At 40.2% G+C, this 288,358-nt stretch overlaps 1 protein-coding gene across 3 annotated transcripts; it reads left to right on the forward strand.

Annotated features, from left to right (window-relative positions):
- Positions 1-20,948: 20,948 nt before the first annotated feature.
- LOC108719851 (MAGUK p55 subfamily member 7) lies at positions 20,949-237,939 on the forward strand. Of its 3 annotated transcripts, XM_041567396.1 has the most exons (22): positions 20,949-21,125; positions 45,604-45,727; positions 61,297-61,381; positions 91,192-91,344; positions 105,120-105,238; positions 136,480-136,557; positions 147,457-147,537; positions 157,789-157,920; positions 164,530-164,611; positions 166,175-166,260; positions 167,126-167,200; positions 168,564-168,760; positions 169,320-169,384; positions 179,834-179,854; positions 179,965-179,976; positions 186,359-186,400; positions 202,534-202,704; positions 215,129-215,209; positions 222,547-222,640; positions 224,438-224,546; positions 231,591-231,734; positions 234,336-237,939. In XM_041567396.1, exons 4-22 carry the CDS (start codon positions 91,308-91,310, stop codon positions 234,513-234,515), a joined length of 1,806 nt encoding a protein of 601 aa, XP_041423330.1. In that variant the 5' UTR covers positions 20,949-21,125; positions 45,604-45,727; positions 61,297-61,381; positions 91,192-91,307; the 3' UTR covers positions 234,516-237,939. The 3 variants fall into 3 exon arrangements, with proteins under 3 accessions (XP_041423330.1, XP_041423331.1, XP_018124566.1); XM_041567397.1 differs by lacking the exon at positions 61,297-61,381; XM_018269077.2 differs by lacking the exons at positions 179,834-179,854; positions 179,965-179,976; positions 186,359-186,400 and having other exon boundaries at positions 20,950-21,125.
- The last annotated feature ends 50,419 nt before the right edge of the window (positions 237,940-288,358 follow it).

The following is a 288,358-nucleotide window of genomic DNA, read 5'->3' on the forward strand; positions in this document are numbered from 1 at the left end:
TTTAGTTTTTGAATTATTTGCCTTTATCGCCTGACTTTTTCCAACTTTCCAATGGGGGTCACTGACCCCATCTAAAAAACAAATGCTCTGTGAGGCTACAACTGTATTGGTATTGCTACTTTTTATTCCTCATTTTTCTATTCAGGCCTCTCCTATTCATATTCCAGTCTCCTATTCAAATCAGTGCAAGGTTGCTAGGGTAATTTAGACCCTAGCAACCAGTTGGATGAAATTGCAAACTGGAGAGCTGCTGAATAAAAACCTAAATAACTCAAAAAGCACAAAAAATGAAAACCAATTGCAAATTGTCTCAGAATATCCCTCTCTACATCATACTAACAGTTCATTTAAAGATGAACAACCCCTTTAATAAACGGCCATTTACGTCACCATTTGGCCTTTCAAATGTGTCATGTTTTTACAGCAGTAAGGGAACCCATGGAGATAAGGAGAAAGAAGGTTCTGTGCCAAGATGTAAGGGTCAGGCCACACTGGGCGTTTTGGGGAGATTTGGTCGCCTCGCGACTAATCGCCTCGTTATAGCGGCGACCAATCGCCCCAAATGCCTTTCCTCACTCTGCCTCGTGAGGCAACTTCGGAAAACGAACCGCCACGTGTGATTAGCGCTGGCATTTTTTCATTTTAAGCCAGAGCAGAGTCAGGGAAGGCGTTTGGGGAGATTGGTCGCCGCAAAGACGAGGCGATTAGTCGCCAGGCGACCAAATCTCCCTAAAACGCCCAGTGTGGACTTACCCTAAAAAGTTATTTTTTTCAGTGATAGCTACGGTAATCTCTGGTAATACACTAAGGTAATATCTACCTCGCCTTATCTTTTCTGGAAGATACATTAGATAGCTTCAAGAAAGGGTCGGTGCCTTTTAAGCAAGGGACAAAATACAGGTTTTGTTTTAAGTTTTTAATTAACATTTTCAATTAAACATTACAGTCATAGCAGAACAAGTAAAAGTGGAAAGAAAGAAAGAAAGAAAGAAAGAAAGAAAATGCAAGGAAAGGAGAAGAGCCCGTTTGGCCTTAGTAAATCCAAACCGAGAGGTCTAAGTAACTAGGTGCAGGTAACTGTTCAGGCCCTTGAGTATTATGTTCCAGCCATTGACCCCATATCCCTTCAAATTTTTCAGGGTACACATGTGCTTTGTACAACAGTTTTTGTTTTGGCCAAGGAACATGACTGGAGGCAGCTGGGAAATTGACAAAATGTCTAGCCCCATGTCAGATTTCAAAATTGAATATAAAAAAAATCTGTTTGCTCTTTTGAAAAATGGATTTCAGTGCAGAATTCTGTTGGAGCAGCACTATTAACTGATGTGTTTTGGAAAAAACATATTTTCCCATGATAGTATCCCTTTAAGTTTTTCTGTATTGTTAGTTCAATAACCAACTGAAATGCAAGCCAGTACACATCACCGATACTGCGGCCCACTATCTAATAAGCAAGAACCAAACCCCAACTGCAGTTCCTCAGCTGGAATAAATCCTTGTCGGGTTTCCCTGGCAAAGTAAACATGACAAATGCTCTTTAATATAAATCTACAGTCTAGTATTTGCTTTCTCTTTATGCCTGTTTCCAACAGACATTATGATTAGTATCACCGTAGCCTTTCCATAGATTTTAGGATTCGCTTTTAGGGTATCCCGTAACATTCACTGTATACAAAAAAACTGCTGTCTCATCTGTTCTGCCTAGGTTAACCAACTGCTGCCCTACTTTTAATACCTCCCACTGTCATCTCCCCCTCTGACCCCAGCCTAATTAAGTCCCACCCACATGGCTCTCTGCCTCAGCCTAATTAAGTCCTGCCCTATGTCTCTCTGCCCCAGCCTAATATAGACCTGCCTCCATGTCTCTCTGCTATTTGAGTTTTTTTCCCATGGATTTTGATTGTGTTTTTGGATTCAATTTATTAATAATTATAATTATTAATAATTATATATTACACAGTATATAATGAAGTTTGATGCAATTTCAAGTTTATTTGAAAAAATCTTTGGGAGGGTTATTTACTAAAATCCGAATTTTTCTCATTATTTTAATAAAAAAAAGTCCGACCATGATTTGAACTTATTTATCATTAAAAAAACTCGATAAACTCCAGGAGTAAAAAAAATTTGCCTTGGTGCTGGCCTTGTCCTGCCGCCAGTAAAGCTTTTTCTTAGTTTTTTCTTTGTCAGGTTTGGGAAGCCTAAAGCTGGCCATAGACGCAAAGATCCGATCGTATGAATCCTCAATTCATACGATTCTTGGACCGTTTGTGGTAGGGATGCACCAAATCCAGGATTCAGTTCGGGATTTGGCTAGGATTCAGCCTTTTTCAGCAGGATTCGGCCGAATCCTTCTGCCTGGCCGAACCAAATCCGAATCCTAATTTGCATATGCAAATTAAGGACGGGGAGGGTAATTGCGTGACTTTTTTGTCACCAAACAAGGAAGTAAAACACGTTTTCCCCTTCCCATCCCTAATTTGCATATGCAAATTAGGATTCGGATTCAGTTCGGTATTCGGCCAAATCTTTCGCGAAGGATTCGGCCGAATCCAAAATAGTGGATTCGGTGCATCCCTAGTTTGTGGAGAGCCCCGGCATTTTTCGTCCCACGGAGATCGGTTGTTTGGTCGATCCGACAGGTTAAAAGATTTCTGTCGGCTGCCGATAATTTCTTTGTATGTACTGTCACCAGCTTTGTCAGACACAACTTTCATACAACTGCTGCCAGGGGCAGAACATCGGCTGATCTGTTCTTTTACTACTTCTGAATGGTTATTGGCAGGTCGGGAGATGGGGAAGTCCGATCATTCGAGGATTGGAAGGATCAGATCTTTGCATCTATGTGTCTCTCTGCTCCCAACCGTGACTTGAGTTCCACCTCCATGTCTCTCTGCTCCGAGTCTAATTTAGTCCAGACCTGTGTCTCTCTAAAATTCACAATTTTGAGAAATAGGTCTCCCCATGTCTCCTTTAAGACAGCATTTTGGGATTGTCTCAGCCCCAGAGCTATTCATGCAACAGTAAAACAGTTTGAGCTGTTGAGCCAACAGTAAGGCAGCACTGAAGGTGTCATGATGATGTCATAGGAAAGTATATATATATATATATATATATATAATTCAGTAGGGATGTAGCGAACGGCGGAAAAAATGTTCGCGAACATATTCGCGAACTTGCGACAAAACATGCGAATAGTTCGCGAACGTCGCGAACCCCATAGACTTCAATGGGAAGGCGAATTTTAAAAGCTAGAAAAGACATTTCTGGCCAGAAAAATGATTTTAAAGTTGTTTAAAGGGTGCAACGACCTGGACAGTGGCATGCCAGAGGGGGATCAAGGGCAAAAATGTATCTGAAAAATCCATTGTTGACACAGCGCTGCGTTTTGTGCTGTAAAGGGCAGAAATCACACTACGTCACTCAGGTGATGTTTCTGGACACGGAATGTGAAAAAGCTCACACAGCTAGGTGGCACTTGGTTAAAGACTGGGCAAATAATGCCTGCAAGGTCAACGTATACACTACAGCCGTTGGATACGGAATATATTATTGCTGCTTGAAAAACGTCACTCGGGTGGTGTTTCTGGAGACGGTATTATTATTGATATTTAGACAGCTAGGTGGCAGTTGTTTGAAGAACAGATGCAGATGAGAGATCAGCAGCAGGACAGCTGCCCACAGCAGCTACATACAGAGCACTGCAGTAGAAGGTAGATTACTAGCCAGCAAAGCTACCTAACCTAAAATGTCCCTCAAATCCCTGCAGAGTTCTGTCCCTACAATACAGAGCAGTATCAAGTAGATTACTAGCCAGCAAAGTTACTAGCAACTGTCCCTCAAATCACTAACAGCTCTCTCCCTACACTAGCTCTTCCAAGCACACACAGGCAGAATGAAAAAACGCTGCAGGGCTTCAGTTTATATATGGAAGGGGAGTGGTCCAGGGGGTGTGGGGGTGGTCCAGGAGGGAGAGCTTCCTGATTGGCTGCCATGTATCTGCTGGCCTGGGGTGAGAGGGCAAAAATAAGCGCCAGCTAAGGCGAACCCAAATTGGCGAACGTCGCGCGACGTTCGCGAACATTCGCCGAACGCGAATAGTCGATGTTCGCGCGAATTAGTTCGCGGGCGAACAGTCCGCGACATCCCTATAATTCAGTAAGCAGGACCCGCACTCGTTCAAATTCAGTGAAATAAAAGTTTTGAGCTGTATTTAAATCTTCACTTGTGCACTAGTCATTTATCCTTGAAAAAGGTCCCAGTGAGGACCGAAACGTTGGAAAATGAACCTGTGAATAAAGACACTTTTATTTCACTGAATTTGAACGAGTGCGGGTCCTGCTTACTGAATTGTATTACACTTTGACCAACGCACCAACATCGATTGAAACAGATCCGGAAGGAGTGCGTCCACTGAACCGACAGTGTGTATATATATATATATATATATATATATATATATATATATATATATATATATATATATATATATATATATATATATATATATATATATATATATATATATATATATATATATATATATATATATATATATATATATATATATATATAGATATGAGTAGCAGTATATATAAGAAAGGCAGCACGGCGGAACAGTAGGTAGCACTGTGTCTTGCAGCTGTGAGTCCCAGGTTCAATTCCAACCTGGGCCCTTTCTGTAAGGAGTTTGTATGTTCTCCCTGTGTCTGTGTGGGTTTCCTCCGAGTACTTTGGTTTCCTCCCACAGTCCAAAAAGATACAATAGATAGGTAGGGCGTCCCCCCAGCACCCACAGGTGAATGTAATAGGTGCTGGGCAACTCCTAAGCAGCTAGGCTTAGGGGTGTGGAGACCATTTATAAGATAGAATAGGTTAGCTAGAGGGAAGAATTAGTTCCTGTGGAGGGGGTTCCCTTTTGTCACTTTCAAACGTAAAATAACCTGCATTGAGGCCAATGGGAAAAAGATAAAATGCAAATTTGGATGCAAATTGCCCTGTTATTTTGCATGGATAGAGCTTTCCCTCAGGAATTTTTTTCTATTGAGTGGAATAAAATTATAGCCGGGGGGAGGGGAATATATAACATGAAGCAGCACAGAAACCAGTGCAATTAGAATCAGAATTTAATAATAAGCCCTGTGGCATCAGTTTAACACAGGCCAACCTAATTTCCTGCTTGATAATTTGCTACGACCCCTTTGTATTTCATCACATAATTGTCTCCTTTTATAATATGAAAACGTTTTTGTTGTTAATGTAGTTTATAAGTAGAATGCATCTGTTTATATTGCATCAAGTATAGGTGGTGTGCGGGCGACAAAATACAAAACATGGAGTTTCATGAGCGTAGCACAGCAGTCTGAAGTAAATCATTGATGGTACATATGGTTTCCCACTGGCGGTTAACAGTATTGCCATTATCTGGAAACCTGTTATCCAGAAAACTCTGAAGCACAAGAAGGCCTTTTCCTATAGACTCCATTTCTCCCAAACCTGTACCAGAGAGCTCAGCCTATGAACTAGTGCTCCTTCCACATACATGTCCATCTCATTTACTCCTAACACTGCAGGCCCTTTAGTTACCCATCAACCTGCACAAAAACCTGCACTCTGCATGGCCCAGGCTTCCTGCATTGCCTTACTTTTTGTACTAATGTTGACATGAGCATATCCAGTGTTGGACTTGCCAGGAAAATTCCCTGGTGTCAGTGGGCCTCTTGCATGTGACCATTTGGCCTATTTCATGGTCATTCCATATTTTAAAAAAAAAAAACTTGTGTCCCTTCCTGCTTCCTCTCTCCATTCACAACTCCGCCTGCCACTGCTCCTCCCTACAACCCAACCATTCCTTCCTCCCTTCATACCCCACCTATACATCTAAACCCGTTCTCAAACAGCACCTGACCCCCTACTCAGCCAGGTCCATCCAGCGCACATCAAATGCCGCCCAACCAGTTCCAGCAGGTCCCATCAGCGTCTCCGTCACAAACAACACTCATCTAACCAGCAGCATTTCTCTCTGTGGGCATTTCTACTAAAACTTCCGGGTGTCAGTGGGGGTAGCAAGTGCCTGTTTGAGAAGTCCATGTCACAGCTGCTCCCCTTTCTATTTGCGGTCTTGGGGCCATGAAATGTCTCACAATAATCCTAATGCCTCCCTATAATAATTAAGCAGTGGTAGTTGCTGGGAGTTGTAATTCCCAATCGGCTGATGGTCTCTTAGTACTATGCTGCAATTTTTACATGAAACATGGCTGCTGCCTTTCATAACCTGCCTGTGTACTGGATATTAAAGGAGAACTAAACCCCCCTTTAGCCAAAAGTCCGCACTGCCAACCCCCCTCCGCTGGGCCCCTCCCTGCCTCCCCCTTTGAATTGTGTCCCCTCTAGAAGTACTGACCGCACATGCAGAGTCAGAGCAGCTCATGGCCGCCATCTTCCGGCGCTTCGGTATTCTTTGGGACCCTTCAGCAATTTCTGTTACTTTCGGCACATGCTCATACCTCCCAACAGGAAATAAGAAGAGGGACAAAAAAAAGATGGTGCGTGCAGCGAGGAGGAATTTTTCTGACCACGCCAATTTTTGAGGCCACACCTCCTAATTACCATGTCCATTTTACAATATTTTGCAGGTTATGAAAGTTTGAACATATTTCTGTGGTTTTATTTCAGTTATTACAGTTTTGTTAATGAAGGTGAATTGCCCTTTAAGCTGTGAGTCTAACTTTTCCCAAGGGACCTCCTTATTATTGATGCACGGCCTCCCGGATACCTGCAGGTCGGATGGGTTCGGGCCGACCTTGCACTCCTTTTCGCGGGTGCTCACCCTGCCCCTTTTGTGATGTCATAGGCGGGGCGGGTCATCGTGGGTCTATAAAAGGAAGTGCAGGCGGGCGGGTGGAGGGAGGTCAGGCTTCAAGCAGGTGCGGGTCTGGAAAAACCCGACCCGCCAGAAACGGAACTAGAGGGGGGCAGGCCCTGGCACAGGACGCGCAGCCAGGCCCCCCGCCCCCCTCCGTACACCCGGAACTGGCTGGAAATAAGCGGCGCGCGGACTGCCGTGGGGCCCTGAGGGGGTGCGGGCCCTGGAGTGCTCCCACAACCTTTACTTTATACTCTATAAAGGCCCTACTGTAGGAGGACAAAATTTGCTAGGGCTAACTCCCTTCTGTGTTCTTCAAGCCGCTCTCAGCCTTGTCCCAGTCACTTGACTGCGCCAGGCATTTGAAGGTTAATCCCTTTCAAATTGAATAGGGAGTGATATCACGCATTCTGTCCCTGTAATGGAAACCCTCGAAACCCCTCAAAATCTATCCCATACCTCCCAACATTTTGGAAGTAAAAAGTAGAAAAGCAAATTCTTTGACTACGCCACTTTTGGTGGCCACACCCCCTAATTACCATGTTCATTTAAAAAAAATTGGCAGGTTTATGAAAGTTTGAAAATATTTCTCCTTATCTAAACTGTTTTGTGTCTCAAAATTGTTACAAAGTATCTTATTTACACCTGTTAGCTGTTCTCTGCTCTGTGCTAAAAGCCAATTAAATGAGAAACTTTGTTTCTTTTTCTGGCTGTTCATTGGAGAGAAAATAGGGACTTTCCAGTACAAATGAGGGACTGCAGGTTGAGCTGTCAAAAGAGGGACTGTCCCTCTGAAAAAGGGACAGTTGGGAGGTATGTTATCCATTTGTCTAAGAAGGCTCACAAGCATAGTTACTGTTTTGACTAAAAAGAGAGACAAGTGCACTAATAAAAGTGTACACTAGAGGTCTCTTTTGTTATTTAGAATTTAGCCACAAAACTAAGCTTTATGATTTGCTTGCAGCAGAACTGAAAGCAAATATGATGTTGTAAGTTGTGTTTTAACCCAAAGGGAAGTTTCTGGGGGTGTTAATACCAATGTGGCCATGATTGGCTCTCTAACAATAAAAATCTAGTAACAAAATCAGTCTGAATTCTGGTCGGCAGGGTCACTAGCCATAGCAACCAATTTTAATTTCACTTCAGAAAAAGAAAATGGAGAAAGGCAGATAAATAAAAAACTGCCTCAACATATAATGCTTGCAGTTTTTGCTTAGGGGTATGTGACCAAGTACATTGCATTCTTGGTGTTGCCATGGATACAAAATATAATTCCCAGTGCTAGTACGTTATATATACCGTAGTTGTTTGGTTGTTTGTTTATTAATTACTTAGAATAGATGCTGCAAAATGGGGATCCCAGACAAGACCACCTTTGGGGCACATAACTGATATGCTTGAATCATATTCCCAACACTTGGCAAGCCCCATAGCATGTTTATGCCCTTCTATACCAAATCACTGTGCTACCTACCTATATCATATCCCTGTTGAACTACAACCCCCAACAGTCTTCAACAAAAAATCTAGAGTTAAAGCATGCTGGAAGTTGTAGTGCAGAAACACCTGGTTAATACACTCCTGCTCCCTGTTTTCTGCTTGCATCTCAGACTCCCATTCTTGCTGTCTGCTTTTCTACCTGTATCTTAGAATCGGATTCCTTCTGCCTGCCTTTCTATCCTTTTCTTCCTAGAGTTTAGTTCTCTGTAGGTATGTAGGGACCCATACGGTTAATGTGCCCCTATGGCTTTAACTCCCTACACTTCCTGATCTTCCTAGTTGCTGGGCAGATTCCCATGTAGCTAGAGGTAATTTGCATAGTTATATTATTGGCCAGGAGGCGCTGTGACCACATCCTGTCACACTCTGGTATAGTGAGAGAGAAGGGGTGGATCTTCCTCTTTTGCTGCTGGAGGCTGATCCAGCTGGGTGTGCCCAGGGGAGACTGGGTACAGAAAGGCCCAAAAAGCCATGTGCCTAGAGGGACCGGGTCCTCTAGTGTCTAAGTCGGGGAGCAGGGACCCCGTGAATGAGGCTAGTGAGTGGCAGGGATATATCTGTAATAAACTCTCATACTCTAGGAGAGTGAGATAGAGAGTACAGATAGTAAGAGCAGCTTGGCTCCAACTAGGAGGGATAGCAAGGAGGTAGCTCTCCTCTCAGGCAAGACTGGCCTGTAGTATAGGGACACAGCCTAATAGGGATTAGGTCTAGTGATTTCCCTGATCCCCTGTGTGAGGATCCTGGTCAAGGTGCTGAGATCATGAGGGTGCCTCTATTCAGGTGGGACGCTATCACCTCAGGGAGTTGTCTCTGAAGGAAATTCCCCGGCATCTACCTCTGTAGCTCTGTGTGAGCAGGTGTGCCTGTATATACTGCCAATGCCTCTATAATGATGTAAGTAAACCCGTGGATCATTTGTCTCAGACAAATAAAGTTATTCTGTTATACTGCAAGAACCTCCAGGTGCCCATTATTCTTATTGTTGTTGCACAGTAGCCTGAGAGTTATAGTTGCACTACACCATTCCTGAAATCTTCCATTCAGCGACGGCCCTAGCCTGTGGTGTTTGAGTCACATGTAACCCATGCTCTAAGCACTAGCTGGACATTAACCCCTTTTTGGTCTGCTTAGCCAAGTTAGCGTTACAGGTATTTCTGCTGAAAGACAAGCCCCCCCGCCCCCAAAAAAGGAAACTGGAATGGAGAACGTCAGTATCTGCTGGTCACTCCAGCCTTATCAAAAGGGAGTCATTTTAGAAAGTGTTTTGTCATTAGTTCTCCATGGTTTTTCATGGGTTTTCTTCTTGGCCCTAGCTCTTGATAGCTGGAGGCTCTGCACAAACCAACTCTTTAAAAAGGCACACACTTTTTCATTATCCTGCTAATTCTTGCACATCTATATAAATGATTAAAATGGGATAAGTCAGTAGTTGTGCACACAACAAGGAGCAAAATATATGGAGTAAATAAATGGCCTGGATTTCTAAAGTGCAAAATAGTGTACGATTTGTGCCTGTTTATTCATTCAAGGGTAAATTATTTGTTTGGAGAATGAAATGTGTTAGCAGCAGCAGACTGTTATTGTATAAATTAGATATTTGTTCTCTCCCCCATCTGGAAAGAACTAGTGAATCTATCCAGATCAGCAGCCCAGAGAAGCATATCATTTCATTTGTGCCATGCTAGTCTTGTGTTCTTCTGGAAAGCCTGTGAGGATACAACTGTCAGTCAGGGTATCCGCAATAATTTTGTGTTCATTTTCAAAAAGCTAATCTAACAGGGTCTAACAGTCAGAACCTTCAGTGCTTCTCATGCAATGGAGCAGGGTCAGGCGCAGCATTCAAGTCTTTCGTTTGGCGAAAACTCGATTATGGCTTGCATAAAAGCATTATTGTGTATAGAGACCTTTTAAACAGATGGGTTTCTGTCTGCTCCACAAAAAAATAATCGGAAGAATGTATTGTTACTTATATCCAGCACTGGATTTGAGCTGGAGTCAGAATGCTAAGGGCAAGTTTTAGGAAGAACATTCCTGCCAGTTTGAGAGAATTGTAACCCAACCCCCCTCAACCAGTGACCACTAACCTGAACGACAAGACTAGAGTACAGTCTACTGTTACATCATATTTCTTTCTAACTCAGTTAAATAAGCTAGAATGAAAGTAAATATAATGCTTAGCAATTTTCCGATATATACCCATTAAATAATTTTCACTGGTTTTAAAGTTATTTGCAAATGTAATTGAAATCAACGTTTGTTTATATCTTCCTGTTCTCTGGGTCTGATTCTTAAAACAATGTCAGTTCTCCTCCAGTCAAGATAGGTTGGCTATATTGTTTCAATAGTTAGAACCTCCAGGGCAACAGTGCAAATGGACAGATAATGCTCTCTGTTACGATTGGTATCCCAAACCCAGAACAAACCCCAAGGTCCCTGTATCAGCTCAGTCTTCTGCCTTTAACGACCACCTTTCACTTCGGGAGGAGCCCTCCACTACTCGGGTGCCACCAGGTCTTAATATGAGAGGACCAGGGGAAGAGTTCTGGGCAGCAGCGCCGATTCGGACCTAAGCGCCGCCTGAGGCGGCTCCTGCAATGCCGCCCCCCCTCGCCGACTTACTTGTCGGGAGGGGAGGCAGGAACACTAATGCGGAGAGCGCAATTGCGCTCTCTCGCATTAGTAAAACCGAATTTCCGGTTTAAAAACCGGAAATTCGGCTCTTAAAGGTGCAGGGGCGGCTTTTTGCCGCCCCTGGAAACCGCTTCGGCGTTGCCGCCTGAGGCGAGCGTCTCAGCTCACCTCATTGGCGGCGCGCCCCTGCTGGGCAGGCTAGGGAAACGCACAATATACAGGAATGGAGAACAAGGAACGTAGTCGGAATCACAGGCCAGATCAACACCAAACGGGCAGAGCGGTACAGAATCAGGAGGCAAGAGAGTAGTCGGGAAACAGGCCGGGTCGATAACAATATGCAGCGTCATAACGAAATCCGGAAGTATGATCAATACAGGCAGGGGTGATGCTGGCCCCTCCGCCGCCTGAGGCAGCTAGATGTTGCTGCCTCCCCCCCCCCCCGGTGCGCTCACCTTTTTGGTCGGGGGGAAATTTGGCTCTTAAAGTACCTGGTACCTAGTGGGGCTTTGCCGCCTGAGGCCGTTTGAGGCCCCTGAGTGCCCCCTGAATACAGGCAAAGGTCAGGACAGGCAGCAAAAACAGGACTTGTTTAGTCAGGGTCAAACAACTTTAAACACACAGAATATCACCCAGGAATTACGAATAGACCTTTACGTTGGGCAACTTGAAATTGGCGTCTGTGCCTTTAAATATTCAAATCTCGCGCAAAAACGCAATGATGTCACTCGCGCCACCAGAATCGAGCGGTGCAGCTATTTTCTTAGTGTGGCGAAGAAAGAAGACGCTATGGGTGTCCCCATCGCACACCCGCTAGACCACCAGGATGAGTTCTTACACTTTCAATAACATTTATATTTACAAATACATTTAAAATTAGAGAAAATGTGTAATGAAATTATAAGTTATTAATTATATATAAATTATAAGACCAGTGGTATTAAATGATGTGTGGGACCCCCTAGGCTACATCCACAGGCCCCCTTCTAGGCTACTGCTGGGTCTGGATATGTGCAGATTAGATACGTGTTATCAGGAGCTATATGGCCCCTGATTACACTGGGCTATAGCCTAGGAGAGCCTGTGCATTAACCCACCAAAAGTGTCCCAAACCAAAATCCAAAGATAGTCTAAACTCTAATAAAATCTTATGCATCTGTCCTTTAAGGGGCTCCCTTTGTACATCACATTATCTATACATATGGATATATTGAACAAAGGACAAAGGAGACCTCTACATCTCCCTATTCTCCTTTTATACATTTTTAGCCACCACTTTCTTTCGTCATAAGGTATAATACGTTTCTTAATTTGCCCTTTAAGCATGGCTTTTATGGGGAAGCATGTCCAATGTCCAAGGGATACCAAACAAGCCTGTTTTGGCTTCCTGGTTGGGGAGACAAATATGGCTGATCTTTCAAGCCTTGGTCATCAGTGCAAGATTCACTTTAGTGTAATAAGGCACAGTGACAAAGGTCATGTATTTTAAAGCAAACACCTGATTGCTTGGATGTGTCATTGGATAAAACAACATGCTTTGTGTGGTTTTCTTAATTTCTTGACAAAACAATCTATACCAAACCTGCATGTTAAACTGATAAGACAACTGATGTAATGAATAAACTGTCCCTCTAAGACTGGTTCTACCAGCTGGTAACATTTCCCTTGGAAAATTAGTTTAAACCCCATTGGGAAACATAACCGTCAGTCATCATTGAGTTTGGATATTCAGCCAGAACAGTATAATAGTAATTGACAGGTATGGTCCAGTGCCACGCAGAAGAGACAATGCTGCAAAATGATTTTTGCTGAGCAATAATTCCCAAGAGCACAGGAACCTTAAATACAATCTATACTTCATACGATTCACAGACATGACTTGTTATGTGATTATTTTTGGATGACAGACAGCAGCCTAATAGCGGTCTCTTTACAAATGCGTCCATGGTGGAATGTTGAGCCCCAGAAGAAGGAGATTAAACATATTTTCATAAGCTCTTTTCTTGCTTTTATACAAATTATGAATGACATTTAATCTTTCCTAAAAACAGAATAGCGGTGGAAATCGTTGAGCCCATGTCTGGTGTTGACAGGATTTCTGTGCCAAGAAGTAGAGGAACATTGCATCTGACATATGCTCAACCAGAAGCCTTCCAACCCCAGGAATGGAAATATATGGCTGGTTTCCACCACGCTCACAGCAAGTGACTTTTGATATATCCAGTATTAAGATCGTATAAGGCCTTATTTAATAGGGCAAAGCAAAGTACAAATCATCACGTTTTCTAACCATTATGCAGTGTTTCTTCCCAGAACTCCACTGTTATAACCGCGTACAACTTGCAAAACAGGCATAAATTAGCTTCCACTTTGGTAAAATGCAAGCACATTTTGTTGGTTGTGTCATCCAAATAAAAAGTAAGAAAGGACAATGGTCCATTTAATTAGAAGTCAAAATAACCTTGGTAGGATGACAACCTAGTGTATAAAGCCATAGAGGACATAAAGCCCAGGGCTAAATTTATTGCAAAGTTTCAAATTTATTTCTGAATTCTCAGATCTCTCTCTCTCTCTTTTGTTTCTATTCTTCTTTTTAGCACCAAACAGAAGTGTTTTTCACTTGGTGTCTCTATTTTTCCTTTGGTTTATTCTTTGGCAATGGAAAGATTTATTCTTTTTCTTCATTTCTTTGTATCCTGTCTCTCCTGCTCAGCCTTACAGGGTACACCTTACTTAGACTGTAAGCTCTATGGGGCAGGGATTTCTTTCTAATGAGTCTTTTATCACATTTATACTTATTTATTTATTTACTATTACTTAGTATAATGTGTGATTTTATTATATTGTAAAATTGTATAGTTCTCTTTGTACTTTAACAATTGATAAATAAAGTTATACATACCTGTGTGACACATAATTATGTAAACAACATTGAATGTGGCACAGGACAAGTTACCTGGAATTGGTCAAGATGTAAAGACTTCATACATCACTCACTGACTTAGTCCTCATCTTTGGACACTTTACATTTCAATAGTATCACTTTTAAGCACTGGAGACCAAAGTGCACAGCATATTCTAGATGGGACCATATCAGGGGAAGAATTACCATCCCCTTCTGTGATTCTATACTCAATCAGATACAGTTCAATCTGTTTCAATTAAGGGTGGTGGCAGAAGAAGAGAATTGTCACTCATCGGTGGGATCGCTGGGGGATTGCTTCGGGTGAAGCAAAATGAGGATACTTCAGGCGACTTTGGAAATGCGAATCGATCCCGATGGCGATTTGTATTTTAGCCGGCGGCAAAGCAGTACTGGGAGATTAGTCGCCCACAGAGGAGGAGATTTGCCGCTGGGTGACTAATCTTCCCATCTGCTACCACTAGGGTTGCCACTTTTTCTGGAAAAAAAATACCGGCCTTCCTATATATCTAACTTTTTTCCCTATTAATAACAACCATAATTTTTACCGGCCAGGCAGGTAAAATACCGGCCAGGTGGACACCCTAGCTACCACCCATATATAGTCCATAGTCTCCTGCAGCACTTTACAGAGCAAGGGGGATACAAACACAACACATGACAGGTTACACATACAAACAGAAACACTCAACATAATAGCTGTACATAATCATAATTCCATATTGTTAGGTTACAGTAGGGGGGGCCCTGTTCACAAGAATTTAGAATCTAGAATGGAGAAAAAAATTACACCTAAGGTAGGGGTGACCAGTGTGGTTGTCCTGTTGGTCAAGATAGTAGCGATAAATGTGTAGTGAAGAATGGAAAACCAGTAGTGTGTATGGATGAGAAGAATAAAGCTGGCCATAGATGTTGAGATTTTTAAAAGATCAGATCCTCATTGTGAGACCACGATTTTCTCGGAACGATCATACGATTGTACGAATTGACCATCAACTAAAAAGACCAATTTACCAGGATAACAAAGGGGAGCTGCCTGCTTGGACTGCAAACATAGATAGATTGCACTGGGACCGACAAAGATTTTTTGACCTGGCCGATCAATTTCCTGACAGATGTCGGCCGAAAAATCGTAAGATGTACGATCGTTCGAATCCCACTAACCGCACGATAATTTCGAAGGATTGGTCGGACTTCTCTAAAATTAGTCATTCGGCAAGAAGAATTGTCGCGTCTATGGGGAGCTTTAGGAGGTTAGGAAGGTCGTCAAGTTGCTGAGGGCTTAGGTTATAGGACTGAAAAGAAGGGTTTTGAATGATGGTTTGAAGGTCTGAATACTCTGGGAGTGTCTAATACAGTGATCCCCAACCAGTAGCTCGCAAGCAACATGTTGCTCTCCAACCCTTTGGATAATGCTCCCAGTGGCAACAAAGTAGGTGCTTATTTTTGAATTCCAGGCTTGGAGTCAACTTTTGGGTGCATAAAAAACAGGTGTACTGCCAAATAGAGCCTCCTGTAGGCTGCCAGTCTACATAGGGGATACCAAATAGCCAATCACAGCCCTTATTTGGCACCCCAGAAACTCTTTGCATGCCTGTGTTGTTTCCCAAATCTTTTTATTTTGAATGTGGCTCACTGGTAAAAAAAAGTTGTGGACCCCTTGTCTAATAGATCAGGGAGTTTGGAGTTCTATAGCTGCAGCACATGAGAAGTTCTGGATGTGGTAGTGTGAAGAAGTATGGAGAGAAGAGGAGGAGAGAGCATCTGCAGACCAAATCTGGGGTCATACTTGCTATTTCACATGGTGATGAATAGTGGTGCAATATTGTTAAATACTTTGTAAGTACAATAATTTTGAATTGAAGTCTGTATATGACAGGTAGCCAGAACATGGATTGGCAGAATGGGACAGCACTCTAAATTTTAAGTAGATGGCAACTATGGTAGCTTACAGTAGTCAGATTCCAAATCACAAGGATACCAAGGGAAAATCTGCACCAATAAAGACAGGGGAAACTTTCCCTTTCTGTGACACTTACAGGTATACAATGTGCTCTTTTAAAGCCAATTCTTTAGCATTGTCTTTTCTCCTGTATAAAATAATGATGCATCCTTTTGAAGTTGTGCCGTGACATTCACCAGACAATATCTTCTATATATTCAATTCCTTCATGTCAGAGAAATACTAGCTTGAACTTGTGCTTCTGTCAGTCTTGCCCTTTCACATTGGAATGGAAGGGATCCGATTAAAACACTATCAGAATTTTAAAGCAACCAACCTGTTTTTCAGGCTGTTTGTTATTTAGAAAAAGCCCAGGAATGGAAACTGGGAGTGGATATAGTTAACAAGTAATTACATGTGAAAACAAATTGCTATGAGAGAATGATCTCTAATAAAACTCGTGTTTTGGTAAACTTTCATTATGTTTAGGCCCTTGACCCTAAGGGGACCCACAAATAGTAATAATTAGATCTTTTACCAAAGAAGCAAATGTTAGTAGGAAAGGGACACTTAATACTATATGCAGATATTGGTGCTTATTATATGCTGTAGATAAACAATATTGAAAAAAATCTCCTATAAATGCCAGGCTGCTATTTTAACCAAAAACAAAATTGCTCCCTCTCATAATAAGTTGCTGTATTCTCTTTAATCAGTCATCTGACATTATTCGGGAATTTATGTAGTCTTTCTCAGATCTCTATTGAAAGAGAAAAAGCATTACCCAGCGGGGGCTGATAGATAAAGAGAGTGAGATGAGCAAGTTGTTAATATCCATCGTGAGCATTCACATTCTGTTCTATTACAGACAGATGTCATAGAATGGGAGTAAGGATGGTTAAGCCAATTGTATGGGCTTTATTTAAAAATGTTATTAAATTTTAAAGAACAGGGTAACTTGCAGGAAAAACATGACAGAATGTACCTAATTTAGCATGCCTTTTTTGCAGTACCCCTTAGATCTCTCCAGCAAAGTCTTCTATATTAAAGGGATTCTGTCATGAGAAAACATCTTTTTTTGACAAAATGCTGGAGTAAATAGAGCTCCTCCAGCAGAATCCTGCTTTTAAATTAATTTTTTAAAAGAGAAAACAGATTTTTTTTATATTCAATTTAAAATCTGACATGGGGCTAGACATTTTGTCAGTTTCCCAGGTGCTTTCAGCCATGTGGCTTGTGCTCTGATAAACCTCTGTCATTCTTTACTCCTGCACTGTAGTGTAGTTTAAGTGATATCACCCTTTTCCCCCTCCAGAATCCTATCAAAAGAACAATGGAAGATAAGCAGATAACAGCTCCCTGACACCTGCATTACTAAAGACGCTCCCATGCCCTCAATAGAAAAAATCCAAGACCATCTAACCCAAGTCGCGACTCCCTCAGTTAAAAACAATAAAAATAATAGCCTGTCTTAAAGTAATTCCATTGTGAAGTACTGACGTTTTCAGAAAGCACATGACCAGGCAAAATGACCCGAGATGGCTGCCTACACACCAATATTACATCTTAAAATAATACATTTATTGGTTCAGGAATAACATTTTAAATTCCAGACTAAATTATGTGCAATGTACACAGTATAGTTTAGTAATTAATATTTTGCCACAAAATCATGAAAAAATCCTTTTACGCATCTAGGCATCCTTTTATTGTTCTGCGAACGATCGTATCGCTAAACGGTTGTCTGACGATTATTTTACCATACGATATGCCATCCATGGAGAACAATTATACAAACAGATATAACCGTATCGTTTTCTCCGTGTATGGACGAAAGCTGTTCAACAAATGAGGAGTGGTGTTAGCATTGTGTCACTGTCTGTAGTATATAGTCAGTTTCTCCTTCCCTGCTCCATGCAGACATATGGATGTATGCTATGGCATAATAAACTTCTTTCACATAGGAGGTGATAGGGTGATATTCCTGCAGTCAGCACCAATTTATTTCTTTACATAGTTCATATGGTTACAAATGAAGTTTTCAGCAAAGAACGTTCGGGTCCTTCCGTATATGTTCGTTGTTCCGTATATGTTCGTTGGCTTGTGCTACAATACTGACATGCACAAAGAGGGATTTTATCCCTGAACGAATAAAATGTTTAAACTCATCCAATCAATTTTGTAAATGATAATGTTGAGACGATCGTTCGTACATCGACAACCAGCCGATAGGGATAGATTATCGATATTATCGGAACGTTCTGGAATCGGTCGTTTGGAAGTAATAAATCTGCCCGTGTATGGCCACCTTTATGGTACCACAATGATTTGTCAGGACTCCAGGACCCTTTGCATAGTGCCTGCAAAGTACTTCATTCTTTAGCACTGTGTACATCATCAGCAATGACAAAGGGAGTCAAGGGCTTCCAACAAAAGATGGAGGGCAATATAGCCATGTTACTTTTACATAATGCATAAAAAAGAGAAAGTAAAATATACTGCTTGTATAAGGCTTATTTAATTGGAAAGTGTATTTTAACAGCAAATGAAGAATAACAGGTCGGCATACCATGTGTGGGGGGCCATCTGATGAGCTTCCACAATCGATTCTGGAGATGTTGGATAGACGGAGCTCTTTCTTTAATTAAATTGACGTATGAAACAAGAGGGGCACCAGACAAATTTGACAAAGTGTGGGGGGCCTGGTGCGACCCAGACTCCCTGGAACACACATGACCTATACCTCTTTGCTTTATAGCTTTATTTCCCTATAGGCACCAATAACTGGTTTTAACGAAAACGGCTATTGACATGACGCTGTATCTGCACCAACATAATTTGCAGCTATTATAACCAATCACAACTGAAATATGTATATTATTTTTGTTTGGGATTGTTTGTTTTGTGTTGTTAAAACAATAAAAAAAGATCCAGTAGGATCATGGCGCATCTGTGAGTCTATGCAGTTCTGCGATCTCACCGCCCGTATTGGATCCATTCTGATCCAATCGTTGGGCCCTAGGGCCCACGATCGGATCAGCCCAATATCGCCCAGTTCATCAGCAATGACAAAGGGAGTCGAGGGCTGCCTGCAAAAGATGGGGGCAACATGGTCATGTTGCTTATACATAATACATAATAGAGAGAACTTAAAATATCTTGCTTGTATACTGCTTATTTAATTGTAACCGTATTTTAACAGCAAATGAAGAATTACAGGTCGGCATACCATGTTACTGTTTCTGTCTTGCTCTTCAACCACTATCTTGCCCTGTTATACGTTCATTAACGAACACTGGCCGTACCCACCATTTAAAGTACTGGTTTAGCAGAATGAATGTCAATGACATAATCTGAATCATAATAACATAGCATGTATATTTCAGCTTTGCCATTTATCTTGCAATGTACATAACAGAATTAATTTAATTCACATCCTAGGCCATGTAACCATTACCTAAATTCTATTGTACTAATCTCATTTCCCCGTAGATAAAGAATCAAGCTGTTCCACAGACAAACCACAAAGGATAATCTAATCATGTATCATGGAACGTTTAGATGCATGCTACCTCATTATTCTGTTTCTTTACTATTGGTGTTGACTTTCCTTTGAATAGCCAGGAAAAAAAATGTGTTTATTGCACAAAAAAACAGCATAAGACCAAGATCTCACAGGAAAACAAAGATTCAAGCTACACTTTAGCATAGTTTGGTGGCATATGGGCATCTTAGGGTAATAAGGTGTACACAGATGCCATGTTTTCTATACTGAACTTATTGCACCAGCCTAAAGTTTCAGCTTGTCAATAGCAGCAATGATCCAGGACTTCAGACTTGTCACAGGGGGTCACCATCTTGGAAAGTGTCTGTGACACTCACATGCTCAGTGGGCTCTGAGCAGCTGTTGAGAAGCTAAATTTAGGGATTGTCGCAAATTATCCAGCAGAAAATGAGGTTGGCCTTTAGCTGATGCTACAGGGCTGATTATTAAATTCTGATGTTAGTTGGACTGATTTCTGTGCTGCCATGTAGTAATTATCTGTATTAATTACTAATCAGCCTTATACAGTATTGTGACATTTATATTCTATGTGTACTGTATGTATTGTGTTGGTCCCTAAACTCAATCAGGGCCAGATTTTGCGACACCCCAAGGCCACATGGTCCCAGCTTAGGGTTGCCACCTGGCCGGTAAAAATGATGCTTGATGCCAATGTTATTAATAGTAAAAAACGGCAAGAACGTAGGAAGGCCAGTATTTTTTTCCAGAAAAGGTGGAAACCCTATCCCAGCGGGCTCAGCGTACTCAGCTTTGAGTCCCCAGTGCTCCTTAGGGATGTGGCTGCTCCTTAGGGATGTGTCATTAGGGCAGGCGATTCTTCATTCAAGCATATGGAATGCAGACGGAAGTCAGTTCGGGGAGATTGTCGCCATGCAGAAGAGGCGATTAGTCTCCAGGCGGCTAAATCTCCCAGAATCTTACATTTAGGGTTGCCACCTTTTAAAATAATCTATACCGGCAGGTGAAGGGGGGTGGTGTTAAAAAGGCGGGGCAGTGATGATAAAGGGGGCGGGACCATAATGCGCTATTGGCTGGCCAGGTCGTGACATCAAAGGGGGCGGAGCCATACACACAAATTTGGCAAGAAGCCCAGGAAAAAGGTAAGTTTGGAGCAGGCTGGGGGCAGGCCACGGGCTTTTTTTAGGTGTATTACAAATTTACCGGCAGCTACATTGCCGGTAAATTTGTAATACCGGCCCCGGCCTTGGCTGGTGTTTTACCGACTAGGCCGGTAAAATACCGGCCGGGTGGCAACACTACTTACATTTTTGCCTAACTAACTATATCAGAAACTTTATTTATTTTGCACAGCCGATCTATTTACCCAGTTTTTATTTTTACACTGAACTGTTCCTTTAAGCGGGGAAGGCGTGGCACCGGGTGAGATGAAACCCAACCTGCTTCCTACACACCTAAACCTGCCGTCCTCGCTAGCTGATTCTGTAACCTGAGAACACTGGCAAGGGCGCTGTGACGTATACATGTGGGTGTGTCCTGCCAGAGTAAAGGAGTAGCGCAGTACAGAGGGTGCGGCCTGGAGTAAAGGGCGTGTTGTTGTTGGCGGTGACACGCAGGTGGGCGGTACTTCGCAGTAGAGGGAGTGACGTAGCGCGTGTGTTATCTGCAGCTTGTGATTGTGTTTTGGTGCGGGCTCCCAGCTGGGGGTTGGCGGCGCTCGGTGGAATCTGGATTCCCGGTGAGTTGATGAGGTTGCGGCTTATAAAGGGGAGGGGGTGAAAGTGGCATATTCTCAGTGTATCGAGGTGTGAGGGATCGATTACCTTATTTCAACCCTGTGTCTGTTTCACATTCATTAATCAGACTGGCTCATACATTCATACTCCATACATACAGTAATGGCTCAGTGTGCAGAATAGATTGATATCACCGCTGCCAGCCCTGATATATGGACTGCTTGTCACCTGACCTATCCGGATAAGGGGTCATGCCATTATTTGGAACAGAAAGCCATTCCAGTATTTATGGATACTATCGAAATACATCCCATGCCTATAGGAACATTGGCTTTCAGTTATACAACAGGGCTGGTACAGTAGAGATCATTGTAATAATAATAATAATAATAATAATAATAAACTAACAGTAATGATATCAGCTGTGCATGTCTCAAACAGTATGGGTTATAGTCTTCTACCAACTGTGCATGACTTATAGGTTCTGATCAGATCATTGGAGAATTCTAGTAGTTAACTTATAGTTGGATAAAATGCTTATAATACACAAGAGCCATGAAAATCTTGTAAATGCCGCTTAGTGATGTCATTGGCTGTAATCAGAGCTTAATGATGTCATTTATGTCACACGACTCACTGAAACGTGTGTATTATAATAAATAAAGTACCCCCTGTTGCAAAATATGAGGATAATCATTTTGTCTTGTTGTGTATATTTTGAATGCAGCATAGATGACAATAAAAACCTAATTCAAAAACCTGAGTCACCTCTGAGCTCCTTGACCTGTATAAAAAAAAATGGTCATAGAACGCCTCTGTAACCAGTGTCGGACTGGGCCAACCCAGATCCGCTTCTTAGCGGCGCGACCCTTCTTTGTCAGGGGTTGCGGTGAAATAAAAATTTTGCGTGTGCGCACTGACGTCACGCTGCGAGCATACTTACAAACCCGGCACTGGGCAAACACGATGCAGCGATCAGGAAAGGTGAGGGGGGGCAGTAGCCCGGTGGGCCCCAAGGCCCCCAGTCTGTAACTTATAACATCCTTATATTTTATAATATATTCACTATATAATAATCACATCTGCAGTGACAGGTATGGGATAGGTTATCCAGAAATCCGTTATCCAGAAAGCTCCGGATTACGGGATGGCGGACTTCCATACACTCCATTGTAATCAAATAATTGAAAATTTGAAAGCATATTTCCTTTTTTCTCTGTAACAGCAGAACAGTGCCTTTGTACTAAGGATGCACGTATCCTTTTTCAGCAGAATCTCGGCCGAATCTTTCTGCCTGGCCGAACCGAAGCCGAATCGGGAGGGAAATTGAGTCACTTTTTGTCACAAAACAAGGAAGTAAAAAATGTTTCCCCCTGCAAATTCGGATTCTGTTCGGTATTCGGCCAAATCTTTTGCGAAGTATTCGGTGATTTGGCCGAATCCAAAAAAGTGGATGTGAAAATGTTTCCAAAATAGTGAAATGTTTTCCCCTTCCCACCCCTAATTCACATATGCAAATTAGGATTTGGTTCGGTATTTGGCCGAATCTTTTGCGAAGAATTCGGGGGTTCCGCCGAATCCAAAACAGTGGATTCGGTGCATCCCTACTTTGTACTAGGTCCCAACTAAAGGTGGCCATACACTATAAGATCCGCTCGTTTGGCAAGGTCGCCAAACGAACAGATCTTAACCCACTAACGGCTGGGTGATATCGGGTAAATCCGAATGTTCGGCCCTGGGGCCGAAGGATCGGATTACAAAACTGCGTATGGGCGCCAACGGGTCGCAGGACCGTATCAACTAACTAGACGATGCAGTCCTGGATCGTAAAAAAAAAAATCAAACTTGACTGATCGATATCTGACCGATTTTTGGCATATCGATCGGGAGGACTCGTCGGGAACCCCCACACATGGACAGATAAGCTGCCGAATCGGTCTAAAGGACAGATATCAGCAGCTTTAACCTGCCCATGTATGGCCACCTTAAGATCTAATTCATCCTTACTGAAGGCAAAACAATCCTGCTGGGTGTATATAATGTTTGAATGTTTTTTTTAGCACACATAAGGTATGGAGATCCAAATGACATTAAGATCCCTTATCTGGAAACCCTCAAGTTCCAAACAGGCTGGATTAGGTCAGAGACACATGGAGATTCGGGTAGATAGTCCCCCGTAGAAGAGGTAATTTGTCATTGGGCGACTAATTTTATTTATACAGTTTGGATTAGGATATTGCCTGTATATGTCTCATGCAGTATGGATAATAGTCATGCTAGCAACTGTACAGGTTTTATACAGTCTGCGTAATAGTAATGGTCTGCTCTGTAATGCTCTAATGCAGTATGGATAATAATGTCTTCAGCTCTTCAATTTCTATAGAACCTCTACACTGTGCATACCGTTAATAATACTTTCAGCACTGCATGCATTATACTGCTTGGATAATAACACTATAAAGGTCTCATGCAGTTTGGATAATACTGTACTGTTGTTGACTGTCTATATGTCATACAGAATTATGTGATAATAGCCATAATTCTTTTATGGTAATCCTAATCAGCCATAAGTATTTTTTATACAGTTTAGAAAATAACAATGCTGCCGGTTATAAAGCAATCATACAGTATGTGTTATATAATTTGCTTTACAGGTCGTGTACAGTGTCTATAATCATTTTATTGGCTGTACAGGTCTCAAACAGTGTTTAAATTCATTTTATTGGCTATACAGGTCTCATACATTGTTTATAATCATTGTATTGGCTGTACATGTCTCATACAGTTTCTACAATTATTTAATTAGCTGTACAGGTCTCATACTTTGTTTATAATAATAGTATTAACTGCACGGGGTAGTTTATTATTTTTAATAATGTTATTGACTGTACAGGTCTCATACTGTGTTTATAATAATTTTATTGGCTGTACAAGGCTCATACAGTGTTTATAATAATTTTATTGTCTACAGGTCTCATAAAGTTTTTATAATTTTATTTGCTGTACAGGTCTAATACTTTGTTCATAGTAATAGTATTAACTGCACAGGGGTAGTACATTATTTTTAATTAGTTTTAATAATGCTGTTGAGTGTACTGGTCTCATACAGTTTGGAAATACAGATTTTATTGACTGTACAGGTCATACAGAGTTTGGATAATAGTACAGGTATGGGATCAGTTATCTGGAAAATCCGTCTCCCATAGACTCAATTTTTTACAAATAAACCAAATTTTTAAAACTTATTTCCTTTTTCTCTGTAATAATAAGACTGTATCTTGTACTAGATCCCAACTAAGATAGAATTACTCCTTATTGAAAGCAAAACCAGCCTATTGTATTTATTTTAGTAGACTTAAGGTATGAAGATCCAAATGACAGAAAGTTCCCTTATCCGGAAAACTCCAGGTCCCGAGCATTCTGCATAACAGGTCCCATACCTGTAATCCTATTGGCAGTGCAGGTCTCATACAGTTTGTATCATAATAATTCTATGGGCTATACGGGTCTCCTATGATTTTCTGATGATGCTATTCGCTATAAAAGTCCTATTGGGTTTGGATGCTAAAGCTTCCAGCAGTAATTGTCTCTTGGAAGAAACTAGTGAGGGCTTTTGTGCTCTATTCATTCTGGCAGTTCACCCAGGACATGCATGTATATTGCCTGCACTTGTCAGAGGCCTTATAAGCACTGCCAGTATGGGAGTAACACGTAGAGTATACAAGGGCTCGTGGCTATACGGAGCTTATAATATGTATTATTTACCTTTTGCTTTGACTGATCCAGACTTGCATTGCTTTTCAGTTCTCTGTGTTTGTGTACTTGCATTCTCTAACTAGATCTTCTATCTTGAGTTCTACACCTCTGACTTCAGGCCAAGGTCTGTAATCTTACCCTCCAGTCAAAGGATGTCATAGTATATGGAGAGTTGAACGTGCAGTTTTTGTGTTCTGTCCACATTTATAAAAGCAAAAAAAAATTTGGCCAAAATTTGGACTTTCAGCTTTTATTGGATTATAACTCCCATCACCTTTGACAGCTGAGGGGCCATAGGTTCATCAATATACACAGAACAAGTTTCTTCTTGAACACGTGTGAACTTGACTTTAAAGGAGAACTAAAGCTTAACTAAAGAAGTAGCTGAAAATGTTGTACATGATGCTTTGGGCTTCTGTACCAGCCCAAGGCAACCACAACCCTTTAGCAGTAAAGATCTGTGTCTCCACAGATGCCCCAGTAGCTCCTCATCTTCTTTTTCTGCTGATTCACTGTACATGCTCTGTGCTGCTGTCACTTACTGAGCTTAGGGACCCACTCACCAAGTACAGTACACATAGAATAGAAATGTCACAATATAAGGCTGATTAGTAATTAGTAATTAATACAGATAATTACTACATGGCAGCACAAAAACCAATGCAACTGGCATCATCATTTTAATAACTAGCCCTGTAGCACCAGCTTATGTTACAGAAAAACCTAATTTTCTGCTTAATAATTAGTGACGACCCCTAAGCTTAGCTTCTCAACAGCTGCTCAGAGCCCACTGAGCATGTGAGTTTTACAGACACTTTCCAAGATGGTGACCCCCTGTGACAAGTTTGAAGTCCTGGATCATTGCTGCTATTGACAAGCTGAAACTTTAGGCTGGTGCAATAAGTTCAGTATATAAATGGCATTTTTAGCCATATTCATTTTTAGGGTTTAATTCTCATTTAACATCAAGCAGGTATTGCCAACTCAAAAAATACTTTTTTGCCTAATAAAAGAAAATATAATTTTAAGCAACTTTGCAAAATACATACAATACATATAACAAATGTTCTTATTTGTATATTTAATGCTATTGAAAGCAGTGTCTGCCTTTTAATTCACTGCCCTGATGGCTCTGATTGTTGATACAATGTAAGACAGCTGATTAACAGACCCGTCTTTGCTGGGGAACCAAGACTTTTGCAACATTTTCTAAAAAGTAACAACCAGGAGTTAAGCAAATGCAGCTTTCAATAGCAACTGTTTTTACAAAGCACTGACAATTTTTCATTTACAGTATACAGGTATAGGTTCCCTTATCCGGAAACCCCATATCCAGAAAGCTCTGAATTATGGAATGGCTGCCTCCCATAGACTCCATTTTATCCAAATAATCCAAATTTTTAAAAATGATTTCCTTTTTCTGTCTAATAATAAAACAGTAGCTTGTACTTGATCCCAACTAAGATATAATTCATCCTTATTGGAGGCAAAACCAGCCTATTGGGTTTATTTAATGTTTACATGATTTTCTAGTAGACTTAAGGTATGAAGATTCAAATTATGGAAAGATCCGTTATCTGGAAAACCCCAGGTCCCGAGCATTCTGGATAACGGGTCCCATACCTGTATTGGAAAGTTGCTTAGAATTATGTTTACTTTTATTAGTCACATTTTTATTTTGGGGTTGAATTGCTCTTTAAAGGGTCACCATCTATTACATTATAAAGCTATATCCTGCCATATTATAATGTGTTATATTATAAATTCAACTCTTTGTACCCAAAACTCGATCACTGCGGGTCCTAGGATAGTTGCTCACTTTGCACTTTTAAAAGGCAGCTGTGTTTGAGCAATACGAGTGCATGTAAGGTTTATGCAGAATGGTCAATTGGAATATTGTAGAGCATCTCGTATGGTCCATATTTTTTATGTATGCAGATTCATTGCTGTGTTATGTGGCAAGGAGAGATGTCTGGAGAGATTATATTTGCCTGCGGCTGCCTCACTGCATTGGTTTGAAGACGAGTGCTGATCTCCCATGGGAGGGCAGGCACATGCTGGTAGCCCCGTTGGCCAGCTGGATTTGAAGAGGATTATTTTCTGTTGCAATTGAATGTCTGGTAATTTAATAAGGGCTGGTTGTCATCTGCCAACAGTGAAGGCCATTGTCATGTAAATGATTTAGCTGATCACACAGGACCACTATTTTATCAGTGAATTGGGGCAGTGGCACATGTGGTAATTATGATTATTTTTGTTCACTGCCATTTTTATTAGACACGCCCTCAGACTCCATTAAATGCATCATTTGGCATCCCACAAAGCTGGTACAAGCTTCACTTTACTTACACTATCTGCACCTATGGTAGCAAATATCCGCTGTCCAGGCAGAATAATGTGTAAACTTTAAAATTGTGCTTGTGATTCGCAAAAAAAAAAAAAAAGAAGGAACTAACATGCGTCTGTATTGGTGCATTGTGTGCAACTCGTAGCGTTAGATGTTGCTTAGCAGGCACCTGCAATTTTGCTGGTATTCTTGGAAAAAACCCTTTATTGGGGATTTGTGCCCTAAAATTGCACAGTGCACTTTCCTTTGAGGTTCAGGGCACACGCTCAGATTCAGGGAAATTAGTCGCCCGGCGACAAATCGCCTCTTCTTCGGGGCGACTAATCTCCCCGAACTGCCTCCTGCCGGCTAGAATGTAAATCGCCGTCGGGATGGCGCTAGGAACGTTTCGTTTTCCGAAGTTGCCTCCGAGGAAACTTCGGGCGACTTTGGAAAACAAAGCATGGCTTAAACGGGTGGTACAAGTTTGGAACTTGTTATCCAGAATGCTTGGGACCTAGGGAATTCTGGATATCTATTTGTAATTTAGATCAATATACCCTAAAGCTCCCCATAGACGTAAAGATTTTTCTTGCCGAACGACCGATTTTAGCGAAGTCCGACCAATCCTAAATTATCGTGAAGTTAGTGGGATTCGAATGATCGTACATCTTACGATTTTTCGCCCGACATCTGTCAGAGAATTGATCGGGCAGGTTAAAAAATCTTTATCGGTCCCAGTACAATCTATCTATGTTTGCAGGGCCAAGCAGGCAGCTCCCTTTTGTTTTCCTGGCAAATTGGTCTTTTTAGTTGATGGACAATTTGTACGATCGTTCCGAGATAATCGTGGTCTCACGATGAAGATCGGATCTTTTAAAAATCTCAACATCTATGGCCAGCTTAAGTCTGCTAAATCCAATGAAACATTAATTAAACCCAATAGTACTTTTCCTTTTATAAGGATTCATTATTTCTCAGTACAAGGTACTGTTTTTTTATTAAAGAGAAAAAAACAAATCATTTGATTAATATGGAGTTTATGGGAAATGGCCTTCCTGCAATGCAGAGCTTTCTGGATAACGGATTTCCAGATAAAGGATCCTATATCTGTAGCTAAAATATGGAGGCAATGTGCTTGTGGTGTCTCCACAATCTGCAGCAGCGCATTGCATACTTGTTACTATAGGCCCCACAGTCTCAGCAGCACGTATCTGAATGCACAGGACCACATAACAACGATTAATATGCCACAGGGATCACAGGCTTCTAACATAGATTGCAAGTGTATCTGTGACATTGAGAGGTCAGTGAAGGTCTGTAGGAAAGCCACTGCATTTATTGGTCTCTGTGGATTCCCTATATGAGGATTTTATATATGTCCCCTAGCATATGTATGCATTTACCTAGCACAGGGCAGCGTAGCTTAAAGGGATCCTGTCGTCGGAAAACATGTTTTTTTTCAAAACACATCAGTTAATAGTGCTACTCCAGCAGAATTCTGCACTGAAATCCATTTCTCAAAAGAGCAAACAGATTTTTTTTTTATATTCAATTTTGAAATCTGACATGGAGCTGGACATATTGTCAATTTCTCAGCTGCCCCTGGTCATGTGACTTGTGCTTGCACTTTAGGAGAGAAATGCTTTCTGGCAGGCTGCTGCTTTTCCTTCTCAATGTAACTGAATGTGTCTCAGTGAGACATGGGTTTTTACTATTGAGTGTTGTTCTAAGATCTTCCAGGCAGCTGTAATCTTGTGTTAGGGAGCTGTTGTCTGGTTACCTTCCCATTGTTCTTTTGTTTGGCTGCTGGGGGGGGGGAAGAGAGGGGGGTGATATCACTCCAACTTGCAGTACAGCAGTAAAGAGTGATTGAAGTTTATCAGAGCACAAGTCACATGACTTGGGGCAGCTGGGAAATTGACAATATGTCTAGTCCAATGTCAGATTTCAAAATTGAATATAAAAAAATCTGTTTGCTCTTTTGAGAAATGGATTTCAGTGCAGAATTCTGCTGGAGCAGCACTATTAACTGATTAATTTTGAAAAAAAATTTTGTTTCCCATGACAGTATCCCTTTAAGGCCTGGATAGATCATCAAGTGGCTTATGGGCCTCAGTTTGCCTAAGGGCACATTGACTCTTTGTATGGTATTATAAATACTTCAATCTGGACACAAACACATTAAATAATGGATAAAGGGCCGATAACATGAAACCTTTGTTTTATAAGCCGCTTCCTCCATAGAGTAGTGACAATCGCTGCCATGGTGGGTTCTATTCCAGGGACTTGTACACTTGCCAATTTTGGGGTCAGGAAGGAATATGTCCCCCATGAGGCTGCTCTTTTTCCAGGTGGAGCTGTTTTCTTTCCTCAGTCAACATGACAGGATAAAGCTTTATATAAATCTGTATTATTTCAGCCTACATCATGTTAACAGTCATAGAAATATTTATGTATTCCAAATCCGGAATCCTCAATTCCAGGACCAGCACTCCCTTTGTGATTCAGTGATTGTATTATGCTCACAGTTTACAGAAGTCCAATGTTTTGGTCCTTGTTAGGACCTTTATCAAGGTTCTTGGTAGTAATTTATTATGATAAGCGAATTAAAGAATAAGAGAATAAAATACATTTGATCCTAAATTAAAATTGTTATAAATAGGGAAAAAAAGCCTTTCAGCTCAGATATACGCAGAGATTTAGGGGTTTATTTATTAAGCTCAGAATTATTCTAGTCGGACTTTTAAAGGGAAAAATACAATTTTTGCAGAGAAAAAAAAACTATATTTTTTTGGGATCTATTAAAGTACTCCAACTCAGACCAGCCGAGAACATGTAAAAGTCAATGGCAAATGTCCCATTAACAATTGGAAGGTTTTCTGACTTGAGCTGGGTTTCCAAAAAAATTGTAGGATTCAAACACAAAATTTAAAAAAAAATAATAGTATTCTGATTTGTTTTACAATTTTATCATGTCTTTGTCTGCACAAGAAAAACTCGTGAAAATGTATTGATAAATGTAGGGGCACGTCTGTGTGGATTTGGTTGGAGTAGTTTTCAGAAAATAGTCAGATCTTTTTGGATTTTGATAAATAACCCCCTTAATGTTAGGTTGATGGGGCAGGTGGCAGTTTTCAGACATGCAAGTTTTGGGCACACAGTTGCAAAATTGCAGAAGTCAGGTTGTGTTGTTTTTCAACTAACAAAATTGTCCCAGGCTGGAGAGCTCCTTGTGTACTGTAGCCATTTGGAAATCAGCTCTGTCAGTAAACAAATGTAAGGTAAAACATGCAAATACATATGGCTTGTTTTCCCTTTAAAAAAGAACTAAAGCCTAACTAAAGAAGTAGCTAGAAATGTTGTACATTATGTTCTGGGCTTCTGTACCAGCCCAAGGCATCCACCACCCTTTAGCAGTAAAGATCTTTGTCTCCAAAGATGCCCCAATAGCTCCCCATCATCTTTTCTGCTAAATCACTGCACATGCTCTGTGCTGCTGTCACTTACTGAGCTTAGGGACCCACTCACAATATACAGTACAGATAGAATATAAATGTCACAATATAAGGCTGATTAGTAATTAATACAGATAATTACTACATGGCAGCACAGAAACCAGTGCAATTAGCATCAGAATTTAATAAAAAAGCCCTGTAGTATCGGTTTATATTACAGACCAACCTTATTTTCTGCTGTATAATTAGTGACAACCCCTAAGCTTAGCTTCTCAACAGCTGCTCAGAGCCCACTGAGCATGTGAGTGTCACAGACTTTCCAAGATGGCGACCCCCTGTGACAAGTTTAAAGTCCTGGATCATTGCTGCTATTGAGATGCTGAAATTTTAGGCTGATGCAATAAAGTCGTCATATAAAATATGGCATTTTAAGCCATATTCATTTTTAGGGTTAAGTTTTCCTTTAATGATTCCCATCAACACATTGCACCTGTGCTTTTTCCATTGCCGGATGCTCTTGTTCTTATTCAGTGGGGTATCACTTTAATCCATGCAGCCGTGCCCTTTTTGCCTACTGTGTTTTTCCGCAGCAGTGCTAAAATCCCATTGATAAATAAGTCACTGCTGGAGCGGAGTCATTGGTGATATTGTGACTACGTGCCCCCTGAGGGTGATTACCATAGGAAAGTTCAAGAGTTTCCATTGTTGTTTTAAGCAAATGCAGTGATTATAAATATGAGCTGACCGGACTGTTGTTTGACTGCACTGGCTGGGATTAAGCCTTGCCTATATACACATATTTCACTTGCTTCTATAGTCTTGGGTAGAAAACCTTCTTTTAAACATGTATTTCATTGTGCAGGTGTTAAATGTGAAATTGTACTTGTATCTCTTGCTGACGTTTTCCAGTTTGGCTCTTGTCTGCGTATCTTGACAGTGCTATATAAATAAATGATGATGAATGATGATGTTCCAACGATCAACCAAATCTCCTTACACAGGTATGGGACTTCAGTTACCCAGAATTCTAGGGACCTGGGGTTTTCTAGATCTGGATTTTGGATCTCCATGCCTTAAAGGAGAAGGAAAGCTACGGAGACATTTATTGCCAATAGATTAGCTGCAATAGTGCAAGCAAGAATACTATATTTATTCTGTAGAATGTTTTACCATACCTGAGTAAAATGCTCTAGAAGCTCTCTTGTTTGTTTAGGATAGCAGCTGCAGTATTAGCTTGGTGCAACATCACTTCCTGCCTGAGTTTCTCTCTGCTCACTCATAGCTCTGGGCTCAGATTACAGAGGAGCAACTGAGCATGCTCACGCCCAGGGCAAGGAGGTTTAAGGTGAAGGCAGGAAGTGTGATACAGAAGTCCATGAGTACACAATAGAAGGAAAGAAATGCTGTTTTTCTTTTGACAGAGAACTCAGAGCAGCATTACTTTGAGGGTTTACTGGTATATTTAGGTGGACCTTTCTGATAAAGCTTACTTAGTTTTAACCTTTCCTTCTCCTCTAAGTCTGCTCAAAATAATTTTTTTTTTATTTCAATATTTTTTATTGAGAAAAGCGTGCATAACAACAAATCCGTCAGTATTGTCTGCTCAAAATAATGTAAACATTAAAGGGGTTCTTCATTTTTTTCAGTTCAGTCAGTTTCAGACAGTTTACCAGACATAAAGACTTTTTCCAATCACTTTTTTTATTTTCTTTTCTATTTGTTATTATTTTGTTTTTCTAATATTGAAGTTTCATTTTTCACCTTCTAAGTGCTTTAGCACACATCACCTGCAGCAATGCATGTGCGGTGCTTTGATTTCCGAAGTTGCCTCATGAGGGAACTTCGGGCGACTACGGAAATCGAAGCGCCGCGAGTGCATTGCCGCAGCCGATTTTTCATTTTAGCAGGCGGAAGGCAGTTCTGGGAGATTGTCCCCCCCTAAGAAGAGGCGATTAGTCTGCCCGTGTGCTAAAGCCCTTATGTCTTTCTGAAGCAGCAGTGTTTGGAAGGTGAACAACCCCTTTAAATCAGGGGTCCCCAACTGCCGGGCCGCGGACACTCCCGCACTGGGCCGTCGAGCCCAGTGCGCAAAAACAAAGTGCGCCGAATTGGACGCCGGCACGTTGGCTTAAAATGGAGTGTACAGGAGACTTTCCGTATTTCAGAGCTTTCTGGATAACCAATACTATAACTGTACCTCAAATACATTAACTCTTTGCATTACTATTATTGCAATCTGATGTTTAGTGCTTGTTGATTGGTTGCTATGTGTTACTAGACCCGGAGGAATTTTACCCTTCCATGTTCAGCAAAAGCTTGTGGAATGCAGGTTGGAGCTCCTTATTTTCTGTAAATATATAATCAAATAAAGGTAAGGCTAATATGGGATAGAATGAGCTCTAGAGGTTTTATAGTGGAGGCTGCATTCTCAAAGCTTGATACTCTCACTGGATACTAGAGGATGTTCAGCTGCAGGGGGCACATATTAAGTGGTGGTTTACCTTTAAGTTGACTTTTTAAGTTAACTTTTAGGATGTTATAGAATTGATAATTCTAATCAACTTTTCAGTTGACCTTCATTTTTTATAGTTTTTGCATTACTTCTGACTCTATCCAGCTTTTCAAATGACCCCATCTGAAAAAACAGTAGCCATGTAAGGCTAACAATGTATTGTTATTGCTCCTTTTCCTCTTTCTATTCTTTGTAGCGTCTTATATACAAACAATATATTTTCATATCTCTTGTAATACATGAGAGGTAGGTTTGCATATAGTAAATAGAATATTCATGAAAATTAGATGAAGTTGTGTTTGAGGAAGCCTTTTTGCCTTCACTGCTTTTTATAAAAGTCATGAGATTTTTGAGATGACTTTATTATCAGGTTATATCAAATAATGATGTATAATTGTTCTGAAAGGGCAAATGCACACTGCAAGCACCCAGATAAAGCACCCAGAGCCTCTCCCTATTGCCAGCATAGGATTCAGTTAGTAGAGGTTCTTGTTTTCATACAAGAACAGTATGGCAGTCGCCGGTATTGGCCTTTCCATTTACAGTTATGGAACCTGTTTTCCAGAATGCTTGGGACCTGGGGTTTTCCGGATAAGGGATGTTTCAGTAATTTGGATCACGATACCTTGTCTTCTAAAATATTATTTGAATGTTAAATAAATAGGCTGGTTTTGCTCCCAATAAGGATTAATTATATCTTAGTTTGGATCAAGTACAAGGTACTGTTTTATTATTACAGAGAAAATGAAATTTTAAAGATTTGAATAAGATCTATGGGAGATGGCAGATTTGTAATTTGGAGCTTTCTGGATAATGGGTTTCCAGATAACTGATCCCATACCTGTACTTCTAAGGGTAAGGTCACACTGGGCAATTTGTGGAGATTTAGTCACCCGGTGTCTAATCGTCTCTTCTTTTGGGCGACTAATCTACCCGAACTGCTTCCCCCTGTCTTACGCCTGCTAGAATGAGAATAGGCCTATCCCATAGTGCATGTGTAAATCTCCCTTTAGTACTATTTACTTTGTGCTTGATATATTAAAAAAACGTACTTTTCCATGGACGCCTTCACAGTGCATTTTCCTAGCTGTTGATGGTCTACAAATGTAACCTCTTTAGCAAAGGATGTTTGATGACAAAAGGAGCTGCCTTCCCACCCAACATCCTAGCAGCAACACATTTTGGTGGTTAATTATAGCAAACATCCAAGTCATTATCCCAACAGCAAAGGATTATGGGATATAATGAATGGTGCTGAAATAATGGCTAGGATGTCAGCTAAGGATTATGGGAGAGAAAGGAAGGGGACATCATGCACATTATCTCAGCAGCAAAGGATGTTGGAATAGAAAGGGAGCTGACATTCTAACTATCATCTCATCAGCAAAGGATTTTGGGATAGAATGAATGCTGCTGAAATAATGGCTAGGATTTCAGCTTAGGATGTTGGGATAGAAATGAATGGGACATTCTAGCCATTATCCCAGCAGCAAATGATATTGGGTTCTGGGAGAGAAAGGAAGGGGACATCATACACATTTATCCCATCAGCAAAGTATTATGGGATAGAAAGGGTGCTGCTGATTATGGGATATAATGAATGCTGCTGAAATAGTGGCTAGGAGGTCAGCTTAGGATTTTGGGAGAGAAAAGAATTTGACATTCTAGCCATTATCCCAGCAGCAAATGATATTGGGTTAGAAAGGGAGCTAACACACTAACTATCATTCCAGTAGCAAAGGATTATGAGATAGAATGGGAGCTAACATCCTAGCCATTACCCTTGAAGCAAAGGATTTTGGGATAGAAAGGGACTGACATCCTAGTCTCCCCCCCCTAAAATGGAAGTTGGGACAGAATGGTCATTGTATCAGCTGTTGCGTGAAGGCTCATAGAAAAAGTGGGAGATGTGTGTGTTTGCTGGATAGCAAAATATATATGTTGCATAGTATTTTGGTTTTACATTGTCTTCATCTGTGTGAAGCAATTTATTTTTGAATGTTTTATGTTAAAGGGGAACTGCTTGCAGTTTTATTTTGCTATACCAGTCAGATCTTTTATGCAGTGTAAGTAGCTTGGCATCCCTTGAGGCTTACATACTTGTTTCCATGATGGCTTTGCATGCTAGAATAGCTTTAGCTGCTCATGAATCAGATGCAGGAGCACTGCCAACAGCTAATGTTATGGAGAGGGGTGCCCATAGAGAAATGGACTAGTAAGGAGTGCCAGGAGCACTATTATCATCATTGCCTACACAAGAGCTTCTGGAGAACTTGTTTTTAAAGAGAAAACAGTTCTGACTTGCCCTTGCTTGCTCATGGGAACACTATATGTGTGCCAGGAGGGCTGGCAGCTACATTTTTGTTTCAGTAATGATCGTATACTGAAATCCGGTATATTTTTATGGATGAGTATTGCAGTTTTCTGCTAACAGGAGGTTATCATGTAAGTGATTACAATCCTTGGGTAGTGCCCTAACATTTGGCAACTCCCATGAATTGTACTTTTCCTTATTCTTTAAAGACACAAGATCTAGATGAAGAATGAACCAAATGTTATGTACGTCCTTGTTTCAGCACAGGTAATTTTAATACATTTAGTGAAATCCCAAATAATTAAATTGTGCTCAAGAGAGAAAAGTGGTGAACCCTGTAATGTGCTGAAACTGCTTCTTTTTGTACGTTTTTTTGTTTGTATGTTCTTTTCTCAAATTGGAGGAGAAGGACATGCATGGGGTGGGACACATCAGCCTGTCATCAAGAGCAGGTCCGACATTGGACAAATATAAAGAGATGGAAGAACAAAAAAGGCAAATATTTGCAGCCCAAACAAATGACATAAATGGCTGCATGTCAGTGAAAGGACCAAAGTACAGGAATGTATTCAGCCACCAGCAGGGGAAAATAATAAAATTAGCAACATTGAGTTACCCCTGGGGGTAATTAGTAAGAATGTTAGAGGCCAAAAATACCACTACAAAGATCATGAAACAGTGGCTTTCTGAAGGAGAAGCTGCAATAGAAAATTGCACCAGAAGGGAGAAAGGGACTAAAGCGTCTGTTTTAGAAAGTCTTACGGTTGGGGCAGACGGGCAGATTCGGGGAGATTAAGTCGCCTGGCGACTAATCGCCTCTTCTGCGGGCGACAATCTCCCCGAACTGCCTTCCGTCTGCTTCAATGAAGAATCACCTGCGCTAATGCACTCACGGTGCTTCGATTTCCGAAGTTGCCTCACGAGGAAAGAGCGGGTCTTAATGCAAAATATTTTATTCACCAGTATTTTTCTTAAATACAAAGGTGGACTTTGATTAGAATTTAAGGAGGTATTAGAGGAGCTTTACATAAAATAATACACGGAATGAAAAATAACTGGTATTAAAGGGGACATGTCACCGAGACATAAAAAGCTGTCTAATAAAAGTCCCATTCAAATTAAACATGAAACCCAAATTCTTTTTTTTATTAAAACAGCTGTACCTGTTATAAAGTTATTAAAAAATCTCAGCTGTCAATCAGGCATAGAGGCGGGGCAGGCTATTACTTCACTTTCTACTCTGCTCTTCCTTGATGTCACTGCACTCCCCGCACTCCACAATTGTGTAGTCACTATTGTGGAGTGCTCACCTCAAAAAACAAACACTTTTGTTGTGCCAGGTGCTGTACTGAAGGACCCACCCACTCTTGCCATAGGGTCATATCCATTTATCGAAGAAAATCACCAGTAGCACACTGTATAAGCCGTAATAGTACTCAAAGAAGAATTTAATTACTCAGCCCAAATCATACAAAAGGCAATGTTTCGGGCCTACTAGGCCTTTTTTCAAGCCTTGATGATATATGTGATATATGTGTGGGCATACGCATCAGGTGCCCCATTCTGGCACATAAACTAGATTTTGGTATAATACAAATCCTTTCTTAATAACATTATGAATTTCCAGACTGAGTAACAAAATGTAAATAATTTGTATAGTTTAAGTACCGTATATACTCGAGTATAAGCCAAGTTTTTCAGCATCCAAAATGTGCTGAAAAAGTCTACCTCGGCTTATACTCGAGTCAGTGGGCAGTAGCTGAGATTGCTGAGTCACTTTTAATCATTCCAACAGTTCGCTTGTGGAGAGACTGCAATATCACACAGCGCCCTCTGTTGGTTATATGAAAGAATAACAGTGACTGCAATATCACACAGCGCCCTCTGTTGGTTATATGAAAGAATAACAGTGACTGCAATATCACACAGCGCCCTCTGTTGGTTATATGAAGGATTAACAGTGATGGCAATATCACACAGCACCCTCTGCACATGGTAGTGGGACAGTGGGACAATGCACACAGTTATCCGTTTGGCGATTTTCTGTCACCATCAACTTTGCAAAGAAGTCCAGTTGATTGCTGGGGGGGTCGCTTTGGCGGAATGTGCTCTGCTGGGAGACAGGGCTGTAGTTGTGTCTAGGCTTATACTCGAGTCAATAAGTTTTCTTAAGTAAAAATAGGTACCTCGGCTTATACTCGGGTCGGCTTATACTCGAGTATATACGGTAATGTTTATTTTGCTCTTCTAACACAAAAAAAAAGAATTGGAAATTGTTGCTAAAAGTGGCCATACACGTAGAGATCCGATTGTTTGGTGATGTTGCCAAATGAGCGGATCTCTCCCCAATATGCCCACATTGAAGTGGGCGATATAGGGCTGATCCAATCGTGGGCCCTAGGGCCCAACAATTGGATCATAATATAGCCAACATTCAAAATCCTGTCATATCACGGCCGCATCTATTTGTTCCGATCGCGTTCCGAAGGGATTTTTAAGCCTACCTGACTGACATCTGGCCGACTTTTGGCCAGATATCGATCAGGAAAGCCTGTCGGAAGACCATACACACCGGCCGATAAGCTGCCGACTCGGTCTGTCAGCAGCTTTTATCAGCCTGTGTGTGGCCATCTTAGGTCCCCTTTAATTGGCAGAACTCTGCAAGTGCAGTTTCCAGTATAAAATAAGTAGCAAAGGATGAATGAGGCAGTCAATATAAACAGCCCATTATGAAGACTTATCTCTACAATGACTCTCCGGAGCTCAGAGAGTGGGAGTTAGTGGAAAGGATTTCATGCTCTAAATTGTGTAACATTCCAACAAAAGGAAGAACATCTTTTAAGTGCAGGCCCTTATATTGAACACAGTTATGGGGTTATATTGTTCCTCACTGATCTAAAGATATATAGAAATTATAAGTTGTGGTACCATTCATATGTTGTTGAATGTGGGCAAATGTTTATAAAGCACCAACATATTGTGCAGCACTGTATTGAGCGGTGTTTACATCAGACATACAAAGACTGACCTATACAGGAGGTCCAGCTAATTAGATCTAATTTTTACATTTTCTAATTGAATGAAACAATGATTAGTGTTTGATTGTTTCCTTTATTCTTCTATAAATATGTTGTTATCTGTTGACTTACAGACCTGTCTCCTGAAAACCCAGTGCAGTACCAGTAATTGAATGTGTTCATTCCCAGGGAAAAGCTTGGCTTTAATTTGTTGATACAGAGTGTTTTGTTAGATGAGGCTGCAGTACATGCCAGGCGACAAATCTCCTCTTCTTCAGGGCAACTAATCTCCTCAAACTGCCTCCCGCCGGCTAGAATGTAAATCACCGGCGGGAGGCAGATCCTTTGCTACATTGCAGAGGTATACGGTATGATGCTTTTTTGAGATTCACCCTACCTACAGCTGCTGCTCTTGGGAGTATTGGGCCATCGCTACTGCTTGACCCCTTTGCATAGACTGTGCTCTCTGTGGGAATTCGCAGGCTTTTCCACCTCTCTACCTGTCCCGCTTTGTCTGAACAAGGATATCTTAAAATTGTGCTATTATTCAAACGGACACACAACAGAAAGCGTAGGAATTTGAGTGCTTTCTCTTACTTGTAGCACTGCCTTTGGAAAGCATAACATATCCAAGGCACAGTGGTCTTTAAATTATCTTATTTTTTAACTTGTTGCTTATTTGTCATAATGCACATAGACGCTTAAACATAGAAGCTTTTATGTGCATTATTTTTTACAGGTATGGGATCAATTATCCGGAAACCTGTTATCGTACCATTATAAGCAAATAATTCAGGTTGTAAGTGATTTCCTTTTTTTTCTGTAATAATAAAACAGTCCCTTGTACTTGAGCCAAACTAAGATATAAGTCATTCTTATTGGAAGCAAGATTTTAAATCCCTATTATATACCGCCCAACATTTTGGAAACAGAAAGAGGGACAAAAAAATGTTTTGACCACGCCCATTTTTTGGCCACACCCCCTAGTTACCATGTCCATTTTACAAGATTTGCCAGATTATGAAAGTTTGAACACACTTCTGTGGTTATTTATGTGTTATTACAGTTTTGCTAATGAAGGTGAATTGTCCTTAAGATGTGAGTCTAAGTTCTCCCAAGAGACCTGCTTATGTTGCAAAAGTATCTAAGTATCCATTCTGGGCTCTCTGCCAAAATCAATTAAGTTAGAAACTTTGTATCTTTTTCTGGCTGTTCAGTGCAGGAGATCAAAAAGGGACATTTCAGTAACAAACCTGGGACTGCGGGTTGAGCTGTCAAAATCAGGACTGTCCCGCGAAAAACGGGACAGTTGGGAAGTATGCTATTATAGGTATATTTTATGTCTAAATTACCTTTAAGCAGACTTTTAATGTACGTAGATCCAAATTATGGAAAAATCCCTTATTTGTAAAACCCAAAGTTCTCTGGGTAATCGATCCTATACCTGTATTATTATAATACATAAGAGGCATGAATATCCTGTAAATAAATCCTTATAATACACAAAAGCCATGAATATCTTGTAAATTATATCCTTAAACGGTGAGTTCTGATGTCATCAGTTATAAACGGTGAGTTCTGATGTCATTTCTGTCACATGACTCACTGAAATTTGTGTATTATAATAAAGTACCCCCCAGTTGCAAAATATGAGGATATTAAAAGTTACCTCGGAGTTCCATGACCTGTATAAAAACACTCGGCCTCGTGTTTTTATATGGTCATGAATCTCCTCTGTAACTTATAATATCGTTATATTTTACAAGAGGGGGTACTTTATTCACTATATAATCGCTGCTTAGTGACATCTTCAGTTATAATCTGTACTCCGTGATGTATTAATTTCTGTTACATGACTCAATGAATCTTGTGTCTTATAATAAAGAATCCCCTTTTGAAAAACAAGAGTATTAGTCACCTTGAAGTTCCATGACATGTTTTAACACTTTATAAACCCCTCTGTGACTTATAAAATCATTATACTTAGCAATAGGGGGTTTGGGATACTTAATTCACCATATATGTACAGGTATGGGATCTCTTATGCAGAATGCTTGGGACCTGGATTTTTCTGGATAACGGATCTTTCCGTTATTTGGATCTTCTCATACTAAAAATTGATTTAAACATTAAATAAATCCAATAGGCTTGCTTTTATTAAATGTGTTGCAGATATAAGATTGAAATCAGTAGGACCTAAATGTTCTGTAACACGGGGATTTCGGGAAGACCATATTTCTCATCTGGAAAATCCCAGTGACTCACACAGCTGTTATATCTGGATTCTAATAAGTCTGGTATCATTGAGTGTTCCTATTTACTTGACAACAAAACAACTTTCATTATGATATTAAAGGGGTTGTTCACCTTTAAATTAATATTTATTATGACATAGAGAGTGATATTCTGAGACAATTTGCAATTGTTTTTATTTGTGGTTTTTGAGTTTAGTTTTTTATTCAGCAGCTTTGCAGTTTCAGCAGTCTGGTTGCTAGGGTCCAAATTGCCCTAGCAACCATTCATTGATGTGAATAAGACAATGGAATATGAATAGGACAGGCCTGAATAGAAAGATGAGTAATAAAAAGTAGCAATAACAATACATTTGTAGCCTTACAGAGCATGTGTTTTTTTACATGGGGTCAGTGACTTGATTTGAAAGCTGGAAAGACTAAGAGGAAGAAGACAATAATTCAAAAAACTGTAAAAAAAAAAAAAATAACGAAGACCAATTGAATTATTGCTTAGAAGTGACCATTCTATAACATTAAAAGTTAACTTAAAGGTGAACCACTGTGAGAGCAAGTGGCATTTTTTTTCAGACGGCATTGTTGGAATTCACATACTTTACTCTGTTATCTTAACACACGTGGAATGCTGCCCTAACTGTACTTTGTAGTCTCTCTGCTGTCACCCTCCTCTTTTTTTGGTATGTAAAACATGCACTTGGGTTTGGCACTGTTTTTGTCCTAAATGTAGCAAGCATAGATCATTTTGGAATGACATTACAATTCGCTTTTATCTAGAAAGCAGAGTTTTTAACGAGAAAAATAAGCATAAAACAAACTGAAAATATGTGCCTAATGTGCTTAGACAATTTATGGCTGCCATGACTGGTTATGTTATTTTCATTCCCAGGGTGGATGGCAGTGATTGGTGAGCAGGGGTGCGTGTACCAAAAGTCAACCTGTGGTTCTTGGCCACTGATGCATGTTCTTGGTCACTGATTGCTGGCATCTGACCCCGAACAGAAATTAAGTGACTGCATAGCCATTCAGTTCTGGTGGAACCACTGGTGGACTGTAAGGGTGGGAGAAGTTGGGGTGATGTGGTTGGGGTGGCAGGGGACTGTGTGCTCCTGTAAAAAAATAAAAACCACTGTGGGCTTAGATCTATTTAAAGGATCAGGAACTTCTAAAAAAACATCTACACATTTTTTGTTGTTGCTGTTCCTTTAAGTAAACCTTTTATTTTACAATCCCCTAAAATTACTCGAAACAGTCCCCAGAACAACATACCTATATTCCTGCACTAAGATTTATGTTGTTCCTCTGTGACAAGCAGCTCAACTGCAGCTCTTTTAGTTACTTCCTTGTCTTGCTCCACCCCTTTTGGATTTTGAGCACTCCTCTCTCCAACTAGAGAGCTGCCTAGTAGTGATGTGCGGGCCGACCCGATACCCGCGGAATCCGCGGGTCGGGCGGGTTCGGGTCGACCTCGCAGTGCTCCTCGCGGGTTCAAATGCCAGCATCCGACTTCCGATTTTATAGTCTCGCGTCAGCTTGCCCCGGCCCTTTTGTGAAGTCATTGCGATGTCATCTGTGGGGCGGGTCGGCGCGGGTCTATAAAAGGACCCCTGGAAGCGGGTGCGGGCGTGGGTCGTAGCAGAGCGGGTTAGGGTTGAGTGTGGGTCAGGGAAACTTTGTTGATGTCAATCAGGCATGCAATAGTAGGCATCTCTTTGAGGTTATCATAGTCGGAGAGAGGAGAGCTCAGAAAACAGAGTAGGTTTCAGTCCTGACCCCAGGGTAACTTTAACAAGCTCATTTGAGGGAGATCCAGCAAAAAGGCAGGCATAGGTAGGTAGGTAGGTAGGTAGGTAGGTAGGTCGGTATGTAGAAAGACAGACACCCACATGAAGATTCTTAACCTAAAGGATGGAAACAAAAATGGGTCTGGATGGGTCGTCCTATTTTCCACAAATATATTACCTGTTCTTATACCAGTAATCACAGGCCCTGGTATCGGCTTTATCCTGGGTCTTCTATTCATCTTTCATAGTTTCAGCGCTGTGAAATATGTTGGCGCTCTGTAAATACATGTTAATAATAAAATAATAATAGTTTTCTGAGGAATAGAGTCTGGTTAGAAGGGACTGGAGCACTGATCACTGTACTGAGTCACCTACTCATTGTTTCTGTCAAAATGTTTATGGTTTGTTTGAGGTGACATTTCTTTACAAACTCATTATGATTTGTGGGTTTGTCTGTCCTTGCAATCAGTTTAAACATCTTGGCAATGCCACACATGATTTACTACATGGCCATTTTAATCTAGAACAAATTATGTTTAATAGAGCATCCAATACGCTTGATCAGCTATTCCGGTTTCATTAAAACAGACCTGATTCAGACATTATTGGCGTAATTTAGTCTGAAGACGTAATTCTGACTGGCTCTCTTTTGAAACTACACAGTCTAACGTCGATAGACTTGACGTAATTAGGTACAAGGTACTGTTCTATTATTACAGAGAAAAAGGAAATAGTTTTTCCGGATAACGGATCCCATACCTGTAATGAATCCTTATTGGAAGCAAAACCAGCCTATCGTGTTTATTAATGTTTACATGATTTTCTAGTAGACTTAGGGGCACATTTACTATTGGTCGAATATCGAGGGTTAATCACCGGTAACCCTCGATATTCGACCATCGAAGTAAAATCCTTCGACTTCGAATAAGGATTTACCGCATTTCCTTCGATCGAGCGATTCAAAGGATTTTAATCCATCGATCGAACGATTTTCCTTCGATCAAAAAATCAAAAAAAGCTAGGAAAGCCTATGGGGACCTTCCCCATAGGCTAACATTGGTGCTCGGTAGGTTTTAGGTGGTCGAAGTTTTTTTTAAATAGACAGTACTTCGACTATCGAATGGTCGAATAGTCAAACGATTTTTAGTTTGAATCGTTCGATTGGAAATCGAGGTAGCCAATTTGATGGTCGAAGTAGCCAAAAAAATACTTCGAAATTTGAATTATTTTTTATTCTAATCCTTCACTCGAGCTAAGTAAATGTGCCCCTTAAGGATCCAAATTATGGAAAGATCCGTTATCCAGAAACCCCAGGTCCCGAGTATTCTGGATTACAGGTCCCATACTTGTAGACCAAATATTTCAACTGAGGGTGTGCAACCATGAAGCAAATGCTTGAAAGTAACAGCATTCAAAGCTAAAAAAGGAGAAAAAGCACAGGATACACAGCAGATAACCGATAAGCTTGTTCAATGGAACTCTTCAGAACTTATCTGCTATCTACTGTGTATCCTGTGCATGAATGGCTGCCCCCATGGCTACACAGCAGCTTGTTTATATAAACTATAGTAGTGTTTCTGAAGCAAACTCCAGTTCTACCAATACTACATTATCGATTAATTCCTTTAAAACACTTCCATTTTTTGGTCTTACCGTTCCTTTAAACACATTTCAAAATGATAAAAATCACTAAGGCTGGGAAATGACATTCTGGGATTTTGGCGCATTCTGGTTAATAGATCCTGTGCCTGCAGGTGATTTAAGAAAGTCTGGGTTTTATGTTCTGTCAATTTTAAAAGGAAGAAAATAAGCTTGGGGTGGATGAATAATATCTTCTCTCTGAATCCTGTTTTATATTTGTGCCCTCCTCTCTAGTGATTGATTTCCATATGTTTTATCTTTGGGATACCAGATGGCTCATGATCATTAATCACAGTATGAGTTATTTCTGCTCATTTTACATGGATTTCCCCTCAATTTTAAAAGTAAAATGTATCTCATTTACATAGAGGCTTTGTCTCACATTTCATTTGATTCATGTCTTAAACGCTATGAGGAAATAGTTTATTTTGGACACCAAACATTCCTCTTTTGCATATTCTGTTTATGTATAGGAGGGGCAGATTCTTTGCTGCTTGCTTGCATCGGCAGGCAATATGGCATCTCTCGTTATTGTTAAATGTAAATATGCAGGTAAGAATCTATGGCACTGATTCTCGAGTAACAGAGTGATGTTGATTTCTGGTTCTTCTTCTTCTTTTTAAGGGACTTGTGTTTTTCTGGGAAACATGTTTGTGGATTTGAATCTGAATTTAGAAGGAAATATCTCCAATCACTGACGAGGAGCCTGGGAATGAAAGTGATGCAAACATAGTGGCCACAGCCCTATTGTGCTGCTTTGCAGTTTCGGTGTAGCTATGGTGGGTGGGCGAGTTCATTAGGGGCAGTGAATGTAGTAGGGAGGGCATGGATTAAATGGATACTGTCATGTTTTTTTTCAAAACGCGTGAGTTAATAGTGCTGCTCTAGCAAAATTCTGCACTGAAAACCATTTCTCAAAAGAGCAAACAGATTTTTTTTTTAAATCTGACATGTGGCTAGACATATTGTCAGTTTCCCAGGTGCCCCCAGTCATGTGACTTGTGCTCTGATAAACTTCAGTCACTCTTTACTGCTGTACTGCAAGTTGGGATGATATCACCCCCTCCCTTCCCCTCACCAACAGAAAAATAGGAAGGTAACCAGATAGCAGCTCCCTAACACATGATAACAGCTGCCTGGTAGATCTTAGAACAGCACTCAATAGTAAAATCCAGGTCCCACTGAGACATATTCAGTTACATTGATTAGGAGAAACAACAGCTGCCAGAAAGCAGTTTCATCCTAAAATGCTGGCTCTTTCAGAAAGCACATGAAATATTATACTAATTAGAGGGTGTGGCCATAAAACGGGCATGGTCTCCCTCTTTGTATTTTCAAAATGTTGGGAGGTATGTGTTATAGAAAGCAATAGGGGTCATTTACTGATCCATGTAGTGAAAGTTATTTCTTTTTTTCCCTCTAGGTTTGTCTTGGTTATAGTTGCACCTTTTGCTGACATTCTGCTATTTTATGTTCCCGGAGCCATGCGAAAGTGATGAGAGGTCTATGACTGGAGGTGACCTGTTGTGACTGCTGAACAGGACAAGGTAAGTCACTGTGTGATGGTTTATTAAAGCTACATACTTTGCCATACAACATTTTGTTCTAACCTACTCTCACACTATGGGACAAATTTATTAAGGGTTGAATTGAAAATTCGAAAGTTCAATTTTTTTTATGGTCAAAACTGTCAAATTCGGATTATTATCCAAACTCGATTAGAATTTGAATTCAAATTTTGAGATTTATCAAACTCTGGCCCTTTAAAAATTCGAATTAGTCTATACTCCACCTAAAAACTGCCGAGTTCATGTACAAGTCGATGGGAGAGGTCCAGGGACCAATTCGGACATGTTACTTGACTTCCTGACATTCGAGTTTTTTTTTTTCGGAAAAAAAATTTGATTCAAATTCGATTCAAGTTTGCGAGTTGATAAAATTTGTGCAAGTTTTAAATATTATGAATTTTGAGTATATTCGAATTTAATAGAGTTCGAAAAAACTCAAAATTCGATCTTTGATAAATGTGCGTCTATGTCTGAAATATAAGTACTGTAACAGTTTCAGACCTCAAGATAAACATTTTGTTTGAGATGACGCAGAGCTTGTTGTTCTGAGACTATTTGCAGTTGGTCTTCACTTTTTTTTTTCCTGTGGATTTTGAATTATTTTTATTTTTGTTTAGCAGCTCTCCAGTGTGGAATATGAATAGACAAAAAAATAGTAGCCTGGCAAAGCAATAGTTTTTGCTGCTGGGGTCATTGACCCCAAGTTCACGTCTTTACTCTATTTGAGGGATGTTTTTTTTTTTTTAAATCCAGGCTTATAGTCTAGTACCAGTTTTCAGCTTTTGAACAGTACTAATTACTATTCTTAATAAAGAGTTAAAATATGTAATCTAAGAAAAGGCTGAATTTATCATTACAAACGCAAAGATGTTTCTTACCCCAGAGAGTTGGTGTATTCAGCAATTACATGCCAGCAGTTAGTAATATTTTTCAAAGCGTCCCATTTAAAGGAGAATTCAACCCATAATAAAAATAAAAACCCTCCCCCCCCTACCCTGGGGAGACCCCCCAGCCTACCTGCCCCCCGGGCAAATGCCCTTAATTTTATACTCACCCCTCCATGCAGTTTCTGGCCTCTGAGTTTACGGCAGGGTATGGCGGGAGGGTTTTTTTTAAACTATGGGTTGAATTCTCCTTTAAAAGGGGCCACATCAGAGCTGTAATTTAAGTGGGATAGAAGAGATTTTTGTTTGAGCTCATATTGACTAGCGTTTTTCGCTGCATTACCGTCTTTTCAGTTTAAATGTGTTCAGCTGCAGGGGAGCAAAGGAAGGGCCGCAGCCGACTCGATTCCTTATGACAGGCGCATGTAAGAGCCAAATGCAGATGGAACACAGCATGTGTTTTACCTGCGTTTGGTGCTTACATGAGCCTGTGTCAGTATGGGGCCCTTTAAATTAATAGCCTGTTTCCTTCCTCTGCCGCGGCTGAACACATTTAAACTGAACACAATGGAGCACAGTGAAAAACACTGGTCAGTACAATCCCTTAAAGAAGAATTAAAGCTTAACTAAAGAAGTAGCTAGAAATGGTTGTACATTATGTTTTGGGCTTCTGTACCAGCCCAAGGCAACCACAGCCCTTTAGCAGTAAAGATCTGTGTCTCCAAAGATGCCCCAGTAGCTCCCCATTTTCTTTTCTGCTGATTCACTGCACATGCTCTGTGCTGCTGTTTTTATTGACCTTAGAGATCCACTCACAATATAAAGTACACATAGAATAGAAATGTCACAATATAAGGCTGATTAGTAATTAATACAGATAATTACTACATGGCAGCACAGAAACCAGTGCAACTAGCATCAGAATTTAATGATCAGCCCTGTAGCATCAGCTTATATTACAGACAAACCTAATTTTCTGCTTGATAATTTGTGACGACCCCTAAGATTAGCTTCTCAACACCTGCTCAGAGCCCACTGAGCATGTGAGTGTCACAGACACTTTCCAAGATGGTGACCCCCTGTGACAAGTTTGAAGTCTTGGGTCTTCACTGCTATTGACAAGCTGAAACTTTAGGCCGGTGCAATAAGTGCAGTATATAAAATATGGCATTTTTAGTCATATTCATTTTAAGGGGTTACTTCTCCTTTAAGAACTATTCGTTGCAAAGCCATGGCATGGTGAGGTGTTTAGTGAACAGCCACTTGTTTGAAGTTATTTTACATTTACTGATATCTACACAGCATTCCAGAGATGGTGTGTAGCGTAAAATATGGGGACTAAAAGACATCATGGGGTGGGTTTGACTTAGATAGACATCAGTAGAATGTAAAGTGTGTAAATAAAGATTGAATTTGCAATGCAGCTATCTGCAGGCTGGATATGTAGTGCAGTTAGTTGGGTATGTATTGGAGCTGGTCACAGTTTGAGTAATGGAATGGAACTAGTCACAGGGTGGAAGAACAATTTTATTTGCAATTTCAAATTTAATTCAAGTCCAGTTGGTACATTTATTTAAAAAAAAAAAAAGCCAAGATAAGGGTCAGTATTGTGACCGAGAGTAGAACATTGAATGGGAGTCAGTTATTTTAATCACTGAGTACCAATTTCACATAGCTGCCCACTCTGACGCAAGCAAATTGAAAATTCTCTGGTGATACCGGTGGTGGAAACCCGTTAACCAGAAAGCTCTGAATTACAGAAAGGCCGTCTCCATTTTAATCAAAAATTTCTAATTTTTATGAATTACTTCCTTTTCTCTGTATCCTAACAAAGATATAATTAATCTTTATTAGAGGCATAACCTTCCTATTGTGTTAAATTAGTGTTTAATTGTTTTAATTAAATTGACTTAAACTGGCCATACACGTTACAATTACGATCTTTCCTGCGACCGTTGGTTTGTTTTCACTACAAACGTTAAAAGCTAAAATATCAGATATTCATATATAAACAACAGAACGCTACCTCTATCAGATGATTCAGCAGTAACCCCTCCAAAGATGGCTACACTTTGGCCAAGGGATGAGATGACCATATACGCACCAAGTATAGTATAAATAAAGGTATGGGATCTGTTATCCGGAAAACCGTTTGCCAGAAAGCTCAGAATTCCGCAAAGGCCGTTTCCCATAGACTTCATTATAATCAAATAATCCAACTTTTTAAAAATGATTTCCTTTTTTTCTGTAAAATAATAAAACAGTACATTGTACTTGATCGAAACTAAGAAATAATTAATCCTTATTGGAGGCAGAACCAGCCTATTGGGTTTATTTAATGTTTACATGATTTTCTAGTAGACTTAAGGGATGATGATCCAAATTACACAAAGATCCCTTATCCGTAAAAACCCCAGGTCCCAAGCATTCTGGATAACAGGTACCATACTAGGGATGCACCGAATCCAGGATTTGGTTCGGGATGCGGCCTTTTTCAGCAGGATTTGGATTCGGCCGAATCCTTGTGCCTGGCCGAAATGGAATCCGAATCCTAATTTGCATATGTAAATTAGGGGCGGGTAGGGAAATCGCATGACTTTTCATCACAAAAGAAGAATTTTTTTCCACTTTTTCCTTTCCTACCCCTAATTTACATATGCAAATTAGGGGTTGGATTCGGTTCTTTCACGAAGGATTCGGAGATTCGGTGCATCCCTATACCTATACTATATTGTAAGATCTTAGTGCGTGTATGGGCACCTTTAAGGTATGGATATAACAGGTCCCCTACATGTAATCGTAAATCCCTAAATATATAAAACTAGAGGAAATATAAAACTCCCTTTTGTGCAACTGATTTAAAAATAAATAAAAAGGCTTTTGTACGTGGAGCTATTGCTGGTTATTTGTGCATTGAGTGCCACGTTTTGGTGCATTACAATAACTGTCGGCTCATGATGAAATGTTCAGTAGTTCTCTAACAGAGAAGTTAAAAATGAAAGAGCACCATGTCTGTCTTATAATTTTTTATTGTAATCAGTGCAGTGAAATAGCTTTCGGCTTGATTGGGTTGCATAAACATGTCCTTGTTATCTGCCCAACACACAGGCTGGGGGCATAGCATGCATTTTTACTTCTGCAACAAGAGATGTCACACTTAAGATTCTCAAATTATAGTCCTTTAATGAGAATTCTGGAAACTCATGGGACAGCAACGTAGAAGAAAGACAATGGCAATCAATCATTCGATTGGCTGTCAACTCTGATCAATCAAAATCTTCCAAAGGCTGAACTAAGTGGTGACTGTTTACAAGTCAGGGCTTAATGGTTGTTGTAGTTACAGACTTTCATTTCAGTTTGTTCGCTCTCTTGATATTACATTTTTTCCTTAAAAAACAATATAAAAGGTTTCTTTTCTTCTCTCTGTTTTATATTTTGTCTCCCGTAAATCGAATCCCCTTTTCCTTCATATTCAGAGATTGGTTTTGCACTGCAGACAGAAACGTGTGTGTATATGTGTGTGTGTGTGTATATCTATCTATCTATCTATCTATCTATCTATCTATCTATCTATCTATCAGAGAGGGTTTGTGAAGGAAATCTAACACTAGGCTATAATTCTTCTTTGCTGTTGACAACTACCATCAATAGCATGTGCACTCCATCTCCAGCCTTCTCATGATATTTAAAGGAACTGCATCAGAGATCACCCTTACCGTAAACATTCACCCTTTTAAAGAAAAAATTGGATAGGGATGGGATTCGTTATCCAGAAGCCAATTATCCAGAAAGCTCCGAATTAAGGAAAAGCCATCTCCCATAGACTCCATTTTATAAAAAGAATCCACATTATTAAAAATGATTTCCTTTTTCTCTGTAATAATAAAACAGTAGTTTGTACTTGATCCAAACTGAGATATATTTCTATATATATATTCCTTATTGGAAGCAAAACCATTTAATGTTTACATGATTTTCTAGTAGACTTATAGTATAAAGATCCAAGTTACAGAAATATCAGTTATCCAGAAAGCCCCAGGTCCTGAGCATTCTGGTAAGCATACCTGTATTTATTAGAAATTCTTACTTTAGGTTAATTGTTTACATCTTTTTTTTGTCATATATGTATTTTAAATCATTTAGATATTGTGTACACTTCATAATGTTCTCAACATGTTTCTTACAATGTATTATAAATAGTCATGAGTGAAATTTTTCTCCCCCGCAAAAAGATGCCCATAAACTCCAATGGGTGAAAAAAAATTGTAGCTCATCAAAAAAAACTTTTTGTCACTATTAAATTTGACTTAAATGCATTTGGAGAATTTTTCGCAAAATAAGTCCAAATTTCGGATAAGAGAAATGAGTTTGATTCACCCATTTTTATTATTATTTCCATATTTTATATAAGTTCATTCTCTATGCAGATGACTGACCAGTTGCTGTGCTTCTCATGTTGGATATTTTCAATCCAGCACAAGGATAAAATTACGATTTATCCCGGGGTGCAAATGCACTCTTGCGTTTTCATCCCAGTGTAATGTAGACGACTCCTGTATACTGGTGTGATAGCTTCAGGAAATTAGTCGCCCGGCAACAAATCTCCTCTTCTTCAGGGCGACTAATCTCCTCGAACTGCCTCCCGCCAGCTAGGATGTAAATCGCCGGCGGGGTGGCATTCAGATTGCTTCTCCGGAAGTTGCCTCACGACTAATCTCCCGAATCTGAGCATGTGCCCTGACCCTAAAAGACCAAATCAGGTGCTCCAGTAATAGGGAAAGGCAGGTTATCTGAAGACAGGCATGTATTCTTTAGCAGAAATATAATTAGCATGTCTTCTCCATCTAAACATGGACTTTTTGCCATATTTAACCAAAAGGAAATCATAATAAACAGCAATTATCTGCAAAAACAACAGATGTTCTCCTAAGACACATCACTGATGCAGTTCAGAGGAACAATAAATAAAACAAAAAGGGAATGGCAAAAATACCAACAGGCCCAACATTTAACCAGCTGGGTTTGTTCGATTACCCCACCAAAATGCCTTATATCTCAGTATAAAGATACATCTTCAGACCAATAATGACCAACTACATAATCATAATTTTCCAAAGGTTAATGTGTTGAGGTGCAAGTTTTCTCCAGTTCTAGGAGCTAAGGACTAATACGATATTTTCTTTCCAAATTCAGGTTGGGAAATTGCTACTTGCTTATAGTTATGGTTACTAGACCTGGAGCAAACTTTGCACCAGCTGCTACATTCCTCTTCTAGGATCTTTTCCTAAGCTACGGCGATTATTCACTGTTACTTATGTTTTTCATGTGTAAAACAAAGAGAATTTCATGAGTAATTTTCTGAATTCCAAATTAAAGGTGGTTGAATTTAGAACAAAGAATGTGTGACTGGGGAATGGTAGCTGGTACTCTCAATCTCAGTGTCTAATAAAGAACACTTAGCAGCAAGCTCTGCTCTGATTGCTTCCTCTCAGTCATCTGACAAATTGGTGGTAGAATTTAGGTTCTTATTAAACAAAAACCAGTTCTCTTGTTGGATCTGTGACTTGTATTTAACTATACAATTAAAGGGATACTGTCATGGGGAAAAATTTTTTTTTTCAAAATGAATCAGTTAATAGTGCTTTTCCAGCAGAATTCTGCACTGAAATCCATTTCTCAAAAGAGCAAACAGATTTTTTTATATTCAATTTTGAAATCTGACATGGGGCTAGACATATTGTTAATTTCCCAGCTGCCCCAAGTCATGTGACTTGTGCTCTGATAAACTTCAATCACTCTTTACTGCTGTACTGCAAGTTGGAGTGATATCACCCCACTCCCTTTCCCCCCCAAACAAAGGAACAATGGGAAGGTAACTAGATAACAACTCCCTAACACAAGATAACAGCTGCCTGGTAGCTCTAAGAACAACACTCAATAGTAAAAACCCATGTCTCACTGAGACACTTTCAGTTACATTGAGAAGGAAAAAAAGCGGCCTGCCAGAAATCATTTCTCTCCTAAAGTGCAGGCACAAGTCACATGACCAGGGGCAGCTGGGAAATTGACAAAATGTCTAGCCCCATGTCAGATTTCAAAATTGAATATAAAAAAATCTGTTTGCTCTTTTGAGAAATGGATTTCAGTGCAGAATTCAGCTGGAGTAGCACTATTAACTGATGTGTTTTGAAAAAAACATGTTTTCCGATGACAGGATCCCTTTAAACACATTAACATAGACCTTTGTACCCTTTGCCCAGTAGATATTTTGGCCGGTGAGCTAATAAAACTCAAATTCCAGATGGAACAGAATGCAGAGCAGGGGGAGAAAGCAATAGCTACTGAATGGGAAGGAGTAGTATTCTAGAATATCACAACACAACAAATCCCAGCCTTTAGGTTCTGTCACTCCATGCTTAGGTTACGTAACGCAGCTCTTATAATCAATTCCCACGGAGGGCAGATTTATTGCTTCTCAGCTGATCCATCGGCTAGAATTGCTTGGCTTTGATAAATTAGAGTTCTCTGGGAAATGAATCCCAACATTAAGAATGAAATGCTGTTTGACAAAAGTGAAGATGAAATTAGTACAGCGGGAGATAGGGGATTAATAGTTAGGAACAGCTTTATTAACCTCTGGTTTAGGCTGCCAGAAATGTATGCCTTGCCAAATTTGTTCCTGACTACAAAATGGGCAGAGAGTTAACCAGGGGCATGTAAGGGTTTTAAGGACATTAATAGGAACCACCATCTTATGGCACACTCTGCATAAGATCAACAAAAGAAAGTGGTGGAACAACTGCCCCTGTCCTCCTGCCATAGCTACTCGTGTTATTAAATGGAAAGTCCCTAGCAGAATCACTTGAGTATTTTAGACATGGGGCTCCACCTTCATCAGCCGGGTAACAGGTGGAGAAGGGGGATTTCCTTCTGGCAAAAACACAATGTAAGAGGAATGTAAGAGGAAAATGAAATAGTAGTACAGGTATAGGATCCCTTATCCGGAAACCCGATATCCAGAAAGTTCCGAATTAAGGAATGGCTGTCTCCCGTAGACTCCATTTTATCCAAATCCAAATCCAAATTTTTAAAAATTATTTTCTTTTTCTCTGTAATAATAAAACAGTAGCTTGTACTTGATCCCAACTAAGATATAATTAATCCTTATTGGAAGCAACACCAGCCTATTGGGTTTATTTAATGTTTAAATGAATTTCTATTAGACATAAGGCATGAAGACCCAAATTACGGAAAGATCCATTATCCGGAAAACCCCAGGTCCCGAGCATTCTGGATAACAGGTCCCATAGTAATAATAGGGGTGAAATACGTTGGGATTCTTTTTTCTTACAAAATTATTTGTTGTTTTTTCATATGCTGAAGTGCCCTGTTCCTCATTTCTTGGTTACAATGTTATGGGGACTAAGTTCAGTTATGTTACACAGATGTGTCTTAGGGTTCCAGTTTACTTCAGCCAAGCTTACGTACATTTATCTGAACCGGGAGGCACAGACCCAGGACAGATGACAGGGTTGAACCCAATGGACATGCCCCAGTTTACTCATCATCAGCCCTGCAGAATACGTTTATTCAAATTGTTCTTACATACAGTTAAGGCTTTTCCCTGTGCTCCACTGCATTGAGTTAAAATGCATTCAGCTGCAAAAGAGTGCAGGTAGGAACGCACTCTATTCATTTAAAGGGGCCTGTACCGACATAAGCCCTGAACAACATGCTGTGTTCCACCTGAATCTGGTCACTTACATGTGCCTATGTCAGTACTGCCCATTTAAAAGAGTTGTGTGCATTCCTTCCTGTGCTCCCCTGCGGCTGAACGCATTTAAACTGAATGCAAGGGAGCACAGGGAAAACGCTTGTGAGGATGAGCCCTGTTGATCAAAGAACAAATTGAATACATTTATTCTGCAGGGCAGGCGAGGAGCAAGCTGCTCATCGCCAAAAGCCATTCTGGGAATAGAATTTAGAACTGATCTGGCCAAAAATAGTGGGTGCCAGCAGTTCTGTACTGTTGGACACCGCTCAAATGGGAAATGAGACAGTGATGTAGTAGTATATATGGTGCCAGGTGGGGGCTGAATATTGTTACAAAAAGGACAAAATTGCCAGGGGCAATTACTTCTCCCTAAAGTTAAAAAAAAGTCAAGTTAAAAACCTTTTCTGCTGTTTTATTTAGTGCTGGAACCATAGCTTAATCTCAAATAAAAAATGTCCCCATCAGTCAGAGATGTCAACCAGCTCCATGTCATGAAGGCGATAAAGTCCTAGTTTTTTTTTTCTAAATTCCTGTTTACACTGATTTGTAACATGAAATAAGGTGTCAAAAAGTCCTGGAGTGGATCATTATGACCCTCGTGACATGGGGTTTTGTTGATGTCTGGACAGTGAGGTCCAAGGACAAGTACAACGAATGCTGTTTTGCAAGTTTATGTACTGCGAGTGACCCATCAAATCCATGATTGTTTTGCAATACTGAGCCTTGTCATTCTGCCTACGCAATCTCACTATGTGCCAATGTGTACTATAAAGCCTCGTACTGACGAGCGGTTTAACCTGCACTCCCCTACATTCCTTTTTAAACCGCTCAGCTGCAGGGGTGCGCAGGAAGGAAAGGGGTGCGCAGGAAGGAAAGCAGCTATTTCTTTTAGGGTAGAACTACACGGGCGTTTTGACATCCGATACTTTCCGTTCCGACACAACACGAGGAAGCGCAGGCGTCACGTTGGTTGTGATGTATCTAAGGTAAGTAATAGGAATTTCGGACATTGTCGCAGCATGCATCTGTCACGACACGACTGTCGGATACGAACGCTGCATGTTGTGTCTTCATCTGGCAGTCGTGTTGGATGCAGACTGCAGCAACATCCGACATTCCTATTACTTACCTTAGTTTCTGCGCATCAAAAGTGACGCCTGCGCTTCCTCGCGTCGGAACGGAAGGTAATGGTTGTCAAAATGCCCGCGTGGTTCTACTGTTAAAGAGGCCTGTACTGACACAGGCACATGTAAGCACTGAATGCAGGTGGAACGTATCATGTTGTGTTCCACCTGCGTTTGCCACTTACATGCGCCTGTGTCAGTAGGGGCCTATTAAGAAGATTTGACTGCATTCCTTCATGTACTCCCCTGCGGCTAAGTGCTTTAAAACGGGCAGGGAGTGCAGGTTAAATTGCTTGTCAATACGAGCCCTAAGTCATGTTTTTTTCCTCCTTTGGTAACCACCTCTTGAAATATAAACACCTGCCAATTTAATATCAGGAGCTCAAATAAAATTCTGAGCTGTCACAGTTGTTTCATGGTTTTCTCATGTTAGGCTGCATTTCTATATACTGTAAACAGGTTATTGATGCTTCCCAGCATAGGAGGGATAAATATATAATAATAATCATAATAGCTGTGCAGCATCAGAATAGGAGCCGAAAGCCACACTGACTGTTATGGCTCTTACAAAGGAGCGTTTGAAGCTGCGCTACCCTGCGTTCCGTTTTTATGCGTTCAGCCGCAGGGGAGCGCAGGAGAAGACGCATTCAGTTTTTTTTAGTGGGGCTGTACTCACACAGGTGCATGTAGTCGCTGAATGCAGGTTGAGACGCAACATGCTGCATTTTTTCCTGCGTTTGGCGCCTGTGTGAGTACAGCTCCATTGAAAAAAACTGAATGCGTCTACTCCTATGCTCCCCTGCGGCTGAACACAGAAAAACGGAGCGCAGCTCCAAACGCTCGTCTGTAAGAGCCATAATGCAGTTGTGCTGGGAAGGCTTCCATGGATGAGATGAACATTATGCTCATCTGTTTGGATTCCTACTTTTAATAAACCTGATTATCTCAAGTGGAGGATTCAAAGCAGGAGATTAAAGGAACAGTGCACTGAATCTCTCTCTCTGACATGATACAGCAGTAACTCCTGTTTAGGGCTACCACTTCATTCCTTTCACTCCTTTAATTAAAAGTGGACACATATTAAATCCACATCCTACGGGGCTAATTAGCACTTAAGTCTAAAGGTGGCCATACACGGATAGATCCGCTCGTTTGGCGATGTCGCCAAACGAGCGGATCTCCCTCCGATATGCCCACCTTGAGGTGGGCAATATCGGGCTGATCCGATCGTGGGCCCTAGGGCCCAACGATCGGATCCTAGCGTTCGCCAAACGGGCGGTCGGATCGCGGGACCGCATCAACGAACAGATGCGGCCGCGATCCGACGGGATTTTTAACCCCATCCGATCGAGATCTGGCCGACTTTCGGCCAGATCTCGATCGGGGAAGCCCGTCGGGGGCCCCCATACACGGGCCAATAAGCTGCCGACTTGGTCTGTCGGCAGCTTTTATCGGCCCGTGTATGGCCACCTTAAGGCACCCTGCATCGAATTCTGTGCAGCCTTGCCTCATGCTTTTAAATTAATTGCTAATTAGCCAAGCATGATTTAATATGTGTCTGAAAAAGGTGTCTGAATGTGTCTCCCCAGAAAGGCATACTAAAATCATCAAAACACACATTGCATTTAAATGCATGTTTTAAGTATGTGAGTGCATTTCACTCTTTTTCATTTTGGTTGCATATCTGACATTAACAAATATAGCATTTGAGTCTTTTATCCAGAAACCCATTATCCAGAAAGTTTGAAATTATGGGAAGGCCTTCTTCCATAGACTTGATTTTAAAGGGGTACTATCACAAAATTGAAAATATAATAAAAGCTTCAGCATACTGAAATAAGATACTTTCTAAATAGTTTATCTTCACTATTCCTCTCTCAGTATCTGTTTCTCTTCATTCTATCTTCATGCAGCAGTTGGGTGTCAGATATTCATTGACAGTTAGATCCAATATATCTTATGGGGGGGCTCCTTTTGCCTAGAAGATGTATTAGAGCTCACTCTATTAAAATCAACAGACATCATGTCTCTCTACATGCTGGATTTGTGCAAAAGGCAGTTATTTTGTTAGATTTTGTTTGTACTGGAATCAGTTATTTGAGTGAGCTCTAATACATATGCTTGGAAAGGGAGCCCTCCTATATATTGGATATAACTGTCAATGAATATCTGACACCCAACTGCTGCATGAGGAGAGAATGAAGAGAAACAGATGCTGAGAGAGGAATAGTGAAGATAAACTTGATTATTCCAGAAATGATGCAGAAAATGTCATTGATTGTATATACAAAGTTTCTTATTTCAGTATGATGAAGCTTATATTAAATATTATTAATCGTTTTTGTGATAGTTGCCCTTTACTTCAATAATTTAAGTTTCTAAAAATTATTTCCTTTTTCTCCTTAATAAGAAGATGGTTCCTTGTACTCGTTTCTAATTAAGATACAATTAATCCTTATTGCAGGCAAAATAATACTAATGGGTTTAATGAATGTTTAATTGATTTTTTAGCAAAAGTAATATGAAGATCCAAATAACAGAAAAATGCCTTGTATGGAAAACGCCAGGTCTGTAGCATTCTGAATAACAGGTCCTATACCTGGAAATTCGTATTGGACTCTGTGTTTCTCTGTAGCCACAGTCATTTATTTGGGCCCTATGCCATTACAGTAGGATCTCCCTTTCTAGTAGCTAAGGGGATAAGTTACAATAATTAATTAACTGGGCGTTTTGGGGAAATTTGGTCGCTTGTCGACTAATCGCCTCGTCTTTGCGGTGACAAATCTCCCCAAACGCCTTCCCTCACTCTGTGCCGGCTAAAATGAAAAAACGCCGGCGCGAATCACGTGCGGCGGTACGTTTTCCGAAGTCGCCCGAAGTTGCCTCACAAGGAAACTTCGGGCGACTTCGGAAAACGAATCGCCACATGTGATTAGCGGTTTTTCATTTTAGCCAGCGCAGAGTGAGGGAAGGCGTTTGGGGAGATTGGTCGCCGCAAAGATGAGGCGATTAGTCGCCAGGCGACCAAATCTCCCCAAAATGCCCAGTGTGGCCTTACCCTTACAGGTTCTAGGTGATAAGAATCAGTTGCAGTCTATATAAAATACCCCCATGCCTGCACTCCCCCCTGCTACTGACATCTCCCAGTATGGGGTTTCTTTTACTCCTTGCAGATAAAAACAGATCATGATGTGCCTCTCAGATGATCCCTGCAGCCTGGAAAGGTATTCAGCCCCTGAACAAAGCAGCCAGGCACACCCATCCGTTCCGCTTTATGATTTTAGCGTTTCATGAGATGTGACAGTTTTCGCGCTTAGAGTCAGTTTTTGTGCTTAGAGGTAGAAACGCAATATGATTTAAATAAGGAATGTATGAGCTAGTGTCAATACTTCTGGCTGGCTTCCATGCTGCTTCCATTTCCCTTCTCTCATAGGCAAGGTTTCTAGGCTCAGGTTTCTACAGTGAAATCCTACTACAGCATCATAAAAGCTTGGCATTCTGTATTTTGGCTGCACATGGTGCATTCTTTGAATCCATTGGCTTGTTTTAAAGTAGGTACATTTGGAATATGAAAGCCCAAAGCAATTTAGAATCTTTGCAAATCAGACATTTGACTTCCATTGACTTGAAGGGGTGGTTCACCTTTAAATTCATTTTTAGTTTGTTAAAGAATATCAACTTTTCAACTGGCCTTCATTAGTTGTTTTCATAGTTTTGAATTATTTGCGTCCTTCTTCTGAATCTTTTCCCATCGAATGTTCTGCAAGGCTACATATTTATTTTTAGTGCTACTTTTTATTACTCCTCTTTCTATCCTAGTCTTATATTCAAATCAAGGCATGGTTGCTAGGGTAATTTATAGGGATGCACCGAATCCAGGATTCGGCCTTTTTCAGCAGGATTCGGCTGAATAATTCTGCCCGGCCGAACCGAATCCGAGTCCTAATTTGCATATGCAAATTAGGGCCAGGGAGGGAAATCGCTTGACTTTTTGTCACAAAAAGGAAAGTAAAAGGAAGTAAAAAATGTTTACCCCTTCCCACCCCTAATTTGCATATGCAAATTAGGATTTCGATTCGGTTCCCTATTCGCCCGAATCTTTCACAAAGGATTCGGGGGTTCGGCCGAATCCAAAATAGTGGATTCGGTGCATCCCTAGTAATTTGGACTCTAGTAACCAGATGGTTGGAATTGCAAACTGTAGAGCTGCTGAATATAAAGCTAAATAACTGAAACATTATAAATATTAAAAAGGAAGACCAATTGCAAATTGTCTCAGAATATCACTCTCTACATCCTACTAAAAGTTAGTTTAAATGTGAACAACCCATTTAAAGTAATAGATGGTTGGTTGACATTCAAGTTAATGGTAGGAATCATAGATGGTGACAGGAATTTCTCCACCCAGGAAAAGAAATATGTCTGCCACTAGCGTTAGCCAAGTAGAAGTTCAGAAGAGCAGGGTAAGTACCAGCAGGTAGATGAGAAAGGGGATTGGTTGGTGGGTGCGTATGTATGCCATGAATAGCGTAAGAAATATGGATTTCATGAAAGGGCTGGGGTGATTGCTGTGCACACTGTTGGATTGCTGGGTGCATAGAATAGCTGTTAATCTGCTTTTTGTAGCCTAACAGTTGAGTTGCAAATGGCAGAATTTTCTGGTTAAATAGAATATTTCCACCAAGGATGGTTTTGTAACACGAGAGCATTGATTTTTCAGTTCATTTAATCAGGAAACCTAGTATGTGCATAGCTGCATGCATCAAATGCAGGGCCTGAGCTGGAAAATGAGTGAGAGATTTAGGGTTAACCTTGTCTTAGACAATAAATATCTAGACAAACTGGAAAACCAGGAACAATAGAAATTATTAGTTCCTTTTATGTAAACTATGTGGTGGGCAGATGATTTTGAAGGATCAGCACTCACTGTTGTGAAGAAAAAGTATTTATTTCATACGAATATACATCTTTATCCGACGTTTCCGTCCCACATGGAGACCTTTCCAAAAGCTGGTGCACACAAACAGGCGCTACTGCCTAGGTGCTGGTTATAGCCTGATGACGGCTTAAGTGAATAGCCGAAACGTTGAAATAAACATCTTTTTTGATTTTCCCTTCTTTGTTCATATTCTTTTTAAGTTGGTATTTGGTATCGCCATGACTGAGTGACATAACATAGAATATCGCAATAACAACAGCAGATTTTCTTTATCAACCTTACTGACAAATTGATAATCTTCTAGGGCATTGTGCTTGATACTCCTTGTAATAAAGCAGGCTCATATATCCAATGTTTTCTTATATTTTATTATGCAATAAGAGGGGGTGCCCTAATCAAATGCTTAACAAAGAGCTAAAACCATTGGTCAACTATTTTTTTAAATTGACTCAACCTGTGGTTGTAGCTACACAAATGTTTTCTTATTTATGTAACTTTTTTTACGAGTCAGAGTTTGCTATGAAACAAGGGTTGGACTTTCAAGAACAGCTTGAACCACAAAGGTTATGAACCAAGTTTTGTTGTGAAACAAACATTGGTCTTTCAAGAGGAGCTTGAAGCACAAAGGTCCAATAATCATTGCTTTAAGACAGAGTTTGGCCGGAACCAATTATCCTGGATTTGGTGCAAATCCTGCAGCCAATGATTTTGCAGGACATAGGCTGCTATTGCCTGCTATGTATGCAGCCAACTGGATGCTTGCTGATTAGGATTCAAGGAGAACCAGCTATAATACTGCGGTGGTAACATCCTATTATTTTCTTTAGGCTCAAGATGTCTGATGACTGCTTATGACCTATTCAGGCCAGGAAAGAACAGCAAAGACGCCCAGCTGTTCTGTTGGGGACTAAGGTAAATATTGTTTCTGATAGCAGATATACAGAGAATATACATATTTTTGTATGTTCGCTCACACCTTTGTATACATGTCTAAATATAGTAGCTCTTCTCAGGACTAGCTGATAACTGCCTGAAAGAATTTGTTCTACTGGATTATAAAGTAGTAAAAAATGAGGGCAACTTAAAATGGTGTTATAGCTGTCAATTTAGCAGTAGTCCATTCGCAATAGAAGCTATATACAGCAGTAAAAATAATTATTGAACACGTCAATGTTTTTCTCAGTAAATTTCTAATGGGGCTATTGACATGAAATTTACACCAGATGTTGGTAACAACCCAAGTTATCCACACATAAAAAGAACTCAAAACAAATAAGTCCATAAATTAAGTTATATGTAATAAAATGGAATGCTACAGGGAATAAGTATTGAACACATGAAGAAAAGGCACTGCAAAAGGCACGGAAAGCCAAGAAACCTGCTGAAATCTGTCAGTGATTTAGAAAGCAATCCTGCCTCCCTATCAGTGCAAATTAATATCCTTAGTCCTTATTTAGGGCCTATAAAAAGGTTTCTCATTACCAAGGTATCACACAAAGCATCTCATGATGGGTAAAAGCAAAGAGCTCTCTCAAGACCTTTGCAACCTTATTGTTGCATACTGATGGCATTGGTTACAGACGTATTTCTAAGCTTCTGAATGTTCCAGCGAACACCATTGGGGCCATAATCCGGAAGTGGAAAGAATATAATTTCACCCAAAATCGGCCACGACCAGGTGCTCCTCGCAAGATTTTTAAAACGTGGATTCAAAAGAATAATCAAAAGAGATGTCCAAGATCAAGGATCACTTGGAAAAAACTTGAATTAGCAGGTGCAGTTGTTTCAAATAAAACAATAAATAATGCACTCAGTCAACTGCCTCTATGCACGCTCACTGCGAAAGACTCTACTGCTGAAGAAAAGCATGTTGAAGTTTGTTTAAAGTTTGCTGCACAAAATTTGGACAAGCCAATGAAATTCTGGGAAACTATAATCTGGTCAGATGAGATCAAAATTGACCTCTTTGGATGTCATTGCACACACCATGTTCGGAGCAGAAATGGCACTGCACATCACCCCCAAAACACCATAGCAACAGTGATGTTTGGAGGTGGGAACATCATGGTGTGGGGCTGTTATTCGGCATATGGTACCGGCAAACTTCATATAATTGAAGGAAGGATGGATGGAAAAATGGATGATAAGCTGCCAACTACCAGGATGCTGAAAATCGAAACATTATTTGTTATAGATTCTTTGTACGTACGGGTTACTTGGGTTGTTACCGACATCTGGCGTAAATTTCATGTCAATATCCCCATTTAGAAATATATTTACGGAGAAAAACGTAAATGACTTCAAGTAACAATTACTCACAAAACAGAGCTATCGGCAAAAATCAACCAACAGGACCTACAGGTAACTTTTAATGTGCATTCATATTTTGAAGACGAGTTTTTTAGTGTTAGTATCATTTTAGTATATGTGAAAATCCCTCTGACCATATATTATAATTGGTGAAATCCAAAATCTTCAAAGTCTTCTATAATTAATCATTGATATGCCTCTATAAGTGGGACGGCCATACCCATGATATCTATTCTGCTGTTTAGCATGCGTTACACAGCCATTGGGCATGAAAGAGATTTTCTTGTGTTTGATCTCACATTTTCTCTTTACAGTTACACATGTTATTAGTGAGTGCAGGACACACTCTAGACAAGCAGATCAGACCTGTTTTATTATAAATACAGGAAACTTCAACTGTATACCAACCTTTAGTTTGAAGCCTGGTGTGAAGTTGGCTACTTTGAAGATCAAGAAAAGACAACGCAACCACAGAAATTATAACTACTACACATTTTAATAGTTTGTGTCTCACTTGATAAAGGGATTTCATCCCAAAACAAGTTGTATCTTTATACGCTCCAATAAAAGGTGTCACTGAGGTTGCATTTCCTTTCCTTGATCTGTCATACCATGGAGTTAAATGATACATATTTATAATGTCTTTATTTGCACCAACAAAAACATAATAAACACGATTGAATGCACTATAATGTTATACTTTTACATAGGGTTACAAATATAGAGGAAGTAGGCCTACACACAAGGTTTACCCCCGGCCTATTCCCATATTTCTAGATACAAATAACAGGCTAAGACACCCTATCTATAGTAATAGGTATCATCTTTACCTTCCTACAGGGTTACCTCTACCTGCGTCTAAGGCCCTATAGAATGTTGTGCCATTTGAACTGTTCCCATTTCCATTGCGTTTAAGTTCTCATCATTATTGGGTTTCTCCCAGCCAATTCCTCAGACATGTACCATGTGGTAAAACGAAAAATATGAGAAATTTCCTGCTGACGTGTGTGAGATAATGTTTGTATATATCTTGACCAAGGGGCAAAGAAGGTTGTAACTTGGCATTCTCTGTTTAGGGAGGCCTCCAGCCAATCAATGCAATATACAAGATCTAGCTTTGTAATCATCATGTCAAGTGGTGGAGGATGGTCTGTTATCCAACAATGTAATATAGCTTTTCTGCCGAAATTATATTTGCCAGTTTCTTGTCTGGCTTTGGAATATTTGATGTGTCTCCAAAAATTGCCCATAGAGGTGTAAAAGGGATCTGGATACGTAATACATGTTTACAGTAAGAATTGACCCTCTCCCAGAATTGTTTAATTACTGAGCAGGACCATAGACAATGATAGATGTCTGCTTTTGGGGCTTGGCACTTGGGACATGTATCAGAGTCAGACCATCCCACCAGTTTTCTCAATTCTGGTGAAAAATACCCCCTATGTAGAATATTCAAGAACATAACTTGGAAGGGGCTTGAGATGAGAAATGAAGTAGATTTCGAATGTAAGGTGAATATTTTTTCTCGTGTAAGTTTTTTCCTACACCTCTTTCAAAGTCTTTGTCTGATAGTGAAGGTTTTATAATTCTATATATAAGTGAGATGGAGGGGATACATATTAATATATTAAACTTGTCAACCTAAGAAAGATTTCTAAATCTTTTACTATGATGTTAGAAAAGCATAAGGGCAAGATCACACATAGGGTTTTTTACATTTTGTTTTTAAAAACACGCGGCCGAGTGTAAATTTGCCAATAAAACCACACACGCATAATATGTGTTTTTCAGCCTGTAGTTTTCTTTTTCCCAACATGCATTTCTGTTTTTTCTCGTTCCCCATCATTCCACTCAAGAATTTTAGTAAACTTTTGTGAAAAAAATGCAAGTGGAAAACAATTTACATGCAGTGCTGTAAATACATATATGAAAAATCCATCTCGCGAGAGCTTGGCCGCCATGTTGAAAATATGCAGCGTATTTCAGCAAAGTGTATTTCCAAACCTGCAGATCCCATAGAGTTCAATAATATGACATTTCCTCGGCGTATTGACATTTCTGCTAAAAAGCGCAAATGCTGGCGTCTTGTTGTGTATGAATTGCTATAGTGCGTATTCCATTATTTTCAATCGGGCTTCATTTTATGCGTATTTACGTTCGGCTGTATGTTTTAAAAAAACACAACGTAAATATGCCACGTGTGACCTTGCCTTAGCTTTACTTACAATGAATACATTCAATTTTGTGTCCTTTATTCTTGGAATTCAAAATCACAGTAAGAAGGCAAGCGCCATTTTGTGGACAATGTTATTGAGTAAAGTTTTGTATCGCCCAATAACCTTGTGTTTGCACCTGCAAGGGAGACCAATGTCCATGCACAGGCTACACAATTATAACGTTTGTGAAGGGAAATGTGATAAGTTCCGTGATATCTAGTAAATGCTAAATGGAAAATGAAAGTAATGGCCTGCCCTGTCTCTATGCCTAGAGGTGGAGCAGGCAATATTTGATTGACAGCTCAGATTTTTAAATATATTTATAATGGGTATGGTTGTTTTAAAAAAAAAAATGTAATTTGTAAAGGACTTTAATTATATAGCTTTATATGTGTGGGTGACAGGTCCCCTTTAAGATATAGGTCCATTAAGAAGAATATGGCCAGTACTACATGTCATCTCTACACCTTTTTTTTACGTTTTACCAGCCAGAAAACATTGCATTTACATGAACTGTGCCTCTAAACCAGTCTATTTGGCAGTTGTACTCACTATGGTTATAGGTTACCATTAAATGTGGATCACATTCCCCTGAAGGCGTCAATAGCGATCCATGGAGACAAGCCTGAAGGTCAGCTCCAGTGAGATTTTGGTTGAATGCTTTAAGTGCTTCAGTGTTTTACCCAGGGCATTTTCATCTAGCACTTTTTTTGCATCTACCCAGCTCACCCCCCCCAACATCTCGCTCACGCAATAATAATTGCTACCGACTTCTGTAAAATGAGTTCCTCTTCACGAGCTAAAGAGGAAGTAATACAGTAGAACCCCCATTTTAAGTTTTTCAGGGGACCAGAAAACAATGGTGTAAAATCTAGTATGTATTATGCATAATATATACTGTAGGTGGGACCACAAAACAACATGTAAAATGAGGGAAATATTAAAATCAGGGTATGTAAAATTGAGGTTCCACTGTAGGTTTTTTTTTTTTTTTAATTATCCCTGGCCGTCTCCTTTTTTCTCTGCCCGGACAAATGTTTTCCTGGGGAGAACACTGCAACACTTGGTAACTTCAAGAAATAACCAGACAACTGTTATGATATTTTATGACCAGCTCAACTGCAGTGATCTTGAATCTATGAGCTTGGCCATAGAACATTGAATGGCAACTTTCTTGCTGTGTTTTTTCATTATTAAACCTTTTCATAAAATAAAGTGCAGATTCCTTCTTAGACCTCCTAGGCTTTGCAGAATATACTGCATCACATCTTCAGTATGACGCTACATATGGTGGCAGTGTCCACATATTTATGACACCATTGGTACCCCATAAAACCGATTCTGTGTTCTTTTTGCTTACCGTGTTCTTCTTTTTTAATTTCTTGGCCTGAGGAGCCTAAAGAGTCGGTGGCTGACCTTGTAGATTTGTAGCACAAGTTCATTAACAGCTGCTGTAATGCATATAAACATTAACTTGCTCGCACTTGCTTCAGATAATTATTCCTCATTAAGCCTAATGGATTCTGAAGCAAGAAATGAAGATTCTGAAGCAAGAACTCTATTAACAAGTATTGAGTGGTAAGAAATGTTCTAGGAACCTTCAGAATTCCAAGACCCTGCCTACAGGAGCTACATTGTGGGGCCGATTCACTAAGGGTCGAATATCGAGGGTTAATTAACCCTTGATATTCGACTAGGAACTAAAATCCTTCGACTTCGAATATCGAAGTCGAAGGATTTAGCGCAGATAGTTCGATCGAACGATCGAAGGATAATTCCTTCGATCGAACAATTAAATCCTTCGAATAGAACGATTCGAAGGATTTAAATCCAACGATCGAAGGAATATCCTTCGATCAAAAAAAGTTAGCCAAGCCTATGGGGACCTTCCCCATAGGCTAACATTGACTTCGGTAGCTTTTAGATGGCGAACTAGGGGGTCGAAGTTTTTTTAAAGAGACAGTACTTCGACTATCGAATGGTCGAATAGTCGAACGATTTTTACTTCGAATCCTTCGATAGTCGTAGTCGAAGTAGCCCATTCAATGGTCGAAGTAGCCCAAAAAAAACATTGAAATTTGTAGATTTTTAACTTCGAATCCTTCACTCGAAGTTAGTGAATCGGCCCCTAAGTATCCAGACCTTTATGTTCTGTGCAGTGTTACAGATGTGGGTATTTGTACCAGTTGATTTTCTAACCTACCATAGAAGAATGTACAGAAAGTGGCTGGTGCATTTCGTTCTGCTGCATAACTAGAAGTCAGTGAGTCCAAAGTAAGAACATTTGAGGGCCCCCTTTGCTCAACAATTGAGGACTGGGCTCTACAACTTGTATTTTGCTTACTAGAATTTTGTGAGGGGTCATACAGGGCCCCTGCCAAGCCACCTTTACTTAGACATTGAGTACTATATCTATATACTATATCTATAAACTCTTGGTACAAAACATTGTCAAGTAAAAGCAGCTAAGGTCCTATAGAAGTCAACGGGAGCTGTGCTGATCTTATTGGACCTTTTTTTCCTGAGTTGTTTTTTTTCTTTTGTCCAAAAGAACTTTAGACTCAAGGTTTTTTTATCTCATCGTTCAGCATTGTTTTCATTCATACGTTTTTTATATTTGAATCTTTTAACATATTACGTGACCTTTGGTGAGCGAGACTTTAATTGTAGGTTTAATAAACACCACTTAAATGGGAATGTTGATAAATGGACCTTCTAGTATAACCTGCCTAACTTCTAATTTTATCCAGAAAAAGCCACAAGAAAAACCCAGAACACCCATTTGAAAGTGTTAACCTCGCTCTCCATATTATGTGCATGTACCATGTCTACCACTGAACAGACTTTTAAAGCTTTGGGCTACAGTATCAGAACTGCCTCAAAATAGCACATTAATAATAGCCCCAGCAGATGTCTAAAGTTATCATCTCTGGGGTAACATTGGGTTTTTGCCAGCTTCCATAAGGCTGCAGCTTGCCAAGAATAGTAACAGTGCAGTGTCTCAGCAAAGGTTTAGCCAGCCAGATGCAGACTAGAGAACCAGCCCATGGTGGTAGTGGCCCAGAATGAGTGAGAAGCCAGTTTCTTTAATAACTAATATATTGTCTCAATTGATATTGGTGTTTATGTTTAGGACAATGCATGCCACGCTTTGCACTGGGGGTGCCAATCTAATAGGCAACCAGGACAGTACTCCCTGTGTTTAAAAAATGCACCAGTTTTGGGTTAATCTGCATAGCACATTATTTTTAACCCAATGAACGATGGTCACAAATTGGACATTTAATGCAGGTATTTCCCTGTAAACAGTAATCCCTTCCACGTTCCTACCTACCCATCTCATAATCTTAGAAGTCAGGCCCTTTAGAGTAGGGGTGCCCAAAAGGTTTGCCATTATGTTACAGCTCAGGGCGGTCAGTCTTTTATGGATGAGTATCAGGGTTGTTGAACTTCAGGCTGGTGTTGAGCAGAAGTGAATTTCTCAAGGTGAGACTTGGCACATGACCCAACGTACAAAATTCCCCACCTTATTCTATATGTTTATTCAGCTGCCACACAGTTTGTCTTTTGTATCCAAATGTTTTGCAAGAATAATCTGTTTATTCCTATATTTGGGCACTGTGCCTGACAGATTTAGAAAATCCTGCTAGTTTTTTTGGCTATTATGATATGAATAATAATAATAATACAGGGGTGACTCCCAAGCCACTCATTCGGCGACCTTGCATACCAGTTGTACGGCTCTACAGTTGCCCCGTGCAGCTATGGTTAAATAGAACGCTTATTTGAAAAGAAATTGAATGATTGCCTAACTACAGATGTTTGAAAAGTGAAATATCAGGACAAAACTAGTTTTAGGGATACTTTTATTTACAAGTTTCCTCGTCAGGGATGTTACTAAATCCATATCTTTCAAATGATTGCTTCAACAAGGAGCTCTGTATGGATATGTGTATATACAGTAGGTCTGGGATTTGTTGGAGAACTGATGGCATTCTTGACTTTTACTTCAGGATATGTGGGTTCCTCTGACTAAATGACGATAAAGGCCATATAAAAGCTGTCATTCTATACATCCAATACAAATAGAGTTTTACACAGACTGTCCCTTTATGTTGGAAACAAAGAAATACAAAACCCATGCCCATACTATAATGGGAGATTGTCTTCAATAGAATGCAGAAAGTGGGCAATCCCACTCCTGCTGTAAAACGGAAATAACAATTTAGCAATTATCAGCATCATTTGTCCTCGTTTCCTCAACATGTCCTAACGACACCAGAATACTGTCCATCTCATTAAGGCCTCTCACGGAGGTTAAATGACAGACATTTAAGGACAAGGAAAGACTTTCTTTAAAGAATTTATGATTTTATTAGTCAGCCCCTCCTCTCCCCGGTTACTAAATTTAGATCCTGAAATTCCTCTTGTTATACTCGGTGCTCCAATCTATATATCTTCTAGGTTCAGGGTCGGACTGGAGCAACGGGGGCCCACTGGGACTACCACATGAAGCTTCCTTCTGCGCATGCCGGTGCGGTGCACGCCTGCACGAATGCCACCACGCACCTGTGCAGAGGTTTTTCTTTAAGTGACTCCCAATCGGGGAGCAGGTCTGGGCCAGGGTGGGCCCATGAGGGTTGGACCCACCGGGTTTTTTCCTGGTGTCCCGCCTGCCCAGTCCGACATTGCACACATACATATATGCACTAGTGGTAATTTGGAGGGGCTGAACTTAATGGGTTATTGTCTTTTTTTTTTTTTAACCCAAATTAACTGTTACTATGTAACTACGAATATCTGCCGACTTGATCTACGAGGTACCTGACGGAAAATAAAATAGATATTTATTTACTATCTGTTATTTATATAGTGCCAACATGTTTTTGCAGAGATTATACATCATATCAGTTCCTGCACCAGTGCAACTTACAATATAAAGTCCCTATCACATTCACACGCTATAACCAGTTTTATCAGGAACCAATTAACCTGCCTGTATGTTTTTAAGCATGGGAGGAAACCTGTGGAGGCCTTTAGAGAACATATAATATTATTATTATATATTTATAACAGGAGTAATATGTGAAGTAATAAAATATCTATAAATAAATATGATTCTTGGAACTGTAAATAGATAACTACGGCATAGAATATTTAAATACAGCTCAATGGTGTCACCTGCTGCTCAGTTATAGTTATAGCATGTAGACAATTGAGCATACTGTATAAGGGTAAGGGCACACCTGGCAATTGGGGGAGATTTAGTCATCTGGTGACTAATCGCCTCTTCTTTGGGGTGACTAATCTCCCCTAACGACTTTCCACGTCTTGCAACGACTATAATGAAAAGTCACCCGCGGCATGGCACACGTGGCGCTTCGTTTTCCGAAGTCGCCTGGACAGGGGGAAGCCGTTTGGGGAGATTAGCCCCCCCAAAGAAGAGGCGATTAGTCGCCAGGCAACTATATCTCCCCGAATCGCTAGGTGTGCCCTTATGCTAGGGCAGTTTACTAGTAGTGCTGGTAGATTCCATGTTAATTAGAAACCTCACTTTTGAAAGATACAATTACATGGCTCTTAGCTAATCTTGCAGCATTGTGTATTAATCCTTTGCTAAATCATTTGCCATTGGGAGAAGATTCAGGGGGTTATTTAATAAAGTCCGAATGCTAAAAACTCGAAAAATTTGAGATTTTTACTATATAATCCAAATTTTTTAGTGGAAAAAAAAAACCACTCAAATTTTTCAAGAATTATTATACCCCGAGGCTGCAAAAAGTCTAAATTCAAAAATACTCCATCTTCAACTTGTCGAGGTCCTATTGAAGTCAATGACCGAGGTCCAATTTGCAATTTGAAGACATTATTTCATATGATAATTCGAACATTTTGGGATTTTCTGCTGATTTCACAAAAAAAAACTTTTTGGGGTCAAATCCAGGAAAAGTAATTTTTTGGCGCAATAATCCGAAAAATTTGCGGTTTTTGTGTAAAAATCCAAAAAAGTCAAGTTTTTTGGCGAAATTATTTTTTCCCATGCCTTTTTAATGATAGATAAGGGTAAATTGTGAATTCTAGTTTGGTTGGATTTTTTTTATTTAAAAAATCTGAAAAATTTGGATTTTGATAAATATTCCCCTAAATGGAAGACCCAGAAGCAAGTAGTGAGCTTAATACTGCAGGTAAAATACCTTATAAACAAATCAAAAGTAATGATTTCATTGATATTGTATTATGTGCACCTATGGACATAAGTAACAGTTCATTCTTTTACAGTATGCGCTTCTGGGTAGGGATAAAGTGCTGGATTTTAATAAGTTAAAAAAAATAATTGGTGACCAGGGCCCCCCTACAAGTTAAAAAGAAATAATTTGTGACCAGGACCAAGTTAAAAAAAAAAAAAATTGGTGCCAGGGCCCCCCATAAAAGTTTTTTTTTTAAAGAAAACATTGGTGCCAGGGCCCCCCTTACAAGTGAAAAAAAAAATTGGGGCCCCAAAGAATATTTTTTTAAAAAAAACATTGGTGGCAGGGACTTATAGGGGCAAATTCACTAAGATGCAAAGTTGCGCCAGGCGCAACTTCGCTGCACTTTGCCGCACTTCGCCACACTTCGCCAGGCGTAGTTTTGCCAGGGCTCCACAAATTCACTAAAATCCGAAGTTGCGCACAGGGGTAGCGTAAGGTTGCGGAGTTGCGCTAGCGTTGATTCGCTATATAAAGCGAAGTTGCGCTAGCGAAGGCTAATTTGCATACGGCGCGAAATTCAAATTTCAATGGAGGAATACGTATCAGCACTACAAATGCCTAGAAAACCTTCAAATCAGCAAATAAAAATTTTATTTTGCCCTACACATGTGCCCACTGTCTAGGTAAGTTGCCATGAGTCAGGAAATGTAGGGGGGAGGAAGGGGAGCCCCAAAAATTTTTCGATCTTTTTCAGGCTATCAGCCATCATGTAGAAAACACGCCAGCGTTTTTTGGGACTTAGAAAAAAAATTGACTTTTTTTTAAACAATCCCTATCTACTCTATTGCGCTTCGCCAGGTCTGAGGTGTCGAAGGAAGTCTAGCGTAAAAGGTAGCGTTCAGTACACTGCGCAAGTTAGTGAATTTGCGTAGTTTCGTCGCTAGCAAAGATTCGCCTGGCGTAAGGTTGCGAAGTAACACTAGCGAAACTACGCCAGCGTTCGTTAGTGAATTTGCGCAGTAGCGAAAATGCCAAACGCTAGCGAATTAACGCTAGCGTTCGGCGCTTCGCGCCTTAGTGAATTTGCCCCATAGAGTATTCAAATAATACATTGGGGGCGAGGTGATTTAAAAAAAAAAAAAACAAACACACACACACTGGTGTTCAGTAGTAGTATAGGACTTCAACTTCGCCTCCTTCGGGTCTTTTCTTCAGGATTTCAATTTCAGCTGTTTTCGTGACTTTGGGTCTTTTTGCCGTTTTGGGATTTCAGCTTTTCGGCACTTCCGCATTTCGGCTGTTCGGGACTTCGGAAGGAGGCGGCACGGCTTCGGTGCTGTCAAGGGGGGCCCGGCTCTTTCGAAAAGTTCATCACTGCCGGGCCCCCCTTCAGGCCTGGTACACTTGTACCCACTGTGCCCCCCTGATGGCGGCCCTGTATGCTCGGAACCTGGGGTTTTCCAGATAACTGATCCTTCTATAATTTGGATCTCCATACTTTAGGGTCAGGGCACACAGGCAGATTTGGGGAGATTAGTCTCCTCTTCTTTAGGGCGACTAATCTCCCTGAACTGCCTTCCCACCGGCTAGAATGGAAATCGCGGCGGGGTGGCACTTGGTGCGATTCGTTATCCGAAGTCGTCCAAAGTTTTCTCGTGTTTTAAATTGATACATTTGTTATCTTTGTCCCTGCTGAGCAGAATCCCTGAGTTTCATTAAAAGCAGCTGTTAGAATTGATACAATAGTTGCTAATATTCCACAGATACTGCTGAGAAGTGTATTAACTAAATGGAGGAAATTGTAACAGTTCAGAATCTGCTTCTGGATCACTGAGCTGCCAGACTCAAACACTAGAGACACGAACATTAAACTTTAAACTTACATTTTGGGAAAATGGTAAAAAATAAAAGATGGAAAGCAATTTGAAAAAGTCTTTGTTTATGGAGAACAATCTGAAAACAACTGAACTGCAAAAATGTGTTTGGAAGATGATGAACAACCCCTTTAAGTCTACTAGAAATTCAGTTAAACATTAAATAAACCCAAAAGGCTGGTTCTGTTTCCAATAAGGATTAATTACTGTATATCTTAGTTTGGATCAAGTAAAAGGTATTGTTTTGTTATTACAGAGAAAAAAGGAAATCATTTTTAAAAACTTGGATTATTTTGATAAAATGGAGTCATGAGAGAAGGGAGATGGCTTTTCCGTAATTCAGAACTTTCTGGATAACGGATTTATGAATAACCGATACCATTCCTCTGTGTGTGCGTGTGTGTGTATATATATATATATATATATATATATATATATATATATATATATGTGTATATATATATATATATATATATATATATATATATATATATATATAACTGTATGTATGTGTATATATATATATATATATATAACTACTCCCAGAGAATCAATAGAATTGGAGCACAGGAGCGCAAGCTGTGCCAGTTAAAGGCTGTGGAATAGGCAACACTCTTGATTCTTGCTGCTTGCGACAACGATCAAAATGTCCCTAGTTTTCTTTAGTTGTTTCCCATTAAATTTTATGATGAGTTTCTAGATATACAGTATATTACTGCCCAGAGCTAATGTATCTGAAGGCTTCGACGTTCACTGGGAATAATAAGATCAATGACCTTTTATATGGAGAACACGTTCATCATTATGTCAGCAGCTGCCTCTTTCCGTCTTACCCTAAGGGCAGAGACACACGCGAAGATTAAGGGAGATTTAGTTGCCTGGCGACTAATCTCCTCTTCTTTGGGCGACTAATCTCCCCGAAAAGCCTTCCCGCCGGCTACATTCTAAATCACCGGCGGGATGGCACTCGGAGTGTTTTGTTTTACGAAGTTGCTTCACGAGGAAACTTCGGGCGAGTTCGGGAAACAAATCGCTCCTGATGCCATCCCACTGGTGATTTCGATTCTAGCCTGCGGGAAGGCTTTTCAGGGCGATTAGGCGCCCGAAGAAGAGGCGATTAGTTGCCGGGCAACTAAATCTCCCAGAATCTTCGCATGTGTCTTTGCCCTAAAACATCTCGGTGCTTTATGAGAAGATAAGAACCTCAAGCAAGAAGAAAAATTACCTGCACTCAGGACTTCATGCAAGCGGGACAAAACCCTGAAGTCTTGTCTGGCGAAGGGGTGTGCCCCCCGAAACGTTACTTTGCAAGAAACACGCAGGGTTTTGTCCCGCTTGCATGAAGTCCTGAGTGTCGATAATTTTTCTATTTGCTTTCATGGACTGGGCCAGCGGGACACCAGGAAAAAACCCGTGGGCCTAGGCCCTTATAGGCCCCCACCAGTCCAGACCCACCCCCGATCGGCTGGCCCGGCGCACCGGCATTTCCACCATTTGGAACCTGGTGGGCCCAGTTCAACCCTGGCTAGTATTTCCAACCATACATTAATCAGGACTATGAAAACCTCGGCACTCAAAAAGGCAAAACATGGAAGATAGCTACTTATAAGTAGGGTATATTTACCCTTTAAAGCACATTGCAGAGGTATCCAGATCCATGACCCAAATGATTTCTTATTTTCATCACTGAATGTTTCTCCATCAGACATAACATGGGCTAGGAAGAGACCACTGCTCCCGACTGCCAGTAACTGGCTGTTATTTCACGCCTGGAACCTATTTGGAAACTTTTATGTAATTAAAATATTAAACGTATAAAGAGCCGTAAGGATGGTGGTCAGGATCGTGGCGTACACCCAGCGAGGGCACTGCGTCCATCTGTGTGCGAGTGTTAGGCCACGGCATGACTTTCCACAGCCCAGATGCTCTTATGTCTTTTCCAGATCCATATTGCTCCGATATATAGACATAATATCAATGCGTTTAGTGTCCTGAAAGGCTTGTTTTTTTGGCTTGCGTCTAGACTAGACTCAGATTCAGCTGCCATGGGGCTGTTTCACTCAGGCAAGAAGCAAATCTGGCTACTCTGTAAAGAGAACCTATGCCAGAATGCTATTAGTGCAGGGGATTCTAGAGAAATTATACAGCCAAGGGGAACCAGAGTATTTACAGTCAGTAGTCGGAGTCAGCCTGGAAGAAGCCAGCAACACAAATGTATTCTTTAAAGGGACACTAAGCTCTAAAATGTTCTTTCTGAATTGATCTCATGCCTGTGCTGGTCTCATTTTATGGAATAAAGATACTTAGGTGCTATATAGATGTTAAACAAGCCTTGGACATGCTATTATACATTCATCTCTTAATTAGGGAAAAACAAGGGGGACAATTAGACAATAGTATTTGTGACCTAAACTGGGGTAAGAACAATGTATCCGTTTTTCTTTTTATGGATAACATAGTTGCATACCAAATTTATATGGAGGGCAGCACGTTCCTGCTTTTTTAAGTAACATTTTTGGTCTTAGGGGGTAGAAAGGTTATAGGTTTTATTTACTTATGCCCCTACAGTATGTGCGAAAAGTGCTTGCGGCAGTGGTATAACCGGCACAAGGTGCAGAGCACATTGAGGGTGAGTGCAACACTGTGTTGTAATTTTCGGATGGTAAGGGCAGGGCTTCATAGTCATTGTCGGACTGGGTTGCCAGGGGGCCACCTGAAAACATTAGACCGTGAGCCCACTTTCCAAACTATTATTCCTCCTCTGCAGACCCAACCTCTTTATTCTCTTAGTCTTTTATATCTACTTACCATCCATTATTAAGCATTTCCCCCCTAAAGAAATAGGGAATGACCATGAAATAGACTAAATGGTTAGAAGCAAGAAGGTCCACTGGCACCTGGGCCCACCGGCAGTGTTCCTGGTATCCCAGTGGGCCAGTCCGACACTGTTCGTAGTATATTGCATTCGCTTGCTGTTCTGTAGTCTTGGGGAAGATGTGGGTCTCTGTGCTCTATTTTGGAGAGTAGAGACCTGAGGTCAGTAAGCAGAGTACAGGGGAGGGTGAAAATGTGTCTTATACGTGGCAGTTTGTGTCTGTCTTTTGCATTTTTGTGCTCAGCCCTGATCTTGGAAAATGCACCACAACCCTCCTCTTTAGTATTTTGTATGGTAGCCATAAGCTGTAGGCTAAGCTTCCATGTGGTTTGTAGCAACCCCGCCAACCGTCCCTTTAAACAAATGATGAAAAAAAAAATGGGTGTTGGTTTGGGCAATCCCTCTCTCTTAAAAGCCGCAAAAGTTAATGGTGGGGGAGGACTAAGCCTTCAGACTGAAACCAATGCCAAGGTCAGGAGACGCTTATCCTAAGAAATGCTGCCATGCAGGGACGAACAAGTCTTTTTATACTATGACCGGAGGTAAACAAGTTAGGGACCATGGTACAAGGTTTGCATCGCACATAACAGATAAAACACCATTGTATTGAACAGGGCTTATCTGTGTAACCTGTGCCTTTTTACAGCTTTGAATGGCTGCCCCATGGCTACACAGCAGCTTCTTTATATAAACTATAGTAGTACTTATCTGTTATCTACTGTGTATCCTGTGCTTGAATGGCTGCCCCCATGGCTACACAGCAGCTTGTTTATATAAACTATAGTAGTACTTATCTGTTATCTACTGTGTATCCTGTGCTTGAATGGCTGCCCCCATGGCTACACAGCAGCTTGTTTATATAAACTATAGTAGTGTTTCTGAAACAAACACACCAGTTTTACCAGTGCAGGGCAACACTGCATTATATTTTCATTACTTTGATACACTTTCTGTCTTTTGGTGTCACTGTTCCTTTAAATTGGGACCAGTAAATGCTTTTTGCTGATTGCATTACTGCAGCTGGGCAAACCTTTTATTGCATAACCCCAAATTTTTCTAATACATTGCAGAACCCTGCTTTTGTATTTGTTTTGTGTTAGTTCACGCCTCCTTCACATTATTGGTAAATTGATTACAGTCTGCGTATGAGCAAATTGCATTGATCTGATTGGTCGAGCCTATCAAGTGGATCACAGGAGAAACAGGAGAGCAGTTCTGCTAGATAAAATAACCGGCTTTATATACTGGTCTGGATGGTTCAGTGGCACTGTTATATTATACACAGGTATTGTATAAAATAATTGCACTTTCATTTTACTTTAATGGGGTTGTTTAGTATGATGTAGACAGTGATATTCTGAGACAATTTGCAATTGGTTTTTCATTTTCTATTATTTGTGTTTTTTGAATTATTTACCTTTTTATTCAGCAGCTCTCCAGTTTGTCATTTCAGCAATCTGGTTGCTAGGGTCCAAATAACCCTAGTAACCATGCACTGATTTGAATAAGAGACAGAAATATGAAGAGGAGAGGCCTGAATTGAAAGATGAATGATAAAAAGTAGCGACTACAATACATTTGTAGCCTTAAAGAGCAATTATTTTTAGATGGGGTCAGTGACCCCCATTTGAAAGCTGGACATGGTCAGAAGAAGAAGAAGGAAATATTTAAAAAAAAAAAACTATGAAAAATAAATAATGAATACTAATTAAAAAGGTTCTCAGAATTGATTTAATTGAATTAATTAATACTGAAAATTAACTTAAAGGGGTTGTTCACCTTTAAATTAACTTTTAGTATGGTGTAGAGAGTGATATTCAATTGGTTTTCATTTATTCTAATTTTTTTTAGTAATCTAGATTTTTATTCAGAAGCTCTCCAATTTGGAATTTCAGCAATCTGGTTGCTAGGGTACACATTACCCTAGCAACCATACATTGATTTGAATAAGAGACTGGAATATGAATAGGAGAAGGCCTGAATAGAAAGATGAGTAATAACAAGTAGTTTAATAACAATGCAGTTAAATATGAGTAAAATACACTTGTATACAGTATTTGTAGCCTTACAGGGCAGTTGTTTTTAAGATGTTGACTCCCAGTTGAAAAATGGAAAGATCAGAAGAAAAAAAAAAAGAAAAATTAAGGCCAATTGAAAAAATACTTAGAATTAGCTTTCTGTAACATACTAAATGTTATCTTAAATGTGAAGCACCCTTTTAACTTTACCAATCTTCGTAGAGTGATTTTGACTTATAAAATTGAAATACTCCTTGATGTAACTTGCCGGGGGTCTCATACAACAGGGGTTCAGCCCACAGACCCCCTCATTCTCTCCAAGGCAGCCACAGCTTTATAATAATAGCTCAAAGAGAGCTCAATCATTTCCAGAGATGCTAGCCAATGACTTACAAGGTAGTTCAGTTGTCTCCCGGCATTTGGCTTGTGTAACTTTGATTTATATTACACAAACAATTAGAGGCAGCAGTAAACTCATACTAAAATAATCCCAAATGCCCTTCATTTTATCTGAAACATTAGAAGGCCCATTAATATTATGTAGCCGAGTATTTTCTTTACCTTTTTTATCATCACCGGTGCTTGTCCGCTTCCGGCCACTAGATGGCAGAATTGCTACAGGAGCCTTAGAGGTTACTAGGGGCCTGGTGGAAATCACTGCATTTCACATATCACTGTTTCCACATGATAGATGCCAAAAAAAATCTGATACAGTGTGATATATAGAAGCAAGGAACATAATGAAATTTCAAAAAAGAAGCCTTTTTAAAAGGCTGGTTGTAACAATTCTGCTGGGTATTGTAAATGCCTCAGGTGCACTTGATACTGCCGCTCCGTTCCTGGCGCTGGGCTCTGCTTTTTATGGAAAGATGGATTGAAGTTCAATTTAAGAATATTCGGTAATCCCACTCAGGACAAACTGTAACAGCTGGTATTTCGGTGCTGCGGCGAATCTATTGCATACAGCGCTCGCTAATACCTGTGCCTGGCTTCTGCCACACAACTGTGCCGGGTACAGGGCACCGCCGCCAAGCACAACAGCAAAAAAAATGGCCCAGCGTTTGCAGCCTTGGAAATGGGCCTTTGGTCCCAGCAAATTATTAACGTTTCAATTGCAGTCAGTCTTTTTATGTCATTTGCGATGTCTTTTCCATTCTCGCATTGTATGGAAGGAGAATGCATATACATACAGTGCCTATAAAAAGTATTCCCCCCCCCCCGAGTCCCAGTGGATTTCACTGGATTCAACACAAATGCGGGGACAACTCGGTTTTACATCCCCCGATTTTAAATCGCAAAAATGAAAATTGAAAATAAACTTCATGCTGAAAATAAGAAACTTTCTAAATACAATCAATTAAAAATTATTTTTGTTTCTGAAATAATCAAGTTTATATTAAATATCCCTCTCTCAGCATCTGTTTCTCTTCATTCCGTCTCCATTCAGCAGTTGGGTGTCAGATATTCATTGACAGTTAGATCCAATATATCTTATAGGGGGGCTCCTTTTGCCTAGAAGATGTGTTAGAGCCCACTCTATTAAATCACCAGACATCATGTCTCTCTACATGCAGAATTTATGCAAAATGCTGTTATTTTATTAGATTTTGTTTGTACTTGAATCAGTTATTTGAGTGAGCGCTAATTCATCTGCTAGGAATGGAGCCCCCCTATAAGATATATTGGATCTAACTGTCAATTATTATCTGACACCCAACTGCTGCATGAAGAGAAACAGATGCTGAGAGAGTAATAGTGAAGATAAACTTGATTATAGGGATGCACCTAATCCAGGATTCGGTTCGGGATTCAGCCTTTTTCAGCAGGATTTGGATTTGGCCGAATCCTTCTGCCTGGCTGAACCGAATCATAATTTGCATATGGAAATTAGGGGCGGGGAGGGAAATTGCGTGACTTTTTATCACAAAACAAGGAAGTAAAAAATGTTTTTCCCTTTCCGCCCCTAATTTGCATATGCAAATTAAGGTTCAGGTTCGGTATTCGGCCGAATCTTTTGCGAAGGATTCGGGGGTTCGGCCAAATTCAAAATAGTGGATTCGGTGCATCCCTACTTGATTATTTCAGAAACAATGCAGAATATTTAATTGATTGTATTTACAAAGTTTCTTATTTCAGCATGAGGAAGCTTATATTACATTTTTATTTTCGCGATAGTTCCCCTTTAAGTTTTCCCTCATTTTCCACTGTTTTTGTGGTACTCCCTTCAATATACAATGTATAATCCATTTCCTTTATCATTTTTTGGGGGTTTCTTCTGTAGACTCTTTCATACAGTATGTAAGTGGAAACGTATCTCTGCACAGTAGTTAAAATTACTTATTTTATGACTATACACTCCCATTACACCCCTGTACCATCACCAGTGGAGCCAATTATTTTCAAAAGCCACATAGCTAGTTAAATGGAGATCCCCTGTGTACAATCCAATAATAAGTGATTGTAGTATAAATACACGTGAAGGTGCAATTTCTGGTGAGTGTTGTGGCATAACCTATACCATGAAGGGAAAAGAAGACTCTAAGCAACTCCATGGAAAGGTGGCTGAAAAGCACAAGTCAGGGGATGGATACAAGAAGATTTCCAACTTACTGAATGTCCCTTGGAATACAGTTACATCAGTCATTAAAAAATTGAAAGAATAAAGCACAGCTGTTAATCTACCAGGAACTGGAAGTCCACCAAAAGTGAGTGAGCGTGCAAGAGGGCAACTTTGTAGCAGTTATGAACCTCAGTGGCTGAGATTGGAGAGACTATGCATACGACAACTCGTAAGGTGGCCATAGACGCACAGATAACATCCTACAAAACAAATTTTCTGACAATATTCTGTGTGTATGGTGGGAAACGAGCCGACCGATATCGCCAGAAGACTTTGATATCGGTCAGCTCGTTGATCGAGCTGGACGGAAAATTTAGATGGGCTCCCGGACATCACCCATTGTTAGTGCTGAATCATCAGATACAGGTAGAATTCTATTGTTTCTACCTATTTATCTGACGATTCAGCTCTACACGTGTGTATTGAAACGAACGATCTTTCTTGAAAGCATCTTTTCCAAGAAAGATCATTATTGTTATGTCTATGGCCACCTTTACTTGGGTGCTTCTGCAATCACAGCTTCATGGGATGGTGGTAATAAAAAAACCTCACATGGTAATAACGTGCAGGCCAGCCCGATCCCGCAGGTCGGGTATGGTACGGGCCGACATTGCACTCTTCTCTGCGGGTGCGTGTTGAGCTCTTCTCCTGCTCTCCCCGCCCACCACCGTCAAATGCTGACTTCCCGGGTTCTAGATGCTGCACCTGCTTGTCCTGCCCCTTTTGTGATGTAATCGGTGGGACGGCACCGGTCTATAAAAGGAACCCTGAAGTCGGCGTGGGTGGTGGGAGGTCGGGTGGCGCACATTACAATCGCATGGTATCTCGCCTACAGTTGGGCAGAAGATATGAGGCATACTCCGAGTTTTTATGGAGTAAAACAAACATTGCACCATAACCACAGGGTTGGCAGACCCATGTTGTAAGGATACTTCTCTGAAGCAGGCCCTGGAAGGCTTGTGAGGGTAAAATGAATGCAGCAAAATACACTGAAATCCTGGAGGGAAACCCGATGCAACCTGCAAGAAACTTGGGAGAAGATTTGTGTCTCAGCAAGACAATGAGCCTGAACATAAAGCCAGAACTATACAAGAATGGCTTAAAAACAACAATGTTAATGTCCAGATCTCAATCCAATATAGACTTTCTGGCTGCTCCCCCCTGATACCCATGCAACCTGAAAGAGATGTGCAATTCCTGGGAGAGACCTCTCCACAAAGACTCAAGGCTGGAATCACTGCCAAAAAAATACTTACTTAAAAGGGACAAATGTAATCCATGAGATTGTGTTTTCTCATTATAAACTCATTTAAATCACTTTGCAGAGAAATGTTTTCACAGAGTCTATTGCCGTTGATCCTTTTCAAAACAACAAAATGAAATCCATGGTGACTCAAATGTTCATGACAATAAAACATGAAAACGTTCAAGGTGGGGGGAGGGTTTAAATACTTTTAATAAGCACTATATAGATATATTAGACTTCTTGCTGCATGGTGTAATGCAGAACTTATAATAAGTTTTTGCCCCAAATGTTTTCTATTAGAGAAACTAGACGTTTCTGTGGTCCACGGCAAATTTATAGTAGGGTCCCATGAACTTTGGGAAGTTTTTTTTTATCATGAGCATATATGGAAACTGCATAAATGGATCAATTAGTGATCCCTTGGGCCCATTATACTTCATGTGCCACCCATTATTCATAGGGTATGTGTATCTGCCATTCAGCTGTAGTTCAAAAAATATCTCAGCCTAGCTCAGTGGTACTTGGATGTTGCTTGCAGTGGCCTCAAAGCAGGTGCTTCATTTTGAATTCCTGGCTCGGAGGCAAATTTTGGTTGTACAAAAACCAGGTGTATTGCCAAACAGAGTCTCATGTAGGCTGCCAGTTCACATAGGGGCTACTAAATAGCCAATTACAGCACATAATTTGCATTTTTAATGCTTGTGTTGCTTCCCAACTCTTTTTACATCTGAATGTGGCTCATTGGTAAAAAAGGTTGGGTACCCCACCCTAGCTTCCCGGAGAACTATATGGTATACCAGCTTACAATTGTGAAACCTCTGATCTGATCGCTGTGCTGGTTTCATGATGCAGAACTATGAGACTAACAGCCCAGCATGTAGTTGGAGGTACAGTGGATTGTGTGCATCAACAAGGCAGTGCCACAGCCAAGTCAAGGAGAATCCCATTATAGTCAGAATAACTTTATAAAAGCTTTGTTATTCCTCCAAGAGATTATACACTATATACAAAAGTTGTGCCTAAACCATGGGTTCCTCACCTTAGGGCCAGACTTAAAATGGGTTGTGTTGTCTGTTGTGCATTTTAATAACGGCAATATATTAATTATATTAATGGCTGATCGTTATAAGTAGAATTTGGGTTACAAACCTGGCTAACTATTTCAATCTGGTGCCAATCTGATAAAAGTTTCCCTAAACCGACCATAAGTAAGAGTATGGCTTGTAGTTTGCAGAGAACATTCCTTCTCACGTTTATTCCTATGGAATAGGGCTGTTGTATTGCTTGCCGCTGCAGAGGAATACTACATAGACTGCTAGTATCTTTTCTCTATGTATCTGTTAAGTCATAGTGTGAATACAGGTAAATATGGCTTGTCCATGCTTTATTATCTTTTTAGGTGCAGGTATTGTTGTCCTTCCCTACCCATCACACTGGGCCTGGATGCATTTTATTTACCCAGAGATAAATGTGCAGAATAATTGGAGACATGTGCGTGTTCCTGCAGCCAGCGTGTCTGTCGTTTCTCCCCATCCATTCTCCTTCCTGAGAATTCTGTGCTTTATCAAACATTTCTCAAGTCTGACACCAAAAGGAAAAACACATTTTTTTTCCATGGTGAAACGCGTCTTGTGGAATGAGTATTATCTGCGGCACAGTCCTGCTTCTTTGTACAGCGTGTCCTTGGCTAGCGCATTGGTTTCCTGGAGGGGTCAGTGGACAGGCTTTCATGCTTGTGTTATGTAGGCCTGACATTGTACAGAATCCAGCGCTTATCACTTTTCTCCAATGTTGCAATGCGCTTTCTCTTCCAAGCTGAGTAACTGCAATGTCACTGAAAATAGTGATTTTTTTTTTTAAATAAAAATATTTTGGGAATCACAAGAATGACTCATTGGCTTAGTCAAAGTCAGCACGGTTATTTCCTTGTTGTATGGCCAAGCACTGTGTCCTATGAAATTCCTGAGTTTCTCAGACTAAGTTTCAGATGCTCAGTGCTCCCCTTAGATACCCACCATACAGACATGTTCTCCCACGGGGCATTGTTGGGTCTTCCAGCTCGATGACTAGGAAGGGAAACAACCAGTTAGTGTTGGGGTTTCAAGACCCTTGCAAAAAATGTCTCTTGTGCAGCTAAACTCAATTATTTAGGAATTTATTTAAGGGAAGCTATAGCTAAAATACCAACTGTTATCATTCAAACCAACATGGTTTTAAAATATGTGAAATCTTTAGGTAACATTGTTTGTCGCAGAAAGTACACTTTCACACGGGAAAAAAGCAAAAATATTATGACACACTAGAAAGGAAAGATGGATACTGTATGAGTAAGTGCACGTGTACTAGTGCTTGTCACGGTCGGCACCCAACACCAGAACAAATGCCAAGCACCCAGGTCTCTGCTCGTGCTTCACCTGTAGTGTGACCGCCGTTGGCCTCGGGTGGAGCCCTCAGCTACTTGGATGCCACCAGGACTTAAACGAGAGGTGCAAGGCGAGAGGTTCTGGATAAGCAGAGGGGCACGACTGTTAGCAAAGTCTTTGGGCAGAAGGTCGTGGTACAAGGTGTTAAACGGGATTGTAGTCGGAACTGGCCGGGTCGAGGCAGGCAGAAAGTGAGCGTAAACAAATCAGGCCGGGTCTGGGCAGGCAGTGTTCAAAGCGAGGTCAGGCAGGCAAGGGTCAAAACCGAGAGCTCAATCAGAGGGATACGGCAGAAGAGGTAGTCGAAATTCAGGCAATGGATCAGGATACAGAGGTCAGAATCGTCAAGAACAGGCAGGGGTCATAACAGGTAGTCAGAATCAAGCTCAGAATCAGAATAGCAAACCGCTAAAGGCACCAGGAACAAACCTATAATGGGCAATGAGAAACTGCAGAATGGTCCTTTAAATATTTTAAAATTTTAAAATTTCGCGCCATTGCGCGCTGACGTCATTACGCCAAAGCGCATGCGCCATTTAAGCAGCAGAGACGCGCAGCACGCACCCTAACAATTCGCAGGAGGAAGAGGATGCCATCCCCGCAGTAGACCACCAGGGTAAGCCCTCACATTGCTGGATAAGATCATTGAGTAGATATATTGAGTAGAATGTTCTTTAAAAAGTTGCTGTTAAGCTTGCATGGAAAATTAAGGACTTTTTAACACTGTCCACAAAAAAACACAGAGCTGGAGGTGCTCTTCTAGGATCCAATAATTGCCAGGGACATCAAGACTAGTAGGCCATGGACACATTGAGAGGATTACAGTTTACATCCAGCCTAAAGTCATCATTTCAGAAAGAGGTGACTGACTGATATAGAGGTAGACCTGAAAAAGCTTGAAGTGTGGAACTAGAGACTGCTGGCATCAAGAAATGACTGTCAAGCTCAGGTAACATTGCCACAAAGGCTGTAGTGCCAGGAAAGAGAGTCTCCATGTGTAAAACAAGTTGTCCTGTCAAACATGTAGATCTTCCTACTTCAAGGCCCTTGGATAGTTAAGAAAGCCAATTCTAGTCCCAGATGTTTGTTTTTTTTTTACTGTATGGGGAAAATGGAAGATTTACAAATATGAAATATCTTACTGAGAATTAAAACTCTTTGTGTTTGAAAATATAGCTGGCACAAGCTTGTTTAGTTTATTGGAGGCACCCGGATTCTCCTCCAGTTTACTGGATTGGGGAAAAGTTGTTAAAGGGATTCTGTCATGGGCGAACATGTTTTTTTTACAAAATGCTTCAGTCAATAGTGCTCCTCCAGTAGAATCCTGCATTGAAATGTTTTTCAAAAGAGCAAATAGATTTTTTTATATTTAATTTTAAAATCTGACATGAGGCTAGACATGTTAGTTCCCAGATGCCCCATGTCATGTGACGTATGCTCTGATAAGCTTTAAAAATCCCTTTAAAGCTGTGACAGCTAGCTGATGGGTGAATCTGTCCCGTTTCGCTTTGCCGAAAAATCCGCAAGACTCCGGAAAATATTTATATTGACATGCATAAACATGAAAATTAATATGTTAAAAAATTGTTTTATGAAAAAGGATTTTTTACTTGGTTGTACCACAAGCATGTTCACGGCAATGATATCATTGTTGCTGATTCAGCAATGGCCTCTAAACTGAAGCTTTGTCTAGAATAGGCCTATCGTTTTCAGGCTGTGTTTCTCAAATGACTCTGTGGTATTTGTTCACTGGCAACTCTGCAAGAAAGCCTGTTTATTATCTATCATTACCAAAGTCTTGTCATGAACCCTGTTTTCTGATGACGGATGAGAGTTGCATTTGGCCCACCTTCTTTACCCATTTCCCTATGTGATTTAATACCTCAGGTCCTAAGAGATCCTTGGATTTCCCCCTGCATGAAGCCAAAAACATAGCTGAAATTGTTCTGTTATTTTAGCCAACACCACCCAAGAACGTGGTTTTGTAGAACCTGAATGTGTTGCGCTATTGTACATTAAAAACAATTTGTAAATTGGCCTTATAATTTGGAAGCTGATATTTCTGTCGACTGATATTGAATGTAAAACTTTCAGTTCCATAATCCACTGGAGACGTTGTATGTTGCTGTAACAAATGAAAAATCTGCTCTTTGGGAGCTGCCATACTTTTTCCAGCAACATTTTTTTTCCAGTAATTTGGCAACCATAGTTTGAGGATTTGTGACTGTAAAGGTTTTATTTTAGCTCTACCTGGAAGAATTATTTACAGCAGAGATGTCAAGTGTCCCACATCAGCCGAAAGGCTCTTAGAGAAGGTGGTAAGAGGTCTTAGGAATTTTGGCTCAGGAGAGTTGGAGGGCCTATGGGGTTACAGCAGTGGTTGTTGGACTTTATTCATTCGAGTCAACCTTGGAGGTACAACCTTTGGTCAGATAAGCATCTTATAAGTAATTGACCTACAATTTGTCTAGTGATCAAATCTCCAGTCAAATGGCCTTCAAGCTGAGCTCCTTTGTCACTGCTCCAAGTTCTCCAAGGGGCCAGCCCCACAGTTTTGAGTACAGTTGAGTTAGAAGAACATTAGATAAGCTAATTATGGATAAATAAAACACGTTTTTATGGAATCTCTCCCTTAATTAACAAGAGTACAAGTATAATATGAAGGAGGAAGACCCAATATCAGAATTATAATGTTTTTTTTGTAGATAATAAATAATTACAGTTTAGCTTCTTTTGGACAGCCTGGTGGACACCCCTGGAAGGTATATTGTCTTTAAAGGGGAAGCAAAGTCTAAAATAGACTAAGGCTAGAAATGCTCTATCTTGTATACTAAACATAAACTTACTACACCACAAGCCTAATCAATGCTTTCAAAGTTGGCCACAGGGGGGTCACCATCTTGTAACTTTGTTAAACATCTTTGCAAGACTAAGACTGTGCACATGCTCAGTGTGGTCTGGGTTGCTTAGGGATCAGTGTGGTCTGGGTTGCTTAGGGATCAGAACAGCACAAGTCAAATAATATCTGCCAGAAGCCGATACAGCAGGACTGATTAATAATCAGAATATACAGACTGCAAAGGGTCCTGTGTAATCTAATGTGGATTTTATAGTTTTTGTATGGTTTAATACAAACTTTCTCCAACTCTGCAGAACCAGTGGCTGCAGCAAAATAATCCTCCAAATAGAATCCCAGTTTATCTGTCTAAATCTGGCTCCATGATCTTTGTCCCTGCAGCTGAAGTTGGAAACAGTAAAGGGGATGTAAAGGCAAAAATAAAATCCAATACAAATCTCAATACAGTCACCGACTGCTCTACAGGGAAATAAACAAAGCTACTTGAGTTCGGCATGGCTGGAAAGTAAGGCAGGGGCTCCCCCTGCTGTTCATAAGTATGATTGTTTCCCTGCAGAGCAGTTAGGGACCGACAATTCCTATCCACATCAGTAAATGAAGGGAGAATTTCACTGCATACAGTCAGGTTTCTTATAAAAACAGTACACATTTTTTAATTAAAGCATATTGGAGATAGGTTTCTTTTTCATTAAAGAAAGTAAAAATGGGATTTTATTTTTTTGCCTTTACATGCCCTTTAAAAGCAGACGGCAGCTGAAATCAACAGTTAAACATTGGATCAAGAGATGTTTTGTCTAGCATGTTTGCTTGGTTGAGAATGCCATAATTTTTCCAGATATTTTGGGCGCATTTACAGTGCTAATGTGGTTAAACACAAATAGTTAAATAGCAGTCCATGGACATTATATACAGTGGGATGTATGCTAAAAGCTTATATGGATATTAATTTAATACAAATCTTTATTATTATTTTTTTAGGCACATGTATTTAGTTTAGTATCAGAGATTTCGGGCATATTGTGCATCTTCTTTTAGCTTTATTTATGCTGCCTTGTCTGCATAACATCAGTATTTACGTTTATTAGAGCCATGTATATCTGAATCAATAACAAACACAAAATCTATCACATGAGTAGGTTGAGGTTATTCAGGTACTTAATGACTTCTACATGTTTAACGTGTGGGATTCTCACCACTACAATAGCTTAGTTTTTAGTCATTCCTTTTGTCTGAGCCTTGAAAGATGTCGATACTGTAAGAACATATTAAAATTGAAATAACGAAGGCAGTTCTTACTGATTTACAGGCAGAATCCTTTTACAAAAATGCAAATACATCATTTGGGATGAAAAAACTTTTACATGTTTGTGGAAAAAAAAATCTATTTCGTAGAAAGTATTTGTCAAACTGTCATGTTAACCACTTTTGTATTGGACTGGTTTTTACTTTCTTGGGTTTCAACACTCAAGGGCTTTATGTGGTCCAAGAGGCCTCTACCCTCCGATAAAATCCTGTATTGTAACCCTACCATGCAGAAACTCAAATGGCTCCCCAGATACGTTCTCCAAATATCTGCAGCCAGTGGACTGGCAAACACACATGAATGCACTTATTTAGAGTACAAGGGAATAAGGGTTATTATCGCCAAATCATGGTCTGGCGGCACGCCCCTGAGGTGAGAGCTGTTAATGCCTTGGAGGAAATATAACCTAAGATAGCCTTAAAACACAGGCCCAGTCTGTGCTTGCACATTCAGGTTCTTGTTTTAATTTTTCACTCTCTTTTCGCCTCGCCTTGCCTTGTTAACACAGCAGAGCCGAGGTGTGGGGAGTCTGCAGACATGGAGGCAATTGCAATCGCTCTTGGTCATCGTAGAATTCTATGGTTCTTTAACCTTGGTCATAACACCATTGTGGTTGCAAAATGAATCAGTTAATAGTGCTGCTCCAGCAGAATTCTGCTCTGAAATCCATTTCTCAAAAGAGAAAACAGATTTTTTTTTTATATTCAATTTTGAAATCTGACATGGGGCTAGACATATTGTCAATTTCCCAGCTGCCCCAAGTCATGTAACTTATGCTCTGATAAACTTCAATCACTCTTAACTGCTGTACTGCAAGTTGGAGTGATATCACCCCCCTCCCTTTCCCCCCCAGCAGCCAAACAAAAGAACAATGGGAAGATAACCTGATAACAGCTCCCTAACACAAGATAACAACTGCCTGGTAGATCTAAGAACAACACTCAATAGTAAAAACCCATGTCCCACTGAGACACATTCAGTTACATTGAGAAGGAAAAACAGCAGCCTGCCAGAAAGCATTTTTCTCCTAAAGTGCAGGCACAAGTCACATGACTAGGGGCAGCTGGGAAATTGACAAAATGTCCAGCCCCATGTCAGATTTCAAAATTGAATATAAAAAAATCTGTTTGCTCTTTTGAGAAATTGATTTCAGTGCAGAATTCTGCTGGAGTAGCACTATTAACTGATGTGTTTTGAAAAAACCATGTTTTCTGATGACAGGTTCCCTTTAAAGAAGTGTCATTAAATGTCGCACAGACCTCTCCGTGCAGAGTAGTACAGCAGAGCTCACATACTCCATCTTCGGATCCTTTTCTTCCCTTTGGCTATCTACAGAGCCTTCTGGCACATGTGCGAGACCACCAAACTGGCTCCAACTGTCCATGCACAAAAGACCTTAGTGTCAACGGTTCTTTAGCCATTGTATACAAAGATACCAGAGATAGTACTCATGAGCTCATCTGCTCTATTCTGCAAGGAGAGGTCTGTGCGACAATCAGTGAGACTTCTTAAAATAGTTGACTATGCGGGGGAAGGGGGGCACATGGCGGCTAGTGGACAGGGACTTTCTTTTGAAGGGGGTTTTAGTTCTCCTTTAAATGCATGCAAATTTGGCAGAAATAATATAAATGGCAGTTATACACTAAATGGTAGTGTGTTTGGGATTTCCCTAATTGAGAGTTTTTTTGTAGATGACAAGTTGTCTAATTCCAGGCAGTGTCTTTCTGTCGCTACTAAAGCAACTAAAGTTCTGTCTTGCATAAAAAAGGGCATTAACTGAAGGGATGAAAACATAATTTTGCCTCTTTATAGGTCCCTACCCTTTAAACAAAACAGGGATTGTTTGTCCATATACTGCAATATATGTAAGCTGGCCAACTACGTCAAAGTCATCCCATATCTGGCCAGTCCTACGCTTAATTTTCATCTGATTCATTAAGAATTCTATTACTTCATTATACATTTTACAAAGGGACTAAGTTTTACCCGCAACTTACTTGCTGCTTTCAAAGTAAAACTCCCAAACATGGCTGCCCTTTTATTGGCCACCAAATGCATCGCTGTTCTAGGAAACCTGCTTGTCCTAAAATGAGCAGTGAGGCGCAGAGTCAAAGCTGAATTATTGTTCTCTGTAAACTATACGAATGGGACTTTTCTCCTCACTGGGGTGGTTGAGCCGCGAGCATTACAACCCCTTGTGTTTACATTGCAGAGTGTTAATGGGGTGCGCACCTCACGTGCTGTTTTCTTAACCTCAAAGTTGCAACACCATGTGATTTGACTTGTCCATTTAAAATACTTCTTTACAGAGTGCGTTGACTAAACAATTGTGCTATTAAACTGATATGATTCATGGACTCGGAACAGCACAGCTGGTTTAGCAGGATGATATATTTTGTCTTTTCTGATGTCCTGGTTACCGGAAAGATAAATCTGACTGCCTGCTGACGGCCAAGGGAGAGGCAGAACCATTGATCAAGAGACAAGGCATCTCGCTTCAGCCATTACATTTCTTTTCCTATTATTAGCCTTGTCGGCTCATTCTAATCGCACATAATTATTTCTCCCTTGATTTAAGTACTTGAACCAAAATCAGATGCTTTTCACGGCACACTTACTTCAGGATGATAATTGGCCCATGTACTTTGCTAGTGATGTATTTCTATAGGACTCAGAGTCACGATATAGACACGTATAGAAAGCTTTAAAAATAATTGTGCTTGAAATGCAGTAATTTACAGTTGCGGAGAAGGTTTTATGGTACAAATTATTGCCTGTGTTCTTTCTAGGGGGAAACCAGCAGGTTCCATAAATCTTGGCTGGCCTGAGAAACTTTGACTGATAGCGATTGCTGCCTTTTGGCTGCGTCTTCGGCCTGTAGCGCTCCGTGTGAGATTCTGCAACCATGCCAGCGCTATCGACTGGAGTTGGAAGTGACACAGGTAAGGGAGATATTTTTCTATTGACCCTGTTCTTTCTACCGTTCGCAACTGTAAATCCCTCACACGTAATGAATTCAGTTTGTTTAGCACAAAAATGTTGGCTAGTGAGCCGTGAAGCCTCTCCCGGGCATCTGACATTGTAAGGTGTATCATGTGGCGTAGCACCGGGAAAATTATTTTTTATTTAAAGAGTGACCTGTTGAACCAGGGCACCAGTATTCTATCCCTGCATTCCACAATTGTTCTGCATACTTCCCAGATGTCCTCATTTAAGTAGGACAGTTTTGATTGGCAGAGAAGTGGGTGGGGTGGATAGGACTATATTTGGGAGTAACCAGGGGTGTGGCTTATCGTCCATTTTGCAAAAATGCCTATTCCTTTAGAGTCATTTTATTTTGGGCCACTAACCCTGGTCACCGGCAGTGCTATCCCTATATCATGCTCTGAATAATTTGCATTTGAAATCATTTTAAAACCCCTCTGAAAATAAAGTTAATATAGGCAGTGTTCTTAGTGTGAGTGGAAGCATGGGCAGGGCTAAATGGGGTGTAGATGGGGTTCGTGTTGATATCTCTGATTTTATGAAAAGCCTTTTCTTTTACTTGCTCAAAACATTGCCTTGTTTGCTAATTTGTTCAATACCTTGAGTATCACATACTGTAAGTTGGATGCATTTGTTGTGCAAATTGACCCCATTAAATCCAAAGCCGCTTCTTGCACTGTATATTTGGTGCAACTGTCTCCTGTTCAGAATTGTGCCCCAGTGCAAGTATTGATAATAAGGAACCCTGGAGCCTCTGCTAACTCAAACTAGTGGTCGATCCAGGATTCTCACACCAACCAGGGTCAATACATTGCACCTAAAGGATCAGATGCAGATGTATTTTTGCTGAAAATAACGACATCGGGACAAAAATGTTCAGTGCAGTTCTGTCCAATTGAAGTAAAATTACAAGCTGAATTTAATTCATTTGATTTGCACTGACCACAATTGTGACAAATGCAATGTGTGTTGTTTGTGATGTTTGTGTCGTACATGACCCCCTTTTTTCCTGCCCCATAAGGTTCTCCTGTGTTTCTGGGTGATCTAAGAATGGACCGTCGCCTTCCTTGCTTTCCCTAGTTTCTTCTTCCTAATAATTGAATCAAAATGACTCTAGCACTTCAGTAGCACTTGCAATTTTTTAAAATACAAAGTGCATTGATACGCATTCTTATCTTTTTTGCTAATGGTAAATGAACACATCCTCAGAATGTATCTACTAAATCTAAAGGAGACGGAAAGCTACCGAAGCTGTTTATTGCCAATAGATTAGCCACAATAGTGCAAGATATAACACTTTATTTATTCTGCAGAATGCTTTACCATACCTGAACAAACAGCTCTAGAAACTCTCTGTTTGTTTAGGATAGCAGCTGCCATATTAGCTTGGTGTGACATCACTTCCTGCCTGAGTCTCTCCCTGCTCACTCACAGCTCTGGGCTCAGATTACAGCAGGGAAGGATAGAGGGAGAGTGGAGCAAACTGAGCATGCTCAAGCCCAAGCCCTGGAGGTTTATGCTGAAAACAGAAAGTCTGATACAGAAGCCCATGTGTACTCATTACAAGGAAAGAAATGAGGTGTTTCTTTTGACAGAGGACTCTGAGCAGCATTACTTTGAGGGTTTACTGTTGTTTTTATATAGACCATTCTTATGAAGCTTACTTAGCTTTTCCTTCTCCTTTTAAAGGGCAGGTTCACATACCTCCCAACTGTCCAACTGAGGGACAGTCCCTCTTTTGACAGCTCAACCCGCAGTCCCTCGTTTGTACTGGAAAGTCACGTTTTTCTCTGCACTGAACAGCCAGAAAAAGAAACAATGTTTCTAACTTAATTGGCTTTTGGCAGAGAGCCCAGAACAGCCACAGCGTAAGATAAGACACATTTGTAACAATCCAAATGTATCTAGATAAGCAAATAAGTAATTGTAACAATAAAAGATAACTGGTCCTTTGGGAAAAGTTAGACTCACAGCTTAAAGGGCAATTCACCTTCATTAGCAAAACTGTAATAACTGAAAAAACCAACCTTTTTAACCCGTGAGCCACATTCAAAAGTAAACAGAGTTGGAAGCAAAACAAGCATAAAAAAATCCCTTGGGTGCCAAATAAGGGCTATGATTGGCTTTTTGATAGCCCTGTGTGGACTGGCAGCCTACAAGAGGCTCTCCTTGGCACTATACTTAGTTTTTATGCAATTAAAACTTGCTTTCAAGCCTGGAATTCAAAAATAAGCATCTGCTTTGAGGACACTGAGAGCAACATCCAAGGGGTTGGAGAGGAACATGTTGCTCACAAGCTTTTGGTTGGGGATCCCTGGTCTAGACTCAACACCCCGCAGAATAGTTGGTAGACTAACATCAAGTACAGATATGCCAAAGTATACAGGATATTCCTCACGGCCTAACGCCCCTCATATATGTTATTTGTTTATACTAAAGAGTAACTGAAAGATGAACACCCCCTTTAATATGGTATAACATGGATACGGTCATTCATACAGGCCCGGATTTGTGGCAAGGCCTCAAAGGCCCGGGCCTAGGGTGGCAAAATTTGAGGGGGGGCATGCCACCCAGCCGCATTAGGAATGTAGTGTTCCTGCGCTGCGCTCGCGTGGGGGCGGTGGTGCGCTTGGACCGTGGGCGCTAGGACCACAAGGCCTCGGAAGGTGGGCGCTAGGACAGCGAGGCCTCGGGCGTTGCCTCGGGCGTTGCGGACGCAAATCCAGCCCTGCCAGTTCTATCTCGAATGTACAAACTAGGTATCGATTATTAAAATTGCACTTCTGCATCCTATAAATCCACAGAGAGAACGAAAAAAGTATAGAGGTTGGTCGCATTTAACTAGGTATCAAATGTGGATCCTGAGCTAGCTTCCCTACGTAATTTAAGATGGAGCTTAAAAATGTGGCACAGGCACCCCAAATGAAAACCAAGCTTATTTCCCTGTATATTTCTCATTTGACAAGTATTACTGTCTTTTTTTTTTGTCACTATTCCACATTGTGGCGGCGGCTGAATTGTGTAGCTGCTGTCCCAGCTCACTAAGATCCCCCTGGCATGCAGCGGAACCCTGGCAAGTTCTTTTGGGCCGGTTTGTGAATCCTGCCTGAGATTCAGAAAATAGAATTAAGTAACACTGACTTACTTTTTGACAAAGTGGAAAATGTAAGCATTGCTGTGTCCTTTTATGAATACTATTAAACTTTACAGTGTTGTTCTGGGCTTGGGATCTATGTTCTTTAGTGTTTAATACCCCTCGGTTGCAGTAAAAGGAATTTTTTGCTCGAGCTGACTTTGATACATCTTACCCAAATACAGACAAATATTTAATGAAACTACACATAGTTGTGTTTTATAAGCTCACCGTTTGCCTGATGTTTACAGACAGTGCGTGGTTTCAAGTATGTAAAAGTGATGTAACACCGGCTCCATATTGTTTAATCATTTAGCGATGGTTTTATGGCTTCCACAGACCAGTCCTAATAATGAAGCTATGAGGGATATGACAAGAATGGGCGATATTGGATTTCTCTAGACTAACAGTAAATTTTTCCATTCCGATGTCAAGAATGTTGAGCATCTGGATGCTGCAGCGTGTGTGAATGAATGGTGTGCTCCGGGAACCTTTTCAGCAACATTTTTAGAGTTTTTTTGTTTTTTTTAAATGAATTTAAGCTTTATTTTACTCAGAGGGAAACACTGAGTTGAATAGAATATCTACACATAATTTGGAATAGGCTATAACTTTGGCTGGTGCTGTGGTTTTTTTTTTTTACTTTTTAAAGAAAGGAGAGATTTATGGCGATTCCCACTCTGTGAGTTTGACAGTCATTCGTTACTTACTGGAGGGTGGTTGCGTATCTGCTATGTCTGCACTGTCTTTCCTTTAAAATATGAATAAATCTTGTATGAAAAAATCTTTCACAGTCTGTTTTGTGTATCAATTTGTGTACTTTGGAACATCACATTGTCACACAGGGCAGCAGTCACTTCAATGAGAGCAAAAGTGTGTTCTGGGTCAGTGATATCACAATCGGACAGAGTTGTGACATCATTCTTCAGCTCTTTGAGAAAGGGATAGAATCTTGATATGTGCTTACTAGATCTTGTAGAGTCAATTCTGCTCAGATCCAGTAAACAGAGACACCATGGTTAGTGATTAAATTATTCCCAATGTAAAATATTTCTTTAATACATGGAGTAGCAGGTATGGAGATGATAATGTTTCAGAACAGTCGGACAGTGCTGTTCAACTGTTTCCATATAGTAGGGCAGTTATGCTGCATGTTTGGGGCCCAAATTATAATATAATAATGTCAACCATAGAGGTCTGGGAGCCACCAGTTGGACATCTCAGAATATGGGGCACCCTAAAAAAAACCTGGTCACTTACAAAATGTCAAAATATACGAAGCATATACGAGTGGTTATGAAACCCACTAATTCCCATATTGACCATATCATAACCTTTAACTTTTTGGGAACAGATCTTGACTTATGACTTCCTTTGCCCACTTTTGTAGTATAACCTTGTCTGTAGGCAGTATAAATAGTATATTAAAATAAATAGATTAAAACATAGTCAACCATATTTATTCCTTTCTCTGCTTTTAGGTCCAGTTTTGGTGCTGGTAACAGCCTTGATTGCAATTATCAAGAGGCAACATTATCATAATTATTAGTTTTGACTAAAAACTTTGCAGTTTATAGTTTTGATGATGGGATGTCCAATTGAATTTAATTTTGGCACCATAAATGGGTCAGTAAGCTGCCAACTCTGCTCCGGAGTGGTTTAGTTGGTAACCAGTTTGTTCTGGGTATAGCCAACTTTATACTTACAGCATGAGTGAGTTCAGGACAAAAAGATGTTAACAAACTCAAAAATGGGGGAAAATTAGCCCATAGCCCCTTCTAACATTTTGAAAGATCTGAATATATCAAGTTATGAAGTTTATAACACCACTGAGTTTAATGGGGTTCTATGCTGTCTCTGCTGCAGAATGACCCAAATACCCTCCAAAATACTAGTTAAAAACTTGCACCTGTAGATACATATCTCTTTTATTTATTGTTACAGAATAACATCATATGAGGGTTTAGTGTATCACATTCACAAAGTAGTCTGTCTTTGAATGTAAAGCTGGCCGTAGATGCAAAGATCCGAACGTTCGAGGACCTGCCACTAACCATTCAGATCTCAGTGGGACAAAAAATGTCGGGACTCTCCACACACAGTCGGAAAATCATACGGATCGTCGGTTTGTACAATCGGATCTTTGCGTCTATGGCCAGCTTAAGTGTCAAAGCGCCCTGTAACTTGTCTCAGCAGAGGCATTCTTAGAACTTGACCTCTGCTCTTTGGTGTAGTTCTTTGCCTGGATGTTTACAGTTCTTCAGCTTAGACAATAAACGTGGTAGCAATCTTATGTATGAATACAGTTATACAGGGAAGGACATACAGTGTATAGCTCAAAGGATCTGAAAAATATCCAAGTACGACTCTCCAACATCTCATTCCAAAACCAAGGGTATAATTATGAAGTTGGTGTTCTCTTTGCTACTATAACAGCCGGTACTCTTCTGGCAAGGCTTTGGTCAGGACTGGCTCACAGTAGGTGTCCCAAGTACTTCTTCAGGGGTCTTTAAAATTATATTTTTCTCATCTTTTTCCTTATTGGCTTGTTGTATTTTTACCAATGCAAGCATTATATATGATGTTATGTTGCCTGACTTGTTACCCGTGTCCCTGACAATCTTAGCCTGATCCTCCTGGATGTTTTACCCTTGGCGTATCCTCACTTGTATGAAAAACTTAAACAAAATGAAGTTCAGATCATCACAAGATTGTAAGAACTGGTGGTTGGAGATAGATAATTGTTTAGGATTTGAGGTTTTACCTTGACTGAAGCCTTTAATAAGAACAAAAAGACTTAAGTTAGGATTTAAAGCCTAACATAATAGTATTAGTAATAGTAATTGTTAATGACCAAGAACATAAGTGGAGCAAGCAAAATGTGAATGGAACCTAGGTTAGGGTTGCTTCCTCCCCCCCTCCTCCCAAATTTACCAGCAAGCATTGAGGTAGGCAGGTGGTGGCATCACAGAGGTATGGCAGTGACATCACAGGGTGGGGGAATAAGCACATCATGGTCTGTGAGAGGTCCTGGTTGTGAAGAGCACATTAGAGTGCTTAAAGGAGAAGGAAAGCTATGGAGGCATTTTATTGCTAATAGATTATCTGCAATAGTGCAAGCTAGAATGCTATATTTATTATGTAGAATGTTTTACCATACCTGAGTATAAAGCTCTAGAAGCTCTGTTTGTTTAGGATAGAAGCTGCCATATTAGCTTGGTGTGACATCACTTCCTGCCTTAGTCTCTCCCAGCTCACTTATAACTCTGGGCTCAGATTACAGCAGAGAAAGGAGGGGGGGGGGGAGAGGAGCAAACTGAGCATGCTCATGCCTGGGGCAAGGAGGTTTCAGCTGAAGGCAGGAAGTCTGATACAGAAGCCCATGAGTACACAATAGAAGGAAAGAAATGCTGTGTTTCTTTAGACAGGGGACTCAGAGCAGCATTACTTTGAGGGTTTACTGGTATGTTTAGGTGGAACTTTCTGATAAGGCTTTTTAGTTTTAACCTTTCCTTCTCCTTTAAAAGTAAGTGCTGTAGCAGTGGGGACTGCGAATTACACATTTCCCCATAGCTGATACATTTGTAATACTGGCTTCAGCCATAGCCAGTGATTTACTGGCAAGGATCAACCATACCTAGGCTAGGAGTTGACCAATTCAGTCCCCAGTGGTAAGGACAGGGCCTCTTTTTTTCCCTAGTGACTAGTGTCACCCAAGGCAGCAGCAATTAGAATGTTATCGTAGGAGGTTTCGGGTCCAATACATTTTATTACTGTAATTTAGTAGTTTAATATGTCTGGTATAAATCTCTTTATGGGAGCCATCATAAGAGCAGTTGTTCTAGTATGATTAATAACACCTGAGCACTGCAAATAATTTTCTGCCACACAATGGACCCTTAGATCTTGTACCAAATTAATGACCTAATATTTTATTAATACAGAGAATATTTTTTTGATAGTCGCTACAATATTTTATTTTTAAAAAAAAGGGAACGCGCTCATAAATTGCCATCGCTGCTGCTAATCAATGTAATAATTGACCTTTCAGTAAATTCCCTTTGCCAAGATAAGTAGAGGGAGCATGAGAATAACCCACTTTGTTGCCCTTCTCATTTTTTTTTCGTTTGCAAATTTCTTATTGTTAAAAACGTGTCTATTTTATTAATTATTTGCTTTTCTGGAGGGGGTGGGGTGTTCACAGGCTCTCCTTTGAGAAGGTACAAATGAGCAGCAGTGCCATGATCTTTCAATACTCAACCCATAGAAAAAACAAGGTTAGAGTTAAAGAAAACAGCATTTTTCAAGTCTCACAGTGCGCCAGACTGAGCGTAGAATTGGCCAAAGAACATATATGGTTTAAGAGGAGAGGGGATTCTTTCCACTGACATAAAGTGTTGGGATTTAAAGTAACGTTTAAAGAATCTAAATGTAAAGGAGAAACCATTAAAGCACATTTTTAACATTTACACTGCTGCTGCCAAAATATGCTTCTAATTTAACTAATTATTTTAGCATCTGTATCTGCTAGGATGACCAAAATGTGTTTTTTCCTTATATTGCTATATTATTTTTTATTTTAGTAACCAAAGGATCTATAATCCAGAATGCTTGAGACATGTGGTTTTCAGGATAACCTTAATTCTAAAAAACATTTAAACATTAAATAATCCCAATAGGATTGTTCTCTGCCTATTTGGATTTGTGCATCTTAGTTACCATCAAGTACACTGAATTGTTTTAATATTACAAAGGGAAAGGAAATTCTTTATACAAATTAAAATGATTTGCTTGAAATGTACTCTATGGGAGGTGGCCTTTTTGGAATATGACAACTGACATTAAAGAAATGCCGCAGCAGTCAGCCAATTGCCGTATTGGCCCCATCCTTGACCGTAGTGCAGGGGTCCCCAATTTTTAACTGTAAGCCAAAAATTAGTTGGGGAGCAATACAAGTATGAAAATAGTTCCTGGGGTGCCAAACATGGGCTGTGATTGGCTATTTGGTAGCCACTATGTGGACTGGCAAACTAGAAGAGGCTCTGTTTGTCAGTAAATATCTTTTTATGCAATTAAAACATGCCTCCAAGCCAGGATTAAAAAAATAAGCACCTGCTTTGAAGCCACTGGGAGCAACATCCAAGGGGTTGGAGAGCAACATGCTGGTTGGGGATCACTACCTAAAGGTGGCCATACACGGGCAGATAAAGCTGCCGATATCGGTCGATTGGACCGATTTGACAGCTTATCTGCCCGTGTATGGGGGCTTCCGACGGGTCTTCCCGATTGATATCTGGCCACGATATCGATCGGGAAGGTTGGATTTTTACCCGAGCCCCTTGGCGCATCGTAATTCGATCGTTCGGCCATACGGCCGAACGTTCGGATTACCCCCGATATAGCCATGCAGTTAGTGGCATATCGGGGAAAGATCCGCTCGTTTGGCGATGTCACCAAACGAGCGATCGCCAAACGAGCGGATCTTTGAGTCTATGGCCACCTTAAGTGACTCACCCACAGACCACCTCTTATCCATGACATCACATAAGCTACCCCCTTATGTCACTGACCTGCCTCCTGTGCGAACTTCAAAAAGCCAAAAGGTGGCAATTCAACTCCTATCTTTTTAAGTAGCATAGCTTTAGCCACAGAGTCCTGCCCTCTTCTGATTGGAGGGGATGGACAGTCAAGTCCATTCTCAACCTCCGGCCGGGGCTTGAGTGGATGGGGACATGTAGATCACTACTGATTACTAAACATTTTAGTAGAATCCAAGAAGAGGATGCCATTATGCAGTGGTTGTGTATATTTATTGGGTTATATATGTTCAGAGTTATGTATAGTGTAGATAAAGTAAACAAGAGGAAAAACTATAATGCAGAAACTTATTAAACTAGAAGATTTTATTACCTGCATTTTATATACAGTCAATGGGAACTTATTCCTGTCAATTTCTATTACTTGTGTCCTTCCACCCTGAGTCCATGTGCTCCTTCCATAACCTGCTCTGCTGAATATTTTGTAAATACCTTAAGGAGCGCATATGCTTTGAAGTGGATGGGTGATTGGCAGGATGATTAAAGTGCATAAATGGCGAAGTAGGGAGACAGTAGGATCAGTTATTCGGAGGAACGTTCTTCAGGGTCAGGCTGATTTTAAACAGATGCCGAGGAAAGATAAGTAAATTTCAGCTAGAATTCAATATGCCAAACGTGATGCCGACATCTTTAGGTTCAGGTAAAATAAATATTTATCAATGCTTAGACATATTTCTATTACCTAGAGTCTCTATAGTACCTGAGAAAGTGGTTCTCACCTTGAAATCTTAGATTTGGGTGCAGAAGGTGAGAATTTCTTTGTCTCTTCATATAGTCTGTACCATTGACAGGAGGCAGAAATTATTAATGTGAGAAGTTATCGACATATTTAGGTCAATGTCATGCAGGTTATATCAGGGCATTTTGTCATCACTACAATTTTTTCAGGCCTTTGAGTATATTCATGAATAAATGAGGGGCCAGTTTGCCATTGCTTACCCTCCTAATTCCCTGTTACAGTTCCTAGCTAGCCTCAGATATATGACCCTCTCTCTATTATTAAATTGTCTCCCAATCATTCTGGGCCTTTAAATGGCAGACTGGGTGTTTCTACTGGCGGAGAAGTGCTTCCGACTGCTTTGGTTGCCTTCAATTAAAATGAATGACAACTGATGACAGGTGGCTTCCATTCAAGTCTATGGCATGCAGCCCAAGCAGCGACAGGCATTTTTCTGCAAGCGAAGCAAACGATTAGTTTGCCAGAGGCTTTAGCATGTTCAAAGTGGACTAAACTGAGCTTGCTTTCCCTCTTGGTTGTGGAGATTCTTTACCTTTCAACCTCCAGATGTGATTTGCTTTTCATTCTCTTCCCTTAATTTACTTTTCTACTTTTACTTTTCATAGATGTTTTCATTGGATTAAGTCAGTCAGCTGCTGACAATCTTGATAACTTTAATGATTATTAAATATAATCACTGTTAAAATATAGTAAAATACATTTTTGAACATAATAAATCTACAATTCCTTTTGGGTGATGAACCCAACATTGTATGGAAATCAGAGGTTGAAGTACCAGGAGATCAGAGGTTGAAGTACCAGGAGATCAGAGGTTGAAGTACCAGGAGATCAGAGGTTGAAGTACCAAGAGATCAGAGGCTGAAGTACCAGTAGATCAGAGGATGAAGTTCCAGGAGATCAGAGGCTGAAGTACCAGGAGATCAGAGGCTGAAGTACCAGGAGATCAAAGATTGAAGTACCAGGAGATCAGAGGATGAAGTACCAGGAGATCAGAGGATGAAGTTCCAGGAGATCAGAGGCTGAAGTACCAGGAGATCAGAGGATGAAGTACCAGGAGATCAGAGGTTGAATTACCAGGAGATCAGAGGCTGAAGTACCAGGAGATCAGAGGCTGAAGTACCAGGAGATCAGAGGCTAAAGTACCAGGAGATCAGAGGCTAAAGTACCAGGAGATCAGAGGCTAAAGTACCAGGAGATCAGAGGCTGAAGTACCAGGAGATCAGAGGCTGAAGTACCAGGAGATCAGAGGCTGAAGTAGCAGGAGATCAGAGGATGAAGTAGCAGGAGATCAGAGGATGAAGTAGCAGGAGATCAGAGGATGAAGTAGTAAGAGCCACATGTTTTTTGCTGAAGAGGGTTTGACATAGAGCATCTATGTTTCCTATACTGTTACAAATCACAGGAAGACAACACTTGAACATTTAACAGGGGTCCTGGCATGCTCTAAAAAAATACATTGCAATTAGGTTTGCCACCTGTCCTGTTTTTCAACCAAACAATCTGATTTTACATGGATCAAACTGGCTGCCCTGGCTTTAAAGCAATTCATTGGGGCACTCGATCTAAGAGGGTTAAAGTTATGGAGCATCAGGAGGTGCAGTCTGCATCAGTGATACAGGTATGGGACCTGTTATCCAGAATGCTTAGGACCTTGGGATTTCCGGATAACGGATCTTTCTGTAATTTGAATCTTCATAGCCGAAGTCTACTAGAAAATCATGTAAACGTTAAATAAACCCAATAGGCTGGTTTTTGCTTCCAATAAAGATTAATTATATCTTAGTTGGGATCAAGTACAAGCTACTGTTTTATTATTACAGAGAAAAAGGAAATCATTTTAAAGATTGGAATGATATGATTATAATGGAGTATCTGCCTTTCCGTAATTCAGAGCTTTCTGGATATCAGGTTTCCAGATAATGGATCCCATTCCTGTACTCCATGTGGAGAGCCGCATTCTTGGAAGCAATACTGAGGGGTGCTCACTTGCACCCCGGGTGTTGGAAAATGATTCCTATGATATTAAGTGCTGCAGGCTGACAGTTTCTGCACTAAATACTCGTCCTAAGTGCCTGTTGTCCCTAATGTCTGCTTCCGCTAATGTTTTATTTTTCTTCTGTTTGTAAATTACAAACTTGTGTTCTTTGGGCCTTTCTATTAGCGAAAATGCTACTGTACCACTTGGCAAAACACAAGGACGATTTATTTCCACGAAAAGACCCCCCCCCCCCGTTTATTTTTATTAAAGTCTTTTCTATAGTTTCAAGGAGCCATCTGTATCATATTCTGGTTTTCTGAACAAGATTTTGAGAAACCGCTAAAGATACAGATCTCCAAATATTTATACAAACAAATTGTAACCAGAGAGAGCGTGTTTATACGCTAGTGAGAGGACATTTATGCCCTGTGCCAACCGCTGGAAACACCGAGTACGAAGAGAAGGTTTGTGTAGCGTAGGGTTACGTTTTTCATGGCAAGGCTAATGTCACAGAGATTCAGGCATTACATCTCATTAATAAAATATAGTTAACATGTAAAATCAAGGGGGCAAATTCACTAAACGACGAAGCGCCTAACGCTAGCGTGAATGTGCCAGCGTAGCGCATTTTTGTTAATTCGCCGATTCACTAACGGACGCTGGCGTAAATTACTTCACACCCTTACGCCTGGCGAATTTGCGCGACGGACAAAACTACGCAAATTCACTGACGCGCGAATTATTCTGAACCCTACCTTTTACGCCAGACTTCCTTCGCCACCTCAGACCAGGCGAAGTGCAATAGAGTAGATAGGGATTGCTTCAAAAAAAAGTTAACATTTTTTCTAAGTCACAAAAAACGCTGGCGTTTTTTCATTTTTATGGGTGATAGGCTGAAAAAGATCGAAAAATTTTTTGGGGCTACCCTCCTTCCCCCCTACATTTCCTAACATATGGCACCTTAACTATACAGTGGGCACATGTGTAGGGCAAAATAAAAAATTTTATTTGATGTTTTGAAGGTTTCCAGGCTTGTGTAGTGCTGCTACATATACCTCCATTGTAACTTCAATTTGGCGCCGTATGCAAATTAACCATCGCTTAACTTTGCTTTTTCTTGACGAATTAACGCTAGCGCAACTTCGCAACCGTACGCTTCCCCTGAGCGCAACTTCGGATTTTAGTGAATTTGCGTAGCGCTGGCGAAAATACACCTGGCGAAGTGCGGACGCTGGCGCAACAACGAATCTTAGTGAATGTCCCACATGATGTCCATCTTACAGTGTCTTATGTTACTTTGCCTTTACAGTTAAACGTTGTGTAACGCTGTCGTCCTGATTCACTTATTCAGACTAAAAATAATAGCAGAGCAATGCAGTGTGGCTCTCCGGGGATTATTAGTGTTTTTGTAGACAGCAGACACTAGAAATGGGGGGGGGGAAGACAATTTGTCCTTTTTACCCCGAGTAATCCCACTGGGAAATCAAACATGTGCTGTGAATTGATATTGATTTATGCCAGGTTATGTCCCCGCAGAAGGTTTATGCAGGAAGCACCACTGTATTCTTGGACGACAGTTTGATCGCTCGCGCTCATGATGGATAGCTTATGGTGCATGCTGGTGCATGCTACTGTTGGACACTCTGCTACTGTTTGTTTACTGGTTTAATGAAGCGAGCCACAAATAACTTGCATCCGTTGACTACCCTTCTTTATAAATATGAAGAAAAACACACAATAATGTTGCACGTCTCTTGCAATGTTTCATATTGACGGCCGGCTCCCTCCAAATTATTCACCTCTTGCGTAATGCCATTTTTCTTCTCTCTTTTTTTTTTTATGGGACGTTTGAAAATATAAGCCTTAATTGAGCAGTAAATTACATAGAAATATTTCAAAGGAACCATAGTTCTGTTCCTCCGGACCACCCCATTCATTTTTCTGGAAGTTGTTCCTATTGGTGAGTCATTTCATTCGTTGGCTAGCATCGGTGGAAATGGAAAAACCATTAATTCATGGAATGTGTGCTTTATTTTGTCCCTAATAAAGAAAATATATATATATGGTATGAGCTTAGCATAGCAGAAGCATGTAGGCTTCTGACAAGCTGAATTGTGTACTGCTAAAATTCTTGTTTTATTTATTGGCCTTTGAAGTCAACTTTTATAATTTGATGAATTATCAAAGTTAGGGTTCCCATTTACTCCATGACAGGCAAGCCATCGCACAGAACTGTTAAGTTAAATTAATGAGATTACATTTTCTGTTTTATTTTCATTTTATAGGTCTGTATGAGATCTTGGCTACGCTACCGGCCCAGCTGCAGCCACATGTGGACAGCCAGGAAGACCTGACCTTCCTTTGGGATATGTTTGGTGAAAAAAGCCTCCATTCACTGGTGAAGGTAAACCACGTTTAAATGCCGTTCTTGATTCAAAAGACACATCATTATGCTGAATGTGCTCAGGACTCGTAAAACCTCAGGCTGTGAAGTAGAGATAGCAGAAAGCAGGGCATCGTGGATTTCTTCATGGATTCTAGAACTCTTTTCCTTTCTTCAGTTTTTATGCGTGTGTGTGTGTGTATATGTATGTATATATATATATATATATATATATATATATATATATATATATATATATATATATATATATATATATACATACATATATAATATAGATAGATGTATATAGATATATAGTATATATCAACATGACCCACTTACTCATAAGGCTGGAGGGAACTTTCTGTCTATGAGCTCTAAGCTTAACCTCCAATCTGCTTTACATAAAGTACAGGTATGGAATACGGATAAAGTTATGTCAAAAGCTCCGATCTACAGAAAGGCCGTCTCCCATGGACTCCATTTTATCCAAATAATCAGAATTTTTAAAAAAGGATTACCTTTTTCTTTGTAATAATAAAACAGTAGCTTGTACTTGATCCCTACTAAGATATAATTAGTCCTTAGTGGAAGCAAAACCAGCCTATCGGGTTTACTTAATGTTTACATGATTTTCTAGTAGCCTAACGGAAAGATCTTTTATCCAGAAACCCCCCAGGTCCCGAGCATTCTGAATAACAGGTCCCATACCTGTAGTAAGGGTTGAGTCACAAAAATGTGTCACTTTCTCAGATTTTTTAATTTTTAACTCTTCACCAGAATTTCAAGTAGGCAATTTCTTACTTTTTCTTACAGTTTAAGAATAAATTTGATATATTATATTGGGCAGGGCACAATTGTATGGCGTATTCTCTTGGACAGTGATCCCCAACCAGTAGCTCATGAGCAACAGGCTGCTCATCAACTCTTTGGATATTGCTCCTAGTGACCGCAAAGCATGTGCTCATTTTTGGATTTCTGATTTGGAGGCAAGTTTTGGGGGCTGTATGATCATGTTTATTTCTTAACAGAGCCTCCTGTAGGCTGCTAGTCCACACAGTGGCAGCCAATCATATTCCGTATCTGACATCCCAGGACTTTTTTCATACTCGTGTTGATCACCAAATCTTTTTACATATAAATGTGACTCATGGGTAAAAAAAAGGCTGGGAACCTCTGCTCTTGGCTAAACCTCATGCTGACTTTGGTTTTTGAGAAAAACTCTTTGCAGTGTGTCTATTATCTGTAATCTGTAGTAGTCCTAGGAACAATGGAGGTACAAAGCCTCATGACTTCTTCCAACATTATCTTATTAACAATAATTACATTATAAGCCAAGCCTTCAACTCGGTAATGCCCATAACCCTTCATCATGTTTTCCTCAAACGTCCATCCATCTTTTTTAAGACTCCAAATATGGACAGTTGCCATGATGAAAGATATGTAATGCTTTCATCCAAATCATTAATCCTTCCATCTGTACATTGTGATGACAGGTTCTCCCATTGGGTTGTATTTCAGAGCTTTCTGAATCCCAAACCTTTGACTGTACTCTTACTTATATGGTGGTGACATCCATAAACCTTGACCTTCTCTTTGCCCAGCCCATCAGTTGAGCTCCTGCCGTTAAGGGGTTACAGCAGCGTGCTAACAGCAAATGCTTATAAACATGCCTTTATGTTTGCTTGTTCTTGTTTGGGTGAGTATAATACGAGTAAAATAGCACAGTGAAATGCTGACTCCTGCATGGTTAGCATTAAGAACTTGGAGTTAAGCTTAAATAAATAAATGTTCACAGAGAAAAATTATAAGGAATATATATATATATGGATTTCTCTTTTGAGGTCCCACATGGCAGTGTTTCAGTAGCCACATTCATTTAAAATAATTTCCTTTAACAAAGTCAACTGAAACTCTAGTAAGTTGTTTCTTTTGATGGCTTCATTCCATAGAAACAGTGCCTTTCATATACGCATACGTAGCATGGAAACAAGAGGTAAATGTCTCTCCAAAGTGAAAGCCGCTAGATAATTATTTCTGCGGGAAAGTTCATTGAATTATAACAATTGCCCGCCTGCTTAAGGAAAGGAGTCCTTTCTTAATCTACTCAAATGTGCCGTTTTACTAGAGAGTAAGCCTATCTAAATATACACATACAGACTGTGTTACTGGACAGTAATCCTTTTTTAAACATACACAAATGCACCATATCCCTAGAAAGTGCACAAAAGTTGCATCTAACTAACGTAGTCCGTAGTAAAGTGGCATTTATCTCTTTAAACATTGTTAAAAAATACTTTTAGCTGGACTTCCCCTTTAACAGCAAGCTGAAAAGGATTAGAATAGCATGATGAGTAAAAAAATAAATATGGGCATAAAAAAAATATGAAACTGGTTATGTGTTCTACAAAATACAGTAAATATTTAGTGAATTTATTTGTAAAGTGATTTCTTCTAAAAACATGGTTACTATTCTAAAGGACAGAATATTTACCCTATTTATAGTAATAGCATACATAGTGACACTGAGGTTTAAAATGTCGCCCGGCAACAAATCACCTCTTCTTCGGGGCGACTCCCCGAACTGCCTCCTCTGCTAGGATGTAAATCGCCGGCGGGATGGCACTCGGAGCTCTTTGTTTTCATAAGTCGTCTGAAGTTTCCTCGTGAGGCAACTTAGGCGACTTCGGAAAACAAAGTGCTCCGAGTGCCATCCTGCCGTCTATTTAAATTTTAGCCGGCAGAGGAGGCGGTTTGGGAGATTAGTCGCCCCGAAGAAGAGGAGATTTGTCACCGGACGACTAATCTCCCCAGATAGCATTGTGTGGCCTCTACCCTTACTGTAATGTATTGTGTATTTTATCCAATATGCATGAGACTTGGGGTATTGTGGATAAGAAGACCAACGGCAATATATAAGAATATTATTTTAAGGGGACTTTCAGCTTTTAATGCTCCCCAAAACAATTGAATTCTTGACTATATTTTACAACCTTCGGAATTGAACATTATATTTTCCACCCCCACTTGGCTAATAAACTCCTGATTCGATTGCAAGCGAGAAATTAGTGTGTTGTGCCCAGACTAAAACGAATTCATCAAAGTGAATTCTGCATTGGGAACAGAACGGTAAAACAATTATGGGTGACCAGAGGGGATAGGCAAAAAGTGTCCAATGATCAGTGCATGTGTGTTTTTGTTGGGAGGCGTGTGTCCAAGGTTAGAGTTGAAACAGATTGTCAAATCAGTAATTGTAATCTTTGTTTCCCCCATATTGAAAACAGATTAGTCCCATCAGTCTGGCTACGTTTTTTCAGACTGTGGTTACTGCTAAAATATGCACACACTCTCAGCCTGTATCTCAGGGGGCTAAAGGTTAAGTAAAATAGCTGTAAATAAAAAAAAGTGTGGAGAGGGTGAGAAAGCTTAAGATAAATAATAAGAACATTGGGAATTTGGTTAATAGTAGCAGGGGCTGGTTGTGGGTAGAATGGGTACAAGATGTTCAGCTCCTCCATGTAGATGCGATTAGGACTGGTAACTGGATGTAAATGTACAAGTACATTTTTGGGGAATCCATACTGCATACACTGCCTTGAGAAACTGGACAATATAATCAACACTCCCCCAATTGGCCCCAGCCATTCCTGTACATACCCCAGTCAACCCTCAGAGCACAACCACTTTTAGACAAGCTACGGGGGTTCCATTTGGGGCTGTCCCATACCTCACAACATTTTGGAAACAGAAAGAGGAACAAAAAGATTTGCCATGGGAGTGTGGCAACATTTTGACCGTGCCCATTTTATGGCCACACCCCCTAATTACCACGGCCATTTTACAAAATTTGGCAGGTTATGAAAGTTTGAACACATTTCTGTGATTTTTTATGTGCTATAACAGTTTTACTAATGAAGGTGAATTGTCCTTTAAGATGTGAGTCTTAGTTCTCCCAAGAAACCTCCTTATCTAAAACTGGTATAAAAGCATCTATCTATTCTAGGCTCTCTGCCAAAAGCCAGTTAAGTTAGAAACATTGTATCTTTTTCTGGCTGTGCAGTACAGGAGATCAGATAGAAAGTCAGGACATTTCAGTACAAATGCTGGACTGCAGGTTGAGCTGTCAAAAGCCGGACTGTCCTGCTCAAAACGGGACAGTTTGGAGGTATGCTGTCCCTCAAAAATTAGAACCATTGATATAGGAATTTTCTCCATAACATAACCTAAAGGTTATAGGTTTTTTTTTTCTAAAACACATCAATTAATAGTGCTGCTCCAGTTGACTTCTGCTCTGAAAGACGTTTTCCAAGACAGCAAACAGATTTTTTTTATATTTAATTTTGAAATCTGACATGGGGCTAAACATATTGTCTGTTTCCCAGGTGCCCCCATACATGTGACTTGTGCTCTGATAAACTTCAGTCACTCTTTACTGCTGCATTGCAAGTTGGAGCAATGTCCTTCCCATCCCTTTCCCGCTGAGCAGCTCCCTGGTAGATATAAGAACAATACTCAATAGTAAAAATCCAAGTCCCCCTGCAGCTCCTTCAGTTACATTGAGTAGGAGTAACAATAGCTTTTTTGAAAGCAGTTACATCAAGAACCGATGGCTCTTTCTGAAAGTACACGACCAGGCAAAATGACCTGAGATGGCGCCTACACACCAATATTACAACTAATAAAATACACTTGCTGGTTGAGGAATGAAATTTTACACGACAGAGTGAATTATTTGCAGTTTAAACAATGTAATTTAGAAACACAACTACAACATAAAAATCACAACAAAACCCCTTTAAAATACTTGTTACAGTAAAAAATAAAATGATTTCTCGACATACTACATATATTTTTATTATTTACATATATAAATTTTTTCTCTCAAGTAGTGGTGGTGGTTTAAAAGTAGTACATTTGTCACTGCCCCTTGTATTCAGCCATCTTTTATTTGTGGTCAGAGCTAAAGTTGTTCCTGACGGCTATCAATTGAACTTAAGGATATATATATATATATATTGCTGAGTTGTATTTGGTCAGGGTTATAGCATATGTGTTAAAAATAAATATCCTAATGTGACTCTTAACTGGTACCTTCAGCATGAATGTAGGATACTGCAACTGAATGGTATAAATAAATGTAAGCCTTCCGGTAATTCATGCATTCAGATAATTGTACTTACATACTTACTAGAACTCTTGTCATCATTGCCTCCAATTCTTTTTCCATTGACTGTATTTCCACTTTTGCGTGGAATGCCTTTTTTTCTGTAGCGTTGCTATGTAGAAATATTCATTAAGGAATATTGGCCTGGAACATAGTATTTGTACCTGGATAGAGAACTGGCTAAAAGATAGACTACAAAGAGTGGTGGTAAATGGAACATTTTCTAATTGGACCAGTGTTGTTAGTGGAGTACCGCAGGGCTCTGTACTTGGTCCTTTGCTTTTCAACTTGTTTATTAATGACCTGGAGGTGGGCATTGAAAGTACTGTTTCTATTTTTGCAGATGATACTAAATTGTGCAGAACTATAGGTTCCATGCAGGATGCTGCCACTTTGCAGAGTGATTTGTCTAAACTGGAAAACTGGGCAGCAAACTGGAAAATGAGGTTCAATGTTGATAAATGCAGGTTATGTACTTTGGCAAAAATAATATAAATGCAAGTTATACACTTAATGGCAATGTGTTGGGAGTTTCCTTAAATGAGAAGGATCTAGGGGAAACAAGTTGTCTAATTCTGGGCAGTGTCATTCTGTGGCTACTAAAGCAAATAAAGTTCTGTCTTGTATAAAAAAAGGGCATTAACTCAAGGGATGAAAACATAATTATGCCTCTTTATAGGTCCCTGGTGAGGCCTCATCTGGAGTATGGGGGCAGTTTTGGACTCCAGTTCTTAAAGGAGAAACAAATCCCTTATTTAAAAAAAAAAAACAAAAAAACCCTACCCCACATAGACCCCCCCCCCCGTTAATCGGAGTTAACGGCAGCCATCTTCAGGGTCATCGGTAATCTGAGAATGAGAACGGCGAAGCGGGAGCATGCGCAGTTAGAGCGATTTCCTGGCATGCGTCAACTGCGCATGCGCCTATATTGACGGAAGAAGACACGAAGACCAAGAAGATGGCTGCCGTGAACTCCGATCCCTGAATCTGCACCGAGGGGCAAGTAAAAAGCTTGGGGCATTTGCCCAGGGTAGCAGCTAGGCTTGGAGGGAGGAGGGAGGGGGGTCTATGTGGGGTAGGGGGGTAGGGTTTTTTTCTAATAAGAGGGATACAACTGGTTAGGTTGGAGACTGTCAAGGTTGGAGTTTTCTGAAGTACATTAGAGGACATTATAGACAAATAGCAGGGGTCCTTTTTACCCATAAAGAGGATCACTGTACCAGAGGCCCCTCCTTCAGACTAGAAGAAAAGAAATTTCATATGAAGCAACGTAGGTGGTTCTTCACAGTCAGGACAGTGAGGTTGTGGCATGCACTGCCGGGTGATGTTGTGATGCTGATTCAGTTAATGCCTTTAAAAGTGGCTTAGATGATTTCTTGGACAGACATAATATCAAAGTCTATTGTGATACTAAACTCTATATTTAGTATAGATATGGGTATATAGAATTTATGTGGGTGTATGGAGGGGTGTGTGTATGGATGCTGTATATTATCTAAACTGGTACAGATAGACCATGTGCTTCTGTATCATTCATCCTTGATGTTTCCATAGAACATATGGAATGTCCAAACCTGGTGGCCTTTTGTTCCAGCTAAAGAAATAAATTTGCTGTCTACTGAATAAAATGTCTTTGAGATTTTTTTTGCCCTTGGTCTTGACTATTTCAAGTATAAATTGGAACAGATGAAATTTGTTAAAATTTGAAGGCTCGCACGGTTGCCAGAGTTTCTAAAAAGGAACAACAGATCACTTGGTATTCATTAAACTCAGGTATCGTAAAGGGACGTCTTGATTTATAACTGCAGGAATTATACATTTATCACAAACATGGGAGCACTTTCCACTTACATATCATTACAGTGTAATCCAGTTTGCCGGAATTAAAGGATTGTAAATGAAATCTTTGAAGTTGCAGTAAAAAATACATCCCGCTTTGGAGTCAGAATGCTAATTATCCAAATATGTTTGTGTAGGGCAATTTCTAAAGAAAAATGAAATAATAGAAACCACGTTGCTAAGGATAGAGACACACGTTCAAATTTGGGGAGATTTAGTCGCCCAGCGACTAATTTCCCCCGAACTGCCTCACCGGCACTCGAAACTCTTTGTTTTCCGAAGACGCCCGAAGTCTCCTCGTGAGGCAACTTTAGACGACTTCGGAAAACGAAGCACACCGATTGCCATCCCGCCGGAGATTTACATTCTAGCCGGCAGGTGGCAGTTCGGAGAGATTATTAGTCCTGAAGAAGAGACTATTCTCCCCGAATCTGAGCTTGTGTCTCTGCCCTAAGAGTTGCCTTTCTTTAGGTGCTCCCTTGTTGGGGATCCTTATTGGAGAGGCTGCTTGGATAGGGAGGGGGAATAGGCTTGTCCTTTGGATTTAGCATTATCTATTTAATTCACTACATACTCTTAGAAAAAATTGGCACTATGTGGTTTACTTGGGTTTGAAAAGCAGAAGACCATGCTGACTGTCCCTATTAAGTTGAAATGATTTCAACATGGGTACATTCGTATTATTTTCCTGTTCTGGTAGGAGATGATTAATGACCACTGTTAATTGAGCCATGGCTTTTAATTATGAACTTGAGAGGATCTCTCCTGGTACAAATAATTCCAATACACCGCTCCTTACAAGCGAGTCTTGACCGTGACTGTAGTTCCCTACTAACGTGCAGAAGCTGTCTGGCATAGCGCGCTGCTATTGAGAGAAGACCAAAACGCTGCAGGAGAAGAGAGAGAGAGAATTTATAGGGCTAGAGTTGAGGTATTTGGCATTCAGGATGATGAGGTACTCCAGAGAGATCGTCTGACACCTCATATCATTGTAGAGCGGCTGGAGCCATTTCAAGTTGACTTTGTGCCTGAAATCCACAAAAGAACGCCTGTGCCTCCTGTCTACAAATACCAAGAGAAGCAGCATTTTTCTGCAGCAGGTTCTTTTTTTCGGCCAGTTGTTATCCAGTTATGTGGGGATATCCCAGTCTGTCTGTGTCACGTCTTTATGCAGTTATTAATAGTAATAGCACAGTGAAATTAAAAAGGAATGCATTCAGTTACCCTAGAGTTGCCAAGCTCTACCTGAAACCATGCAAATCTGATACTATCCAGCTGATTCTGAATGTTTTAATATTTGAATTCCTGGTCCTGACCAGTAGCAACAACTCAATTAACATTTCCATGGGGCAAAGACCTTGCGCTAGACACATAAAATAAGAACTATGTATAGTTTTTTGTTGAGATGTCAGAAACTATTAATTGGTAAATATCTGGATACCTATTCATACAGAACGGTCCAAATGTGTTAACTTTGGTATTCGCCATAAACAAGCCAATATTAATTTTTTATGGATTTTCCTATTCTTTGTAATACAGGTATGGGATCTGCCATCCAGAAACCCTTTGTCGGGAAAGCTCTGAATAACAGAATGGCAGTCTCCCATAGACTCCATTTTATCCAAATAATCCAAATTTAAAAATGATTTGCCTTTTCTCTGTAATAATAAAACAGTAACCTGTACTTGATCCCAACTAAGATATAATTAATCCTTATTGTAATCAAAACCAGCCTATTGGGTTTATTTAATGATTCCATGATTTTCTAGTATTCTTAAGGTATGAAGATCCAAATTACAGAAAGATGCATTATCTGGAAAGCCCTAGGTCCCGAACTTTCTGAATAACAGGTCCCATACCTGTAATCAATATCTTGATGGTCACCAAGATGCATTGATTTATATTGATGGCAAAACAATTCTGGTTTTCTATGGATATTAAAAAAATGTATATAGTTAAAATGATGCTCTAAACTTCTGTGAACAAAATGTCACATTCGGTTGTCCATGACTTCATGCAGTCTTGACTATATGCAGTCAATCCAATAAGCATCCAGCTGAAACCAAATACTGCAAAAAATGCTTGGATATTGCCAACTCGTGGATTTAGTGCAGCCCTAGTATGATATGGGAAACCAAATATCCAGAAAGCTCCAAATTATGGGAAGGCCATATCCCATTGAATCCAATCTAAGCAAATAATTCTCTCCAAAGTCTGATCCAAATTTAGGGGAAAAATAACCCTTATGTGGAAAACACCAGGTATCATATATTCTACATAATAGATGTCAGAAGTAAACAGAATTTGCAATAGATTAGTAGATCCAAATGCTTATAAAGTGCCCCCAAAGGGGAGCTCAGAGTAGAGTCTTGCGCGGGTCCATATTTTGAAACCCATACCCTCAACCCAAACCCTCAATTTGACCCACATGGTTCTGCTACCCACACCCTACCCACTTCTGTGCCTCCTACATGCCAGACCCGCATGGCGCATGGTAGGAAAAGAGTGACGACGAAGGAATTCAGTGACGCGTGACATCTAGTAATGGGCGAATAAATTTGGCAGGCATGGATTTGGGTTGAATTTCCACTTTGCACCGAATATTCGCCATTACAAATAAAAAAATTTTGTGCATCAAAATTATTTGGACGCCTATTGACTTCAATTTGTTTTGAAAATTTTTCAGCGAATCGAAACAGGACAGATTCGCCCATCACTAGTGACATCACTTCTCTCGGCTCTAGCGATTCACATTTCACGTAAAGGAGCCAGCCAAGGCAGAAAGTTAAACATTTTAATGTATGAATAGAAACACTCCCACCTAAACTAGACTCGATCTAGGGGGCACATAGAACAGGGGGTTCTCACCCAAAAACTGGTCCTCAATAATGTGATGATATGATTTTCCGCCCACAACCCTGCCAGATGATGGGCATTTCGCGGAACCCAACCAGATGCAGGTCTCTAGCTCATAGATTTGGAGGAGGCATAAAGTTCAGTTACTGTATTTACAGGATCGGACTGGGCTGGCGGGGCACCGGGAAAAAACCCGGTGGGCCCATGGCTCTTGTGGGCCCCACCAGCCCAGATCCACTACCTGCAGAATCTCACTCCCGCGACCTCCCTTTATCGGGCAGGTCGAGGCCAATATAAAGTGCGCACATGCGCAGTGCAGTGGGTGGCAGGCTCGGCAGGTGACGCGGCAGGGAGCCCAGCTCAGCAGGGGATGCGGCGGGGGCCCGGTTCAGCAGGGGACCTGGAGGGGGGGGGGGGCCCTGCAACAAGGTTATCAAGGGTTAATTAACCCTCGATATTCGACTGCCGAATTGAAATCCTTCGACTTCGAATATCGAAGTCGAAGGAATTACTGCAAATAGTTAGATCGAATGAAAAATCGTTCGGTCGAACGATTAAATCCTTTGAATCGTTTGATTCGAAGGATTTTAATCCATCGATCGAACGATTTTTCTTCGACCTAAAAATTGTTCCAAAGCCCATGGGGAACTTAGGTGGCGAACTAGGGGGTCGAAGTTTTTTTTAAAGAGACAGTACTTCGACTATCGAATGGTCGAATAGTCAAAGATTTTTAATTCGAATCATTCGATTCGAAGTCGTAGTCGAACTAGCCAATTCGATTCGAAATTCGAAGTTTTTTTTATTCTACTGCTTCACTCGAACTAAGTAAATGGGCCCCTGTATCTTAAGGATAATAATGATGGAAATAAAGATATCAACCAGTAGAACTTTCTGGCACCTCTTTATTTAATTTTTTTTTTCTGTCATGAATCCTAATTGGCCCCAGTGTGTCGTGTAGTCTGGTGTCTATCCCCGTCAGAAATGAATTTTTGGCAATGAGATGTTGTCAGTACTAGCAGCATATGCATCTGAGGGGAGTGCTGACCGTAAAGAGCACTCTCTGTATAACACGTTTTGTTATGTCTGGAAAATATTCTCAATAAAATGTCTAAATCTGAATCCGTTACTGGCAAACAGAGGAGAGCGAGGCCCACTTCTGCAATGTGTGTAAATATCCACAGGATGCAAAGTATACGTTTGGCAAGAGACGGGCGAGTGTATTTCCTGACTCTTAATGCCCTATAAGATGTTTTCACCTTCTGCCATCTGTGTTCTTGTTAATTTGGACATGCTTTAAAATCTCTGTGTGGCACTGCCGTCTAACGTGATGCCGAGCGATTGACTTATGGAGCCCTGGCTTGATTGAATATGTGAGAAAACAGCAAAGCCCTGTTTGTTTACCTTGAAATCTGTACAGAATTTCATATCGAACAGGTTTCTTTCAACATAATCTTCTATCCAACTCTCAGTGCCACCCCAATATCTGTAGCTGCTCTTGCTGCCAGCTGTACTGATCTGCTGAAATACCTTCCTTGGCATCTTCTGAGCTCCATGACCAGCCTTAAGGTCACCATACACGGGCAGAATAAGCTGGCGATATTGGTCCTTTAGACCAATTCTGCAATTTATCTGCCCGTGTATGAGAGCCAGTGTCGGACTGGCCCGGCGGGAAACCTGGAAAAAACCCGGTGGGCCCCCGCCGGGCCCATCTCCCCATATTTCGAATCACCCAAGAAAAATTGGCGCTGTTCGCACATGCGTGCTGGGTGGCGCCGTTCGCGCATGTGCCTTGATGCATGTGTGCGCGGCGCCTCAGTAGGGGCCGGGCAGGGAGGCTGGCCCTGGCCAGTGGTCCCGGTGGGCCCTGGGCCCCCCAGTCCGACCCTGATGAGAGCTTTCGATGGTTCTTCCCAATCTATATCTGGCCACGATATAGAGCGGGAAGGTTTCATTTTTCTGGCGACCGACCCATTGGAGCCCATTGCTCCTCTTTGAACTCCGATCGTTCGGATTACCCCAATATAGCCCTGCCATTGGTGGGCATATCGGGGAAAGATCCACTCGTTTGGCGATGTCGCCATATGAGCGGATCTCTTCATGTGTGGCCAACTTTACTATGTGCCCTATGTATAACATCAAATAGGGGTCACTGACCCCAGCATCTATTGCTCTGTAAGGCTACAATTTTATTGTTATTGTTTCTTTTTATTACTTATCTTTCTATTCAAGCCCTCTCCTATTCATATTCCAGTCTCTCATTAACACCCTGTTTGCTAAGGTAGTTTTTGACCCTAGCAACCAGATAGCTGCTGCAAGAGAGCGCTGCTGGAGAGTTGCTGAAGAAAACGTAAAATAATTTTAAACAAACAATGAAAAATGAAGATCAACTGCAAATTGTCTCAGAATAGCACTCTCTACATCATTCTAAATGTTAACTTAAAGGTGAACAACCCCTTTAAGTCTTCTAGAAATCATGAAATACATAATAAGGTTGTTTTGCCGATATGGATTCCTGGAAATCATTAAAAAAAAGTATTTGCTTAAACTGGACCCTGTGGGAGCGAGTCTTGCCTTAATTCAGAGCTTTCTGGCTAAGGGATCCTATATCTGTAGGCACTGATATTCTCTAGGAAAGAAGAAATAATTGGGGAAATGTAATAAAAGTTGGTAACGGAAAAAATATTCGTAATGCGAAACATTATGCGTTTGTGCAAACAAATCTTCCTTTGTGCGCATTTAATATAACTTTTGTGAACCCAGAAACTGCTTAGAGACCTCTTATTAAAGTGGAAGAAGGTTTGCGAATTTTATAGTTTGCGCCAGTGCACAGTGAATGTAATAAAACGTCTTACTGAAAAAGTCATAATGTTTGCTCCAAAAGTTTACGACAACTTCAAGCACTTCTTTAAAGTGCGCAATTAACATGCGCAATACAATAACAGTTTTACGAATATGACATTGTGAAATGAGAATTTTTATTCTTATTTGTGCAAATTGGTTGTGACTTTTATAACATTCTTTTGGATGCCTTGCAGATCTAGGGGGAATGTAATTAAAGTCGCAACGAGAAAAAAAATTGCACATATAAGAACAATTTTTTTATATTCAATTTTGAAATCTGACACGGGGATAGATATTTTGTCAATTTCCCAGCTGCCCCTGGTCATGTGACTTGTGTCTGCACTTTAGGGGGTAAATTTATCAAAGAGTGAAATTCCGCAGCTCTCCATTCATTTCTATGGGATTTTGAAAGGCGTATTTATCAATGGGTGAAAGTATAATTTCACCCTTTGATAAATACGCCTTTAAAAACCCCATAGAAATGAATGGGAAGTGGCGGAATTTCACTCTAGTGGCGGAACTTCACTATTAACTTTACTCTTTGATAAATATACCCCTAGGATAGAAATGCTTTCTGGCAGTCTGCTGTTTTTCCTTCTCAATGTAACTGAATGTGTCTCAGTGGGACATGGGTTTTTACTATTGAGTGTTGTTCTTAGACCTACCAGGCAGCTGTTATCTTGTGTTAGGGAGCTGTTTTCTGGTTACCTTCCCATTGTTCTTTTGTTTGGCTGCTGGGGGGGAGAGGGAGGGGGGTGATATCACTCCAACTTGCAGTACAGCAGTAAAGAGTGATTGAAGTTTATCAGAGCACAAGTCACATGACTTGGGGCAGCTGGGAAATTGACAATAAATCTAGCCCCATGTCAGATTTCAAAATTGAATATAAAAAAATCTGTTTGCTCTTTTGAGAGCCTTTAAGGCTTTGCACCCTTTGGCCCTCTTTTATGAAATGATTAATATTTCAGATTAAATTGATATAAAGCCTGTTCCATTTTACCTCTCGGAAGAAAGTGAAGAGGGCCATTTTCATTTGCATCCAAGAAAGTTTAATTGACTTTAAGGATTGTAGCAAATCCTGAGCCAGGAATTCCAGCGTACATTCTTCTGTTAACAATTAAGAATAATGCTCAGATTCATTGGAAACCAGACTACAGTAGTTCCCTGGAAACCCGCACCTGGTGCGAGTCTGTATAGCCCCAAAGGTTGGAAGTTACGGTACAGACCAACCAAGAATGGTTCTCTCTACTAAAATATAAATAAAATGACAGAACTATTTTTTATCAAATGCATAGAACACTCACAATGTACAGTAAACCATCATTTGCTTCAGGAGCCACTAGGTGGCGATCTATTACTTACTCAATTTGTACCATTACCCTAAAAATTTATTGTAGGCTGATAGACCAGGTCAGAAGCAAGACAGATCGAAGGGAAAACATATCTGGAAACATTAACATTTACCATGTCCTTTCCATATTCCTAGATTTAGCCCATTTGTGGGGAATATGCTGATTTATACCGTCCTATATTTAGGTTACACATTAATATTTTTATGTGTGAACTCACCTTTTTCCAAGTAATTATCATGTATTCATGTAGTGCCAGTAATTTACATACTGCCTTACAATCATTTTTAAAACACAGGTACAGGAAAAAAATAGGATTGGAGGGGCCTGCTGAAAAGAGCTTAACATTCTAGTAACGTGTTTTCATTTTTGTTGCATTTTTCATTTTGTATAAAACTCCACACACCTTATTGTGTGCTACTGTAAAATTTAGGACACACGGGGGAATGTAATAAAAGTTGCTAACTGAAAAATATTCGCAAAGCAAAAAGTTAAGCCTCTGTGCGAACAAATTTTTTGTTTTTTGCGAACCCGGAATCGATCACTTCCGACAGCGGAATTAGGTTTGCAAATTGTGAATGTAATAAAACTTCTTACTGGAAAAAAAGTTATGTTTGCTCCGAAAGATTACGACACCTTCAAGCACTTCTTAAAAGTGGGTAATGCGCAATGAAAATTCAGTTTAAGGAAGAGTATTACATTGCGAAATGCAACATTTTATTCTGATTTGTGCATTCACCCAATGGAATGCTAGTATTAGTATTGTAATGTTCCTAGACTAGTGATGTGCGGATCAAAATATATTTGACATGCACCCAGGGGGGTAACTACAGAGGAAGCCGACCATTTCATATTGGTAAAACAGGTCAACCTCTAGACATTTTGGGTGCCTGAAAAAATATTTGCTGTGGGACACAGTAATATCTAGTTCTACCACTGCCCTAACCCAACCCTAACCTGCCACAAGCTAACCCACACCTGACCAGGGCCCCTTCTGGAATTTATAAACCCGCTCCACCCCCTTAGATGACATCAGAGAAAGGGGCAGTTTGGGTGTGTTTATGTAAATCAGGGGGTCGGTGTGGGTTAGCTCGTGGTGGGTTGGGGTTCGGGAATCGGGAGTAGGTTAAATATTTTTTAACCCACACATCGTTATCCAAACTGAAGACAAGAAGTGTTGGATGCCAAGTCAGAAACTATCAGTGCACCCAAATTACATTTCTCAACCTTAAAGGAAAACTATACCTCCCAAACAATGTAGGTCTCTATTAAAAGATACTGAGTAAAACAGCTCATGTGTAAAACCCTGCTTCATGTAAATGAACCATTATCATAATAATATACTTTTTTAGTAGTATGTGCCATTGGGTAATCATAAATAGAAAATTTTTAAAAAAATTTTTTTAAAAAATAAGGGCCGCCCCCTGAGATGGTAAGATTCACTGTGCACACATACAAACCACATGTAAGGTCACATGAGCCAATTAACAGACAGAGTTCTGCCTTTTGCTTCCTCACTTCTTCCTGTTACAGTTAGTGTTGTAGTATTTCTGGTCAGGTGATCTCTGAGGCAGCACAGATAGAGTCACGAAATGGTGGTTCAAGGCAAGAGATGTAAAAGGGCAATATTTATGTAAATATATATTCCAGTTTGGTAAGATTCTTTAATATGTCATTCAATTTGATATAAACTATCTGTTGCTTAAGTATTCATTTTGGGGGTATAGTTTTCCTTTAAATGCAAGTGACATTGTAAGACAGGGCGGGAGATTATTCCCAGCTCTTACCTCTCCTCATGTGCGTAGGAGCGCACTTCCCGCTTCGGATTCCAATGATGCTGTAAATGGACACCCAGCGTCGTGACATCACGTATTGGCACCAAATTTTGAATCTGTGGTGCCAAATTGCCTTTAAACACCCGGTCCTCCATTTTGATTTTGCCCAAGCTGGTTTCAGTTCTCTGTTCCTGCCGAAGCGTTTCAATGTGATTTGGATTTCTGGTTTCAACTTCTGCCTGACTTTGTTTTCTGCCGCCTGCTTAGACCCCTTTGCCTGATTTCGACCACGTCTTCTCTTAATCCTTGCCAGTACCTCGTTATCGGACTTTATTCTAGTTAAGCACTTCCTTGTTGGTTTCTGCAGCAGAAAGCCTGGGGGGCCCCAAAAGGGCGTTGATGAACCCCCGGGATCCACATTGTCCACCTGTGCATCTTAAGGTACCTGTCACTGTGCAAGATTCCCGATAACGTGAACGTTTTTTCACCAGGCATGGGCTGCTACCTTTACTGTCTCTGCCAGAAGAATTAGATTTGCAAATGCACAAGTTGGGGAGGCTATATTTAATTTTTTCTAATTTAATAAAAATAAAATTAAAAATGTGTATCAAACTTGATCAGTTCTATATTTTTCCTGCCTCGATCGCTAGTATATTTATGAAGAAAAACCCTCAAATTAAAAAAATCAATATTGTGTTTGCAGTTCGTATTTCATGGTTCTATTCATTTTTACAAATTTTAAATATGACATTAAAATTTTGTTTAATAAAATAGCATGAATGTTAAAAAAAATCCACCTACCATTTTACAAGCTTACCAGGTTTTAGCTGCAGAATTTTTTTCATTGCAGTTTTTCCACATCTTTTTGGATTAATAAATCTCGAATAGTTGAGATTGGAAACCTCAAATTTCAAAATGATTTTTTTTAAAAGCACAGAAAAGACCACAATCTTAAATTTTAATAAATGGGCTCATGGTTATGAGCTAAAAATGCTTTACTGTACAGAACTTATGTGCTAAGTAATCATGTGCCCTATTGCCATATTCCAACCTTAATGGCTGCCCCCATGGTTGCACAACATCTTATTTATCTAAATTATATTCACGTTTCTTCAGTTTGTACCAGTTAAAAGTAAATGTGCACTATATTTAAATACATCGGAAATCCTTCTCAGTTATTGGGGGAAATGTAATTAAAGTTGCAAAGAGCAAAACTATTCGCACCAATAAGAATAAAAATCCACATCTCGCAATTCTAATATTGTTCCTTAAACTGTTATTTAGGGATGCAGGATTCAGTTCGGGATTCGGCCTTTATCAGCAGGATTCGGATTCGGCCGAATCCATCTGCCTGGCTGAACCGAATCCTAATTTACATAATCAAATTAGGGGCGGGGAGGTAAATCGCGTAACTTTTTGTCACAATACAAGGAAGTAAAAAATGTTTTCCCCTTCCCACCTCTAATTTGCATATGCAAATTAGGGTTCGGATTCGGTTGGTATTCGGCTGAATCTTTCACAAAGGATTCGGGGGCTTGGCCGAATCCAAAATAGTGGATTTGGTGCATCGCTACTGTTATTACATTGCGAATTTTAATTGCGCACTCTTAAGAAGTTCTTGAAGGTGTCGTAATCTTTTGGAGCAAACATGAATTTTTCCGTAAGAAGTTTTATTACATTTACTGCGCATTGGCGCAAACGATAAAATTCGCAAACGGTCTTCCACTGTCGGAAGAGGTCGCTAAACAGTTTACAAAAGATATATTAAACTCGCGCAAAGGCATAACTTTTCGCATTGCGAATAGTTTTTCCATTACCGACTTTTATTACATTCCCCCAATTGTGTTATTGGTCCTTTAACATTACCAATAAAGCTGAATTAGCTGTAAATGGGGGTTATTTTTGTATCTGGAATAATTAGACAGGCTGCAAGGAAACTTAATAATTATAATTACTGCTCAGCAGAGAGAGAGAGAGAAAGAGAAAATGACTTGTATGACACGCTGGAAAATCATATTTAGAATTCTTCTCTGCCTAAACTATTCACAAACGGAGTAGGAAATAAACAGAAGACAAGGGAGCCCTTCCTCGGCTCTGGCACAAATACAGAAAGCAAAAATGGCCTTTAATTTGATGGTAGTTTGAAGGTTCACAGTGGGAGTACAAGAGATGAAATGTCATGATTTTCCAAGCGCAGGCAGAACCTTTTGTGCAGATGCCGAATATTAGATTATACCATTTTTTATTTTATATGAAACCCTTTCCCCCTCTACATCTTTATATTAAAGTCATACATTATTCCGTTCCAGCTAAAACAAAAATGACAACCAGTTTGGGATACATTTTTACGAGTTGAGTAAGGGAACAATGGAATGTTATCATCACTGGAGCCTATGCCACGCCGCTGATCCAAATGACGTATTTCACACATTGTAAACAAGTCCTAGAAGATACTGATTACACACGGACACGTTTCTACTTTTATACGATTTCTTCCATTCGCCTTTATTTGCGCACCATCAGGGCTTATGTGGCTGTTAAGGAGCAAATAGAATTACCCTTTATATCGTTTTGTTGGTAGAAGAGATTCAGACAGCCTGTAGGAATTATTAATTCTTTTTTACAATACATTATATTGAATATTACTGTTTGACTGGTAACTTCTACATATTAAAATACCTAAGATATAAATATTTGAAGTTTTAAAGTTAAGGCCCATGGTCCAGTGTCTCTACAAGCAGCCGTGGGAGGGCTTTGGAAACCCATCAAGCATGAAATCGTTTTCACTTGCTCACCCATGGCTGTTTATGGAAAGTCAGCACGGGGTTATTTTCATATTATTCTTGTTTTAAAATGAACACCTGAGCTGCCGTATTGATGCAATTCCCATTGGCTGTAGTTCAGCAGATATGTAGGACAATACAGGTATGCGATCTGTTATCTGGAAACCCGTTATCCAGAAGGTTTCCGAAATATGGAAAGGCTGTCTCCCATAGACTCCATTTTATCCAAATTATCCAATTTTTTTTAAAAAAATGATTTCCCTTTTCTCTGTAATAATAAAACAATACCTTGTACTTGATCCAAACTAAGATATAATTAATCCTTATTGGAAGCAAAACCAGCCTATTGGGTGTATTTAATGTTGATATGATTTTTTAGCAGACTTAGGGCTCTTACTCATCAGCGTTTTTACCTGCGCTCCCCTGCGTTCCGTTTTTCGGCGTTCAGCCGCAGAGGAGCGCAGGAATAGACGCATTTCATTTTTTCAAATGGGGCTGTACTCACACAGGCGCATGTAGGTGCCGAACGCAGGAAAAATGCAGCATATTGCGTCTCAACCTGCATTCGGCGCCTACATGCGCCTGTGTCAGTACAGCCCCATTTGAAAAAATGAAATGCGTCTATTCCTGCGCTCCCCTGCGGCTGAACGCTGAAAAACGGAACGCAGGGGAGTGCAGGTAAAAACGCTCATGAGTAAGAGCCCTTAAGGTATAAAGATCCAAATTACGGAAAGATCTATTACCCGGAAAACCCCAGGTCCACCGAGGATTCTGAATAACAGGTCCCATATCTGTACTTGCTTGGTTTTTACTGAGCAATAACTATTCAACTCTGTCCTACTCTTGCAATATACTATATTTTTATTGGCTAAAAATAAAAATTTTATTCAGTGTGGACATTTAGGGGCAGATTTACTAAGGTTCGAGTGAGTACAAAAAGTTTGAATTTCAAAGTTATTTTTTTAATACTTCGACCATCGAATAGGATACTACGACTTCAAATTTACTTCGACTTTGATTCAAAGTAAAAATCGTTCAACCATTCGATAATCAAAGTGCTGTCTCTTTAAAAAAAAACTTCGACTTCAATACTTCGCCAACTTAAACCTGCCGAAGTGCTATGTTAGCCTATGGGGACCTTCCAGAGCAATTTTCTAAATTTTTTTATATTCGAAGGAAAAATCATACGATCGTATGATAAAATCGTTCGAAGCGTACAATTCCAAGTAAGATCGGAGTACGATCGTACTACAATCTTATGATGAATAAAATCCTCCGACTTCGAATGTCGGAGGATTCTATTCGATGGTCGAATTTCGAAGTATTTTCCACTTCGAAATTCGACCCTTGATAAATCTGCCCCTAATAATTGCAAACATCACACTCCGAGCTGTGAGGGGTGCCATGGCCCCAGAGATGGGTAGAACAGACACGACTTATGTTCACGCTACTTATGGTTTGAAAAGACCTTTCATGTCTAGTGAGTACATGATTTTAGGTTCTGTCAATTAGCAGCCAGTTCCTGTATGTAGTTTCCATGTGCCTAATTTATATGCTTTCCTGCATCCCTGCATGTATGGTTTAATGTTAAATTTGTGTGTTATATCTACTTTAGTGCAGGGGCTCACCCCGCTCAGAAGAAGGATTTTGTTTAGAACAGTGCATGATATATAGGCTGTTGAGGGGTCATTTAATAACGTTACAAAATCCTGAATTTCCGAAGAAATGAAGAGACCTTCTTGTGCCCATGGATACAGCACTACTGATGTGAATACAGTGCTGCTTCAGGGGTTGTTTACCTTCCAAACACTTTTTTTTAGTTGTTTTCAGATTGTTCTCCATAAACCAAGACTTTTTTCAATTGTTTTCTATATTTTATTTTATACCCTTTTCCCCAAAATGTAAGTTTAAAGTTTAATGTTCATGTCTGGGTTTCAGTCTGGCAGCTCAGTGATCCAGGAGCCTCCGAACTGTTACAATCTGCTCCATTTAGATGATACATTTCTCTGCCGTATCTGTGGAATGTTAGCAATATGGGCTGGTTCTGCTTCTAATAAGGGTTAATCTTAGGGGTCCGTTTACTAAAGTGCGGTAAATTTGACGATATGTTTCCGCATGTTATCGCTGCGACTAAGTTTACTAAACAGCGATGCGCTCAGAACGTTATCGGTAATTTTTGCAAGTTGCGAATTTTCTGGCAACAAATTAAGTTTGCGAATATTTATGCTATAGTCTTGTTTTATGGCGGGTTATTATGCCGATTTTTATAGCATCCCTCCAAGATTATACAATCCTGACTTAACTTCTTGCCAGTCTCTCTCTCTCTAGATATATATATATATATATATATATATATTATATATATATATATATATATATATATATATATATATATATATATATATATTATATATATATATATATATATATATATATATATACATATATACTGTCAAATTCATTGAGATTCACTCCAATCATGGTAGATTAATGCTGTGTGGAGCTGTGCATTTTAAGAACAATTTTAATTAAAGTCATTAGCTGTTTCATTCTTCTACTGTTTCCAAATTCCCCCTGGCTGTGATCATGACGGTGTAGGGGCCTTAAGTTTTGTGTGTCATATAAGTGGCATGTATGTTTAGACTGTTTTAACTTGATCTCTATTGCACTGGTTATAGGAGCCCCTCTTATTAGCTGGAAAATGTCTAAAGTCCCAGCTACTCGTTTCAGTCAGTAATAGAGCAGATTATACTATAGTCCATTAGCGTCACTGGGCTGAGCGCCAGGACTAGGTTATGATTTCATTGGCCAGAGGATTAACCTAAATTAAAATTCTTCTTAAAGAAGGAGAAAGATAAGCCACGCTAACATATTTTACAATTCTCTTAATAGCCATTTCGCCAAGTGCCTTTAAGGGTTATGCTACACTGGGCGATTTGGTGAGATTTGGTCGCCTGGCTAATCACACGCAGCGGTTCGTTTTCCGAAGTCGTCCGAAGTTGCCTCACGAGGTGATTAGCGCCGGCTTTTTTTTTCATTTTAGCCGGCGCAGAGTGAGGGAAGGCGTTTGTGGAGATTGGTCGCCGCAAAGACGAGGCGATTAGTCGCCAGGCGACCAAATCTCCCCAAAACGCCCAGTGTGGCCTGACCCTAAAGGGCTGGTTCACCTTCCAAACACTTTTTTCAGTTCTGTTGTTTTCAGATTGTGCCCCAGAAATAAAGACTTTTTTCAATTACTTTCCGTTATTTATTCTTTACTGTTTTTCCAAAATCTAAATTTAAAGTTGAATGGTCGTGTCTCTGGTGTTTGAGTCTGGCAGCTCAGTAGTAGGGATGGGCGAATTTGACCAGTTTCGTTTCGACAAAAATTCGCCGTCTATGGGCATCAAAAAAATTTTGGACATCAAATAAAAAATGTAAAATGCAGAAAACTTAAAGTCAGGGGACTTAAAATTGAGATTACACTGTATACATATTTACAAGGACAGCTTATGGTCAGGGCCCAGCGACAAATCTCCTCTTCTTCGGGGCAACTAATCTCCCCCAACTGCCTTCTCTGCCTTCCCACCGTCTAAAATGTAAATCGCCCGAAGTTGCCTTACAAGGAAACTTCGTAAAACGTATCGCTCCGAGGTTCTGACGCAGAATTCATTGTGAATTACCAGAAGAGAAGATGGGGAGCTACTAGGAGCATCTTCAAAGGAACAGAAGCCCTTGGGCTAGTAAAGAGCCTAAAGTTGGCCATAGACGCAAAAATCCAATCGTATGAATCCTCGATTAATACAATTTTCAGACCTTGTGTGGAGTGTCCCGACATTTGTCGTGCCATGCCGATCGGTCGTTCAGTCGATCAGACAGGTTAGAAGATTTCTGTCGGCTGCCGATAATATCTCTGTGTGTATTGCCGGTCGTACGATTTTCAGTGGGAGACTGTCACCAGCTTTTGTCGGACATAACTTTCGTACGATTAATGTCAGGGGCAGAACATCAGCTGATCTGTTCTTTTACTACTTTATTTCATCTGAAAGGTTAGTGGAAGATCGGGAGATTGGGACGTCCAATATAGCAGGTCTATGGCCAGCTTAAGCCTAAAGCATCATTTCTTTGCTACATCTTTAAATCTTTATTTCTCCTTTAAACCCCTGTGTGAATAAGACTTAATATTCGTTACTGCTCTTGGTTAGTTGAATTGCCGCAGGGCTGATTTTCATTCTGTGGATAAGGTTGCCTCCCGCTGAAATGAAATCCTTATTCTAGAACGTGTCTGAGCTGTGTTTCTGTTGTACAGAGCTGAGAATATTTTTATAATAATGTCTGGAACCAGAAGGTCACATAACCCATTCCTTTTGTATTCAACGCGCAGGATGCGTGAGCTGCTAAATGTAAATGTTATTAGAATCCTAATATGAAGCCATAAGCATTTTATACAATTCTTATAGAAACGGAGATAAAAAAAAAAAAGCAAAGAACTCACACATGGCTGGGCTGCACGCTTTATTGCCCCTCTAACTTTTTTTTTTCATTTTTTTGGCCTTCTGATCCGGTTTTTATTGGTGTGTTCAGCGGTATCCACAAATCAGCCGTGCCTTATGAGGACAATTTACAATGGTTATTTTAAAAAAATAGAGACGTTGGTGGGTACCAAATGGAAACAAAATGCTGAAAATAGAGGTTTAATTGGAAACAGCAATATGGCTGAAAGCAGGCTCAGCAGAGATATTAGAAGAGCGAGTGCAGAATGTGTTCAGTAAGATGGAACCCTGTAGCGCTCTTCTCATACTCCCAGTGTTTGATGGGAAATTCTGGCCACAATTTATTATTACAGGTATGGGATCTGTTTTCCTGAAACCTGTTTTCCAGAAAGCTCCAAATTACAGAAAGGTCATTGCCCATAGACTTCATTTTATTTTAAAAAAAACAGATTTTTAAAAATTAGTTTCTTTTTCTTTGTGATAATAAAACAGTACCTTGTACTTGATCCAAACTAGGGTTTAGGGATGCACCGAATCCAGGATTCGGCCTTTTTCAGCAGGATTCGGATTCGGCCGAATTCTTGTGCCCGGCCAAACCAAATCCGAACCCTAATTTGCATATGTAAATTAGCGGTGGGGAGGGAAATCACGTGACTTTTTGTCACTAAACATGGAAGTAAAAAATGTTTTCCCCTTCCCACCCCTAATTTACATATGCAAATTATGATTCAGATTCGGTATGGTGTTCGGCCGAATCCTAAATAGTGGATTCAGTTCCAGATTTGGCTAGGATTTGGATACGTCTGAATCGTTCTGCTCGGCCGAACCGAATCCTAATTTTCATATGCAGATTACGGACGGAGGGAAATCGCGTAAGTTTTTGTCACAAAACAAGGAAGTAAAAAAAATGTTTCCCCTTCCCACCCCTAATTTGTTTATGCAAATTAGGATTCGGATTCAGTTCGGCATTTGGCGGAATCTTTCGCTAAGGATTTGGGGGTTCGGCCGAATCCAAAATAGTGGATTCAGTGCAGCACTACTCCAAACTAAGATATAATTAATCCATATTGGAAGTAAAACCAGCCTATTGGGTTTATTTAATGTTTTGTTTTTTTTTTTTGGTTTTCTGTGCTCTTCTATCTTTTTTTTTTTTTCAATAGTTTTTATTGAAATGGTTTCCAACAAATGGAGGGGGGGATACAGAAGAAAGAAAGGGGAAGGATATATAGCGAAACAAAAAAGAAAATAATATAAAATAAATAAAAAGGTGAGGGGTTGCCACACATTGGTTGTATATAAATATCTGCATTCACTTAACATGTCATCACAGTACAATTTCACACAGTATACTATAAAATTCCTTACAGCAGTAATAGAGTATAGGGACTACCCATTGCCTAGATTTACCCACGGCAAGTACTCCAACATATTACTGTCGTACATCTAATTGAATGGTCATCACAGGAAATGGTGTATTGATCTCTAGGGCGAAATAGTCGGGTTCTATGCATATTTAATGTGTATCAAGCATTTTAGCATGTACCCCGGCTATGTTGTTTGTATGTTTCTGAATCTCTAAATATGAACCATCGTAGCCATGTGTCTCTAAAAGATTGGTTTTGCCGTTCAGTTCTTGCTGAGAATTCTTCAAACTTTGCCAGTTCGTTTACCTTACCTAGCCATTCCGAAAAGGAGGGTGAAGTGGTCGTCTTCCATTTATTCGGTATAAGAATTTTAGCTGCGTTAAGCAGAAATTTTTCGAAGGCAGAATCTGGTGGTATCTCAGAATAATCTATTGCAAAGTTCAGTAAGGAATGGACTGGGGTACTACTTCTCGACCTAGTATCTGAGAGCAAGCATCCAGGATCGATTCCCAGTAGGGTCGTAGTAAATTGCAGTCCCAGAAAATATGTAGAAGTGTGCCGACGTCTGATTTACACCTCCAGCATATGTTGTTGGCTGTCGGGTAAATCTGCTTCAATTTCTGAGGTGTGTAATACCACCTGGATAGGATTTTGAAAAGCAATGTCTTTATTCCAATCCCGACGTCTTCTTCTGAGAGTTGTACAGCCAATTCCCGTTTTTATTTAATGTTTACATGATTTTCTAATAGACTTAAGGTATGAAGATCTAAATTACAGAAAGATCCGTTATCTGGAAAACCCCAGGTCCCGAGCATTCTGGATAACAGGTCCCATACCAGTCTTATTATTATTTTTTTGTATTTGTATAGATATTTACAGAAATGGTATGGAACCTGTTATCCAGAATGCTCGACACCCAGGGTTTTCCGGATAAGGAGTACTTTTGTACTTTGGATCTTCCTACCTCAAGTCTGCTACAAATCATTTAAACATTTATTAAACCCAAATAGGCTGGTTTTGCCTCCAATAATGATCAGCTATATTTTAGTTGGGATCAAGTACAAGCTACTATTTTATTATTACAGAGAAAAAGGAAATCATTTTTAAAAATTAGTATTATTTGATTAAAATGGAGTCTATGGGGCGTAGTGAGTAACGCTGGCGAAAATTTGCCAGCGTGACGTCATTTCGGGACTTCGCTGATTTACTAACGGGCGCTGGCGTAACTTCGCTAGAGAAGGAAATAGACTCTAGCGCTACTTCGCACTCTAACGCCAGGCGAAGTTGCGATCTGGCGAATGGACGTAACTACGATGCAGATTTTACTGAACGTTACCTCTTGAGCCAGACTTGCCAAAAATGTGAACATTTTTCTAATTCTCAAAAAACACTGGCTGTTTTTCAGGGTGACAGGCTGCAGAAGATTGTCATTTTTTTTTAGGGTACCCGGCTTCCCCCCTACATTTCCTAACATACGGCACATAAACTATACACTGGGCTCATGTGTAGGGCAATATAACAACTTTATTTTATTCCATTAAAGTTCCCTGGGCTTGTGTAGTGTAATGTATTTGCTGCAACATATACGTCCATTGAAATGTAACTTCCCGCCGTATGCAAATTAGCCAACGCTAGCGCGACTTTGCTTTGCTTGCTAAATTAACGTTAGCGAAACTTCACGCCCTGGATGTAACTTCGCATTTTAGTCAATTAGTGTTGTCCTGGCGAATTTTCGTCTGCCGAAGTGTTTCCACAGGTTAGTGAATTTGCCCCTATGGGAGATAGCCTTCCCTTAATTCTGACCTTTCTGGATATCAGTCCGGTCAGTGCCGGCTCCAGGGAAATATAACTTAAAATTTGAATTAAAAATTAGAACCAAAATCTGGCATTAAATAGAATAGAATAATAGTAATAGGGTGGAATAAACATGTCTCCCAATGGCCAGTTATATACCCATGTGATTGTGCTAGCCTTCACCAGGGTTGCTGCATGTAACAGACCTAGGTGTATCCTTTTGTTTAGGCAAGGCAGGTGTTAGTGTTGCTGGAGTGTATAAACCTGTGCAAACCATTTCTTCTCTGCATAACCAGCATTGCAGCCTACAAGGCTCATAACATGTGTAGCCTCGATCTTGGCACAATAACGGTGGCCACTGCACAGAAAGCCTCCATTCCCTTTCTTAGTGCCTTACTTTATAGGATTTTATTCACCAACTGTAATGGGTATTTATTTGCTGCCATTTTAATGAATATTTTATGAGCCGATACATCAATTACACCGGGCGCTAAACAGAGCAATTAGAGGTTTTATTGTGACGAGGTGTTAAAAAAAAAAGTGCCAAACGGCTTGGAGTTCTTGCAGGCCAATCCGCAAACCTCCGAAAACATGGAAAGCATCGCACTTTGCCCCAATCCTCTTCTCTCCGCATTTCCCCATTTTTTCCTGTGGACGTTTGATCACTCAAGTCATCTGCGAACTTTTCATTAACCGCTGAAACCGGGGCTTTGGCTTTGGCTCGGAGCTGATTAAAGTGAGAAATGTAGATTTGACTCCAGGTAACTGTGAACTCATTTCCTCAGTGAGCGCCATTTCCCCAGTCTACAACCTGTATCTCACTGCCACCTCCATAATTCTTATGCCTTTTTTCTACATTTATTACGTTGACTTTTTTCCCCCCAGAGTTCTTGTCCCGCAGCTGTGCGATGGTTCTAGCTTAGCACTTTCTGACGGCCCGAAGAATTTAAAAAAAAAAGGGTAAAAAAAATGAGCAAAACACTCTTTCCAGTCTGGGGGAAAATCAGATAGAGGATTAATGGGCACTTATTTAATGATGAAAGTAGCTGATACAAGGCTTAGCTGGACACCGGTGAATTAATGTAGTAGGGCTGTCTGTGCAAACCCTCCCCTGGCAGCGTCTGCTAATGTAATCATAGTAATAGAATGTTGTCATCTTCCTCTTGGATTTCTTGTAATAGGCCTGTCTGTGCCAGACATTTAATAAGACCTCATGTGGGCCACCAGCGTCTTTTGAGGAATCCATCAGAATATGTTTTGCAGGCATTAAAACACATATTTTATGAAGTTTCATGCTTCTTTACAATAACAAGGTTACAGAACGGCTCATGCATGTCTTAGCAGCCTAAAAAGCAATCCAAGGGGCTGCAATACAAGAACCCTATCCTGGTCCCTAGTTCCTTGTCACCGTGCCTTTTGCCATCTCCTTTTAGGGGGCATATTATTACTGGACTTGTTCTGAGCACTCTTTGTTTAGCTTGCCCATATTTTATTTGTAACCGCTATTTAACACGGACATGTTCCGCGGAGCTTTGCAAAGATTATATTTCATGTGAACCTTTGGGCGCATCGTCATTTTCATGTGGGCTGGGCGGAAACTTTATCCCAATAAATTGGTAGTTTGCGTGCACATTCTTACATTACATCAGGATAATTGTCTGTTTTCTTCCTTTTTCCTAATCAATTTCCCGAATATTTAGCCTGTACCCTGCAGTCTAGTGATACTAGGGATGCACCGAATCCACTATTTTGGAATCTTTCGCAAAAGATTGGACCGAATAACGAACCAAATCTGAATTTACATATGCAAATTAGGGGTGGGAAGGGGAAAACATTTTTTACTTCTTTGTTTTGTGACAAAAAGTCATGCAATTTCCCTCCCCACCCCTAATTTGCATATGCAAATTCGGATTCGGTTCAGCCGGGCAGAAGGATTTGGCCAAATCAGAATTCAGCTCAAAAGGCCGAATCCCGAACCAAATCCTGGATTCACTGCATCCCTAAGTGATACCCTAGGTCAGTGCTGTCCAACTTCTGTGTTACCGAGGGCCAGAATTTTTCTAGCCTACCTGGTGTAGGGCCAATAATGGAAGCCTGTGTTGGCCACTCCCCCATTTATACCACATCCATTTTATCTCAAGAACTTTTAAGACCATGTCCACATTAATGGTGGTAACACCAAAAAAATAAAATAAAAAATGGTTGGTGGCGATATCACTCATCATTCATATGTAAAAAATGTAAGTCATACCCTAAAATATACCATAAACATACCCTTAAATACAAATGCCACCCCCTCCCCTGTGGATAACACATGGCACACACAGGGAGCACTGACTGGTCTACAGAGAAATGGCGCAACATTTTGTGGACTGAAGAAAGCAAGATTGTTCTTTTTGGGTCTAGGGGCTGCCAGACAAACCCAAACACTTAATTCAAGTCACAGTACAGATTGAAGCCAGTGAAACATGGTGGCAGAAGCATCATGATATGGGGATGTTTCTCATACTATGGTGTTGGGCCTATTTATCACATACCAGGGATCATGGATCAGTTTCAGTAAATCAAAATACTTGAAGAGGTTGTGTTGCCTTATGCTGAAGAGGAAATGCCCTGGAAATGGGAGTTTCAACAAGACAAAGACCCCAAATACACCAGTAAATGAGCAACATCTTCGTTCCAGACCAACAAGATTGATGTTATGGAGTGACCAGCCCAATCCCTGGACCTTAATCCAATAGAAAACTTGTGGGGTGACATTAAAAATGCTGTTTTTGAGGCAAAAGCAAGAAATGCAGAAGAATTGTGTAATGTAACAGGTGCCAGAAGTTGGTGGACTCCATGTAACACAGATGTGCAGCAGTTCTCAGAAACACTGATTATACAACTAAATATTAGTTCAGTCATTCAAAGGAAAGAAACATCTTGCTCAGGTTATATAGTTAATGTTTGAGTTTGTAAAGAACAATGCAGACACTACAATTTTTTGCAACAGCCTAGTATTCCCTTTTTTAGCTTTCTGTAAAAGAATGACACAAATTTTATCAATGTTTCTTCATGTTTTGATTTGGAATAGAATCTGCAGTGTTTCCAGTACAGTTTTTTAAACACACTGCTATTATTGTGAACACAACTATATATATATATATATATATATATATATATATATATATATATATATATATATATATATATATATATATATATATATATATATATATATATATATATATATATATATATATATATCATTTATTACAATTAAGTCAATATGGGTATGGGACTTGTTATCCAGGATGCTTGGGATGTAGGGTTTTCCAGGGGTCCCAGAGGGGGTCTTTCTGTAATTTGGATCTCCATACTTTTGTCTACTAAAAAGTCATTTTAATTAAACCCAATAGGATTGTTTTGCCATCAATAGGGGTTCATTATATATTCGTTGGGATCAAGTAAAGGTAATGTTTTTAATTATTGTAGTTATTAAAATGAAGTCTATTGGAGATTAATCCCTATTGATGGCTAGTGAGCCTGGTGCTCACTGGCCACATGGGGAGGCCCATTTATCAAAGTCTGAATTTATCTGAATATTTTTTGAAAACCACTCCGACCATATCTGCACAGGTTTTTCCCCTTATTTCTCAATAAATTTTCCCAAAAATTTCCTGTGCAGGAAAAAACCGTGAACGAAAACCAAATCATATGACTTTTTTGGATTTTCTACCCAAAAACTCCAATTATATCTGATTTTTGCCCAAAACCCTCGAAATCTTCGGATTATTGCACAAAACCCAGTGCAGATCAAGAAATCTGCGGGACATATATTGACTTATATGCAACGTCCACAGGTCTGAGATGCCAGATTTTTCAGATTCAGACTTTTTCCATCCTCGGGGTATAATAAATCCTGAAAAATTTGTGGGGGTTTTTTTTCCACTAAAAATTCAGATTTTATTCTTAAAAAAAAACACACAATTTTTTCTGTTTTTTGGCATTAGGAGTTTTATGAATAACCCCCTAAAAGTCCATAAAGTAGCAGAGGCGACTGCGGAAAAGTTGGGGAAAGCAGGTTGGTGCAAGGGGAGAAGTGGGGGGGGGTTTAAGGAGGAAGCGATGGAGAGCCTAGGGGTGCAATCATTGTGAAATCCGGCCCTGAGGAAAATAAGAGACCTGGTCAAAGGAGATGAATACTTCTGCAAGGCACTGTGTTGTATATAAATATATATATATATGTGTGATACACACACACAGAGCCAGTGTAGAGCAGCAGTTGCTGATTACATCACTATATATATGCCTGCATGGCAGGTTCCAGGTTATTATACGAGCAGCAGCCTCCAAGGACTCCCAACAGCCGAGGAGCCAAGTTGAATTCAGCGCAATGGCACATTTACTAGGCGAGGCGGTAATCTCTCTGCAGAGGCATTTGCGAGTGGAACTATAAAAGTGTCCTAGCGTTAGACAGAATATTTCAAGTGATTGCTTTTGCAATATGGTGGCACCGCACAAAATACACACACTCTCTGTTATTCTTCGGCTTGAACCACATGCCAGACATTTTTTCCACCTGACTTCATATATAACACTTCAGCAGACGCTAATGATGACTTGGGTAACTTCCCATGTTAGGGCTCCGCCGCATTATATTGGTGTCCATGTGCCATGTGTATATTATACAATATTGCTTTAGGTCTTAAAGGGATAGCGACACAGCTGAAAGCAATGCACATACAGAAAATCTGGAACTTGTGCTTAATATTTTTTTTGTTTTGCTCTTATAAAGAGCACCCTGCTCCAATACACTGTTGCCCCCCTTTAATGCTGTATGTTATGTTGAAAATGATATGCGATTCACTATTCCCAGAATCAAATTCGTGTGCATTCCATTTTGTCTGCATACCCAAGGGACCATACTCCTATTCCTAAAAACCAGGTGGTTAATCGCCCCTTTTGTCGAGACTTACGGTATTGAAGTCAATGCAGGATTAGACTAAGCGCTTTAATATATTTCCATTATTGTTTTTTCAGATACATGAAAAATTGCATTACTATGAGAAGGAGAACCCCATCCCCGTTATCCACAGTGCTACAGGCTTGGCAGAAGAAGTAAGTATGGCCTATGTATGTTTGTTTGCCTGACCGCCTGCCCTATGTGATTTTTCTGTCTCAGCAGGAACATATGAAAGTCATTCACTGGGTGCAAGCAGTAGTGCTGAAAAGCTTTCCATAAGTGCTGTCAGCAGTTGGCCCGGGCTGACTTTCATTTAGTTTGCGTTCAAGCTCGTGTGAAAGCAATGCTATCTAGGTGTGTTTAGTTTGTTAGCAATATAATTAACATTGCAGCTTCCCGTTCCTCAGGGAGAGCCGGGCTGGGTGTTTAGCAGCAATGAAAGCAAAGAGACAGACAAGAAGAATGCTGTAGAAAACTAGAGACAGACGGAGCATCTGTTTTACTGAAGATGATAAATGACAGCTAATAGTGCAGGAATAAAGTGCAGAAAAACATTGGGGGGGACCTGTCAGAGGACTCCGCTAGCCCCGAGCAGCAGTGATTTATACTCAGGATGGCTTTCCAAATCATTGTCATAGCCTAAAAAGTCCATTCAGCAAACAAGTTTTTGACAGTGATGGAGTAGTCAATTTCCTGTACCCATAATTCTGTTAAACGCCAAAAAAAATCCGCCTGTCATCTCTTACTACTGCTTTTATTGCCCTCTTGAAAGAAATAATGTGTATTGTCTGACTAGAGTGTGCACACCCTGGGGTGATCTGAGATTCACTTTAGGATACATGTTCTACTGGAGTTCATCCAGTGATTTACAGGTATGGCATCTATTCGGAATGCTTGGGATTTGGGGATTCCGAATGAGGGGTTTTTCCATAATAGGAATCACCATACCGTATGTCTTGAAAAAAAATAAAAATATTAAAGCTCCAGTCCAAGAGGGTGGCAAATGTTAGGGCAACTCTCAAGGATTGTAATGACTTGCTTGATACCCCGGGCCAGTGCTCCTGCCTAGGGTACTTAAGAGAGAACGATCTTCATCCTTGCTTCTTCCTTGCATGTGCAGTAGAGTTATAAGCTGGACTTTAACAAAAAAGGTAAGTCATTACAATGTTTGGGGGGTGCCCTAACATTTGGTGCTCTCTTGGATTGGCAGCTTTCCTGAAGGAAAGGACTATTTACTTGTGGTGCCAAAAGTTAGGCACCCCCAAGTGATTGTATACACTTACCTGAAACCCCGGACCAGTGCTCCTATCAGCAGAAAACTGCACCGGTCCAGGGGTTCTTCCAGCGAGCACCACAAAGCAATTGGCTTCTTTCTTCAAATTTCCCACATTTACATGTGTGCAGTAGAAAGAAATAGCCAAATTCTTTGTTAAAGGGATACTGTCATGGGAAAAATTTTTTTTTTTTCAAAATGAATCGGTTAATAGTGCTGCTCCAGCAGAATTTTGTGCTGAAATCCATTTCTCAAAAGAGCAAACTGATTTTTTTATATTCAATTTTGAAATCTGACATGGGGCTAGACATATTGTCAATTTCCCAGCTGCCCCAAGTCATGTGACTTGTGCTCTGATAAACGGGAAGGTAACCATATAGCAGCTCCCTAACACAAGATAACAGCTGCCTGATAGATCTAAGAACAACACTCAATAGTAAAATCCAGGTCTCACTGAGACACATTCAGTTACATTGAGAAGGAAAAACAGCAGCCTGCCAGAAAGCATTTCTCTCCTAATGTGCAGGCACAAGTCACATGACCAGGGGCAGCTGGGAAATTGACAAAATGTCTAGCCCCATGTCAGATTTCAAAATTGAATATAAAAAAAATTGTTTACTCTTTTGAGAAATGGATTTCAGTGCAGAATTCTGCTGGAGCAGCACTATTAACTGATGCGTTTTGAAAAAAAAACATGTTTTCCGATGACAGGATCCCTTTAAGGTTTGGCTTTTCGTGCTACTGAGCATGGGCACCCAATGCGAAGAAAGAAGAAGAAGGAAGCTGATCGGGGCAGCGGATTGGGGTTTCAGGTAAGTCAATACAATCACTTGGGGATGCCTAACTTTTGGCACCACCAAGTAAATACAGCCTTTCCTTCTCCTTTAAATAAACTACATTTTCAGATGCTCATTGTGTTCACTGGACATTGACTTTTAACATCCATACCTATAAATGGTGCCTCTTACCCACAACTTCTACTGTTTTGGTTTTATCTGCAGAAGTAAAAGTTGGATTTTTGTTTGGCACTATCTTGCACCTACTTTTAAATTATCTCTCAACCATCCCAACACTTATTTTATTCAAGTAAGGCCATACCAAGTTCCTGTCTTTACTCATGAAGGGCACTGGCCTTCTGTATGTGACTGCATTTTTCATTACTCCCTACACATAAAGCAAAGCTCCACTCACCTTCTCCCCCCTGAGTGTCCCGAGGCCTTGCGTTTGTGCTTATTATGTGTATATAGAGTGTGAGGCACGTAAAGCAAACTGGCAAAACATTGGCTAGGACCGTGTAATGCTTAAAGTAAAATAAGAGGCCAAAAAGCACTTCCAAGTGAGACATTTCTGTATTAGTAATTCCTTGTTATGAGCATAAATTAAAGTCAGATTGTATTACTTCTAGGGAGACACATCAATACTATACATTCAATTCGGAGCATTAATGTGCATTACCAATGTCTAGCTCAACTGGGTGATGTTTTATAGCGCTGGATATTTCAGAATCCATGAAGAATCCTGTTTTCCCGATCTTGGCAAGGAATTTACTAAGATTAAAGAAAGTGGTGACTATCCAACACAAGATTAAGAAGCAAAACATTATGTACATTAGCAAACATAAAACACAGGGAAAAATAAAAATTTCTAGCAGATGACGACTTTGCACATCTTTTGTTACATTTTCTTAAATCAACATGAAACACTGCTGGAGAAATATGTTCCTTCGGATGAAATGTTTGGATGAGTGATGCTGGATGCAAGCGCTGAGCTGTTGCTGAACTTAGATAGGAAACTTGTATTTTTGTTATATATATCTTTGTTAACAGATTGAGGACCGGGAGAAGCTGGCATGGTATGGCAGGAAAGTGTGATGGTAGCGAAGCTAGAATGTGGACGGGTTAATATTTCTTCCACTGAAATAAGCTCAAACAACTTTCCCGTCCTGAAGCTTTAAATCTAAGTCCCTGGATTTTGAAAAATCCCACCTAATCCACAATCAAGTGAATTTATAGTTCCATTCCACTTGTGGTTCAGGTTGTCGTTCCAGCTGTGGTTTGGTTGGGTACTTCATAAAACATTTTGTGAGCTTCTTATACAAGTGCATGCAGAAGTATTAATAAACTCAAGACCGAAGAGACACCAGGGTCCATCAACACGACGGAATAGCAGCAAATGGCTAAGTATGGCTTAGCTTCTTCCTCTTAGAAAGAGGTTTCTTAAAGACCACCCAATTAATATTTCTGTGTTGTGGGTAGGAGAAACCCCTCAGTATAATAATCTAGATCTCCGCTAATGGAACAGGAAACCTGCAGTTACATAACAGTGTTCAATATAAACCACCAGACAGCAAGATATTGGACCCTTGTTAGAAAACACAACTTTGAACATCTTGACATGTTCCTTTATATTGTTGGCAGGTTGGTTTAACTCCATTTCAAAAACTCCGCAGACAGACGGCACTTCTGGATAGGCCTATGATTAAGGGATACAATCCCGAAACGCGTTAGGCGGTATACAGCAGCTCTTTCCTAATAAATCCATCCAAAGGTGCCGTCTGTCTGCGGAGTTTATGTTATACTTACAGTGGGGACACTGTCGACTGAGCACCTGGACGAGGGGAGTATCGGGGAGCTGGAGCGGTCGGATCTTTCGTCTTATTGATTCATATTAACTCCATTTCACTTATATTCCTGTTAACCTTCAGCAGCCATTCAAATCTCTCCAATTGTTGATTGGCTAAAGATTGTAGTGAACTTCAGAATGTCTAGGCTTTAACGTATAATATAAAATTTAGGTGATGAAACTTTGCCTAGGAAATGCATATACAGGTATGGGACCTGTTATCCAGAATGCTCGGGACCTGGGGCTTTCTGGATACTATGCAGGGTGCCAGTGGCTGCTATCAGTCTGCATTCACAATGGAGAATTTCAACATAGACTTCATGGTCACTGCTACAAGGATCAATTCATCCACAAGACTCACTGCTCATCTGAAAAACAGTTTTCTCCTAAAATGCGGTGCTGATTTTGATTTTGATTTTTGCAAACCTTGTCAGCATATCAACTGGGACACATTGAAGACTTGGTTATTTGCCACCCAAGAACAGGACTAAAGCTTCTTCTGTGATTTTACTCCTCACCAGACCAAGCTATAGGAGACCACAAACTTTCATGAGTTCAGGACCACTCTTGACAAAACACCTTGTTATAAAGACAACTGGAACCTTTACATACTGTACCTTCAGTCTGCTAGAAAGCAATTTAAACATTAAATAAACCCAATAGGCTGGTTTGACTCCAATAAGGATTAATTATATCTTAGTTGGGATCAAGTACAAGGTACTGTTTTATTATTACAGCAAAAAAGGAAATAATTTTTTAAAAATTAGATTATTTGGATAAAATGGAGTCTACGGGTGACAACTTTTCCGCCACTTTTTTCCGGATAACGGATCCCATACCTGTAAAAGTTAATATTTCTCATCTCTTTCATAGCCCATGGTGCATCACTCCAGCCTTGAATATTACAAACCCTTCTCTAAGTGTTATATACATGAACTTCAGTACATACCCAATAGATAGCGTCTGCTTTTCTACAATAAGTTAGTCTGTACAATTTATCTCCCCGTTTTCTTGGCTCGGCCACAAACCGCATGTTACTGTAACCTCTGTAATACCGGTATAGGATAGAAATGAAATACGTTATGCCTGTTCATTGTTAACCTAATGTGCTGGCAACTTACACAGAACCCATTCATCCACATAGACATCATTTGTTATAATGAACAAGTCCGTCCAACCTGTAGAAGGAAGACTAATGCTTCTTGGGAAACAATAGCAATACAGTTTTTCATTAGTGTTGTGGCACTTAAGCTACGTATATAGTGTAGTTCAAAACATTCATATTTCATATGTTTTATTAACTGGAAATATCTTCCTGCTGTGTCTGGGTGTAGCGTTATGTCCTACATGGGGCAAAAAACATATCTCTGTGGCAATGGTTCCCTCAGAAGTCTTCTCTATTGGGTGTGACTGATGAGACATTATGGGCTCACTAAGGTTCTTTAGCATAACTCATAGTGATCATCGGCATATTGTACAATCTTGTCTTATTTTCCCTTTTGTAGTTGTCCAGTGCAGTCTTTTCAGAGAACAGGGAAGTTAAAGGGGAAGGAAACCGTCGGCGCAGACCCCCCACCCCCCCTCCCGTTTGTTGCCCACCCTCCCCCCTGGCCTACCCGTCCCACTGGGCAAATGCCCCTAACTTGTTACTTACCCTTCTGCGCAGGTCCAGTCCAGGGAGTTCACCGACAAAATCTTCTTTCACGCGATCTTCTTCCTGCTTTGAACGACGCATGCGCAGTAGGATCATTTCGCCGGTACGATCTACTGCGCATGCGCGTGACTTTTGGCGCATGCGCAGTAGATCCGTACCGGCGAAATGATCCTACTGCGCATGCGCCAAAACGCCGTTCACAGCAGGAAGAAGATCGCTTGGAAGAAGATGTCATCGGTGAACTCCCCGGACTGGACCTGCGCAGAAGGGTAAGTAACAAGTTAGGGGCATTTGCCCAGCGGGACGGGTAGGCCAGGGGGAGGAGGGAGGGTGGGCAACAAACGGGAGGGGGGGTGGGGGGTTTGCGCTGACTAGGTTTCCTTCCCCTTTAAAGGAGAAGGAATAGCATTTTACACTTGGGGGTGCCAAAAGTTAGGCACCCCCAAGTGACTACTTTTACTTATCTGACACCCCGGGGCCGGCACTCCTATCAGCAAATAACCGTACCGGCCGGGGTTCTTCAAGCGACCACCATGGAGAGATTCTCTTCCTGCTTTTTCGGGTCTTCTCGCTGTTGCGCATGCACAGTAGAGCGGAAAGTCGGACTTTAACGAAAAAGCCGGCTATTTCACTCTAATGCACATGCATCTGCCCTGGGAAATTTGAATACTAATGAAGCAGGATGAGGATCTCTCCGTGGCGCTCGCTGGAAAAAACCCGGGCCGGTGCACTTTTCTGCTGATCGGAGCAGGGTGTCAGGTAAGTAAAAATAGTCTCTTGGGGGTGACTAACTTTTGGCACCCCAATTGTAAAATGCTATTCATTCTCCTTAACTGCTGGGCGACTAAACTCCTTGTGTGTCAGGTGTCAGCTTGCGTGCCCTTATGGGACACATACCTTGCATAGCAGACTTGGCTTTAGGTAGGTGCGAATCCCTCAGAATTGATACCAAGTGATTTATGCCGACTGGTAGGCACACATTCCAAAGGCAACTTGTCTACCATTTATATGAATAGGAGGCACAGTCAACAAGAGTAATAGTGTTGGTCACAACCGTGAAAAGGCCACTGAAATCTGGAGTACTTGTTTAGGTGGTGTTAGAGTTGAGTAAGAGCTTTCTTGTGTTTCTGCTAGATTCTCTGTAGTTGGTATTAGTTATTGGTATCATATTCAGCTTCAGTTATTCTTAGGCCATCTGGTCAAAGCCTTCCACATGGCCTCTTTTAGCTCTCCAGTTGTTTTATAATGCTCTTACAAATAGTCCGTGACACAATGACAATAATGGAGAACTCCATGTATAGCATAGTCAGTTAGCTCTCTATGTTTATTTCTATTACAAAAAATATTAGCATACAAATATGCCATCCAATGTGTTTCTGTGTTCTCAGTACATTGCTACTGGAAAATGAGCAAAAAGTGCTTTGCATAGTGCATATATATTTAAAGTTGTACAGATGTGCCTCAAATAAGCTTTAAAGTAGCAGGCACATATAAATTGAGGTTGCTGCCCTATAGAGGACTATGATAACCTTCTTCTAGTGTTCTTTTCAAGCAAACAGCTACTACTGTGCAGGAAAAAGTATACTTCTCTCTTGCAAACCTAATTTCTTTCTGGGTGTACTTTTGCAATTCTTAATTTAGGTTTTTGGATTTGTGTCCCATCACTGAATTTATTTTCCATTCGCTGGCAGTGCATGTCAGATTTCTCTCTCATTTGGCCTTCAGATAATGTTACCTAAACTCTTATTTCATCAAATTCTATGTCTGTCCAGAATATTGAATTAGGCTTGAGTTTCTCTTTATTTTAGGGTGCCTTTAAAGTTGTTATTTTTTATGTATTCAGTTTTCAGGATCATTTCCTGAGTAATCGACCCTTAAAAAGTAGCTTCCAACAAAGTGTTCATTCAGTTGGTAAATATCAGATCCATGTGGTTGTCAAGAACTTTGGCATTTGATGTTTAAAGCCCCTGTCTAAATAATAATCGTGTAATAGTAAATAATGTGCGTGTGTGTGTGTACATATATTTATTACTTGTGTCTATCAGGCTGTTTAAGGCTGCACTTATTCCTTTTATTCATTGTGACGCATTAGTGGAGTTTTAGGCGGTGACCTTGGTTAAGTGCTCTCAAATGTCTTTTGTCTGCAGAGAAACAAGGAATAATTTGAGAACAGTTCATCCTTCAAATCAAGGATGCAGGTTAGATCAGGAGTGCCCATACGTTACTAATGCGAGGTCTACTTTTAGTGAAGTTATCCCATTATGATCTACATCCATAAAAGCATTGTTAGCATTCTGTTCCATGGAAAAAATTGCGTAAATATTATATTGATTTTAGGGATGCACCGAATCCACTTTTTTGGATTCTGCCGAACCCCCAAATCCTTTGCAAAAGATTCGGCCGAATAACGAACCAAATCCGAAACCCTAATTTGCATATGCAAATTAGGGATGGGAAGGGGAAAACATTTTTTACTTCCTTGTTTTGTGACAAAAAGTCATGCGATTTCCCTCCCGCCCCTAATTTACATATGCAAATTAGGATTCGGATTCAGTTCGGCCGGGCAGAAGGATTCGGCCGAATCCGAATCCTGCTGAAAAAGGCCGAATCCCGAACCGAATCCTGGATTCGGTGCATCCCTAATTGATTTATAAGTGAATTTATATTGCTATATTTAACAAACAACTGTTTTTTATCTACCCTTAACGTAATAAATATCTGAATGAAAAGCATGAAATTAGAGGGTGATTTAGACAAGCTGTTTGTTGACAGTGTCTTGAGATCTAATGATCACCAGCTAAAGGTCTACTGGTAGATCCCCATCTACCTTTTGGGCACCCCTGAGTTAGACTGTCCATAACTGAGAACTGCAACCCAACATTGTGGCTCATCTTCACTTGTAAAGGTATTTTTTAATATAAATATTCCATGTGAGACTTGAGTGACATCAGTATTAGACTGGAACATTTATTCATTGCTGCTAGAATTTTGACATCAGCATTGTCCCCAGCTGATATCTTGGTTGGTCTTATGCCTGCATGGTTAGTTTGGTCAGGCTTTATGTAAAGAGGATGATCAATCAGCATAATGTGGAGAGAATGTTCTGTGCAAAACCTTCATAAACTTTCTCATTGAGAGAAGAATGCCAATTCAAAAGTTTATCTAGGTGTAGTTAAGGCAACTTTGATAGAACTTGATCCACCACAACTTTGGCTATGCATAGTGGAAGGGACCTTTATAGGGCTCGATGGGAATGGGCTAGTGACAGTGGCTAATTGTGCTAGATAGTAAAGCTGGTTCCATGGTGGTAGATATGGTAGTGGATGAGAGGAAAGACCTGGTGGCCAGTTACAGTGAGATTTGTTGTGAAGGTTTAGTTGCTGTTAGGTGCACCGGAATCCACCGTGGGGTGTCTAACAAAAGGTGGTTTCCGGGGCTGTTAATGATTTTAATATATCTCTGTTCTATAAGCTATAGTGTGGAGAAAAGGTTCTGGGATATACAGTTATAAACTTTCTTCTTTACAGAACTTAAAACTTTGAGTGTGTTATGTAGGATAAGTGAAGGGACCATTAATAGAAACCTTGATGAGTTTGCCATGTGTAGTAGGAGGAACCTATATAGGGCTCGGTGGAAATGGGTTAGTCACTGGGGCACCTGGTCCCAAATAGTGAAGCTGGTTCCATGGTGGTAGACAAGGCAATGCATGTCGTGGTTGGGAGACATGATAGGTCAGTTACAGTAAGGTTTGAGAAGAAGATTTAGTTGCTATTCGGTACACTGGAAACTACAGTGTGCTGTCTGTAACACAGATGATAGCACCCTGTACAGTAGAAACAATAGGTGGTTGGACATAGGGGACATTGATAGAACCTCCCTGCCTATGCTTGGTGGAAGGGACCAAGTCTTAAATGGAATAGTGTAGTCACTTGGGCACCTTGTTCTAAGCTGTGTAGCTACTACATCTCATCCTGGGGGGCCTAGTGGCCAATTATAGAGAAATCTGAGATGAAGGATTAGTTGCTTTTGGATACACCTGCAACAACAGCAATATTTTTATACATCTGTAATTTTTATATGCGTATGGAATGCCTGTCCAACTGTGTGGGTTTCTTCTGGGTACTCCAGTTTTCCCCACACTCCAAAAACATACAGACAGGCTCATTGGATCTCAGTGAAATTTTGTGTTTGTATAAGACTTAGAGGGAATGGGTAAGTCCAAGGGTCCCCAACCTTTTTTTTACCCATGAGCCACATTCAAATGTAAAAGAAGGTTGGTAAGCAACACAAGCATGCAAAACGTTAGTAGCCCCTATGTGGACTGCCAGCATACAGGAGGCTCTGTTTGGCAGTACATCTGTTTTTTATGCAACCAACACTTGCCTCCAAGACTGGAATTCAAAAATAAGCATCTGTTTTGAGGATACTGGGAGCAACATCCAAGGGGTTGGAGAGCAACATGTTGCTCATGAGCCACTGGTTGGGGATCACTGGGTTAGTCACTGGGGCTCATGCTCCCAAACTGTGACGCTAGCTCATCTGCACTGTCATTTTCCTGTGGAGCGGATAGTTTGATGTTTTGATATTTTAGAAGAGTTTAGAGAGTGGAAATGCGTTCTCCTTTGGAAAGACAAGAGTTGGGGTTGTGGGACTGGCATATCAATGGATTGCTGAGGGGCCCCATGAGACACAGTGGCATGTATTCTGTAAGAATATTTTTTAGAATCAAAAGGATTGGGGGTACAACTCTCTTGCTGTGGAATTCTGGGAATTGTAGTTCTGAACATCTGAACGGCACAATCCTTGGTTTTTAGCAAAAGCTTCACTTCAAAATGCGTTGTTTTTTCCCTGCTTATAATTAGCATTGTAAACATTTCCTTTGATATCCTTTTAATACAAATAGGAATGCCGAGGCAGCAGAAAAAGAGGCCGGTTTCAGGCAAGTATGTTGAATGCTAAAATAAACAGACAAAATGGCCGCCCGTGTCAGACCTGTGATTGATGCAATGTTTAGGAGGAATGCTGTGTTTTAGCTGCCTTGTTTAAAGCTTTGTAAGCACATCTTCTGCCGGGTTTTTTGGAAGCTATTAGGATTTTACCACTTCATTCAGAAGTTATATTTTTATAATATTTGTTAACGTGCAGTGTCAGATTTTGATCCAATCATTATACAAGAAGGCCTTTGTTTGCTTGCAAAGAGCCATTTACCTTTATGAAGTGCTGGGCTGTGCCCTCCTTGCCATAAATCAATGTAATCTGAGTGCTGCAATGCCAAATATGATTTCTCCAGTTAAACTCGGCTGAAAGAACTGGCTTGAATGGGGTCCCCGGGGGCCCAGAACAGAGGAACAGTGATTAATAGGCTGTTTTGTGTTCACGTGGCCCCTGTTGGAGCACACTGGAAAGCAATCACTTCAGACAAGATAGATTCTCAGTTGTCCCTGACGCCCGGGTGAGACAATGCTCTGCTAATGTTCTGTGGTGTCAATTCCATCTCGTTCACAGCTGGCGGAGGAACTGCAGAGCAAGTCGCTGAACACTGAGATCAGAGAGCTGCTGAAACTACTGTCAAAACCAAATCTCAAGGTGAGGACATGTTACACCTGCACCATCCACGCACAAAGTCTCTATTAATGGCGATATGAAAGAAATTGCCTTATTTATATGAGAGCCAACATTTTTTTGTAGGTACCGTATGTTCTTTCAAGGGAAACTTCAATATTTCACTTTTTTGCAACCTTCTTGGAAAGTCCATGGCTCATGGACAGTAACCCCTAAAAACTATTTGGTGGCAGGTTTCAACCTGTTTTTTTGTAAAGCTTTTTATATGAGTAAATTTGACATTTTGTTCCCTTGTTCATCTGCAACTGCAAGCAGTGGCTCATACAAGGTTACGTTAGTGCAGCTGATGCCACTGCTGTGGTCACTGGAGGAGATTTCTGCTCTGTCCCAACATTGGATCAAATAATTCTCTGGGTACAAGGGCCAAGTTTCTATGAGCATTGCTCTAAACTGAGAATATTTGTCCAAGGCACAATCACAATTAAATTTATTGTTTTTTCACCCCCAAAAAAATAAATAAAATAAAAATATATATATATTATACTCACGCACACACAGCACTGTGTATATTTATTGAGCATTGTCTCCTTGATAGATAGATAGATAGATAGATAGATAGATAGATAGATAGATAGAGAGATAGAGAGATAGATAGATAGATAGATAGAGAGATATTATAGATAGATAAATATGATAGATAGATAGATAGATATGATAGAGAGATATTATAGATAAATAGATATTATAGATAAATAGATATTATAGATGAATAGATATTATAGATAAATAGATATTATAGATAAATAGATATTATAGATAAATAGATATTATAGATAAATAGATATTATAGAGAGATATTATAGATAGAAAGACATGCACTTTTACATAAATCAAAACAATCAAATTACTGGTCCCAGCGTAAAATTCAGTAGTTGTATCGCTGTGAATTCCTAGGAGCCTGTGCCACACTCCCAAAAGTACACGATAAAGTCAAATTATTGGAACAAACAGCTTCAAAGCAGTATTTTCAAACTGCATGTGTTTTATTAGCAGTGCAACACACTACATGTTTCGGGTGAAACCCTTTTTCAAGTGTATATAGTGTACATAAATCTACAGGTATGGGACCTGTTATCCATTAACAATGCTATATAGAGGGGTGGCTGTCTGACTTTTTCAAGCTTAAGCTTCCCTTGGATGTCAGACTTTTGGTCAGGGCCCCATTAGTTCATAACATGTTGATATACACATGATACAGGAAAACACCGGTGTATTAGCCGGTCAGCCATAGTTCCAAGAATATTTATGGCAGCAAATATGTGTTCAACCTATTTAAAGTTCAGACTAAGTCCCTTTTGCCATGGTTCCAGTCTCCACAGTTTGGGGAACCACTGCTATAGAGCCAATGTTTTCAGACACTGCTTCCTCAGTAAGGAAACCTTACTACACATTTACTACTTCATCTTTGGACCTTAAACATTATAGCCCTCAAAAGGCTCAGACAGCACACAAACGCTTGCATTATAACCTTGGTTGTTTTTTTATAACAAAGAAATGTAATGCTTGTCACGATTATAGGTAAATTATAGAGGATTAAATAAATTATAGAGGTGAAATTAAGTTATATAAATTGTATAACAGAGGTAAGCATTAGGAATTGTTCAGTGTTTAGATAAACTCATCACCTGTCCCATCAGTGCTAAAATCATCACATTCCATACATTTTATTCCTTCTTACTAAACATGACTTCAACCATTTCTCAGGCTAATTTGACCACCAGAGAGCACTACATTCATAGGTTCCGTAGGGAAAAAGAATCCTTTTGGGAACATTGTACTGTAGCTTTAGAGCAAGATTAGTGACACTCAGTAAGCATTTGGCCATTGAATGCTCATCCCATGTAACATGGGCATAATAACTCAGTGAGTGTGTGCTTTTCCAGTGCAGGGTGAAATAAAAAAACAATCTAGTACTGCAGATACAGGATTTAAATTCCATTTCATGCATCCATTATCCTTTTGGCTTTTCTGACAGAGGAAAAAATGGGTTTTTTTCCACTTAATTTTTCACATATGATGCATCATCTGCCCATAAAAAGCTGTATTTGTTAACTTTATAAAGTATTATCCATCACATTGATGACAGTTCCCCTTACTGGCTGCTTTGTCTGACAATATCCTGAGTGCTTGAGACCCTTAGATAGGGCAGTGATGGATTTCTGGGAAGTATCAGCACTAGGGGTTTCATTTACTATCAGTTAACCAGCAAGTAAAGGCTGAGTGATGACAGGTGAATGGCCAGATCACATGAGGTTACCATTTAGATGGTCACCGGTAGCGTTAAAGCCTTAGTAATTACATCCAGAGAGATTGTCTTAGATGCCTGTATAAAGGAGAAAAAAAATCATATAAATGTCCAGCTGTCAAACTGTGTAAAAAGCATCTGGAATCAGGACATAATGTGTTCATATATGTGTTGCCTGTCGAGGACGGCTGCAATCTTATCTGCCGCTGGAAACATTTCTCCTGACACCACTTGGTGTTATCTATAAAACAAGAAAAACATAAAGATATATCATCAGTTAGCTGGATGCAAAGTTGGTTTTTCAGGGGTAACTAAGGTTAGAGACAACTCACATTAATGGGATTTGAAAGGGGAGCAGTATCCCAGTCCCTAAGGCTACGATTCTCCGGCCCTGTACACTGAGAACAAGTTTATAATGAATATTTGAAGGCCGGCAGCTAACTTGTTTGTATTGCCACTAGTAGCAGCAGTCAAAGCATCATGAACTGGCATGGGTGGCTTCTCACATTACTTTAGCCCCAGGCAGATAATAACCCTATTTATTTACTACAGGTATTGGACCTATTATCCGGAATCATCGGGACCTGGGGCTTTCCGGATAATGGGTCTTTCCGTAATTTGGATCTTCATACCTTAAGTCTACTAGAAAATCGTATAAACATTAAATAAACCCAATAGGCTGGTTTTACTTCCAATAAGGATTAATTATATCTTACTTGGGATCAACTACAAGCAACTGTTTTCTTACTACAGAGAAAATTTTTGGATTATTTGATTATAATGGAGTCTATGGGAGACGGCCTTTCCGTAATTCAGAACTTTCTGGATAACAGGTTTCCGGATAACGGATCCCATACCTGTACTAGAATCCCTAAATTGAATTTGTTCTGCTGAATTTCTTCCCTTCCACTCAAACAGCTCACTGTGCATTAACCAACCTGAGCTTGAGATCTGACACAATATACAGTATATATATATATATATATACAAAAGTTACAATACAAGACTAATTACTAATTAAAGAAATTTAGGTTTAAAAAAACACATCCTCCGAGTACAACTTTTTAATTTAAATGAAACCTGCCTAACTACTAGTTGATCCAGAGGAAGGAAAAAAAACTACTTTAATCCTCTCCAATTTGCATCAGAGGGAAAAAAAACATTCCTGACAATGGCAATCGGACCAGTCCCTGGATCACCTTTGTTCATTTCAGTAATCCTCAAATACTAAAAAGCCACCCAACCCCTTCTTATGCCTCTCTAATGTATAAGCGAGTTTAAGGAGAGAATTCCACAGCTTCACAACTGTAACTGTAAAAACCAGTTTTGAATATAATGAAGGAACCTCGTTTCTTCTAATCTGAATGGATGCCATCCTGTCATCTGGAAGGACCTACTGGTAAATAAAGCATCAGAGAGTTTGTTATATGGTTTCCTTATATATATATATAATATATATATATATATATATATATATATATATATATATATATATATATATATATATATATATATATATATATACATAGATATCATATATTCCATTAAAGGGGAACTATCTCAAAAATAGAAATGTAATATAAGTTTCAGCATACTGAAATAAGAAACTTTCTAAATACAATGAATTAAATATTTGGCATTGTTTCTGAAATAATCAAGTTTTTTTTTTTTTACTATTCCTCTCTCAGCATCTGTTTTTCTTCATTGTATCTTTATGCAGCAATTATATCTTATAGGGGGGCTCCCTTTCCTAGCAGATGAATTAGAGATCACTCAAATAACTAATTCCAGTACAAACATTCCAGTGCTTTTTGCACAAATCCTGCATGTAGAGAGACATGATGTCTGGTGATTTTAATAGAGTGAGCTCTAATACATCTTCTAGGCAAAAGGAGCCCCCCTATAAGATATATTGGATCTAACGGTCAATGAATATCTGACACTCAACTGCTGCATGAAGACAGAATGAAGAGAAACAGATGCTGAGAGAGGAATAGTGAAGATAAACTTGATTATTTCAGAAACAGTACAGAATATTTAATTGATTGTATTTAGAAAGTTTCTTAACTTAGTATGATGAAACTTATATTAATATTAGTTCCCCTTTAAGCTCCTCTTCTCTATTGTAAAACATCCCCAACCTGGCCAGCCTTTCTTCATAATTTAGACTATCCATATCCTTTACTTGCCCTTCTTTGTCTAATTAAGTAATATTCAGAGCATTTGAGACCAAAACTGCACTCTATATTCTAGATGAAACACAATAACCTAATTTTCTGCTTGATTATTTCTGACAAAAGACTAGGGATGCACCAAATCCACTTTTTTGGATTCGGCCGAACCCCAGAATCCTTCACAAAAGATTCGACCAAATACCGAACCGAATCCGAACCCTAATTTGCATATGCAAATTAGGGGTGGCAAGGGGAAAACATTTTTTACTTTTTTTTTTCTGATAAAAAGTCATGCAATTTCCTTCCCACCCCTAATCTGAAATGCAAATTAGGATTCGGTTCAACCAGGCAAAAGGATTCAGCCGAATCCCAATCCTGCTGAAAAAGGCCGAATCCTGAACCGAATCCTGGATTCGGTGCATCCCTACAAAAGACAGGATCCAAGATGGAGCACTTGTGTGAACAACTTGGATTATTACTGTGATAGGGCTGCTGTATGTGCGCTGGTAGAATAATGTCAATATATAAAATACATACAGCATTTCTAGCCATATTCATTTTTAGGCTTTAGCTTTGGAACTGAGCATTCATTCTATTAAGACCCACCAATTCCACATTCATAAAAATGGAGTCATAAAATTGGATTGGCCTTTTAGTGCTTTAGGAAAACTATTTGTTTTTGTGTATCAGGTTTACAAATAATATCCCTGCTTTATCCCATAGACCTTCTGACCTGTTCTTGTTGAGTCAATATGAAAAACAATATATTTTTTGGAGCCAAATGAAACTCGAGTATATTCTGTTTATTTTATTTATTTATTTATTTATTTGATATACTTGGTTTATAATGTGCTGAACCCGTGCTACTAAATGACATTTTCTGGGCTTTATGAACTGCTCTGGGGTAAAGTGCTAAGCAGCAGTTGTTCCGCTGAATTTCCTTCAGAAAACAATAAAAAATGAAACTTTCGTGTCTTTAATAGTCCGTGTTTTTCACTGTAATTAAAATGTAATGGATGTTAAACTATCTGGTTGCATATAAAGAGTCCGCAAAGGAAGGAAGCCATTCTGTTAATAGTTTTTACTTGTCTACAGTAATGGTGGGAACAGGGTGGGCAGAAAATGGCCACGTGTATCAGCCTTCAGTATTGTGTCGGTACAGTCACAATGTGGTTGGTGAACTTGTACTAATTTTGATCTCTGCTGTTTATATTTGTCATACCTGCAGTGTTATAACTAGATGCACTGGGATGGCCGAAGACCTATACATTGAGCAACCTAGAGCTATATTACTTTTTGAATTCCTATAAGAGGCCATTATTTCATGTTTTGTTATTATTATCTTATGAAAGCTCTTGATCCTTATGCCTACAGATGATCAAAAGCATTTTTGGGCCCTTATCTATCTCTGCATATATTAGTTGATTAAATACATTTTTTCAACCAAACACATTCAAGCTCTGTGCTGACGTGGCAGGGAAATATGTAGATGTAAAATAAAAATATGATTAGTTAACACCTTTTAGAACAGCTAGAGATTACATATTTACTGGTATTTTACCAGCTGGGCCAGTGAAATACTGGCCAGACGGCATTGATATACCGTCATTAGATATTTGGTGCCATCTGCTTATGGTCCACATCAGTGCAATTCTTCTTCTGGCCAAATTCACAATATCTGCATGTTGATTGGTTGGGTTCATCTGTTCCAGTGTCCTATTTTAGGGTTAACATCTGGCCTGTCTGATGCAATGAAGCTTGTGGTGAATACTGGATAATAGCTGATTACTTTACCCTGCCCTTATGTAACAGAGTTAGTTAATCTCATATGTCCTTGCAAGGTCACCCATTCCGATTAGAAGAAAGGAGGGTCCGCCCAAATTTTCGGAAGGGGTTTGTTACAGTGAGAGCTGTGAAGATGTGGAATTGTCTCCCTGAATCAGTGGTACAGGCTGATACATTAGATAGCTTTAAGAAGGGGTTGGATGGTGTTTAGCAAGTGAGGGAATACAGGGTTATGGGAGATAGCTCATAGTACAAGTTGATCCAGGGACTAGTCCCATTGCCATCTTGGAGCCAGGAAGGATTATTTTCCCCCTCTGAGGCAAATTGGAGAGGCTTCAAATGGGTTTTTTTTTTGCCTTCCTATAGATCAACTAGCAGTTAGGCAGGTATATAGATATAGACTTAAAAGGTTGAACTTGATGGACGTGTGTCTTTTTTCAACCTAACTTACTACAGTTAGGTCCATAAATCTTTGGACAGAGACAACAAATTGATTGGAAGGCGTTTCATAATACAGATGGACAATGAGCCGAACATACAGCCAAAGCAACCCAGGAGTTTATGAAAGCAAAGAAGTGGAATATTCTTGAATGGCCAAGTCAGTGACCTGATCTGAACCCAATTGAGCTGAATTTCACTTGTTGAAGACTCGGGCAGATTTACTTATGGTCAAATATCGAGGGTTAATTAACCCTCGAATTCGACTGTCGAAGTTAAATCCTTCGAAGTCGAAGGATTTCGTGCTATTCGTTCGTTTGATTCTAAGGGTTTTAATCCATCAATCGAACGATTTTTGTTTGACCAAAAAAAGATAGCTAAGCCCAAGGGGACCTTCCCCATAGGCTAACATTGACTTCGGTAGCTTTTAGGTGGCAAACTAGGGGGTTGAAGTTTTTTTTTAAAGAGACAGTACTTCGACTATTGAATGGTCGAATGATTTTTAGTTGGAATCGAAGTCGTAGTCAAAGTAGCCCATTCGATGGTCGAAGTAGCCAAAAAAACGTTTTTCCTTTATTCCTTCACTCGAGCTAAGTAAATGGGCCCCTCAACGTTAGACAGAAAGGCCCCCAAACAAACAGCAACTGAAAGCCGCTGCAGTAAAGGCCTGGCAGAGCATTAAAAATGAGTAAACACCCAGAATCTGGTGATGCCCATGAGTTCAACACTTCAGGCTGTCATTACGATTTTAACCAAGTATTAGAAATGAACATATTATTTTTCATTTGTCCAATTACCTTTGAGCCGCTGAAATGAAGTGATTGTGTTAAAAAAGGCTTTAGATCCTCACATTTTTATGCAATCTTTTTGTTCAACCCGCTGAATTAAAGCTGAAAGTCTGCAGTTCAACTGCATCTGAGTTGTATCATTTACATTTATAATTAGGGATGGGCGTTTTGTTTCGACAAAAATTTGCCGCCGACGCCCATTAAAGTCTATGGGCGTAAAAAATTTTTTGTGGACGCGCGTCTTTTATTTTGGACGCACAACGCCATACGAGTCTATGGGTATCATTTTTGCGGCGAAACAAGGTGAAAAAATTCGCCCATCCCTATTTATAATTCATTGTGGTATTGTACGGAACCAAAGTTAGAAAAAAAGATTTGTGGACCTAACTGTATGTTACTGTGTTCTTCTTATGCTAATATTGGTGTAGCTGTATAAGACTATACAATATTTGTCTATACACTTCTAAACCGGGAGTCCAATACTTAATTATTGGACCATCAAAAACCCTTGTGTGCTGTAGCCCTTAAAGATACTTTACAAATAAAAAAAACCTGAATAGCATAACTTTGAGGTATAGAAAATGGAAACTACTACCCTTTCCACCAGCATCACATCACCCGGGTTAAACTCTGACAAATGGTATTAGGAAAGTTAAAAATAAGTTTATAATGATTTAATGGCTCTGTGTAGGAAGAAGTGACTAATTAAATATATTAGCCTGATTAGGTAATTACCTTCCTACTGGGATGCATTCCATCGGCAGCCCGCACATCATCAGCCAACGATTTTCTCCTGCTCATTCGTTTGCTTTGTGTTCAATGGGAAGTTCCATTGCGTGGACTCCTTTTGACACACAATGGAAAGTGTCTCATGTAACAGGGAAAAGATGGATGAGCCGATATCATTTAATTGCTCGTATGAAAAGGCGCTGGGCTCAGATTACAGCAGAGAAGGGGGGGGGAGAGGAGCAAACTGAGCATGCTCATGCCCTGGGCAAGGAGTTTAAGCTGAAAACAGGAAGTCTGATACAGAAGCCCATGTGTACACAATAGAAGGAAAGAAATGCTGTGTTTCTTTTGACAGAGGACTCAGAGCAACATTACTTTGAGAGTTTACTGGTGTATTTATATAGAGCTTTCGGATAAGGTTTACTTAGTTGTAACCTTTCCTTCTACTTTAAAGGATCAGTAACACCAACAAATTGTATTACATTAATTAATAACATTTATTAACTGTTGGGGTATATGCTATCTACCAGTGGGCACTGTGCATACTGTAGGCCCAATACCACGTTTCATGTGTTATAAATTTAAAGACATGCACAGTATCTCACTTCAGACATTAATTTGTGCAAAATCACCAATAACAATATAAATAGCATTTAATCATTGAAAAATTCACATGAAAACCTTCCCCATATCACACCACCCGTCTGCATCCCTCAGGTCAGCCACTCCCTCCTAACGCGTTTCCTGCTATTGGGCACTTAATCAGATTAAAATATAATGCACTGTTGTGTTGCACTGAAAACGGGGTTTGTTTGCTTTACCAACTCTACTATTGTTTACTGTATATAAACAAGCTGCTGTGTAGCCGTGGGGGCAGCCATTCAAGCTGGAAAAGCAGAAAAGGCACAGGGTTCACAGCTGATAACAGATAAGCTCTGTAGTATACAATTTGATTCTACATAGCTTATCTGTTATCTACTGTGTATCCTGTGCTTGAATGGCTGCCCCCATGGCTACACAGCAGCTTGTTTATATAAACTATAGTAGTACTTATCTGTTATCTACTGTGTATCCTGTGCTTGAATGGCTGCCCCCATGGCTACACAGCAGCTTGTTTATATAAACTATAGTAGAGTTTCTGAAGCAAACACATCAGTTTTTCCAGTGCAGGGCAACACTATTATTCATTACTTAAAAACATTTACATTTTTTGACATTACTGTTCCTTTAAGATTGAACTAGATGAGAAATAATTTATGCAGCAGCCTTATGCCATGTGTTCTAATTGTTTGCCTGGTGTTTTGCTGGTAAGATGGCACAAGGAGGTTCTTTTCCCACTTGGAATTCTGACTCTGTAGAGCCCTGTTGCATATTGATTGCACAACTTATTCCAGGTTAAATGATTTTGCACTGTTTGGCATAGGTAATGTTTTCCAGAAAGTAGATATACCCAGAGTGTAAGACACTCACTCTGCCAAGCACCAATCACATGCTGAGAAAAGAGGACAAGACACTTGCAATATGTAGCAGCACTACAAATGCCTGGGAAACCTTCAAAACATCAAATAAATTTTTTTTTTTGCCCTACACATGTGCCCACTGTATAGTTAAGGTGCCATGAGTCAGGAAATGTAGGGGGGGAAGGAGGGGAGCCCCAAAAAATGTTTCTATATTTTTCAGCCTATCACCCATAATATAGAAAAAACGCCAGCGTTTTTTGGGACTTAGAAAAAATTTGAACTTTTTTTGAAGCAATCCCTATCTACTCTATTGCGCTTCGCCTGGTCTGAGGTGGCGAAGGAAGTCTAGCGTAAAAGGTAGCGTTCAGTACACTGCGCGCGTTAGTGAATTTGCGTAGTTACGTCCGTAGCAAAAATTCGCCAGGCGTAAGGGTGCGAAGTAACACTAGCGAATTTACGCCAGCGTTCGTTAGTGAATTCGCGAAGTAACGAAAATGCCCAACGCTAGCGAATTGACGCTAGCGTTAGGCGCTTTTGCGCATAGTGAATTTGGGTCATTGACTCTAAAACAGTAACCAAATATGATATGGTTTCAGGCTCTTCTCTCGGTGCATGACACAGTGGCCCAGAAGAGCTATGACCCTGTGCTTCCTCCCATGCCTGATGACATTGATGACGATGAAGACTCGGTGAAAATCATTCGCCTGGTAAAGAACAGAGAGCCACTGGTAAGATTTATAAGCAATTATCCCATTTGACAGCAGTTTTTCTCCAAATACAGTCTGCTAGTGATGCCTGTGCTGGAATTGCCTTTAGAAAGCATAACGACCCCAGAACGCAGGTAGAATGCTTAAAAGGGATTAATTACCCTGTGTTTATTAGTGCAAAGCCAAACAACAACGAGCTCCTTTATCAGGTGAGTCTTTATGCTTTCTATGTATGGTGGCCATCCTCCTAAACTCTGCAGCACTGCGGTTAAGCAGAGGCCAGATGTGCATGTGTTTAACTTTAAGTACGTTGGAATTCCCAGTGCCATTTTTAAACATATTGTAAGAGTCCTATTTCTCCTCTCCAAGGGTATAAACTCTCATTTATACAATTATAGTTGGCCAAGTGTGCACTGATTTGGTTTTTGGCCAATTTTCACCTTCAGATCCCGTTGTAATGCAGCTGGGCTGTCTAATGTAAATATCCCATCTTCTCCAAAGTTTACATTGTGCCACTGAAATCCAACCCAACAATTAACGGAAAAAAATCCCCCTGCAGTTTGCTTAATTGTGTGACCCAGTTGTTGCCTTAAAACATTGTGACTGATGTGAATAGTGTGTGAGCTCTGTAAAGTGGTATGGAATTAAAAAAAAAAAAAGAAGATGTTACAGGAATAATAACACCAAAATATGAAAGTGTTTAAAAGGAATGAAAATGTAATGTATTGTTGCCCTGCCCTGGTAAAACTGGTGTGTTTGCTTCAGAAACTCTACTATAGTTTATATAAACAAGCTGCTGTGTAGCCATGGGGCAGCCATTCAAGCACAGGATACACAGTAGATAACAGATAAGTACTACTATAGTTTATATAAACAAGCTGCTGTGTAGCCATGGGGGCAGCCATTCAAGCACAGGATACACAGTAGATAACAGAAAAGTATTCAAAGCTGAAAAAGAGAAAAGGCACAGGATACACATCAGATAACAGATAAACTAGTATACAATGGTATTCTTCAGAACTATCTCGTTTAAATAAACTATAGTAGTACTTATCTGTTATTTACTGTGTATCCTGTGCTTGAATGGCTGCCCCATCGCTACACAGAAGCTTGTTTATATAAACTATATTAGTACTTATCTGTTATCTACTGTGTATCCTGTGCTTGAATGGCTGCCCCCATGGCTACACAGCAGCTTGTTTATATAAACTATAGTAGTACTTATCTGTTATCTACTTTGTATCCTGTGCTTGAATGGCTGCCCCCATGGCTACACAGCAGCTTGTTTATATAAACTATAGTAGTACTTATCTGTTATCTACTGTGTATCCTGTGCTTGAATGGCTGCCCCATGGCTATACAGCAGCTTGTTTATATAAACTATAGTAGTTTTTCTGATACAAAACACGTCCGTTGTACCAGTGCAGGGCAACACTTCATTATATTTCCATTCCTTTAATTGTTTGGTGTTACTGTTCCTTAGCTTCTCACAGGAACAGCCCTTGGTCAGGGGTAAATGTACAACCTGATAAGAATTAAAATAAATAAATGAATGCAAATACCCAAAACATATTGAATTGTGCTTTAATATCAATAACATACTTCATGCTGTTACCATGATTTAGTTACAATTAACGTATTAAATGACATGATTTATCATGGTAATTATAAAAGCTTTGAGGATGCCTACGGAGTGTAGTAGGTGTATTGTGCTAAGATATCCCTCAGTGGAATCTGTTCTCCTTTGAATGATCCTCAGTGGAAAGATGATAGTTGCAGTGGGATATCTGGAAAATAAGCAGTGCAAAATCCAGGCTGTGCCTTACAAACATAAAGCAAATGCAATGGCCGGCGGGGGGTTTATTTTCTTCCTCCCTCGACCTGTTTGGTGCCGAGAAGAACTGCAGCGCGTCCCACTGCGAAGGTGTTAAAGAAATAACTGTTGGTTAATCGCTGTTCTGTATGTGTGTGTTTTTTATTGCCCTGCAAATATCCTGGAAATCTTATACGTGTTATGTAGAATATTTGTTTTCGTCAGGAGGAAGTGAGAAGAGATGTCTGCAAAGTCACTTTTTGAGAGCCGTAATGTTGTGCACAGATGAATAACGGCAGCGCTTCTGTGATTCATACAGTGAGAGCCTGTCTCTAGATAGACATCTCTGGCGGAACCAAGGCGGCCCACACCAAAAAAAAAAAGGGGGAGCCTTGGTATTTATGGAGTTTTGCAAGCTCCGGGGTATAGTTAAATCTTGTTCACACCAAGACCACGCAAAGCGTGTTATTTTAATAAAAAAGCTTATTTACATTTTTTCCCCAACGTGTAAATCCAGTTCAGTATTACTGTGACAAATCCTAAACCTGAGTTATAGTTTGCCGCCAGTTTAAAATAAAAAACAAATAAAAAAAAAGGAGGTCGGACCTTAATAGGAAGGTGAGAGATGTGAATAAAATAATAGAACCGCTTCTTTCAGTAGATTCTTTACTTCCTCTGTAATACAAATGATGGGATTGGGGAAGGCTTAAATAATGCAATTCCTGTGCAACATATTAACTATAATTAATTAACTATAGCTAAACAATAAACGAAAGCCTTTTCCATCTGTAGAAAAATCGACAGAGCAATACCATATCCATAAACCTCTTAAAGGAGAAGTCAACCCCTACGTGAAAAAATCCCTCCCCTGTGTAGGCCCTCCTCCCCCGGCCTACCTGCCCCCCCCCAAACTTGTTATTTACCCCTCCATGCAGGTCCTCTCCCGCTGAGTTCGCAGCAGCCATCTTCTCCCAAGCGCTCTTCTTCTTGGATTCAGCTGCGTTTCTGGCGCATGCGCAGTAGGAGGCATTTGCTGGTGCGGATCTACTGCGCATGCGCCGAAAGGCACGAAGTTTCCGAAAAAATAAATCTGGGACTTTGGGGCGCACGCGCAGATTGAGGCATTTGCCGGTGCGGATCTACTGCGCATGCGCCAACAAGTTGGGGGCATTTGCCCAGGGGGGGCAGGTAGGCCGAAGGGAGGGGGGCCTACATAGGGGAGAGACTTTTGCACGTAGGGGTTGACTTCTCCTTTAAAGCTACTGAGCCAGTTTGTCCCCAATAGGTTAGCTACAATAGTGCATGCTAGAAAGCAGTATGGATGCACCGAATCCAGGATTCGGTTCAGGATTCAGACAGGATTTGGCCTTTATCAGCAGAATTCGGATTCGGCCGAATCCTTGTTCCTGGGCAAACCAAATCCGAATCCTAATGTGCATATGTAAATTAGGGGCGGGTAGGGAAATCAAGTGACTTTTCGTCGAAAAAAAATCCACTTTTTCCTTTACTGTCCCTAATTTGCATATGCAAAATAGGATTCGGTTCGGTATTCGGCCGAATCTTTCACCAAGGATTTGGGGATTCGGCCGAATTCCAAATAGTGGATTCGGTGCATCCCAAGAAAGCAGTACAGATATGAGACCTGTTAGCCAGAATGCATGAGACCTGGGGCATTGTGGATAAGAGATCTTTCTATAATTTGGATCTTCATACTTTACGGGGGAGATTTACCAAGGTTTGAATGGTAAAATCAAATTGAAATTTTGGGGGGTTTTTTTGGTCAAAAAAAAATTTGAATTTAAAACCACCAACTCGAATTTGAATATGAGATTTATCACAACTCGACCCTGGAAACAATTCTAATTCAACTATTATCCTCCCAAAACCTGCCAAGGTTTTACGGGGGAGAATTACCAAGGTTTAAATGGTAAAATCAAATTTGAATTTTCAAATTTTTGGGGTTTTTTTTGGTCAAAACTAACAAATGTCATTTTAAAACCACCAACTCGAATTTGAATATGAGATTTAACTCAACTCTAATTCGACTATTCTCCACCCAAAACCTGCCAAGTTCATGTAGAAGTCAATGGCAGAGGTCCCTTGAACTATTTGAAGATGTTAATAGTAGTGATGAGCCAATTTTTTAGCCAAGTTTCGCTTCAAAAATGCGTAAAAAAAAATGTCACCCTTCAAAAAAAATTTGGACTTGTAAAAATTGATTTTTTTTTTCGGAAAAAACTTGATTTGAATTCAATTCGAGATTTCGGGTCAGACTATTCGAGCGAATTTTAGATGTTTGAATTCTTTCATAAATAACATACCATTAGAATTGTGAATAATGAATTTATTTGAGGTTTAAAAAATTCACATTACACATCACATTTGACCTTTGATAAATAACCCCTACGTCTACCAGAAAATCATGTAAACATTAAATAAACTCAATAGGCTAGTTTTGCCTCCAATAAGGATTAATTATATCTTAGTTGGGATCAAGTACAAGTTACTGTTTTATTATTACAGAGAAAAAGGAAATAATTGAAAAATTTTGGATAAAATGGAATTTATAGGAGACAGCCTATCGTAATTCGGAGCATTCTGGATAACGGTTTTCCAGATAATGGATCCCATACCTGTATTTATTCTTTGGAATGCTTTATCATACTTGAGTAAACAGTTCTAGAAGCTCTCTCTGTTTGTTTAGGATATCAGCTGCCATATTAGCTCTCCCTGCACGCACATAGCTCTGGACTCAGATTACATAAGGGAGGGGAGAAGGGATAGAGGAGCAAACTGAGCATGCTCAAGCCCAAGCCCTGGAAGTTTAAGCTGAAAACAGGAAGTCTGATACAGAAGCCCATGTGTACACAATAGAAGGAAAGAAATGCTGTGTTTCTTTTGACAGAGGACTCAGAGCAGCATTACTTTGAGAGTTTACTGGTATATTTATATAGACCTTTCTGATAAAGCTTACTTAATGTTAGCCTTTCCTTCTCTTTTAAGAAACCAATTTCCATTTAAATTCAATTAAATTAAAGGGGTTATTCACCTTTGAGTTATCTGTTAGTATGATGCATAGAGTGATATTCTGAGACAATTTGCAATTGGTTTTCATTTTTTATTATTTGTGGTTTTTGAGTTATTTAGCTTTTGTTTAGCAGCTCTCCAGTTTTAGCAATTTTAGCAGTCTGGTTGCCAGGGTCCAAATTACCCTAGCAAAAGAGAATATGAATAGGAGAATCCTGAATAGAAAGATGATTAATAAAAAGAAGCAATAACAATAAGGGGCATATTTATCAATGGTTGAAATTCGAATTCAAAAAGATCAACCGAAATTAAGTTGAAGTTTTTTTTTGTCGAATAGGTCAATTTTCGTCAGAATTCTAATCATATGAATCGAAGGAATAGCTCATTCGATCGCATTTGATTCAAAGTTTTTCCCCAAAAAACCTTCAATTCTTCAAAGTCTACCAATTGACTCCAAATTGGTTCTAGGAGGTCCCCCATAGGCTCAAACAGCAATTCGGCAGGTTTTAGATGGCAAATGGTCGAAGTCGAATTTTTAAAGAGACAGTACATGATAAATTTAGATTTTCGAATTTTCGATTTTTTTTTGTCAAATTCAAATAAAATTTGGACTGTTCCCTAGTCGAAGTACACAAAAAAACAGCTCGAAATTAGAATTTTTTTTAATCGAAAATTCACCTCGACCTTTGATAAATCTGACCCTAAATGTGTAGCTTATGTGTTGGGCGGGTTCAGATCGATTTCCGACTTTTTGCAGGTCTCAAGCGGGTTCGGGTTGAGCTCTTTTTTATGCTCTCCCCACCCACAACCTTACTGTAGAGGCTTCTGTTTCTGGCAGCCACTCTTTATAGATGCTACGCCCCGCCCTCTTTCGTGACATCATGTGGTGCAGGTGCAGGTCTATAGATAGAAGTGATAGTAGCGGGTTGGGTGTGGGTTAGGAGCAGGCAAGTACCCACCTTCACATCACTGTAACTATTTGTTTTTTTTAGATGGGGACAGTGACCCCTATTTGAAAGTGGAAAGAGTCAGAAGAAGAAAGAAAATAATTAACAAAAACTAATAATAATATAATGGATAATAATACTAATAATTGAATAATAAAATAATAACAAATAAATAATTAACAAAAACGAATAATAATATAATTAATACTAATAATTGAATAATAAAATAATAATTAACAAATAAATAATTAACAAAAACAAATAATAATATAATGAATAATAATACTATAATAATAATTGAATAATAAAATAATAATTAACAAATAAATAATTAACAAAAACGAATAATAATATAATGAATAATAATACTGCTAATAATAATAATTGAATATTAAAATAATAATAAACAAACAAATAATTAACAAAAACGAATAATATAATGAATAATAATAATAATTAGAATAATTGAATAATAACAAATAATTAACAAAATCTAATAATAATATAATGAATAATAATAATTTAATAAAATAATAAAAATAATAATATAATAAATAATTAAAACCACCCCTTTAAAACCTGAAATTCTGCTCTTTTAGTGATCCTGCCCCATCACTTTGGTCCAGTCGCTGGAGTTAGGCACAAGGAGGCTATCGAGTGAACTGCCTCAGGCTACTGCAAGCTTAGATGCACCTAGGGTTAAGGGTAGTGCTGTCCAACTAGTGATTGAGACAATTATCTAATATATCACGGTATAGAAAGGCAGATTATATTATTATTGCAATTGAAATAATCTAAATGAGGGTGTTATTTAGCTAATATTTTTGTATCTTTATATTATAGGGTGCTACTATTAAAAAAGACGAGAATACGGGTGCAATCATTGTAGCCAGGATAATGAGAGGCGGAGCTGCAGACAGAAGTGGTAAGTTTGTTTTTGGACTGAAGAATTAAATAATAACCCTTGTAAGTTTCATTACATAAACAGTTATAAGATCTATTATCCAAAATGCTGGGTTTTCCAGACAAAGGATCTTTCCATAATTTAGATCACCAGCAGTTAAAATCATGTAAACATTAAACAATACGATTGTTTTGCCTCCAATAAGCATTAATTATATTTTAGTTCAAGTACAGGTATGGTATCCATTATCCTGAAACCTGTTATCCAGAAAGCTTCGAATTATGGAAAGACCGTCTCCCATAGACTCCATTATAATCATATACTCCAACATTTTTAAAACAATTTCCTTTTTCTCTGTAATAATAAAACAGTAGCTTGTACTTGATCCAAACTAAGATATAATTAATCCTTATTGGAGGCAAAACCAGCCTATTGGGTTTATTTAATGTTTACATGATTTTTAGTAGACTGAAGACAGGAAGATCCAAATTACAGAAAGATCTGTTATCCAGAAACCCTCAAGTCCCGAGAATTCTGGATAACAGATCGTACAAGATACTGCAGTGGCGGAACTACCGGGGGAGCAGGGGGTGCGAGCGGGCCAGGGCCCGCACCCCCTCAGGGCCCCCCGGCAGTCCGTTCGCCATGGAAACTCGGCCAAATGCGGCCGTATGGTCACGGCCGTATGGTCTGCGCGTCACGCACCAGGGCCCGTCCCCCTCAACGAACGCTACTGAGATACTGTTTTGTGATTACAGAGAAAGAGGAAATCATTAATTAAAAATCAGAATTATTTGCTTAAAATGGAGTCTATGTGAGATAGCTAGGGTTGCCATCTGCCCGTTTTTAACCCGGACAGCCCGTTTTTTTTTGCAGGGCTGCCCTGGTCAAAACTGCCCGGTATTACAAATTAGGAAAACCGGGCAGGATTTCCTAAACTCGGCGGGCCAGCCAGCAGTTGCCCCGCCCCTGATGTCCCGGCCCCACCCCCGCTGCGTCATGGTCACGCACCCTGCCCAGATTCCATAGCCCGAAAAGGTAGCAACCCTAGAGATGGCCTTCCAGCGTGTTTCCGGATAAGGGATCCCATATCTGAACTATGTTATTCTATGGCAGCCGTGAATTATCTTTTAATATGTGATATGCAGTTGTTATTAAGGGTTTTTCTACTTGATTGTCGGGGTCACTGACCCCAGAAAACATAATTATCCTGCAGCTAGGTTTATTAGCTTATTATTATTTTTATCATTTTGTTCTATACATTCCTCCTCTTATTCCTCTGTCCATTTGAGTCGCTGGCTGACTGCTGTGGTTAATGAGACCCTCGCAACCAGATAACTGTTTAAATTCTGGAGAGCTGAAAAACAAACAGTTAATTCTGTAGAAAGAAGAAGCATCTACACAACATTGCTGTGAACCATGAACTTTCAGATTTTTGCAGTTTTACCAACCGTATATGGGAAACCATCACATCAGACAATGGGATTTTGCCGTCCCCTGAATTTGAATGGCTCTGGCTGAAATGTATCTAATGTAATTAAACATGTTTACAAGTGACCCATTTTACTATTTTACTTCAACCAGGACTAATCCATGTTGGGGATGAACTGAGGGAAGTGAATGGCATAAGCGTGGAGGATAAGAAACCAGAAGAAATCATTCATATTTTGGTAACATAGTGAATTTTTATATTTCCTGCAGTCAATGTAATGTGTATTAAAGAGAGCAATAGGGAACCACTACATTGTCAGATACACGTCTTAGGGCTTCTTTTCATCTACTGGTGTGAAAATGTTCTATAATAAACTGCAGTTTGACATTAGATTAATCTTGTGTTTAGACATTGTTTAAATGTTGTCGAAGCAAAGCTACATCTGGTCTAAGGGTGACCAATCATCTACGTCTCTCTGATGGGCCAAACCATTGAAGAGCAAATGAAGGGGTCGTACACAGTGTGGCCACCTTTTCATGGGCAAAAATGTTTAGAAGAGCAGGAAGAGGAACTCTGGCTCCCCTTCACTTAGGGTTGCTCTCCGGTTTTGACCTGGGCAGCCTGGTTTTTGGAAGCGATGTTCTGGTCAAAACTGCCTGCCCGGTTTTCCAAAATAGGAAACCTAGCAAGATTTCCAGAGATTGACGCAGCGATCACGGCTGATTGCAATGTTATAACTCCTCCCCTGGCGTTACCTCCCCATGCTCAAAATGTCATCAACCTGCCCATTGATGTCACCTGTGGAATTGAGCGATGCCAAAGGCGTCACCCTTCCTTCACTTTCCAACATGGTGCACCAGCAGGTTACATTTCCCAACCTCCCAACTGTCCAGTATTGTTTCGTACAATTTTATCTCTGTAAAATGAATTTTTTTTTAAATAAATAAATTTATAGCACTTTCATTTTCCATATTTTTAAACTGGTGATGCAAATCTTGTGATGAAGTCATAACATTGCCTTTATTAGGGGGGATAAATGGGTGTGCTAGTAACTATCATGCAGATTTCCTTACGCATGGAGTTTTCTCCTCCCAATATTGCAGGCGCAGTCCCAAGGTGCAATTACATTTAAAATCATACCTGGTATCAAAGAGGAGCCAACGAACAATGACGGAAAGGTAGGTGCTTGCACTGGGTATTCAATGTAGAAATATTGGCATACAATGTGTTGTGTTGCTCTGTGTTTGTGACTTGGAGTGTGCATATGTATAATTTGTTAGTAAAGCTGGCCATAGACGCAAAGATCTCATCGTATGAATTGAGGATTCGTACGATGTTCGGACCGTGTGTGGAGAGTCCCGACATTTTTCGTCGGGTGGAGATCGTTTGGTCGATCGGACAGGTTAGAAAATTTCTGTCGGCTGCCGATAATATCTCTGCGTGTATTGCCGATCGTACGATTTTCAGTGGGAGACTGTCACTAGCTTTGGTTGGACATAGATATCGTACGATTGCTGTCAGGGGCAGAACATCAGCTGATATGTTCTTACTACTTCTGAATGGTAAGACTTTGATCTTTATGGTTAGTGGCAGGTCGGGAGATGGGAAAGTCGATCGTACGTAGATTCGTACGATCGGATCTTTGCGTCTGCGCCAGCTTTAGGCATGTGAGTCGGAGAACACATAAGATGTGAGCTGTGTATATAAAGGTGGCCATACACTATAAGATCTGCTCGTTTGGCAAGGTCACCAAACGAACAGATTTTAACCTGATATGCCCACTAACGGCGATATCGGGTGAATCCGAACGTTCGGCTCTGGGGCTGAATGATTGGATTACAATGCTACAAATGGGAGCCGACGGGTCGCAGGACCACATCAACTAGCCGATGCGGTCGTGGATCGTTAAAAGAAATAGACTTGACCGATCGATATCTGCCTGATTTTTGGCCTGATATAGATCGGGAGGACCCGTCGGGAGCCCCCACACATGGGCAGATAAGCTGCCAAATCAGTCTAAAGGACCGATATCAGCAGTTTTAATCTGCTGTGTATGGCCACCTTTACTTGGACACCTATTCTGTAGATCAGTTTACTGATTTGTGACTTGAATACCAGAATCTGTAGATAAACTGAGTATTTGTCTGGCTGGGACACCACTTAAGGTAGACGATCGCTAAACGATTGGATCTCTCCCCGATATGGCCACATTGAAGTGTGCGATATCGAGCCGATACGGGCGGTCAGATCACGGGACTGCATAGACGCACAGATGCGGCCGAGATCCAATGGGATTTTTTAACCTGCCCGATTGAGATCTGCCTGACTTTCGGGCAGATATCGATTGGGGAAGCCCATCGGATGGCCCAACACACGAGCCAATAACCTGCCGATTATTGGCTTTTATTATAGGCCTTTAGTCCATAGATACAGGGCAATGTGTCTTGTACTGTGTTGGGTGACTGATGCTATAGATATAGGGCATGTGCTGTGCTGTCTGTGAACACCGTAAATCTAAAGCATGATGGTCTTATCTTGCAGATGTTTGTTAAAGTCCTCTTTGACTACTACCCTAATGAGGATAAAGCTATTCCTTGTAAAGAAGCTGGGCTTTCGTTCAGAAAGGGAGATATCCTTCAGATCATGAGCCAGGATGATGCAACCTGGTGGCAAGCCAAACACGAAGGTGATGCCAATCCCAGAGCAGGCTTGATCCCTTCAAAGCAATTCCAGGAGAGGTTAGCTATGAAACTCTCTCTCTTCCTTCTCTTTGCCTTTTCACTCCTAGTAAGCTGGGCTGTATTTCACCATACTGTAGGTAGCTTACCGATCTTTTCACAAATAACAGGGTCATGACCGCCTCGAAATGAACTTAAAAACCCCTTTTCACAAATATTTCAGACTTCCTTGCCTGTCTGGCCAAAAAAAGAATAATGACAGAAAATGATAGTTCTTGTTCTGATCCAGATTGGAAGAGGACCATATGGAAAATAGCACATCAGTATCTCAATCTGCATTGAAGTGCTCTGCAGAAATAAGTATTGTAACATTTTTTGGACCAGTTACAAAAGAAAAAGAGAAAAAAAAAAAGAAATCTGCTGCTTTTATTTGTATTGAAGCTTGGATAGATTAGATGCTGCTTTAGTTTTGAGTTTTCTTCCAGGGGCTTTTAAAAAAATAAATAAATAAATAAATAAAAATAACAGAAGTCGCAATATGTGTTTCATAAAAATATCTAATCCTGTAATGGAAATGTTGGATTTCGTTGGCCTTTATCTACCCTTCTTTCACCTGCAGGAGATTTGCGCTCAGAAAACCTGTAGTGTCGAACCAGCCGCAGAAAGTCCCCAACAGAAAATCATGTAAGTCTATTAATCACGGATAGAAAAGATCAGACTGAAAAGGTTTTTTTTTGCCCTAAGCAATAGTCTGGAATTGTGCTTTTTCTCTTTTTACGGGTGTGTTTCTGTAAAATATCACTATGTAAGGGGACGTTGGAGACTGAAAAGACATTATATCACTCCTTGTAGAAAGTTCTCTTGTATTAATCATAGGGTATACTCTTCTTTATATACCAGGTGCTATGTCTTGGGCTTTATCATAAATATTATTAGATGATTGGAAGTGGCTTCTTTTCTATAGGGAAGTAATGGCAGTGCCAGATACAAAATATATCTATGCCCATTGACAAAAAATCAACTCAGACCAACTTCTTTTTATACCAGCGCCTGTCCCGCCCATCTCTGACATCACCAAAGGGGGTGTGGTGGGCAGGCATGCGCATATAAATAGAAGCCAGCATAGTAGGGTCGCAGACTGGGAGAAAGGAAAGAAGAGCTCAACCCAACCGCGACTCAAGTGGGCAAATTTACTAACCTACGAAAATTCGCAGGGACTGCTTCGCTCACATCGCAACACTTCGCCAGGTGTAGATTCGCCAGGACAACGCTAATTCACTAAAATCCGAAGTTGCGTCCAGGTCGCCGAACGCTGGCAAAGTTGCGCTAACGTTACTGCGGCAAGCAAAATGAAGTTGCACTAGCGTTGCCTCATTTGCATACGGGGGAAATTAAATGGACGTATATGTTGCAGCAAATACATTACACTACACAAGCCCAGGAAACCTTAATAAAATAAAATAAAGTTGTTATATTGCTCTACACATGAGCCCAGTGTATAGTTTAGGTGCCATATGTTAGGAAATGTAGGGGGAAGCCGGGTACCCCCAAAAAAATGTACGATCTTTTGCAGCCTAACACCCTGAAAAATGAAAAGTCGCCAGCATTTTTTGGGACTTAGAAAAATTTTCAACTATTTTTTGAGGAAGTCCTATCTACTCTATTGCACTTCGCCTGGTCTGAGGTGGCGAAGGCAAGTCTGGCTCAAGAGGTAACATTCAGTTAAATCCGCATCTTGGTGAATTAACGTAGTTACGTCCATTTGCGTGAGCGCAAATTTTCCAGGCGTTAGGGAGCGAATTACCGATAGAGTCTATCTCCTTCGCTAGCGAAGTTACGCAAGCGACCGTTAGTAAATCGGCGAAGTACCGAAATGACGTCACACTGGCAAATATATGCTAGTGTTAGTCACGTCGCCCTTTAGTAAATCAGCCCCAGGGTTTCAGGCCAGCCCACACATCACTACTGCCCATATCTTCTGGAAACACTTTCTGCATTGTAGCTCCTGCTTTCACTAATCAGTTGTTTGTCATCAGTATTCTAAATTTAGTGGATGAAAGAACTAACTCCTGACTGTGCTGTGAATTATTGGACCAGGAAAACAGCCACTTTGTTAGTAATCATGGGGTAATATCAGAAAAGGTCTAGTAACCTGTTAGATATTTACTTTCCAATGTTTAAATGTTAACCCACCGACTGGTTGCTATGGGTTAGTAGACCCAGTTCAGACTTACTTTGCATGCTTTTCTTGCATTACCCTGTTGCACTGAGAAATTCTGGGAAATATGTGGCATTGAGGAATACGTGAACTGAATTAGGTGAAAAACCTAATTGTAGTTATTGTAGTAACTGGAGTCAGCGAGTTGGAAGTTCCAAACCATTGACACATTTAAGAATCAGTTTCTTTGACCACAGACATCACGGACACATGCTCCTTCACATAAAGTTGGTCATAGGTGGACTGATATTAGATGCTGAGTTGGCATTTTAGTGTTCTTGTTTGGGGGGTCTCCCAATGGCCGGCATTCTACTAGAAATCTAGTGGCATAATGTGGGAGAACGGCATTGGTGTATTGATGCTGTCTTGATGGGTGCCTATAGAGCCTCAGTATGAAGTGTAGCCAAGAAATTTCGGTCAACCGCACACCGACACCACCATTCCTGAAATAATAACCTGGTGCACAATGATAGAGGCATCCGGCCACCTCACAATGTCATAGAAAAGAATTTCACCGGCACACAGGATTTTAGGCTGCAGGCCAAGCCCTTGCAATTTTTTAATGCAGTGCAGGTGCAACGTTTCGGGGCTTGCCCTGCAGCCTAAAATCCTGTGTGCCGGCGAAATTCTTTTCTCAGTATGAAGTGGTCATTGGTAGGGATGCACCGAATCCAGGATTCGGTTCGGGATTCGGCCAGGATTCAGCCTTTTTCAGCAGAATTCAGATTAGGCTGCCCATCTAAACCGAATCCTAATTTGCATATGCAAATTAGGGGAGGGTGGGAAATTGTGTGACTTTGCCACAAAACAAGGAAGTAAAATTAGGATTCGGGTTTGGTATTTGGCTGAACCTTTCGATAAGGATTCAGGGTTTTCAGCCGAATCCAAAATAGTGGATTCGGTGCATCCCTAGTCATTGGCCCCTTGGCCAAGAATCAGATCAACATGATTTGGCCCAACACATGGGAGACCACACTGGGCAAAGACTTACTAATTTCATGTGGTCTCGATGTGTACGTCTACCTTAAAGGAAAACTATACCCCCAAAATGAACACTTAAGCAACAGATTTTTGTTTATATCATATTAAGTGGCATATTAAAGAATCTTAGCAAACTGGAATATATATTTAAGTAAATATTGACCTTCTACATCTCTTGTCTTGAGCCATCATTTTTTGATGGTCTGTGTGCTGCCTCAGAGATCACCTGACCAGAAATACTGCAGCTCTAACTGTAACAGGAAGAAGTGTTGAAGCAAAAGACAGAACTCTGTCTGTTAATTGGCTCATGTGACCTAACACGTATGATTTGTTGGTATGTTTGTGTGCACTGTGAATCGTATGATCCTAGGGGGCGGCCCTTATTTTTTTTTATTTTCTATTTAGGATTACCCAATGACACATACTACTAAAAAAGTATATTATTATGAAAATGGTTTATTTACATGAAGCAGGGTTTTACATATGAGCTGTTTTATGCAGAGTTTTATAGACCTACATTGTTTGGAGGGGTATAGTTTTCCTTTAATTCATTTTCTACAGCCATTTTGATCCTCCAGTTATGGAACCTATTATCCAGAATGCTCAGGACCTAGGGTTTTCCAGATAACGGATCTTTCCGTAATTTCGATCTTTATTTCTTAAGTCTACTAGAAAATCATGTAAAGATTAAATAAACCCAATAAGTTGGTTTTGCTTCCGAAAAGGATTAATTATATATTAGTTGGGATCAAGTACAAGATACTGTTTTATTATTACAGAGAAAAAGGAAATCATTTTTTAAAATTTGGATTATTAGATTACAATGGAGTCTATGGGAGATGGCCTTTCCATAATTCGGAGCTTTCTGGGTAAGGGGTTTACAGATAACAGATCCTATACCTGTATTATTAGTCTGAAACTCTCAGCAGGAGTTGTTGGCAGCAGTTGAAAAATATTAGGTTGAAAAGATTTATTATTGCAATATAAAATATAAAAACTCCCCTACACTGTAAGAGGCAGATAAAACAAATCACCTTTAAAGGATCAGTAACATCAATTTTTTTTATTAAAAAATTTGTTAGTGTAGAACGGGAAAAAAAACCGACATATTAAACTTTTAAATTGTTATGTCTTTAATAAGAAATAACTTACCGAAACTCTGCTTCCGCTCCTCTTCAGAAAAGGCGACACGGCGACTATCCATCATGCGGCGCTCGATTTATCCTCCCTGGCTATCTCCTATAAGGAAAGCAGGGAGGAGAAATAGAGTGCCGCACGATGGATCGGCTTTTCCAAAGAGGAGCGCAAGCGGAGTTTCGGTAAGTTATTTCTTAATAAAGACTTAGCAATTTTAAAGTTTAATATGTCTTTGTGTTTTTGTTTTTTGTTTTTTGTTCTGCAGCACTAACGAATTTTTTAATAAAAATAATTGATGTTACTGGTGCTTTAAAACTTGGAATATCAAGCATCCAGTTGCTTTGAAACTACATCTCCCAGAATCCCCTGGCAGTGAAATAAAGTTGTATATATATATATAGTTATATATATATATTTTCTACCATTTTTTAGTTCCAGGCCGTCCGGGGATACTGAGTTGTAGATCAGGAGCATTCTGAGGTTAGAATACTTACTGGCTCACTTTAACCATTACATTTTTATGTTATTTTTCCTTCGGTGATCTGGACATATTTTCTGTCAGTGAAGCTTACGCAGAGCGTGCTTAAATAGGCTTACAATGTGCAGCTTGTTAAATAAGCCTACTACATACAGAGGGGCTTTGACCTACCAGTGTGAACTCCAATATATATTTATATAGGCTGAACATTTTTATAGAATGCAGATTGTTAGCATTTTTCTTCTGTCTCAGTGTCCAGCCTTTTTACATTAACTGTACTTTGGAGCCTAAATCATGTATCTATTTTTATTCACGATGTTGGAAATCTGCAAAGTATTACAGAAGAAGCCTGACTTCAATTCAGGTTCTAAAGATGTCCATATGGCTGAATTCTATTTAGTATTGTGTAGTATTGAATCTGCACCTACTTGTATATGGAATGTATTCAGGGTACATATCAGGAAAAGGCATCGAGCTTTGCTCTTTGTAATAGGATTTATAATGGCAGACTACAGGGGGGGGCAGAGTGCTAAGTGCAATAAAACAGGCACTAACCCCTATGGTTTTTTGGTTTTTTTTGCACCCTGCTCTTTTTCAAATGTTTCAGAATGGATCAAACCAGGTATATGTAGAGCAGGCACTCAAATAAGGCAATCTTCCCACCAGACGGATAAAATCAAGTAAAGATTTTATTTATGTCACAGCAGCCTTACGCGTTTCACTTAAGGGTTCAAGCACAGATTCGGGGAGACTTAATCGCCTGGCAACTAATTGCCTCTTCTGTGGGGCGACAATCTCCCTGAACTGCCTTCACCCTGCCTGTCGCATCCGTGAACTTTATGTTCACGGATGAATTTTGAATTTTGTTCTTAAATGCAAATTAGGCTTTGGATTCAAAGCAGCGGGTGGCCTGAATATTTTGTGGAATATTTGGGATTTAACCAGATCCAAAAAAAGATAGATTTGCTGTCTCGTAATTTAGCTCTAGCACACAGATAGCAGTAAGATGGAGTGAAAACCCTTCCATTTCAAGCCTTGTCCTAATTCCATGCAAAACACTAGCTACAAAACTTTCCCTTTTCTGAGAATAATCTAAAACGCACATATTAAAATAAATATTTTCTTTCCAGTGGAATTTACACCAGCATCTGTTTTAGGTATTTTGCCTTAATTTATTTTGCCCTTTTGGTTCTGAACAAGCTCGTGAAAGCGAATCCTGCACCAGTATTACATGAGCCTGGTGAACTTCTACCATATACATGATGTTTATATGGCAGGATCCAAGCAAAGGGGGGGAAAAAAGAGTCATTAAAAAAAAACTATGGAATTTCATATCCATATTAAAAAATAGAATTTCCACTATTAAACGTCCAAAGTAAAACTAGAGCTTGAGCCTGATATTTCAGAGGTATCCCGCCCGCTAATGTTATTATGAGAACTGAAAACTTGTGCACTGTGCAGTCCAGTGTCTGTATCAGAAAACTGTCTAGTTGGAAAGCAGGCTTAAAGGGACACTGTCATGGGAAAAAACATTTTTCCAAAATAAATCAGTTAATAGTGCTGCTCCAGCAGAATTCTGCACGGAACCCCATTTCTCAAAAGAGCAAACAGATATTTTTATATTCAATTTTTAAATCTGACATGGGGCTAGACATATTGTCAATTTCCCAGCTGCCCCCAGTCATGTGACTTGTGCCTGCACTTTAGGAGAGAAATGCTTTCTTGCAGGCTGCTGTTTTTCCTTCTCAATATAATTGAATGTGTCTCAGTGAGACATGGGTTTTTACTATTTAGTGCTGTTCTTAGATCTACCAGGCAGCTGTTATCTTGTGTTTGGGAGCTGTTATCTGGTTACCTTCCCATTGTTCTTTTGTTTGGCTGCTGGGGGGAAAAAGGGAGGGGGTGATATCACTCTAACTTGCAGTACAGCAGTAAAGAGTGATTGAAGTGTATCAGAGCACAAGTCACATGACCTGGGGAAGCTGGGAAATTTAAAATATGTCTAGCCCCATGTCAGATTTCAAAACTGAATATAAAAAAATCTGTTTGCTCTTTTGAGAAATGAATTTCAGTGCAGAATTCTGCTGGTGCAGCACTATTAACTGATTCATTTTGGAAAAAAAAAATTTCCCATGACAGTATCCCTTTAAAAACACTTTGTAATGTTCCAACGTTATGTACAGTATATCTCAGATAGTGTTTATATATTTTGTTTTTAATTACCGGTGTAGTATGTGACTCTTGAAAAGCCTGCCCAGAACCCATTTCATGACTAATGCTGGCCATTCAGTGGAAGTTCTGCCCATTTTGAGTGGGCTCAGAACAAGCTGATCACTGTAAGTAGGCCATATTGAGCCCAACAGTTGGATCACATTAGTGGGCTCTCTGCAGACCCAGCGGTAGAGACCCTCATCTATTGAACCCTGGGATACTCAAGAAGGGGTATTTTTACCCTTCACAAATCCTATTTTAATCAAAGAGGCACAGCATGGCCACTACAACGCCCAATAAGCTTCTTATAAGACTCTTTCAAGAGCGTCCAAGTAAAACAAAAAAGTTGCTTCTTCTATGAACAATAATGTAATTTACAGTTGTCCAGATCTTTATTGTCACGTGACTTTAAAAGTTCAGATTCGGTTCAACTAAATGCTAATGACATTGGCTGAACAAGCAAGCTTTTTGCAGGATATGGATACAACAGAATGCTGAACCGAATCCGGCTCATGCTTTCTGCTAGCCAAATCCCTTGTCGGGCTTTAATTCTCTAAACCAGATTAAAAGCCCACATCATCAAAATGGAAACAAACTGTTTTTATATGAAGATCTGATACCAAACTTGTACATGACATAACTCACGGGATCCTGGTCGTTTCTTAGAATAATTCTAAAATGCAGACTTCATGTTTTTACAAGAGGTGAATGAAAACTTTGGTTTTTATAGTAGAGCCCTTTCAAGGTCTAATAAGGATAAAATATGACTTATTTCATACATTTTTATCTGTGCAGCTGTTTTTGTTTTAAAGGAAGCCGATGTAAACTGATCTAAACAACCACCCACTTAGGCCCCGTTTTAGCATTGCTTAACCGGTAACATCTTTAAAGCTGCTATGGCAATCTCCGTAATCTAAAATCAGTGTGCCGATTTTAATTAGCAGTGGCAGTTATTGCGAAGCCTGTTTTAGGGGCCCCTTGGAGGTACTTGCTGCAGTTCTGTTTCCACAGAGGGAAATTGGATTAAGGTGATTGCACTACCACATAATGCAGTCATACTCCAGAGCTATGATCACTCATTGTCGAATCATCAAGGAGTTGGCGGAGGGCCCTTCCACATTGCGAGTGCCCTCCATCTGCAAAAGGATGAAGTCACTTATGAGAAACATATCGTGTTTGTTCATCCTTCCATGTGCACGGTGTAATCCTTTCTCCTATTACTGGAGATGCTAAAGTGACAGGATGTTGGCTGAATTAAATAGACATTTGCTCCAATTAAGATCATGTCCAGGAATGCTCCCTTTATAATGTATTTGCTGATAGAATATGCTTAATGTATATTACCTTGTTTTTTTCCATTCTTAGCCCATAGCTTTACCCCTTTTACCAACCTTTTACCTTCATTTCACTGTACTGCACTTACGTTGGAAACCATAGATTTTTTTGGTGTCAAAACTCACAAATTCGAATTTAAAAGCACAAATTTGAATATGAGATTTATCACACCTCGACCACGGAAACAGTTCTAATTCGAACTTTCGTCACCTAAAACAAATACATGGCACCTCTTTCCCAAGTTGCCATGCAAAAAATGGGCAGTTTTATCAAAATGATTTGATTCCCTGATCAAATTTGCCTTTATAGAACTTATATGCGATGTTTATGATCAAAACCTTATCACCTACTTTGTGCCTACATTTTTTTTATGTTGCTTTTGTGTATGTATCACAATAATATTCACAGAATCACAGGACATAGGTAGTGATTAGATTAATTCCTAAAGGCCAAGTTTGCCTTCGGCTGTTGGTTTGTTAAACCCAAAATAACTATATTACTATGTAACTAAGTTTTAAAAATGACCAATATAACAGATGTTCTAGCAGCACTTTAACCTTTAAAGCTTAAATTAGCTGCAATATACAGTATATAAGTCTATAATAATGTTCCTGAAGAAACCTACGCTTATAGAAGAAAAAATTATCTAAGGATTTGTCCACACGAACAGATTGGGGGAGACTTAGTCGCCTGGCGACAATCTCCCCGAATTGCCTTAGCGTGTCTTCCCGTCCGCTATAATGAAAAGTCACCTGCGATAAAGCACACACAGCACTTCGTTTTCCGAAGTCGCCCGAAGTTTCCTCGTGAGCACTGTTTCCCCAAAGCGCTGCGTGTGCTTTAGCGCAGGCGACTTTTCATTATAGCGGACGGGAAGACACACTAAGGGTAAGGCCAGACGAGGAGATTCGGGGAGATTTTGTCGCCTGGCACTTATCGCCACGTCTTTTGCGCGACTATCTCCCCGAACTGCCTCAGCGTCTTTTCCCCATAGGCTACAGTGCAAAATCGCCTGCGCTAATGCACACGCGGCGATGCGTTTTCAATAGTCGCCCAAAGTTGCCTCACTATTGAAAACGCATCGCCGCATGTGCATTAGCGCAGTCGATTTTGCACTGTAGCCTATGGGGAAAAGAGGTTGAGGCAGTTCGGGGAGATAGTCGCCCAGAAGAAGACGTGATTAGTCGCCAGGCGACTACAAGAGGAAACTTCAAGCGATTTTGGGAGACTAGAGCTACACATGGGTTTTACCACCAGCGATTCACATTATTAGCGATGGGAAAGCTTTTTACTGGAGAGTGCAGGAGATAAGTTGCCCAGAGAAGCAGCGATTTATCGTTAGCGATTAATCTCCTGGTGTGTCACTGCCCTTATCGAGAATGCTGGGGATGTGGGGTTTTCCAGATAAGGGGTGTTTATTTTGCATCACATCAGAGCTGTTTTGACTCATTTAACTCAATAGAGGAAGAGGGGAAAAAATGTGGCTTATTTAATATCTAAATTACGGTTAAGGTATTTAACATATGAAGATCCAAATAAGGGAAAGATTCATTGTCTGGGAAATATCAGGTCCCAAGCATTCTGGATAATGGATCCTGTATCTATATTGCATTTCAGGAACTATATTCTATATTCAGCCAGCACCTCCTGCAAATGAGCCAACTAGAATCGGAATCCGCTTTTCTTTTGTGGTTAGGGGTAGGGTGGGAGAGGGGGTTTTATCTGTTGATCAATTACAAAGCTGATGTTTTTATTACATAAGTCTAGTCTAAGTCATAGGGGGCTGATTCTCGGCCTGTATATAAAAAAATTTCTACAGAATATATTAATATATTAGTGTGCAACATATTGGGCCAGATTCAGTTCAGTGAGAAATAGTTATGTCATGGTTTATCATATGAAAACCCAAGGGCAAGATTCCGTTTATCGGAGAAAAAACGTTTCTCCTCATTCACTTATAGTTTTATTCCTATAGACTTCAATAGAGTTTTCACATGATAGAAAGTCAGATAAGTTTTTCTGAATTGAATTGCATCTCAAATTGAATCTCTTCTGTGAGTTTTCACACGCTAAACCTTTTTCTCACTCAGTTGAATCTGGCCCATTGTGTCCGTAGAAAATCTCTTACTCCAATAGGTAAGGGCAGAGACATACGCTCAGATTCGGGGAGAGTTAGTCGCCTGGTGATAAAGTGCCTCTTGTTCATGGTGACTAATTTCCCCAAACTGCCTCCCGCCGCAACAGGATGGCACTCGTTTTACTAAGTCGCCCGAAGCTTCCTCATGAGGCGACTTCGGAAAGCAAAGCGCACCTTCATTTTCCGAAGTCGTCTGAAGTTTTCTCATGAGGCAACACCTGAGACGACTTGGGAAAATGAGGCGCACTGATTGCCATCCCGCCGGCGATTTACATTGTAGCCAGTAGGCGGTAGTTCCAGGAGATTAGTCGCCCCGAACAAGAGGAGATTTGTCGCTGGCCAAATCTGAGTGTGTGTCTCTACCCTAAGTATATCTTCTGAGTTACTATATTTCTTATGCCGACATTCACCATGGACTTCATTACGTGCGTTTTCGATGGTGAGTTGAGTTTATGGGAAATTCTACAGCCCAGGTGAGCCGTGTGGCAACCCCCATTCCTTTTAAAATAATATAGAAATGTCTTTTTCCATAATGTTTGCAATCTGTGCCTACTGACTCCTATCATGCCTCATTCTTTTTATTACTCTGAATTTAAAAAAATATATATATATCTTTTTCTTTTTGGCTGTTCTAAGATGAGGAAACGGTTGAGTATGGTAGGTGGATATTTTTAATCAAAATGTAACTTTTCCCCCTCCCCGCAATGTATTTTTTCTTCTTGAACATCTAATCATTTCCTTTCCCTTTCTTCTATTTTGCTGCTCAGAGGAAATTGAAGGTACACGTACAAACGTTTCTTTGCTTTGCCAAGTAGTTGTATTTAGACAACATGTGTTCAGCGTTTAACCGAATGCGGTTTTAGAACACGCTTAGAAAACAATTGTTATAGACTTTCCATACTTCCTTTACTAAAGAGAATATCGTTGTCTTTATACTGTCGTTATGCTTTGGTATGTGCAATAACATTTATGTCTGCAAAAAAAAAGGAAAATGAAATTCATCTATTTTGGCCTTTTGGGGGTATTATACTGTGTTCTATGTACGTCTGGTTCCCTTTATAGTATTGTAGTCTGCATTTCTGTATGCTTCATGTGTACGAGTTATTCATTGGGAAGCTTACCAGAAGTGCTCGATGCTTACTCAATGATAGACATCAAACAGACGGGGCAAGAAAATAATCATCAAATCAAAGGAAAATGGCTTTTCTTTAACTAAGTTACAGTTTTGTCTGGGGTTTTGCTTTTATTGCAGACTTTCCTCATTTTGGTTTTGTTCTGCTTTAATTGAGCTACAGCATGTCTTAAGGGAAATCAAGCTGAAGCCGCAACCATTGCTTTGCAATCTTGTGTTTGTCTACTGCTCGAAGGACAGAGCACTTCCATGTTTATTCCATGTTATTCAAGTTTGGGTTGTTCAGCTTTTAAATTTTGTAGCATACAAGGCGTTGTGATCACTGATACTGTGAAGCAAGTGGGGGGCACCAAGCACCTAAATCCATAGAGCCAGGGCTGGATTTACATAGTGGGCACCCCTAGGCCCACTGCTGTTCGTCGCCCCTGTCCCCTCCCCTTTATTTGTGCAAATTTTCATCATCAATGGGGATTGGCGCATAGGACATGTTAAAAATTGTATCTCCAGCGCATTCCCAGTGTTTTTGAACCAATGCGGGTGTGGTTGGGCAGCATGCCACCCCCCTAAAATTCTGCCGCCCTAGGCCTGGGCCTAGATGGCCTTTCCACAAATCTGCGTAGAGCATTTAAATGCCCATACTGGGTATATTTCCACATATGTTCTCTGATGGTGCTGCTAGTTGGAACCACCTGCCACTGCTTTTGAGGTGTACAGAAGGTCTTATTGGTAATCATAAAAAGAGGACGATTGCCCTTGGTCACTAATTCCAGACCACCTTCATTGAGCGTTGAGCAGTGCATTTCCAGACATCAGTTTTAGACTAAAGACCACATATTTAGTAGGAAGTGACCAATGGTTAGCCAGATGCTCCAGTGACTGTTACCCAGTAGCAGTGATCAGATTGCTGTGTATGTTCCAATTATTAACTCCAGACATATTAAGATGGCCAAACGCGCAGAGAACCGCTCGTTTGGCGATCTCGCCAAACGAGCGGATCTCTCCCCCATACCCACATTGAGGTGTGCGATATTGGGTTGATCCTATCATGGGCCCTAGGGCTCAATGATCGGACCATAAAGCTGCCAATACAGGTTGTTGGACCGCAGGATCGCATTTATGAACAGATGCAGGCGTGATCCGACGGGATTTTTAACCCTGTCTAATCTACATCTGACCAATTTTCGACCAGATATCGATCAGGGAAGCCTGTCAAAGGGCCACATGCAAGGGCTGAAAAACTGCCAACTCGGCCCGTGTTAAAACGAATATAAACAGTTGTCTCTTATTTGCCATGTATTTCAATGCTCATAGTGCTCCTGTGGCCACTTTCCTTTTTTCACTGCATTAATTGCCACGGGGTTTGTTAAAGGGCACCTATCACAGCCAAAATCAAACACATATTAACAATCTGACCAGTACAAGCTAAACACGTTTAATCAAACTACATGTATAGTTTTTTGAAAAAACTGCAGGTTTTAAAAGAATGCCTTTGGAAATGGGTGTTGGTCTGGGCAGTTTCTCTCTCTTAAAAGCTGCAAGCGGGGGAGGATTAATCTCATGGAACCAATGCTGGGGTCTAGGTTATCTCTCCCCTTTGAAAGCTAATGGCGGGGGAGGACTAAGCCCTATGATGAAAACCAATGCCTAGGTTGGGAGACCTTATTTTTCAGGTAATGCTCTTATGCCGGGAGGCTTTAGCATTTGAAATTATGATCAGAGGTAAATAGTTAGGGACCGCCATATGGGTTTTACCTTGACGTGGTATGGTGGCTTATCAATCTTATGATCATAATTTTGTAACTAAAAAACCCCCTGTCTTTGTAAATACATGCATCTGCATAGATTACTGATATGACAGGGGACCAGGGAATGTGCATTGATCAATTTTTCTTCTTTTTTTCTATGTCTGTAGTTAATTTGGCCAGATCAGTAGCACTTCCAATGTATTTTAGTACATTTTTATTTAGCCATGGAGTGCTCTCACAATTTTTCCTTTTTGTAGGTTTTAAAAGAATCCCTTACTTTGTCAAATGGGTTCTTTCACTGAGGGAGGCCATACTGTGACTATAACAGAGACTCTAATATTCAGATTTCAGGAGCATGCTCAGATTGTAACACTGCTTAGAGTATTCTACCCAGAATGCCTTGTTTAAGTAAACTCCTCCACTAGAAGTATCAGGAGATTTCCCTATCTTGTCCCCTGCTGGTAAAGTCATTATGCAAATGAAGGGCACACACTAACTTCCAGCAGGTGGCAGCACTACTGAACAGCAGCTAACACACAGGTTTGGCTGATTTGAAAATAGCTTAGAAGGGTTGATAAGAAACAAGGAATTTCAACTGAGCATGTGCGAGATTTCAGAGCTGCTGTTGGCTGGGAAGATATAGGTAGGAGGAGCCAGTGAAATCCAAGATGTCTGCCTCAGCTAGAACTGCAGTGGAGATAGGGGAGATCTTGCAGAAGGAATAGTGAGCTGATCATTTACATTATACAAACAATTCTTACTGTTTTAAAAATCAGATTTCTTGAACTTTCACATAGTGTATTTACTTAGTAAATGATTTTGGTCATGATTGGTGCCGTTTAAAAAGCATTGGGGTAACTAAAAGTTTCTCACTGAGCATATTTTTGCACCTGGGCAGTAACCGATGGCAACAAGTAACCTTTTTTTACTTTAATTTTTCTATTATTTTTTTGCAATCTTCTATTTTTCAGATGACTTTAAAAAAATATGATTGCTATGGGTTACCGCCCAGATGCCATGTGACATTTGAATATGTGAACTTTGGGGATTGTTTTTGAAAGGATTTGGTATTTGTCCCAGTTAAAAAAATATGGATTTGATAAATCCATAAAAATCCCAAATACCCCTTTAAAAAATCAGGCATTTTAAAACACTCACAAACCAACCCAAATCCTGACATGCCTCCGGTCTTTTCAAACCCCACACTCTTGGATTAGCACCCTGCATTTTTGACTTGAGATTGACCCACTTGAACAGGGATAACAGCGACTTTAAATATTTACACAGGCTTTATTTTTAGCCATGCTAATACATTATTTTGGCATTACTATGACTCAGTGGGCATTAAAGATGAAAAACAGATTTTTCTGTAACTCAATAACCTTTTTTTCTGCAGAGTCATATTCTGTGTAATTAGTACCAAACCCAAAATTTGTAAACGCAGACTTTTTTTATATAAAGTATGGAACTTTTTGGCCACAAATTAAATTAAAGACTTATTTCAATCACATATAAATATAATGATGATTTATACAATTTCATACAATAATATTTGTGCTTTAGTTTTCTTGTAATTGTTAAAATGAATATTAAAGCCATTATTTCAGCTCATTTAAGCATATTATATTACATGTTGAATGTAGTGGCCTGATAAAAATCCAAAGCAATAAGCAGCCAATGTAAGCGCAGTAAAAGTCAGCACAGATAATGTGGAATTAGCAGGTAAATTCCCATGACCATATATATATATAAATAAAATAGTCAAAGGATTTTGATAGCCTTTAGGCACCAATGTCATATTTGTCCAAAAAAAATTCTATGAACCAAACAAGACTGGTAATTGCACCGTACTCCAGGCTTCCAGAAAGAAATCTGCTTTTTTGTTTGCTCAGTTGTGTAATGAATTTTTATAATTGACAATCTCAGTTATTCCTGTAAAAATTATATTGCGGAAATTTCGAAAGAGGATTGTTTGAAAGTCAGACAATTGCAGCTCTGGGAAACAGACAGCCAACATACCTATGCTGTATGATTTGTCCCTAGTTTCAGCACATAAACAGGCTCCCAGACAATCTTTCAATCTGTCTTTGGGAAGGTTCAAACAGGGACACAAGCTCTGGTCACTACATCTAAAAGGGACCCTGCAGAGCCACAGATATAGGCGGAAGAAGAGGGATCTAATAGCTACAATTGTAACTAGTAGATTATAGCTTCTGAGATGAAACACTTTGACTGTGGGATAACTGGTAGAGTAGGGAGAGATGGTGCCTATAGTAACAGTGGATAATAGTCTCTGGGAAGGGAGTGTGACTGTGGGATAGCAGGTATAGTAGGGAGAGATGGTGTCTATAGTAACAGTGGATAATAGTCTCTGGGAAGGGAGTGTGACTGTGGGATAGCAGGTATAGTAGGGAGAGATGGTGCCTATAGTAACAGTGGGATAATAGTCTCTGGGAAGGGAGTGTGACTGTGGGATAGCAGGTATAGTAGGGAGAGATGGTGTCTATAGTAACAGTGGATAATAGTCTCTGGGAAGGGAGTGTGACTGTGGGATAGCAGGTATAGTAGGGAGAGATGGTGCCTATAGTAACAGTGGATAATAGTCTCTGGGAAGGGAGTGTGACTGTGGGATAGCAGGTATAGTAGGGAGAGATGGTGTCTATAGTAACAGTGGATAATAGTCTCTGGGAAGGGAGTGTGACTGTGGGATAGCAGGTATAGTAGGGAGAGATGGTGCCTATAGTAACAGTGGGATAATAGTCTCTGGGAAGGGAGTGTGGCTGTGGGATAGCAGGTATAGTAGGGAGAGATGGTGTCTATAGTAACAGTGGATAATAGTCTCTGGGAAGGGAGTGTGACTGTGGGATAGCAGGTATAGTAGGGAGAGATGGTGCCTATAGTAACAGTGGGATAATAGTCTCTGGGAAGGGAGTGTGGCTGTGGGATAGCAGGTATAGTAGGGAGAGATGGTGTCTATAGTAACAGTGGATAATAGTCTCTGGGAAGGGAGTGTGACTGTGGGATAGCAGGTATAGTAGGGAGAGATGGTGCCTATAGTAACAGTGGGATAATAGTCTCTGGGAAGGGAGTGTGACTGTGGGATAGCAGGTATAGTAGGGAGAGATGGTGCCTATAGTAACAGTGGGATAATAGTCTCTGGGAAGGGAGTGTGGCTGTGGGATAGCAGGTATAGTAGGGAGAGATGGTGTCTATAGTAACAGTGGGATAATAGTCTCTGGGAAGGGAGTGTGGCTGTGGGATAGCAGGTATAGTAGGGAGAGATGGTGTCTATAGTAACAGTGGGATAATAGTCTCTGGGAAGGGAGTGTGGCTGTGGGATAGCAGGTATAGTAGGGAGAGATGGTGTCTATAGTAACAGTGGATAATAGTCTCTGGGAAGGGAGTGTGACTGTGGGATAGCAGGTATAGTAGGGAGAGATGGTGTCTATAGTAACAGTGGGATAATAGTCTCTGGGAAGGGACTGTGACTGTGGGATAGCAGGTATAGTAGGGAGAGATGGTGCCTATAGTAACAGTGGGATAATAGTCTCTGGGAAGGGAGTGTGACTGTGGGATAGCAGGTATAGTAGGGAGAGATGGTGCCTATAGTAACAGTGGGATAATAGTCTCTGGGAAGGGAGTGTGACTGTGGGATAGCAGGTATAGTAGGGAGAGATGGTGCCTATAGTAACAGTGGATAATAGTCTCTGGGAAGGGAGTGTGACTGTGGGATAGCAGGTATAGTAGGGACAGATGGTGCCTATAGTAACAGTGGATAATAGTCTCTGGGAAGGGAATGTGATTGTATGGCTGCAGATATAGTACAACAAGATAGGAGCAGTATATATATACAGCTATAGTTACTGTTAAAGAACAGATAAATGGCAATAGGTGAGATGGTTCAGTTGTATTAAACCATATTGTCTGTGAGTGATTATTCATCTACATACAGTAGAACCAAGAAAACAGAATTTACATCACCTGGGGCTCCTGAAGTCTGTTTTGCCCTGTTGTCCCTACAGACAGTCCTGTGTGTTGCTTCTAATTCTGCCTTTGGCAAACAAGTTTTCCAAGACAAATGAAAATGACATATAAAGAGGAATATATTCACCGCCAGCAGAAAAACTGATTTCTGATGTATTTGTGCAGCGCTTCATGTCCTTCAAAATGTCATTTTTTTTCCGTTTTGTTTTAAGTGAATTTTCTTTTGCACTTGTGGCTGGCTTTCTAACTGTTCTGCTTTATTTCTTGGCATTGGTCTGTGCGCTTTTATCCCTCATCCAGAAGATGCAGAGTTTGCTGCTCATAGCACTGGAACGTATTTAGGTGAGCAAATGGACGCAACAGAATGTTTGTTTTTTTACTTTCACTTAAATCTTCTTTATGGTCTCTGTCTCTGTTCTTTTTCTCTGTGTGTGCGTGTGTGTGTTTTTTTGTCTTTTCTTTGTCATCTCATTTCCAAATATTTCAGGAGCAGACGGGAGAGTTAAAGGTAGGACTGACCCCTCCGCTCATCTCATCGTGTCTTATGCTGTGAGTGGTTGTCAGTATTGGTACCATTACATTTCACGTCGTTCAGTTTGCAAAGCAAAATCATTTCAATACCAGCACAGTGATATTGTGATATTGACTTGTTGCTATTTTTTACTCATCGGAAATGATTCAGCCTACTGTTTGGGTTGACAGTACAAGGATGTATTAGACTGGTTACATCTGTATTCCTATAGATTGAATTCTTGCATTGCTGCTGAGTCTGGCTTGCATCTTTTGGATCAGCATGAGGGGCTGACTGCTATAGAGGGTGGGGGGCTGGCAGGCAAATTTGGAAAAATTAAGTCAAAAGACAAGTATTGCAAAGAGCTTCTCTGGAACAGAAGCTGGTAAGTACAAATATATAATAGGCAAATAACCACACTCACAAAAAAGGTTTATTCAACTTTTTGGCTCCTGTTTGTGGGCCTTCTTCAGGAATCAAAAACTATATATATATATATATATATATATATATATATATATATATATATATATATATATATATATATAAATATATATATATTTATAAATATAGTGAATAAAGTACCCCCTCTTGTAAAATATAAGGATATTATAAGTTACCGAGGACTTTCATGACCATATATTTTTTTTATACAGGTCATGGAACTCCGAGGTAACTTCTAATATCCTCATATTTTACAACTGGGGGTACTTTATTTATTATAATACACAAATTTCAATGAGTCATGTGACCGAAATGACATCAGAACTCACCGTTTATAACTGATGACATCAGAACTCACTGTTATAACTGATGTCATCAGAACTCACCGTTTGTAACTGATGTCATCAGAACTCAATGGATATAATTTACAGGATGTTCATGGCTTTTGTGTATTATATATATATATATACTGTATATACACAAATACAAATGAACGCTTCAGCACACTCACCACTCGATCAGTGTCCCGGAGCTCTGCTTCATTAGGGGTGCCGAATCACCCCTCAATCGTAGAAACAGTCCTTGTAAATAAAGAAGCGGCACTCGGGATCAAATTGTAAAAATTGTATTAGAGAAATCACATCACAATTGTGTTGTGAATTGTGATGTGATTTTTCTAATACACTTGTTGCAATTTGATCCCGAGTGCCGCTTCTTTATTTACAAGGACTATATATATATTGAGCCATCTATGTGTGGACTACTGCTTGGAAATTGGAAAAAAAAAGCTGAAAGATCTGCTTGATTGGTGATGTTGGCAAATAAGCAGATTTTTTGGATTTGGCCATTCAGGTTGTGGAATAAATGTTGCTTTGATTATTTGGCTTTTGAGAGTGTATCACATGAACAGCCAAAGTCAATCCTTTCCACAAGGGCTTTTCAGATTTGTACAAATGGAGATTGGTCAGATACGAGTTGGACAAGCCATAATGTTGGCCTCTCATATGGGCCAATAAGCTCCCGATTTAGCAACTGATGTTGTGGTATATTTGGCCTTCAGATGATATTCATTTTGGAATAAAAATATGCATTCACAAAAACAAGGTAGAATATTCCATGTAAAAGCATGTTGGTTGTTACTGGTGTTACTGACCCTTTAACACTGGGAGTAACATGAATCAGGCTCACTAAGAAGCTAATCTACTGACCATTTGTCCTAGAATTATAATGAATGTATCGAGGGAACATCCAGAACTGAATGAAGGTTGTACTTTTTATTGATTGAGATAATGTTACGTGAGTGTTGGAATTGGCATTAAAGGTCTTTTACCTTTATAATTGTGTATTGGCAATTTTAAGTGATGGATTTATATGGTTCATTTCTTAAAGGGCTTCTTTAAAATAACTGAAACTGCTCTGGGAATTGCCTACCCAGAGTACAGCAATAAAGTAGATGTAAAGCAGAGGGAAAGTATGTGTGCATTCACTACATGGACTGTTGCACTACACAGCCCTTTCTCACTTATTTAACTATCACAAAGAAAAGCCCACAATGAAGAACAAGCATAACGTGCTTACACAGGTAAGGATTACAGCTGACCTCAAAAGATCATACTTGCAGTGTAATGGTTCAATGTGCATCTTGTTCTGGAAAATGAGGTGGAATACTTTGGCAGGGAGCTTAGAAAATGTTAGAGGAGTTTTAAGTTGGGAAGAAAATTACAAAACACACAATAAACTCTTCTCTGGCACAGACATGAACAAGTCTATGAGATGAAGTTCACAAAAAGGTGAATAAACTGTAGGTGAGGCCATTTCAGCCCACACGGTTACATGGGGAAACAAAGGAATCACATGGAACAAAAGAAAACTGGAGAAGAAAAGCTGTAGAACATGACATTTTCTGTGGTTTGGAATTAATATAGAAAGGCATCTCTGAGGGCAAATACCATTTTTGAAAGGCCTCTGTTATGATCTGATTGTTAGTCAAATAATCAGATCAGCCCAGTTTGGCCCTGCGTATAGGTGGTCAAATTGGGTAAAGATCCGCTAGTTTGGCGAGGACATAATGTATATGGCCAGCTTAGTTAACCCTAAGATATATGTAGATGGATACTATGATTTAGAACATTGATTTCTTTGCTTTGTAAGAATTAATTTTAATGGGGTTATTGACCTTCAAGTTAACTTTTAGTATGTGATAGAGTGTCCTATTCTTAGTATTTTTTTTTAGAATACTGTATCTTTAAAACTGTATCTTTGTACCTTTAAAACTGTATCAATAGAGGAAAATCCTGCCTGCACTCCAGTAATTTGTAAAGTGTAATAAGTGTTTTATTCAGTCCACGTACATATGCAAAATGGCAAAGTTTTGTGCCCCCAGGGCACTGTGTAAACTTTGATTCAATACTGGCCAATGTGCAGGAGAGGGATCTTGTGGAAAAGCACCCAAAGCTGGATATACACTAAAAGATCTGCTTATTTGGTGAGTAGGCAAAACTAGTATATTATTCCACCTTGAGGTGGGTGATATAGGACTGATGATTGGATCAGAATGATGGGGATGCAGGCCCACATGGTCATCGCCACTACAAGATTTGTAAACCAGTCTGATGAATATGTGGCTGATATGGTTCTTCCTCAAGTCAAGGTGCTAATAACCAAGACTACCTTGAAAACAGAATCCATCCAAGTCAGGGGGAATCTGCATACACAGAGTTTTATTCTTTCTCATGGCAAATATGTCTACTTAGGAAGTTGTGAAGGATCTTGTTTAGTTTCAGTTCAATTATTATTATTATTAGTTATAATCCTATTGATTACTTGATCCCGGCATATGTAAAGAATCAATAATGGTGGAGCTGACCCAGGCATGTAGCGTCTCCTGGCCGGTTGCTACTCTCACGAGATTTCGGCAACTTTTCCCGAAGACTCCAGCATTTGCAAAAACAGATACTCGCAGTGAGTGCTGACCGTACATTGAAGACACTGTTATTAGTAACATTGCAGCTTTATTGTAAGACACAATGTAAGAACAATTTGACAGTGGGTGCGCAAAAACATACACGTTTCGTGCCTCTGAAGTGCCGAGTACAGAGGCACGAAATGCGTACGTTCTCACATTTTGTGTTACAATAAAGCCACATTGTTATTAATATTAGCGTCTTCAATGTGGATGTCCTAATGATTACTAACTAGGGATGGGTTAATTTTTTTTCGCCTTGTTTTGCCGAAAAAACTACGCCCATAGACTTGTATGGTGGCGTGCGTCAAAAAAAAAAAAGACACATTTGGCATGGAGAAAAGAAATATGATTTAGGATTGAATGAGAACCTGCTTTACTGTATGTAGAATGCAAACATGTCTACTGCAGTCTACACGTTTATGTAACGCAGCTTTAATGTGCTTCTGCAGCTCTTTTAAGTTAATTGATGGATTTCTATTATTATAAGAAATAGTAATTATTACTGTGACAGGGACAATCAGCATGAACCCCTCTTCTACCATTTCCCCCAACTTGGTGAAACCCACCACCAGGCATCTTTGATAGAACAACCTTAGTTTTGCAAGTGTCTATCACTGATGTTGCTTTAAGTATGTGTTGTGTAAGGAATACAGTGGCTTTGTAACCCGAGAGAGTAGCGGAGGCTGCTAGTTTAAGTACATAAAATACAAGTTTCTTTACTGCTGCCTAATGATTTTTCATCTATTCTCTTTATGAACACACAGTTTATTCTCTGTGGGTAACATTCCCGCCTAAGTCAATGTTCTATGCATAGTTGAGGTTGAGGAAAGTCGCTCTTTCTGGGTTTGAGGTTTTACAAGCAAGGGAAAACAGGAAATTTAAGCAGTTTTGGTGCTGAGCTTGTTTTCATTTCTAAAATTTCCTTTTTTGTCCCCAAAGCTCCAGATTGACAAGCCTCCGTGTTCAAATTGGTCATACAAATGTTTTTTAATGACCTGCAATGACGTTTAATATTCCGGCAACGTTTTCCTCTTCCTGCTACTTTTTCATGTGCAAATATAATATATATTAATCCTTCCAAATAAACCATGGCAGGACCCAGGAATGTCAGTATTCCGACTATTTCCCGTCTTGAAAGAGCTCATTCTATTACTTTTTTGAGCAATTTGGTTAATTATTAAGAAATGATCCGGTGACTGAGCGAAATGGTTTTTGTGTGTCACAAGTTATTATCCAAACAGAAGGCAGCTTCATGAGAGGCTTTTGTGCGGATGAATGTCATCTGTTTATTGTCATCAGCAATGTTTTCTTATATTAGGAATGCAGGACTAAGCCCATGAACAAGTGGAGTCTGCAGACTAATTGGGAGCTGTAGAAACCGACAGCAACCAAATGGCTTCCCTGTGTGAAACGACTTTGAATTAAAAAAAAGTTCAGTTAGCGGATTTACAGAATTGATTGTTAGGTCTGTTACACATGGGCGGTTTTACCGGCGCTCCCCTGCGTTGCTCTTTATTCCGTTCAGCCACAGGGGAGCGCAGGAGTAGATTCACTCAATTATTGTCAAGGGGGCTGTACTCACACAGACGCATGTAAGCGCCAAACGCAGGTAGGACGCAGCATGTTGCATTTCACCTGCATTTGGCGCTTACATGCGTCTGTGTGAGTACAGCCCCCTTGATAATAATTGAGTGAATCTACTCCTGCGCTCCCCTGCGGCTGAATGGAAGGAAGCGCAACGCAGGTAAAACCGCCGTGTGTAAGAGCCCTAACAATGTCTGTTAATCCTTAGCGGATTCAGCCGTTTGATGTCAAGATACAAAGCATGGTTTGCGTTTAACTAATCGCGGCCAATAAATCACACAGTGGATGAAAGTGAAAAGGAATAATTATGTTCACTTGAAGTCGTGTTTGTAGATAATTTAATTCCCCATGTCAGAGTATCATTTGCATATGCAAAGCAAATACGCTGTAAATCATGGAAAATCGTGGCCTTGGCTGCAATACAGCCCAAATACCGTTGAGTTCTTTAAGAAGGATTTCAAAATTGTTGGGCTGTTTTATAATTCAGTCCTATTTATTTATTCTATCATTCAGTATACCCGAGCTTAATGCAGGGAGATAGAGAGAGAATTTTTGGGGGTTTTTTTAAAAAAAGATTTAAGAAAAAATGGAAAAATATAGTGTAGTATTTGTTTTTAAATCATAACACCCGGTGAAGGGATTACACTTAAGCAATATATGGGCTTTTATTGCATTTCGAATCTTAATTGCGCATTGCGAACCTTTAACACCTGCTTTCCAATTGCGAATTTTCATTGAATCCACCGCGAACATTTGGCTTTAATCTGACAAAAGTCTCTCAATTTAATAATGAGCTGGAAATAACGTTGTATACTGAACTATATAAACATTTTGGAGGTTTGAGGAGGATTTTTAGGGTGACGTTTGGGGTGAAACGTGGATTTGTACTCTTGTAAATGTACTGTTGTTTATCTTTGTTATTGATTGATTTATTGTTATGTTAGTATAGTTATACAAAGTGGATGAGCAATATGTACCACATATCAAGACTAATACTGTATGATGTTTCAAGGCAGTAACAATTTTAGACACTGGAGGGGGAAACGGCAAAAGCTAAATTATTATTCATCTGCGTCATTTTATAAACATTTAAGGAGGACGCCCTTTCTACCCCCCAAGAACCAGATTTGAAAGAAAGTCTTCATTTTGTAGGGCAGGACAGAAAAGAAACACTCAAAAAGGTATTTTTCTTTAAGTGCCTGTTCAGGAGATAATGTAAAACCACTGGGGCAGTTCCCTCATGGGCAAGAGGAATAAGATTACTTCCAGAAAATGAAGCCGTTTTTGGTTTGTCAATAAGAAATCTCCTTTAAGAACCGCTGCTCCATGTGAAACCTTTCTTAGCCCTTCGAATAAAGTTCCCCCCTTAATGTTTAAAACATGTTAGATAAGCACAGCTGCCTTTAAACACGTGGACTTAACAGGGCACATTGGGCCAATCTGTACTCCTACTGTGGCACTTAAAATTAACGACAGTTACAGTATCGCAGGGCAATGAAACAGCGGGACTTGTACACGGCTTCCCAGGCTCTAGGAAATGTTCCCTGTCATTCAGTCAATGTTATGCGGGAGAATGTTACAAATCAATACTGTTTCATGTTGGTTTACTCAAGCTCGCCATGTCCCCTGAGATATTCTCAGAGATGTGTCTCTGGTGAGATATTCGCTGGAAGGCATAAAAACCAGGAGCTAAAGAATATTTAACAGCTTCTTTCCAAGAGAAGTGAGACCAACTGCAAATGAGTCCAGCAGATAGTAGAGGAACAACCATCTATTGTCATGAACTCATTGTTACAGACATATGTCTGTACTCACTGCACTTACTATATACATATTGCATTGAACTGCACTTTATTATTACCGTACTCTGTAATTCTACAGTGGTGTGAAAAACTATTTGCCCCCTTCCTGATTTCTTATTCTTTTGCATGTTTGTCACACTTAAATGTTTCTGCTCATCAAAAACCGTTAACTATTAGTCAAAGATAACATAATTGAACACAAAATGCAGTTTTTAAATGAAGGTTTACGTTATTAAGGGAGAAAAAAAACTCCAAATGTACATGGGCCTGTGTGAAAAAGTGATTGCCCCCCTTGTTAAAAAATAACTTAACTGTGGTTTATCACACCTGAGTTCAATTTCAAAGGTTATAAAGCCATTTCTAAAGCTTTGGGACTCCAGCGAACCACAGTGAGAGCCATTATCCACAAATGGCAAAAACATGGAACAGTGGTGAACCTTCCCAGGAGTGGCCGGCCGACCAAAATTACCCCAAGAGCGCAGAGACAACTCATCCGAGAGGCCACAAAAGACCCCAGGACAACATCTAAAGAACTGCAGGCCTCACTTGCCTCAATTAAGGTCAGTGCTAACGACTCCACCATAAGAAAGAGACTGGGCAAAAACGGCCTGCATGGCAGATTTTCAAGGCGCAAACCACTTTTAAGCAAAAAGAACATTAAGGCTCGTCTCAATTTTGCTAAAAAACATCTCAATGATTGCCAAGACTTTTGGGAAAATACCTTGTGGACCGACGAGACAAAAGTTGAACTTTTTGGAAGGTGCGCGTCCCGTTACATCTGGCGTAAAAGTAACACAGCATTTCAGAAAAAGAACATCATACCGACAGTAAAATATGGTGGTGGTAGTGTGATGGTCTGGGGTTGTTTTGCTGCTTCAGGACCTGGAAGACTTGCTGTGATAGATGGAACCATGAATTCTACTGTCTACCAAAAAATCCTGAAGGAGAATGTCCAGCCATCTGTTCGTCAACTCAAGCTGAAGCGATCTTGGGTGCTGCAGCAGGACAATGACCCAAAACACACCAGCAAATCCACCTCTGAATGGCTGAAGAAAAACAAAATGAAGACTTTGGAGTGGCCTAGTCAAAGTCCTGACCTGAATCCTATTGAGATGTTGTGGCATGACCTTAAAAAGGCGGTTCATGCTAGAAAACCCTCAAATAAAGCTGAATTACAACAATTCTGCAAAGATGAGTGGGCCAAAATTCCTCCAGAGCGCTGTAAAAGACTCGTTGCAAGTTATCGCAAACGCTTGATTGCAGTTATTGCTGCTAAGGGTGGCCCAACCAGTTATTAGGTTCAGGGGTCAATTACTTTTTCACACAGGTTTGGATTTCTTTTCTCCCTAAATAATAAAAACCCTCATTTAAAAACTGCATTTTGTGTTTACTTGTGTTATCTTTGACTAATAGTTAAATGTGTTTGATGATCAGAAACATTTTGTGTGACAAACATGCAAAAGAATAAGAAATCAGGAAGGGGGCAAATAGTTTTTCACACCACTGTATATCATACTGTAAAAATCTAGATGCGTCCTACTGCCCTATGCTGCACAACGACTTGACTTGACTTGAAATAATAACATTTTTATAGCTCTTTTAGCCATGGGACTGGAAGCACATAATACAGTACTAATTGAAGAGATGTTTTGTATTGTAATTAAAAAGCCTGGGTGAACAGATATGTTTTGAGTGTTTGAGTTAGTGAAGACGCCTCTCGGAATGTTATTGGCAAAGTGTTCCATACTGAGGGTGCTGTGTGGCAGAAAGCATGAGATCCAAAGGATTTTAGTGCTACTTTGGGTACCTTGGAGCAAAATTGGCCAAAACTACACTTCGCAGGGACATCGCCAATTTACTATAAGGAGTAGATGACAACTCGCTAGTGAAAGAGCTCAGTGCTAACAGAATTTTGCTTAGGCGAAGGATCATTACTCCGCAAAGTGTGAATTTTCCACTACGTTACCCTTTTCGCCAGAGTCTGCTTTGCCAGGTTATACTCGGCGAACAGATAAGATGAAGCTACATCCTCCTCAATCTTATGTCAGTGACATCACATCCTGTATGAAAAGTCATAAAAAAGACAAAATGCTGGAGTTTTTTCATATTTTAAAGTGGGATAGTTTTTAAAAGTTGTAACTGTAAAGTAAATAATTTTCAATATTTGTTTTAGGGTGGGTTCATGTCTAGGACAATAGAGGATCTCTTTTATCTTTATTTAGCTTCCTTGGACATTTTTAATTAGGGATGCACCGAATCCAGGATTCGGTTCGGGATTCGGCCTTTTTCAGCAGGATTCCTTCTGTCCGGCCGAACCGAATCGGAATCCTAATTTGCATATGCAAATTAGGGGCGGGGAGGGAAATAGCGTAACTTTTTGTCACAAAACAAGGAAGTACATTTTTCCCCCTTTCGAACACTAATTTGCATATGCAGATTAGGATTCGGTTCGGTATTTGGCCGAATCTTTCATGATGGATTCGGGGGTTTGGCCGAATCCAAAATAGTGGATTCAGTGCATCCCTATTTTTAATAATAAGTGTCCACTTCAAGCAATTGCACCAACATTACTAATAATGACCTATATTTACCTGCCCTATTCAAATTAGGGATGCATCGAATCCAGGATTTGGTTCGGGATTCGACCAAATCCTTCTGCCCGGCTGAACCAAATCCAAATCCTAATTTGCACATTGAAATTAGGGTTGGGGAGAGATATTGTGTGAAGTAATAAATGTTTTCCCCATCCCATCCCATTTGGTTCGGTATTCGGCTGAATCTTTTGCAAAGGATTTGGGGGTTCGGCCAAATCCAAAATAGTGGATTCGGTGCATCCCTAATTCAAATTTACCTGAGTGTAAGGGGCAGATTTATCAAGGGTCGAATTTCGAAGTGTAAAATACTTAGAAATTCAACCATCGAATTGAAATACTTTGACTTCGTATATCGAAGTCGAAGTATTTTTGACTGAATTTGGCCATAGTACGATTGAAGTAAGATCGAACGATTAAATCGTTTGAATTGAACGATTCAAAATGTAAATGGCATCAAAAAAAATAGTGGTGTATAGTTTTCAAGAGCTTAATTTCATAGTCCCATTATATTACATTATATTACAGGTTCAGTTCAGCCCAATCCAAATCCTACTTCGTTTGAATGTGATAGGGACCTTAGATTGTAAGCTCCATTGGGCAGGGAGTGATGTGAATGGTGTAGAATCTCTGTAAAGCGCAGCTCCGAGGCTACCGTCACGCAGTGCATTTCTGCAGAGAGTGAAATTGTGCGTTTTTGTGCTGTAATTCACCCTGTGTATGTGTAGGCAGGGCTGTGCATATGGCTGTCACATTGCTGTCTAAGCAAAGGGAATTAACCTCTAGTATCAGAATCATTCTGCTTTCTTGTTGCTAGATTTTGCTGACCCCAGCAAGCATTTTAAATTTCAGCTTAGACTAGAAAGGACAGACATTTACCACAGGCACAGAAAAATAAGACCAACTGCAGGTTGCATCAGAATATTAGCGTCTATATCATACTAAAAGTTAGTTCCTAGATGATCGTCCCCCTGTAAGAGCTAATTAAGGGAATGGAAGAGATATGTGGATAAGGTATATTTTTCCTTTAGGCATTTCATATAACCTGGGGTGAATTAAGATACACACATGTTGATGTGTTCTTTGCTGGACCTGCACAGTAATTACATATAAAGCCTGTAATTCCTGCCAAGCTGGAAGGGCTCAGACATTACATAGGAGAGGGATGTGCTCCAAGCTGGAACACAAGGGAGCGCGTAAGAGTTGCAGCATGGCGGTGGCTCGCTAGCAGGATTAGAATCCATCTTGTGCGCCTTCCAGAAGAAATCCATCTCTGACACGTTCATGGCAAATTTTAAAAGCAATCAAATTCAAATTACAAAATGCACTTGTTCGTCCACGCTTGGAATATTTAATTGCCAAGATGTAGTCAGTCTGAAGGTAAACAGAAATCTCAGTGTCAGGGATGAGTATCGGCTCTTCGTTGGCAGTGCTAGACCCGGCTGCAGTTTTGGGTAGGGCAGAGAGGCCATTTGCACCGATCCTCCAGCATCTCAGAGTGGGGAGAGGGGTCCTCTGGGGCAAAAGTCTAGATCAGTGATCCCCAACCAGTAGCTCGTGAGCAACATGTTGCTCTTCAACCCCTTGGATGTTGCTCTCAGTGTCCTCAAAGCAGGAGCTTATTTTTGAATTCTAGGCTTGGAAGCAAGTTTTAATGGCATAAAAACTAAGTATAGTACCAAGTAGAGTCTTCTGTAGGCTGCCAGTTCACATAGGGGCTACCAAATAGCCAATCACAGCCCTTATTTAGCACCCCAAGGGACTTTTTCATGCTTGTGTTGCTCCCCAACTCAACAATGCACTTGTTCGTCCCCGCTTGGAATATTTAATTGCCAAGATGTAGTCAGTCTGAAGGTAAACAGAAATCTCAGTGTCAGGGATGAGTATCGGCTCTTCATTGGCAGTGCTAGACCCGGCTGCCGTTTTGGGTAGGGCAGAGAGGCCATTTGCCCCGATCCTCCAGCATCTCGGAGTGGGGAGAGTGGTCCTCTGGGGCAAAAGTCTAGATGAAGGGACAGCTTCCCTCATATGTAGTAAAAGGCACTAGGTTTGCCCAGGAGCAGTAACTCATAGCAAGTAATAAGAGGCTTGCTTATAAACAGGTGACCAGTAAATGCTACCTGCTGATTGGTTTCTATGGGTTATTGCTCCTGGGCAGACTTAGTGCCTTTTATTACATTACCCACTTGTGTTATAGATCAGGGATGGGCTAGTTACATAGAGCCACAGTTTCACCTCTTCTCATATATGTATTTTCACACCCCTTCAGATACGGTCTCAGACACTCCATCGTTGCTAGGGTCGTGTAACAGGCGCATGACAGGCCCCCCAACAATATTATTCATGGAACTTGTGTATTGTAAACAGATGGCATGGTCTGTATAGACATTAAAACTGCTCCTCAGTGGGACATTGGCTAAAGCAGAACAGATGCTGATGATGTGCACTATATGTATTTATTTTTATAGCGCCACAAATGTATGCAGTGCTTTACAAAGCGTAAACAGAAACAGAAGGCTTAAGTGCTTACGTTTTTCAACAGAGTCCCAAAGAGCTTACAATCTATTAGAAAAAAGAAACAAACAAAAAGGAGGAGAGGAGTAGAAGTGCATAGGTTAAGGGTGTGTTGCTGCAGAGAAAGATGGGGAGGCTGCCACACTGTGGGTTGTATGTTGACTACTGGGATTAGTGATGGAAGCTGTTCAGAGTTGAACGGACATTGATGCTGGGCAGTGTGTATTGGGTACAATGAGGAGCAAGCTGTGTTGGGATGGACTCTTGGAGAGGTATGGGATCTGTTATCCGGAAACCCATTATCCAGAAAGTTCCAAATTATAGAAAGGCCATCTCCCATAGACTCCATTTTATACGAGTAATAGAAATTTTTAAAAATGATTTCCTTTTTCCGTGTAATAATAAAACAGTAGCTTGTACTTTATCTCAACTAAGATATAATTAATCCTTATTGGAAGCAAAACCAGCCTATTGGGTTTTTTTTAATGTTTATATGATTTTCTAGTTGACTTAAGGTATGAAGATCCAAATTACAGAAAGATCTGTTATCTGGAAAACCTCATGTCCCGAATATTCTGGATAAGAGGTCCCATACCTGTACTGTGCATTGTTATTTGGGTGCATTAGGGTAAGCTGTGCCATATGATATACAGTTAGTGATGTTATAAAGGTTTGTTCAGGGGTCCACAGCCATTTTTAGCTGTGAGCAGCATTCAAATGTAAAAGGATTTGGGGAACAACTAGGGCCAGATTTACATAGTGGAAGCCCCGAGGTCTGCTGCTCGTCACCCCTGTCCCTATTATTTATACACATGCGTAAATTTTCATCCAAAATTTTGGAAATAATAAGACGGGACAAAAAAGTTGGCGCACATAGCGCAGCAGTTTTTTACCACGCCCATTTTGTGGCGACACCCCCTAATTGCCATGTTAATTTTAAAAAATTTGGCAGGTTATGAAAGTTTGAACATATTTCTGTGGTTTTTATTTCAGTTATTACAGTTTTGCTAATGAAGGTGAATTGCCCTTTAATCTGGGAGCCTAACTTCTCCCAAGTGACCTGTTATCTTATATTGTTACAATTACTTATTTGCTTATCTCGAAATCGTCTTATCTGCTGCTGTGGCTGTTCTGGGCTCTCTGCCAAAAGCCAATTAAGTTAGAAACTTTGTTTCATTTTCTGGCTGTTCAGTGCAGAGAAAAACAGGACTTTCCAGTACAAACGAGGGACTGCGGGTTGAGCCGTCAAAAGAGGGACTGTTCCTCTAAAAACGGGACAGCTGGGAGGTATGCATTGGGTCCCGAGCACTGTGGATTGACGCACAGGTAATTGGAAAAAAAAAAATCTTATCTCCTGTCCGTCCCCAGGGCTTCCGAACCAAGTGCATGTCGTCGTAGGCCGGGCCTTTGTGAACTTTCCACAAATCCGGGCCTGGGAGCAACACAAGCATGAAATATGTTCCTGGGGGTGTCAAATAAGGGCTTTGATTGGCCATTTGGTAGCCCCTATGTGGACTATCAACTTACAGGAGGCTCTGTTTGGCTGTACACTCACGAGCCACTGGCTGGGGACCACTGGGTTTGTTTATGAGCAGGAAGCCAATGTGCAATTTGTACTCAACATTCCTGCAATGATAAACTGGTGCAGGTCTCTTTGCTCTGTTTCAGTCTTGTGGCTACCCCAAGTCACTTCCTGCATGTTGTACCATTGTAATTATGAATGGGGATAAGTAGGTGTCCCTGTTCCTGCCCCTTCCCAGTCTCGGAATGCAGAGGTTCAGCACCCAGCCAGACCCATAGAAGAAGTTCTCTATACATGAGCATTAAAGGGATTGTTCACCTTGACTGTTAGTATGATGTAGAGAGTGATATTCTGAGACAATTTGTAATTGGTTTTAATGTTTTATTATTTGTGGTTTTTGAGTTATTTAGCTTTTTACTAAAGCTCTTCAATTTGCATTTTAAGCAATCTGTAACTAGGGTCTAAATTCCCCTAGCAACCATGCATTGATTTGAATAAGAGACTGGAATATGTATAGGAGTGGCCTGAATAGAAAGACGAGTGATAAAAAGTAACAATAACAATACATTTGTAGCCTTACAGAGCATTTGTTTTTTAGATGGGGTCAGTGACCCCTATTTGAAAGCTGGAATTAGTCAGAAGAAAAAGGCAAATAATTATAAAACTATAGAAAGTAAATAATGAAGACCAATTGACAAGTTGCTTAGAATTAGCCATTCTATAACCTACTAAAAGTTAACTTAAAGCTGAACGCTCTTGCACTGCTTCCATGGGTCAATGTAAAGCTGAGCTTTGTCAGACAAACACTGTGTAGGTTCTCGTCAGTCATGTAGCTTTTTTTTTTTTAAATAGATTACATGATATGAAGTTTCATCCTTGTATCCTTATCGTATTGCCCTATGCAATCTTACTTATCACATATATTGCAGGGTATAATTGCATTATGTTTGTAAGGTGAGTTTTTACAGGTGTGAGATCATAACAGTATGGGATCCCCTATCCAGAAAGCTATTATCCAGAAATCTTCCAAATTAGAGGAAGGCCGTCTCCCATAGACTCCCATTTTAAGCAAATAATTCGAATTATTTAAGGCAATTTCCCTTTTCGCTGTAATTATGAAACAGTACCTTGAATTTGATGTTAACTAAGCTGCATGAATCCATATTGGAGGCAAAACCCCTATTTGGCTTATCTACTGTTTAAATGATTTTAGCAGGCTTAAGTTATAGAGAGACAAATTACAGAGAGATCTCTCATCCAGACAAACCCAGCTACCAAGAATTATGGATAATAAGTTCATACCTATAATATTGCTCCTATAGCATAACTGGGGTATTTTTATATGTTTTTCTGTGTTGTATGTTTCGTGAAGCTCAGTTGTAATATATATGTTTTGCTAATAAATAATGCTGTTTTTATGGGTTACAGGCTGTTTCATAATTTAAGGGCAGAGACATACGGTCAGATTCGGGGAAAGTAGTCGCCCGGCGACAAATCTCCTCTTCTTCGGGGCGACTGATCTCCCGGAACTGCTTTCGTGCCCGCTAAAATATAAATCGCTGGTGGGATGGCACTCGGAGCGATTCGTTTTTCGCAGTCGCCCAAAGTTTCCTTGTGAGGCAACTTCTTGCGCCTTCGGAAAACGTAGCGCTCCGAGTGCCATCCTGCCGGCGATTTGCATTTTAACCGGCAGGGGAAGCAGTTCGGGGAGATGAGTCACCCCGAAGAAGAGGAGAGTTGTCGCCGGGCGACTAATCTCCCCGAATCGCAGCGTGTGTCTCTGCCTTCTAAGGCTAGGGCCACACGGGAAGATTCAGGGAGACTGGTCACCTGGCGACTAATCGCCGCGACTTTGAGGCGACTAATCTCCCTGAATGGCTTGCTGGTATCTCGCACCCGCTAGCGCTAAAGTCGCCTGCGCCTATTCACACGCGCCGATACGTTTTTCAAAGTCGCTCGAACGAGGCAATTTCGAGCGACTTTGAAAAACGTGTCGCTGCGTGTGAATAGGGGCAGGCGACTTTAGCGCTAGCGGGTGCAAGATACCAGCAAGCCATTCAGGGAGATTAGACGCGGCGATTAAGTCGCCAGGCGACTAATCTCCCTGAAATCTTCCCGTGTGGCCTAGCCCTAAGGAACATCTTCCTACACTGATAAAACTCAAATGTTTTAATTTTTTAATGTTTTAATTTAATTATTGTAAATAAATGAGGTTAATTATTTATTTAGAAGGCAAATGATGTCTGTAAAGCTGCCTGATTGCCCAGTTGTACCTAAAGTCTTGTTTTTCTCTGACTGTCTGGGATTCATCTCAGCGATCAGACGGTGAATAACTCACAGCTCAGTGGGTGCCTTTAAACTGTACATAAGTAAAAGCAGTCAGGGTTATATTTATTGCGTTAGCCCCGCAATGATTTCTCTGCTGTTAACGTTTGTTAAAATATTTATGAACATGATATTTCGGCAATCGGATTGCCTGGACAGAGCAACGGCATCCAGCCTTCCAGCGGTTTTGATCTCAAAAAATGTGTTTTCGTTTCAGCCGGGTTTAGAAGAAGCTTTCGTCTCAGCAGGAAAGACAGAAAAACAAATAAATCTATGTACGAATGTAAGAAGAGCGACCGGTACGATACAGCAGATGTTCCGACCTATGAAGAAGTGGCTTTGTATCAGCGGCAGCCTAATGAGAAGCACAGACTGGTCGTCTTGGTTGGTGAGTACGGAACTTTGCGTAAGACTTGTTTTCTGACGAGACGGAGTCGCTTCGAGCTCCTCCTGTGATGTCGAAGGCGTGTTGTTGCATCTGCTAATAATTTTCTAGCATGTTCCCGTGTCTCAGTCAGATATTTAACATTGGATCATGGCAGGTTTGGGTGGTAATGCAGCCAACAGAATGTCACATTGTAGCTTGGAAGCTGCGGACTAAACCACAAATAAGAGCCCTCAACTGATAAGCAGTTTATTCTACTTAAAAATGTGATTAGGTGTTGAAACCCAATCTTAACATAATAAAGTGAGAAAGTTTTCCCAACACTTAGTTATCTTTAGTGAGGCATTTTCTGAGTGCCGAGCTTGGATTTAGGGATATTTTCCTCAACAACACTCCGCAGTAATCTCTTCAAAAGCGTTGGGATGGCCGCAGAAACGACCGGTGAGATGGAAATAATTAGTGTTGTGCTTTTCAGATTTTTCTACTCATTTTTATTAAAAAAGAAAAAAAAAAAGAAAACCAACTCAGGATAGGAAAGTGAGATTTAAATAATTTGGTTAAATATCTAACTGCCTATTAGGGAACAAGCTTTGGTATATTTTCCAGTATTGCACTTGGCTTATTAATTATGATTAAATCACAGGTCTTTTGTTATGACTCACGCTTATCAACTTCAAAACTGTCATTTATCAGGTTTTTGCCTGTAGGTCTTTTGTTATGACTTACGCATATCAACTTCAAAACTGTCAACTGTCAACTGTCAACTCCCCCTTTTCAGGAGTTACCAGATGCTGGGCTCCTATTTACTATTACTATTACTACTATTTAGCATCTTCCCAATTTCAGACGATTTTCTAATCTATCAGGAGACTTCTGGGACTGGGAAAATCTTTCTGAGGCATCAAAACTCACAAATTTAAATTTAAATTCTTATGTGGGATTTATCACTAGGCTTGGGCGACTTTGACCAATTTAGTTTTGCCAAAAACTCGCCGCCAGCGAAATGTCACAGACGCCCATTAAAGTCTATGGGCATTAAAAAAATGTTGACGCGCGATGACTAGAGTTGCCACCCGGCCGGTATTTTAACGGCCTAGCCGGTAAAACACCTGCCAAGGCCGGGGCTGGTATTGCAAATTTACCGGCAATGCAATTGCCGGTAATTTGAAATACCCTTTAAAAAAAGCCCCTGGCCTGCCCCCAATTCGAAAATAACTTACCTTTTTTCCAGCGCTGTGCGATGTTGCTCCGCCCCTTTTAGTGTCACGCCGCGTAGCTTCGCTCCCTTTTAAGCGTCACCCCGCGTAGCTCCGCCCCCTTTTGTGCCCGCCCCCACTGGCCGGTAAAATTTTTTAATAAAGGTGGCAACCCTAGTGATGACAGACAAGTCTATGGGCGTAGTTTCTGCGGGGAAACAAAGAGAAAAAAATCGCCCATCCCTATTTATCATGCCTCGACCCTGGAAACAGTTCTAATTCAAATATTTGCCACCTAAAACCTGCCGAGTTCATGTACAAGTCAATGGCTGAGGTCTGTTGAATCTGACATTCAAGTTTTTTTTGGGCGGAAAACTCGATTCGAATTTAATTTGTCTGGAAACGGAATTTAGCAGCCATAAACCAAACTGTACGCTCATGTTTCTATCTACTTTGTTAAACAGATGCGTACACTAACATGAAAACTCCGATCTTGGACCACTATCCCCTTAAACATAATCACCAGTACATTAGAAGAGCCATTGGAGAGTTCACAGGTTGTACTTGAAAAAACAACATGTGGATTATTTCCCGTACCTCTGCATTTAAATGGGCCCCTTAACGCACTGCTTCCATCTGGATTTTCTTTATAATATGCTTGGATCTCGGTACCAGGGGCCAGAGCATTAATCAGGCTCGGAGTGCGCCATAAAAACAATTTTGAAAATACAAATATAAAGGGCTTATTATAATCATAAGCTCAAGCAAGCAAAGTGCTCAGTGAAATAAGTAATATGGCTTTTGTGCTCTAAATGAATTCTCCCCAAACTGGCAAGATGTCTGTCTGCTTTGGCTGATTGGGAAGTACACTTGGTGACATGCCCACAACAGGGAGAAAATCTGGGACAAAATAGAATGGAGTGTGCAGTGGAACCAGATGTACCTCATTGATTTATATAGTATGTTAAAAAAAAAATCCATAACCCAAACTTGCACAGTAAGCATATTTGCTTAGAGATGGTCATGATTTCTTCAAGAAAGAGTTTGATTAGTAACTGAGAAGTGGACTGAAACTATGATGGGGTAGAGGTTGGCAAATGGCCTGTATTAAGAGTAATGGCGACTAGGAACTGGCCAGGACCGGGTTTGCTGTGCTAGAGTAGTGTCTAGAAACGACCTGGACTGAGAGGAGATGCTAAGCCTCAAACTTCACCAAAATCTGCTTTTGTTTCAATAACTTTTAAATGATTGAATTTTGTAAAACTGTTTTCGGCAGGTCATACCCTTTTTTAATATAGTGAACCACCTTTAATATTTGCCCTATCTCCTATCTTAATGTTTTACATATGGTAATGTGTTCTATCACTGCCCATGGCTGGGAACAATTCCTAGTCTAGAGCTGCAGCTAAAACCTGCCCATTACTGTAAATTCTTAATAAACTAGATAAGTGGCTAAGAAGTGGTATGGACTGATAGTAATTGCTGTGCTAGAATAGAGACTGAGGACTGGATGGTACAGTGAGTAGTTTTCATGCTAAAATAGTGAATGGGAACCTGCCAGGACTTGAGGGTTGCTGAGAGCTCTTGAGTCTCTACTCAAGTTTACCAACTATTCTCAGTCCAGGCCACTGATAGGATAGGACAGGGGTCCCTAACCTTTTTTTACCCATGAGAGCCACATTCAAATGTAAACAAAGTGGGAGAACAACAGGAGCATGCACAAAGTTTCAGGGGTGCCAAATATGGGCTATGATGGCTATTTGGTAGACCCTATGTGTACTGGCAGCCTACAGGAGGCTCTATTTGGCAGTACCCATTGTTTTTTATGCAAGAAAAGCTTACCTTCAAGCCAGGAATTAAAAAATAAGCTCCTGCTTTGAGGCCACTGGGAGCAACATCCAAGGGGTTGGTGAGCAAGATGTTACTCATGAACCACTGGTTGGGGATCAATGGGATAGGACCTCATATGCATTATATTGTGTAGCTGTGTACATGAGCCTGGGCAAATATTTAAGGTGGCCTACCACTCTCTTGGATGTTAGCTACAGTATGTACTTGCCCGAAAATGCTTCTCCATCGACAATAACTGAAATCTCTGGTGGTTAAAAATACACATTGCAAAGTCACCCGAAGCTTCCTCCTAAGGCAACTTGGAATAACCAAGCTTTGATTTGTATGCTACCGCCATAGAAATCATATAATAATAATAAAACATAAATGACATGCTAATTTGCACGCAGGAGCAAGAGAACTCTTTAGTGTAAGGGTCTGGCCACACGGGCAGATTTGTGGAGATTAGTCGCCAGGCAACAAAGCTCCGTTTCTTCGCGGCGACTAATCTCCCCGATCTGTCTTCTGCCGGCTAAAATGTAGATCCCCTTGGGGCAGGCACACGGGATGCTTCGTTTTCCGAAGTTGCCCATAATTACCTCTCGAGGAAACTTTGGGCGACTTCGGAAAGCAAAGTGATCCGTGTGCCTGCCCCCAGGCGATTTACATTTTAGCCATAGGAAGGCAGATCGGGGAGATGTCACCGCGAAGAAGAGGAGATTTGTTGCCTGGCGACTAATCTCCCTGAATCTGCCCGTGGCCAGACCCTTAAAGTCAAATTGATAAAGAATGGCAATTATAAATTGAGCCAGTCATCTGTAGAACATGTGCTACAGAAGATTTAAGCAGGGGATGCAAACTATGGGATCAGAATTGTCCATGCAGGCTACAAATGAAGCAACTTGTGTTTTGGCGTTATACAGTACACCATTGTACCTTATATAATGGCATTGGTTTCAAATGGTTTGATAATTATATATTTAAGTGTTTTAGGACACACTGAGCCAAATCAGCCAATTTTCTCAACTAAGTTTGCACCGTATGTGCTCTCCGTGCATTCCAAATTGTAGGTATCTGCTTAACTGGACCTTTTGGTAAGACAAAAAAAATTCTAAAAAAAAATACGACTTTTTGAAAGCTCAAGTGGCACTGTATAATAATGTAACAATCCGCATAATCCATTTTTAAATACCTTAAATTCATTGTAATTTAAAAATACATTTGTGCCATTTTTTCTTTATAATTTTGTCCTGCAACTTTAGGGTCAACTTCTTCCCTTATCTATAACACAGGGCTCAGTGGAATGTAATAGAGACGTTGCATGCAAGCAGTGTTAATATCCATGCCTCTTTTATTCCATATTCCCATTCTGACCAGTAACTAGGTGCTCTTGCTATATACTATACTATACTTGCTCAGATTTAGCTGAGCAGGTTATTACAATTTTTCATTAATAAGCGTTACCAGATCCTTTACCACCTAACAAATTAAAGGCCTCTTAAGTGTTGTCACATGTCAGAGACAACAGCTATAATAAAGGGCACATCAAATGAATAGGTGATAGGGAATGAGCTCTCGGTGCAATTGTCAGAGGATAAAGTAACTCGCACTGTATTTCCTTTCAGAAAAGTTGTAGTTCATTAAAAAACACTCGGCAATTAAAATAATATGTGCCGCACAATGAAGTGCTATATCATTCACATGATCCAGCGGGAAAGAGGAAACGCTTCCCTATAATGCAATATAGTCAAAGGCAAAATCCAGCAGTCGGTAAGATAGCATTTCACCGTTGATCTGCGTTATACACAATCCCGGGACATCAGTTTACAAAAATAGAAGAGTCAGCTTTTTAATCTAAGACGCAGGTAACCATATCAACAAACACAAGGCATAGATGTAAGGGCCAACGGAATGTAAAATATATGTTGCTCCTACGATGGTCTTTTTATGCAGAAGCTGTACATTGTATGTTTGTTGTTACTAGAAAGGTTAATATCTTCAAAAAAGGTTCTTAATGCAGTTTAATAAGGAGAGATAGTCATTGTATAATACATTCAGCATTCAGGCAGCAGACTGTGTAGTCTCCACTTTTCCTAAACTGCATATTCAACAGAAAGTGAGACATGCTGTTGGGTAAATAGAGCCTGGGTCTGTTCCGGGCCTCCTGGGATACAATGTATTGACCAGACCGGAGCTGCAGACAGATGTTACGAGCACTTTCTTAATTTTTTTTCTTGATGGTTGCTCATCCGTGAAGAAAAATATCCAAAATGTCACTAGTGAGATTTCTCGTTGGGTAAGCAAGCTGTGTGAATTGGTACTTCTCTCAGTTGTGCGCTGGTCAGAATCACTTCACAATCCTAATGTTCTATAAAGCATATAATGGTACACGTGGCACATTTCAGCAGGCAGGTTGCCTCCAGTGGCTCTCAATGCCATAAATGGGAATGCCTGAAAGTGCTCATACTGTTGCTTCCAGCCAGAAAATTCTCATTGAAATGGGCCGTAGTTGTTCTGGATAACATAACTTGTTTGTGTCTAAAGTGGCTGGACTTGCTTGTCACCCCTTCTTGCCGATTTAGGGGAAAACCTATGAAAAATACAGTCAAGTCAAATTCAACATTTGAGAACCTTCAACAATTTAATCTAGAGGAAGAGAAACAGAGCTGTCTTGTTTTGCCCCAAAGTGGCAACTGCATTGCTCAGTGGATCACGTTTTTTTTCCTCTACTCTTATCGTTTTTTTGTTTTTTTTGCTCTCTTAAGGCCACACTAGGCGATAGCGCCGCGATTTGACTCGCGGCGACTTTTCGCCGCGACTTTTAAGCCGCAATCGCTGGGGAAACTTTCGCGCTGGCGTCTATGGGGAATCGCGAAAAATCGCCAGCGTAAAAACACACGCGGCGATCTTTTCTCTACTGTCGCTCGAAATTGCCTCGCTAGGCGATTTCGAGCGACAATCAAATCGCGGCGCTATCGCGGAGTCAAATCGCGGCGCTATCGCCTAGTGTGGCCTTAGCCTTAGCCTTACTATCTTTCCTTGACATCACTTTCCCTTTTTAAAACCTCCTTTTGTTTTTCAAGACATCCTCTCTATCATTTACCCGTAAGTCTTTGCGTTACCTCCTTCTCTACATTTCTGTTTCTCGTCTCTTTCTTAAATAGTCCTAGTTCTCATTTTTTTTTTGTGTGTTTTTTATTTCTTCCTCTTGGCTCAGCAGAGACTTTTACTTGTGCCCCCTGCATTTCATGAGTAATTTGTCAGCCCAGAACACTACATTACCTAGCTTCTCAGAGCTCCATGGAACATCATACAGATATTACCCTCAGGCCCAGATTTGTGGCAAGGCCACAAAGGATTGGGCCAAGGCTGGCATGCCACCCAGCCGGTTCCCGATGAGCACAGCTCCCCAGCACTCCGGTGCAGTCGCACATGCGTGCTCACACCAGAGGGGGTAATGCGGGTGCTAGGACCGCGAGGCTCATTTATTGTAAACAGTCTCTTGTGCCTTAAGTAGCAGTGAGACCCCTTTAATGTATCCAAAAGAATTTCAAAGTGCTCCCTGCAGTTCATCATTGTCCAAGTGACAACTGCTTTGCATTGCCACAACTTTCATGTGTCCATCCCTTCAATGCCTCTTCTCCAATGCAGTGAATAGTTATACACAACCCACCAATGCTGTTTATTATACTGTATATGCATTGTGTTTACATAGGTATGCCAAAACCACTAAAAGTATATCCCCACACCCCCTATGATTGTTCATGAGTTGTAAACATCTTCCATTTCTCTCATCTCCTTTGTTCCACCATGTGCCCCAGACATATTTTGCACAAATAACTCTATATGATGCTTTCTAAAGCAGTTAAACAAGGTCATTAAATACAGTTTAAGCTGTCATTGGTTTTCTTTCAACAGACAAATGATTCATGGTAATATATTTATACATCTACTGCAAAAGTACAATGTATGTGTTGGATAATGCATAGTATACAAAAATGTATGCTTTATAAATCCATTTACATTTATTTTGGTACTGCGGCAAAGCACTGACAATATTTCATGCTATGGAAAAATTGGAATGAATTGCATATTGAGTGTTGGTTGTGCAGAGGGAATTATGTATTTAACAGAAAGCGGAGGCATGTAACGCTCTTCACTAAAGTTCTCCCAGTGGACCATGAAGGAGGTTAAGGGTTGCCGTACCCGAGAAGAATCAGATTTAAGACATAAATGCTACATTCCTGCCTGTTGGGTTTTGCTTCCAGCCTCGTGCTCTAGCGCTTGTTTATATTAAACTGAAGTCTGTTTTCATATCGTTGGAGTTGGTCCTTCGCGAAGTAACGACAGAGTTAAGGGGAAAAGAAAAACGGGCGAACACTAAAGTTTGTGTTGTCCCGCATGTTTATTCAAATGTATTCAGCCACTTAAAACGAGGTTTGTCGAGAACGGTGTTTCCTGTGGCTTCGACATAGAGAGGGGCCTGACTCGTTCATTATGAAGCCACCGCAGCTGAAGAAATACCTTTGAGTTTCAACACGTTTGAAGCAGGTTAAATAGAGCTATTAATTCCGTAACGGAAGCAGAGAAAGGATAAAATGTTTTCTAATTGGACGGGAAACATTATCACCTGCATTACTTATCATCTTTCAGCTCCCTGACATTCCCATCTTTGCAAATAACACAGGAGAACCTTGTGTTTATATTTCATGCTGCACTATTTTTGTTTTTGTTTTGTTTTTTAAAAAAAGGAAAAATGTCCAGAAATTGTGATGTGACTTCCCATGGCTATAAATGCTGAAGTCAAATTCATCTAATGATACTAACAGATTGATTAGCCACGTATTTTTGGCATAATTTAAAAGAAAATAGTTGGTAAGCTGTAGGGAATGCTTGATGAATTTATTTTACACAGTCTTCATTTTTTATTTTCTCACAATTCGACTGATATAGAATCGTTTCTCTACAACTTTTTTCCTGCTACAAACACCATGCTCCTATCGTGAGTTCCAGGCTGAGTTAATTGAACTAATGTTTTTTAGAAATCATTCAGTAGTATTCCTGAATACAGATATTAACTATTCTGTAATATGAGAGATATTGTGCATGCTGTTTTTTCAGCACCTGCATTTTTGGTTTGATTTCTTCACATTTTTCATATTTGTGCATCTAGATTGCTGTCTCAGCTGCTAAAACCTGACTTTTTTCATTAAAGGAGAACTAAACCCCAAAGTTAAAAAACCCTACCCCATACCCTACATAGAATTCCTTCCCTCCTCCCCCCCAGCCTAGTTGCTACCCCAGGAAAATGCCCCTAAGTCTTTACTTACCCCTCCATGCAGATTCTGTCCAGCTGAGTTCACGGGCGCCATCTTCAGCCGCTTTGGTAATCTTCAGAATGAGACCAGCACTTCGGCAATTTTTATGAATTTCGGCGCATGCTCAGTTGTAGCGGAAAAGAAAATTGATCCAACTGCGCATGTGCCACAATGCCGTTCTAATTCCGAAGATTGCCGAAGAGAATAAGATGCCTCCCGTAAACTGCTTGACAGAATCTGCACAGAGGGGTAAGTAAAGACTTAGGGGCATTTGCCAGGGGTAACAATTAGGCTGGTGGGGAGGGGGAGTTTTTTTTTAAACTTAATGGTTTAGTTCTCCTTAAAACTCAGTCAGCCTTAGTGCCAAGAATATATAGTACAGCAAATATGTTCACCACAAATCTTGCCCTGATTGACCTTCAGGCTGGGTAGGTGTGTCTAGCAGAGGAGATAAACATTTTCCCCAAGTTTTTCCCTAACTGCTGTTCATGCTAACCCCCCCTGCTGCTACTCCACTGGCCAGCCACATAGTTTGGGAACCACTGCTCCAGGACAGCTTTTGGTTGTACCCCAAACCTATTGGAAGATTCTCATTAGATGAAATCCAGACTATGTGACTTTAAAGCAAAGGCGAGCTGAAGGAGACCAGTCTTTGTCTGCTCATGTTTCAGGGAGCAAGTTAGGTTCCAGGTTAGATTAGGTTCAGTATTCAGCCGTATCCAAAAATGATAGATTCAGTACATTACTAGTCAAAATAAAAGTTGTGTGATTCTGTATGTATTTTGCTCTGGGACATGTGGCTTTTATAAAAATATACGTTTATCGTATCAAACTCTGTAAGTAAAGCTTCACCTCTCGGTGGCGCTTTGAACAGTTCCAAAAAGTACCCAACTTTCTGAATTGGAGATGAAATCAGTCTCTGGAATTAGGAAGCTCAGTGGATGAGCAGATGCTTAAAGGGTTTTGCATACAGAGAGACATCATTATCTTCTGAGTTTGAGCATTATCCGTGTGTCCAAATGTGGTGATTACCGAGGAATTAAATCTAAACTTAGATTAATATGGTAATATATAGGTGACCGCTACTAGGATGGAACTAAGAAACAGGCTTTGAGCCAGAAAGATAAAAATGTTGTTATTTTTTTGTAGCCAATATTGCAGTTTCTTAAGAGAAACACAGCAAAACATCCTTGCTATTGGTCAGATGAACTGTCTCATTGCTAATACCAGCTCTTCAATTAACTGACTGTGATCTGAGAAACACTTAGGAGAGCTCCAATATTGCATTCAAACCAATAAAATTAATTTCACAACTGTATTTACGAGTTCTCTTCTTTTACAGCCCAATATTTTTCCATAAACACTAATATGCTCTAGTTCTCTTCTGCCTACATTGGCTTCCAGTAACTGTTAGAATGGAATCCCGATTCCATCCGCTTGACTTGACCAACCCCATCGGAAAATATATGGCTGTCAATGGCATTAGTCCTCAATAAACACCACTGAAATGTTCAAAATATTGTCTTATTAAAGTAGGATTAACTTCCACATCTTATTTTTGACAGTCTATCCTGAAACTTGATCCGACAGAGACAAAATCTTTACATTCTTTATTCTACTCCTCCCCTCGTCATGTTTTATAAGTCATGGAGCTCTATTCTATTTCATTTGTTACATTTTGCTTAGGGCAACTCCCTTTAACTTCATCATGACTTTTGGATGCTGAAATTTTTAAATTCATGTTTTTCACGTTTTTTTGTGCTTAATCTCTCAAATGTGTGAAACTGGAATTCCAATTTGTGAGTTTTTAATTTGAATTTAAGCATTCTGCTTAAGTAAACTTCCCAGAATAACAGGGTGATTTTTGAAAAATTGCTGTCTAACCCATTGCTTTTAGGGATTAGCATTTGGCCTTTGCTCCTGAGCTCATGAACTGAATGTGACAGGGAGTTGTGCTTATGTCTTGGACCACTAGACCCTTCCGCTGCTATTTTTATATTGTGTGTTTTTTTTTCTCTAAGTGACACAACCCAGAGCAACATATATTTTAGTTATTTTAGGCATAGAACATAAAGTGCCTTGCGGTGGAGAGAGATTCAACGTTTCTTCAGAAAGAATATGACAGTTAAATATAACATTGCAGTCACATTGCGTAGGTGTTAGAGCCTGGTCGTCAGTGTGAGCAGAGACACACTTATTTTCTTTTTTCTTTGTTTGAAATAGACCTTTTATATTGCAATGCAGATGCCTCCTACAAATTGCTGGTTAATTGAGTTCTGAGGTGCTAAACCTGGGTCTTACGAGTTCCAGAACATCTTTACAGTGTCTTGTGTGCTTGTAATGCGTTTCCCCCTGGCCAGAACCAAGCTTAGGTGAAATCATCACCCTAACCTGCTTCAAGAAAGTGACCCGAAATCTCAATCCAATATTAAATTTGGAGGGTTCACTCAACTTTGCATTGGGTCGTCTGCAATAACAGGCTTTATAGTCGCCTGTGGACCTCCGGAGCACGGTGCTGGTTAGACATGGACAGTTTTATAGGGCGTTCTTCTGAGCAGCAGACAAAGTGAAGTCAAGCATCTTTATAGTAATTAGTGAGCTGCTCCAGGACACCTTTCAGTGCTGCAAGATATTTTACAAGGATTCAACAGAAGTGTCTTCTGACACCGAGCCAAACACATTGAGACGCACGCAGCCCAGACATGGGAAACTCTACAACACTCTAAGCTGAAATAAAATACATTTTAAAAAAAATTAAGAAACCCTTTTTCAAATATTTGAAAAACAATCTACACAGTAAATGCCTAAATAGCATATAGCTTAATTAGATGAGCCCCACAGAGGATCATTCCAGGTATCTCAGCCCAGCACCAAACCCAAGGAAGATGATTCGTTTTGTACATTCAGCCATCATCATGGTTAGTGATGGGCACAAATTTGTGGCAAATTTCCGCGTTTCGCCGGCAGCAAATAAATTTGCGAAACCGAGACAAAAATAATTGCTGTGCATCAGAATAGTCACGAGCATAAAATTGTTGCGCGTCAAATTTTTTCCGACGCCCATTGACTTTAATGTATATGGACAAAATAGTCGCGGGTATAAAAATTGTCACTCGTGTAAAAAATTGTTGGACTTCAAACTTATTTTGACACCCATTGACTTCAATGCGTTACGCAAATTTTCAGCTGTTAAGCAAAATTTTCGGTAATTTTTTGGCAAAGCAAGATTTCACAGATTTTCCCATCACTAGTCATGGCCTCTGCTTGGATTCTGTGCTCCTGGGGCCCCTCTTGTGACCATGTTTATGTGACTTGGTCTGGGAATACAGTTTAAATGCATAGCACCCATGCCCAGAGCTAAATCCAGTGTTGGACCCAAAAACTATTAGACCAGGGGCCGACTAAAAGAATTTAGACCAGGGGTCACTCTCAGTACTATTATTCTTCACTCAATGTCTTTTCTCCTGGTTTCTTTTCTTTACTTACTATAATCTATTATTCCATCTATTTAGCCTCTTTGTTCTACTAGAAATAAGGAATTGCCATGAAATAGGCCAAATGTTTAGCAGCATGAGGGCCCTCCCGGAGTTTCCTAGTATACCGGTGGGCCAGTCCGACACAAGTCAGTATAAAAGCAATATTCCCTGTGTTGTACAAGCAAAAGTGTACACAAGCCTGTGCAGTTAGTGAAATTGTTTCATCATGCAGATAACAGGTGTAACATATGTTGGGATAGGTGTTACAGGTCCTATGTAGGTATTGCAGGTGGCACCTTTAGGGTCAGGGCACACGCTCAGATTCGGGGAGATTAGTTGCCCAGAGACAAATCTCCTCTGCTTCGGGGGGCGACTAATCTCCCCGAACTGCCTTGCGCCGGCTAAAATGTAAATCGCCGACAGGATGGCACTTCGAGCGATTCGTTTTCCGAAGTCGCCCAAAGTTTCCTCGTGAGGCAACGTCGACGACTTCGGAAAACGAATCTGAGCGTGTGCCCTGACCCGTAGCCTTCCCTAGCCACCCTGATATTGAACTTCCCTGATCTAGGAGCTCCTGTACTAACAAGTCTTGTATTTTATATGGCAGGACCAGTGGGAGTTGGTGTTAATGAACTGAAGAGGAAGGTGCTGATCAGCAATACCCAGCACTATGGAGTTACTATACCACGTAAGTATTCCCTAGCAGACAGTATATGGTCTGTGCTGCTTCTTACTATTCCAACACTGTGCCACGAAACAAATATTTACCCAGGCTGCTGTGGATGTCCTGTAACCCTCTAGCTGCTGTTTAACCACAACTCTCCAAAGGAACTTTAAACACAGACATGTGCGCCATTACCATTTTTTAAGAAATGATTTAACGATGACATTGATTTATAGAAGTCAAATTACGAGTGCCTTGTTTTGTACAATATATTAATATTTTGCATGGCTGGATATTAAATAGACATGAAGATTTAAAGGGGAACTTAAGCCTCAGAAGAATAAATATTTGCCTATTTATTCTACTGTATATTAATACAGGGGAATGCTGATTTCCTTTTAGATTACATTATGTTTTCTAGTGACGTTTTGCTTTCTCCTCAAACTCCCGCCATGACTTCCCAGTCTCGTCTGGGAATTGACATACTCTAAAGTCACAGGGCACTTGAGCAGAGACCAATCCAGGACCCAGAAGGGAGGCTAGACAGGCTAGATGGCTTAATACAAAGGGCCACTATACTCTCATGATTACTGTTTCCTTTCCATTTGTCTAATGGAAATATTAATAGCAAAATGTACAGTTATTTCCCTCTAGTTTTGTTTCTCTTGTTCCCTATGAAGGTGTAACTGACGCTGCTTGCATTTTCCGTCTTCCCTAAATTGTCATTGTTTCAATTTGCCTCCATTTCTTAGTATTCTCCCTGACAGTTTCTGTTATATGATTTAGTCCCCTTATAAGATGCTAGCAGGGATTCTATCCTACGGGGCATATTTATCAAGGCTCGAATTTGGACTTTATAAAAACTCCCATAAACCCGAAATTCAAAAAAAACGACCAATTGAAATTTATAAAAATTATTTTTGAATTCTTTAAATTTGGGTGAATAGGATCAACCCGCAAACTCGAATTGAATTAGATTCACCAAAAAAAAAGATCAAATGTCAACCAAATGACTCCAAATTGATTGTAGGAGGTCCTACATAGTAGTGATGTGCGGTTCGAGAATTTCTCGACCCGCACCCGACCCTAACCCGCCCGCACCCGACCTGGGCCCGCTGATTTCCTTTATTTATCGACCTGCGCCTGCCCCGCCCCACAGTGACGTCACAAAAGGGGCGGGGCAGGCGGAAGTCTATAAATTCCAGCGCCGGAAGCCGGCAGTACTAGGTCGCGGGCGGGGAGAGCAGGAGAAGAGCTCGACCTGCACCCACACGCGACCCGCACATTTCGTCCAGGGGTCGGCCCGAACCCGCCCGACCCGCGGCCCTCGGGTCGGCCCGCACATCATAGGCCAAAACACCAATTTGGCAGGTTTTAGATGGTGAATAGTCGAATTCGAATTCTTAAAGAAAAAGTACATGATAAATTTCGAAATTCGTATTTCGTATTTCCTAGTGGAATTACACTAACATAAACTCAAAATTCAAATTAAAAAATTTGACTTTTCAATTCGACCCTTGATAAATCTGCCCCTTAGTGTATGTGACTGGCAGATGTTCACAAGTGTGTGGCCAGTGACATATAATCTCAAATGGAACACTCCAATGGAATTTAGTAGGGATCCCCTGTACAAAAGTAATCTTAAATCTAAAGCATAGGAACCCCGGGGTGATATTTGGGTACAATGGAGTTGTCTAGTGCCACCATATATAGAAAACAATACAGCATTACTATAGAAGCTATTCCAAATTAAATTGGCAAGTGCATTTTTGGTCTTAATAGCCTGATGTGCCTGTTCCTGCAAGATATAGTTGAACTACAACTACCAGTGCAAGTTTACCTCTACATGGAGAAACTCTGGGAAAGAGCTGTAATTAATGCCGCCACTCAGAGCACAAGGTTAGAGAGTTGTAGGAAAGAAAAGGAAGGATGTAGCACCTTAGTGGGCAGGTCTGTCAGTCGTGATGTGTCCCGAATTTTCAGTGAATTTCTTGTTAATAAAGACAATATTTAGTGAGATTGACAAAGGTCTGTTTTACAGCTCTCAGAGGCCGGCAATAGGATGGATATCTGTAGAGTGTTACAGCATAGGGAAACCAAATATAACAATCATTTAACACACCATAAAGCAGTTTGCTTGACAATTAGATTGGTGCTTGAAAGCGAGTGAAAACCGTAAATCTTTAACTTTTTTTTCTAATACAAAAACCCAGCTGTTCCTACGGACATATAGGTGTTCTCTGAGAAGGGCCCGGTGCGTGTAGTCTAGTCTAGATAATTCTCACTCATGGGAAATGATTATTTCTAGGCAAAGGGACATGTGAAATAAAATCTCCTGCAACATAATCTACTCAAGAATGTCCTACCCCTACCAGCATACCTCCCAACTGTCCCGTTTTTAGAGGGACAATCCCTCTTTTGACAGCTCAACCCGCAGTCCCTCGTTTGTACTGGAAAGTCCCGATTTTCTCTGCGCTGAACAGCCAGAAAAAGAAACAACGTTTTTAACTTAATTGGCTTTTGGCAGAGAGCCCAGAACAGCCGCAACAGAAGATAAGATACATTTTGTAACAATTCAAATGTATCTAGTTAAGCAAATAAGTAATTGTAACAATATAAGATAACTGGTCCCTTGGGAAAAGTTACAGACTCACAGCTTAAAGGACAATTCACTTTCATTAGCAAAACTGTAATAACTGGAAAAAAAACACAGAAATATGTTCATACTTTTATAACATGCGGAATTTTGTAAAATGAACATGGTAATTAGAGGGTGTGGCCACAAAAATGGGGGTGGTCAAAAAAAATTCGCTACACGCGGCAACTTTTTTGACTCTTTTTATTTCCAAGATGTTGGGAGGTATCCGGCACAGTAATAAAGGGGGCTGCAGGTTAGACTGTTATGTGGGTCGCTCATTATGTTCTTACTTCAGTTACAACTCAACAAAATGCAGTTCTAATTCAATTACATTTTATAATTACAAATGAAATAATGTGACATGTTTGGCCTTCTCCATACCATTGGCAGATACCCCCATCCTATCCTAAACTCTGCCAAGTCAGAACCCTTTGTACAGCCTATAAGTAAACTAGTAAGTTGTTCCTGCCATGGAGAGTTCTATTTAGGCTTGCTCCACCCCCAGGGATATCAAGCCACACCTCTACATAGACCACACCCCTTCTGCCTTTTTCTATATGTATAATTGTAACACAATAGGAGGGCTTTGAAAGGTTGTAGCGAATGAGCATGAGACAATGGTAATGTAGACACATCTAAATGAAAGATTCTCCATCCATATTTCTGATGTTTAATCAGGCACCTGTGTATAACCACCTATGCTGCTGAGCTGCAACGAGGACCAGTGTAAACAATAGAGAACTACCTTGTACATCCCGTGCGTCTTACCTTACATCCCGTATACAGGGCAGGGTCCATGTTACCTCCTGTATCAGTCATTGTATGTAATTAATCTGTAAGTTTAATGGATACCCCCTTACAGTGATCAGCACTGTGCAATATGTTGTCACTGTTCATAACTCTAATACTAAGCCCAGACCTGTGTGATTTGTCTTCTTGCCCCCAGGCTGTATTAACAGTGTTATTGTCCGGTGGCTTATTTAGCAGTTGCCCCATAAGATGCCAGGGAAGTAATTATTTTTGCCCTATTTTAACACTGTGCACGTGTAACTGTAAAGAGTACGCTGCATATATAAAATGTGGATGCTGAAGTTGCACAGTCACATAACCCCATGTGCATACCTCCCAACTGTCCTGTTTTTTCGCGGGGCAGTCCCGATTTTGACAGCTCAACCCTCAGTCCCGGGTTTGTTTCTGAAATGTCTGACTTTTTCTTTGATCTCCTGCACTGAACAGCCAGAAAAAGATACAAGGTTTCTGAAACTTAAAGGGGAACTCCACACAAACATAACTTAAGCTTTTTGAAAAGTAAACTTAATTTCAAGCAACTTTGCAATATACATCAATTAGAAAATATGCAGACTTTTCATGATTTTTAATGGTTTCTGACAGTTCCCTAAGCCTAGCCCCCTGCTCTCCTGCTGATCTGACTGACTACTTTGCTGAGCTGACTGACTACTGTTACTTTGTATCAACAGCCATCTGTCCTCAGCCTGCATCCTCCAAACCCCACAATTCCCTGCACACGTGATTTCAATAAGGAACAGAACATCACAGTGCAATGCATTGTGGGTTATGTAGTTCCTGCATGATGTCTGTAAGCTGTGGAGAAGTTGTTACAATTTGTAACATCAGTGGTTAGTCCCTCCTTCCCTGCCAGGATTTCAAATGATGCAGAAAGACAAGAACTGTTAAACAGCTGGATTTCAGCATAGAAAATGGCATTTATTCATACTTTTTGAACAAACAGGTAACTGCGATGGATATATTAGGGTTTCTGTGTTATGTGGGCCTCTATCAAATTTTGGTTTGGAAGCCGGAGTTCCCCTTTAAATGGATTTTGGCAGAGATCCCAGAATAGATACCTAGATACTTTTGTAACAATTTAAGATAAGAAGGTCTCTTGGGGAAACTGTGACTTGCAGCTTAAAGGGCAATTCACCTTCATTAGCAAAACTGTAATAACACATAAAAAAACAGAAACCCAGAAATGTGTTTAAACTTTCATAACCTGACAAATTTTGTAAAATTGACATGGTAATTAGAGGGTGTGGCCACAGAATGGGCGTGGTCAAAAATGTCGCAGCGCGACAAATCTTTTTGTTCCTCCTTCTATTTCCAAAATGTTGGGAGAGCACACGTGTAACACTCCCAGCCTGTCCCGTGAGTTGTCATACCAACACAAACATGTTTCCCGTTGCGAATTGAACTCACAATTATGCACACGTGTTAAACCCGTCTGTTTGGAGCTCGCTTATAAAGATGATTCTCTCCCAGGGATTATAACCACTGAGTGTTCCACAGGACATTTGGGGTTAACATATGTGACCTCTCCGGGACTGGAGCCTCTGCTGTCAATTAGATCCCATCAACTGGAGGCGAGGGAAAGCGCTGGAAAGTAATGAGGGCGAAAGATGGAAAAAATATACTTTATGACATAACCAGGATAAAACCATGTTGTTTTTTAGGCCTTCGGGAAGTTTTAACACATTTCTGCGTCAGCGACGTGACTGTATAGAAACTGATCTCAAGGCAACAAACTCCATTTGCCTCCAATGGTTCATGGATGGGTTCATCTGCTGTATTACCCCGAAACATTGTTTTGACAGCAGCACTTTAATGAGCTGTAAACCCAAAATATAATGTTCCCCAATAAAGGAAAAGATTATCAGTGAATTCAATGTTACATTATATACGTTTTACAATTTTCCTGGGGACAAGAAAAAAATAGTGCAAAATATAAAATCAGGAAAAAGTATTATAAATTGTAGGGACAACAAAAATATGAGAAAACTTAAAGGAGAAGGAAAGGTGCCAAAAGTTAGTTTTCCTTTACTTACCTGAAACCCCGGGCCGGTGCTCCTATCAGGAGAAAACTCCACCAGCCCGGGCTTCTTCCAGTGAGCACCACGGAGCGATCTTCTTCCAACTTCTTCTTTCATCAAATTTTCCAGGGCAGACGCATAAGTAGTAGAACGAAATAGCTCTCTGGAAGAACTCCAGGCCAGTGCAGTTTTCTCTTAATATGAGCACCGGCCTGGGGTTTCAGGTAAGTACATGCAATCACTTGGGGGCAGGGACATACTGTAACTACAGAGGAAGCAGACCCTGCGGCTGCATGGGGCCCAGAGGTATAGGGGCCCCTTGAGGCCCTAATTCATATACAGTTTCAATAAATATTGGAAAAACAAGTCAACCTCTAAACATTTTGGGGGCCTGAAAAATAATTTTCTGTGGGGCCCACTAGTATCTAGTTACTCCACTGTTCGGGGTGCCTTACATTTTGGCACCCCAAGTAAAAGGACCTTTCCTTCTCCTTTAAAATCAAGAGATGAAAAATTTAAGGTTTATGTGTAAATGTATTTACAACTGAGAGCAGTGTTGGTCACTTTTTGAACTCCTAGTTCTGACTCTTCAAACAGAGTAGTAAAAGGCAGCTTGCCTCCAGCCAAGACTCGTAGAGGCCCATTTACTAAGGGTTGAATATCGAGGGTTAATTAACCCTCGATATTCGACCATCGAAGTTAAATCCGTCGACTTTAAATATCGAAGTTGAAGGACTTTGTGCTATTCGTTCGATCGAAGGAATAATCGTTCGATTGAACGATTAAATTCTTCGAATCGAACGATTTTCCTTCAATCAGAAATTGCCTAGAAAGCCTATGGGGGCTAACATTGATGCTTGGTAGGTTTTAGGTGGCGAAGTAGGTGGTCGAAGTTTTTTTTAAAGAGACAGTACTTCGACTATCGAATAGTCGAACAATTTTTAGTTCGAATCGTTTCGAAGTGGTAGCAATTAAAAGACATGCATTTTTAGCTTTACGTTAACTTGAGGATTTCATTGGTGCCTCCAGTTTTAGTGGCAATGCACTGGCTGATAACAACTGCCAACTCCAGAGCTAGCAGCTTATTGGTCTGAGTAAAAAGAAACAAACTTAATTGGCTTTTGGCAGAGAGGCCAGAATATGTGGCAGGTGCACTTAGATACTTTTGTAACAATTTAAGATAAGCAAATAAGTAATTGTAACAATTTAAGATAGGCAGGTCTGTGACTAGCAGCTTAAGGGTGGTGGCACACGTGCAGATTCGGCGAGATTAGTCGATGAAATGCCTTCCCGCTGGTAAGAATGGGAATCACCGGCGGGATGGGATACGGATCATTCAGTATTCTGAAGTCGCCCAAACTTTCCTCATGAGGCAACTTAGGAAAACAAATTGATCTCAATGGCATCCAGCCCGCGATTCACATTCTTGCTGGCAGGAAGGCATTTCGGGCAGATTAGTCACTCGTAGAAGAGGAGATTTGTCGCTGGGCCACTAATCTCCCCCGAATCTGCACGTGGGCCACCACCCTAAAGGGCAATTCCCCTTCATTAGCAAAACTTTAATAACATAAAAACGACAGAAATGTGTTCAAACTTTCATAACCTGCCAAATTTGTAAAATGAACGTGGTAATTAGAGGGTGTGGCCACAGAATGGGCGTGGTCAAAAATCTTTTTGACCCTCTTTCAAAGACATTTCAAAAAACGTATGACATCTATATATCATTTTTTTCAGTGTGGTTAGAATCTATTCAGCGCGTGCGTCTGCTAGAAATAATGCTTTTCTCCAGCTCTTCTGTTACTGGAATGTAGTTCAGCACAGGCTTCCAGCTCCACTGCTTCTGGTACTTGTTTGATGCGACATTAAACTATTTCTCTTTCTTCTCAATGAAACGCCAGATACAACGAGAGCGAAGAGAAGCCAAGAGAAAGATGGCGTCGAATATATATTTATTTCTAAGCATTTGTTTGAAACCGACATCCACAATAACAAGTAAGTGTGACTGTACAGGGATTGGCCACGGCTAAGATATGTCCACTTTGGTACCATGAGACTATATAACATTGCCAAGGGGAGCTCAGTGCACTGCTACATACACTGCTGATTAACAGGGCACCCCAATATTGGTTGGGGTAAAACACCTGGGAAAAGTAGGCTCTGGGCTCCAGTACTGAGAAATACAAGCAATTTTAAAGGGGACCTGTCACCCAAAAAAAACATTCCAAATCCTATTTTATCACATTAGTCAAGCAAAATGAACTTTAATTACACTATATAAATTATTTGAATCTTGTTTCCTTCAATCTGGGAATTCATAATTATAACAAGCAGGCAGGAGCCATTTTGTGGAAACTGTTATTAAGACAAGCCTTGTGTCATCTCAGAATCTTGTTTGTGCACCAGAATGGGGGACCTGATGTCCATCCCCATGTCCTGGCTACACAATTAAATGATTAAGAGAACAGGGGGGAATGTGTGGAGAGCAGTGACTAATAAGTGCTGAATGGAAAGTGAAAGTAATTGTCTGCCCCTCCTCTATGCCTAGGCATAGAGGAGGGGCAGACAATATTTGATTGACAGCTGAGATTTTTAAATGTGTTTACAACAGCTATGATCGCTTTAATAAAAAATTGAATTTGGATTTCATGTTTATTTTGAAAAGGACTTTTATTAAACAGTTTTTTATGTCTGGGTGACGGGTCCACTTTAATGGGAAAATGAGAGAGACAGCCTCTGTAAGACTTCATTGTGTTCTGTGAGAGATTTACATAAACTATACAAATACACAACTGTTAGTACCGTGTTAAACCAAGTCTAAATAGACTTACTAATATACATATATATATATGGTTTTTGTGTCCGGGAGGAAGAGCCATTTGAGGATTTGGTGTTATTCTTTCAGATTATTTGCCACCTTTCCGCAGTCCGTAGTTAAACTGGCAGCCGTGTATTAGGGCACCAGCGAGTTTCATTATAACCAAACACAAACACGAGGCTGGAGGGGCATCCATGTAAGAGTCGGTATTTCGGAAAAATGCCCCCATTGATCCGGCTGCTGGAGGGTGTATGTATTCTGGCATATCCACGGCAACATGTGAATAAAAACATAACTCTCCTTAATTCCGTTTTTTTATAGTATATATTTAATTTTTTGTTATTTCCTGGAATACACTCCTATCTTTCCAGCATTTTTATTACCGGACAATGATACTGTATCTCATGGAATTTATTCTAGAGTAGGGTTTATGGCTCATAAATGTCGCCTTTTATTTTATCTTGTTTTGGTTTTTTAAGCTGCAGATAAGCAATTTTATGGCAGATAATCTACCATCTTCTTTCTGTCAACAGCTTCCCCGCTATATAGATATAGATATATTTTTTTTGTTAGTGGCGGGCCGTGCCAGGTATATACCTCAGCGTGCAATGAAATTTCAGTAGTTTCAATTGTTTAACTTTCCTAGTGTTTTATGGCATTGCATTAGCTCAGACAAAGAGGTGATGGAAACTATTAGTGTGCTCGTAGGCTGCAGGATTTTTTCTGCGCTGGTTAACGGTAATACTAGCAGGTGTTACTGATTTGGAAATGTAAAATACAAGGAGTTTTCGTGTTTTTTTTCTCTCTGGAAATGACACGCTAGAGGACTTGGCAGAGCCTCCCTTCTAAAACATGGTAAAGATAACATGTTGCATAGAAATACTTCTGTTTCTCATTTAACTTTATGAAGGGATTACCAAAGTCCTTTTTCTGCTCGCAAACTAACTGGACCTTTTCTCTTCTGTTCTGATAAGGTTTATTGAGTACGGCGAATATAAAAACAATTACTACGGCACAAGCTTAGACTCTGTCAGGTCGGTCCTGGCGAGGAATAAACTTTGTTTGCTGGACGTGCAGCCTCACGTGAGTATCGTTCATTCAGGGCCTTTAGCGCCTAATCTGTGGGATTCCGTTATTGAGTCAGAGCAGCAGAATTGTAAAACCACCACTACAGTTCATAGGAGGTGAGATGCCTCCAGAAATACACATTTAAATACTGATTAGCAGCACCAGTATTAAAGGAGAACTGAACTCTAACAATGAATAGGGCTAAAAATGCCATATTTTCTATACTGAACTTATTGCACGAGGCTAAAGTTTCAGCTTGTCAATAGCAGCAATGATCCAGGACTTCAAACTTGTCACAGGGGGTCACCATCTTGGAAAGTGTCTGTGACACTCACATGCTCAGTGGGCTCTGAGCAGCTGTTGAGAAGCTAAGCTTAGGGGTCGTCGCAAATTATCCAGCAGATAATGAGGTTGGTCTGTAATATAAGCTGATGCTACAGGGCTGATTATTAAATTCTGATGCTAATTGCATTGGTTTCTGTGCTGCCATGTAGTAATTATCTGTATTAATTACTAATCAGCCTTATATTGTGACATTTCTATTCTATGTGTACTGTATATTGTGAGTGGGTCCCTAAGCTCAGTAAGTGACAGCAGCACAGAGCATGTGCAGTGAATCAGCAGAAAAGAAGACGATGAGCTACTGTGGCATCTTTAGAGACACAGATCTTTATTGCTAAAAAACTGTGGTTGCCTTCAGCTGGTACAGAAGCACGAAACATAATGTACAACATTTCTAGCTACTTCTTTAGTTATGCTTTAGTTCTCCTTTAAATACCATCCAGGCCTGACAATGCAAGTAAATATGAAAAAAAAACAAAGCAGAGGCATTTACAGCCAGATAAGAAATGTACCCCAACCAGCCCTGCTTTTGAGCAGTCCATTATTTAGACTGCATAAATTGTGTAACCCTAACCCTATTGCATCAAATCATCATGAACAATTACAGATTTAGGTAAGACACAAAACATGGTTGTGATTATCATACCCACACACATATGTATGGGACCTGTTATCTGGAATGCTTGGGACCTGGGGTTTTCTGGATAACAGATCTTTCCATAAGTTAGATCACCATACCTGAGGCAAGCAGTTAAAAATCATTTAAACGTGAAACAAACCCGATAGGATTGTTTTGCCTCCAAAAAGGCTTAATTATATCTTTGTACAAGGTACTGTTTTATTATTACAGAAAAATGTGGATTATTTAGATATAATGGAGTCTATGGGAGACAGCCTTTTCATTAATTTAGAGCATTCTGGATAATGGGTTTCCAGATAACAGATGTCATACCTGTATATGTTTTGTCGTTGATACTATTTGTATTTGTAGATAGTATTTTGTTACTCTAGAGCAGAATAAGAGTTCATTCTCTGCATTTGGGTTAAACCAAGACCCCTTGATGCTATTTCTAGAGGGCCGGCAGCACTCCTGTCTACTCAGCACAGTGGCAGCCAATCGTAAATAAGCAGGCATGATTTTTTGGCAGAACACCCTCTCATTTCCCATTGGCTGCTGCCAGATTTTATTATAATTATTGCACTGTTTCACTGTAATTTTACTCTTGATATAAACAGAAAATAGCACCAGGAGCAGCTGCAAAACTGTCACATTCAGATGTTCGATTCATTATATATCATTACATTATTAGTGAAAAAAACTAAAGTAAATGGTGAAAGCGCTGAGGAGGCCACTCTGAGCAATATTACATTCATTTGTTTCTATGGTTTACATTTCCTTTACAATGACAAGATAACAGTACGAATAGCTGGTTCGTCATAGAATATTTCCGTTATTCGTGTTAAAGGGGTTGTTCACCTTTAAATTAACTTTCAGTATAACAATTTGCAATTGATTTAAATTTTTTTATTGTTTTTTTACATTTATTTGGCTGTTTATTCAGCAACTCTCCAGTTTGCAGTTTCAGCAATCTGGTTGCTAGGGTCCACATTACCCTAGCAACCATGCATTGATTTGAATAGCAGAGGCCTGAGTAGAAAGATGAGTAATAAAAAGTAGCAATAACAATACATTTGGGGCAAATGAGGCAGTGAACCCCCATTTGAAAACTGGAAAGAGCCAGATTGAAAAAAGGCAAATAAAAAAACTATAAAAAAAAAAAAAAAAGGAAAAATGAAGGCCAGTTGAAAAGTTGCTTAGAATTAGCAGTTCTGTAACATTCTGAAAGGTGAACCACCCTGTTAACATAAACAGAGAGAACTGGAGCCAGTATGTGCACTACCATAATCAAAAAGTTTTTAATAATGTGGGGGGGGAGGGATACACTCACAGTTCACCCGAGTCCACAGTTGCATATCCACGAAATTGCAACAATAGTTGTGAGTCCCTCCAAAAACTGTCAAGATGATTAAAAAATGCAAAAATATTTATTAGGACATAGTAGAAAATGGCCTAACGTGTTTCGTGCCTGTTAGGGCACTTAGTCATAGGCTCACGAAACAGGCACGAAACGCGTTAGGACGTTTTCTACTAAGTCCTAATAAATGTTTTTGCATTTTTTAATCATCTTGACTGTTTTTGGAGGGACTCACAACTATTGTTGCAATATTCAAAATGTTGTCATTTGTGGGGGGGAAAAAACATTTAAAATCCAAATAAACAATACATTGTGTACTTTGTGATGGTTAAAAAAAAAGCTACAGTAGAAAGAAAAGGGACAGAGAAATAGAAGACTCCCGGCTGCACTACTAAAGTATTAGAGAGGACAATACTAAACTGGCCGCCCTGGTTTCAGGCCCATCCAAGGCAATGGTTGAGATACATTTTCTCAAACTTCCTTTTGGATACATGGATTCTGCCGCCTTTAAATCCTATTATGAGCAGAAGCATAGCTCCGATGTCCGACAAAAGCTGGTGCCATTCTCCCACTGACAGTGGCGGAACTACTGAGGGAGCAGGGGGTGCGAGCGGGCCAGGGCCCCCCAGCAGTCCATTCGCCACTGAAAATGCGGCCAAATGCGGCCGGAGGGGGGCGGGGCCCGGCTGCGCGTCCCGCACCAGGGCCCGTCCCCCTCTACGATCGCTACTGCCCACTGATATTGTCAGATCGGCAATACTTGCAGAGATATTATCAGTAGCCGACAGAAATTTTTTAACCTGTCCGATCAACTGAACGACCAATCGCCATCTCGCTTAAAAATGACGGGACACTCCACACATGGCCTAAAAATCGTACGAAACGGAGATTTGTACGATCGAATTTTTGCGTCTATGACCAGCTTTAAAGTTGCACCCGGTCGTCTTTAGCTAAAGGACACGCGCCCTCTCACCGTATTTGTGCAGCTCCACTTGCCTAATGACGCACTGCTGGTTTCTGCCCCACATCATGGGGTTAAGCCGTGCTGCGTGTAACAACATTCGGTGCCAATTAACAATAATAATCGGATCTTTCTTCACAACATTAATTTGGTTTTTATGTCTCTATTTTTAAAACTTTCACCGGATTGAGCTGCTGCGCTTTGGCCTGATCCGCTCATTCCATTTATACAGTAACGCCTTAAGGGGCCACTTGGGAAGCTGATAATTTAGTCTTTCTAAGCTTTTATTGCCAATGTAGCACAATTCTGTGATTTTATGGTGCCCACCTGACTCAGCTTGTTTGGAAAGGGAAGCTTTGCTTACTCAGCGCTAAGTGAATTGGTGCCGGGCGGGGCGTTCCCAGCTCGCAGCTCTGTAGGCCCAGGATCCCTCCTCTAGCGTGCAGTTATAACATTTACTAACATTTACTATTTCTGAACTGAAAATCCAAACCTGTGCCCCTGTAGAGCTTTGCTCTCATCTGATCATCTGCATTGGATTGGGGGGGTGCTCACTAATATAAAATATGTCATTTAAAGGAGAATTCAACCCTAAAGTTAAAAAAACTCCTTCCCCCCTACCCTACATAGACCTCCCTCCCTTCTCCCCCCAGCCTAAGTGTTACCCTGGGCAAATGCGCCTAATGTTTTACTTACCCCTCGGTGCAGATTCAGGCATCTGCGTTCATGGACGCCATCTTCAGGCGCTTCGGTAATTTTCGTAATGAGACCGGCACTTCAGCAATTGTCGTGAGTTTCGACGCATGCGCAGTTGTCGCGAAACAAATTGGAGAAAGTTGCTCCAACTGCGCATGTACCCCCACACCGGTCTCATTCTGAAGATTTTCGAAGAGAAGAAGATGGCGCCCGTGAACTCCAATGCCTGAATCTGCACTGAGGGGTAAGTAAAACTTTAGGGGCATTTGCCCAGGGTAACACTTAGGCTGGAGGGAGGGGGGTCTTTGTAGGGTAGGGGGTAGGGTTTATATATATATATATATATATATATATATATATATATATATATATATATATATATATATATATATATATATATTTTGTCATGATTTTTATGATTTTTTTTTATATCTAAATTACACTGTTTACACTGCAAATAATTCACTCTACAATATAAAATGTAATTCCTGAACCAGCAAGTGTATTGTTTTTAGTTGTAATATTGGTGTGTAGGTGCATCTCAGGTCATTTTGCCTGGTCATGTGCTTTCAGAAAGAAATGGAACTGCTTTCTGGCAGGCTGTTGTTTCTCCTACTCAATGTAACTGAATGTGTCTCAGTGGGACCTGGATTTTACTATTTTGTGCTGTTCATAGATCTACCAGGCAGCTGTTATCTTGTGTTAGGGAGCTGCTATCTGGTTACCTTCCCATTGTTCTGTTGTTAGGCTGCTTGGGGGGGGGGTGATATCACTCCAACTTGCAGTAAGAGCGAAGTTTATCAGAGCACAAGTCACATGACTGGGGGCACATAGGAAACTGACAAAATATTTAATGAAACTCCAGAGCAGGTGTTCGCTTCTTAGCAATGTAATATTAGCCAGCAAATTACTTTACATTGCGAGTAGCGCTAAACTATTGCTAAACATTCGCAATAACACTTGCAATTGTTTATTATATTCCCACTAAAGACTTTTTTAATTCAACAGGTTATCAGCCCTCACCCTTTAACTACTATAAAGGTTAATTTATATGAAACCATTAACTACAAAAAGTGTTAATGGCTTCATATAAATTAGGGTGAAAGTCTGATAACCTGTTGAATTAAAAAGTTTAAATCTAGTTTTAGGGTTATCCATACAATCAGCATGCACCCCAAAGCTGTACCCCAGCCACCTACTCATGGAGCAACCCCCTACACATACACACACACATTGTTAGATATGTTTATGGGAATGCAATGAAGGTTTTGTCCATGCTTTCCTTGGGATTACTAATGAAATAAACTTTATTATATTGGTCTGGAATATTGTTGCATGTATTAATGGAAAGAAATCCATATATTCCCGATACACAGACATTTAGGGGCCGATTCACTAACTTCGAGTGAAGGATTCGAAGTAAAAAAACTTCGAATTTTTGAGCTCCTCGACTATCGAATTGGCGTAAATTCGCCTGAGTAGAAGGATTCGAATAGATCGAGCGCAAAAACGCTGCGACTATTCGCCATTCGACAGTCGAAGTACTGGATCGAGCGCAAAAACGCTGCGACTATTCGCCCATTCGATAGTCGAAGTACTGTCTCTTTTAAAAATACTTCGACTGCCTACTTCGCCACCTAAAACCTACCGAATTGCTTTAAAAGCCTATGGGAAAGTCCCATAGGCTTGTTTTCCAAGTTTTTGATCGAATAAAAAGGCATTCGATCGAATGAAAATCCTTCGATCGAATCTTCGATCGAGCGCCTATTCGCCTGGCGAATATTCGCCAATTCGACTATTCGCCAGCGTGTAAATTCGCCCGAATTGCCTATTCGATTCTATTCCCCAGTCGAATTTCGAGGGATTTAACCCCTCGAAATTCGACCCTTGATGAATTTGCCCCTTAAAGAGTGAATATACAGTAGATATTTCTGTAGCGCAATATCCAGCCAACTTAGTTACAAGATCTTGCTTCTGGGGGAAGCTGTTCATTTTGACTCATAGTTGGCATCCATGATAAATCCATTTACACTGTACAAAACAACAGGAAAGGGATCTGATGAAGGGCTAGGGAATGTCCCAATGAAGAAAGCCTTGATCGTTTAATGGATGTATGGCTTCAGAGAGCAATGGTGAATCAGGCGATATCTCTTACTGAGTCAGTGTGACTCTTCCCCATAGCCGGCGGCAAAAGAGGGAAAAAAGGATTCTCGGTGCCACAATCGCTGAATATTCTCTGTGGCTTTGGAACCGAGGCTGTTACAGCATTCCCAAGGAATGATATGTGGATCCAATAAAGAATAGCAAAAGAACCAGTTCCCTTCTGGGCCAGAGTAACTCCCAAAACGAAAAAAAAAAGAAGCAGCTTGTGACGAGGAGGGGAGTAATTTAGGCCATGTTTTATTATTGTTTTTTTTACCTATTTTCATCAAATTCCTGGAGAAACCTCGTGCCAGATGACAAACACTAATAATCCTCTTGCTTCAAAACAGCCCGTGAAATGGCGCATCAACGTCTCCTTGATCAAACACATTCTGACTTTTTAAGCACCTCGAGTGAAAAAAAAAGCCCCATGAAATAAAAGAGGGAGCATTTCCAGGACTTTCATTGCTGTCTTTAATGCAGCTTTCTGCCCAGAGCATGACATCACCCTCCCGAGTTAAAAGGCGAATTATAAATAGTGAAAAGCAGTGGCTGACAGCGAACAAACTGACTTTGGACTGAAAATATCCATTCCTGATGTTTAGACATGTCTGTTAGGAATAGTCCTGCCACCAAATTGGAAAAGCAGAGTGTAAGATTTGGGCATGACTGTGCCTACTGGCTGTGGTACTGACGCCTGCTGCCAAGCGGGTCACACTTTCCAACGCTGGCAGACTGCGAGTGGAAAGGAAGCCTTCCTAACCGGGGCAATAACCGCATTCACTTAGCATATATACACTAAACGCTTCAAAAGGAAATCTTAACGGAATGTGACATATTTGAAAAAAATGTCATATGTTTTCTATTACTAAATGTATTTTTTTTTTAAATTTTCGTTTGAATGAGAGAGGGATCTAATTCTCTTCTTCTCTGTTCTTCCAGAGCTTGAAACACTTGAGAACATCTGAATTTAAGCCTTTTGTTATATTTATCAAGCCTCCCACTATTGAGCGCCTGAGAGAGACACGGAGGAACGCAAAGGTGATCTCCGGCAAGGATGAGAGAGGGGAAGCCAAAACCTTCACGGTAAGTGTTTTAGTTCTGGGCCGCGAGGATGTCCTGCCTTTTAGCCCTTGAGAGTGCAGGTGAGATGGAGGAAGGTACAGGTGCCTGGTAGGGATGCACCGAATCCACTATTTTGGATTCGGCCGAACCCCCGAATCCTTTGCTAAAGATTCGGGCGAATACCGAACCGAATCCGAACCCTAATTTGCATATGCAAATTAGGGGTGGGAAGGGGAAAACTGTTATTACTTCCTTCAGGTCTCACCCATACCCAATCCTAACCCACAATCCCAAATTTCAACCCAAAACCGCCCAATTGGCAAGTTACAGAAATACCCACACATCACTAATCTGGAGAACTGAATTACCAGAAACATTTTGGGACTAATACCTTTAAACAATGTGCATGAAGCATATGAACTACATGGGGGCTGTTCTAATTACCCAATAGGCATTCGTTTTGCTGTGCTTTAAGTTGTGTGAAATGTACCTACTGTATTTGTGCAGCAGCACAGGCTTTATAAGCTAATGGTTTTCCTTGTAACGGAACAAGGAACCAACAAAGTACAGTTATGTTCAGAATAATAGCAAAATGAATAAAGCTCAAAATCCTTATAATAGCTTTAATTTCCATAGACACAAATGCATTGGGAACACTGCACATTCTGTTCCAATTCAAAACATGAAGAAAAATGTATCAAATTCTTGTTATTCCTTTACAGAAAGTGAAGAAAAGGGAATATTAGGCAGTGTCTGCATTCTTCTTTACAAACTCAAAACATTTTTCAGTTTATACAGTGAATGTTTAAGATGTTGCTTTCCTTTGAATGACTGAACTAATATTTAGTTGTATAATCAGTGTTTCTGAGAACTGCTGCACATCTGTGTTACATGGAGTCCACCAACTTCTGGCACCTGTTACATTCCACAATTCTTCTGCATTTCTTGCTTTTGCCTCAGAAACAGCATTTTTTATGTCACCCACAAGTTTTCTATTGGATTAAGGTCCAGGGATTGGGTTGGTCACTCCATAACATCAATCTTGTTGGTCTGGAAAGAAGATGTTGCTCGTTTACTGGTGTGTTTGGGGTCGTTGTCTTGTTGAAACTCCCATTTCCAGGGCATTTCCTCTTCAGCATAAGGCAACGCAACCTCTTCAAGTATTTTGATTTACTGAAACTGATCCATGATCCCTGGTATGTGATAAATAGGCCCAACACCATAGTATGAGAAACATCCCCATATCATGATGCTTCTGCCACCATGTTTCACCGGCTTCACTCAGTACTGTGGATAAATTCGGTGTTTGGGGATCGTCTGACAAACTGTCTGCAGCCCCTAGACTCAAAAAGAAAAATCTTTCTTTCTTCAGTCCACAAAATATTGCACCATTTGTCTTAAGGCCAGTCAATGTGTTCTTTGGCAAATTGTAAGCTCTTCGGAACATCTTTTTTTCAATTTTTTCAATGATAGGACTTTGCAGGGGCTTCATGCCAATAGCTTGGCTTCACATAGGCGTCTTCTAATTGTAACAGAATCACAAGTAACTTTAGACCTTCTTTCATCTTCCTGGAGCTGATCATTGGCTGAGTCTTTGCCATTTCGACTATTCTTCTATCCATTCAAATGGTATTTTTCTGTTTTCCTCCACGTTTTTCAGGTTTTGGTTGCCATTTTAAAGCATTTGAGATGATTTTAGCTGAGAAGCCTATCATTATCTGCACTTCTTTATATGTTTTCCCCTCTCCAATCAAATTTTTAATCAAAGTACGTTGATCTTCTGAACAATGTCTGGAATGAGCCATTTTCTACGTTGATCTTCTGAACAATGTCTGGAATGAGCCATTTTCAGAGAGAAATGCACTATAATCAGCATTTGCTCCTTCCTTCCTTAAATAAGGGCCGTAACTGACACTTGTTTTTTCACAGAATGAATGAGCTCATTAATTGAACTCCAAACTGCTATTATTTGGAACAAGCCTCACTTAATGATTCATTTACACATAATCAGCATAATGTCATGACTGTTGGGTCTTTTGGTTTTCTATAACTACACCTACTAGTAAATTATTTGCCATGTAGAAGTATATTTTCTACCAAAAACAGTGATTGATCAGGGTAGTAATTTCGGACTGTGATTATTCTGAACACAACTGTACCTATCTTTCATGAAAATAATTGGGACACTGGCATAACCCCCCTTCCCCAAGTTCCTTTAACCCTTTGACCCTACTTTTCACAGTTATACCTTTAAGGACAAGGAAGGTCTAATTCTCTGGAGTTGGGGTGCAGACATGTTGGAACCACACAAGTGAATTCAAACATTGCCCGGTGTTTCCCATTGACTTGCTGGTAATTTGTTTGCTAGGTGCCAGGAATCCATGGGACATGCTGGTAGCATGATGGCACATTGTTTCAAAAGATCCCCAGGGCGGTGCAGTGTTTTCCGACCATTGATTATTATTAGTACATTACATCAGCTATATATATATATGAGATACAGCTAGAGTTAGTGTTCTTTCAAAGTCCAATATGGCCACTCAGCCCGGTCATATTGCAATATAGTTGACACTTCTGCAGTTCATTTTATCACTGAGATCTATAACAATTTCCCTCTTCCAGGATGAAGACTTTGAAGAGATGATTCAGTCGGCAGAAACCATGGAAGCTCAGTACGATCACCTTTTCGACAAAACCATAGTCAACGATGACCTTTCTACAGCGTCCAATGAACTCAGATCAACCCTTGACAGGCTGGAGACGGAGGGCTTCTGGGTCCCAGTCAGTTGGCTGCACTCATGAGCCGTGTCAAACAACACCAATTGTTTTAGATTTTATCGTTTATGTATATATCACACGTGTAAGCATTTTGTTGGTGGGCTTTTTTTATTTGCTCTGGTGGAACTCATTTTAAATATCGGTCTCGTTTTTTCTTGGATACTGTGGAAATTAATTTTGGAAAGGAAGAGAATGATTTTGAATACATGCCTTTCCGTGTTCTATAATATAAGGGGAAAAGTATGTGCAGGGGGTTTCGAGCAAGTAACTGTAGCGTTTTAAGTTGTCCCACACGAATGAAGCCAATGAAGGATATCAGGGCTGCAGTTTTTATTGTAGGGCAGGGAGTTGGTTGAGAAATGTATAGTTCACATGCGTTGCAATTGTTCTTGGCAGCCAAGTTGTGCAGTGAGCTTGGACTTTAACTTCATCGCTGTCAGGGGGCTCCTTTCAGTTGGGCTCTTCTTCCCAAGGTGATCACTTGAGCTATAATATTACACTGGAATACCCAAAAGACTCTGGGTCCTTTTTTGTTTTTCTTGTGAAATGGTGCAGCACAGTCTTTTTGTAGCTTTCAAGAAAATTATTTTTTCCTGATTATGTCAAGGCCATTATCAGTGATTAAATGTCTAGCACTTGCTTTTGCTTGCACCAAGTTTGTGTGTGGTCTTCCTGAAATATTCAGGTGTTCCCTTCACCGTCCTATTGGTGCAGTATGTTCTGTTTGGTTTGAAGACTCCACAATCACCTGTATGTTTGAAGCTGCACAGAGTGTGAACAGGAAACACGTGATTTCACTTTATTGCAATTAACCTTGAGATATGCTGGAATGGGATTGTACAAAACGCACTGCAGGGAAATAAACTTTACACTGTATCACAGCTGGTTAATGGCCAATGCGTTGGAATGGGACATTTCTCTAATGGGAAGGGAAAAAATATTTGTAGAAGCAAAAGACACTGGGAATGATATATATAGAGCATTACAGCTGAAGGGCCACAAGTCTGATTTGCTGCTTTTGACTTCTCTGGTCTGAATTTCTGCACTGATATTTGCCATAACTTGTCACTAAAAGTGTATATCTACATAAGATGGACATCAGATGTGAATGAGAGACAGTACTTTTGATTTTGGGTTGGTCCCTTGAAACTGCAAACCAGCTGGCTGATCATCTCCATGGACAGGCTGATCACACCTTTGCTATGAGTTTTTGTATTGAAGTGGAGCCTTAGTCTTTAGGGCTTTGGCACATTGGGGTGTTGGACACAGTCCCCCCTTTCTGCCTGTCATTGATCCAGATATTCAGTGCACAAACAATGATGGCTGGTGATCTTGGCACACTGCTACGTGTGTGAGCATTAGGGCACTTGTCATTTAATAGTAGTATTTGAAAAATTACTGGCAGAGACGGATATTCAGTCTGTTGAGGGAAGCAAAGGACAAAATGCCTAGTGTGCCAACAGCCTTACAGATGCTGCTGGTTGTAGTTCCACAAATGCTAAAATGGGGGTCCCCCAACATGATCAACATCCAGATGTACAGTAAAAAGAGTTAGGGAGCAACGCAAGCATGAAAAATATTCCGGGGTGCTCCAGAATAAGTGATTGGCCATTTGGTAGCCTCTAAGTGGACTGGCAGACTACATGAGACTCTATTTGGCAGTAAACATGGTTTTTATTCAATTAAACTTGCCTCCAAGCCAGGAATTAAAAAATAAGCAACATCAAAGGGGTTGGAGAGCAACATGTTGCTCATGAGCCACTGGTTGGGGATCACTGTGCTAAAACAATAAGCCTAATGGTTTGTCACTGATAGGTTTAATGTAGTTATCAATAGAAAACAGCTCTTTCATGGATTTAAAGTGGCAATACCATATTGCATCAAACCAGCTCTGTCCTTGTCTCCATCTGACAGTCTATACACTTATCACAAAGAAGCACAGACCTTGCAGGGATTTCTCATCTCAGTACCTTCCCAATGGAATCCCCTGTTCTGCTCAAATGGACCTTACATAGTTACATAGTTAAATCAGGTTGAAAAAAGACAAAGTCCATCAAGTTCAACCCCTCCTTATCTTCTTACAGAAGGACCTGGAAGAGCCGGAGGATTTCATCTCATCGTGACTACTTTAATAAGCAGCAATGGGGGTTAGTGGATGATATGCAGCCGCCCCACTGGATACAAGGGATTAACACTGGATCTTTCAGAACTTTTATCTCTGGCTTTATTATTTGTGCAGCATGTTTCACTTCAGATATTACTAAGGCTTTGAATGCACAGTGCACACGATCAAACACTGGTTTATAGCCAATCAGGCAGCTAGAATATCAACTCAAGGAACAAGCAAATAGGTGAAAAGAAGTCAAACCTATTTGGAATCAATAGGAGCACAGATCAGTGTAATTTCAGCATTGCTGTTGTATGTGTGTTTGTGTGTGTGTGTAATGCTGTGTTTCATACTTGCTGTTTTTTTTGAAAAGACAATTTTGGCCACCTGTTTCTAGGAAGCTCCACCCATGTAAGGTTTGTGAACCTTCCGGGGGATAAAAATGGGTCTGTTTTGTAGCGGGATACTGTTAACTTCATTCACCCACAAGTTGTTGTTGAGCACAGCCAGTCTAACTGGTTCCCTTTAATATGCCTTAAAGGGCACCTGTTGGGTAAAAATGTTATCCCCAACCAAAGGTGCGTGCTAATAGAGTCCGCATTCCGGTTGGGGATAACAGTAGGTTTTTTTTAAAAAAAAAATGCCCCCACCAGCGCTAGGCTACTGGCAACGGGGGTGAGCTCCCGGTGAGAGCAGCCATAGCCATATATTATGCCATGAGCATAATGAAAAGTGCCCCAAATTGCTCATTATGTACATGCGAGTGACACAACATGGCTGCTCACACTGGGAGCTCACTCACGGTGCGGGTAGCATAGTGCTGGCGGGGGGGCATTTTTTTTAAAAAAAAAAACGAGTTATCCCCAACCGGAATGCGGGCTCTATTAGCCGCACCTTTGGTTGGGGATAACATTTTTACCCGAGAACAGGTGCCCTTTGAAACTCCTGCCGCTGACAAAGTCCCGTACCTTGTGGACTTCTCTATGAACAAATAAGCACAACGTTTGCATCCTCACCGTGTTCTCGCTAATGTGTCAGGCATCACTCTCTGCTTTGCCACCAAATTGGTTGATTCACTAATTGTGGGTGTCAGGTTGTGATTTGCTGTTTTTTTTTTGTTTTTTTTTAAAGATATTCACTGTTTTTACATTTTAAGTGAAAATATTTAATTGTAAATCACTGTTTGCCATGGTAGATTATCGGTCTCCTCAGGCTTCGTACGTTTCCTCTTCAACGTCATACTTGAACATGTTGGTAACTTAACAGCTGATGCGATGTTTTTAAATCTGTAAATTGGAATTCCACTTCTTATGCAGGACAATAAATTATTGACTCGGTGAATTTCTCTTGTGTCTGTGTTCGTTTATTCACAGCGAAGAAGGGCTCTACCCATTGACGCAAATAATTGTTTTACTTTTAAAGGGACAGAATTGCCGAAAATGTAATTAAAATATAATATACTTTTGCCCTACACTGGTAAAATGGGTGTGTTAGTTTATATAAACAAGCTGCTGTGTAGCAATGGAGGCAATTGAAATAGTGCTAAATGGCACAGGTTAAATAGTGGATAATGGATATGCTCTGTAGAATACCATTATATTGTACAGAGCTTTTCTGCTATGTAACCTGAGCCTTTACATATTCATATTAGTTATTCGTGGTTCTGTATAACTAAGGATAAGTCCTAGGACCATTTATCCAGTACATCTGTATGTGTATGGTCAGCTTATTCCAGTTGAGGTTACAACCAAGCCAATATTTTATCAGCCTATCCTGTAAACTACCAGACAAGTCTAAGGCCAGTATTCCAAATTTACCTCCAATTTAGTTCCCCAAAAATGTATAATGCCCTCTCGTTCTGCCCCAGTCCACCCCAATCCCCGTTTGAACTTACTTTCCCTGTCCTTATTTTCAGTATCTGACTTTTGTGATTGACCCCTTAACATCACTGGCCCATCCCTTTTACAACCCACCCATTTGCTTCATGGGTCCACCCCCATCAGTGTTCTGCTCTTTAAAAAGTGGCAACCCAAGAACTGTGAGCTGCATGTGTCTATAATCCTCCTGCAACTCCAGACATTCATGTATATGTCACAATTATTTTACCACCCACCAATTTTGATAATGTTCCACTAGAATCTAAAAGATCTCCAGGCAACATGATTGGCTGAACCTCTAATACATATTAGCCAGATTCCTTAATATTGTTTTCACATTTTTTTTAAACGTCATCCTCCCCATTATTTTATTCCCTTACCATTTGTTCATCGTGCCCTTGTACTATAACCCTCCTGTGCTGAAATCAGTTTATGATGCCTGTGATTCTACTGAAATTCATAGAAACTAGGGATGCACCGAAGCCATTATTTTGGATTTGGCCGAACCCTTCGCGAAAGATTCGGCAGAATACCGAACCGAATCCTAATTTGCATTTGCAAATGAGGGGTGAGAAGGGGAAAACATTTTTTACTTCCTTGTTTTGTGACAAAAAGTTATGAGATTTCCCTCCCCGCCCCTAATTTGAATATGCAAATTAGGATTCGGCCGAATCCTGCTGAAAAAGGCCGAATCCTGGCCAAATCCCGAACCGAATCCTGGATTCGGTGCATCCCTAATAGAAACAGAAGCTACATTGTTGGGGAGAGAAACATTGTGTATTGTGTTGAATTTTTGGTCCTTTTGCTTTGTCCCATTAATAATGGAGACCCAGTATGTTATAGGTGTTGTTTTACTATTTCATTTACTCAGGTGACTGTATATTGTGTCCTGTCTGAGTGATATTCTCCAGGTCTGGTCTCAGTGGATGCTGTTAGAAAAGGAATGGCAACTCTCTGTAGTGTAAATTAAAGAAAGGACAAAAGAGGCAGCAGATGATATTCTGTATGTCTATAAGGTTTCATTGTACTGTAGCAAACTCTGCATCTCCGTCTCCCCCAGTAAAAAGCAACCTAAACTTTGTCTAACTAATTCTGTGTGTTGTAAACAATGATCCTCTAATGATATCGTTATTTTTTCCTCACTAGAAACGCCGCTTTGTAAAGAACAATGTAAAAAAAAAAGTGGTTTTGGCCCACACAAAATAAGAACATAATGGATCCAAAATTAGCACTGAACGACACAAAGATTTCCTACTAAACGCAGAGTGTGTGCCTTTCAGGCAGTGTAATTTGGGACACTAGATATATATACATTTTAATTAACAAAGATCTCAGCCAAAGGAGGCCACTCATGTTACCGTTTGTTTCTCTTGCTTTTGCTCTTTGATCATTACAGTGGGAAATGTTTATGTAAACTAAAGAGAAAATTGCCACTGCAACCCACAGGGCTGGATTAACTATCCAGGCACCACTAGGCCAGCTCAGCTCGCCCCTCACGTCTGCTTCCCCTCTTCTATTTACTTCTCCTCCCCATCCCGTCAGTGTCCCCATTTCCTTCTCCTCCTGTCCCCTCCCCTTCCCCATTTCCTTCTCCTCCCCTTCCTCATTTTCTTCTCCTCCCCTTCCCCATCTCCACCCCTCCCGTTCTCCTCCCGGTCCCCTCCGTCCCCTTTTCCTCCCCATCTCCTTCTCCTCCTCTTCCCCACTATATCCCATCCCCTTCTCTTTCCCATCTTCTTCTCCTCCCCTTCCCCTCTACGTCCCATACCTGTCCACTACCTACGCGTGTGCACATGCATGAGTAGAACTGCACTGGAGACAAGGGTCTTGGCCTTGCCACAAATCTGGGCCTGGCAACCCAACTGCCTCTAGGGTGTTGGAACACAGGGTTGTCTAGTGCTCTACGCTCTGTGTTTTTAATTGGCATTAAGGAACATTACTGTTTTTCAATATAGTGTAAGTTGAAAGTGTTTTATGGTGGCCATTCATGTACCATGTCATTGGCTATGCACTGTTGGCCAATCATGGTATAGCTGAAGAGACGCTGCAGGTGCTTGCCCAAATTAAAAGGGTTGTTCACGTTTGAGCAAACTTTTAGTATGATGTAGAGAGTGATATTCTGAGAAAATTTGCAATTGGTTTTTATTTTTTACTATTTATGGTTTTTGAGTTATTTAGTTTTTTATCCAGCAGCTCTCCAGTTTGTAATTTAAGCCATCTAGGATCCAAATTCCCCTAGCAGTCATGCATTGATTTGAATAAGAGACTGGAATATGATCCGCTCGCCAAACGAGCGGATCTTAACCCGATATGCCCACTAACTGCGATATTGGGTGAATCCGAGCAGAATGATTGGATTACAATGCTGCAAATGGGCAGGACAGGTCGCAGGACCGCATCAACCAGCCAATGCGGTCCTGGATCGAAGAAAAAAATCAAACTTGACCGATCGTTATCTGGCCGATTTTTGGCTTGACATCGATTGGGAGGACCTGTTGGGAGCACCCACACATGGGCAGATAAGCCAAATCGGTCTAGAGGATCGTTATTTAATCAGCCCGTGTATGGCCATCTTTATTGTTAAAAATGTCCAAGAAAGCAAAATAAAGACAAAAGAGATCATGAGCCCATCGTAAATCAAATGTGGCATGACCTTAAAATGGTCAAAAAAATATATTTAACAGTTACGACTTTTAAACATAATCCCACTTTAAAATATGAAAAGTTTTTTTATGACTTTTGGGCATACCGGATATGATGTCACTGACATAAGATTGAGGAGGATGTAGCTTCATCTTATCAGTTCACCAGATACAACCTGGCAAAGCAGACTCTGGCGAAAAGGGTAACGTAGTGGGAGCTTTGCACTTTGATGAATCTGCGGAGTAAAGATTGCCTGAGCGAAAATTTGCCTGGCCAAAGGGCACAAAACTTTGTTAACGCTGAGCTATTTCGCTTGCAAATTGTGGATGTCCCTGAGAATTGGCGTTCTGGCAAATTTTTGCCAGCAACGACCACTTAGCCCTTTAGTAAATTTGCCCCATGGTATTTTTCATATAATCTTGCCCAGAAACATGTCATCTATCAAATTATTGACCACCTGCTTGTAAAACGTTGGATGGCTCTTCTCCATCTGGTGCAGCACCATAACAATACGCCAAGCCAAACTATAAACAAAAAGTTGGCTTTTCCACTCTACTGCGCAGGTGTTAACCCAGAGCCGGTGAAGCAGGGGCGTAACTATAGAGGAAGCAGACCCTGCGGCTGCAGGGGGGCCCAGGAGGTATAGGGGCCCCATGAGGCCCTAATTCATATACAATTTCAATAAATATTGGAGAAACAAGTCAACCTCTAAACATTTTGGGGGCCTGAAAAATAATTTGCTGTGGGGCCCAGTAATATCTAGTTACGCCACTGCGGTGAAGAATAAAGAAGTGGAAGAAGACGGTGACTCCATGGTGATCGCTCGATACCACAAGCCGGTGCGGTTTTCTTCGAACAGGAGCACCAGTCCAGTGTATCAGGTAAGTGATTATAATCACTGGGGTGCCTGATTTTTGGCATGTTCCTCCCCCAGCCATTTATGCTCTGTGTTGCACCGTGTGCTCTATGCCTCCTGCTTTTTAAAGATATAAAGGGAAGATGAATGGGATGATACAATAAAAAGAACATTTTTCTGTACATCATGATTTTTGCTCCAATTGAAGGGGGAAAAAAGAGAGGAACCTAATTTATCCTGATCCTGATGAGAGGAACATAAGGACTGGCTCTGTTTTTGAATATTGATGCTTTTATTTTAATCTCCCCACGAAAATAAATCAGTTGCACAGATTAGGAGACTCTGGCCAGACCCGCTGCTTTTCTGTCCAGAATGTTTTATGTATACTTTGTAAATCAACTTTGCAATATGGAGACACGAATGGTTCGTTGAAATGACCAGATAAAACTCCCATTACAGGCATTAGTTGAGGTTACTGTCAAGTATCGGCTGTGCTGGGGCAATTCATTATGTTTATGGGTTATGTACCGCCCCAATATATAATTCTCCATGTATCCCTATTTGGCAGCCTGTGCTTTTCATCAATCACGTCTGACCTAATTATTGTCCAAGGGACACACCATCCAAGGGTTAAAGTAAGATATCAAAGAACATTTGTTTTTGTTCTTTTTTTTCCTCCCCCCCCCCTTTTCTTTTTACTAAGAATGTGGCTGAACTACCTTGCTTATATGAAGGAATGCAATATAAATTAACTATACTGTTTTCTCTTTTATGTTTTCCATATTTCCCCATAAACTGTGGGCTAACCCATAATAACCCATCGGTAATTATTTACTTGGCCATATAACCACTGATCAGCCATTTTTCTACTTTAATGGTCTATTCAGGATGCAGGTTTAGATTCCCCACTTTAGATGCCCAAAACTCTCACTTTTTAGTCCATTAGCCAACTGATATTCTGGCAAGAGGTATTAACCATGTTACACTGCAGAACTTTAAGCTAGAGTCCTGCAAGGGTCCAGATTGGCAAACCTGTCCCCAACTGGCCCAACCCGATGATTTGCAAACTGATCCGGACCACTGACCCACTAAACCCCCTACCTCTTCCCTCTTGCTACCTGATCCTACTCACGCTAACTGTGCCATTAACCCAACCTGGCGGAACATGAAACTGGAAATGGCATCACACTGGAGGCAGATCAACCAGGTCAGGGGGAAAAATAACTTTTAATTCTGTGTGTGTGTGGGGGGGGGGGGTGTTAATGCAAGTGTACTGACCCAAGAACCAGCTACAGCACCAGACAATGAGCCTTTTCAGTGGATGGACTTCAGCCATTGGGTTCCCAGTCTAGACTTACTAGAGATCCAAGAGATTTAATACATACAACCCCTTTATGGAGTCTGAGCACTCCCATGAAGGATCTGCATCACCATTGGGGCCACCCTAAGCTTTCCCCCAGCTCTATACTACTCCTGTGTATTAGTCAAGGAAATCATGTATATACAAAATAACTGTATTCTAATTATTGGATACTGATTGTATTGGTTTAGTCATCCACCATAGACAAGGTTTATCAGCCAAACTTCTGCTACAGCGGAACTACAATATCCCACTGCTTTAAGCAAACATATTTGTTGGAACCAGGGGATCACTTGGCTTTCCTATTTATCTTTATTATGTTTAGACTTTTCATTGGAATACTCATGACTATATTGCTAAAAACCAGTTTTTACATAACAGGGCCTCAGTTTATTAAAGGGCATGTAAAGACAAAAAAATAAAATCCCATTTTTACTTTAATGAAAAAGAAACCTATCTGCAATATACTTTAATTAAAAAATGTGTACCGTTTTAATAAGAAACCTGACTGTATGCAGTGAAATTCTCCCTTCATTTACTGCTGCGGATAGGAATTGTCAGATGGTCCCTAACTGCTGAGCAGGGAAACAATCATACTTATCAAACAGCAGGGGGAGCCCCCACCTTACTTCCCAGCCATGCAGAACTCAAGCAGCTTTGTTTATGACGATCCCTAAGCAGCCCAGACCACACTGAGCATGTGCACAGTCTTAGTCTTGCAAAGATGTTTATCAAAGTTCCAAGATGGTGACCCCCTGTAGCCAACTTTGAAAGCATAAATCATTTGTTTGATTAGGCTTGTGGTGCAGTAAGTTCATGTTTACATTTAGTATACAAAATACAGTATTTCTAGCCTTATTCTATTTTAAGGGGACCTTTAGAGTCAGTTTATATATACAGGAGAAAGGTTTTGTAAAAAAGTATTGGAAAGCACTCCGGACGCCACTCATTAGGTAAAAGGCAACTTTATTTCAGCAGATTAAAAACATCAAGTCCTGATGCGTTTCGTATCCTAAAAGAGGAGAAAGGTTTACATTGGTGTAATCTGGGAGAGTACTATTAAACCCCGAGTTGGGCCCCAAGTATACCAGCATTGCTAGGGCCCCCTCTAACCCCAGCGGCAACTGACATGTATTGAAGTGAGTCAGTGTTACCCTGGCAAGGTGGGACACATATGGCTTAAATTCCTTCTGTTCATGATTCGGCTCACGCTAAATATTCTCATAAATGGAAGCCAGTGAAGCATGTGATTTGCTCTGATCACATGGAGGCTCCACTGTAGACTATTACAGACTGCAAGCGACTCGCTTGGTTACCTGTTACCACATGTTCACCTTGCTCTCCAGATCTTTTCCTGAGATATCGTATTACTTGTGATACTGAAACCAGATGGGTTTGTATGGACTTTGTTTATTGCTTTTCATTAAATCAGAGCTAAAGTGGGAATCAGATTTGTGTATATACCAAGGGGCACATAGCGTGTAAAGGGTCGTGTTGTGACTGATGCAGAGTTTGCCCTGGCCTAGTAACCCATAGCAACCAATAAGATGTTTGCTTTCAGTATTCCATGTGCATTATACCAGTACATGTTGATTGGTTGGAAAGGTAGCTGGGCCAGAGAAAACCATACCCTTGTTACTGGAGAACTGTCAAGAAGACCCAGATATAACAAAATCCTTCATCCATGTTTGTGCATGTCCAGGTGGGTCCAGATCCAAATGGTCAGCACCCTAACACAATACCCATTAACCTCTATCTGTATCTATGTCATCAATAGGCCAAGGATAGTCTACACCTATGATGTTTAGCCAGCCGACAATCATACAGATGGAGCATCGATTATAGGTAGCACTCCTCTGAAAAAAGATAAAAATCATTATTTAACATCAAGGGCAACAGAAACATTTTGAGCCGCATTTGTCTTTTTATGTAGACATTTATGGGCAAATTCACTAAGATTCGTAGTTGCGCCAGCGTCCGCTTCGCCGCACTTTGCCAGGCGTATTTTTGCCAGCGCTACGCAAATTCACTAAAATCCGAAGTTGCGCTCAGGGGAAGCATAAGGTTGCGAAGTTGCACTAGCGTTTATTCACCAAGCAAAGCGAAGTTATGCTAGCGATGCTTAATAATCATACGGCGCCAAATTGAAGTTACAATGGAGGTATATGTAGCATCACTACACAAGCCTGGGAAATCTTCAAAACAGCAAATAAAATTTTTATTTTGCCCTACACATGTGCCCACTGTATAGTTAAGGTGCCATGAGTCAGGAGATGTAGGGGGGAAGGAGGGGAGCCCCAAATAATTTTTCGATCTTTTTCAGCCTATCACCCATAAAAAAAAAAAAAAAACGCCAGCGTTTTTTGGGACTTAGAAAATTTTTAAACTTTTTTTAAAGCAATCCCTATCTACTCTATTGCACTTCGCCTGGTCTGAGGTGGCGAGGGAAGTCTGGCATAAAAGGTAGCGTTCAGAAAAATGCGCCCATCAGTGTAAGGGTGTAAGGCGTAAGGGTGTAACACTAGCGGATTTACACCAGTGTCCGTTAGTGAATCGGCAAATTAACGAATATGCGCTACGCTAGCGAATTAACGCTAGCGTTAGGCGCTTCGTCCTTTAGTGAATTTGCCCCTTAGTCTGATGGCTAACCATGTCTCAACATAATACTCCATTTAAACAGATCATTCCCTCCCATTTCTTCAATGAAATGAATGCTGTGATAGATTGCGTTGGAGGTAATCTGTGTGCAGGGCCGGATTTTCATAGCAGGCGCCCCTAGGCCCTCTGCCATTCATCACTTCCCCCCCCCCTTTGTGCACAAATTGTCAGCATCGGGCCCGAGTACTGGGGATTGGTGCACAGGAGATTCTAAAAACGATCTCCAGCAAATCCCCAGTATTTCTGAACCAATGCAGGTGGGGTTGGGTGGGCTCCTGTTTCTAGGTGTTGCATGATAGCTTGGTAATCCTACCACAGTAACCCCACAGAATCATAGCTCTGTGAGTTTCAGATGTCACCTCTCTGAAGAGTTACAATGTGCCATTGTGATTGGATTAGTGGAAGAGTTTATATGCTGAGGACTTCTCATACCAGTCAGTTGAACTGAAGAAGCTGCTTGGATGAGTAGTGAAAAGTCTTCAATGATTACTCAGCAAGTCCAATTGTTTTAGAATTACTTATACTAGATAATAGTTTTGTTTATTTCCTTTTCATTTTTTTTTTTTTTTCTTTCCATGTTTTTCCGCTATCTATGACTTTAGTGGTTTGCTGTCTCCCTGTGCAGTTGGCTTCCATTCGCTATGCGCCGCAAGGGAACCGCGTTAGATGAAGGTGATCACTGAGACGAATGGGCTGCAACAGGATAAATGATATCACTTCATTGACGATCACTTTGTTTTGTTTAGGTGAAGGATAAATTGCAATACTGTCATGAACCATTGCAGAAAGTGGGTGGATTTTTATCATTGTGGTGATTATCCGTCCCGACCATTCCTGGTTTTACTTGCAGCAGCCTAAGCGTCTTTCCCCATAGTGAACTGGAGTTATAAAGAGTTCATGAAGCAGCAATGTGAGGGAGGATATCAATAACCAGCACAGGACAAGCATCAAGCGAACCCTCCAGCTGCGGTCAGCTTGGAGCCAAAAGGAAGATCTGCTCTGTCAGTCTTATTACCTGTTCTCCATTTTTTCCCTTAAGTTCACCAGATAACTGGCAGCCCAGAAGAAAAACACGGATAAACTTGTCAAGTGGAGAAGGAGAGGGCTGTGGGTGGGTGACAAAATGAGTTGAGCACAGGAAAAGAGAGATGAACAGGGACCTTCACAATGGCTGATTTATAATGCAAGCAGTGAAATCCTCTCTTAATGTCACAGGTGTCGTATTGCAGTTTGGATAAAAAATATTTTCGATTTTTCCCCCTTGTTTTTGTACAGCCCAGCCTGCGTGGAATGTTAAATCATTTAATGGAGAAGGGTGAAAAGCCACAGAGTATGCTCTAACCTAGTGAAACGTTGAGGTCAATTGAAATGTTTCATGTGAGTGCTGTAGCCGGGTCTTGCTGTGTAAAGTGTAGAGAAGGCATGGCATTAGTTACACAAGGAAAACTTCATCACCGATGGAGCAGCGCTGGGGTGGAACTGGCAGTACATTTGAAGCTGCAAATCTTAAAAAGAATATATAGGCAGATGGTAACTGAGCTTAGCAGCCCCACAGGGTTTCCTTTAGTCCCCAAACTGATAAAAAGAGTGTAACTCGGGCTGCCAGTCTGGCCAGTGCACTGAATATTCTCACAAGTGTTTTAATTTTTTAAATAAATCATCCCTTTGTACATCAAAGTGCAAAATGTATCCAGACTTCTCTCTATCCAACATCTCATTTCCAAAACAAAGGTATTATTATAAAAATGGTCGTCCCCATGCCTCTATATTTTGGAACATTGTTAGTGGGATTTGCTTCCATTTTCCACAAGAGTGTTGTTCGGTTGGACATTAATGATCAGGTTTGGCTTGCAGACAGCTTTGCCATTCATCCCAAGGGAAACCAGTTGGGTTGGGGTCAGCCAGGACCATGTAAAGGAAAGTTCTTTTACCCCATCTCAGCAAACGTACAGTATACGTGTTAAGACTGTAGTAAAGAGAAGACCGTAACTGCCAGGACTTACCCCTTAGGGGTAGTAGGAGAGGCTGACCAACCCTGGTCTTCACCGAAGCCCTTTTGGGGCCCTGGAACTTTCAGGCAGGGTTCCTACAAATGGCCAAGGTAGTCCGAAGCACGGTACAGAAGGGGATGGAAAAGGCAAGATTGAGTACAGGTGTGGGTCAGTTGCAGGCAGCCAAAAACAGGCAAGGAGTCAAAAACCAGCAAGGAATACAAGAATCAAGCTTGAGTGGAAATTAGAGATCTGAGAACCAGCTTGGGCAAGGTAGGAATAGGGTGGAAAACGGGCTTTATTTCCAATTATTCCGGAAATTCTGGACACGCATGCACAGAGGAGCCCGGGGACTGAAGTACTTCGAGGTAGGAACATGCCCTGGTCTCCCGGGGAGCCTAACACTATGAACCTCGCTTTGTGCATTGGGGCTTTATTGTACTGAAACAGGAAGGAGCCTTCACCATACTGATATCTGGTTGTAGGAATCATAGACTTGTGAAGAATGTCATTATTGCCTGCAGTAGCCTTAAGGTTTGGGTTCAGTGGAGTAGGGGCACTACTTGAAACCATGGAAAACAGTCACAAACCATTATCCTTACTCCATGGGTTTTATGCATTCAAGTAGGAAGTGTTGGCATCTGCAAAATCCAGACTTTTCCTTTAGACTGTTTTTATAATACTCTGTATCATCATGTAGTTGTTTCTCCTATATGTTATTGGGTATCGTACATACACCTATGGCAGAAAAGTGGGCAGTGGTGTAATATTTTGGCCCCACATTAAGCAGCATATAACTGGGAAATCCATTATCTTGCTCTATGTAGAAATGACTTGCTCTCTGGAAGTAGTCAGAACACACCTGCTACACTGATGGTAGTTCCATCCAATTTACACAAATCTGTTGAATATGCTTCATGCTTGTGTAAGGTTTGTATTTGCATTGCAAAAATACAAGGATGAATAAGAGCTTAATTGTGAACAATGAATGAGTTGCATCTTGAAAAATGCACCTTGTGGATAAGCCCATCCCACCCCAGCAATACTTTTTTTTTTCCTAATTAAAATCTGACGCCTCTACATAAACAGCGCTGGGTTTCTTAGACATGTCTCGTTTCAAGCTTGGACACTCACAAAAATAAAAATTAGACAGCCCTTCAGGAATTTCCATTGAACAGTCTGGCATGAGGCGGGTTCCAAAAATGTTCTAATAATCTTTCAAGACCACTTGTGCAGACGAAGTGTTTCTTTCACAGCAATAACGCTTTAAAGATATTGGTCTATTTTAATGGGTAAAAAAGTTAGTTTAGCTGGGATGGTAGTGAGTCATTTTTAGGCATCCATTCCTGATTACGTTAGTGCAGAAAGCAGGGCCATAGAAGAACTCAGGTTTCTGTATATAGCTCACTCCGCTGGCTGTGACCTGTCTTGCAGTAAGCCATGCAATTTAGCCTGTGTCTCTTGTTCCAAATTATTCATCCATATGCCTGTCAGTGCTTAACTTACGGGTTAGGAGAATAAAATAAAAACCTGATTATATCTTGGGGGGGAAGTGGGAAATTTGTCTGAAGCCTTGATCATTTATTAAGATCAGATTTAGGAGCGCAGCCTTGATAGAGATACGTAAAAAAGAGATAAGGACCGCACAGCTCACCGTTCCCCCCTCGCAATTCAGGTGCTCAGTCCAGCAGTGTCCCCGCTGTAGATTCCACGAAAGCTCAAAGAAGAGACGGCACTTTTGAAAATTGGGTTTTATTCGTGTTCCTGCAAAAAACCTTACGCGTTTCGGGAGTTATCCCTTAGTCATAGGTCCATGACCTATGACTAAGGGATAACTCCCGAAACGCGTAAGGTTTTTTGCAGGAACACGAATAAAACCCAATTTTCAGAAGTGCCGTCTCTTCTTTGAGCTTTCTTGATAGAGATACAAATATTTATAAAAACGGAACCATCTGTATAGAGAAACCTTATCCCCTTAGCGTTTTGTCTCCCCTTCTCCAATCAGAAGCCGTGCATGATTTGACAGTTCTAAAGTATTTATTGTATATAGCGGAAATCTTATAAGAATGCTAATGATAATAACATTGCATGCTCGCTGAAGATTCCTCTGGCTCTCCGTTGAGCGATTTCATAAATAAAAGGGTGTGCTTCAACTTGTAAACTTTCCCTCCTTCTCCTCTGTCCATTTATAGACCCTGTAATAATTCTTTTTCGGTGTCTGAGTTATTACACTTTGCTGGTCGACTAACACCTGGGTATTTTTCCCCCTGAGCTGTCTCTAAGCCATTCTGTGTGTTTTTCTAATACACAAGGCAGACTCTTACGACACAGACATATCAAAGGATTTCACAGCTGGTAGCCTTGTGATGCTTTTATTTCACAATTCTTCTGGCAAAAAAAAAATGAGAATTAAGAAACACAGTGAATGGAACAGGAGTTAGACTAAATAATAGTGATCTCACTTCGATGAAGCAGATTATAGAGTTTGTGTTTATTCTATTTCGTCCCCCCACAAAGAGTAATATTCTCTGGGTTACAAGAACGAAATGACGGCACTTGTTACTCAACCATGTTCAGATCTAGGAAACCATCTAATATTAAAGCTTTGATGTGTATGTATTTGAGAAGCATCTACCACCTCCATTTTACTCAGGCATTGTCCTTAGAACACTGATCCCCAACCAGTGGACCGTGAACATGTTGCTCTTGGATGTTGCTCCCAGTGGCCTCAAAGCAGGTGCTTATTTTTGAATTCTTGGCTTGGTTGCATAAAAACCAGGTGTTCTGCCAAACAGAGCCTCCAGCAGTCCACATAAGGGCTACTAATAGGCAATCATAGCCCCTCATTTGGCACCCTCAGGAACTTTTTTCATGGTTTTGTTGCTCTGCAACTCTTACAATTGAATGTGACTCACAGCTAAAAAAAAAAAAGGTTGGACCCCTACCTTAGAAGATTTAACTCTTTAGAACAATAGTATTAGGTTAAAATCACAGTTTTTAGGTGTCTATGTTTTATTTCAGAAGAGCCAGAACAGCACAATGCAAAACCTTTTCAAGCCAAAATGGGATTTTCATCAGGAAAGCATGAAAATAAGGTAATGCAGAACTAATTTGGGTTGACAAAAAGACAATATATATAGTGAATAATGTACCCCCTCTTGTAAAATATAAGGATATTATAAGTTACTGAGGAGTTTCATGACCATATAAAAGCACGAGGCCGAGTGCTTTTATACAGGTCATGGAACTCCGAGGTAACTTCTAATATCCTCATATTTTGCCACTGGGGGTACTTTATTTATTATAATACACACGTTTCAGTGAGTCATGTGACAGAAATGACATCAGAACTCACCGTTTATAATTGATGACATCAGAACTCACCGTTTATAAGGATATAATTTACAAGATATTCATGGCTTTTGTATATTATATATATATATATATATATATATATATATATATATATATATATATATATATATATAATACAGACCTATCAATAATTAATCACACATATAAGCTAAATACATACTGATACCTACAGTACATAAAATTATATATCCAGACTAGATCACTATAGCCTTCAATTTAATGCTTGCTTATGAAGTCATCCAAGCCAATTGAAGGTATTAATAGAATCTGCCATCACATCCTCACTGCCCTCGCCATGAAGAACCATCTTCGCTGCTTCGAATTAAATTTCTGTTCTTCAAGTCTAAAGGGGTGTCCGCATGTTCTTTTTTATATAAAAATGGCTGCCACCAATCCATTTCTAATGTCCTCTAATGTACTTGTAAAGACCAACCATGTCCCCTTGCGGGCACCCTTTCTCCATAGAAAAGAACCCTGACTATAATAGTCTTTCCTAATTCCATTGTTCCATTCAATGTATCAGTAGTTTAGTTGCACATCTTTGCACATTTTCCAGCTGTGGAGGGTGTTCAGTAGTCCAGAGTCCTTTTTTCATATAAGGGGTGTAGCCACTCCAGTTAGTGTAAAAGCGTGGAGTAGGATTTTCCCAAAGGCATTCAGTTTTTTTAAAAGAACAGGTATAGGTTCCCTTATCCGGAAACCCGATATCCAGAAAGCTCCGAATTACGGAATGGCTGTCTCCCATAGACTCCATTTTATCCAAATAATCCAAATTTTTTTAAATTATTTCCTTTTTCGCTGTAATAATAAAACAGTAAAACAGTAGCTTGTACTTCATCCCAAATAATATAATTAATCCTTATTGGAAGCAAAACCAGCCTATTGGGTTTATTTCATGTTTAAATGAATTTCTAGTAGACTTAAGGCATGAAGACCCAAATTACGGAAAGATCCGTTATCCAGAAAACACCAGGTCCCATACCTGTACTAGTAATACGCTACTAATCCTAATACTGTGACAATGCAAAGATTTATTAGAAGACTGTAGTGAAAAAAGGTGGTAGAGATGTAAAGACTTAAAGTAATAAAATGTTAATGAGCTCTGTTGCTACTTTCTTTAGGGAGTGCAGTCCTTCACTCTGTCCTCCTTTTAATTAAAAAAGGCCTGATACATCTTTTTGTATTACACATGGACATTTGCTTTAGTCTTCTATGTGGTTGTTTTGCATTGTACCTGGATATATAAAGCATTGCCCTTTTTAGTTAGAGAGGACAGTAATGTCTAGTATTCACTGTCAAAAGTACACCCCCCAAGACTGATCTGTGTATATTACAATATGAAAGCATCGGGCTATTTGTTGCTAGATCTCAGTACCTTAGTTAATGCCCTAGATGTCCTCAGCTCACTTGTGGTCTTGTTTGTGCCTACCAAGCAATTGAAATATCTGCACAGTTTGCCCAACAAGCTCCAGGTTCCTGATGAGTATGTGTGTAAAAGCAAGGCCGGATTGTGATCTTTGAACAAATATGGAAGTAAAGCTCCCCATAGACGCGACGATTCTTCTTGCCGAACGACCGATTTTAGGGAAGTCGGACCAATCCTTCGAAATTATCGTGCGGTTAGTGGGATTCGAGCGATCGTACATCTTACGATTTTTCGGCCGACATCTCTCAGGAAATTGATCGGCCAGGTCAAAAAATCTTTGTCGGTCCCAGTGCAATCTATCTATGTTTGCAGGGCCAAGCAGGCAGCTCCCCTTTGTTTTCCTGGCAAATGGGTCTTTTTAGTTGATGGTAAATTCATACTATCATACGATCGTTCTGAGAAGATCGTGGTCTCACAATCAGGATCTGATCTTTTAAAAATCTATGGCCAGCTTAAGGATCACACTTGGGGCAAATTCACTAAGATTCGTAGTTGCGCCAGCGTCCGCTTCGCCGCACTTTGCCAGGCGAATTTTGACCAGCGCTATGCAAATTCACTAAAATCCGAAGTTGCGCTCAGGGGAAACGAAAGGTTTGCGAAGTTGCACTGGCGTTAATTCGCCAGGCAAAGCAAAGTTACGCTAGAAGAATTTGCATACGGCGCCAAATTGAATTTACAATGGAAGTATACGTAGCATCACTACACAAGCCTAGGAAACCTTCAAAACATCAAATAAAATGTTTATTTTGCCCTACACATGTGCCCACTGTATAATTAAGGTGCCAAGAGTTAGGAAATGTAGGGGGGAAGGAGGGTAGCCCCAAAAAAAAATTCGATCTTTTTCAGCCTGTCACCCATAAAAAAGAAAAAACCCCAGCATTTTTTGGGACTTTGAAAAAATATCAACTTTTTTTTAAGCAATCCCTATCTACTCTATTGCACTTCGACTGGTCTGAGGTGGCGAAGGAAGTCTAGCGTAAAAGGTAGCGTTCAGAAAAATGCGCACGTCAGTGAATTTGCGTAGTTACGTCCATTGCGCAAATTCGCCAGGCATAAGGGTGCAAAGTAACACTAGCGAATTTACGCCAGTGTCCGTTAGTGAATCAGCGAATTAACGAAAATGCGATACGCTAGCAAATTAACGCTAGCGTTAGGCACTTCGTCCTTTAGTGAATTTGCCCCAAAGAAGGAACAGTGGACCGGCCTTGAAATCAGATTGCTTCAGACCAACTGTAAAGTATGGGAGAGGCTCTGCTATGGTCTGGGCAGCACAGTAGCAAACATATCAATTCCATATTTACTGAAGAAGTACATGAGAATATTTTGTAGTATAAAAAATGTTGTTTCAACATGACAGTCACCCCAAGTAAATACATTGTGTTGAAAAGGCCCCAATACCTGGTAGGTAATCTTGATGAGGGCCTGTGAATCAAAGAAACATAAAAGCCCACCCATTAAAGGAAAGTCTGCCTTTAAATAGTTTTTTTATCATATTGTAGAGGGGAATAATATATTTAACTGTGCGACTGCACTTCATTTCTGTTGCCATGGGCTATATTTATAATTACACTTTTAATGACCCATTTTTTAATGCCCTCATTCTGTTCACCAAGCTTTGGAATAGCTTGAGAGCTGCAGAAAAAAAAGCAGTGCCGGATTAGAGTGTCCGGGGCCTGTAGATGCTGCCGCCTCGGGGTCTCCCCACCTCACTTGTGAGCTTCACCTACTCTAAATGCCATCCCCCCTGTCGTGTACCTTACATTTCCTTCTTGCGATCAGAAGACCTGCAGTTCTCAGTGGGAGGGGGCGATCTGGATTGTTGTTGGCCGCAGGGCCAAGTGGGTTCTTTCCAGTAGAATCCTGCAAAAAAGAGTAAATTGCTTCAGCAGCATAATAAATAAGAATATATACAGACTGGCCTGAGTAGCAGAGAATCTCTTAGTGGGCTTAAGCCAAGTACTCTCAAGTTCTATGAACCCTTTTCTTATTTCCACCATAGGTCTCTATCATCTATTACATCTAACACTGCCTACATCTGATCTGTTGTGAGAATGGGCCCCGGGAGTCACTGCGTCCCTTTACTCTGCGAGCAAAACGTACTTGAGCAGCCCAAGCCGCAGGATAACATTACTGTCACATTCCTTACAGTACAGGCATAGTTTTCACCCAGAGACAGATGTACAGTAAATAAACATAAAGAGAAAATTCTGGTTTCCTTGTACAAGATTTTGTCTTTTACATTCCCATGTGGGTTACAGACCAAGGCTGCAAACGTTGCAGATCTTAACCCACAAAGGAATGCTAACTAATGTAAAGGTGGCTAACATATGAAATTCACTGCTTGCTAAATATACTTGTGTGCAGCTTTCATCTCATATAGTAACCATCATCATCATCATCATCATTTATTTATAGTAACCGGTGGTTTGAACCTTGCCTGAACCTACGCTGGTAAGATCTGTACCCAGCAAAAGTCAAGCGTATAGATGTTTTCTTTTCATAAATCATACAAAGGGTTTCAAGCAGGTAAAGGAGCAAATTCACTAACCTGTGTAAATTTGCCAGCCGCGGCTTCGCTCACATTGCCACACTTCGCCAGTCGAAAGTGCTCCAGAACAACACTAAGGGGCAAATTCAGGCCAGGCGTAACTTTGCCGCACTTTGCCAGGCGTAGTTTCGCCAGCGCTTCGCAAATTCACTAAAATCTGAAGTTGCAATCAGGGGTAGCGTAAGGTTGCGAAGTTGCACTAGCGTTGATTCGCTAAGCGAAGCGAAGTTACGCTAGCGATGGTTAATTTGCATACGGCGCCAAATTCAAATTTCAATTGAGGAATATGTATCTGCACTACAAATGCCTGGGAAACCTTCAAAACATCAAATAAAATGTTTATTTTGCCCTACACATGTGCCCACTGTATAGTTAAGTTGCCATGAGTTAGGAAATGTAGGGGGGGAAGGAGGGGAGCCCCAAAATTTTTTTCGATCTTTTTCAGCCTATCACCCATGATATAAAAAAAAAAACGCCAGCGTTTTTTGGGACTTAGAAAAAAGTTTTACCTTTTTTTGAAGAAATCCCTATCTACTCTATTGCGCTTCGCCTGGTCTGAGGTGGCGAAGGAAGTCTAGCGTAAAAGGAAGCGTTCAGAACAATGCGCGCGTTAGTGAATTTGCGTAGTTACGTCCGTTGCGCAAATTCGCCAGGCATAAGGGTGCGAAGTTACGCTAGCGAAGTCCGTTAGTGAATTTGTGAAGTAACGAAAATGGCCAACGCTAGCAAATTGACACTAGCGTTAGGCGCTTCGGCGCATAATGAATTTGCCCCTTACTCACTAAAATGCAAAGTTGCGTCCAGGGCGCAACTTTCGATAGCGTTAATTCGGCAAGAAAAGTGAAGTTGTGCCAACGCTGGCTAATTTGCATACGGTGGGAAGTTAAATTTCAATGGACGTATAGCAAATACATTACACTACACAAGCCCAGGGAACCTTAATAAAATAAAGTTGTTATATTGCTCTACACATGATCCCAGTGTATAGTTTATGTGCCATATGTTAGGAAATGTAGGGGGGAAGCCGGGTACCCAAAAATAATTTACAATCTTTTGCAGCCTATCACCCTGAAAAACTGAAAAGTCGCCAGCGTTTTCTGGAACTTTTGAGGAAGTCCTATCTACTCTATTGCACTTGTCTGGTCTGAGGTGGTGATGGCAAGTCTGGCGCAAGAGGTAACGTTTATTAAAATCCACATCTTAGTGAATTTGCGTAGTTATGTCCATTCGCCAGATCGAAAATTCGCCTGGCGTTAGAGTGCGAAGTACCGCTAGAGTCTATCTCCTTCGCCAGCGTGTTTTTACCAGCGTAAGTCACTTCGCCCTTTAGGCGAAAACATTTTGCCCCAAAATGTTTATAATAGATCTTCTGCCAGTGATATATATATATATATATATATAGGGAATGGTACTGCTCCATTGATGAGTGGTCAATGGCAAGTGGAGCTAAAAGCCTATATTAATGCTATCTCCCTAGCGTTCTCTTAATGAAATAAGTGCAGGCAGGGTCAGCATTGGGGGGAACATTTATCCTGGGCCTGGTGGGTTTTTGCATCTTAAAGTGGACCCGGTTGTGCTGCACTTACTTGGATTAGTCAGGCCCCCCCTGCTGTGAGTGAGCTGCAGACTTGGGGAGGGAGGAAAGGATCTCTGGTGCCTGTATCTTCTTTCCTCTAACATCTTTCTGTGTGCCCATTTGACAGTGAAGTTCACGATAAAGCTTCAACGTAATTGGCTAGGCTAGAGGGGACATACAAACGCCACCCATCCAATCTCTTTACGACTCTACTGGGATTTAAACTTGAGTGAGCAACAATTGCACAGAGAGCTGTGTAGGGGAAAGGAGATGTAAGTACCTGAGTTCCCACCCTCCCTCTTAAAGCAGGGGGCCTGGCTAATCCAAGTAAAGATGGCAATACATTTAAGATCCATTTGGCAAGGTTTCTAAGGTGGATGCTATTGAGCTAACCCGGTCACCCAAGTGCCAAACAATCTATAGGAGCTAGGATCTATAGGACCTATCGGGAAGAGGACGACATCAACGAGCCAATACAGTCCTCAATCCAACTTGATGATCAAACCTTTCCTGATCGACGTCTTGATGATTTTTGCCCACATATTGATTGGATTGCCCTGTCAAGGGCCCCCCTTAAGACCAAAATCCCACATCTAAAAACATACAGGCACCCAACCTCCTTCCCTCCCTTCAAGTCTGCAGCTCACTGTCAGTAGGGGGGTCTGGCAAAGCTAAGTAAATTAGGGACCTCACTACCAATGTTTTCTTTGATTTTTAACCGCTAGACTGGGGGTGGCCCTGATAATATCATTATACAGGGCCCCGTAATTTCTGATGGAAGCCCAGAGTGCAGATAATATTTTAGGTGCCAATATCTGTTACATCACTGCTTTCTTCCCTATATGGCATACCTATGTCACTGAAAACACCATGCCCCCAATACCCTGACATTAGAGTGCACTGTGCCATTATGCTGAACCAGCCTTGCTTTATCAGGTGCAAGGGAGCCCAGTACTTGCTCATTGTGCCTGTTATTGCTCACTATTCTACCTATTCAATTGCTTGCAAACAAGAGGTGTCCATTTCCCAACCCAGATGCAAATTACACGCAAATACACTCAATGTGCTACCACTGAAAATACTGTATGTTTACCTTTGGCATCAGGTAAAATTAAAATGTTATTCTGGGAAAGAAGTGGGTAAAACATTATTTAGTAAAGTTGCAATAACTTCCTCCTAGATGGAGTTCTTTCTGCATTGAGCATGCTTCATCATTTAGAGGTTCATGCACAGACAACTATCACTTTACACAAGTGCTTGCTTGATCCTGAAATAAATAGTCAGTGTTACTGTTGGCAAAGGCACATGATACAGACCATTTACGGTAGCTGAGCTCAGCTTCATTGGTCACACTTAAGACTATGTCTCTGAGACATTGTAACCCTTTCGACACCCCTTTGTCGGTGTTAGACTCCACGTGTGGCGCTTCCCTGATGACACGGGACAAACCTGAGCCACTCCGCAGTGGTATGGGGAGAGACTGGGTACCTGGTACTTACTAGCGCAGTGCCTCCACCTAGTGGGATCTGGGAATGCACCTACGGGTGTCCCCACTAGGAATACAGTATTAACACTCAGACACAGTATTGGTTAAACTGAATAACGATTTATCATAAAATAAATAGCCAACTAGTACATGCAGCACTCCTAACCAGTGGCAATATGGCCTCACTAACTAACTTGCTAGCGCAAAGCTGTCTAGCTAACTAAAAAGGCAAAGTCCTTTAATAAACAGTCTGTTTATCTTCAGTGCTTCTTTAGGGTACTGTCCCTTTAAACAGGATACTCACACAAATCCTCTTTGGAAACTTTAGCGCTCTCTTCGAGTAAATCCAGCACATTCAGACATACAGTGCGACTACCAGCCCCTTTGGATGCTCAGAAAGGAATCTCATACCTCCCAACATTTTGGAAGTAAAAAGAGGGACAAAAAGATTTTTTCCGCACGTAGCGCAGCAATTTTTTGACCACACCCCTTTCTGTGGCCACACCCCTAATTACCATGTTTGTTTCACAAAATTTGGCAGGTTATGAAAGTTGGAAAATATTTCTCCTTATCTAAACTGTGTTTTTGTGTCTCAAAATTGTTACAAAGTATCTTATTTGCACTCGTTAGCTGTTCTGGGCTCTCTGCTAAAAGCCAATTAAGTTAGAAACTTTGTTTCTTTTTCTGGCTGTTCAGTGCAGAGAAAATAGGGACTTTTTCAGTACAAATGAGGGACTGCGGGTTGAGCTGTCAAAAGAGGGACTGTCCCTCCAAAAAAGGGACAATTGGGAGGTAAGGAATCTCCTCCTGGTTGTTCCTCCAGTCTGGATTCCTTTCACACTCTCTGTCTCTCCAGCACAGTAAGTGGCTTCCCTGTGCCAGCCTGATCCAAATGAATGCTTGTGGTGCAGCCTCTCAGCTCTCTGGGCCCACCAGCAGCTCTCTGGCTTCCTTCTCTGTTTACCATTTGGTTCTCTATGCCAGGCTCTCTTCTTTTGCCAGTATCTGTGACTTCCTCTTCCTGCCAGCCACTAACTAGCTGCTGTGTCACTTCCTGCTGCACTGAATAGTTGGTTGCTAGATAACAGCTTACAGCACACAGCCACAGGCTCTGTGCTTCTGTCCTTACAGGGATATGAGCAAGGAGTTTGCACAAATTCCCTACAACATTTAAAACCATCATTAGGCCACACACCTCCCTGTAACTCCAGGAGTAGGTCTGACAGTAGGTTCAGGACTGTTGCTCAGCCACACACTTTATGGCAGATGGCAATTAGGTCACACATGAAATGTGTTTTGTCCCTCCTAATATCTGGCATGAATCTAGCTTCCTCTAAACATCAGGCCTCAGGAAAATACATATAATAAGTGCAGTCACCCAGGGGCCCTGAGGATTGGGCCTGTTTTTTACTAAATGGGAAGGGGACCAAAGTCTAACCCAGCTCATTGGCCCTATGCCTGCTCCAGCCAGTCTTTACCATAAAGTGACCCCCACTCACTCGAATGAGTAATGGCCTAATATTACTATACAGGTATTAATCAGGATTGCTTCTGAATACAAAAGTATTTCAGCTCTATATATAGCTGTATTGTGTGTTATACTTGTAGTTAGAACATTACCCATTCAAATAATTAGTAGGGATGCACCAAATCCACTATTTTGGATTCGGCCGAACCCTGAATCCTTCGCGACGGATTTGGCAGAATACCGAATCCTAATTTGCACATGCAAATTAGGGCTGGGAAGGGGAAAACATTTTTATTATTTAAAAACAGTTTTCTATTTATGATTACCCAATGGCACATACTACTAAAAAAGTACATTGTTATGAAATTGGTTTATTTACATGAAGCAGAGTTTTACACATGAGCTGTTTATGCAATATCTTTTTATAGAGACCCACATTGTTCACGGGGTATAGTTTTCCTTTAAGAACAAATCTACAGACCCTACAGACGTAACCTGGTGACTGCCTGTATGCTAAGAAATGGCTGGAGCTAGCATTAGACTGGATTAGATTTTGGTCCCCTACATGACATGATGTGACTGATTCATCATTGTTCAAATATGTTAATTTACCATGATATGAGATTTTTTTTAAATTCTCAACATTGAATTACATCAAATTATGTATTTATTGCAATGTAAAGTGACATTAAAGCTATTTATTCTGTTTTTTTAATGATTTTATTCACTCGAGTTTTTGTATTATGATTTTTTCAATAAATAATGTAACTTTTGTGGGGGGTTTTTAACTTGTGAGTTTATTAAAAGTAGAAAAAACCTGTAGAATTACACAGATCTGAATTGTGATGAATAAGTCCCTAAATGCTCAGTAGCCGCTGAGCAGACAGAATGGTAATATTCAGGGGCGTTTCAGACATTAAAGCCGCCTAAAGTGGCGTTCACAATGCTGCCCGCCCCTCGTGCTTACCTTAACATCTTCGACGGGGGTACGAGGGGGGCACATTGCTAGTGCAGAGAGCGAAATTGCGCTCTTAAAGTTGCTCACGCCCCTGGGAATATTCCTGGGAAATACACATCTGTGGACCTGCAGTTAGAAACCTGCTCGATTCATTGTTAAGAGGTAAAGGGCCAAAAACAGAATTCTGAAAGGAGACAGTAAAATCCTGGAAATTGTGACAGATTTAGATGTGATGATACAACTAAAGCCAGAATTGCTCTTTTCTCTGAACCTTTTAAAGGCTAATACCTGTCAGCTAGAATGTAACCAGACCACTTGTATAAAAAAGGTCTAGAAATACAACATACTGATGTCTTTTATATCTTTTTACAAGGAATATATTTAATGCCATTAAAGCTAAGCCAAAAATATAAATACTCTCAATAAGAAGTTATTTATCCTTCTATTAACCTTCTGTAATATTGAACATGGGTCAGTGCTGAAAGCATTCTAAGGGTCATTTAAGAAGGCAAGTGAAGTGCAATTACTATTAGTTACCCACAATGCAGCATGTATTCTCCCATAATTCCTGTGTGCGAAGTTGTATTCAGTTCAGTTGTGCGAATGTATAAAAATTAACGTAATTACCAGGGCCAGATTTGTATTGCGGGTGCCCTAGGGCATGCGGTCCTAGCGACTGTCCGCGGCCCAACCATGCGGTCCTAGCACCCGCTGCCCACACTCCCCGCAAGCGCACACACCAGAGCACTGGTGCTTCTCAGCAAGTGGACGGCATGCCGTCCCTAATAATTTGCTGCCCTAGGCCCAGGCCTTTGTGGCCTCAACACAAATCTGGGCCTGGTAATGGGGATTGCGTAATCTTCAGCACTTGGTATTAAAGAGGTTGTTCATCTTTGAGTTAACTGTTAGTATGATGTAAAGAGTGATATTCGGAGACAATTTGAAATTGCTTTTTATTTTTTATTTTTTAATATTTTTAGTTTTTGAGTTTGCAATTTCAGCAATGTGGTTGTTACAGTCCAACCTACCCTAGCAACTATGCAATGATTTGAATAAGAGACTGAATAGAAAGAGGAATAATGAAAAGTAGCAATAACAATAAATGTGTAGCTTTATGTATCATTTGTTTTTAAGATTGACTCCCATTTGAAAGCTGGAAAGAGTCAAACAATAAAAAAACAACAAAATAAATAACGAAGACCAAATTAAAAGTTGCTTAGAATTGTCCATTCTATAACAGAGAAGCACTGGGAAACAGGTTGATGCAGTGTATGTTTCCCCTAGATTCCTGTCATATGTGAAATAATATCAGTTTTGCAATGGAGAAAAATTCGGGGCAGCTTTTTTTTTATTATGCGTATGCGAGTGACCGGACATGGCTGCTTGCACTGGGAGCTCCCTCCCGGTGCGGGTAGCATAGCGCTAGCGGGGGCATTCTACTGTTATCCCCAACCGTAATGTGGGCCCTATTAGCCTGCACCTTTGGTTGGGGATAACATTTTTACCCAACAGGTGCCCTTTAAGAGGGTTTGAAGACCCGAAGTGGCGAAGGAAGAAGCGGAAAGACTGGCCGGCTAGAATGTTAATCGTCTGCGGGATGGCAACTGGTGCGCTTCATTGCCTTCGTGGCAACTTCAGGCGACTTTGGAAAATGAAGTGCACCGATTGCCATCCTGCCGGCGATTTACATTCTAGCCGGTGGGATGGCAATCGTTGTTCTTCGTTTTCTGAATTGCCTCACGTGGAAACTTTAGGCGACTTTGTAAAATGAATCGATCCGAGTACCATACAGCCGGCGATTTAGATTCTAGCCGGCGGGAGGCAGTTCAGGGAGATTAGTCGCCCCGAAGAAGAGGCGATTTATCGCCAGGCGACTTAATCTCCCCGAATCTGAGCATGTGTCTCTGCCCTTAGAAGTTTTACTGTGCTAACATAGAATAGAATAATGTACGTAAAGAACAATAACATGCTTTGCCATTTTTTGTGCATAAATGAATCCACATACTTTGCACACTGTATGAAGGTGGCCACTGTCCTACTTAGAGGCCCATTTGTGAGTCACTAAATCTGGGCATGTATATTTGTTTGTGTAGTGAGGAATGCCTGGATACTTATGGAATATTGCGGTTTATTTTAAAATACCTTTTAATGAATTCATTAGAAACTGGGCATAAACAAGCAGACAACAAGCAATGCCAGGAGCCTTACAGAATATTGTGGTTTATTATAAATGAAAGAATAATGTTATATTTGTTTGCCCGAGAGGGCAGATTATCATACTGACAAACTCTAATAGATGCCTTTCAGCAGTAAGTCAAGGGAAGTCGCCAGCCAATAAGCAAATATTATTAGTTAATAAATGTGTTTTGACTAAAGTCAAAGAATGGTAAACGGGGCATTCTAGATAAGCAGCAACATGTGTTGAAAAGAAGCAAATGATTGTCAGGAACAATCATTGTAAATAAGGTTATATTGATTTATGGATCACTTGTAGGACCTGGAGAACCACTGACTTACATAGTTACATAGTTACATAGTTAAATTGGGTTGAAAAAAGACAAAGTCCATCAAGTTCAACCCCTCCAAATGAAAACCCAGCATCCATACATACACCCATCCCTACTTTTAATTAAATTCTATATACCCATACCTATACTAACTATAAAGCTTAGTATCAGAATAGCCTTTGATATTATGTCTGTCCAAAAAATCATCCAAGTCATTCTTAAAGGCATTAACTGAATCAGCATCACAACATCACCCGGCAGTGCATTTCACAACCTCACTGTCCTGACTGTGAAGAACCCCCTACGTTGCTTCAAATGAAAGTTCTTTTCCTCTAGTCTAAAGGGGTGGCCTCTGGTACGGTGATCCACTTTATGGGTAAAAAGGTCCCCTGCTATTTGTCTATAATGTCCTCTAATGTACTTGTAAAGTGTAATCATGTCCCCTCACAAGCGCCTTTTTTCCAGAGAAAACAACCCCAACCTTGACAGTCTACCCTCATAATTTAAGTCTTCCGTCCCTCTAACCAATTTAGTTGCACTTAGTCTCTGCACTCTCTCCAGCTCATTTATATCCCTCTTAAGGACTGGAGTCCAAAACTGCACTGCATACTCCAGATGAGGCCTCACCAGGGACCTATAAAGAGGCAGAATTATGTTTTCATCCCTTGAATTAATGCCCTTTTTTATGCAAGACAGAACTTTATTTGCTTTAGTAGTCACAGAATGACACTGCCCAGAATTAGACAACGTGTTATCTACAAAGACCCCTAGATCCTTCTCATTTAAGGAAACTCCCAACACATTGCCATTTAGTGTATAACTTGCATTTATATTATTTTTGCCAAAGTACATAACCTGCATTTATCAACATTGAACCTCATTTTCCAGTTTGCTGCCCAGTTTTCCAGTTTAGACAAATCACTCTGCAAAGTGGCAGCATCCTGCATGGAACCTATAGTTCTGCACAATTTAGTATCATCTGCAAAAATAGAAACAGTACTTTCAATGCCCACCTTCATTTACAGTATCCTGGGCAAACAAAATAACCCAAACTGGGGATAATCCCTAAAGCATCTACTCGATTAAGGGAGGGCATACCAAATCCACAGCTATCCAGATGATGTTAACTACAATTCACATCATCCCCAAGAGCCTTGGGAATCTTTGGGTCAATATATTGTGAGTCCTACAAAAATGTTAGTACACTGGGAGCAACAAGCAACCAAGCCACAGTGCCTGTTGGAGGGTACCTTGATCAGTCCAACTGATTCATACATCAGAGCAGTCTGGAAGAATACAATATTGCTTGGCACCAGAACTAGGAATAGGCAGAATAGACTTGTGCCAATGGTGCAATGGTGGCAGGGCACTGAGCACATACCATTCTTGCCTAGTTTCAGTCGGTGAAAAGATAGAGTCAACACACATCAGGAATTATGTGCACATTTGCACACACATGCTTGCTCAAGGGGGGGGTGAACGTACAAGCACACCCATGAAGCCTGAATAGCGGGCAGGTGCAGGGAGTGCCTGTCTTGGGCTCCCTGCACCATAGGCCCAGCACTGGCACCATTACAACAAAGCAAAAAGATAAAAGTACCTGATGAATGATGTTAATATATGTGTGTTCATTTTATTTAGTCCTCTTACCAGAAAAGGGATCTGGATATGGATACTTATAAACCTTTTTCAACCGGGAGCAACATTCTGATGTAAAAAGAGTTGGGGAGCAACACAAGCATGAAAAATGTTCCTGGGTGGTTCAATATAAGGGCTGTGATTGGCTATTTAGTAGCCTCTATATGGACTGGCAGCCTATAGGAGGTTCTGTTTGGCAGTACATCTGGTTTTTATACAACCAAAACTTGCCTCCAAGCCTGGAATTCAAAAATAAGCACCTGATATAAAGCCACTTGTTGCTCACAAAGGGTTAGTGAGCAACATGTTGCTCACGAGCCACTGGTCAGGGATTACTGATCTAAACCTTTCATTTAAACTGGTTCAAACAATTCTGTTAAAGGAGAAGGAAATTCCCTGGGCGCAAAAACCCTCCCCCCTCCCCTGTGTTGCCCCCCCTCCCTCCTCCCCCCTGGCCTACCTGTCCCACCGGGCAAATGCCCCTAACTTGTTACTCACCCCTCTGCGCAGGTCCTGTCCACGGAGCTCACAGGCGCCATCTTCTCCCAAGCCGTCTTCTTCCTGCTATGATCGGTGTAGTAGAAGCATTTACCGGTGCGCCAAAAGTCACAAAGTTTTCCTATTTCACTTTGTGACATTCGGCGCATGCGCAGTAGATCCGTACCAGTAAATGCTCCTACTGCGCATGCGCCAGAAGATGCCGATTAATCCAGGAAGAAGACCGCTTGGGAGAAGATGGCGCCTGTGAGCTCCGTGGACAGGACCTGCGCAGAGAGGTGAGTAACAAGTTAGGGGCATTTGCCCGGGGGACAGGTAGGCCAGGGTGGAGGAGGGAGGATGGGCAACACAGGGGAGGGGGGAGCGATTTTTGCGCCCAGGGGGTTTCCTTCTCCTTTAAGGTGGTTGTTGACGTAACAATAGAATGTGCTCTGTGTGTACCATGCTGTTACGACAACTAGAATGTTTTATAAATAAACTTGATAAAAGCTCCAAAGTTTGACAGATTTTACTATTTCAACACTTAGGGGGTTATATGCTAAAATATGAAAAATTCTCACTATTTTTTCTTTTTTTTAACAAATGTTTTTATTTAGTTTTCATTACAATATAAAATAGACAATCTTAAAATAAATTCCATGCTCGATAAAATCGGGTGCAGAAAAAGAGTCAATAAAACCATGAATTGATCAAAGTCTCAAGTCTCTGATTGGTTACTGCCTAGTAACCAGGGTAACTAGTCAGTGTAAACCAAGAGAGCTGAAAAGCAGGAAGTAGTGTTCTGGCTATTCTGTTACACATCCAGTCACTCCAGCCTTTATACGTTACATTTTTGTCTAAATAACTATATTTAGAAACATTTTTTTATTTTGCACAGTCTATCTATTTACCCAGTTTTTATTTTTACACTGAACAATTCCTTTAAGATTATAAGATTAAAAAACAATTGTTTTGACATATAATTTGTCTTTTCTACTGGCCATGAGGGGGGCTTTCTTCCCACTCTGCTATACCCAAAAAAAAATGCTTTGCTAAGCTGATATTTGTGTTTCTAATTTCACCATCTTATTCTACATTATGTACAAACCGTGCAGAAGTATTTGTTCTTATACATATAGCAAGCAAGGATGTTAGTGATTTCATATGGATAGTGTGTATCAGTATTCGCCGTATAATATGGTAATGTAATTGACCAAGAAGATTTGGTGCCATAAATTTTAGGTAGGGTAACTGGAGTGTTAATAGCAATGTGATCCTGTTTTGGGGCCAATAAAATCCCATCAGAATTAGTTATTTCCTGCAATTCATACTCTTTTCAGTTCTCGAGGGAACAATGAACCCAATATCCCGAACAGCTCAAGTTAAAACCTTTAGGACAAGTCATAATATACTGTACAATGGCTCAGTTAAAGCGAGACTAAATTAAAAACTATAGAACGTTTCCTTTTGTTTGGGAGAAACAGAACCTACATATTATTCTCTATTCCTGGTAGGGAATCCATACAGGTGATTCCTTTGAATCCCAAGCTGAGCCAGAGGGATTTGTCCCAGTTTCAAAGGCAGCCACAGCAGAAAAAATATATATCAAAGATATATGTCCAAAGGCTCAAATATAGTAAAAATAAAGACGTTTATTAAAGTTCACATTAAAAATGGTACATACTGACCCCACATGGCCCACCTTACGCATTCGGTACTTAGAGACACCTATGACCGGAGGGTACGAAACGCATTAGGTGGGCCGTGTGGGGTCAGTATGTACCATTTTTAATGTGAACTTTAATAAAAAATTATTTATTTTTACTAGAAACAGAACCTAGACTGAGAATGAATTTAGCTTTTAGTATGTTATAGAATGGCCACTTCTAAGCAACTTTTCAATTGGTCATTATTATTGATTTCTTTATAGTTTTTGAAATTATTAGCCTTCTTCTGGCTCTTTCCAGCTTTCAAATGGTGCTCACCGACCCCATCTAAAAACAAGTGCTCAAACAAGGGTACAAATATATTGTTATTACTAGTTTTCATTATTCAGTGGTTTATTCAGACCCTCCCCTATTCATATTCCAGTCTCTTGTTCAAATCAGTGCATGGTTGCTAGGGTAATTGGACCGTAGCAACTGCATTGCTGAAATTGCAAATTACTAAAAACTGCGAACGGGAGAGCTGCTGAATAAAAAGCTAAATAACTCAAAAACCACAAATAAAAAATGAAAACCAGTTGCAAATTGTCTCAGAATATCACTCTCTACGTCATACTAAAAGTTAACTTTTATGTGAACAACTCCTTTCACTATACATCCATCCATCACATTCTTGGAATTTTCACTGGTCTGTTCTGGTCTTTTCTTTAAAAGAGAACTAAACCCTAAAAATAAATATGGTTAAAAATCCCATATTGTACACACTGAACCTAAAGGAGCCTAACTGCTAAAAATGAGAAGTTCTTCTATAAGACATGGATAACCTAAAACCTAAAATTTGATCTTCCAGCAGGATGCCCCAATGTCTATTTAAAGGGGTGTTTCGCCTTTAAGCTAACTTTTACTATGTTATAGAATGGGAAACTTTTCAAATGATCTTCTTTATTAATTTTTTTTATAGTTATATAGTTATTTGCATTTTTCTTTTGACTCGTTCCAGCTTTTAAAAGAGCAGCACTGGATTCGCTGGGCGGGCGCCCCTAGGCCATACGCTCCGTGCGGTCCTAGCGTCCACCCGCACTACCACACGCTGGCGCAAAAGCACCAGCGTGCGAGTGCCGGAGCACTGGGGAGCACAGGCTCCCCACAGAGCGGCTGGGCGGCGTGCAGCCCCCAAAAATGTGCCGCCCTAGGCCCGGGCCTATGTGGCCTCGCCACAAATCCGGGCCTGCAAAAGAGGGTCACTGACCCCGTCTAAAAACAATGCTCTGTAAGGCTATAAATGTATTGTTATTGCTGCTATTTATTAATCATCTTTATATTCAGGCCTCTCCTATTCATATTCCAGGTTCTTTTTCAAATCAGTGCATGGTTGCTAGGGTAATGTGGACCCGACCAACCAGATTGCTGAAATTGCAAACTGGAGAGCTGCTGTATAAAAAGCTAAATAACTCAAAAACCACAAATAATAAAAAATTAAAAGCAGTTGCAAATTGTCTCAGAATATCGCTCTCTACACCATGCTAAAAGTTAACTTAAATGTGAATAACTGCTTTAACCCTATTCCGCCTCCATTCTTGGAATTTTTACGGGTCTGATCTGAAGTCTTTTATTAAAACTAGAAATAAACCCTAACAATAAATATGGTTAAAAATGCCATATTTTACAAAATTGTCTCAGAATATCACTCTCTACATCATACTATGGGGCACATTTATTATTGGTCGAATATCGAGGGATAATTAACCCTCGATATTCGACTATCGAAGTTAAATCCTTTGACTTCGAATATCGAAGTCGAAGGATTTACCACAATTTGTTCGATCGAACAATTTACACATGCCATTGCCCCTGCTTTACCTGCTATAAGTTCTAGGGGTATTATACAAGGAATTCCCACTGTGTCATCCTGCTATGGGTTCTGGTGTTATTATACATGAAATTATTACTGGATTCATCCTATAATAAGTTCTGGTTTTATTATACATGCAATTGCTACTGGGTTCATACAGCTATGAGTTCTGGGAGGTTTATACATAATATTGCTACTTGGTTCATCCTGCTATGAGTTTTGGGGGTATTACACACAAAATTGCCATTGCATTTATTCTAACAAGTGTTTTGGGACCATTATAACTGAAATTGATAACCCTGCATGCATCAGGAGCTGCAGTATGAGAATGATAAGCTATCTTTATATTCAATAGGGAGTGGTGTCTCCAAAAGTGAATGTAGCGTGTAGCACAATTCTTAAACCTATCCCAGGTTTTATTCTAAAAGTCATACTCTGTGTGCCCCCATTTCTTCTCTCTCTTGCCCTGTGTGCCCCTCCTTTCTATATATAAAATGCTTGATGTGTCAGTATTCAGTGTTTGGGGCCACATTGTTGGGGCCCCATGCCAGTCAGCAACACTTCATCTAGGGCATCCCCCAAAATGGTTTTGATTGGGCCTTTCAAAGATTGTGTCTAAGTCTTGCAATAAATTCAATTAATTACTAAGATTAATCATGGTAGAGATTATTGAACTAATTGATTGGGCTGAACACAGAAGAGTAAGAAAACACCCACCCATATAATATACAGTTTTAGTGAGGTCAAGGAAATAGGGAACCTGCATCATATTCTGTTTCCATTTGTTTTCCTATTCCACTAGAATACCCTGAGATTCCATTTTTTATTTGAATTGTACTTTGTACTTATAAAGATGAATGCTGTACCCATTTCCTATTTCCTTGACCCCAATTAAAGTGAAAAAAAGATATTTATTAGGGATGCACCGAATCCACTATTTTGGATTCGGCCAAACCCCTGAACACTTCTCGATAGATTCGGACGAATACTGAAACAAATACGAACCCTAATTTGCATATGCAGATTAGGGGTGGGAAGGGGAAAACATTTTTTACTTCCTTGTTTTGTGATAAAAAATCGAGATTTTTCTCCCCAACCCTAATTTGAATATGCGAATTAGGTTTGGATTTGGTTCGAATCCTGATTTGATTCAAATCCTGCTGAATCCTGGACAAATCCCGAACCGAATCCTGGATTCAGTGCATCCCTATTATTTATAACATTAGCTCTAACACTTATATGTAATATTTTAGTAGTGATATATAAAGTGTTGACTATGATATAAAGCCTAGAACCACAGATAAACCCAACCCCAGATTTATATGTAAAAATGATGATCCATGAAATGAGATACTGGGAACTGCATAACACAAAGCACCCAAACAATAAAGAAGACTAATGGACAAAATATACATATAAAAAATATTTATTTAATATTTATTCATGCCCTGACATTCCACTACAAATGTTCTTCAGGATTTTCCTTTAAAGTCATCTGTCCTGTTTACCAAGATTTCTGACCCTTGCTTCTGTGCCTTCTTAATTTCGGTATATAGAAAGGCATTATAAAAAATATTATTTTCAGTTATCAAGGGGGTTAAATATATCTTAAATTGTTTTTTGGAGCAAGGGGGACTTCTGAATCTCAGATAATTAGATTTCAAGTGTTTATTTTGCATTTCTTTGGAACGGTATTTGTTCACTGGTTTGTCAGAAATAGAGACAATGGGCATTTGAGTTAATGGCAAATATGAAATGTCTTCTTGAAAGTATTTTAGTTCATGCCTCTCTCTAGCTGGAAGCTTCGTTTTCCATTGTTTTTCTCGGTTGTTTTCCTCCTTTACTTTCTCCTCTATATCAACATTATCCATAAGAATCACTAACTGTCTGAAGCCGAAGATTACAAAAATAGTCAGCAGTATGACATGCAGATGTATTGATTATTAATAATTGCGTCGATCATAATCGTAAATTGTCCATCCTAAAAAAACGAATAAGAAAGTTTAATTACTCAGCTAAAAAGCAATAAAGGTAAAAAAATACACACAATATTTTAAGCTTTGCCAATCAACCGGAGTGGTTCAGATGTGTTGCATGGATCTATGGGGTTGTTTTTCTGAAATGGCAAACAGATTGAAACTGACTGAAATCGGTTTAAACTAGGGATGCACCGAATCCAGGATTCTGCCTTTTTCAGCAGGATTCGGATTCAGCCGAATCCTTCTGCCCGGCCGAACCAAATACTAATACGAATACTAATTTGCATATGCAAATTAGCCGCAGGGAGGGAAGTTGCATGACTTTTTGTCATGAAACAAGGAAGTAAAAAATGTTTTCCCCTTGCATATGCAAGTTAGGATTCGGTTCGGTATTCGGCTGAATCATTCACAAAGGATTCGGGGGTTCGGCCATCAGTGGATTCGGTGCATCCGTAGTTTATACTGGTTTTAAACCAATAAGCTCATCATGGTGAACATTTCTTCACCTTGTCAGGAACCATTTCAGTCTATTTTAATCAAATGATTTTACATATATAAATATTTACTTTTTTTGTAATAATAAAATAGTAGCTTGCACTTGATCCTAACTAAAACATAATAAATCCTTATTGGGGTCAATAAATGCTATTGGGTTTATTTAATGTTAAATTACCTTTCGGTTTGAGAAATTATGAAGATTCAGATTACAGAAAAACATTATCAAAAACCTTATAAAAAAAAAAAACCCATATCCCAAGTATTCTGGACAATAGGTTCATAAGTGTACTGCTTTTTAATTAGATTTTAATTAGTGATGTGTGAATTTCTACCATTTCGATAATTTGGAAACTCGAATTTTGACGCCTGCATCAATGTTGACGCCCTGGTCAATTCGCGTAAATTTTGACGACTGCCTTTAAAGTCAATGGGCATCTGAATGAGTTGACAAACAACGGTTTTGACGCAAGCGACTTTTCCAACACTCTTTTTTTGACACCCGTGAATTATCGCAGGCGAATTTTCACAGGAGTTTTGCAAATTTATTATTCTAATAATTTATTCGCCCATCACTAATTATAATATTGTAAAAGACTTTTGTCCTCTGAAAATAACCAATGATGCTGTTCAATATATTCAACAAACCAATCAGCTTATCATTTTCCAAGTTTGTTAGGAACAGTTTCATACTATGAATGCTACTCATTCTAACGGCCCAACACTGCGCTAAAGAGGAGAAACCTGGGATTATTTGTGATCCCATAAAGAAAATCAGGCAGAAACTACCAGCTCTCCATAGTGACTTCAGTCTAGATTCTCTGGGGGGCTAAAGTGCAAAAATATGGTAATAGGAAAAAAACAAAAGTCCCATCCCCTGGATATTAGTGTTGAGGATGGCACAGCAAAAATGTAAATCAAATATACCTAATACAGGTTGTTATTGTTAGAAAACACCAGAATATCTAGTATAGGGAACAGGTCCGGACTGAGAATTTAAATAGGCCCTGGCATTCTAGGTACACAGAGGCCCAATCAGCCCACATAGAGGTCCAAACAGCCCCCACCAGCCCACTAAATACTGACTTTCTATGGGAACTTATAGCAGCCCCTCTGGCATTTGCCAGAACTCACAGATTGCCAGTCCGGGCCTGATAGGGAAATCTAAAAACAACCTGACTTGCTGAGTAATCTTAGATTTACCTATACTAAATATACCATGACAATGAAAATCTTCATAGTCAAAACACCAGCATATTGTACTGTATAATAGAAGGTTATACAAATCAACTACACAGATTATATCTAAATACCAACTAAAGACAGCAGGTAATGTCTCTACTTCAGGGATCCCCAACCTTTAAAACCTGTGAGTTAAAGGAGTTGGGGAGCAACACTACCATGAAAAATGTTCCTGGGGTGCCAAATAAAGGCTGTGATTGGCCGTTTGGTAGCCCCTATGTGGATTGTCAACCTACATTGAGGCTCTGTTTGGCAGTGCACCTGGTTTTTATCCAACCAAAACTCGCCTTCAAGCCTGGAATTCAAAAATAAGCCCCTGCTTTGAGGCCACTGGGAGCAACATCCAAGGGGTTGGAGAGTAACATGTTGCTCACGAGCTACTGGTTGGGGATCACTTCGGGTATTATTCCATGTTTTTGAATTTGCCTTTCATTGCAACTGCAACCTGAACTACCAAAAACAAACACAATGGATGAGCCATGTCCCAAGTTAATTATAGCATGGAATGCAGAGAAATGGAGATTAAAATGCTGATCCACTTTTAACAAGGAACTGGAAATTATCTCATTTTAATTGGAAACTTGTAAAGAACAGATGATGTCAGCGGACAGCAACGTATGAAATGAATCCATCAAAATCAAGGGAAAATAATTACATGAATGCCATCTCAGGAAACCCATTAGGTGCAGTTCTCAAGACATAGATCAGGATCCAATGGAGAAAATTAACATAAAAAGAAAGGCCTGTTGTTCCTCTTCACTGGTATTGTGCAGAACTGCCGCCTGCATTCTTAGTAATCTTTAAATGATGTTGACATGTCCAAAACACAATCAGGATTGATTTTCATTTTTTTCTTCCATGAAGATCTCAGCAGTTTGTGAAGTGTGATATTTTGTGTCATATATGGAATTTCATTATAATTTTACTGGAAATATTGTAATCCTCATTATTGCTACACTAAATCAACGGGCTGTGCTCTGCTGGGAAGTTTCCATACACTTGTTTAATATAATGGCGGACATGATTATTTAAACAAGACTGAAGCAGGCCATAGTCTTTATTTTTCATGGTGAACTTAAACAGAGGCTCTTTATGGATGAGGCATTGGATTAAATTCTATTAATATGCAAGAAAGGGAAGTATTGTGTCTTCTATAATTGTTACAAGTATATTAAACGTATATAGGTATATAATAGCAACCAGTCAGCAATAAGATATGTTCAGGAAGAAATAATAATGAAAGCAAAACTTTGATTGATTGCCACTACACCAGAGAAAAAGATGAATCAAGGTTCTTCTCATTCTCATTCTTGAGTGGAGTGTGAGCATATTTTGAAGAATAACTCACATGCTCAGTGGGCTCTGAGCAGCTGTTGAGAAGCTAAGCTTAGGGGTCGTCACTAATTATCCAGCAGAAAATGAGGTTGGCCTGTAATATAAGCTGATGCTACAGGGCTGATTATTACATTCTGATGCTAATTGCACTGGTTTCTGTGCTGCCATGTAGTAATTATCTGTATTACTTACTAATCAGCCTTATATTGTGACATTTCTATTCTATGTGTACTGTATATTGTGAGTGGGTCCCTAAGCTCAGTAAGTGACAGCAGCACAGAGCATGTGCAGTGAATCAGCAGAAAAGAAGAAGGGGAGCTACTGGGGCATCTTTGGAGACGCAGGTCTTTACTGCTAAAGGGCTGTGGTTGCCTTGGGCTGGTACAGAAGCCCAAAACATAATGTACAACATTTGTAGCCTATGTCTTTAGTTAAGCTTCAGTTCTCCTTTAAAGCTGTGATCCCCAATCACCGGGCCACAAACCGGTTGTAGGCTGTGCCGAACCAGGCAGCCTCTCATCCTGGCTGCAGTCTATAATAGGTCAGGTGCCCCCTTAAAAGTAAAAAAAAAACTTCAAGGCCCCCTGCACGTTACTTCATATTGTCTCTATTATATCGAACTTACACATGAAATAGTATATGAGATACAATAGAATTAGTCAATTTTTGGAGACTCCGTCCCATGTAAATGTGATCGGCTCTTTTTCCTTTAAATAATGTACAGATGTCTAGTGTAAGTTAGCCTAAGATTAAGGGGGTTATTTATCAAAGTCCGAACTTTTATCAACATTTTCTGCTACAAACTCCGTTCAAATCCGATCTGGTTTTTATGCTTATTTATTATTAAATTTTCCCGAAAATTTGCTTTACAGGAAAAAATCCAATTTTCACAAATTTTTCTGACTTTTTCATATTTTTTTCGTAATTTTCACCTGAACTCTGAAAACTTCAGGGTACTGCCCGAAACCCAGCGAACATCAAAAAATCATTGGGACTCCCATTGACTTATATGCAACCTCAACAGGTCTGAGATTTTCAGATTCTGACTTTTCCATCCTCAGGGTTTAATAAATTCCGAAAAATTTGTGATTTTTTAAAAGTCAGATTTTATAAAAAAAATATTTTTGCATTTGGAGTTTAGTAAATAACCCCCTAAGTGTCCCTGCTTGACACAAAACGCATAAGGCTTTTATTCCTTTAATCATAAAAAAAAAAAAAAAATCTCTTTTTTAATTTTAAACTTCCGCTCCTGGTTTCCACATTTTAGTTTGGATTGTTGCCTGCCTGTTACTACGCTAACAGTTGATTACTCCTCTATGCTAAAGGTCTGGGGCATGAGAACCCAGACCCACCATATAAATCGGTAAGCTTATACAGGTATGGGACCTGTTGTCCAGAATGCTCGGGACCTGGGGCTTTCTGGATAACGGATCTTTCCATAATTTGTATCTTCATACATTAAAGGGAAATAAAGTCTAAAATAGAATAAGGCTAGAAATGCTGTATTTTGTATACTAAACATAAACATGAACTTACTGCACCACAAGCCTAATCAAACAAATAATTAATGCTTTCAAAGTTGGCCAAAGGGGGTCACCATCTTGTAACTTTGTTAAACATCTAAGACTGTGCACATGCTCAGTGTGGTCTGGGCTGCTTAGGGATCATCATGAATTATCAAAACTGGGAAACAAACAAAGCTGATTGAGTTCTGCATGGCTGGGAAGTAAGGTGTGGGCTCCCCCTGCTGTTCATAAGTATGATTGTTTCCCTGCAGAGCAGTTAGGGACCGTCTGACAATTCCTATCCACAGCCATAAATGAAGGAAGAGTTTCACTGTATACAGTCAGGTTTCTTATAAAACGGTACACATTTTTTAATTACAGTATATTGGAGATAGGTTTCTTTTTCATTAAAGAATGTAAAAATGGGATTTTATTTTTTTGCCTTTACATGCCCTTTAAGTCTACTAGGAAATCATACAAATATTTCATAAACCCAATAGGCTGGTTTTGCTTCCAATAAGGACTAATTAAATCTTAGTTTGGATCAAGTACAAGTTATTATTACAGAGAAAAATGAAATCATTTTTAAAAATTTGGATTATTTTACTATAATGGAATCTTTGGGAGACAAACCTTCAAAAATTCAGAGCTTTTTGGATAACGGGTTTCTGGATAACGGATCCCATACCTGTACTACAGTCCAGAGAACTAATGGTCCTTTCTCTCTGTTTGATACTGTATATGTAAATCACCTTGGGCAGGATATTTTCCATGGTTCTGAGTAAGAAGAATACATCTGCACACACATCATTTGTGACACTGTATGAAATATATATATACTGGATCTCTGAGTTGTTTTGGTACAAAACAACCTACCTCTTAGGGTACAAGCTTATAGCCAAAAAAAACCTTTTAAAAGTTTGGCATCCGTGCCCTAATACAACTTCAGGTGCCCTATAACATAGAGGTATGTTTGTCCCAGATCCATTTGCCTTTCTGCCTGCTCACCAAACAGTTTTCTTTTCATAATAATGCACAGAATTACAATCCCTCCGACAATTGCATTTTAAACGTGTTATATAAATTGATCTGCACGACACTCATATGTGATTATTATTGGTGATAAATTTTAAGCAATAAGAAAAATAGAAAAAAAATGGTTCCGTTTATTTGAGTTCCTGACATTCATCATTGCCATGTGTCCTGTTCCATTCGGTGGTACTTTTGGTGCTTATTTGTGAATGATGTAATCATTTATACAATGGAGCCAAGATTTCTATTTCGCAACTGCTCAGAACTGACAACATTAATAAAACTGCAAGGAAAACGTGAATATTGTGTATAGTGCAGGGTATCAGTCTCAGGCAGTCACTTATATGTTATACAGATATAAGATCTATTATCTGGAATTGTCGGGACCTAAGGTTCTCTGGATAACGTATCTCTCTCTCAGTCTGCTGATAAGCACTGAAACTGAATCAGTCTATGGGAGATGGCCTTCTCATAATTCAGAGCTTTATGGATAAGATTTCCAGATAAGGGATCCCATACTTATGTTGACAATTGCCCTAGAAAGCAGGGGTTGTGCTTTAAAGAGAGTTCAAAGTAAATACAAGCCGACAAATGAAACTCAAATATAGCTGCAAGGGGGTATTTACATATATTGAAATCTGATTTATGTGCTTAATCAATAAGATATTCACACATAAGAGAAAACAGAAACACTCTCTGGTTCAAATTTACTAAAGGGCGTAGTGGCGTAATTAATCTAGCGAAGGAGATAGACTCTGGCGCAACTTCGCACTCTAACGCTAGACGAATTTTCGCTCTGGCGAAAGAGCGTTACTGTGCAAAGTCTAGTAGCGTAACTAGAGGGGGGCGTGACGCGCAGCCGGACCCCGCCCCCTCCGTACGGCCCGTAGTTTCAGTGGCGTGCGGGCTGCCGGGGTGCCCTGAGGGGGTCCCTGGCCCGCTCGCACCCCCTGCTCCCCCGGTAGTTCCGCCACTGGCAAAGTCACCTCAGACCAGGCAAAGTGCAATAGAGTAGATAGGAGTTTGTCCCAAAAAACACTGGCGTCATTTCCTTTTTACAATAGGCTGAAAAAGATCAAAACGTTTTTTTGGGCTACCCTCCTTTCCCCCTACATTTGGTAACATATGGCACCTAACCTATACTGTGGGCACATGTGTAGGGCAATATAACACCTCTATATCATTTTATTAAGGTTCCCTGGGCTTGTGTAATGTAATGTATTTGCTACAGCATATACAGCCATTTTAATTTAACTTCACGCCGGATGCAAATTAGCCAACGCTAGCGTAACTTTGAACTGCTGAACGTATTTTCACTAGCGCAACTTCGCAAGCGTTCGGTACCCTGTGCACAACTTCGGATCTTCGTGAATTAGCATTTAGCAGGCGAATTTATGTCTGGAGAAGTGTTGGGATGCGTGCGAAGACAGCGCTGGTGATTTTTCGCAGGTAAGTAAATTTGCCCATAAGGGTCAGGGCACACGCTCAGATTCAGGGAGATTGGTCGACCGGCAACAAATCTCCTCTTCTTTCGAGGTGACTAATCTCCCCGAACTGCCGGCTAGAATCTATATCACCAGCGAGATGGCACTTGGAACGCTTAGTTTTCCGAAGTCGCCCGAAGTTGCCTCACGAGGCATAATATAAGCCTTAATAATTAATATTTCAGCCTTATATTGTGACATTTCTATTCTATGTGACTGTATATTGTGAGTGGGTCCCTAAGCTCAGTAAGTGACAGCAGCACAGAGCATGTGCAGTGAATCAGCAGAAAAGAAGATTTGGGGCTACGGGCAACTTCACAGACACAGATCTTCCCTGCTAAAGGGTTGAGGTTGCTTTGGGCTGGTACAGAAGCCAATAATATAATGTGCAACATTTCTAACCTACATCTTTAATCAAGCTTTAGTTCTCCTTTAAAACAGCCACTGACAACAGCCTGTGCCCATGGCCTCACAATTCTTATTCAATGCAAGTTGCGCATACCATTATGTAATCATATCCTGGTTTCAGTGCCCCAATAAAAGAAATGCCGTGGGTGTGTAACTACACACTTTTTACCCCCACCCGGTGTAATTACAGTACTGTGGGAACAGCCATTGCTACAAATACATAAGCCGTGTTTATATCCCAGGCAACACATATCAAGCAGTAACCAGGGCTCACCAACACATTAGTGGTCACTCTCCAATGGATTTTGTGCACTTTATGTTAATTTTGTGACAGTAATTACAATACAATCCAATTTTCCATAACAATAAACCACACACACACACACACACTACTCATTATACAAAAAAGAAATAGTCCTGTAACGGAATAAAAAAGTAAGGTTATTCCTTGCCAGATCATAATTGGAAGAGTATTTAAACCAAATGTTGTAGATAAATATGCTCTTATCTTTAAGTGTTACGCTAATGGGAAAATAATTTCTATTTATCTTTTGCATCATTCTAAATAAGTCAATATTTCCATTATTGTCCTCCCAAGGAATATGAGACAATGCATTTCTAAATGTTCCTACATATTTAATTGCTTATTCCATAATATTTTCCACCCTTTGTCTGCTTTGTTTTGTCTAGTATGAATTATAACTCCAGCACTGGACGGATTGAGAAAGAGGACAAGAAGAATGTGTTGCCCAAGCTTTCTAAAGAACTCTATATCTTAGGGAGGTGTATCAAAAGAAACATGAAGTGTGTGCTGGCTCGAGTACTTGATAGTTTATATTGTGTTGAAAGAAACATATTTGTGAAGAGAATTTTGATATCTGGAGCAGACTGTGAAAGATAGTCTTGCTATCTCAGGGCACTTAAATTTTGAAGGAAAAAACTAAAGCTTTTATCAGAGTCCTAACAAGAGGATCATATGAATAAACAGCTTAGATGTAATGCAAACAGATGTCACAGGTCTGTAGAGATCACCCTTGGTTGAGTAGTGTTTCCCTCTTTCTGAACTTTTCTGTTTATTTCTGCTCCTCTTGGGTTTGGGTTGGTCCACCTGCTCCTCAAATGTCAACAGGGCAATCTAAAGTGACAGTTACCTTTTCAGCTCGTGGTCTATTGGTGCCTGGTCCAGACCATCACAGATTTCCATAGAGTAAAAAGTAAAGAACTGGTACTTATTCCTCTGTGGTTTGGTTTAAGTATCGCGGCACCTTCCTTCCATCCAAAGCCAGTAATAGTGGTTCAAAAGTTATAGGTGTCGATACAAAACAGCGCAGAGGTTCTGCTGCAAAAGTGCCTTTATTAACACGACATGTTTCGGGCACCAAGGCTCTTTATCAAGATTTCCATAGAGACCAAGGTTTAAGTAAGCAGTAGTCATGGCAGCAGGCCCGGACTAAAAATCTGTGGGTTCTGGCAAATGCCAGAGGGGCTGCTATAAGGTGCCATAGAAAGTCAGTATTTAGTGGGCTGGTGGGGGCTGTTTGGGCCTCTGTGTGGGCTGATTGGGCCTCTGTGTACCTGAAATGTCAGGGACTATTTTAATTCTCAGTCCGGACCTGCATGGCAGACCATAGACAAAAAGCTACATCAGATTTAGGAAAGGGTCAAAGTGGATCAGAAACAGAAACAAAAACACAGAGCATTCAGAAAAATTACCAACAAATGGATGATGTATGAACAGGTGTGCTCAGGGCCATTTTAAAGCATTAGTACTGGGCCAACTATAACAGGGGGGCCCACAATCAGAGTTTTCATCCGCTAAAACATTGAACGTCCCCCAGAAATGGAAGACCTCCATGTTCCCTCATTAAGCAACCAGAAAAGCTCTACAACATAAGCATTATTATATTAAAGTTCAACTACTTGGGGGTAGTATTATGGCAAATTTCTTGGGTTGACTGCAGGGAGAAAACAATTAGATCTTAGACTGGATCCCTTGTATCCTTAAGGGCAGGACTCCATGATGCGTTTTGACCCGACACGTCGCAATGCGACTATACGCATGCGACGTGTCGGATGGTTTACTGAAAACGGAAGTGAAGGAGAAATTGCACGTTACAACTACATTGATCCGACTGTCGACTGTTAGAAAAACATAAGATTCTTAAAAATTAGCAAAAAAGGGGAATCTATGTTCAACCTTTGATTGAGTTCTGCAAACAGTTGATAAACAAGTACATTACCAAGTACAATGGCTACAGTTCTCTAAATACCGATGTATAGCACCATCTGGTATACAATAAAAGTGTGATAACTAAAGGGCCAGTCAAGGTTTCAGTTGTAAGCTAAATATTTATGAAACAAGATTTCACCTCAAAATACCCTATGATACATGTAACATTGTCTAAGGTATGTAATAAAGGGAGAGCAGCAGGAAATATAAAATATTTTAGGGCATAGAAGAAGATCAGGGAACAGAAATAAGACAGGCAATGTTACAAAGAACATAAAGAGAAATGGGGAAACAACAAACAAAATGAAAAAAAGTTAAAAGTTGAGGAAGGAAGAGAGAAGAGATCACACAGAAAAAGAGTTAAAGGAAACGCTGATGGTAAGTGAATCAACTGGCATTTCCTATATGGTCAAATGGATCACATGTTTATGGAAATTTACAGTGAGATAAACAAACTGTTAACTGCTGCAAATGGCTCTGACTCCTGCAGTGATGTAAAGAATGGTTTTCGAATTTCACCCCCATACTGTTCTATTGTAAAGATACGGTAGCTATAACCTCAGCTAAATTAATATACTTCATGTTTTACTATTTTATACCTTCATGCTCTGCAACCAACATGTTTGTGATACAGACCCAGTCCTTTTGAATTGGGCAATGTCTTTAAGGAACACATAGAAGGGAAAAAGAATGTGGATGCCCAAAAGAGATATGGGGGCAAATTGGCTAACCGGCGAAAATTCACCCCAAAACGGCTTCGCCACCATCGCCCCGCACTTCACAAGGCAAAACTACGCTCAGGCAACGCTAATTCACTAAGTTGCGAGGTTTCACTAGCGTTATGGCGCCGAACCGTTGCGAAGTTTCACTAGCGTTAATTCAGCAAAGCAAAGCGAAGTTGCGCTAGCGTTGGTTAATTTGCATACGGCGGGAAGTTAAATTTCAATGGACGTTTATGTTGCAGCAAATACAATACACAAACCCAGGGAACCTTAATAAAATAAAATAAAGTTGTTATAATACCCTACACATGTGCCCAGTGTATAGTTTATGTGCCATATCTTAGGAAATGTAGGGGGGAAGCCGGGTACCCTAAAAAAAATTTACAAACTTTTGCAGCCTATCACCCTGAAAAACTGAAAAGACACATTTTTTTGAGGAATTCCTATCTATTCTATTGCACTTCGCCTGGTCTAAGGTGGCGAAGGCAAGTCTGGCGCAGGAGGTAACGTTCATTAAAATCCGCATATTAGTTACATCCATTCGCCAGGGTGAAAATTCGCCTGGCGTTAGAGTGCGAAGTAGCGCTACAGTCTATCTCCTTCGCTAGCAAATTTACGCCAGCATTAGCCACTTCGCCCTTTAGTAAATTTACCCCGTAGAGCGACAAACATTTCCAGGCGGTATAAATGCAATGGGACCGCATGGGACCCCAACAAGCAGATAAAGCAGATGGCACACTCTTTTCTAGTTAATTACTTTAGAAATCATTGTGGAGCTATGGGATAAAACTGTAAGTTTCCAAATGGTTCCATGTACATAAAATACCTTTCTTAATAGAGTACTGTGAGAATGACTTTAGTGCTAATGCCAAAATTCCCCAAAGGCCTCATAATCCAATCATATTTCTTTTTGTAAAGCATAGGTCACAGACCTTACAGAACTGCTTTGTTTCACATCAAACAGGCAGGGATGATCTTTTTTAACTCAATTACACAAGGCATCTACTGAAAGCTACAAAAACATAATGCCTTTCGCAGCTGTCGAGTGGAAAAAAGAAAAAGGTATGATAACGCCAGCGACTTCTCTAGATGAGATATTCACACCACAAGTAGCTAAACAAGTATCTATATCAATAATTACTCAAGGAAAGGAGTCTGCGACTTGTAAAATGTCTGGCAAGCTTCCTAGTTCGTAGACTTGCAGAAGTTGTGGCGAGCTTCTGTAAATGTGCGGGACAGATAAACACGATACAGCCTTCAATACAACTGCAGTAAGAAATAGCATCAGTCACTTAATGGCAACATTTTAAAAATAAATCCGCAAGAGGTTTTTATCAAGAGAGTGTGATTGTTGGGAAAAAAAGAGAATCTTCTGCGCGTGCCTGAGTATTATTTGTGCAATGAAAGGTAGAGTATAACCAGGGCACTTGTGATCTTTTAACCTGTATGGTCACCCCAGTTAAATTCCTGTTGAAAGGCTAGAGATTATTAGTCGATGGAATGAAAAAAACAAAGCTTATTCTGTTTAGAGTGGTTGCCCCTTTAATATAGTAAAATATCAAACTTCAACAATAATTTGTAAATAATAGTTATATAAAAGGGGCACATCATTAATATTAACCAGATGCTGTGTCACATATACAATGCGGTTGATGTGGAGATATATGATGTGCATAACCAAATATGTTTGTGCTGATCACTTGAATAACCTGCTTTATTTGCTCATTGTCAATATTGCCTTATGCCCTATTCCATCAAGCTTCAATGTATTAATATTAATTAGGGATGCACCGAATCCAGGATTCGGTTCGGGATTCGGCCAGGATTTGGCCTTTTTCAGCAGGATTCAGATTCAGCCGAATCCTTCTGCCCAGCCAAACCGAATCCGAATTTGCATATGCAAATTAGGGTCAGGATGGGAAATCTCATGACTTTTTGTCATAAAGTAAAAAATGTTTTCCCATTCCAACCCCTAATTAGCATATGCAAATTAGGATTCGGTTCGGTATTCGGCCGAATCATTCGCGAAGGATTCGGGGTTTCGCCGAATCCAAAATAGTGGATTCGGTGCATCCCTAATATTAATATGTATGTAAATGTAACTCTTTGCCCCATGTTCTGGACCTGGGGGTTTCCGAATTCTTATTCTTGGATCATCATACCTTCAGTCTACTTAAAATCATTTAAACATTAAATAAACCCAAAAATATCGTTTTCCCTCTATTGAGGATTCATTATATCTTAGTTGGGATCAAGTACAAGGCACTTTTCTTGTTACAAAGAAAAAGGAATTCATTTTTAAAATGTATAATTATTTGATTCAAATGAACTCTGTGGGAGATGGCCTTCCTATAATTTGGAGTTTTCTGGATAACTGTTTTCTGGATAAGGGATAAAAGTGTAATTGCATTGATGCACTACAAATTAGGGATGCACCGAATCCAGGATTTGGTTTGGGATTCAGCCAAGATTTAGCTTTTTTCAAGTGCCTGGCAAAACAAAATCCAAAAAAAAAACGGGACTTTTCCCCACACAAACAGAAAGTCAAAAAATGTTTTACCGCATGCGAGGTTCTTTTTCTCCCTCGTTTCCTATTTTGCATCTGCAAATCAGGGTTTGGATTCAGCCCGGTATTCTGCCAAATTTTTCACAAAGGATTGGCCAAATCATAAAATAGTGGCTTTGGTGCATCCCTAGTACAAATACGAGTGTACAATATTGTAAACTGCTGTAACTATTATTTATACTGTCTAGTGGCAAAATACTACAGGCTACCTACAGGGTCAGACTGGGGGGCCCGGGGCCCACTAAGGCTGCTGTCCAGGGCCCCTCTCCACCCAACCTTGCTGGCAACGCGCCTGTGCGCATGCGTGCGCTGTGTTTTGCGCTGCAGCCGCCAGAAAAAGGGAGGTCGTGGCAGGGAGAATCCAGTGAATCTGGGTGTGGATTTGGGCCCACCAGTTTTTTTCCTGGTGTCCCGCCAGCCCAGTCCGAACCTGGCTACCCAGCATTTTACTAAGAATGTTTATTTACTGACACATATGCAGCCTTTCTCACTGGTAAGATTGATTCATTTACTGTAGTTAGATTCTTAAATATATATCTTTATTATACTGCTATTATATGTAATTAGTAAACAATAATGATGCCTATTGTATAGGCTGGGCAAGAGCCTGTGTGTCAGTGATGATGGGTGAATTTATTCGCCAGGCGCAAATTCATGATGAATTTGCCCGTTTCGCCACCGGTGAATAAATTTGTGCAGCGCCCATTTAGACAGCAACAATAAACGGACGCCAATTGACTTTAATGGGTCGCCAGCATCAACTTTGACGCCGGCGCTGATTTTGACACCGGCTAATTGTCGCCGGTGTCAAAATTGCCGTTTCGCGAATTTTTCGCCAGTTTCGCAAATTTCACTGGAAAAGCAAAATGGTACAAATCCGCCCATCACTACCTATCAGACCACCACTTTCAGTTTAAACTAGTGAGTCACTTGCTGCCCTCACTGTCATGCATACCTCTAGGGGACCTAGATCACGTTTGCTATTAAAATAATTCCAGGCAGTACTGGATAATCAGCATCTGGAGCATCTTCACTTCAGAATCCCAGTGTGGAATAAAATCAACCCTAATTTTAGAACCTTAAAATACTTTTTATTCCTGGAAAACACACACTGCAGCATTCATAGAGATTTCTAGCCTCCTCGATACAACATATATATATATATAAATAGAGGTTTGTGAATGCGGGGATGGGTTAAAACTACCCAGTCTTGAAAGTGACAGTTGCCATGTTTATTTTCTCAAGGGAGAGAAAATATTTTTCCTCTGAACATGAACTTCTCCTTTAAGTCAATATTAATGAAATTAAAGAATGTTTAAACTGGAAACTCAGACAGTGAAACATTTCCGTTCTTAACGCTAGTGAAAGCAGGTGTAATGTACGACTGTGTTTTGCTTCATCTCAGCTACTTTGCAAGAGAAGCCTTTCAGTCGGGGTGTAAAAGCCCTGACCTTCTCCAGAGTACGAATCCTTTCCTGTGACAGGCTACACGTCGCAGCCTCGTGGTTTGGACTCCTGCCCATTATAGACTGAGTCAAGCCCAATAAATGATTTTAGTTAAGTCTTCAACTTAGCTATACCTAATTGGTCCGCTCACTTCAGGTGAAATATGGGAAAGCATTTTCCAAACAAATTGGATAGGGTTTGTTCAATTAACTACTCCACCTAGGAGAATATCAACTTGACAACCGCAGAACATTTTTAAACACAGCACTAATTATTATGAAATGAAACATTCTTTAGCTTTTGGATCTGTTTATACTGAAACCATATAAACTTGCTGTATTATAGGGCATCATTTAACTGTAACAGAGCATTCAAAAGAAATCTGAGCAGTTAAAAACTGCTGTGGACATTTACATTTAATTCTACATCTTTTTCCTTTACAAACTATATGATGAAATAATGTTAATAGTTATCATTTTATTACAGGATTTTTTGCACTTTTTAATAACAAATAAATAATATTAATAATAATAATAATAATAAAATAATACATAATAAAATGTTTTTTAGGTGCTGATTTATTAAAGGCCAAGATTAAAATGAATTTAAATTTTGATGGGAATTTTTTTTTTCTCTTCCACGGATCAAGACTTTATCACTTTTTCTCATGGTGTTGTTACGTTGGTTGGTGTCATTGCTGGAATCTGTTGTGGCGTGCTTCATATTCTTTCTCTGCAATTGAAGCAGGGTGCTGTGGAACCTCTGGAGTTACCTCCTGGTTTAGAGATGGCAGCAGCTCGAAGGTTCACCTTCATCAATAGGTGCACTCCAACTTTAAAGAGTTCTCATGAAGTTTTGATTTGCTTTGCCATTAAAATCTACAGGAATTATGTGAAATATAGGGGAAATTTTCTTGGTCCGTTTACATGCTTAAGAAAATTGTGACACGACATTGACATTTCCAGTTGACAAAGACAATTTTCGATGTTTGAATTCTAATAATCTGCCCTTTAGTATATACATTTTTGTAATGTACGAAACACACCTACCTGAATAAGCTTTAAAGGAGAAGGAAAGGCTTTGTGAACTTGGGGGTGCCAAATTTGGCATGCGCAGTAAAACGAAAAACGGAACTTTAACTAAAAAGTTGGCTATTTGTTCAAATGCGCATGCGTTTGCCCCGGGAAATTTGAAGAAAAAGGAAGAGGATCGTTCTGTGGTGCTCACTGGTATAACCCCGGGCCGGTACAGTTTTCTGCTGATAAGAGCACCGGCCCGGGGTTTTAGGTAAGTCAATACAAACACTTGGGGGTGCCTAACATTTGGCACCCACAAGTGCACAAAGCCTTTCCTTCTCTTTAAATAGAATGGGTGAAATGTAGTTCATGAGTAAACCTGCAACTCAGAACTTCTCCAGACTCCCTCAAATACTGCAAAAGTGTTTTACAGATAAACCATACCTTTTTCTAATGAAGGTGAACCTAGACTTTTTGAGCTCTTTATATGGACACATGTCAAACTGAATTTGAATTTTACTTTGCATATTGAGATTTATGCAAAATCAACAAAATTGCCCAATTTGTGAATATAACGTTCTTCCTTTCACTTGTACAGTGCACCAGGGTCGACCTGGACCCACTGCCCCGATCGGCTAGATCTAAAAGAAAAACAGAACTGACTAAACTGACTCTGAATCCTTAAAACCGTAAGCAACTGACTTCAGGGCACTGCAGGGTGCGGACTGGCACGCTGGTGCATGCGCGCGCCAAGATATTGTATGTGCATGGCGAGACGCCGTCTCCGCATGCTCACAGGGGGCACCCCGAAGGGTGGACCCCCAATATGCCAGTCCGACCCTGCAGTGCCCTGAAGTCAGTGCTTTAAGGTTTTAAGGATTCTGAGTCAGTTTAGTTTTTAAACCATATGTAATGCACATGTATGGCAAAATGTAAATATTGTTGTAAAATATAAGAATATTATAACACAGGAATCCCACAAGTATATAAAAGCACAAGGGTGCAAAAATGCCAAGGCTAACTAGACTAAGCACCATTTATTAGGATATCATTTCATTTATATACATAAAGGGTCATTATTCATGGTATGTGCCTCTCTGATCCTGACAATATTATTTAGAATGTCACAAAGGTGCTGCTATTTTTAATGAATTAGGGGCAGTCATAGAGTACAAGCAAATACACTGCGGTGTTTTGATGCCAAACGATATGCAGTGTCCAGCCAAATGGTTTTTAATGCTGAATTAATATTTAATCTTTTCACTGTCAGAAGAGGAAATCAAAACATTTCAGGTCTGATTAGCAATGGAGGTGTTCATGCAGGCCTCCAGCCCACATTCTTTTCACTCTGTACGTGAGAGCTGATCTACATTTTTCTTTGCTTTGACCTCAATATATGGCTTGTGTTCCCAATGAAAGGGACTCGCTCCAGACCAGTTCCATAAATCAACACCCTGGTGCAGAAGGTACAGTCGAGAGTCTGAATGATAATTACAGATTAAAGCATTTTATGAAAGGAGTCTCTGTGGAGTCATTATATAACTGTTTATTCCACTATCACTCTATTTGTTTTATATATCGTGACAGGTCCATGGACTCAGCACGCACCTGTATAATAAATGCTGAAAAATATCACAAGGGAAGTGAATTGGAACATTCTGAAATCAAATGCTAAGAATCATATCTCTATCCTGAAAACCGCGGTCTGTGTGGCTCGGCGCATGATGTGGAACAGGAACCTTGTTGACATTCCTAAATCATAGTGGGTTTATACAAGCTGGGGAGGACGGAATACTTTCAGCGGAAAGCTTCCGAAAAAGCACACTTTTAATTAAGAGCATTACATACCAGTCTAGATATGTACCAATTCTTACATCTATGCTTGTATGGAGATGTTGTTTATATTATAAGCTACACGAACTGTGGCACCTAAACCTAAA

Source organism: Xenopus laevis, chromosome 6S (genome assembly GCF_017654675.1).
Source record: "Xenopus laevis strain J_2021 chromosome 6S, Xenopus_laevis_v10.1, whole genome shotgun sequence".
Classification (NCBI taxonomy): Eukaryota; Metazoa; Chordata; class Amphibia; order Anura; family Pipidae; genus Xenopus; species Xenopus laevis.

What these genes read in the sequence shown, in the direction of transcription:
- LOC108719851 (XM_041567396.1), top strand. Translation starts at nt 91,308, where the DNA reads ATGCCAGCGCTATCGACTGGAGTTGGAAGTGACACAG. An exon ending in ACCGACATCCACAATAACAA is followed by an intron (nt 222,641 to 224,437) that starts GTAAGTGTGACT and finishes TGTTCTGATAAG; the next exon opens with GTTTATTGAGTACGGCGAAT. An exon ending in GGGAAGCCAAAACCTTCACG is followed by an intron (nt 231,735 to 234,335) that starts GTAAGTGTTTTA and finishes TCCCTCTTCCAG; the next exon opens with GATGAAGACTTTGAAGAGAT.